General features: G+C 46.3%; 8 protein-coding genes, 3 long non-coding RNA genes and 1 other non-coding gene across 64 annotated transcripts in view; 5 read left to right on the top strand and 7 right to left on the bottom strand.

The window, feature by feature from the left end:
* Positions 1 to 8,337, bottom strand: part of PSMB5 (proteasome 20S subunit beta 5) — a 9,460-nt gene extending 1,123 nt beyond the window's left edge. The window contains exons 1-2 of the mRNA XM_045396167.2: positions 8,136 to 8,337; positions 6,917 to 7,223 (exon numbers count right to left, since the gene is read on the bottom strand). Of these exons, the coding sequence (XP_045252102.1) occupies positions 6,917 to 7,223; positions 8,136 to 8,333 (505 nt within the window). The 5' untranslated portion in view covers positions 8,334 to 8,337. The remainder of the gene's footprint in view (positions 1 to 6,916; positions 7,224 to 8,135) is intronic.
* Positions 8,338 to 15,772: 7,435 nt separating this feature from the next.
* Positions 15,773 to 16,891, top strand: PSMB11 (proteasome subunit beta 11). The gene has a single exon (XM_045396168.3). The coding sequence runs from the start codon at positions 15,787 to 15,789 to the stop codon at positions 16,687 to 16,689; it is 903 nt and encodes a 300-aa protein (XP_045252103.1). The 5' UTR covers positions 15,773 to 15,786; the 3' UTR covers positions 16,690 to 16,891.
* A 3,791-nt stretch (positions 16,892 to 20,682) lies between these two features.
* Positions 20,683 to 31,024, bottom strand: CDH24 (cadherin 24). 5 transcript variants are annotated; one of them, XM_045396180.2, is made up of 14 exons: positions 30,888 to 31,024; positions 29,019 to 29,342; positions 28,545 to 28,839; positions 28,235 to 28,354; positions 27,993 to 28,160; positions 27,631 to 27,818; positions 26,991 to 27,244; positions 25,968 to 26,104; positions 25,483 to 25,596; positions 23,317 to 23,438; positions 23,122 to 23,233; positions 22,622 to 22,870; positions 21,077 to 22,091; positions 20,683 to 20,990 (listed from the first exon to the last, which is right to left on the bottom strand). In XM_045396180.2, the coding sequence occupies exons 2-13, from the start codon at positions 29,217 to 29,219 to the stop codon at positions 21,592 to 21,594; spliced, it is 2,460 nt and encodes an 819-aa protein (XP_045252115.2). In that variant the 5' UTR covers positions 29,220 to 29,342; positions 30,888 to 31,024; the 3' UTR covers positions 20,683 to 20,990; positions 21,077 to 21,591. The 5 variants fall into 5 exon arrangements, with proteins under 5 accessions (XP_045252115.2, XP_045252111.2, XP_045252112.2 ...); XM_045396176.2 differs by lacking the exon at positions 25,483 to 25,596; XM_045396177.2 differs by lacking the exon at positions 25,483 to 25,596 and having other exon boundaries at positions 20,683 to 22,091.
* Positions 31,025 to 31,068: 44 nt separating this feature from the next.
* LOC107130377 (uncharacterized) lies at positions 31,069 to 32,163 on the top strand. 2 transcript variants are annotated; one of them, XR_012415584.1, is made up of 2 exons: positions 31,069 to 31,517; positions 32,074 to 32,163. It is a non-coding gene; the product is annotated as an uncharacterized lncRNA (long non-coding RNA). The 2 variants fall into 2 exon arrangements; XR_010588364.1 differs by having other exon boundaries at positions 31,069 to 31,369.
* Positions 32,037 to 69,112, bottom strand: ACIN1 (apoptotic chromatin condensation inducer 1). 43 transcript variants are annotated; one of them, XR_012415561.1, is made up of 20 exons: positions 68,633 to 69,112; positions 67,155 to 67,220; positions 64,221 to 64,332; positions 63,682 to 63,801; positions 54,818 to 54,906; positions 52,621 to 53,880; positions 51,892 to 52,110; positions 51,226 to 51,341; positions 42,250 to 42,391; positions 40,089 to 41,242; positions 38,729 to 38,771; positions 37,074 to 37,204; positions 36,824 to 36,940; positions 36,166 to 36,307; positions 35,756 to 35,901; positions 35,239 to 35,346; positions 34,991 to 35,098; positions 34,442 to 34,766; positions 34,228 to 34,328; positions 32,037 to 32,944 (listed from the first exon to the last, which is right to left on the bottom strand). XR_012415561.1 is itself a non-coding variant. In XM_005560840.3 (19 exons), the coding sequence occupies exons 1-19, from the start codon at positions 68,942 to 68,944 to the stop codon at positions 32,618 to 32,620; spliced, it is 3,984 nt and encodes a 1,327-aa protein (XP_005560897.3). In that variant the 5' UTR covers positions 68,945 to 69,112; the 3' UTR covers positions 32,037 to 32,617. The 43 variants fall into 43 exon arrangements, 17 of the variants coding, with proteins under 17 accessions (XP_005560897.3, XP_065404709.1, XP_065404710.1 ...); XR_012415559.1 differs by having other exon boundaries at positions 36,824 to 36,976; XR_012415560.1 differs by having other exon boundaries at positions 37,074 to 37,207.
* On the top strand, positions 51,647 to 55,284 carry LOC141407261 (uncharacterized). Its single transcript, XR_012415585.1, has 2 exons — positions 51,647 to 51,769; positions 52,534 to 55,284. It is a non-coding gene; the product is annotated as an uncharacterized lncRNA (long non-coding RNA).
* Positions 69,113 to 69,154: 42 nt separating the features above from the next.
* On the top strand, positions 69,155 to 73,083 carry C7H14orf119 (chromosome 7 C14orf119 homolog). 2 transcript variants are annotated; one of them, XM_005560835.5, is made up of 2 exons: positions 69,155 to 69,277; positions 71,628 to 73,083. In XM_005560835.5, the coding sequence occupies exon 2, from the start codon at positions 71,629 to 71,631 to the stop codon at positions 72,049 to 72,051; it is 423 nt and encodes a 140-aa protein (XP_005560892.2). In that variant the 5' UTR covers positions 69,155 to 69,277; position 71,628; the 3' UTR covers positions 72,052 to 73,083. The 2 variants fall into 2 exon arrangements, with proteins under 2 accessions (XP_005560892.2, XP_005560893.2); XM_005560836.5 differs by lacking the exon at positions 69,155 to 69,277 and adding an exon at positions 69,449 to 69,617.
* A 30-nt stretch (positions 73,084 to 73,113) lies between these two features.
* Positions 73,114 to 79,092, bottom strand: CIROP (ciliated left-right organizer metallopeptidase). 2 transcript variants are annotated; one of them, XM_045396182.2, is made up of 16 exons: positions 78,683 to 79,092; positions 78,468 to 78,552; positions 78,326 to 78,377; positions 77,753 to 77,901; positions 77,550 to 77,625; positions 77,368 to 77,463; positions 77,007 to 77,132; positions 76,711 to 76,795; positions 76,422 to 76,567; positions 76,170 to 76,344; positions 75,915 to 75,984; positions 75,742 to 75,838; positions 75,364 to 75,636; positions 74,942 to 75,171; positions 74,492 to 74,671; positions 73,114 to 73,448 (listed from the first exon to the last, which is right to left on the bottom strand). In XM_045396182.2, exons 1-16 carry the CDS (start codon positions 78,993 to 78,995, stop codon positions 73,241 to 73,243), a joined length of 2,361 nt encoding a protein of 786 aa, XP_045252117.1. In that variant the 5' UTR covers positions 78,996 to 79,092; the 3' UTR covers positions 73,114 to 73,240. The 2 variants fall into 2 exon arrangements, with proteins under 2 accessions (XP_045252117.1, XP_065404713.1); XM_065548641.1 differs by lacking the exons at positions 77,368 to 77,463; positions 77,550 to 77,625 and having other exon boundaries at positions 77,758 to 77,901; positions 78,468 to 78,561.
* Positions 79,093 to 91,411: 12,319 nt separating this feature from the next.
* Positions 91,412 to 93,390, bottom strand: CEBPE (CCAAT enhancer binding protein epsilon). The gene is made up of 2 exons (XM_005560849.4): positions 92,699 to 93,390; positions 91,412 to 91,929 (listed from the first exon to the last, which is right to left on the bottom strand). The coding sequence occupies exons 1-2, from the start codon at positions 93,206 to 93,208 to the stop codon at positions 91,594 to 91,596; spliced, it is 846 nt and encodes a 281-aa protein (XP_005560906.3). The 5' UTR covers positions 93,209 to 93,390; the 3' UTR covers positions 91,412 to 91,593.
* Positions 93,391 to 99,353: 5,963 nt separating this feature from the next.
* On the bottom strand, positions 99,354 to 159,486 carry SLC7A8 (solute carrier family 7 member 8). 4 transcript variants are annotated; one of them, XR_012415586.1, is made up of 12 exons: positions 158,576 to 159,486; positions 141,070 to 141,274; positions 140,018 to 140,169; positions 117,087 to 117,212; positions 114,444 to 114,597; positions 113,401 to 113,524; positions 111,923 to 112,026; positions 110,092 to 110,847; positions 105,477 to 105,573; positions 103,681 to 103,830; positions 102,049 to 102,226; positions 99,354 to 101,375 (listed from the first exon to the last, which is right to left on the bottom strand). XR_012415586.1 is itself a non-coding variant. In XM_005560844.4 (11 exons), the coding sequence occupies exons 1-11, from the start codon at positions 158,724 to 158,726 to the stop codon at positions 101,209 to 101,211; spliced, it is 1,608 nt and encodes a 535-aa protein (XP_005560901.3). In that variant the 5' UTR covers positions 158,727 to 159,486; the 3' UTR covers positions 99,354 to 101,208. The 4 variants fall into 4 exon arrangements, 2 of the variants coding, with proteins under 2 accessions (XP_005560901.3, XP_005560904.3); XR_012415587.1 differs by having other exon boundaries at positions 110,006 to 110,847; XM_005560844.4 differs by lacking the exon at positions 110,092 to 110,847.
* On the top strand, positions 127,476 to 128,931 carry LOC141407262 (uncharacterized). The gene is made up of 2 exons (XR_012415588.1): positions 127,476 to 127,605; positions 127,730 to 128,931. It is a non-coding gene; the product is annotated as an uncharacterized lncRNA (long non-coding RNA).
* On the bottom strand, positions 130,873 to 130,978 carry LOC123574769 (U6 spliceosomal RNA). The gene has a single exon (XR_006699969.2). It is a non-coding gene; the product is annotated as a U6 spliceosomal RNA (small nuclear RNA).
* Positions 159,487 to 222,821: the final 63,335 nt, after the last annotated feature.

A 222,821-nucleotide genomic window follows, 5' to 3' on the forward strand; every position in this document is an offset into this window, starting at 1 on the left:
ACTCGGGAGGCTGAGGCAGGAGAATGGCGTAAACCCGGGAGGCGGAGCTTGCAGTGAGCTGAGATCTGGCCACTGCACTCCAGCCTGGGCGACCGAGCAAGACTCCGTCTCAACAAAAAATAAAAGTAAAAAAATAAAAAAGTATGTCAGGCAAGGTGGCTCACACCTGTAATCCCAGCACTTTGGGAGGCCGAGGTGGGCAGATCACCTGAGGTCAAGAGTTCGAGACCAGCCTGACCAACATGAAGAAACCCCGTCTCTACTAAAAATACAAAATTTGCCGGGCATGGTGGCACATGCCTATAATCCCAGCTACTCGGGAGGCAGGATAATCACTTGAACCTGGGAGGCAGAGGTTGCGGTGAGCCAAGATCACACCATTGCACTCCAGCCTGGGCAACAAGAGTGAAATTCTGTCTCAAAATAAAATAATAATAAATAATATATATTAAAAAAGAGAAACCCAGGGAAGCCAACATAAATACAAGATAGGACTTCTATGAAATTATTATTATTCTTTTAAAAGCTAGCTGGGTGTGGTAGTACATGTCTGTGGGAGGTTGAAACAGGAGGACTGTTTGAGCTCAGGAGGTGCAGGCTGCAGTGAGCTATAGTCACACCACCACACTCCAGCTTGGGCAACAGACTGAGATGCTGTCTTCAGAAAAAAAAAAAAAAAAAAAAAACCTGAAGGAATAAAATTTAATATTAAGACTCCAGGATTCTACAACATACCATCCCATCTCACCTTACATTATGGTAACTACCTTGCCATGTTGCCGATCCTCTCAGCACACCCACAAAGCAAGTATATTCCAAATGACTTAGGTTTCAAGCACAGAACTTCAGACACTGTTAAAGATAACATTTAAAACATAATCCCCAGCCAGGCGCAGTGGCTCAAGCCTGTAATCCCAGCACTCTGGGAGGCCGAGGCAAGTCGGTCACCTGAGACTGGGAGTTCAAGACAAGCCTGACCAACATGGAGAAACCCTGTCTCTACTAAAAATACAAAATTAGCCGGGCGTGGTGGCGCATGCCTGTAATCCCAGCTACTCAGGAGGCTGAGGCAGGAGAATCACTTGAACTTGGGAGGTGGAGGTTCCAGTGAGCCAAGATCGCACCATTGCACTCCAGCCTGGGCAACAAGAGTGAAACTCCGTCTCAAGAAACAAACAAACAAAACATAATCCCCACTCGCCCACCAAAAGACCCCATAATCCCAGTCACTTGAGCCCAGGAGGTTGAGATCACAGTGAGCTGTGATTATGCCACTGCACTCCAGCCTGTGTGACAGAAAAACAAATTCCATAATCCCAGAACTCAAAGAGTTTAAAATATCTGGAGAACAAGACACAGGAGGATAATAAAGCCTAGAGTTCGTAATCATATTGTAAAGACCTGCACTGTCCATATGGTAGCCACTAGCCACATGGGACTAGTTGAGCATTTGAAATGAACTAGTACTACCTGCTGACATAATATTTTGGATTTATTAGGTTAAACAAAATATGTTGAAATTAATTTTTTTCTTTTTAATTTAAAAAATGTAGCTAGTATAAAATGTAAAATTACGTAGATGGCTCACATTGTATTTCTATTGCTGGTATAGAACAAGGTTTGGCCAGGCCAACTGCCTTTATTTTTGTAATTAAAATATTATTGGAACACAGCCACTGTTTCCATACTGTCTATGATTGTTTTGTGCAACACCAGCAGAGTTAAGTATTTGAGACAAAGATTTAGGCCTGCAGGCCTAAAATATTTACTATTTGGCTCTTTATGAAAAAACTAGCTACCTTTTGGTACAGATGAAAATTTAGACAAAGTGTTCAATCCCAACTGCCTACTGGATCCCTCCAGCTGAATGCCTTTGTCATCAAGTTCAGATTCAAACTTCCTAAACTTAGATGCCAGTGGTTCTTCATTACCTACCAAACTCATCTCTCTTGTGCGCCACTAACCCACGCTTCCTCCTGTCTTCTGAAATTCTGCCAATGGCATCACTACTCTTTTTCCTATTTTAGTGGTTCTCACATCTCACCGTGCACTAGAGTCATCTAACAAAGATTTTTTTCAAAAATGCATAGGACTTACCCTAGGTGTTTTTTATAATTGGGGTGGGGTGGGAAACAGGTATGGAACTTGTTTTTTAAGTCCTCCAGGTGATTCTAACGCAAGCCAGCTTGAGCACCACTGCCCTTATTGGTTTTCAGGTTCAGGTGATTCTCATGTCTACTTTACTGCTTTCTCTGGCCCATTCTCAGCCCCACTGCCATGCTTTTGCCTAGGGGGGTCACCATCTGGTTCCAACGTACCCTTCTGGCTTTTTGGCTCACTATTCCCCTTCACCCACTTAGTTCCAATTAAACTGGACTTTCAGTTACTCCTCAAAAGCTTCATGCTTCTTTCCTCCCTTTCTTTGTTATGTTCCCTTTCCTTTTTTCACATCCAGGACAACTACCACCAATCCATGAAGTCTTCCCTAATTCCTCCCATCATAAGTAATCTCTTCCTCCTCAAAACTCCTTCGGCATTTGACTGGTTCTTTTTATTGACTGACTGACTGATTTTTCAGACAAAGTTTTGCTTGTTTCCTTCCCAAGCTGGAGTGCAATGGCACGATCTCAGCTTACTGCAACCTCTGCCTCCCAGGTTCAAGTGGTTGTCCTGCCTCAGCCTCCTGAGGAGCTGGGATTATAGGCATGCCCCTCCAGGGTCCAAGAGATTCTCCTGCCTCATCTCCCTGAGTAGCTGGGTTTACAGGCAGGTGCCACCACAATTTTGTATTTTTAGTAGAGACAGGGTTCCACCATGTTGGTCAGGCTGGTCTTGAACTCCTGACGTCAGGTGATCCACCTGTCTCAGCCTCCCAAAGTGCTGAGATTACAGGCGTGAACCACTGCGCCCAGCCAACTGGTTCTTTTAAAAATGGTATTTATCAGGCCGGGCGCGGTGGCTCACGCTTGTAATCCCAGTACTTTGGGAGTCTGAGGCAGGTGGATCACCTGAGGTCAGGAGATTGACACCATCCTGGCTAACACGGTGAAACCCCGTCTCTACTAAAAATACAAAAAATTAGCCAGGCACGGTGGCGGGTGCCTGTAGTCCCAGCTACACAGGAGGCTGAGGCAGAAGAATGGCGTGAACCCGGAAGGCCGAGCTTGCAGTGAGCAGAGATCATGCCACTGCACTCCAGCCTGGGTGACAGAGTGAGACTCCGTCTCAAAAAAAATATATTTATCTTATTCAGCCTTGGGTTAAGTACAGTCGTCCTTTTGTATATGAAGGGGATTTGTCCCAAGACCCCTGCATATACCAAAATCTATGCACACTCAAGTCCCAAAGTTGGCCCTGCAAAACCTGCATATATGAAAAGTTGGCCGGGTGTGGTGGCTCACGCCTGTAATCCCAGCACTTTGGGAGGCTGAGGCAGGTGGATCACCTGAGGTCAGGAGTTTAAGACCAGCCTGGCCAACATGGTGAAACCCTGTCTCTACTAAAAACATAAAAGTTAGCTGGCAGGGTGGTAGATACCTGTAATCCCAGCTACTCGGGAGGCTGAGGCAGAAGAATCACTTGAACCCAGGAGGCGGAGGTTACACTGAGCCGAGATGGCACCATTGTACTCCAGCCTGGGTGACAAGAGCAAAACTCCACCCCCTAAATAAATAAATAAATAAATAAATTGGCCCTGTGTATATTCAGGTTTCCAATTCTGGGAATGTGTATTTTCCATCAGAATTAGGTTGAAAAATATCTGCATATAAGTGAACCTGAGTGATTCAAATCCATGTTGCTCAAGGGCCAACTGTAATATGAGGCAAGGGGCTGACTCGCAATGAATGGGACAGGGTAGTCAGGAAGGCCTCTTGAAGGTACTATTTAAATGATGCTCAGTCTCCCTGGATTTTCCTTGCTACCCAGTCCCTGTACTCTCTTACACTGTTTCCATCACCTAGAACAAATCCACCAGTTAAGGGTTCAAAGCAGCAATTCCAAAATGCTTCCCTGGATCATGTAAAATGTATGGAACTGTCTTTTCCCACCTTTCAGAGAATAGCGTCTCAATTTCCAAAGTAACAAACTGAGCTCCTCTCTCACATCCAGTTTTTAATTTCCTTTCATCCTCCATTGGGTAGTAAGCAGATACTCCCTACATCCCTTTCTATTCTCATTTGAAAGCAAGTGAAAAAGTGGTAGGTATCCTATAATTGTTCTACAAGGTAACTAGGTATTTAGTAAACAGGTAAATTAATGAAGCAAAAACAAAAGGAGGAAATAATAATTATTTTTAAGCATATGGAAGGGAAAAGTAGAAAGTGACTAGCTACACTCCAACTTTACTAAAGGGACATTTCAAAACTGGCTGATGAGGAAATGACATCAAATACAGAGTCGAACTTTCTGGCAAGTTTCTTAAATGCTGGAAAGGAAAAATAGGCTAAGGAACTTATTTTCAGAGATGATAGAACAGGACCTAGCACGATTGTTAAGGGTGATTATAACCAGCAAAGAAATAAAAGAAATGAGCCCAGGACTGGGCGCAATGGCTCACCCCTGTAATCTCAACACTTTGGCAGGCTGAGGTGGGCAGATCACCTGAGGTCAGGAGTTCAAGGCCAGCATGGTGAAACCCTGTCTCTACTAAAAATACAAAATTTAGATGGGCATGGTGGCGCATGCCTGTAGTCTCAGCTACATGGGAGGTTGAGGCAGGAGAATCACTTGAACCTGGGAGGCGGAGAGTGCAGTGAGCTGAGATTGCACCACTGCACTCCAGCAGGGGCGACAAGAGTGAGACTCTATACCCACGCCCCCCAAAAAAGAGAGGAGCCCAAAAGGCTCCTTCTAGGCCAAAGACTCTCTAAAGAAAAAAGGAGAAGAGGCCAGGTGCAGTGGCTCACGCCTTTAATCCTAGCACTTTGGGAAGCTGAGGCAGGCGAATCACCTGAGGTCAGGATTTTGAGACCAGCCTGGCCAACATGGTGAAACCCCATCTCTACTAAAAATACAAAATTAGCTGGGCATGGTGGCAGGCGCTTGTAATCCCAGGTACTTGGGAGGCTGCAGCAGGAGAATTGTTTGAACCCAGGAGGCAGAGGTTGCAGTGAGCCGAGACAATGCCATTGCACTCCAGACTAGGCGACAAGAGCAAAACTTCGTCTCAAAAAAAAAAAAAAAAAAAGAAAAGAAAAAAACAGAAGAGAAATGACTAACTTTTGAGGGACAACCATATATTAGAGTCTAATACAGTAGCCACAAGCCACACATGGCCAATGAACACTTCAAATAGCACTACTGCTACATGTAAGATTCAACAAATTCTTTTTTTTTTTTTTTTTTTTTTTTTTTTTTTTGAGACAGAGTCTCGCTCTGTCGCCCAGGCTGGAGTGCTGTGGCCGGATCTCAGCTCACTGCAAGCTCCGCCTCCCGGGTTCCCGCCATTCTCCTGCCTCAGCCTCCCGAGTAGCTGGGACTACAGGCGCCCGCCACCTCGCCCGGCTAGTTTTTTGTATTTTTTAGTAGAGACGGGGTTTCACCGTGTTAGCCAGGATGGTCTCGATCTCCTGACCTCCTGATCCGCCCGTCTCGGCCTCCCAAAGTGCTGGGATTACAGGCTTGAGCCACCGCGCCCGGCCTCAACAAATTCTTAAATTCTTTTTTTTTTTGGAGACAGAGTCTCACTCTATTGCCCAGGCTGGAGTGCAGTGGCGCGATCTCTGCTCACTGCAACATCCACCTCCTGGGTTCAAGTGATTCTCGTGCCTCAGCCTCCTGAGTAGCTGGGATTACAGGCACCTGACACCACGCCAGGCTAATTTTTGTATTTTTAGTAGAGATGGGGTTTCGCCATGTTGGCCAGGCTGGTCTTGAATTCCTGACCTCACGTGATCCACCTGCCTCGGCCTCCTAAAGTGCTGGGATTACAAGTATGACCCACCACGCCTGGCCTCTGGGTCTTATTTTATAGGAGAGAGAACAGATGGAAAATTATTAGCCAGACACTATACTAGTAGGTTTACATTTGTTACCTCACTTAACCAATATAACAGATGATAAAACAGAGGCTGAGAAAATATGCATGCCCACTGTCAAACAGGTAGTCAATGACACAGCTGATTTAACTCTATCCCTTTTCCTATACTACAGTGCCTTCCTTGAAAAAGAGAAGGAACAGGCTGGGTGCGGTGGCTTATACCTGTAATCCCAGCACTTTGGGAGGCCAAGGCCAAGGTCAGTGGATCATGTGCGTTGGATACCAGCTTGGCAAACATGGTGAAATCCCGTCTCTACTAAAAACACAAAAATAAGGCCGGGCACAGTGACTCACGACTGTAATCCCAGTCCTTTGGGAGGCCGAGGAGGGTGGATCACCTGAGGTAAGGAGTTCGAGACCAGCCTGACCAAGATGGCAAACCCCCATCTCTACTAAAAATACAAAAATTAGCCAGGTGTGGTGGTGCATGCCTATAATCCCAGCTACTTCGGGGGCAGAGGCAGGAGAATCGCCTGAATCCCGGAGGTGGAGGTTGAAATAAGCCAAGATTGCACCATTGCACTCCAGCCTAGGTGACAAGAGCGAAACTCCGTCTCAAAAAAAACCAAAAACAAAAACTAACCAGGTATGGTGGCGGGCGCCTGTAATCCCAGCTACACGGGAAGCTGAGGCATGAGAATCGCTTAAACCTGGGGGCGGAGGCTGCAGTGAGCTAAGATCATGCCACTGCACTGCAGCCTGAGTGACAGAATGAGACACAGTCTCAAAAAAAAAAAAAAAGGAGAGAGAAAGAAGGGCTAAGGACCTAATTACACTTCCTCAGCATTGACACCAAACCCTTTAATTCATCTGTCCATACAACTCCTCCTCTCCGTAGTGTCAGCCCAAGGATAATGTGGTTGCAGCTTAACTCACCAGGGCCTCTCTTATCCCAGCCACAGATCATGGTGCCCATGGACAGCCCCATGCCTTTGTACTGATACACCATGTTGGCAAGCAGTTTGGAGGCAGCTGCTACAGAGATGCGTTCCTTATTTCGAAGCTCATAGATTCGACATTGCCGCGCCAACAGCCGTTCCCAGAAGCTGCAATCCGCTGCGCCCCCAGCCATGGTGCCTAGCAGGTATGGGTTGATCTCTATCACCTTCTTCACCGTCTGGGAGGCAATGTAAGCACCCGCTGTAGCCCTGGAGTCAGCTGCAACTATGACTCCATGGCGGAACTGTTAAGATCAGAGGAAAACACAAAACAGGCCACATAAGACCACAAAAACACTCCTACCATACTTCTTTTTGCATCAGTCCAAACCCAGCACATCTCTTTCTCCATCCTTTTATACTTCACAGTATACTTCTCTACTTCCCCATATATTAATGTCACCTGAGCTTCACATCTCAATCCCTTTACATGGATATAACTCATATTAAATTCATTTTATAGGATGGGCGTGGTGGCTCACTCCTGTAATCTTGGCATTTTGGGAGGCCAAGGCGGGAGGATCGCTTGAGGCCAGGTGCTGGAGACCAGCCTGGGCAACACAGGGAGATCCACCTCTACAAAAAATAAAAAACTTAGCCTGTCGTGGTGGTGTGTGCCTATAGTCTCAGCTACTCTGGAGGCTGAGGCGCTGGCGCCATTGCACTCCAGCCTGAGCGACAGGGCGAAGCCCTGTCTCAAAAACAACAAAAAAAATCATTTTATAGATGAGGAACCCAGCTTCCCCTTTATGCCAGTTTCGGTTACCCTTGCCTTGAGGGGCCGCCCAGTTTCCAAAATTTTGGTAAACGGTTACAATAGCCTTCCCTCGGCCAAGGTTCATTGTTGTTGCGGCCTTTCCCCTTTCCCAGCTAGAAGATCCTGAACAGCAGCAACCTGGGGTCGCCTAGGAATCAACCCAAGAGGCCTCAGCTTCCTTCCCCGACTTACCCCCGGCCCCACCGCCACCCTCTCCAACCAGAGCAAAGACAGGGGTCTCCTGGGTCAATGAGACAGCAAAACTGCTGCGGTCCGAACGAGAGGACCGCGCCTCCGCCTGGGTTGGTGGCCAAGGCCACCGCAAACTCCGGTCAGGCTGGGAGGCCAGGCAAGTCGCGGGCGTTCAATAATCAGCCAGGCAAGGGGGCTGGCTCCGCACCTTGAAGGCCAGGGTGGTTGTTCCATGAAGCATTTCGATCCCTGGCTCTTCTGGGACACCCCAGCCGGGCGCGGCCAGACTCAGCCCATCACTGGGACTCCCTGGACCTATATCTAGCAGATCTGCACGACCCCCGAGTCCGAAAAACCCGCGCTGGTTCACTGGTAGCGGTCTCTCCAACACGCTGGCAAGCGCCATGTCTAGTGTGGGCAGAAAGAACTAACTCTGAGAACGCCTAGCAAAGATAGGTCGGGCAACGCCTCGCCGTCACAGCTTCACTTCCTATTAAATCTATTCCCGAAAGGAGCCATTTTGACTGCTGGCAACCACGCCTCCAAAAAGAAGCGCCAGATGGGAAAGACCATTTTCACGAAGGGCGTTGGGGAAATAGATGGCTTCACTAATCTTAAACGTACCTGCCATCTTGGCTTTGGTCATGCAAGTAGTCCTAGATCAGGGTAACCTCAAATTCACAGGAAGTGTCTGAAAACGTCCATGTTGCGTGAGGGAAGTGAGGTCGGCCATCTTTGAGAAGGGCGTGACTGGTTGAAAATTGGTTCTGAACCCTTAGCAGTGGGTCCGCCCACTCCAGCCCGGTGTCCAAGCAACAGGTTACATCGCTGCTGCTTCAGCACCTTGTTAACGCCCCTGAGGTTGCCATCTTGTTTAAGGGCACCCTCTAAAACTGGATAAAATAATGATCCATTCTGAGGCCATTTCCCTATATTAGTTAAACCACAGTAATTAGTGGTAAAAAACGCAACAAAATAAAGTGCTATACCTCTTGTTGTCAGTCGCCATACAGCAACCCTTCTTTAACAGTAACCGGTTTTTAATATCCAATATTCCTTCTCTTGACTCCTACCGTCTGGTGGAAATTCGAATAAGTAATGAATTGCCTAAAAGGCAGATGGAAGAAGAAAAAGCAAAGGGTCCAGTTAATCCACAAACTAGATTCTCAAGTCAGACCTGAATAAGTGCCAGTAGTAATTTACCATCTCAGAGCCTGGAGGACGGTTGAGACTGCATAAATATGTACCAAGAGATTCTCTAACTTCAACTTGCTAAGATGATGCCCTTTATTCAGGAACGTACTATATTTCATTGCCTCTTCCTCCCTCCACCCACCTTCATTTTTCAAATCTTTTCGGAACTATAACAAACCAGGAAGTGTGCATATGTATGAAATGTTGCCTCCTGCTTTGTGGCTCTATGAAGTCAGTGTCTGGCCTTCCTTGTTGGATTCTAGCAGCAACATCTATCAACATCGAAATTCCACTTTCTTCTGATGCCCAATTCAGCCCCATCTTTCCCCTAGCAGACTCTGCATTTTTCTTTTTCTTTTTCTTTTTCTTTTTTTTTCTTTTTTTCTTTCGAGATGGAGGCTTGCTCTGTCACCTAGGCTGGAGCACAGTGGCACGATCTCTGCTCACTGCAACCTCTGCTTCCCAGGTTCAAGTGATTCTCCTGCCTCAGCCTCCCGAGTAGCTGGGATTACAGGTGCCCGCCACCATGTCCAGCTAATTTTGTGTGTGTGTGTGTGTGTGTGTGTGTGTGTGTGTGTGTGTGTGTGTGCGCGCGCAGACGAGGTTTCACCACGTTGGCCAGGCTGGTCTCGAACTCCTGACCCCAGGAAGTCCACCCACCTCAGCCTCCCAAAGTGCTGGCATTACAGGCGTGAGCCACTGCGCCCAGCCATATGCTGTATTTTGTTTGTTTGTTTTTGAGACAAAGTCTCGCTCTTGTCCCCCAGGCTGGAGTGCAAGGGCGTGATCTCGGCTCACTGCAACTTCCACCTCCCGGGTTCAAGCGATTCTCTTGCCTCAGCGTCCTGAGTAGCTGGGATTACAGATGCCTGCCACGACTCCTGGCTAATTTTTTTTTTTTCTTTTATTTTTTCTGAGACAGGTTTTGCTCTGTCGCCCAGGCTGGAGTGCAGTGGCGCCATCTCAGCTCACTGCAAGCTCCGCCTCCCCGGTTCCCACCATTCTCCTGCCTCAGCCTCCCGAGTAGCTGGGACTACAGGCGCCCGCCACCAGGCCCAGCTAATTTTCTTTTTCTTTTTTTTTTTGTATTTTTAGTAGAAATGAGTTTCACCTTGTTAGCCAGGATGCTCTCCATCTCCTGACCTCGTGATCCGCCCACCTCGGCCTCCCAAAGTGCTGGGATTACAGGCGTGAGCCACCACCCCGACCTCACTCCTGGCTAATTTTTGTGTTTTTAGTAGAGATGGGGTTTCACCATGACCTCAGGTGATCCGCTTGCCTCAGCCTCCCAAAGTGCTGGGATTACAGGTGTGAGCCACTGCACTCGGCCTATGCTGTATTTTTAATGCTGAAATTGGCAACCATTTCCAAGCCCAATCATCAGAATGCAATTAAGCAGATCTTTGTGTTTCACACTTGGATAGTGTGGAAAATGCAGTGTGTCTGTTTACTGGGCATATATTATTTTGCAGTCACTCCTGCAGTGCAACTAGTCCTTCTGGCTTCTTCCAGTGGTTTTTCACTCTGCCACTGATAGCATGTGTACCTCTCTTAAGGCCCTTTCACATTTTACCTGGTTAGAAATTACATTTATCTCCTACTGAATTGTGAGCTTTTAAATACAAGTATTTACTATTCATTTCTGTACCCGCTGTATGCTTAATACATATTTGCCAAATGAACACAGGAAGGAATGACAGCAATGATCTTCTAGTCACAAATGCTTGAAGCCCTTGCTCATCTTTGACAATTTTTTTCTTTCCTTCACATCCAGTTAGTTGCCTGCTCCTGTTGATTATTTCCACTTCAGTGTTTCTCACATTCTTTTTCATTATAACTGATACCACCTTTGGCTTCTTATGTCCTCATTCCGGAATTGCTGAAATATTCTCCTAACTGATTTTTTTTTTCTTTCTTTCTTTCTTTCTTTCTTTCTTTTTTTTTTTTTTGAGATGGAGTCTCGCTCTGTCGCCCAGGCTGGAGTGCAGTGGCACAATCTTGGCTCACTGCAACCTCTATCTCCCGGATTCAAGTGATTCTCCTGCCTTAGCCTCCCAAGTAGCTGGAACTACAGGAGTGTGCCACCATGGCTGGATAATTTTTTTTTTTTTTTTTTTTTTTGTATTTTAAGTAGAGATGGGGTTTTGCCATGTTGGCCAGGCTGGTCTTGAACTCCTGACCTCAGATGATCTGCCCACCTCAGTCTTCCACAGTGCTGGGATTACAGGTGTGAGCCACCATGCCTGGCCTTCTCCTAACTGATTTGTGGATCTAAATTGTCACTCTCTGATTCATTCTGCACAGCATCAGATTTGTTTTCCTAAAACACCGTTTTGTTTTGTTTTTTTTAAGTAGAGTTTTGCTTTTGTCAACCAGGCTGGAGTGCAGTGGCGTTATCTTAGCTCACTGCAACCTCTGCTTCCCAGGTTCAAGCGATTCTCCTACCTCAGCCTCCTAAGTAGCTGGGATTACAGGCGCTTGCCACCATGCCCAGTTATTTTTTTTTTTTCTTTTTGTATTTTTAGTAGATATGGGATTTTGCCATGTTGGGCAGGCTGGCCTTGAACTCCTGACCTCAGGTGATCTGCCTGCCATGGCCTCCCAAAGTGCTGGGATTACAGGCGTGAGCCACCGAGCCAGGCCTAAAACACCATCTTGATCTTAACACTCACCTGCTTAAAAATGTTCTGTGGGCCAGGCGTGGTGGGTTGTGCCTGTAATCCCAGCACTATGGGAGGCCAAGGTGGGCGGATCACGAGGTCAGGAGATCGAGATCATCCTGGCTAACATTTTGTCTCTACTAAAAGTATTTTGTATTTTGTCTCTACTAAAAATACAAAAAATTAGTCGGGCGCAGTGGCACACGCTTATAGTCCCAGCTACTCTGGAGGCTGAGGCAGGAGAATCGCTTGAACCCGGGAGGTGGAGGTTGCAGTGAGCAGAGATCTCACCACTGCACTCCAGCCTGGGCGACAGAGCGAGACTCCATCTCAAAAAAAAAAAAAAAAAAGTTCTGTGAATTCAAGCTCCTCAGCATAGCAATCAAGGCCTTCCATAATCCATTCCCAACCTACCTCACATGCGTTCTCTGCTCCAGGGTCCCTATTCCTGGGGACCTCATTAAGGAGAAGTACAAATGATAAGTGCTGTGGTTCAGAGGTGGGTGAGGGAGTCAATATAGATTGGAAAGAGGCTGTGGATCCAGGATGGCTTTGTCAAGGTCTGGATTCACTTTTCTAAATCTGACTTGGTCCGCTCACAGCCTCTCCTTTCTCAGCCCATACCTGGGAAGGAATTTCACAACAGGTGACACTTAAGCCAGATTGTGGAATACGATTCAAATCGGTGAAAGAGAGGTGGGAGATATGTTAGGAATAGAGAGAAAAGAGCCTGTGATAGATAGATTTAGATTGGACCATAGTGGGTCTTACATGCCAGCTTGGGATAGAAGAGAAAATCAAATCAGCAAGATTTGATTTTATCTTATAACTCTCCAAGTTTTCCTAACAAAGAAAACACAGGATTTGAGTAATACTTTAGGAAAACATGTCCATGTAGAGGGTAAGATTACAATGGGAGACTGGTGAATGCTCAATTAGGAGGTCATTCTACTGTTCAGACCTGACTTGATAATGGCTTGACCTAGGGAGGTGGCAATCCATCTACAAAGAGTCTAAGACTTAGCCTTTAGAAAGAAGATATATTTCTAGGCTGGGCTCAGTGGCTCACACCTGTAATCCCAATACTTTGGGAGGCCGAGGTGGGTGGATCACCTCAGGTCAGGAGTTCGAGACCAGCCTGGCCAAGATGGCGAAATCCTGTCTCTACTAAAAGTACAAAAATTACCTGGGTGTGGTGGTGGGTGCCTGTAATCCCAGCTACTTGGGAAGCTGAGGCAAGAGAATCGCTTGAGCCTGGGAGGCAGAGGTTGGGTGAGCCAAGATCACAACATTGCACTCGAGTCTGGGTGACAAGAGTGAAACTCCGTCTCAAAAAGAAAGAATTAAAGAAGATATATTCTTACCTTTCAGCAAGATTTCCTGGTGGTCCTACGCCAATGAGAAGGAGTGGTTGGACCTTAGCATGCCCTTTGGGTTTCTCCAACTTTCCCATGGCCATGTTTACACCTTTCCTTAGTACTGAGGCCCCAGACAGCTATGATGCCACAGCCCCACCATCATTATGTCTGGAGGGTCCAGACTCTTTCCTTTGTGTGTGGGTCTGTTTCTTCAAATAAATCCATTTCCACAGCACCACCTTGAGCTGCAACGTTTAGTAAAACATAAGTATGGCATATGTTGCTGCAGTAGTTGCAGCTTGTCACTCTGCCCCAATTAACTGGCTTTTTTTTTTTTTTTTTTTTGAGACAGGGTCTTACTTTGTTGCCCAGTCTAGAGTGCATGGAGTGCAGTGGCACGATCTCAGCTCACTGCAGCCTCACTCAGTGAGTGCTCAAGTGATCCTCCCACCTCAGCCCTCCACGTAGCTGGGACTACAGACACACACAACCACACCCGGCTAATTTTTTGTATTTTTTGTAGAGGTGAGGTTTCACCATGTTGCCCAGGCTGATCTCGAACTCCTGGGCTCAAGTGATTCACCCGCCTTGGCCTCCCAACGTGCTGAGATTACAGGCGTAAGCCAACACACCTGGCCTTGACTTCAACCTTCTGAAGGGTCAGCTGTCAGGGTCCACCAACCCCACTCCTGTAAGTCTTACACCCTGGAATCACAAGCCTCTCTGTTGCCATTGTGAACTATTAGGCAGAAGAGGGAGCAGGAGCTAGAAGGCCACTAGATCCTTTGGACTTCAATACAAGTCAAAGACGTACTGCCAAAGAACTGTCAGGAATGCCATCTCTGTATACAGATAAAAGGACATATTTATCTCCAAAGCAGGGAAGAAAGAGACCTTCAGGTTCTAGTTTCCTTCATTCCTCAGCAATCTGCCTTTGTGGAAAACATTTCAGCCTCTTTCTCCTCCCCGCTGTTAAAAAGTTCTCTTGCTCTTTTTTCTCTTGTCTTTGCTTTAGTCCACTTTTAATTAATTAATTACTTTATTTATTTCTTTATTTTTGAGATGGAATTTCGCTCTTATTGCCCAGGCTGGAGTGCAATGGCGGCTCACTGCAACCTCCACCTCCCGGGTTCAAGCGATTCTCCTGCCTCAGCCTCCCAAGTAGCTGGGATTACAGGCATCCACCACCACACCTGGCTATTTTTTTTTGTATTTTCAGTAGAGATGGGGGTTTCACCATGGTGGCCAGGCTGGTCTCGAACTCCTGAACTCAGGTGATCTGCCCTCCTCTGCCTCCTAAAGTGCTGGGATTACAGGCATGAGCCAGGCATGCCCGGCCTTTTTAATTTAATTTTATTTATTTTCCTTTCTTTATTTTTTGTTGAGACAGGGTGTCACTGTGTTGCCCAGGCAGGAGTGCAGTGGCACAATCATGGCTCACTGCAGCCTTGACCTCTTGGGCTCAGGTGATCCTCTCACCTCAGCTTCCTGAGTAGCTGGGATTACAGGTATGTGCCACCATGCTTGGCTAATTTTTTTTTTTTTTTTTTTTTTTTTAGACAGAGTCTTGCTCTGTTACCCAGGCTGGAGTGCAGTAGTTTGATCTCGGCTCACTGCAACCTCCACCTTCTGGGTTCAAGTGATTCTTCTGCCTCAGCTCACGAGCAACTGGGACTACAAGCGCACGAACCACGCCCAGCTAATTTTTTCTTTTTGGTTTGTTTGTATTTTTAGTAGAGATGGGGTTTCACCATATTGGCCAGGCTGGTCTCGAACTCCTGACCTCGTGATCCACCCGCCTCAGCCTCCCAAAGTGCTGGGAAGCGTGAGCCTCCGCTCCCATCCCCGGCTAATTTTTATTTATTTTGTAGAGATGGGGGTCTTGATATGTTGTCCAGGGTGGTCTGGAACTCAGGTTCAAGTCATCCACCTGCCTTGGTCTCCCAAAGTGCTAAAATTACCACTGTGATCCACCACACCCAGCCTCAGTCCATTTTTCTTTCCCCATCTATCCCTTGAGTTCAAAGTGTGAGCTGAGTTCCTTGCTCCCATATCTCTGAAGAGAGTCCCCAGCACCAAGGTCTCCTGCCTCAGTGGGGTTGCAGCACTCTATTCTGACCACATCATTCCACTGAATTGTCTTTACCTCGTCCTAGGCTGGGAGCCCTCTCAGGCCAGGGACAGGGCCTTATTTGTCTCTATATGCCCAGTGCCCCACATGGGAGAAATGAGGAGCCCAGCCCTGCTGCTTCCATTTGTGCCCACTTTTCTCTGCATTACCCCAGCCCCCCACCTAACTCCAGATAATTGGAGCATGACAGACAGGAGACTCTTTGGGTGACTCTCAGATGCGTCATGGGCAGCAGAAGGTGAAGGTCTGACTGCAAAGGCAGCGTCTTCCTAGTGCTGGAGACTCTACAGGCCTCATCCTGCCTTCTTTCAGCTGTCCTCTGAGATGAAGGCGGCTGCTCCATCAGCCAATCCCAAAGCCTGAATTGGGGATTGAGGAGAAATGAAGCGTCAGCTCACATGCCTTTCTGGCCAGTTCTGGCTGTGGCCCAGCTTCTCTGTAGCGTCCCTCCTACCCCACCAGACCCCAGTCACAAATTCCTGACTTGCTTCTTCCAAACTTCACTCAGTCCCAGGGATGGCTCTGCAGGATGTGTGCAAGTGGCAGTCCCCTGACACCCAGGGACCATCACCTCACCTGCCTCAGGCTGGTGGCTGGGCTGTGCCCCGGGGCTGTGACCCTCAAACCTTCCTACAGATCCATGGCCCCAGACTGGCCCATGGCACTACCACCCTGGCCTTCCGCTTCCGTCATGGAGTCATTGCTGCAGCCGACACGCGTTCCTCCTGTGGCAGCTACGTGGCGTGTCCAGCCTCATGCAAGGTCATCCCTGTGCACCAGCACCTCCTGGGTACCACCTCTGGCACCTCCGCCGACTGTGCTACCTGGTATCGGGTGTTACAGCGGGAGCTGCGGCTTCGGGAACTGAGGGAGGGTCAGCTGCCCAGTGTGGCCAGTGCTGCCAAGCTCTTGTCAGCCATGATGTCTCGATACCGGGGACTGGATCTCTGTGTGGCCACTGCCCTGTGCGGCTGGGACCGCTCTGGCCCTATGCTTTTCTACGTCTATAGCGATGGCACCCGCCTGCAGGGGAATATCTTCTCTGTGGGCTCTGGATCTCCCTATGCCTACGGCGTGCTAGACCGTGGCTATCGCTACGACATGAGCACCCAGGAAGCCTACGCCCTGGCTCGCTGCGCCGTGGCCCATGCCACCCACCGTGATGCCTATTCAGGGGGCTCTGTAGACCTTTTCCACGTACGGGAGAGTGGATGGGAGCATGTGTCACGCAGTGATGCCTGTGTGCTGTACATGGAGTTACAGAAGCTCTTGGAGCCAGAGCCAGAGGAGGATGCCAGCCATGCCCATCCTGAGCCTGCCACTGCCCACAGAGCTGCAGAAGAGAGAGAGCTATCTGTGGGGCCGGGGGAGATGACACCAGGAGACTACAGGATGCCAGCAGGGACTGAGACAGTGTGAGAAGCAGGACTTGGTTGGGGGTGGTGTAGGCCTGGGGAGCAGGTGGGAGGATGAGCAGCGGGGGAGGGTCCCGCTGGCAGCAGCCTCACGGCATCTGACTCTAGCCTGTATGGGTTACTGGCTTCATTTATTGCAAGTCTCTGTCCTTTCATGACTCCCAGAGCTATTATGGCTCTGCCCAACAAGTTCCTGTTGACTCCCAGTGGATTGGTCCAGCCTTCTTCTTGGCACCAAGTCCATCTTTCAGTCAATACTTGCAGTGCGCCTACTGCATGCCAGACACATGCTAGGTGCTAGACCCTCTTTTCTTGCCATCTTCTCTGCTTTTTTCCATCATCTCATCCCCAGTTTCTCTTAGTTTCAGTCTTCTATATGTCTCAGCTTCAGCGTCTTTGTCTCTTTCTCCTGATCACTTTGTCAGCTTGGTAAGATGGGGCACCCGGGAGGGAAGCAGCCCCTCTGAGAATGAGGTGTAGTGATAGACACCCTTTGGATGTTGATGGGTTTGTCTTATCTGCTCTCTTCCTCTGCCTTGACCATAATGACTAGAATGATTATTCCTTTACTGAATGCAGTTCTCATGACAACGCTTTGAGGTAAAATAAGTCTCACTTTACAGAAGAGGAATCAGGTTCAAAGGGTTATGTGACTTGCCTGGGGTCACACAGTAAATGGCAGAGATGAGACTTAGATCCAGGCCTTCTCCTCCAGGGTCCATGCTCTTTCAGCACAGCTCTCCCTCCCTGCCTGGCCCTCTGCCCTGCCTTTCCTCTCTTCCCTGCAGGCTTCCGGAGAGGGATGCAGAGGGAGAAAGTAGCTGGGCCAAGCCCCTGCCTGGTGGCCAGGGTTGAATGAACCCTGAGGGCCTGGAGGTTGTGAGCTCACAGCAGCTGCTGCCTGCACAGGCTCCTGTGGCTTTATCTTCCAGGCCTGGAGCCATCCCCCACAGTCCGCTCTTGCTCTCCAGATTTCTGGGCCTGGCGGTGCTGCTGCCAGATTTCCCCTCCTCCTTTCTTCCCTTTGCCTTCTTTCCAGCCCCTCCTTCCTGATGCTCCCTCTGGAGAATGAAGACAAGAGGGAGGTAGTTGTTCCAGTGGGAACTGTCTAGCTAGCACATCCTCTCCTGCCCCTACTGTCCCCATTCCCACTCCCCCAGAAGCCCAGACTTGAAGATCCAGACTAACACCTCCAGGAGGGCCACTGCCCTGCTGTCCCCTGGCCAAATGAGAGAGAAAGCACTGTTAACCTGTGAGATAGAGCCTGAAGGAAGGGGGCCTGAAGGAAGGGTGCTGAAGTTGCTTTCCTCACATCCAATCCTAAAGCTTCCAGTCCCAAGAATAACAGCCTCCTGCCTTCCCTCCTGGACACCCCTCATCCCCGGCTCTAGCATAGGCCTGAGCCTTAATCTTGCACCCCAGATTAAACATTCCTCCAGCCTGGAGCTGGACAGACAGACCTCCAGACTCTGGTGCAGAGCGGGTGACTGGGGATGGGGGAGGTCCCCTGACTGGGGAAGGGTCAGGGGGCTCCAGAAGGGAAAACCCCAGAAAGGACACAGTAGGGAGAAATTGTGGTGGACCCCACAGAAAGGTGTCCACTATGGGGGGACTGGCCTTCGAGGAATCTGGCCAGTGGCCTCTGCAGTCACCCTTCTTTACCCCTTGCTCACTCCCCAGCCTCAGGGGAGGAGATGTGGGACTCCAGGACTGCTAACTGGGAGGCAGGGATCCCTGGAGGAAGCTGTGAGGAGGGGCAGCTTTTGCATGGGGTTCAAGTGTTTGACTTGGCATAAGAGGGTGCATATTCATGTCCACAGGTGTATGCAGTTCTGTGTCCAGGTGTAGGTGAGTGATACAGGATGGGTTTGTGCACATGAGTATGGCAGGCGATGCATGTGCAGTTCCTGTGTGCAGAGACAAGAAACAGACTGAAAGAGAAAGAGCAACACCTGAATAAGGAAATCAGCCTCTCAGCAGGAAGACTGCCAGGCCTTGTCACTTCTTTTGGGGAGTGCTCCAAAGTAAAGAGGAGGTGGGGGACAGGCTCACACCACCAATTCTCTACTTCCTCATCCTCCCAGCCCTATCCTGAGCCTCTCAGGAAGTGAGAAAAGACAGGCAGGGAGGGGTGGCCTGGGGCCTGGGATTGCCACCTGAGCGCAGCCAAAGGTGGGCTGTGAACTGCATGCAGCTGTCTCCCCCTGAGACGCTTGGCGCCTCACCCCCATTGCCAAACTGGAGGGGGAGGATGAACTCAGACCAAGAGGGCAGAACCAGACCAAGAGGGCAGAACCAGGGGTGGGCGGACCCTCCTCTCTTTTCCTTCCATAGTCCCACCCATCTTCACTCCCTTTGACAGGTCCTGTCCTTCCAGAGGATGAGGTAGTTGAGACCAGAGATGAGCCCATGGGTCTTGCTGACAAGCCGGTTCCCTCTGCCCTATTATTTTCCTCTCTGTTTTGAATGAGTTGGTGGGGAGGACCTTAGGAGAGTCTTAGGGAGGGCTGGGCAGACAAAGGCCAACACCCCATTCCAATGCACCCCTCACTGTCTAAGAGTAGCCCATGAGTCATTTCCCCCATTTCTCTACTAATTCCTGAAGGCTTGATACAGATATGGGGTTGAGACCAAAGGGACAGAGATCTTGCCCTTCCTGCCCCGAACCAGAAGACCTTGTCCCTCTGATTCTCTGCTTGGGGTGCCTACCTCCTCACAGTCTCTGGAGAGCTCGGGGGTATAGCCTGCTCTTACACAAGCCCTTGGACTGTCAGAGGTCCAGGGTTCCATCCTTCAGCAGAGTAAATGACTTGAACTCCAGCACTGGAGGGAGGGGACTTGTTCTCCCACCTCCTGCTTGTCCTTATCAAGCAGGTGGGGAAGGTGTGAGGGAAGGTATGTTCACATTGAAGCAGCTTTCCCCAGCTGCCAGTACCCCACACGAAGGGGGAGTCACAAGGACCTATCCTGCCTCGCCTACTTGTGCGTGCCTCTGGAGCCCTGGAGTTGAGAGGCCTGGGCTCTCATGCTGGCTCCTGAGTGGACTCCTTCTCTGTACATTGGGAGATGCTTGCAGTTCTGGCTCAGCTCCCACCCAGTTGACTGCTTCTGTCTCTCAACAGCCTGCCTCCCTGGTCCTCTCCCTCCTCCTTTGTGTTCTGCAAAGACTAAGACCATGGCCTGCGGGAGAATTAAAGGTGGGAGCAGCGGGCCCAGATTCAATGTGACTGTCTCACCCTGGTCCACCCTTTCCCCACTTGGCACTACGAGCCCCAGGAAAGGCTGGTTTGCCCCCACTGCAGCCTGCCACCCCCATTGTTTTTCTAGTCCAGAAACCCCTTCCCCTTAGTCTTTTATCCCTCCTGCCCTCTTCTCAGCAGCTCTCACACTTCACCCTCTACTTCTCCTGCCCACCTTGCCCTCTGAACAATCCCCATATCTTTTTTTTGAGACGGAGTCTCGCTCTGTCACCCAGGCTGGAGTCCAGTGGGACGATCTTGGCTCACTGCAACCTCCACCTCCCAGATTCAAGTGATTCTCCTGCCTCAGCCTCCTGAGTAGCTGGGACTACAGACATGTGCAACCATGCCCTGCTAATTTTTTGTATTATTAGTAGAGATGGGGTTTCTACTGTTGGCCAGGCTGGTCTTGAACTCCTGACCTCAAGTGATCCACCTGTCTCAGCCTCCCAAACTGCTGGATTTATAGATGTGAGCCACTGAGCCTGGCTGAATCCTTATATCTTAATTTCCTTGGACAGCTTGAGACTAAGAGAACCCAGGAAGTTGGTGGTGAGAGTGAGGCGGAGTCATCATCTTCTTACTCATGGAATTAACCCAAGTCCTCCCCTATCTAGAAGGACATGAAGTGGCTTTTCCCCCCAAGGAGAAAGGAGAATGAACTGGGAGGCAAATAGGCTAGGCCTCTCCTCCCATCATTTGGGACAATGAAGCTTTGTAAAGAAACCTGAGTGCAAAAACAGAAGCGGGGCTCCAGCTTTACAAAATAAAGTGTTTGTTTATTATGAAATTAGAGATGGAGGCCCCTCCCCTTCCTCCCTCTTTCCCCTTCCCCAGCCGCCTCCCCCTTTCCTTTCCCTACTCCCTCAGGAAGCACACAAGACAATGCCCAGGGCTGGGATGCCCAGGGTAAGGTGACAGCTGGGCAGAGCTCCAGGGAGGCGGCCACACGGGAGGCTGGAGCTCTTGCCCTGGGAGGCGGGCTGGTTCCCTCTCTCAGCTGGAGGCCAGTGAAGCCAGGATGAGGCTGAGGCCATGAGTGATGGATGGAACCATGCAGGCAGGTCTGTAATGACAGGGGAGCCAGTTTAGAGGCAGTAGGGAGTGGGAGCCTTCATCCACTGCCTTGCCCCACAGTCTAGAGGCACTGACCTGGGGCACAGCATCCCCTGCAGGAGGGTGGGCAGCAGTGGCTGGAAGTTTCTCTTGATTTTGGGATGGACAACAGAAAAAAAACAAAAAGCCAGTCACAGGGACCCAGAGAGAAGGAAAGGAGATGTGGGCAGAAGGCAGACACAGAGCATGTGTATGGGCAAGGGAGACACAGGGAGACTATGTGTGAACTTCAGAACTGCAGAGACAAAACAGCCACGGAGGAAGGAGAGGAATCACAGTGAGAGAACGCAGGGCCAGGGCCAGGAAACCCAGGCCCGGACAGAGGAGTGTGTCACACAGATAGAGACAAAGATTCCTGGAGAGAGACACACAGACCGACTCAGGAGGAGGGAGGTGAGAGCGAGGGTGCCCCGGGGAAGCAAGGAGGGACACAGGGACAGGGAGGAGGCCTGAGGCCCCTGGGCTGCTGCCGCCCGCCTGGACCCCGTGGGGCTCACTCAGAGGGCCTGTGCCTGCTGCCCCCGCGCGGTGGGCCGGGCCAGCGCGGGCGCTCAGGGGGCCGGGGGCTCTTTGGCCCCATACAGCTCCGCCAGGGTGCGGAAGAGCGGACCCCAGTCGTCCAGCGGCTCCGCGGGGCCGGGGACGCCGCCGGCTTCGCTGCCGGATCCCAGGGAGCTGAGGGAGCCGCAGGAGGAGCCCCGGCCCTCGTAGCCGTACACCTGTACCGAGTCGTACGGGGGTACGCTGGGGTCCTCGTCCGCCTCGCGGAGCCGCAGCACCAGGAGCTGCGCCACGTCGGCGGGGCCGGGGGGTCTGGGCTGGCGCGACACCCGAGCCCGGGGCAGCACGTCTCGGCGCGCGGGAGGGCCGGGCGCCTGGGGGGCCGCCCCGTCCGGGTTCTGCAGGGCCGTGATGTCGAAGGCCTCGGTGTCCTCCTCGCCGCCGCCCTCGTCGTCGTAGGTGATGATGTTCTCTCGGACGTCCTCCTCCTCCAGTACCATCAATGCTTCCTGCTTCTGCCGCCGCAGGGCCACGAAGAGCACTACCAGGGCTGCGCGAGAGACGGGCACACAGGCCCTGAGCCAGCAGGGCCGGGAGCTGGCGGCCTGTCTCCATGTGAACGGCTGACCCATCAGGTGACAGAAGCCGTGTGGCTAGGGGCTGACATCTAGCAAACCTTGCATTGAATCCTGACTTCAGCCCTTACTCGCTGTGTGACCATGGGAAGTTGCTTGACTTCTCTGAAGCCTCAATTTGCCCCTCAGATTACTTGCGTGGAAAATAGGGAAAATATATTTACTTCTAAGGGTTGCTGACACAATAAAATGAAATATCACAAGTGATGTGCCCAGCACCATAATTGGCACAGAGTAGGGGGCTCAATTATGATTGGCATTATGATTGGCAGGTCACGGATAGAGGCCAGAGCTTTTCTCTTGGATGCATCAGGTGGTGGGAAAATCCAGGCATGATGGTCGTTCAAGCCCTAAGGTGGATTTCCCTATGTCCAGAAACCTGGTTCTTCTCCACACCCTTGCAGGCCCAGATCCCACAGCTCTGTCCCACTGCCGCCTGACTCACCAAGCAGGGCACCCACACAGGTGATGATGGCAAGCAGGGCGCCGGTGCTGAGCCCAGCAGCTGAGAGGTGAGCCTCAGGCCAGCAGGATGCCACAGAGCCGTCAGGCTGGCAGCGGCACACACTAACAGTCACTGTGGCAGTGCTGCTCAGTGCCGGCTGCCCCCAGTCCCACAGTTCTATGGGAACCAAGTAGGGGGCCTGGCGGGGTGGAGCAGGGCGGGAGGGCAGCAGCAGGCTGGCGGAGCCATCTGTGGGAGAGGGAAGGTGTTGAGGTATCTTCTGGGACACCTTCCAGGTAGGATTGGTCCAGCCCATAGAGCCAGCTTCCCATGGGGAAGGTTTACAAAGAGCCAACAAATGAGTGTAAGTCCACACCCATCTTCTGTTGGGCAGAAGGCCCAGGCATGTGGGGCAGGGGTCAGGCAGGCTGGGCTAAGGGTGGAGGAGGAGGAGAGGAGGACAGAGGCAGGTATGGACACAGTTGTAAGAGGCTACCCACCTCGGTTGTCCCGGACAGTAAAGTTGGCATCGGGGCCCAGAGGACCTTGAAAGGAGACATGGCTACTGTTGCCAACTTCATCTCTGTCCAGGGCCTGGATGACCTGAATCAGCTGGGAGGAGGAAGAGAGAGGCCTTGTATGGAGTGGGCTGCTGGAGGCCTTGATGTCCCAACCCCTCTGCCTCAGTTGCTCACCTGGCCAGGAGCTGCAGAGTCACACACAAAGGTATCGTAGGGCTCAGCCAACTGGGGAGCATTGTCATTCTCATCCAGGGTCTGGATGGTCACTTGCACGCGCGAGGCCTGTGCAGAGCTGTCTGAAGCCAGAACACCAAAACACACACCACACACACATCACACAGTTTACACATAACATATGTGGTGCATGGGCATGGATGCCACATGCAGCATATAGCATGCACAGGAAACACATGAAATATGCATGTAATGTACAAGTAGAAAGCAATGTTGTAGAATGAATGGAACAATACCAAGTGCATACAATATTCATGTAATACTCAAGATATATGCAATACACAATAAACATTCAACAGGAATGCCGCAGCCATGATACACATATACAATAACCCACGTGCAGCGCACATGCAGCATAAATGAAAGATAGAAGGTGCATACAAGTTGCATGCAGACAACAGCCACGAATATACAAAACACATTCATACCATATATCCAATGTACACTCAACATTTAAAACAAATGCAATGTACATGAAGCAGATGTTTGATACGCATAGTGAATGCAGTGCCACATCCCCCGACAACACCCAGAGCCCATAGAATGCATTTTCACGCATAGAGGCCATGCACAGCACCAGTGGGGTGGACAGACACATATACACCACACACACACACACACACACACACACACACACACACACCATCAGAGGTCTGGGAGGCTGTAGTACAGCAATGAGCATCACTTAGAGTTGACCTTGGGTAGGAAGGAGCTGCATGATCTACAGGGTGCAGAGCCCAGGGCAGCTTGGGCACCACAGCCAGACACAGGCCCTACCTTTACCCATCCCTTCATGAGGTGACTACCTACCATTACCCTACCTTGCTTCTCACTGCCAGTGCCTTCCAAGAGAGAATGCAAAGTGTGTCTCCCTGTCACCTCTCTTAGGCCGGGTCTCCCAATTCCTTTAGTCTTTCCCCTAGGCAGAGGGATAGCTGGCTGGGCCTGGTGAAAGGGGCTGAGGTTGCAGCATGGGCAGGGGAGGCTGAGTGGATCACCTGGCTAAAAGGATTGAGATACCCCAGAGAGAGGATGGCGAGGGGGTCTACTTCTTCACTGCAGTAAGGGCCCAGTGCTGCTAGTTGGTATCTGGGTGAGGCGAGGAGCAGGATTTGGCAGGAGAATGAGAAGACAGTGACAGGAAACACACACACACAAACACACACACACAAAGTTATGTATCTACAAGCAGCCAAAAACATACTGTGTGTACACGGACATACACACATGGCCATCCATGCACTAACAGATAACATGTGCACCGCCAGGTAGTATCTGTGCATATCACTATGCACACAGTAGCATGTACAGAAACATAACCCTAGACATTACATAGAAACATAAACATAGCATTAAACACATTTGAGAGGCAGTATGGTGGGGATAACAGCTCAGACTCTGCACACTGACTGGGTCTCATGGCTCCACCACTTAATCTCTATGTGACCTTGGGAAGTTACTTAACTTCTCTTTGCCTGAGTTTCCTTGTTTTAAATGGGGAAATAATCATACTTCCCTCATAAACTTGTGGTGATGATTAAATGAATGAATCCATTTTGAAGATGGATAGTGCCTGATACACAGTAAGTAGTAAATTATCTGTCCACAAATGCCCACATACACAAAACACATACAAACAGCTGCATGTGCATACCACTATACATATCCAATCACACATATGCACAATTAATATAAATATAATTATGTACCCTCAACTGTAAACACATATATATCCATTACAGATATACACCCACAAATATATATGTGTGTATATCTACATACTTTCCCCACATTTGGAATTATATGCATGGCTGAGAACATACCCACATGTACACATTCATAGAGCTCTTCACTGACACATTCAGATATCCATATATGCAAGGGCAATTTTCATATGCAGTATGAAGACAAAAGGGTAGAGGAGCCCCTGGGGCATACGCAGGGGTGATAAGGGGCTATTCACAGAAGAGTGGGAGGGAGGTCTCCCTGTCTCTATGGGCTAGGGCTGCCCAGAGGCAGCTGAACCCGCTGCTGGCCGGACTGATGGGGGAGACCGCATATGGAGCTGGCACTCCTCCCTTTCCCTATGGGTGTCCACTCCCCTACCTTGGGGGATTCCCACAGGGCTTCCAACAGGGCTTATCTGGGGTGGGGCTGTTGGTGTGCTCCACTTAGCAACCAGAGGAGGTACCCAGCCCCTTTCTGGCCCCCAGCTCCAGCCTGAAGCAGAGAGTGAGCAGGATGGGGTCTGTCAGTACACAGATTGGGGGCTATGTAAGGTCTAGTTTATTTCTGGGTTGGAGCAAGTCAAGTAAGGGAATGAATTGAGGGTCAGGAGAATGCTCAGGCACACCCACTGTGCCAGCCCAGCCCAGCCTAGGGGGCCAGGAGACCAGGAGGCCTGCCCTACCCGGTAGCAAGGATCCAGGCTAGGACCCAGATCCAGGCTAGGACTCGGATCCAGGCTAGGACACAGTGGCCACACGCTGGTGAGGGTGTGATGGCAGTGAGCACCCTTCCCCACCCCCACACCCAGGGACAGCCCCTCGGCCAGGAGGCTGCTGCCGCCTTGTGGGGCCTGGACTCCTCACCGAGCTCTGTAGCCAGCACAGTGAGGTTGTGCCAGACACGAGCCTCGCGGTCCAGGGGTGCTGCTGTGTGGATGGTCCCTTCTTCGGGCTGGATAGAGAAGCAACGCTCCGGATCCGAGTGGGGGAGGATGGAGTATCTGGGGAAGGGAGAGAGATGCTGGGGCTGATCTGGGGCGGTACCACAGCTTGTTCCACCCCTTCCCTTCTTTCTTCCCTCTGTTCACCTTGCCAGACCTCATGACTCCTCTGGGCAGAGCCATAATTCAGGTTGGAGTCCCCTTAAAAGGCATATATCCCTGGGGGATCACCACCATTAAACACCTGTTAAGACTCAGGGCCACCGGGCTTCATAGGGGGAGGGGGAGAAGATACAGAAGGGAGTAGAAGAGGGATAAACAGACCTTGACTTTCAGACTTCTGGGCCCTGTTCTGAGAACCCAGGGACCTGTGTTTCAGCCCAGCTCTGCCTTGGACTAGCTATGTGACTTAGGGCAAATCGTTCAACCTCTGTTTACTCAATTGAAAAATGGGAATGACACCAGTACCTCCCTCACAGAGCTGTGACAGGGATGCTGGCCGGGGAGGGGGAAAGAGTGGCTGTTCTGCCACTTACCAACTGTGTGACCACTCATGGCTGGCTTCTAAAACAACTGGTGATGAGAACACCCACTTCACGGGGCTGTTGTGAGAATTCAGTATCAGCAAGGGGGTAAACTGTGAAGCACTTTGGGAGTGATCAATAGAGATCCACTTATCAAATGAGATTACATCTGCTTGCACTGCCACTGGGAGGTGCCACCATTATCTACCCAGAGGGATGGATAGAGGGTTGAAGAATGGTCAGCCAGGCCCTCCGGCTCTCCCCTGGCACCCAGACCTGTAGACTAGCAAGCCCAGCTGCAGGGAGGGAGGCTTTTGCTGGGATATGAGTGATTTGCTATAAGGTAGGGGGCACATTTACTCATTCTCTGGGTGGGAATAGCCTGCCATCTGGCTCCCCAGCCCACACCCCAGCTCACCTACCTGATTGGGCTGGCAGGGGAGTCCAGGTCAGCCGCTGAGATCTGGCCTACCAGGGTCCCTGGGGCCTTGTTCTCGGGCACAGTCAGGTGGTAGGCAGCCTGGGTGAAGGCAGGTGGCTCTGGGGCATCTTGCACCACCACACGCACAGAGGCCACATCCTTGAAGGGCCCTCGCCGCAGATAGGCTGGGTCGATGAGCGTGTTGGTGGCCTCGACACGGAAGGTGTAGGAGCGCCGGCTCTCGAAGTCTAGGGGCTACAGTGAGGGGAGAGAGAGAAAAAGCGAGGTGTGTGGAAACCAGGGCAGGTCCCAGGCTCTTGGACGGTGACAAGTCCCCTCCACATGCATGCAGTGCTCAGTCCTCATGTGAGGAGAGGTGGCACTAGAGGGACAGTGGCCTTGGTGGTCAGGATGCACGGCAGATTACTTAGTAACTCTAGGTCTGCCCCTAGCTCCATCATAGACTTGTCACTTCTTCTTTCTAAGCCCCAGGGCCTCATCTGAAAGATGAGGAGGTGACCATGATCTCTAAGCTCCAACAGAGAGATCCTGAGTCTGTTCTAGAAGAACAGTTAAATATGTGCCCTATGGGTCAGCAGGAGGCAGGTCTAAGAGAAAGCATTAACAGGCAGGAGACTAACCTTGCGGACAGTGAGGAGCCCGTCTCGACCCTGGGAGTCTGTGCTGATGCTGAAGGCCTCGGACCCCTCCCCATCCAGGATGCTGTATGCCATCAGGGCGTTGTCCCCCAGGTCTGGGTCCTGGGCCCGGAGCCGGCCCACCAGCGTGCCAGGTCCAGCTGTCTCCACCACGGAGAACTGGTATAGGCCTTGGGGTGACAGAGGGGAGACACCTTAGAGAGGTCCCCAGCCCTCCTCCCTCCCCATAGCACTTTCTTCTCCCAGGGTCTGGCTGGGGAGGAGGCGAGGAGGGAAGGTTTCTCCAGACACTGTACGGGTGGGGTGGTCAAAGGATGGCTCAGGTGGCAGCAATGGCCCCTTACTCTGTGGGAACTTGGGGGGATTGTCGTTGACATCGCTGAGTGTGACGGTCACCGTAGTGCTGCCTGACAGCCCCCCCATGTGGCCGCCCATGTCCTTAGCCTGGATCACCACCAAGAACTCCTCCTGTGTCTCCCGGTCCATGTTGGGGATGGCTGTACGCACCACTCCTAGGGAGACACGCTGGGTCAGAGGGTGTCTGTCCCCTTGGCTGCCCCACCGGGCTCCCAAGCTCCATCCTCACCAGTCTGGGGGTCCACAGAGAAGAAAGGCAGTCCATCCAGAACAGTGTACACCAGCTTGGCGCTGTTCCCATAGCTGGGATCATCAGCATCGTGAGCAGTCACCTGGATCACTGATGTCCCTGTGGGGGATGCCAGCACCCCATTCAGCAGCAGCAGGGCAGGATGGGGAAGAATAGCAGACGGGGGGATGCAGACATGAGGGAGGCTGAACTGAAGGGGGCAGGTTCTGGGGCAGACAACAAGAAGGGAAGGAGAGGTGAGAGAGCTCCAGAAGACGGAAACTGGGGCACTGAGAGCTGGGGTGCTCACCGACATTGGACATCTCGGGCACGGTGGCATGGTAGGGTCCAAGGGGAAAAATGGGTGGATTGTCGTTGATGTCTTGCACTTTGATGATGAACTCTGATGGGGGCTCCAGGGGCCGGTTGGAGGCTCGGTCCACGGCTTGGGCCAGTAGCACATATTGTGCCTTTTCCTCCCGGTCAAGGCTCTTGGTAACGTGAATATTGCCTGTGGCCTCATCAATCACAAATACGGTGCCTGCCCCCTCCCCGGTCAACAGGTACTTGGTGCGGCCCTCTCCCCGGTCAACATCCGAGTGCAGCTGCAGGGGTCAGGAAAAGATGGCAGAGGGCTCCAAGTACAGAGACAGGGTTAAAGAGTCTAGGTTTGGGTAGAGCGTTGGGAGTCCTGAGGGACCAAGGTCATTGCAGAAGTGATGAAGTTGCAGGGCAGGGCCTAAGGGCCTCGTGTCAGAGTAGACATGGGAGGGGTCATCCTTACCTTGCCAATGAGGACAGGCTCTGGACCAGCATATTCCTCAATGACAAAGAACTGGTTCCAGACCCAGCTCCTTCGAGTCCGCAGCAGAGCAGGCCCTGGGTGTCCCCGGGACCCTGCCCAGGCCCGGGCTGGGGCTGCCAGACGCCCCATGCATCCCCAGCCACCCAGCCAGGCCAGCAGGAGCCTCACCAGGCCCCACATGTTTGGACTCCAGCCAGGGCTCTGTTCACTGGCCCTGGGTGCCGAGGCCGGGCCAGGCTACGTGGCCCATGAGCAGCTGGGGCGGAGGGGAAGATGCGTTGAGGCTACCCCATGGATCCACACCTGCAGGACAAGCAGCTGCTCAGGCTCAAGGAAACCCCTAGCCCTCCTCCCCCCAGAATTAGATGCTGAAGACCAGACCTCCAAGGAACGAGACACTCCACTGCCCAGAACTCAGACTAACACACAGAGCAGAGAGGCTGATCTTTCCTCTACCCAGGCTCTGCATGTATTCACCTCCAGCTCTCCAAGCTGACAAATCTCTGGTCAGTCAACTCCGAGTAGAGAACTGGGGAGGAACACAGCAGAGGGGATGCTGGGAGGGCTTGGAATCCCAAATCTGGTCTCTGTCCTCCCAGGTTGGGCATGTAGCCAGGTATTGGAGGAGGCGGGGCTACCAGAGAAAGGGCTTAAAATTACAGAGTTGGGATTCATGGAGGTGTGGCCTTAAGGTGTCTAGGGTCAGGATGAGATGACAAGGAGAGCAGCCTCAGGCGGGGTTGAGAGTGGGAGAAAGTCCCTCCCACAAGGGGGAGCCCCACTTCTCTAGGCCCTGTCTCCAGCCCACACTGCCAGTGCAGTCCTTGAAGGGGGACTGGGCTCATGAGACAGGAGTTGGGAGCCAGAGCTGAAGGAAGAGGATACAGGGTGGGGGACAGGGGGAGGTGACCGGGGAGGGAGGCCGACCCAGAGGCTAGAGATACAGCATGACTGACAGCTAGACTGACTCAGGGACTGTCCAGCAGAGACAGAAATGACTGGATGAGAGACAGAAACAGAACAGTGGCAAGAGACAGAATGAGAGAGACCAGGGCAGCAGCCTGGGTGTCTGAAGGTAGAGAGGAGTCCTAGGGGCCAGGCTTGGAAACGGGTCACCCGGGGCAGTTCCGGGCAGGCAGTGGCAGCCCTCAGCTTCGGGGGTGTCAAGTCAGGCCTCAGGAACTTAATTCTGGGAGAAGGAGCAGACAGGAGGGGTGGAGGCAGGGAAGGGCCGCGGGAAGGGAGCTAGAGAGGAGACCCTTCCCACTGCTGTCCTTTCTCCCAGGGGTGGGTGGGGGGACCCCTCAGGTAGCTGTGGCTTCTGCCCCTCCTCCCTCAGAGCAGACATACACCTGACAGTCCCTTTGCTCCCGAGGGAAGGGGGAAGCCGGAGGAAAGCTGGGGACCAGAGAGAAGGCGGGATGAGGAGGCGAGAAGGAAGGAGATAGAGGAGTGGGAAACAGGATAGCAGGAAGGGGAGAGGAGAGGGAGGGAAAGGAGAGCAAGAAAGAGAAAAGAGAAAGACAGCAAAGGGGAGAAAGGTAGAGAAAGAAAAAGGCAAAGAGGGAGAGGAGATGGAAAAAGGACAAGAGGGTGAGGGAAGGGTTGGGAGATAGAGGGAAGGGATAAGGAAGGCAAACAGGCAGAGAAGGAAGGGTGAAGAGAAATCGAGAGAAGAAAGAGGGAGAGAGGTGCGAGGGGAGAAGGGAAAGAGGCAGAGCGCGGGAGAAGGGAGTAGGCAGCGGGTTCCCAGCCACGGAGCGCACCCCTCCGAAGACCCCCTGGCTGCGGGCCCCCTGCTGCCACTCCGCGGATTCCCGACCCCTGCTCCGGGGCAGGCGCCCTTACCTGGCACTGCCGAGGGGCCCAGGCCGACGGGAAGCACCCCCGCCCGCCCCCGTCGCCCGGTCCCGGGGGCGCAGCACCGAGCCGATTGGAGCGGGCGCCGCGGCTCCGCTGCAGGTCTGAGCGGCCCCGGCGAGAACAAGGGAGCGAGACGGAGGGGGCGGGGGAAGGAGGCTCCGCCTGCGGAGAAACGAGGCGGCTCCGCGCCGCGCGGGAGAGAAGAGCCCAGCCTCCGACCCTCCCCGGCCAGCCGGGCCCGCGCGGCGGGGGCGGAGGCGGCGCCGCGCGTCCGCCCCCTCGGCGCTCCTGGGCTGCGGGGCGCATACAGATGTGGCGCCCCTCCCGGACTGGGCCCGCAGCGCCCGGCAGAGCACTCGGGCGGGAGGACGTCCAGGCCACGGCGCCCGGCCATTTCCGAAGAGCTGGCGGGGCGGGTGCACCCGGGAACGCGAAGCTGCCAGCCTGCCGCCCGCAGCGGACAACGGGTGAGCGCACTGTGAGGTGGGGAATTCCGAGCCCACTGCGGAGAGACCCGGCTCCGGGCTCCCGGTTCCTGTCTGGCTTTTGGGACTGATGGGGATTCCATCTGCAAGGCGGTGGCGTTTTGAGAGCCCGTGGAGAGCACGGTAGCAGGTCAGCTGGGGGACACTTAAGGACGGCATAAGGGTCCAGAGAGTCCGAGGCCCGGGCCCAGGGAGCGGTTCGGGGACAGAAGCACGACATCGGCGGGAGGGCGGAGGCGGGCAGTAGAGCCCTTTTTGGGAAGCTCGGTTACCGGGGCCAACAGAGCGAGGAGCTGCTGCCCCCTGGCGGCAGTTGTGGGAAACACCAAGGTGGCAGGCAGGTGATCAAATCCCTGATTTAACCGTGCACAGGACCATGAACCAGAGAACCCACCCTCCTAGCCCTGCTGGGGTGCCGCCACGGACACAGGTTGCCCCATTTCCCAGTGGGGCCTTCCCAAATGAGGAAGGTCCACAGCTTTGGGCTGGTCAGGGCCAAGGCAGGGGATGGAAGACAGTGGGAAGTTCCTGTTTCAGTAAGCAGGAGGCAGTCAGCCTAAAGGAACACATGGTATGGGAGCAACTCCTACTCCAGGCTACAGATATCCACAGTGTGGCTTAACCTGGCCAACGAAAGCCACTCACACAGTTTAAAACTAAGTCAGATTTTTATTTTTTTTCCATAGACCACATCATTTAATAATAAAAAAAATAAAAATAAAAATTGAACAAAAGGAAAAGGTGGATATAAAGTGGAACCTGTGGGAAAGAGACAAGGGCTGCAGGACAGAAGAGACTGGGAACTGCAGGGGCCCTGGGACTCAGGAGGAGATGCTGATTCAGCTCATAGGTGACCCAGTCCTGGCCCCGGCTGTTCCCAAGAGAAGGCTGTAAGTACCCAGGGAGGTGGTAAGCAGGATGGAGGAAAAATCAGAGGACTAGGGCACCTGGCTGTTCCCCATCTCTGGCCAACCGCCTCCTTGCCTAACCTAGCTCTTGCCTCTCAGACTTAATGGGAAATGAGAGGGAGGGGAGGGCTGTCCCAAGAGATAGGTTAAGGGGGTGTGTTTGGGGGGAAAGGATAGCCACCGTTCCATTTGGTATGTATGTAGGGGCAGGTGGTGTGAAAGACCCTTGGCTCCAGGGTGGTGGAGACTGTGCCTATCCCTCTGTGGCCGTAACCCCCTGGGGCCGAGTGGCTGGTACCTGCAGCTCTAGTAGTTTTCCCCGCTAGCGGCGCCCACCCCGGTCCCGCACAGGTGTGCTCCGACTCCGGCTTCTGCTGTGCCGCTTGGTGTCCCTGCGATCCCTTTCCCTGCCTCGTTCTCGGTCCCTTTCCCTATCCCGATCTCGGTCCCCCCTGTCCCGCTCTCTTTCTCTCTCTCTCTCCCTGTCCCTCTCCCGACTGTGCTCCCGACGTTTCTCTCGCTCCAGCTGTCGGTTCCGTTCACGCTCGGCTTCCTTCTCCCGCTCCTTTTGCTCTTCTTCTTCTTGCTCCTTTCGCCGCTTCTCCCGCTCCTTGGCCCGTTCGGCCCGCTCTGCCTCCTTCTGAACGATCTGCAGCCAGGTAGGAAAGGCACAGAGTAGGCAGCTCAGTCCTGGTCACAGCCTCCATTTGTGCCTGGACCCCGCCTCCTAGCTCAGGATCAGCTTTTCAGTTAAGCAGGAAGGGTTTGGGGGTTCAGCAATTGCATCCTGTCTTTCTTAGAGCACCTTTCTCCAAGTTTCAGCCTTTTTTTTTTTTCCTTCTTGAGACAGTCTTACTCTGTTGCCCAGGCTGGAGTGCAGTGGTGCTATCTTGGCTCACTGCAGCCTCTGACTCCCAAGTTTAAACGATTCTCCCACCTCAGCCTCCCTAGTAGCTGGGATTACAGGTGTCTGCCACCATGCCCCACTAAGTTTCGTTATTTTTAGTAGAGATGGGGTTTCACCATGTTGGCCAGGCTGGTATCAAACTCCTGACCTCAGGTGATCCACCCACCTCAGCTTCCCAAAGTGCTGGGATTACAGGCGTGAGCCACCACGCCTGGCCACCATGTTTCAACTTTTACACACATTGACAGGTACTGGCACCACCCATGCCTGGCCCTTGGTGTTTCCCCAACTCCCTACCATCAGCATAGATGTGAACAAATCTTTTTTGAGTAGCATAAGCCGAAAATTCCTAAAAGGCCTGTTACTAAGAAACTAAATTAAAAATGCAAAAACTTAAAAAGCAGGGAAATGAATTTATAAAACACAATTTCTCAGCTAAATAGAGTCAAGTTCTTTTATTATTGTCCAAGACAGAGTTTTGTTCTTGTTGCCCAGGCTGGAGTGCAATGGCACAATCTTTGCTCACTGCAAGCTCCGCCTCCTGCGTTCAAGCAATTCTCCTCCTCAGCCTCCCAAGAAGCTGGGATTACAGGCACCTGCAACCGCGCCTGGCTAATTTTTGTATTTTTAGTAGAGACAGGGTTTCCATGTTGGCCAGCCTGGTCTGGAACTCCTGACCTGAGGTGATTCACCCAACTTGGCCTCCCAAAGTGCTCGCATTACAGGCGTGAGCCACCACACACTGCCTAAAATCAAGTTCTAAGAAGCTTGGTTGGCACAGCCAGCTTCCCAGACATCACAAACCTCAGCTGCTGTGTGTCCATCATTACCCTCCTTGGTCTGGTTTCTCTATGGTATACCAATTAACTGAAAACTGCCTTTTTGTGATGCTTAGTTTTTTCCCCTTTAGCCTAAAGCTAGTAAGTACTTGGGCCAACTCACTCCCACAGTCACATGAATCTCCCCTCACCCTGACCTCAAGCCTCGGTGCCACTAGGGAGCAGGGCACCAAGGAGAGCACTCACCTGGCTGTCAGTTAGTGGGAGCCAATAGATGCAGGGAGCTGCCTTGGTCTTTCGGAAAAGGTCATCCAGCAGCTTGGCAGGTGGTTCCTCCTGGGCTTTCTCTGAGGTAGAAAAAAGTGAACCAGATTTGATGCATCTGACCCTCTGTCCCATCCCATCTGGGTCCCTTTCCCACCTACTAGTGGGTATGCGTACCCCATAGCTAAGTACCTACCTTTCTTCTCACTCTTCTTTTCTTTAGACTTTGCGCGTTCCTTGCGGCGGCGGTCACGGGACCTTGATCGGGAACGGGGCCCTTCCCGAACTTTGTCCCGATCCCATTCACGCTCTGATCGAGTCCGCTCCCGCCGCTCCATTTCCCGTTCCCGCTCTGCCCACTGTTCCCGCACTGCCCGTTCCTGCTCCCGCTGCTCTGCCCGGGGGTGCTGTGGTGGCTGGACCGGGGGTGGGGGTGGGGGGTGCAGGGGCCGTGGTATCCCCTGCTCCTCTGTCTTAGTTTCAGAGGGACGGTCCACCAAGAGGCCTCGGTGATAATCCAGCTGTGGGGAGAGAAGGGACAAGAACAGTCAGGATAGAGGTGGTATCACTCCCACTCAAGGAGCCCAGGTACCACTTTGAAGCCCCATGGTACAATTAAAGGAACCAAAGCCAGGGAAGAACAGGAAAGAACAGAATCTCAAGGTCTGGCAGGGATCTCTGCTGAAATCTAGCAGCTAATGGCTTCCCCTGCCCCTCCCCTCCTTCCTCTCCCTAGGTTTCTTACCTCATCTTGCTCGGCATAGTCAGCACAAAGGAATTTGGGATTGGACTGGGGCCATTTGACCCCATGCAGAGCTGTGCGGGTGGCAACAGCTTCCTCTACTGTTGAGTACTGGTGGAGGAAGGGAGAAGATGGAGGGTCACAGTGTGTCTGCAACCCTTCCCACTTGCTGCAACACCCTTAAACCTGCCCACACTGGTCACAAAAGGAAATATATGCCATGACCTATAGAATCAGCTTCTTCCCCTCACCGTTACAAAGCAATGAGATTTGATCTTGTCAATCCAGAAGGCCTCTTCCACCAAGGTTCCTGTGCGCCCCAACAACTCCTTTAGCTGGCCTAAAGTGAAAGGACGGACCTGCCAATGAAAATAAGACTTTCAGGGTCTTGAAGAAGGCAAGACCACCACCCATACAGCCAATCTTTAGATTTCCCAAGCTGCTGTCACAGGACTATAGTTTCAAGGTTTGGGTGAGGGCAGAGAGTTTAGGAACCTTGCAGTAAGCATGTGAGAAGAGTGGTGGTGCTTCCCAGCACTGAGACATTGTATATGAGGCCCTCTGCAAGTCCTCAAAACAACCCTGCAGGGCGACAGCTTTTCCCCTTCATTTTTAGATGGGTAAATAGGTTAAGTAACTCACTCAAGATCAGTGAGTAACTTAATCTATTGGTAGACCAGTTCAACTATGAGTGGAACCTAAGAAGCGTAAGCCTAAAGCTCAAACTTAACCACTAAGCCAGCTGGGATGTGAGAAACAATGACTTACCAAATTGGAGATATGGACAATGTTGCTAATCTTGCCCCGGGGTGGGGAGGGCACCTGGGCAGTTCGGACTGGGTCATCAATTGTAATGGAAACTCCGGACTTTTGCTGGCTAATGGAACGTCGAGTTAAGGTATCTCCTAAAATCACTATGAAGAAGACCACAAGAACAGCTTTTGGTAGGAAGCAATACTGGCTTGTTTCACTTTCAACATAACTATCACGGTTCCCCTTCTTTTATACCAAGCAGCCACTCCTTCATCTAAACGTGTAGAGCACCTATAATCTGCAAAGTACTGTGCTAGGCTAACCTCATCATGGAGATTCAAAGATTAAACAGAGTCAAATCTGGCCCTCAAGTAGCTTACTTCATATGTAGGAGAAAGATATGATACACGAAAAGCGTCACTCACCTTTCTTTACTTCATGCTCTGCAGGTGGGGGCAAGGCCACCTCTACTGACACCTGGGGAGGTACAGGAGGTTCTGCTTCAGGTTCCTTCTCTTCTTCCTCTTCTTCTCTTTGCCCATTCTCCTGGCCCTCTGCAGGTACTACCTATCAAGAGAACACAGCAGGTCTGTTAAACACCAAACTGGCATATTCTTTTCAGCCTCTGGTTCCCTGGTGAGAGCAACAGTCAACTTAGCATGTTCCTTCCGCTAGGGGTATTTCATTATCCAGCTCACCTCTACTAGATCCTGGGATTGTTAGTACCTCAACTTTGCCTTGAGGAAAACTAAGGCAGGAGTTGGTAAATTTTTTCTGTAGAGCAAAGCAGTACTTCAGGTTTTGCAGGCCACATAGTCTGTTGCAACTACTCAACTCCGGTGATGTTGCAGTGAACAAACAGCCACAGACAAAAGTGAATGGTGTGGTTGTGTTCCAATAAAACTTTATTTATAACAGGTAGCCAGCTGGATTTGGTAGTCTGACCCCTGAAAGTGTCAATCAACCCAACCCTCTGCACAGACAGGAAAGTTCCCTCCAAAGACTTTATCTCAGCTCCTCAGCTGGCTGCTCTGCATCTACTGCTCCCACCTTCCTCCCGACACTGGGGTGCAGAAGCCTTACCTGAGTGACTGTCCGGCATATTTTCAGCCCCTTGTCATGGGTCCCATCATCGCCATTACGCTCTGTCTCATCCTCAGAGATGCGAGAGTCATCAGCATGAAGATCCACAACAGCCTCCTGCCCCGCCAGGGGTTTGATGTCGGGGATGAGGCTCTGGGACACAGATACCCCCCACCCCGTTACACTGGGCCCATGTCTACTCCCACCTTAACAGGTCTCATCCTCCCTTCCCTGGCTCCTCCCACCTCACCTTGAGTGATTCAGTGGTGATACTGATGGAAGGTTTCTTCTGTGTGGTGGCTGTGCTGGCTCCCCAACGTCGTTTCCGACCAGGCTGGCCCCCCTCTGTGTCACTGTTTCCAGCTGGCACCCCCTTGGTAGCTGCTGTCCCCAAGAAATAGACCCAACAGTTAGATGGTCTCAGGACCTCTGCTAGTTCAAACCATAATACCTACAGGTTACCCCTGGCTGGAGTTTTGGAGGTTAAAGAAATCAGTGTGTGGGTGTGGTGACTCACGCATGTAATCCCAACACTTTGGGAGGCTGAGGCGGGTGGATCATGAGGTCAGGAGACCAGCCTGACCAACATGGTGAAACCCCATCTCTACTAAAAATACAAAAATTAGCCGGGCGTTGTGGTGCACGCCTGTAATCTCAGCTACTCAGGGCGCTGAGGCAGGAGAATTGCTTGAACCTGGGAGGTGGAGGTTGCAGTGAGCCGAGATTGTGCCACTGACTGCACTCCAGCCTGGCAACAGAGCAAGCCTCCGTCTTAAAGAAAATTAAAAAAAAAAAGAAAAGAAAAGAAAAGAAATCATATCTGGGAACTGGGAAACCATGGCTTCAGACTGAACACTAAAAGGGCTGAGGTCCCTTCCTGATAGAAACTACTGATCTAAAAGCAGTAAGGGAGGGGTAGCTAGTATGATGAGCTGTTTAAACTTTTAATAGTAGACAGTAGTATCTTAAGTAGTGTGGAAGAAAAACTGAGAAGGACATGTGAATGCAGAAGAAACAAGAACACTACGTGATACTAACATCTAAGCAAGAACTAAGATCATGATGGGATCTGGTCTTCCTTTAATTTTCACACCACAGATTGATATTTAAGTTATAAACATCTATTATACTTTTGTAATCTAGAGTTCCTCATTGGGGAAAATGTTAAAATTGTTACTGTTTGAGGTGTGGGGCACTTTCATTTCCTCGGGTGCGCTCTTAGAATAACCCATAAACAAGGTCAAGCGCGATGGCTCATGCCTGTAATCCCAACACTTTGGGAGACGAGGCAGGCAGATCACGAGGTCAGGAGTTCAAGACCAGCCTGGCCAACATGATGAAATCCCATCTCTATTAAAAATACAAAAATTAGTTGGGCATGGTGGCACGTGCCTCTAATCCCAGCTACTGAGGAGGCTGAGGAGAACTGCTTGAACTGGGACCTGGGAGGCGGAGGTTGCAGTGAGCCAAGATTGTACCACTGCACTCCAGCCTGGACTACTACAGAGGAAGACTCCGTCTCAAAAACAACAACAACAACAAAACCCAGAATAATTCATAAACTGCTAAGCATTACATAGGAGTCCTTGAAACTCATTCGTTGTTGAGTATTCACGTATCTGAAAGAATAAATGCCTCTAAGGCTAAATGGGACATGGTCTCAGACACCTCATAGTGTATCTCATTAAAATGTGACTAGAGAAATATGATGGAGATTGTCTCAAGCTTTGAATTTCAAAATGAAACCCTACATAGGAAAGGATTCAGATTTGCTAGGCACAAGGGGTGGGGCAGGAGGGAGCGACCCAAGAATGCCATTGAGAATGAAAATCTGGTTCTCAATGAATGCTGATTTTTATGGTATGGTATTCTTGACTTTTATCAGGGACTTGGGGCTAGACTTACAGACAACGGAGATCTTCCTCTTGAATGATTTGGGCAGCGAGCTCTGTATAAAGAAGAAAAAGGGAAAAAAAGAGAAAGAGAGACACCCCACAGAGAGGGGGGAAGGAGGTTAGATGGGGCAGTCTTAGAATAGCCTCCAAAGACACAGAGAGAGTGAGAGAGAGAGACAGAGAGAGACACAGAGACAGACAGAGACCAAAACAGAAGCGGCAAACGGCAAAAACGAAGCAGAATCAATGCAAGTTAGAGAAAAAAAAAAACAAAAAACTAAACATCAGAGCAGGGAAAAGTCATCTACTCCGTATCACACCTGTGTATTAGCTTAACCAGAAATAAGCTGGAAGAGGAATTCAGTAGCCTCTCAGCCCCTTAAAGATGTTGGTCATGCCCTCTTTCACTGTCTGAGTCGAGAGGACACCAAGCCAAACAAACTGTGCCCCAAACTGGGTCATCTAGTCCTCCCAGATCCTTCTCTTGCTAACTGGAGGAAACAAGGAAAACCAACTTTGGATGGCAACTTCAACAAGGTAACCCTCCTTTCTTCAATGGCCAGACTGATGCCCAATGACAATGGCTTTGAGATGCCTGGACAGCAGACCGTCATGTCAAGGCTGCCCAGACCCCCGCCACACTGTGGAAAAGGGCAGCACTAGACCCACTGGAGATGAGGCTCTTGAGCCAAGTGCTAGCAAAAAGAACTTAAAGGTGTCTTTGGCAAAGGAAGGTTTTTATGAAGGGCAGACTGTCCCCAAGGAGATTCTTAAGACTTTCCAGCCACCTCAGGGAGCTTCAGCAGAGTCTTACTGTTTCCTCTGCAACCAGGGCTCAAGCCTTAGAGGCCCTGCCAAGGACCAGAAGACATCTTTGGGACAAGTTTCTACCCCACACACTCAGTGGGTGAATGACGAAAGACTATGGAGAGGGGGAAAAAAAAAGCAAGAGAAAAAGGGAATAGAGTATTTTTAAATGTAGGTGCTTATTTCTGGAAAAACTAAGACCTCTCTACCACTCTTCTAAAGGGTAGGGCAGAAACCTCGTGATGAAATCCCTTTCCCATCCACCCCCGCCCCCAGCCCCGTTTGTGTCGTCTAACCAAGTCTCCTTGGTCTCTGTTAAGGACCAGCCTGACCCCTAGCTGGGCCGCTCTCGATGGGTAAGTTAGTGAGGAGGAAAAAAAAAAAAAAAAAAAAAAAAAAAGTCTTAATTAAAACAGGAAAAACATGAACCAAATAAATAAATAAAAGAAATCAGAAAAAATAAAGATATAGAAAAAATAAAATAAAATATTAAAAAAAGAAGAAGAAAATAAAGAAGAAAATAAACTAGGAATATGACAAATGTTCCAGGTACCATCTCACACCTGGGATCTTCAGTTCAGCCAATCGCACCTCACTGTGTACTGTATCTAGTCAACCGCCGGTCCAATCAGAATGAGCCCTCCCTGCTAGGCGCTGTGCAATTGGTGGGGGGTTGGGTTGGCAAAAAAGGTGGGCGCACGGCGTGGTAGTCAGCACGGCACTGCCAGAGTCCTCCCAGGGGCGCAGGGGGGGCGGGAGGGAAACGTGTGGGGGGACGCTGCCCAGTTTCCATGATGTCAAGACAGTTCACTGGCGGTGGCCAGGCTCAGCGAGGGATAGAGGGGGAAAAGGGGCAGAAACATCAGTCCTGGCCCTGTAGGGACATCATCTTGCAGTCCCTGATGAGATGGCCTGTGAGTAGCAGGAATGATCCTTGCCTTTTATCGTGAGAGGCAGGCAGGACCCATGTCCACCAGTGGCAAGCTGCAGCAATACCACCACCCAATACTTGGAATCCAGGTGATGACTCCAGAGTCCCTTTCTCCTCTGCCTGTAACTGGGGAGGGGGTCCTCTCACCGAGTGGGATCATGGAGCCTCTGATGAAGGTAGCCTGGGGGTAGTAGGTGAATATCCCCCGGACCTGGCACACATTCAGCAGCAAGGTCAGAATACTTCTCTTCGGAGAGTTGTGGCTGGCATCTCCTCAGGGACTCCAGCTGAGACAGTGGTTCCAGTCAGGTGGATGAAATGAGTCCCTGCCTCCAGGGATGGAGGAGAAGTTGGAGCAACCAACATGCTGCCCTTCACCATGGACAACAGGGACCAAAGGAAAGTCCATCTGATGAGCAAGTGGTGATACATGGGCTGGGCTGTCATCAGCATTAAATCCCCAGGGGCTCAGACCCTAGACTCCTCTGCACGGTTCCTAGTCGTCACAGCTTAAGTAGAGGGTCCCACTCAGTGTTTTACAGCATGGCACTGCGATCACAAACTTTAGGAGGTCTTGGTGCCCTAGACGGGGATCCCAACAGTCTGTAGCAAACAAGGCAACCCACAGTCCTCAAAAGGGCAAGGGCATGTGGGCAGGCGCCCCAGCACTGGCACAAGCTCTTCTTGGGGTGTCCCAAGTAGGGAGATGATGCAAGTCCACCCCTTTCCAAATGTTTTTTGCTTGCTCAATACAAGTCTCTCCAGAACAGTGTTCTTCTTGGCCCCCTGATGTAAGCGAGACAGGGAGGCAAAAGGGGGCCCATCACAGGAGCCCATATACATGCCCCCCTCTGGCCAAGACACCTGGATAGCAGACTTGGCTCTGATTGGGCAGCTCAGTAGCAGCGGGTGGGTCCAGAGGAAGAGGCGGCATCAGCGATTGGCCAGTTGGGCAGGGTTATATTTTACGGGCGGATTACCGTACATGAGGTACTTGGACAAAGTTTTACGGGGAAGAAGGACCTTGTAATAAATAATATTCTGCACATCAAATCACTTTCACCGGCCCCCACCCCCGCAACACACACCAGAAAAAGGCTACACACACAACAGTCCCTCCCACCCTGTTACCCGCTCCTAAACCCAGCTCATTCTTTCTCAATTACTTTAAGAGCCAAGAAGACTTCGCTGGCTCTGATGGGGGAAGCCCCCTGAATTGGGTGCAGGACACAAGATAACATATGCCAAAAAAGGAGGTAGAGGGGTCACAGATAACTGAGAAGGGGCCTTCTGGATCACAAGTGCTGGCTTCTAAGTAGCTACATCTCTGCAATGAGACCACTGGGGGGCAGAGGAGGAACAAAAATTTCTCAGCATGGCTGGTCTTGTGAGAACCATCAATGTCCACTAGATGGCGTTGGGCTCCATCAGGCTTTTAAAAAGGAGGGAAAGCTAAAGGAGTTACCACCAGAAGCTTGGGAAGACAGCAGGAAAAGCTGAACATAAATCTTAGATAAAGGGCCATTATCAGACTTTCCAGTTCGTTACAAACATCTAGAATCTGGGCACTACTTCCCCAACAAGGAAAGGAAAATGAATGAGCCCTGTCCCCATCACAAGAGGTCTCCCTTGCTAAACCAGCGAATTCTCCCTTGGCCCTATTCTGATCCAAGTCCCTGCCTCATCTTTCCTTTAAGTTAACCCACTGTGTAAGAGGGATCACTAGAGTGGTCTACTCTTTCCCTTAGGTCCATTCCTGCCCACCCACCCCAACAGGTGGCTTGGATGTTTACCTCTTTCTTCTCCTCATCTTCAACACTGCCCTCCGGGCGGTCATCATTGCTGACTTGGTCTGCAATAGGCATGGGAGGTTCTGGAACATCATTTTCAGGTCTGTTTTCACTTGTGTCCATGGTCACTTCCTCCTTCTCCTCACTGACAGGAGGGGGGGAGTGGTGGTGGTGGGGGGGGGGCGCAGAAAAGAACCAAGGGGGAAGAGAGAGCAAGATGTTAGTTACTGGGTCAGGAAACCCCCATGCCTCCTCACTTGGGTGGGATTAGGAGGGCTGCTTTTCTGATCAAGGTTAGAGACCTTGTCCCAGTGGGAAAAGTGGGAAACAGATTTTCCTTGGGGAAAGAGCGTGGATCACAGCAACCACATCCACCCATTGCCCAGATGAGTTAAAAGTTGTCATTTGCGGGGTTAGGACTGCAACTATTCTCAGGTAGTAACTCACCAGAGTACTCTTATATGAAGGGAGAAAAACCCTCCTCTGAAAATAGTCCCACAAAAGTGACTGTGATTTACCCACAACCCTGTTGCCTCAGTCTCCCTGGCCACAGGCACCTTTATATAGCAAAATTGCATAAAAAACGAAGGGAAGGCTGATTCCCTTAAAAAGACAAGAAAGAATGGCCACGGCTTTGGCAAAAAAGCCTGACCTGTGTTTAATCAACTGCTTAATAAGTAAAGGCCTGCTGACCCTCAGGATCTGGAGACACCAGCATGGAGAAAATGGTGGGGGTGGGGGCTGCAGGGAAGCAGGCCTGGTGAAGGTTCAAGCTTCAAGGACCCTCTCTCATTCAAAAGGAAAAATTAAAACTGCTGAATTGAGTATGAGAGCTCAGAGAAGATTAGGGCCACTTTTACCTGCTCAGAGGTGTAGAAACCGTTCCTACATTCGGCTTTCACCCAGTTTCTCCCACTCCCTCATTCCAACTTCCAAGAGATAAAGAGAGCAGGCCTCCTAGTCAGGACACACCCTCCCCCACACAGGCAGCTTCCCCCACGAACACCAAACCCACTCTCCCACTCTTAATCTCTCAAGTTAGCTCCCATTTCAGGCAAAGAATCCCAGAGATTCACTTCAGATAAACTATCTTTCCACCTTTGATTTCTGTCTTCACCTCCAACTTCTATGTCAAATCTCACCCCCTCTACCACCCAAACACCAAGCAAAAAAAATCAAATAAAGATGATCAGAGGCCTAGGGCTCAGGAGAGGGGAAACCAAGCCTTCCAGGCCGATAATCACCACCAGAAAAGTCAGCATTCCCAACAGGCTGACTGACACTCAGAGGTCAGAAGAACCTCCCTAGAGCAGTCAAAGAGGGATGCACTAGGGGGTTAGGGGGAGGGGAAAATCGGAACTGGGCCCCCAGCTAACAGGCCCCCACAGAAACACGAGATTGAACTGCTTACATCTAGAGAAAAGACTTATAAAAAAATATATCTATTTCCCATATAGAAAGGGCAAATGGGGCCAATTAGAAACTGGGCAGGAAGGACAAAGGGGGAAAACAGAATGACTGAAAACAAACCAAAACGAAAGACGGAATGAAAGCCATGAGGAAGAGAAGGAAGATGAGGCGAGCTAGAGCGGTGGGGAAAAGGCATACATGGAAATGTGAAGCTCTCACCCTTCTTTGCTTTCTGATAACATGATTTTTTTTCTCCCCCTGGAAGTGCTGTTTATCCCTTTCTGGAATGGAAGAAATAACAAAAACCAAACAAAAAAAATCCTAAAAAAAATAAAGAAAAAAAAAGCACACCTTCCTTGTCCCAAGATCCCACCACCTCCTCCCCAGCCACCCGATCCAGAGAGAGAAAATTGAGATGTAGCAACCGGGGATCCAAAAAATGGTAAATGGAAGGGGAGGTGGTGGTGGTGCGGGGAGGCTAAAACAGATCTGGCTTTTAAGAGATAAGCGTTAAGTCCTCACGGCAAACCCCGAGTTCGGCTGGATTGGTCTCTCTGGAGAAGGAGGAAGAGGGCCAGGCTGCTGGTAGTGGCTGGCTCTATTGTATTGGCGGAGCGGCAGCGATCAGCCGGAGACATGCAGGGGAGCCATCTTGCCACTTACCCAGCAGCCCGTGTGTGCGGATGGGGGAGGGCCTTGCTGCAGCAGGGGAGGAGAAAGAAAAGAGGGAGGGAGCTGAGTGAGCAAGGTTCTTATCCTTTGGCAGGCCACAGGGAGCTGACTGCCGGCTCCAGAGGCCTGGCCTTCTTTTCTCAGGTTACAGCAGCTACAGAGGCTTAACCCCCGAGGGCCGGGGTGCTCCCTCCTGGTCTTCCCAGGAGGCAGGGGAGGGGGCTGGGTGTAGGACATGTAAAGTTACAGCTGCTTGATTGGAAGATTCCAGAGAATAGAAGGCAGGCAAACAGTAGAGGTGGGAGTGAAAAAAGATTAAATAAAAGAACGATAAAACCCAAGTTGAAAAGTGATTAAAGAAGGATGGTAATGAAAGCTGGATACAGGGTAGGGCATGAGCAATGTTTTATGTGCCTACCACCCTCTATCCAGTAATCTAGGCATGGAACACTGAAACCAGATCAACCAGTCAGATGCTGCAGGTAGGGAGGTGGGATGGGAATTGTCACTATCCAATCACTACAGTAACTGGCTGCTCACCCCGGCAATGACCACGTGTTACTACTCCCAACACGTCCTTTTCCCAGGGATGGCGGAGGGAAGTGGATAAGCAAGGAGAGTTCTTTTTTCAATTACCAGTAGAAGCGGGGCAGGGGGTGGTGTCTCTGAAGAGATGACAGACAACTTTGTTTTATAGAGTCTTTAATAAGGTCACCCTGCCCCAGGGTCCACTGGGGCCAGAAAAAGAAAGGATAAACAGGGCAAGGGGACCTTGGGTAGCTGAAGCTTGAAGGCCACTTCTTGAAGCAAGGGCTCCAAGGTGAGGCTCTAAAGCAGATAAGACAGTGAAGTGAGAGTGCTGCTATAAGGGGCAGGGGAAATCAGCTGGGCAGAAAGCGATTGGGAACTAAGCAGAAAATATTCACCATGGGAATCTTCACTAGACCAAAGTGGGAAACATGCTAATAATTCAAAAAGTGCTCAGTAGATACTCAAAATGCTTATTTGTTGACTGCAGAGATGTTCCTTTTGTATCGTAGTGGCAGAAGTTTACACTAAGACAAACTTCTGAGAACCAAAGCTCAGTGTCTTGCGTAACATTTGAGTTTTTAGCTAGGAATGAAAATTTCTCCTGGCTGCTTAAAATCTTACACTTACAATGCCAGCTGCATGCTAAAGTGGCCATATTTATACATTACTTTAAATGTTTCCTTTCACATAGTGGTCCCTGTCTGCTCAGGGTAAGAGTGAAGCCTTTGGAGTCAGACTGGCCAGCCCCACTCTGTTGAAAGTTGTGTGATAGTAGGCAAGTTCCTGGTTCTGTGTATCTGTTTTGTAATCTGCAAAGTGGGCATAATAACAATACCTACTTCATGGAACAGTGTAACAAGTGTTAGCTTCTAAGAGTCTGGCTTGGAGGGCACCCCAAGTGAAGGTACAGATACATGTAAAATACATGCACACTTAATAGGCCATTATCTCATTTGATGTCACCTCTGGGGCTTTGAGTTTCCTCAAAAGAGCAGACTGCTTGTTCTCCGAGGCAAAGCCATTTGGTGATTGGCATGACAGGCTTTCAGCAATGCCCTTATCACTCTGTATAATAACTGCTACTTTACCTGGCCCCCATCTCTACCTTGCATAATTCCTCAAGGGTAGGGATTGTATCTCTTGGCCCCCTAGACCAGGGCTTAACACAAAGTAATGTTCCCTAACTATTTCTGAATTAGGGTGTCACTGTGGGTACCAAGTGGACACTTACTAAATGTTTGCTAACCTGGAAGTTTTCTTTTTGAAATAAAAATTTTTTGGCCGGGCGTGGTGGCTCACGCCTGTAATCCCAGCACTTTGGGATTTGGGAGGCTGAGGTGGGTGGATTACCAGCCTGACCAACATGGAGAAACCCCGTCTCTACTAAAAATACAAAATTAGTGAGGCGTGGCAGCGCATGCCTGTAATCCCAGCTACTCGGGAGGCTGAAGCAGGAGAATCGCTTGAACCCAGGATGCAGAGGTTGTGGTGAGCCGAGATCGTGCCATTACACTCCAGCCTGGGCAACAAGAGCAAAACTCCGTCTCAAAAAAAAGAAAAAAAATTTTAATAGAATCCCCCAAAGAATGTTACACCACAGAAAATGCTACCTTCGGCCATCCTCAAATAAAATGCTCCATTTATCCACTGTCCTAAAATACTCTCAGCTGCTAATATGCCTCTCCAGAAGTGGTTGATTTTGAGAGATTTTGTTATTGAAAATTCCTTTTTTTTTTTTTTTTTTGAGACAGAGTCTCACTCTGTCACCCAGGCTAGAGTGCAGTGGAACGATCTCGGCTCACTGCAAGCTCCGCCTCCCGGCTTCACGCCATTCTCCTCTCTCAGCCTCCTGAGTAGCTGGGACTACAGGTGCCCGCCACCACGCCAGGCTAATTTTTTGTATTTTTAGTAGAGACGGGGTTTTACTATGTCAGCCAGGATGGTCTTGATCTCCTGACCTCGTGATCCGCCCGCCTTGGCCTCCCAAAGTGCTGGGATTACAGGCATGAGCCACCCCGCCCAGCCAAAAATTCCTTTTTTTAAGAATAAGAATCTTACCACGCTCTCCTTTACCCTCTGAAGACACAGGAGGTGTGTGTTTTCTATTTCCCCATGATCTATTCTGTGGGACCCAAGAATTCCAAACATTTTATTTTCAGACAATAATCAGGGCCGGGCGTGGTGGCTCACACCTGTAATAACAACACTTTGGGAGGCTGAGGCAGGAGGACTGCCTGAGGCCAGGAGTTTGAGACCAGCCTGGCCAACATGGTGAAACTCAATCTCTATTAAAAATACAAAAATTAGCTGGGTGTGACAGCCTGCATCTGTAGTCCCAGCTACTCAGGAGGCTGAGGCATGATAATTGCTTGAACCCAGGGAGGTGGAGGTTGCAGTGAGCAGAGATTGGGCCACTGCACTCCAGCCTGGGTGACAGAGTGACTCGGTCTCCAAAAAAAAAAAAAAAAAAAAAGAAAAAGAAAAAAGATAGAGGAATCCTTGAAACTGTCCCCCGCAAATGAATGGACTCTATCTACTTGCAGGACTAGTACCAAAGCCTTGATAACTATGTGTCAGAGTCCAACACAGCTTAACAGTCTGTGAAATTGCACAGAATCAGCAGTGGGGATATCTACCCATAATTAAACAGTACACAAAGCAGCCCAGAAGAAAACAATATGACTATTTGGAGGCTAATAATACCATATAACAATTCATATGTGAATGAGATTCAGAGAAGCTAATGGAAAGGGAAATTCCTATAGCCATATATGTTGAAATTTTAGTTATTATAGAAAATTCATGAAGAGCTGAAAAACTGATGTGAACATTTAGTAAGAAACAGTGGGACTAGATACCCTCAGGAGCATACTGGTCCCAAGATAACCAAGAACAGTATGATTTTGGGGTATATTCCTTAGATAATTTCTCAGTGGAGCAAACTCTATTGATGACAACAAATTCTGCTTTTTCATGCATCATTTGGGATATTGGCATTGTATATCCCCTAAGGAGTATCAATTACACCATCATATTGGCTTAAAGAACCCTTACCTTCTTCCTACACAGGCAGAAGGACAAATATGCATTGTACCAAGAACCTAAAGCTGCTACTTCCTGCTAGGTCTGTGAATATACAGGAAGGTTGTATCGAGAGAAATCCAGGTCTGAATTAACTACAGCTGAATGATACAGCTGCCCACACAAACAAATCCCCTCTTTCCTTTCTTCCTCTGTTTTTTTTTTTTAAGTAAAAAGAGAATACCACTATTTTCTGCTATATAGGGACATTTTTGTTATACCCACAGGAGGCAGAAGACCAGAGTTTTGAACAGGGCTCAAGTGAAACAGGACTGAGGACCCACAATTTCCTGCTCCAAGCAATGAAAAAGACACCTTACCTCATAAATTTAGAATTCCTCAGGCACAATCAGAATCAGAATGGATTTAACCAAACATAGCAAAAAAGTTAGTCAATCTCTTCCAAGTGGTGACAGGTCCTTGAAGTCTAATTTTTTTTTTTTAAACACTTTACTGCTCTGTTTTTTTAAAGTCATATGACTTCTTTTTTTTTTTTTTTTTTTTTTTGAGACGGAGTCTCGCTCTGTCGCCCAGGCTGGAGTGCAGTGGCCGGATCTCAGCTCACTGCAAGCTCCGCCTCCCGGGTTTACGCCATTCTCCTGCCTCAGCCTCCCGAGTAGCTGGGATTACAGGCGCCCGCCAACTCACCCAGCTAGTTTTTTGTATTTTTAGTAGAGACGGGGTTTCACCGTATTAGCCAGGATGGTCTCGATCTCCTGACCTCGTGATCCACCCGTCTCAGCCTCCCAAAGTGCTGGGATTACAGGCTTGAGCCACCGCGCCCGGCCTAAAGTCATATGACTTCTTGTTGAGACAGACAGAAAAACCAAGGTTAAGCCATAAATGGTCTTTTCCTTTTTTTTTTTTTTTTTTTGAGATGGAGTTTCACCCTTGTTGCCTAGGCTGGAGTGCAATGACATGATCTCAGCTCACTACAACTTCCACCTCCTGGGTTCAGGTGATTCTCCTGTCTCAGCCTCCCGAGTAGCTGGGATTACAGGCATGTGCACCATGCCCGGCTAATTTTGTATTTTTAGTACAGAGGGGGGTTTCACCATATTGGTCAGGCTGGTCTCGAATTCCTGACCTCAGGTGATCCACCTGCCTTGGCCTCCCAAAGTGCTGGGATTACAGGCAAGAGTCACCACACCTGGCCACACCATCAATGGTCTTTTCCATTTAGCACTGTTGATTCTGCTTTCAAAATTGGCCAGGGCTCTAGAGGGCTGCCAGGCTGCACACTTAACACTCTGGAAGGGTGAGAGACCACGAAGGGTGTTGTTAATCAGTTGTGATAGGGCCTCCAGAAATGTACGCAACCTTCTCAAACGTTTACCAGATCCAATGCCTATGGGTTTAGGCCTTTGGGCATCCCATTTTGTTAGGATGTTGAACAAACCATCTGGTAAGCAGGTAGAAGGAAAGCAGGTATGAGTGATGTGTGTGAACTGCTCCTCAGTGAAAACTGCATTTCCCTTCTATACACTACTCCACTGAAGCTAGCCTAGGCAACAACGGACAATCTAAATATTTGCCCAAGATGCCACCTGCCCATCATCTTATTAGAATCAATGTGACTAAATTATCTCAGTCATAAAATGAAGATCAAAACCACCTTTACCTGGAGTGAGGGGACAGGAAACTCTATGACTCCAAGCTTCATGAGCCCTGGACTTGCATGGGAATGTCCAGAAAAAAAGCTGCTTCAAAACAAAATAAAATGCCTTTCTGTTGCTAGGATCTCATAAACCCACAGAATTTTAAGGCTAGCAAAGAGCTTTTCAGAAAATCACTTTCTTCCCAAGGTGCACAGGAAGCAGTTCCTCAGGCCCGATTAGTAGCAGGCTGTCAATACCCACTTCAAAACTGCCATTTCACAAAGGACATGCTTTTGTAAAATGGAATGTAAAATGTACCTCCATGGAATTGGGAGGAGGTGGGCAGGTATTATGTCTGGTTGAGGGATATGGAAGAGAAAATGTCACCCCATTTCCTCATCGATGATGTAGCTGGGGAATCCTGAACACCTTCCAGAATCCGCTGAGTTTTCACTTTATGGTCCTAGAAGAAAAACCCTTTTCCAAAAGGATAATGTACCCATTCCAGAAGGGGAAAAACAAAAAAATTTCAAAGGAAGTAGAGTGAACTTTTGGCTGCCAAACAAAAAATGTTAACAGCCACAAGATGGCAGCAGAGGTAAGACTATCAGAATGGACAAGGATATACCCCCCAGCAAGAGTACACCCCCAGGCAAAAGCTATATAGTAAGGTCTATAAAACTATCATTAAAGTCACAAGCAAATGAGATAAATCATGTCACCTGCCCACTACTCTCCAAAAGTCAAGAGTTAAAGTACAGTTTGAAGCTCTCAGAAGAGTATAAATTAGACAATTACATATAGGGGAAAATCATACTGGTAGCATTAGTGTTAATATGGCATAAAAACAAGTATAGAATAACTTCAGGCTAACAATCTACACAGGACATTCTACAAAGCAGTTCAGGGTTCCTGATGTCTAAAAGCTAAGCAATCTTATTCCCATAAGCCTTCATTTTTTCATTTCCCATGAGACTTTGAAGCCAGGAATTCTGGCTCATTGGTTTCTTAATTTATAATACCTATCTCAGAAGAATGAATGACATACCTATTTAATTACAAATTTAACTTGATATGAGTATTTCTCTAGGACTTAATATAAGGATTTTAAAAACTCACATTAATTGTATAAATCTTAAGTTCAATCAAATGGTCTTAAGGGCCCAGGAATAAACTTCTGACTTGAAAGGAACTTCGTAATTTGCTGTACTGCATGCTGTTCAGAACTAGGATAGCTTAATGACAGGTAGTAACTAGGGAAAAAGCACAAACTAAAAAATAGCACCCAGCTGTGCTGTTCTTTATTAAGACCCTCAAAATCCTTTATTAAACTGGGTTCCTAGTTAAATGTGAGTTAAAGGTTAAGATGCCCTGAGTCAATTCCTTTACATGGTTTTGAGTGTGGAAGCAGAAGCTTCTATTGCCTGAACCTTAAAGGAGTTGACTATTTTGGCTGGATGATCCCAGGTGAGTTTTCCTTGTGCCCTGATGACCACTTTTCAGGTTACCTTAAAGGTGGTGACTCCCAACATAGTAACTGAAGTCTATCTAGCCTTTGTCGAGATAAAGCTCTGCCTTTATGTTTTAAAAGGAAACTAGGACTGCTTAGTCAAAGAACCCTAGGGAGCAAAGAACTATCGCACACTCATAGTTCCTTGTTATACCCCGGTCGAGATATATCACTTACACAGTGTGATGAATTCTTTCTGATTCTGGCAGATGAGAGGTCTGAGTCTCTGAGGTTTGGGGCTGTGTGGCAGCTGGTGGCTCTGCCTCTTCAGCTTCACACTTCTTTGGGCTCCCCTGTCAGGAGATAGCAAAAACAAACAGCAAAATATTTAAATCTGCTTGGCTCCTTTTCTTCTACCAGGAGCCTGAAAAAGGCAGGGCAGGACATACACAGTACCAGCTCTACACACAGCCCTCTGTATATTTCATTTCATTTTAGAATAAGGAATGGAACATGGCTTAAAAATAGGTACTTCAAGAATATTTATGCCAGCAATCATTTTATCAGAATTTCTAATTTTTTTCCTTTTCCTCAGTGATCCTTGTTCTGACAGATTTCTTTTTTGAGAGAACTAAGAAAAGGCTGCTTCCTTTTGGCAGATAAAAGGAGGAGCTATGAGGAAGAATTGACCATGGGGGCCCTGGAGATAACCCTGATGCTCAGCCTCATGTAGAACTTCCACGAACTAGGGAGCTGGAAATGAGTTAAGAAGGATTAACAGGTATCCACTACATTGCTACTGAACCTTGTCCAGACTTAACTTTTTAGTTTTATAGCAAAGACAAGAGGGAATATCTTGTTTAATCCTCCATCTCTGTGTAGGGAGGGGTCACAATAGCCTACCCGCTCAGGCTGTAACCTCTGGGTCACATGCTTTTCAGCTGGTTCAGGCTGACTCAGACGCCTTGCTTGGACAGAGGATGAGGAGGTGGAAGTCCTCTCCTTTGGCTCACGGACCTGTAGTTGTGGCACTGGTGGAGTTGCAACCTCCTGACCAGAAGAGGGATCTTTGGTTTCAGTATAGCTGGTGCTGCTATCCCTGGAGACTCCAGGGCTCAGAGACTAAAATAAAATGAAACACGTAAAAAGGAAAATTATTGTATACGGTATATATTCAGTAGATTGCTGAGTTTTCCAGTTTCCATGAACCAAACTTTATACTCTGGACCTTTCTGTCTGCGTTTACTCCCATTTTGTCTGTGTTTATTCCCATTTAGTGATCTCCTTGACCACTTATTTAACAAATTACTAAGTTTTAACTAGATGCTAGATCCTGGAACACACATGTAAAAGGGCATGCCCATACCCTCAAGTAGTTTACATCTAGTGAAGGAGATGAGTATGTAAATTGAACATTCTATCAAAGGGACTCAAAATGAAAAAGAACCCCATTTTAGGAATCAATTAATTGAAAATTCGATTCTGAAATGAAGAGAAAAGTAATCAGTGAAGGAGACTAGAGGAGGCTTTTCCTATTTCTTTCAGAAATCATGACCGGTCCTCCAAGGGCTGAAATGAAAACTACTGGAATATGACAGAACATTAGTACACCTAGGATTCTCTCATACTCACTTTTCTGCTGTTGCTTGATGCTGAACGAGAACGTGAACGTGACCTTGATCTGGACTCTGATGTTGATCTGGAGCCCATCTTGGGTCTACCACGAGGGTTGGCATGAGTACGTGCCTGGGCTACATCTCTCTGCGTGGATCTGAGCGGCGAATGAGACCGAGAACCTGAACTGTCAGGAGAGCGAGATCTTGATCTAGAACTGGAGGAGGAAGATGACGAGGACCGGCTAGAGGATGAATCAGCTGACTGTTTCAATCTGTGGCTTGGGAGAAGGGTATGAGAAGCTCTTCTGCCTTCCTTCTGTTCCAAAGATGGCCGTTTCAGACATTCTTCAGTGATTCCTTTGGCCAGTGCTAACTCCTCAATTTTTAGAGGGAGTGGCTGAGCAGATTTGTCTGACTCAGGTTCAAGATCCTTCTGGGCTGAGTAGTCAGCCAGTGTGCTTTTTTGAACCAGAGGCAGGACACTCTCCTCTGGCACTTTCTCTGCTGGAGATTCTGCTTTGGTGTCTGCAGGACTTGACAAAGGAGACAGGCCTCCTACCAACTGGACAGTATGCTGAGATACTAATAGCTCCCTGGTCTCAGCATCTGTATTAGGAGGAGATAACTGAATGAGGACAGGGGGGGCTGGGCCTTCCATGGGCTCTATTTCTTCTTCGCTACGGAGTTGTATATGAGGTGGTGGTGAAGATGCTTCCTTGGTAAGTAAAGGTGGAGGAGTCTCCTCCTCGCTGGCAGTTTGCTCTGGTTGCACTACAAGTGGGGCCTTCTTTAGATCTTCAGTCAGTCGAGGAGGGGAAGGAGACTTCGATTTTTCCTTTAAGCCTTGTGCAGATTTTATTTCTCTTTCTTCCTCCTCAAGGGGAGATGTTTTCATTTCCTTCTCCTGCTGCTGTCTGGCCAGATGACTTTTTCTAGCCTCTTCCTGGGATCTTGTAACTCTCCCTCCTCTCTCTAACACCTCCTGTTCCTGGGATCTTGTTTTGGGTCTCTCATCCATCATCTCCTCTGGTTTTACTCTAGGCATCTCTTCCCCTTCTTCCTTAAACTCTTTCAGGATTGGTGCCTCCCTAGATTTTTGTCCCTCATCATCATCTTCCTCTTCTTCATCTTCTTCTTCCTCCTCCTCCTCCTCCTCCTCTTCCTCCTCTGTTTTCAAATTTCGTTCCGCTCTGACCCTTAGGTTTCTGGAAGGTGTTTCTTGATCCTCTTCCTCCTCACCAGGCTGGCTGCCCTCAGAGAGTTTAGCTGCTCTTGCCTGAAAGAACAGATATACAATGGCTCCAAATGTATTTGCTCACAATCAACAGAGGAGAGAAAGTATCTAATGAGACATCCCTAGGAAGGAGAAATTCAATGATACATACTTTCAGCAACAGAAACAGGAGTGACAGGAGATAATCATGACTAACTGTGGCACTTAGGGGAATCAAAATAGAGTGACCAAAAGAAGTACAATAATGAAGCTACTTCTATGTAGTTTAAATTTTAGCTTCAAGTACCCTTTTTTTTTTTCCAGTAAAATATTAGCAGAGCATCTAGAAAGTAGAAGGGTGGATAGGGGGCTGAGGAGAACTAACCTACTATCAATTAATATGATTATCTTTTTATCATTTTGGTATATTTCTTTTTATTCTTTCCTCTAATCATTTCCTTTGTACAGTCATAATTACACTACACATAACACTTTTGTATTCTGCCCACTTAGTATTGTATCATATAACTTTAAGGCTTTAATTGAATGGTTAATTATGTCATATCTTGTCTAATAATGTGCTTTAAGAATACAGAGCAGCCTGCTAACTTACAAATTTAAACTCTGTAAAAATATTCACTTAGAAATCTGAAAGGCAGAGCAGATCTAAATAAAAAACAAAACGAACAACAAAAAGATGACAAAGAGAAGGAAGATGACTACAAAGAAATCTAGAGGCCAGGCAGTGGCTCACGCTTGTAATCCCAACCCTGTGGGAGGCTGAGGTGGAAGGATTGCTTAAGCCTAGGAGGTCGAAGCTGTAGTGAGCTGTGATTACACCACTGCACTCAGGCCTAGGCGACAGAGCCCGACTGTCCCAAAAAAGAAAAACAAAACCCCTAAATGTAGAGACATACGAACTCGAAAAAAGTTTGAGGAGGAAAAGAAGATATCCAAAGCATTACAAAAGAGGTGATGCTTTAGGAGGTATCTGAGTTACCTGTCTGACCCTAGATGATCGTCTTTCTCCTTTCCTCGGTTTCTCATCATCAGAGTCACCTTTCTCTTCAGAAATTGAGGAGCTTTTTCCTATTGAATGAAAAAGAATCAAGTCAGATTCATGAAGTGAAGACTCATTCATGGCTTTTTAAAAATCAGACTTTCTAATATCCAACCAATTATAGCATATGAACCTACCAAGACTTATCTGTATCAATTTCTTTGACTTCATGCTAAAGAAAAGACTACATAAAGCCCCAAGATCAGGGTCTTATTGGTAATTCTTGGTGTGCATGTCTAGTATATTTTCAACACCTCAAAGCCAATTCACAGATTATAAATAACTCAAATAAATGTAAAATAATTTCCAGGGGCTTCAAATTGTCTAGCAGGGATGTACAAATACAAAGTGTACTTATATAAGTATTCTACAAAGTGTTCTTACTCTGAATAAAGTTTAAGACTTCATTATGTTCTGTATCCATTTTTTTGGATTGCCTATTACTACTACTTCCTAATTTCAACCAAAATATTATGATTAAATATACAAATTTGCACAATAACAAACTCAAGAAATAAATACTTAGAGGAATGTTTTTCAGCACCCTGAAGTTCCCAGAAATTACTTCAAGCCAACTGGATGGGGTTTCAGAATTGGGTCCTCTCTATTAGGTTTTATGTATTAGAGCTCAAGATAAGATTTTTTTTTTTTTTTTTGAGATGGAGTCTCACTCTGTTGCCCAGGCTGGATGCAGTGGTGCAATCTTGCCTCACTGCAACCTCTGCCTCCTGGCTTCAAATCATTCTCACGTCTCAGCCTCCCAAGCAGCTGGGATTATAGGCGCCCACCACCATGCCTGGCTACTTTTTGTATTTTTAGTAGAGATGGAGTTTCTTTTTTTTTTTTTTGAGATGGAGTCTTGCTCTGTTGCCCAGGCTGGAGTGCAGTGGCCGATCTCAGCTGACTGCAAGCTCTGCCTCCCGGGTTCACACCATTCTCCTGCCTCAGCCTCCCAAGTAGCTGGGACTACAGGTGCCTGCCACTACAACTGGCTAATTTTTTGTATTTTTAGGAAAGACGGGGTTTCACCATGTTAGCCAGGATGGTCTCGATCTCCTGACCTCGTGACCTGCCTGCCTCGGCCTCCTAAAGTGCTGCGATTACAGGAGTAAGCCACCGTGCCCAGCCAAGATGGGGTTTCACCCTGTTGGACAGGCTGGTCTCAAACTCCTAACCTCAAGTGATCCGCCCGCCTTGGCCTCCCAAAGCGCTGGAATTACAGGCATGAGCTCACATGTTTTTCTTTTTTCTTTTTTTGAGACAGAGTTTTGCTCTCGTTGCCCAGGATGGAGTGCAAAGGCATGATCTCGGCTTACTGCAACCTCTGCCTCCCGGGTTCAAGCGATTCTCCTGCTTCAGCCTACTGGGCAACTGGGACTGCAAGCACATGCCACAACACCTGGCTGATTTTGGTATTTTTTGCAAAGACGGAGTTTCATCATGTTGCCTAGGCTAGTCACGAACTCCTGGGCTCAGCAATTCACCCGCCTTGGCCTCCCAAAGTTCTGGAATTACAGGTGTGAGCCACCACACCCAGACTAGGTGAGGGTTTTTTTTTTGTTTTTTTTTGTTTGTTTGTTTTTTGTTTTTAAGGGAAAAAAGTTCTATTAAAAGAAAGCTTGGAAACCACCAATCTAGGTTATCCTGAACAATTAATCTATGTAACACTGAAAGAAAGTTTCGCTCAGATTCCATGAAGGAAGGTAACTGGGTAAATTACTTAAGTAATTTGAGTCTCAATATCTTTCTTTTTAGACAGCGTTTTGCTTTGTCACCCAGGTTGGAGTGCAGTGGCATGATCATGGCTCACTGCAGCCTCAGCCTCCAGGGCTCAAGTAATCCTCCCACCCTGGTCTTCCCAAAGTGCTGAGATTAAGGTATAAACCACTGTGCCCGAGTCTCAAATGTCGTGATTGAGAAAAAGGAGGGGCTGCACTAGATGATTTCTAAATTTCCTACCAGAATTAAGATCAACTAGGCAGCTGGGGACAGTGGCTCACGCCGGTAATACCAGCACTTGGGGAGGCTGAGGCGGGCGGATCACGAAGTCAGGAGATTGAGACCATCTTAACACGGTGAAACTCCATCTCTACTAAAAATACAAAAAATTAGCCGGGTGTGGTGGCAGACGCCTGTATCTCAGCCACTCGGGAGGCTGAGGCAGGAGAATGGTGTGAACCCGGGAGGCAGAGCTTGCAGTGAGCCGAGATTGCGTCACTGCACTCCAGCCTGGGCGACAGAGCAAGACTCCATCTCAAAGAAGAAAAAAAAAAAAAGATCAACTATGTAGAGTAGCAATACTAATAACAATGAGAACCAGTTTAGAAAATAGCAGGAAGATAATTATATTCCAGATATTTAATCAGCTAGATTGGACTCAATTTTAATACAGTACAAAAGGTTTAAATGATCCACAAAATCATGTTCTATAGTAATAGCGCAAATAAAGCAGGTTGTATGCAGCTCTAATTCCAGATCTTCTTTTTTTTTTTTTTTTTTTTTTTTTAAGACGGAGTCTTGCTTGTCGCCCAGGCTGGAGTGCAATGGCACAAGCAATGGCACAATTTCGGTTCACTGCAACCTCTGCCTCCTGGGTTCAAGCGATTCTCCTGCCTCAGCTTCCTGAGTAACTGGGATTACAGGCGCCCACCACCATGCCCAGCTAATTTTTGTATTTTTAGTAGAGACGGGGTTTTGCCACATTGGCCAGGCTGGTTTCGAACTCCCGACCTTGTGATCTGCCCACCTCGGCCTCCCAAAGTGCTGGGATTACAGATGTAAGCCACCATGCCCGGCTTTCTCTCTTATTTCTATATCCTTTCAATCTAAAATGAACTAGGCGAATGCTTCTGTAATAATAAGTAAAAAATCAAAATGAGGCTGGTCGTGGTGGCTCACGCCTGCAATCCCAGCATTTTGAGAGGCCGAGGTGGGTGGATCACGAGGTCAGGAGTACGACTAGCCTGGCCAATATGGTAAAACCCCGTCTGTACTAAAAATACAAAAAAAAATTAGCTGGGTGTGGTGGCGCACGCCTGTAGTCCCAGCTACTCAGGGGGCTGAGGCAGAAGAATTGCTCGAACCTGGGAGGCAAGGTTGCAGTGAGCTGAGATGGTGCTACTGCACTCCAGCCTGGGCGACAGAGCGAGACTCCATCTCAAAAAAATAAAACAAAAACAAAATGTAACTAATGAAATCAATTAGAAGACTACACATATTTTGTAAAACTTTACTTCATGATCATTTGATTAAAAGGACCTCTGAGTATATACCATTTCATATCTGGGTAAGTGAAGAAAGATTTGTGTTATGGTTGTTCATACAAGATATATGATTAAGATACATAGTAACAGGTCAGACTCTTTAGCAAACATTTGAAGTTATTTGTAAGACAGTAGTGCAGTGAAATGAAATAATCATTTCATAATTCAGTGATCTGAAATAGGCTAAATTATGAGTAAAACCAAAATAAAAAGTTTTCATAAATGTTAGGCAAAGTTCCTTCGCAAGTATCAATGAAAGAAGCTAATTTATCACACACACACCAAAAAAAAAAAAAAAAAAAAAGGCATGTACAAAGTTAGTCAGAGATAAATGTGTTAAAGTCAAGGCTGGGTGCAGTAGCTCACGCCTGTAATCCCAGCATTTTGGGAGGCTGAGGCGGGCGGATCACGAGGTCAGGAGATCGAGACCATGGTAAAATCCCGTCTCTACTAAAAATACAAAAAATTAGCTGGGCATGGTGCCGGGCGCCTGTAGTCCCAGCTACCCGGGAGGCTGAGGCAGGGGAATCACGTGAACCCGGAAGGCGGAGCTTGCAGTGATCTGAGATCGTGCTAGTGCACTCCAGCCTGGGTGACAGAGCCAGACTCTCTCTCAAAAATAAAGCAAGTCAAATAACTGAGTTGCAATTTTAAAATTAGTATGTACAAGCAAAATAGCCTCTTTACCTACCTACTATGAACTATATGCTATTTATTGGATTGTCATTTTTGATACTGTAAAACTGCAGTGATAGGATTTCTGGATGATTACTCCTCTGGAAGAACTCTTAGTAAGTCATCAAAGATATCTGAAGAAATGAGCAGGGCTGTTCAGAAAGTTTTGGTCACCACTGTTTTGCAATAAAAGTGAAAAATGGAGGGGTCTTAGAAATGAAACAAGAAATTAGTTAGCAATGCAAAATACAAAGAGATGAGGAATCTCTAATTCCTTGGAAAGAGCTGATGTGATGCAGACAAACTTCTGAGAAAGGTTATACCTTCTATTACAAGAACATGGTCACAATGAATGTCTTAGGCCAGATGTTAGTAACCCATGTAGACAGTGAGCGCTTTAGCTAAGGGTGGAACCAATACTGATAACAGGCTAATAAATATATTTCAGGATTCGAAAAACAAGTCAGGGTAAATATTAGATTTCCAAGAGTCCAAAGCCAGAAGTCTTCACAGAAAGGAAAAGGCAGTTGCTAGACAATGCAGGATATATTAAAGTGCAGAATGTTTAAGGGTTATAGATGAAATAGTTCTTCATCCTAGAAAACAAAATACTGGGCAGGATTTGTGGGACCAAAGTAAGGTAGCCAGACATCGAAGAAAAGCCTGTGGCTAAAAGGTAACCTTAGGTGTGAATAAGAAGCAGGAATAAAGAGAATACAGACCTGGAAACAATACCAAACCTAAATCTGACTCATGTTAGACCTGTAAGTAAGTTACATAGTGTTTCTCTACAATTTCAGCATCCAGGTTTTAACATGGAGAAAAAGGAATGAGGGGCATACTCTATAAGCCAAAGGCTAGCTAAAGTCACCTTTGTTAAAGAATCAATATTCTGAATATCCATTTTAAAATGTATTTTCTTAGTGTGAGCTGTTTTTGAAAAAATTAAGGACAGTAAGAATTTTTGTACACACAGTCATGATATGGAAGAAAATTCAGATAATTTCTGACTATGGTCGGTGGATAATGAGTCCCAACACCTTAGAAAAATCTGAAGAAAGTGATGGAGACATAAGAGGGAAAGTCAGACAGGATTTTATAAACCAATTATTTCTTTGAGACAGGGTTTCACTCTGTTGCCTGCCACCTTGATCTCTAGGGCCCAAGCAATCTTCCCACCTCATCCTCCCGAGTAGCTGGGACCACAGGCATGTGCCATCACAGGCAGCTAATGTTTTCTATTTTTTTGTACAGATAGGACTCGCTATGTTGCTTAGGCCAGAATCCTGGGAGATCCTCCCACCTCAGCATCCCAAAGTGCTAGGATCACAGATGTTAGACACCATACCTGGGCAAACCAATTCTTCCTTCCTAGTTGGGATTTTGCCAATGGCACATAAATAGGAGGATGCTGGAATACAAACCAAAGATCTTGATAAATTGCAACACTGAAAAACTCTTCCTTCAGTTAGTCATTCATAAAATGAATTGGTCAACAGATCCACTCAGGGAGTTTTTAAAAAATGTAGTCCCAGGACTCCCATTTCTTGAGATTCTTTGGGTAGAGGCCAGGAATCCATATTCTTAAATATAATAATATTAAAACAAACAAACAAAAAATCCCCCTCAGGTTCCGAAAGTGTTTAGAAAAATGTTAGTAGGAAACTTAACCAAAATTTATTAGTCAAGAAAGAACCCCAAAACATCCAAAGCTAACAAATAAGCTGCCACTGCAATGGCATACTGGCATATGGCAGACTGAGATACTACACCTGGAAGAATCTGATGTCTGGGCAAACACTAGGGTTAATGCTGATCCAACGAAGCACTGATAGAACTCCAAACGGCCACTCCATTCAGGACCTTAACTAAATGTTGTACAACATCTATAATGGGATTCTTATCTAAGCCAAGATCAGAGGTAGGAAAGTTTATGGCATAAAGGACACTGAAGAGCATGTAAGGAAATGATGAGCGGTACTCTACAATTTACTACATTTATGCTTTTCAATTTATTTTTTACTTTTTTTTTTTTTTTTTTTTTAACCTCTGGGTTATTTTTTTTTTTTCCTCCATCAATTATTAGCCATGGGCAGGGTCTGACGACATAAAGCACTGAAAAGACTGGCTACCCTTACTCTAAATCTTTGCTTTTGAAATCTATTTCAGAAATCATTTCTAATTTTCATTTCAAATTATATTAAGAACTGAGAGCCTCTTTTTTTTTTTTTTGAGAGAGCTCCTTATCAAATCACGGTCCTATTAAGAAATTTCAATGGTTCCCCCATTACCTATAGAACTAAAAAAAAAAAAAACCCTCGGCCGGGCGCGGTGGCTCAAGCCTGTAATCCCAGCACTTTGGGAGGCCGAGACGGGCGGATCACGAGGTCAGGAGATCGAGACCATCCTGGCTAACACGGTGAAACCCCGTCTCTACTAAAAAAATACAAAAAAACTAGCCGGGCGCGGTGGCGGGCGCCTGTAGTCCCAGCTACTCGGGAGGCTGAGGCAGGAGAATGGCGTGAACCCGGGAGGCGGAGCTTGCAGTGAGCTGAGATCCGGCCACTGCACTCCAGCCTGGGCGGCAGAGCGAGACTCCGTCTCAAAAAAAAAAAAAAAAAAACCTCATAGCCTTATCGGCCTGGCATTTAAAGCCCTCTGTATATCACCCTAATCTACCTTTTAATAGTCTACCTTGACAATAGTCTGCTATTCTCAAATGTGAAATACTCTACTCAGGCTAGTCTACTACCTCTCCTTTAAAAATACCATATACATTCCTATGTCTCTGCCTTTGTTCCTTCCTAAAAATATCTTTTTGTATCTTCTCTGCCAAACCATTTCTAAGACTCAGCTCAAATCCTATACCTCTTTATGAGGCTTTCTCTAATCACTGTAGTCCTCAGAGCTCTTCCACTCTTTTGGGTCCCTATGTCTCTATCACTGTCACATACTATCTTCTATTGTTCTATTTATGTGCAATTGTTCTCTCTTCCTAACAGACTTTACGCTGTGCTAACTCCCAACATACTCTCACATGGAGATATGTACGCAGTAGGAATTCAATAAATTTTTGTTTTTAGTTTTATGTGAGAAGAAATACTGACAATTTTGTAAGAGCTTTCTATTTCCTCCTGGCTTTAAAACCGGGGGGGGAAAGGGCGCAGAGAGTAAAGTGGATCAGCTGAGGGTCTATTACTCTCATATTTAAGGAGAAAAGAGGTCCCTAAGGAACTTAATAATTCCAAAGTATTTTCTTACTTAAAGATTTCTAAAAATGTCTTTCTGGGTCTAAGACTAGGATCAAGAAAAACAGGGACTGAGTAAAACATGACCTTAAAACTAGGCTCAAAGGCCCTCTATTTTCTCTAACCTTTTGGATAATTTCTTTCCCACCATTAAATATCTTCTAAAAAATATATTTCCATGAAGATTCTATCGCTGCTCAGCCTTTTGACTAAAATCAAGTGTAGTCCACGAAGGAATTCTATATTACTCAGAAGAGCTGGAAACTTCCATACATCCTAAAAATACTGATTATGGTGGATTCCGCACCCCCTCAACATTACGAATTATTCAAAATACTTGTTAAGTTACGCATTGGTTTAATAAATCTACTAACAATCCACATGTCTTATATACATATTAAGTATCCCTTTCCCAAAATGTTTGGGATAACAAGTGTTTTAGATTTTGAATTTTTGAATATCTGCATTATACTTTCTGATTCAGCATCCCTAATCTGAAAACCCAAAATCTGAAATGCTCTAATGAGCATTTCCTTTGAGTGTCCTGTGAATGCTCAAAAAGTTTTGGGTCTTTGGATTAGGCATGCTCAACCTGTACATGTTCTTCTGAAAGTATACTGACTTAGACAGGGAGTACCCAAAAGACAAAGTCTATATTATAGACTTCTGCTTGAGATATCATGCAAAATTGGGTGCTTATTATTATATATATTTTTTGAGACAGAGTCTTGCTCTATTGTCCAGGCTGGAGTGCAATGGTGCAATCTCGGTTCACTGCAACCTCCGCCTCCCGGGTTCAAGCTATTCTCCTGTCTTAGCCTCCAGAGTCACTGGGATTACAGGTGCCTGCCACCACACCCGGCTAATTTTTGTATTTAAGAGACGTGGTTTCGCTATGTTGACCAGGCTGGTCTGGAACTACTGACCTCAGGTGATCCGCCTGCCTCGGCCTCCCAAAGTGCTGGGATTACAGGCGTGAGCCACCGCGTCCAGCCTGGGTGCTTAATATTTTTTATAATGTGAAGAAATTAATTAATCTTGCCTGAACCAATCCCATATACTAGGTTAGAGCTCTCTATTATAATATGCTCACATAACACTCTGGGTTGCCTTGCACAGCAGCCAATACAACTGTAACTAATGTCCATCTCCTCACTAGACTAAGTTTCTTGGGGCTGAGACTTCTTTCTTTACTATATTCCTAGTGTCTAGCATGTGCCTGGTATACAAGTACACAACAAAAATCTGTTGATTAGACCACAGCAGATGCCCAATTCGGGGAGATGACTGAATGTGTTAACATGTAATATACACAGTTGGTGAGGAGATGAAAAAGAGTTGACTGTTGCCAAATTCAGAGGTAGAAGAGTTGAAGAGGTACAGATGAGAAGAAAAATCACACTGCTTTGTAAAACACTGAGAAGGTAACACAATATATAGGTGAAAGCAGACTTCAAAAAGGGTGTATACTTTCCATGAGAAACAGATGTCAAATATCAATGTCACAGAATTTCCCTGGGACTTTCATGGAGGCTTGGCATGAAAGGAGGTGTAACTACCTCCCCCCACCAACTACGCAGGATTGACAAAACAGCGCAGTGGGGAGGGAGATACGTACTGGGCGAATGTCTGCTGAGCTCCAGCTCTGGTCTCTCCAGGCTGCTCTGAAAGTCAGGAGGCAGCAGGGAAGCCACTCCCTCAGGATGGATCATCTCGTCCTCCGACTCAGCTGAAGCTTCTGCAAAGTACAGATCGGGTCGGGGCAGGGAGGGAGTGAAGGACTCAGCATGTAGGAATATGTAGAGGAGTGAAGGAGGTCAGCAAAGTCACAGATACAGAGATACATACCAAAAAGAGCACCATATACAAAGAAAAAACTCCCTGGGATTCAGCACTACTTCATCTAAATGGTAGCTTAATTTACTTATAACTCTTCCTGTTGGCAGGAATCCTCTTCTAACAAGACAGTCAAATTAAGTGTCCTCTTCCCTGACAAAAGTAAATAGTAAATCACTTGGCTTCATGGGCTATGAAAGCAAGTAAGTAGCAGTCTCAGCCTCACTTATTTTTGAAATTGCCTAGTTAGACAGGCCTATCTACTCGGTGACAGGGCTAAGAATGACGAACTCCTTGTTAAAAGTGACAATCTGGGCTTACCTTCAAGTTCTGCAGCTTCTCGAGCTTCACGTTCCAGACGCTGCCTAAGTAGCTCCTGCTGCTTTTCCAGATACTGTTTTATGAAACTGTTCTGGCTCATTTCCTCACCAATCTGTGTAGAGGAAATGAAAAAAGAGGGTCTAGGAAAACAAACCAGGAAAATGCAAAGAAGAAAATTCCATGGAGCAAAGTTGGACCCAAGAAAGATAACTAAAATGTTGGGAAGCTCTTTTCTAAGTTGGTTCTATATTGCAGAAAAGAATAGCCTTGAGTCACAAAAAAAAGGGCAAAAAGAAAGCTGCATGTAATTTTTTGTTTTAAATACTCAGTTTCCAAAGAGTGATATTGGTACACAAATTACTTTTTTTAATTTTTATTTTCTAAGACAGAGTTTCACTCTGTTGCCCAGGCTGGAGTGTAGTGGCGTGATCTCAGCACACTGCAACCTCTGCCTCCTGACTTCAAATGATTCTCCTGCCTCAGCCTCCTGAGTAGCTGGGATTACAGGTGTGTGCCACCACACTTGGCTAATTTTTGTATTTTTAGTAGAGACGGAGTTTCACTATGTTGGTCAGACTGGTCTCAAACTCCTGACCTCAAGTGATCCACCTGCCTCAGCCTTCCAAAGTGCTGGGATTACAGGTGTGAGCCACCATGCCCAGCCACAAATAACCTTAAATTAAAATTCCTGTAATTATACCTTTTAGGCTAAATTCCTAGATTACGTGGAACATTATCTAAAGGGTAATCTAAAATTTCCTTTTGGTAGTATCAAGACTGAAGCATGGTAGCTCACATCTGCAATTCCAGTACTTTGGGAGGCTGAAGTGGGAAGACTGCTTGAGCTCAGGAGTTCGAGACCAGCTTCAGCAACATGGTGAAACCCATCTCTACCAAAAATACAAAAAGCTGGGCATATTGTGGTGTGAGTTTGTCATCCTGGCTACTCAGAAGGTGGTAGGTGCAGTGAGCCGAGATCGTGCCACTGCACTCCAGCCTGGGTTTAAACAAGACTCCATCTCAAGAAAAAAAAAAAAAAAAAAGCCAGTTCCTCCAAAAGATCAATCGTTACCTAGTCAGGAAACATTTCTTTTTTTCTTCGAGGTGGAGTATCACTCTGTCACCCAGGCTGGAGAACAATGGCGTGATCTCGGCTTGCTGCAACCTCTGCTTCCCGGGTTCAAGTCATTCTCCTGCCTCAGCCTCCCAAGTAGCTGGGATTACAGACATGTGCCACCATACCCAGCTCATTTTTGCATTTTTAGTAAAGACGGGGTTTTGCCATGTTGGTCAGGCTAGTCTCAAACTCCTGACCTCAGATGATCCACCCGCCTTGGCCTCCCAAAGTGCTAGCATTACAGGTGTGAGCCACAATGCCTGGCCTCATATCCAGGAAACATTTTATCAAAGGTCTCCAAAATCCAAGTATAGTATTTAAAAGCATGAAATTAAGAGACTAAGAAAAGGGATATCCATTGAGCATTTAGACAAAGTTATAACTCCATTTTGTATAGGTGAAAGGAAATCCTTGGTAACAGGAGCTTATGCCTTTTCCTATTTTTTTTCTGTAATAGATTCCCAAGTTGCTCTTCTGACCTCCAGCTTTCTCTTCACAAGTTCTCCTCCCTAGAACCTTCTTGCTTAGCAAGTCCTATTTAGAACTCCCCAAAAAGCAAAAAAAAAACCTGAATACTTTCTAGTCATTAAGTCATGTTTCCTAAACATAGTAAATGTTTATTTTCAACTAAAGTAGAAATGAGCCTCTTGGCACTCAATGGACATTGCCTAAGGGTGGGTTGCATGTATTACAGAATAGGCATGTTTGCTGCAAAACCCCTGTGTTAATAAAAGCAAAGCTTCAAAGACTAAATACAATTAAGCTGATTAACTTATGCAGTTTCTTATGCTTGTTAAAGTACTTAATTGAACCTCTGAAAGCTGGCTAGATTATGATACTTACAGCTTAATGAGGTGATAACAAGGGAGTAGGAGGGCTCTCTTGTTTTCCACAGTATCCTGGGACTTCATCTAGTACTGAGGCTGCACACCACTGCTTTAACAAAGACTTGGATTTTTCCTTTAAGTATATGACACATTATAAAGAGGGGATTTTCAAAAACTGAAAGAAACTTTAAGAGACTGTGCAGCCTTATAATTTTTGGATTTTAACTGTGGAATAATTTAAAAGACATCTTATGCAGAAACTCAATAGTCAAAGCGGATAAAAGTAGATCTAATCTAGTTTAAGAGAGAAGTATGAGCCTTGCTTACTTGAGAAAAAGGTATTTATTTCCCCTAAGAAGCTCCCCAAAGCAGCTCCACAAAACCCCGAGAGCAGTTATAAACCCATGGGTTTAGTTTGACTTTTTCTCATATTACAGATAAGGAAATGGAGGAAACCAAGGCCTCCAAAGGTTAAGTTTCTTATCCTAAGTAAAGGAACTATTAGTAATGCTTATGAATAAGTGCATTGAGTTAGTAGTTAACACTAGTAATGGTGGGTGACTTACACAGGATTGAATCCTTGGTAAATCTACATCAACAAGAGTTCTTAATTAGCAACTATTTTCCTACACTGTCACATTGGTGGTCTACTTCATATCTATACTCAAAGACATCAACTACCTTTCCTAAATTCATGGCAGATAAATGACTTCAGATCTCTGTACTACACGTAATTAATGGAAGCCACACCTTTCTGCACATACCATTTCAATTATTATAAACTAATAGCGCCTTTGATTCTGTTCTTTACTCCAGGCCCTTGTATACAACTGGGTGATTCGAATTCAACTGTCCTGGTTTGAGAACATTTCTGACCAAGGGAACTTAGGAAAATAGTCGTGAGGAATTAAGCATGAAATATACAACACCACGTCCTGCCATGTGTCTGTATATCCAAAGAGCCCACTCCATTGAATAAACCTTTCTCACCTGGGAATTTGGCTGGAATGCAGCATGGGGTGTTGAGTGTTTCTGTAAATTTTCTAGCATTAGAGCCTGGTATAGAGAAGGGTAAAAGTCAGAAATGATGAGGAAAAAAAAAGAAAAACTCCCACCTCTACCACAACCTCTTAATTAAATGCAATGACTTAAATACACACAATTAAACTGTATTCCCCTTCCAGGGACCTGAAAATCCTTTACTGACACTGTTCTCATTCATCACCAGAAGACCCTTAAAGGTAGCCACGGTTACTGTTACTAAACGTACAGATATAAAATGCAGGCACACAGAATCAGTGACCTGGCTATGTCACAATATCAGTAATAGAACCAGTACTAAAATCCCTGTTGTCTTCTGCACTTGTGCCAAGTGCCCCTTCTAAATCTGATCATGCAGGTAAAACTACTTAAAAATACTCAAACCAGCAGCCATGGGGCTCCTGGTTTTTGCCTGATGGAATTACTTGGTCAAAGGGTTACCCAGGACTAGAGTCAATTTGTATAATTTCCAGTACTGTGGCACCTAGATTTACCAAATTTACAAAATTTTCAAAGAGGAGGCTACAGAAGAAAATGACCAGAGACCCTGTGAACTGTGGTCTAACCTAGTCCGTCCATCCACACACACACACACACACAATCAGCTTCTGTATAAGCAACGGTCTGCCAACTCAACCCTGGAGCCAACCCAGACCTAATCTGCACTACCTGCCACGTATCCTATTGAACTCTAATTAAAACCAAGACATCCTCATCTTCCCTTCTTTAAACCAAACCTATACACTCGAATCGATCTACACCTACCTCATGACATTCCCACCTTAATCTACTTAAACTGATTCAAAATCCCCAATATGTATCAACCTGCCTCGCCTCTCTCACCAATATTCACCAAACTCTTAACTACCCAAATTGCCACTAGATGCCCTATAAATTAGACACCTCTCTCATCAAGTCCCTTCACATAAAGGTCTCTCTTCATCTCACCTCATCTAATCGAGCAGACATTTTACCCTACCCCAATCCTATTCCTGCAGATACCGATACCAACCCCATCCACCCCTCCGCGCAACTATACCCCTAACTCCGACCCAGCCCAACTCGCCCCCCTCAGGCCAGCGACGCCGTAGGTTGTAGTGGGATTTAACTCCTTCTGCAGCGCATGCGCCGAAACCACAGATACAAACAAGGAGGGGGTGGGGGAAGGAGGAAGGAGCTTAAGACACTCCTGGAGAGTAGTGCACACCCTCCCATTTGGGCTCGCGCTGCTGCCGTTAAGGCGGGAACCGGCGCGATCGCCATTCCAGCGCGAACCTCACCAACCACCGTGCGCGCGGATCCAGAGGCTCGCGCTGGCGGCCTGAGCGAGCTCGCGCCGAGCCCGGATACTGCGCCTGCGCCGCGGCAGAGGCTCGTCTCTACCGGGTCCGCTCTCCTCCGACACCCCAGCAACGCCGACTCCTCACCCCTTTGAGCCGCTTGACCAGGGCACTCTTCTGCCCGCTCTTGGCTAGGCCTCGCTGCTCCAGTGCGGCCTTCAGGTCGGTCACCCGCAGCGCCTGAAGAGGCTTCCCGTCCAGAGTCACCTCCTCCAGCTCCGCCATCTTGCGTGAGGTACTCGGGTCCGTCCCGACGGCTTCGGGCATCTTCGGTAATTTCCGCCAACGCCCTTCGAACGTACCGAGATGACCCCGCCCACTGCCATACTCTACCCCTCGATTACCACTCAGAACTCCCCGGCTTCCTCCGGATGTCCTCGGATATTTCCGTCTCCACATCGGCACCAATCAATTCTTTCCATCCGCCCTGCAGCTCCCCTATTCTCGCCCTGCTTTCAGGCTCGGTTTTCTTCGTCTTGCCGAAGCTTTGAATCGAATATATTCGGAAGCCCTCGACTCTGGTATAACCATAATCGGAGATGTTCGTTTATCTCCGGACCTAGAGATGAGGCGCTGGGGCTCTTGGGTGTTTGGGGCGGGTCCGAGGCCGGAAGTGCGTGGGCTGCCGGGCTGGCCCAGCTTAGGGTTTTCAGGAAATTTGGAAGCTGCAGCGGTAGTTGGAGTCTAAGGACTCCTGACAATCTTCGGGTGCTCTCCGAGAGAAAAGGGGAGGTAAGCGGGGTGGAAGTACCTCTATGGGCCGGGTCAGACTCGGTGTTTGCGGACTATCCTAATAGGGCAAGCCACCTACTTCTTAACGCAAACAGCTTCTGCCCTCTGTCCTCTGAATCCCAGCCACTCCCATCTTAGGCTTTTTTTTTGGTGGGGCCTGTGGAGGGGGGCGGAATCGGAATAACAAGCTCCGTGGCCTCCAAAGTGGGGAAGAGGCAGGCAGCGCCGTGTCTTCAGACCCAGACTATGAACTGATTTATGACGCTCAACTTGAGTTTGAGTTTGCGTTTGCCTGGGAAGCCGTGTGGCAAGAAAATTCTCCATTTCTCCGAAGAAGAGAGTAAGTTCCCTTGGAGGAACTGCTTCCTGTAGGGCAAGAACTGAAAAATGCAAGCGCCCTGAACTTTTTTGGTACTTGAACTCATATTGTTTAGGGGCTTCTTTCTTTGTCACTAGCAATCCTCCAACTTGATGCAGAAGAAACACAAACAGTAAAATAGGTCACAGACAAATGGTTTAGAGATTTAAGAGATATGTTAGAGATTTAAGAGACTGAAAACTATTGAAGTCAAATAGGCTGATCTTTCCGTTGCATTCATGATGCAAAATTAATGTCAAGGCGCCGGGCGCGGTGGCTCATGCCTATAAGCACTTTGGGAGGCCGAGGCAGGCGGATCACTTGAGGTCAGGAATTGGAGACCAATCTGGCCAATATGGTGAAACCCCGTCTCTAGTAAAAATACAAACAAATTAGCCGGGCGTACGCCTATATTCCCAGCTGCTCGGGAGGCTGAGGCAGGAGAATTGCTTGAACCCGGGAAGCGGAGGTTGAAGTGAGCTGAGATCACGCCATTGCACTCCAGCCTGGGCGACAGAGCAAGACTCCGTCTCAAAAATAAATAAATAAATAAATAAATAAATAAATAAATAAATAGCAAGGCACCAATAGATGCCATACTAAAAAAAAAAAATTTTTTTTTGTCACTCCACTCTGGGTCATTCCACTCTGAACCAGGCTAGAGTGCAGTGGTGTGATCAGGGCTCACTACAGCCTCAACCTCCCGGGCTCAGGTGATCCTCCTACCTCAGCCTCCTAAGTAGCTAGGACTACAGTTAGGCACCTCTACGCCCAACGAGTTTTTAAATTTTTTGTAGAGATGAGGTTTTGCCATGTTGCCCAGGCTGGTCTTGAACAACTGGATTCAAGCTATCCTCTTGCCTCGGCCTCCCAAAGTGCTGAGATTACTTTGGAAGTGCAAGAGCCACTGTGTCTGGCCCATACTAAATATTAAGGGCAATTGTTTAAAAACATGGATTGTCATGAAGTAGTGTAACAGTTGTTAGATCTCTAAGCCAACAAACCAACTGGACTCTCTTTAAAGTCTCAAACACCCGGGCTTCTGGTTCTTTTACTGCGTTACCTTATTTTGAGCAAGGCTCTTACTCTGCTCTTTAACTTTTTCTGGTGCTTTACAGGAAATGTAAGGAGGTAACAAATGTTATGAAGTTCTTGGCATATTTCAGAGGCTTATATGCACATTGAAACCTCTTTCATCATAAATAATTTTTTTTCTTCCCCCACTGTTGATAGCTACAAAACAACTAGCATCAGCCTTGACCAGCTGCACGTACTAGATTTTAAAATGTATGCTTTTTCGTTTTGGAGAAGATGTGATGGACCAACGTTAATCATTGTTTTTTTCTTTACCCAGCCTGGCACATAGAAGTAAGAGGGAGAGAGTGAACAAGAAATATATTGGTAGGCCGGGCGCGGTGGCTCAAGCCTGTAATCCCAGCACTTTGGGAGGCCGAGACGGGCGGATCACGAGGTCAGGAGATCGAGACCATCCTGGCTAACACCGTGAAACCCCGTCTCTACTAAAAATACAAAAAACTAGCCGGGCGAGGTGGCGGGCGCCTGTAGTCCCAGCTACTCCGGAGGCTGAGGCAGGAGAATGGCCTAAACCCGGGAGGCGGAGCTTGCCGTGAGCTGAGATCGGGCCACTGCACTCCAGCCCGGGCTACAGAGCAAGACTCCGTCTCAAAAAAAAAAAAAAGAAATATATTGGTTATTTTTAGGTTCTTTATAAGAAAGATGGAGGGTGACAGTGGGTAGGGAAGAATGGGTTTGAAAAAGGCAGGCAAATAGGAAACGAAGTTATTTTTGGTGACTTCTCTAAGGTAGTTGGATAATCTAAATAAAAGACTTTATTAATTTTGGGTCTTTGAATTCATAAAAAGTAATTTTCTCTGTAGATGCTAATTGAGTGTGGTAAGATGTCTTGTTGCTTGAAAGTTGTATTTTCGTTGCTCTACCTGGAGAGCGTATAACAGTGCTTTTATGTTTCAGGATGCCACTGGAGTCATCCTCTTCAATGCCGCTATCCTTCCCATCTCTCTTACCCTCAGTACCACACAATACTAACCCTTCCCCTCCTCCGATGTCTTACATCACCTCCCAGGAGATGAAGTGTATTCTTCACTGGTTTGCCAGTTGGTCAGGTCCCCAGCGTGAACGTTTCCTAGAGGACCTGGTAGCTAAGGCAGTGCCAGAAAAATTACAGCCATTGCTGGATAGTCTGGAGCAGCTTAGTGTGTCTGGGGCAGACCGACCACCTTCTATCTTTGAGTGTCAGCTACATCTTTGGGATCAGTGGTTTCGAGGCTGGGCTGAGCAGGAGCGCAATGAATTTGTCAGACAGCTGGAGTTCAGTGAGCCAGACTTCGTGGCAAAGTTTTACCAAGCAGTGGCTGCTACAGCTGGTAAGGACTGATAGGCATTCAGACCAAAGAAGATAACCATAGCTGATGGAGCCAAGGCCATGACTCTCTACAATGATAATTCAAATGTGTCATCTAAAGCTCTGGAACTGGTATTCAGACCAGCTGACTGAACTCACTGACCAGCATAGGCATGGTTATTTCAACAGTAATAGCATGTCAACTGGACTCCTATTTGTAAATATTATCAATCTAAGCAATCCCGCTTATCAGTCTACTAGTTTGCTTCTTTCCAAGAGATGTCAAATCCTCAAGAATTTGATGGCTTCTTCTGCAGCTATAACCAAAAAGAACCTACACATTATAACTCAGGCCCACTGCTGGCTCATGAAGTGTGTAAAGTAGAGCCCTCCTTCCCCAGAAATAAGACAGGACAATAAAAGGTGGCATTTTTATAATTTACCTGGATTCCATTGGCTGGTTTTACCACTCCTATCAGATTCTAGTGTAATTGTGTGATACCCAAACCATTAGTTTTCCCAGTGATGATTTAATAAAATTATGAAAAATCAGGAGAGGGAGATAATTAGTTGCTGCTTTCTCCACACTGAATCCAAATCACAATGACTTTTTTTTTTTTTTTTTAAGAGATGAGTTGTCGCTCAAGTTTGGAGTGCAGTGGCATGATCATCAGTGAGTGTGAGATCACTGTAACCTCAAATTCTAGGCTCAAGTAATCTTTCTGCCTCAGTCTCCTGAGTATTCAGGACTACAGCCACGCACCACAATATTTTTAAATTATTTTGTAGATATGGGGGTCTTGCTACGTTTTCTAGTCTGGTCTTGAATTGCTGGCCTCAAGCAATCCATTCTCCCCTTGGCCTCCCAAAATGCTGGGATTACAGGCATGAACCATCATACCTGGCCTTTTTCTAAGGCATATGCATGTGATACTCTTGGAACTGGTAGCAGGTGTTCCTATTCTGTAAGTTTGCTTCATAACAATATTAAAACAGGTGACAATTTACAGGTTGAACAGTTTATTTTTGTACCAAAATAAAGAATGGATCTTTAAAACTGTAAAACTTCACCCCTTCTTTCTTTGCCAGGCTATATAAAATTGATATCCAGGGAAAGGCATTCCAAAGAAAGTAGAACTTAAGTATACACAATAGATTTTCCATCCAGTTGTCTCCCAAGAAATGATTCTCTTTCTTACACCCTGTCATGTTCTGGGCAACATCACACCTCCCTTATTCCTCTAACTGGGACCCTTGTGCCGTGGAGCTCTGGTGAATGGTAAGAGGGAGATGGTCTCACAGGAAGAGTGGCTCTTTTCTGGTAGGCTGTGGTTCCCAGTACACCCACAAAGATTAGCAGCATTAGGCAGAGTCCCACGGACAGCCTTAGATGGGTCATGGAGGGATTATGGTCCGAAGTAAGCAACAACCTAGGAACATAGAAGGTAATATTTGGCTTGGAATAATGCCTAGGCTTAGTAGATAAAGGGGCATTACCTTTTGTGTGTGTGTGTTTTTTTTTTTTTTTTTTTTTTTGGAGACAATTTCTTGTTCTGTTGCCCAGGCTGGAGTGCAGTGGTGTGATCTTGGCTCACCGTAACCTCCCAGGCTCAAGCGATTCTCCTACCTCAACCTTCCAAGTAGCTGGGACTACAGGCGCATGCCGGGCCACCACATCTGGCTAAGGGGCTTTGCCCTTAAAGATAGAGCTCATGAAACCTCACCTCATCCAAGCATTAGGCTAAACAGGAAATCATTAAGAGGGACTACAGAACATGAAAGTCGAAATAAGGTCAAGATCTAAGTCTTCTAGCATCTTAAATTGGAAGAAGAGCTAACTTGGCGGCGAGGGAAGTGGCTTAGGGGAAGAGTCAGTCTATGGTCTTTAGGTAGCTAGGCACAATCCCTAACAGTGCTTAAGAAAGGAAGGGGGCCAGGAGTGGTGGCAGTGGCTCCCAGCACTTTGGGAGGCAGAGGCGGATGGGTTGCTTTAGCTCAGGAGTTCGAGACAAGCCTGGGCAACATGGTGAAACTGTTTCTACCAAAAATACAAAAATTAGCTGGCATGGTGGTGTGCACCTGTAGTCCCAGCTACTTGGGAGGCTGAGGTGGGGGAATCACTTGAGCCTAGGGAGGTTGAGGCCACAGTGAGCTGAGATGGGATCACCCCACTGCATTCCAACCTGGGTGACAGAGTGAGACCCTGTCTCAAAAAAAAAAAAAAAAAAAAAAGGCAGGGGGGTGGAACTAAGATCTGATCCCTGTGTCCTAGAGATGGGGGAATGTGTTATTGTATGGGAGAAGGGAGCCAGGTAGTGACATGACTGGATGATCGTGTTAGTTAGGGATCTTTGTTCTCTGAAATGCAACCCTGTCTAGGACAATATACACATGAGTGAGTGCTTAATAAATTTAATTTCAAACATCTGGACTCCATGGATTTGAAAGAAAAGTACTTGGAATATTATCTTACTTGCTGGGTTGTGTGGTAAAGTTGGCTCCTCCATGATACACTTCTAGGGGTTTTTTCTGGAGAGTCAGAGTCAGGGCCCTGTGCAGCATAGCCACTGAAGGCCCTTGGCAGCCAGGAGACTTCCACATATGCACAGTAAACACCAAGCTAGTGGTAATTGATGGGCTGTGGAAATAGCACCTAAATGGACATTTGAATATTTTAATAGAGGTATAGTTCCTGGCAGAGTATATGTCATGAAACAGGTGCAGGCTTAAGAGTGGGATGAACAAAAGGTCTTCAGAGGAGAGTCATCAAGTAAAGGACTTAGGGATTCTCCTTGACCCATTATATAAATACTCAAGTTTTTACCTTGACCCATTGTATAAATACTCAAGTTTTTACCTTGACCCATTGTATAAATACTCAAGTTTTTACCTTGACCCATTGTATAAATACTCAAGTTTTTACCTGCCAGTGCCACCTCTGCTCGCCAAAGCCTGCAGTACTGCTTCAGCCAGCCCTTCTTGCTGTTCTTTCCCCAGAGAGTGGCCTGGAGGCCCAGCTAATCCTAAAGAGAGCTGGAATAGTGGATCTGGGGTTGAAAGACTCACAGGTGGGGAAGTAACAGCATTGATAGCTTCATTAGTCTGACACAGCCGACCCCGGGGACAGAAGAGAAGACCATAGTACCCAGGTATCTGCAAGGAAATATGTAGCAGGATATGGTTTTGCTTTGATTATCTGTTCAAGTCTTCTAAGGAAAATGTATTCTAGGTCAGAGTCTGGACTCAGTGGGTACTTAGCAAAACAGGTTGGGCAGTACCACCAAACAAGTATTTCCCAACTTTTTTTTGCCAGTATGCTGCAACTATTCCTCTTATGGTACCCACCTGTATAACTTTTCCTGGAAGGCATGGGACCCAAGGTGAGCCCTCCACCTGCACCTTATAAGCTCCCCTCGCTGTGCATTGATGTAAGTAGCAGCGACCCACGAGTTCTGCTTCCTTGAGGTGTGGGGTAAGAGAAGGATGCCTGGTCTTATCCCCAGGGAGCAGCTGTGAAGTGAGGTTGGCAAAGAAGCAACGGCTCTGGGAATGGTAGATTTCCCCATGGGGATTCTCCACCCCAGCAGGGAATCCATTTTCCTTCTTCCAGCATTCACTCTGAAGGGCAGGTCAGAAGGTAGAATAGTGTTTGTTCTGATGCCTTTGAAGTTGACTCCCTTCCAGAACCACTCAGTTTCATTGTCTGCTCTCTTGTCTACTCACCCCATTGGCTAAGGGCTTGTACATGCGGCAGCCTTCCAGCATGGGGTCTGAGGAGCAGCTTCCCTTGTCCAGATGCAGGTAGTGGCAGCCCAGCCCACTGTGTGGAATGGATGATAGAGTGACACTAGGATCACTGACCGCCGTACAGTCCCCTAACCACTCAGCGCACACACCTGCCAGTACAGAAGAAGTCTGAGGAGCCAGTCCCACATGTGGTCACCAAGCCAAATTCCGGGCCAGATCCTGCTTGAGAGATGAGAAGAGAAGGAAAGAGAGCCCTCAACAAATGAAGCCCAAACATCCTTCTGCACTAGCTATCCTCATAGCTTCAATTATACATCAGCAACAGAAACCCCTCCAGCCTCCCACTTCCCCCAGAGTTGACTTGGGTCGTGAGTGCCTCTCTGCAGGTCTGCCTTATTTCTCACCCTGGCCCCACAACAGCTCCTCTGCAGCGCTGTGGTTGACCTGGTACCAGCCTGAGTCTTCGAAGGCAGCGAGGGTGATTGGGTCGAGTCGAGTGCGCTGGGCTCCATCAAAGGTAGCAGTCATTAAAGAACCCTGGAGTAGTCTGGCCTCCCAGTGTGAGGACAAAAGGCCCTCCTGGAGGAGGTGGCAGATGGCTGGTTGTTACCTGGCTACTCCTTTCTTCCATTACCCCAAGGTGTTCTCATTCTCACCTCTTCTTCCAAGGGAACACCCAGTGAAGCCCCTGGCACTCCCAAGTGTTTGGCCAGGCTGAGGCTAACAGCTGGGGTGGTGAGAAGCAGTTGTCCCCACTCATCTTGCCTTGTCACTTGTTGCCTTGTAGAACAGTTCTCTCTAACTGAGTGCACAAAGGGAAGACGGCAATACGAGGAGAGGAAAACTTAGGAAGGGTGACGTGAAATTAGAAGGAAGGAGGTTATGAGATAGTGAATTCCCTCTGGTTGATCGTGGGAAGTCCTTAACCTCATTCCTCTCATTTACCGCTGAATCCTGAGGGGCAGTCTTGCCATTTCTTGAAGAGCTGTTCAGAGAAACCTAAGGCATGTAGCAATTCATGTAGTGTGGCCTAAGGACAAATGACAGCCCAGTAAGGGGGCCAAATTTGCAGCAGGATTGACCAAACACTCTATACCCCTCTGCCCAATCAGCTCTTCCTAGAGCTTGAGGCACCTTCTATTCCATCCTCTGTGGGTTCTTTGACTTTATGGGAAACTGAGTAACCTGGCCCCCTACCCTGCAACCTGTTTGCTTCTCCCTGTTCATCATGCAGCAGTCACCATGACGATGTCACTGTGGCTGAGGCTGGGGCTGGTGAGATGTTGGGCACAGTAGACAATGGTGCCGGCGAGGGGCCTGTCTTCTGAGTCCAGCTGGCAGCAGGCAGCATAGGCTATGACAGAGGGCTGTGGATGGGCCAGGACAGGGTAGGGCCAGAAAGAAGAAAAGTAGGGTATCACAAATAAAAGAAATCCTCTGAAAATGGAGGACCAGGGGAGTCTGCAAAACTCTGCAGGAGTGGTATTGAGGGATGGCTATGGGTGGGAGTAGCCTTTACCCAAACGTTACTAACATTCCCTAAGTTATCCCAAATAAGCACAACTTAATAAAAACTGCTTTTGGCTGGGCGTGGTGGCTCACGCCTGTAATCTTGACACTTTGGGAAGCCAAAGCGGGCAGATTGCTTGAGCCCAACAGTTTGAGACACAGCCTGGGCAACGTGACAAAACCCCGTCTCTACAAAAAAATACAAAAAATTAGCCGGACATGGTGGTGCACACCTGTAATCCTAGCTACTCAGGAGGCTGAGATGGGAGGATCACCTGAGCCCAGGAGGTCAAGGCTGCAGTGAGCTGTGATTGGGCCACTGTACTCCAGCCTCGGCAACAGAGTGAGACTCTGTCTCAAAACAAAAGCAAAGCAAAACAAAACAAAACAAAACAAAAAACTGCTTTTATGCTCCCTAACCCCCCTCATGAGATTTAAGATTGAGAGAGACAGCGGGGAAAGGAGATTTGATTTGAACCTCACCTCTTGGTGGCACTTGGAAGTGTGAGCAACCCGCACATACAGAAGAAAATCAGTGTTTTGGACCCCAGGCCCATCTGGCTGGACCAGTTGTGGGGGACCCTGCTCTGGCCACAAGGTGTAACCACGAAGATGGGCGTCAGGAATCTGGCCGGGAGTGAAATGTTGCATTAGCAGATGGGCTGGGACAGTAGGAAATTGGGTATGAGGAGTAGGGGAGAATGAGTCTGTTTGGTCTGTCTTAGTGTAATCTAGGCAGCTGGCTAGAATACAGAGTTCTGCCCCTTCACCCCCAGTCTCTGATTTACTAAATTTTAGCAGAGAGAGGAGCTCAGGAATCTACATTGTTAAGAAGCACACTAAGTAACTCTGATGCTGGTGGTCTTGGAATGGTCATGGCAGGCTGCAGATCTCCAGATCCTGGAGACTGAGAAGTGAGCCTGCTCAGGATCCTGTCTTCCGTCCCCTTCTTCCTGGTGTACTTATTTCTGGCTTTCCTCTCTTTACTATCTGCGTATCCCCCCCCACCCTTATTTTTTTCAAGATTTCAGTGTTGTTGACTCAATCTCACCTTTGCCCCCAGGCAACTCTCTCCTTTGTACCCTGGGTTCAAGAGGCTGCACCTATAAGAGTGAATATCTGTAGGTGAGCTGAGGACATTTCTAGGTATCCCTGAAGAAGAATTACATACATTGTCAATGACATGAACTCACCTGTGGTAGTTTGGGGTGTCTGGGTCTCCCCAGACAGCATGGCAATACCGTGCAGGGTCTCGACTCAGAAGTAGGGGTCCTTGCACTGGAGGGACTTGACAAGAGGTCAGTTTCCCTCCATATCTTGGAATTCCAGTACTTTTTCTGGGTTGATCTTCCTCCCCTGGACCTCTCTGCTCCTCAACCCTCCCTAACACCTCTGTTCCCTCACTCACCTGCTAGAACAGCCTGGATTCGCTGAGTGGCCTCTCTCACTGCGGCCAGGGCTCGGGATACCCCTCTCGTCCCTTCCCCCTCAGGATCCCAAGCTCCATCTGATATATGATCTCCTAGATAGCAGGTTTGGATTCGTAGGGGTTGAGGATCACCGGAGCTAGGGAGGGTGAGGGAGGAAGAGCGAGATTTTGGGGGGAGTTGGGAGAAAGGGGGCCTGAGAAGGCTCACAGACTTCTGTGTCTCATCATGTAGACATCGGCTTGCAGCAACCCTGAGGACTAGTGGTGGCAGCAGCAGCAGCAGCAACAGCATCTCCCTTCTGTGTCTCTCCGTAGATACAGCCTGGATCCTGTCTTCCGTCCCCTTGTTCCCGGCTCACTGTTTCTGGCTTTCCTCTCTTTACTGTTTTTCACCATGTACCCCCCACCACTCTTGCTTATTTTTTCAAGATTTGAATGTTGTTGACTCAGTCTACAGTTCCCTGCCAGGAGGTCGGATATGAACCACCCTCTTCTAGAGGGGCCAGAGGTGGAGTGCTGGGGGAGGGGAAGTGTTATTCTGAGGCCTCAGCTGACCCTCCAAAGAGGAGCCTGCCTTATCCATGATGAAACTCTTTCCTTGTTTTTTGTTTGTTTGTTTTGTAGAGATAGAGTCTTGCTATGTTGTCCAAGCTGGTCTTAAACTCCTGGCCTCAAGTGATCCTCCTGCTTTGGCCTCCCAAAGTGCTGAGATTACAGGTGTGAGCCACTATGCCTGGCTGGAAACTCTTTCCTAATCCTTTCCATTCCTCGTCCTATTTCTTTTGCCTTTCTGAGTAGAAAACCTTGGAACCTTCACAGAACTAGAAAATTGGTGTCACCGGCCGGGCACGGTGGCTCACGCCTGTAATCCCAGCACTTTGGGAGGCCGAGGCGGGTGGATCATGAGGTCAGGAGATCACGACCACGGTGAAACCCCGTCTCTACTAAAAATACAAAAAATTAGCCGGACATGGTGATGGGTGCCTGTAGTCCCAGCTACCCAGGAGGCTGAGGCAGGAGAATGGCTTGAACCCGGGAGGCGGAGCTTGCAGTGAGCCAAAATTGCACCACTGCACTCCAGCCTGGGCGACAGAGCAAGACTACGTCTCAAAAAAAAAAAAAAAAGAAAAAAAAAAAAAAGAAAAAAGAAAATTGGTGTCACCATAACAGGGGAAGTGGGGGACAGAGATATTCTTTGCTTTGTAGTTGCCTGCTGGTCTCCCTGGACGTGGGCAAACAAGGCTTCTGCACTTCACTAGCCCCAGTTTCAGAACTGGGTGGCCTCTAACTAAACTACAAGACTTCTAGGATCTCCTACATCTATGTAGGGCTCTTAGTGGGTGCTCAACAAATACATGTTAGTTGACTGACACTTCCTCTAAGAGGCTGTTGTGTTAGGTCTGTTAGGCTTCACAGAAGCTGCTTTTAGGTGTGCAGAGGAGGGAAAAGAAAACTCTTTTTTTTTTTTTTGAGACTGAGTTTCGCTCTTCTCGCCCAGGCTGGAGTGCAATGGCGCAATCTTGGGTCACCACAAACTCTGCCTCCTGGGTTCAAGCGATTCTCCTGCCTCAGCCTCTGAAGTAGCTGGGATTACAGGCGCCCGCCACCAAACCCAGCTAAGTTTTTTTGTATTTTTAGTAGAGATGGGGTTTCACCATGTTGGCCAGTCTGGTCTCGAACTCCTGACCTCAGGTGATCCACCTGCCTCGGCCTCCCAAAGTTCTGGGATTATAGGTGTGAGCCACCGCGCCCGACCAAGAAACTCTTAAAATGGACATTAATGTTCAAAGATGTTCTTAAGGAACTCTGTTTTCTTTGTTCATGCTGTGTTTTCACATCCTGTTTCCCTTGCTTGGATACTGCCCCCTCCCCTGCCTGCCTGGCTAATTCCTACCTTTCTGGTAATTACCCCTGGAAGCCTTTCTTAATACCCCCAGCCCAAATTCCACACCTGCCACAGTGGGTGGGGAGCCACCTCACAGGAGGGGTCTCCCCTCCCAGCTCCTAACAGAACACTGTCATCCTCTGTTATAATTGTTGGCTTAGTGGCTCTCCTTCCACATCCTGAAGTCCTTGAAGGTAAGCCTGTTTCCTGTTGGTCTTTGTGTCCACACCACTCAGCACAGCCCTTCGGGCCTGGTCTTCAGTGCGTGGATGAAAACAAAGAACCTAACCCCATTATTTAACTTTTGAAGAAACATTTGTTTTAAGGCAGTATACTTTAATAGCTAATTGGTGACCAACATGGATTAGAGTTTAGAGTAGGGCTGCTGACTTCCCAAGGATTTTATACTTTCACATGCCAGAACTGTGGTTGAAACTACTGATTACAAGGGAGACACCTGTTGGGGCTCAGAAACTGTAGCCCAAAATACAGCATTGACATGCTGAACTGAAGAAGAAGCCTTAAGGTCTTCCTGACCATCCTGCCTTTCCCCCTTAAACACACACCCACACCCCTCATCTCTCCCAAAGCACAGGCCCTATCTGCCTAAGATCCAGACCCAATAAGTAAAGCAGTTTTTTTCTTCTTCCCTAAGATCAAGAATGTAACCACACCTGAGCAGGCCTTTTCACTGTTAGAACTGTTTACAAGTTAATCTCTGTTCCCAGATCCATTCATTCTCCTTAGTAATCATTTATTGCCCCTCAACAGAATTCCTGTTTTTCACCCCTCCTATAACCTGTTTTGCTAGGATCCAAGGCACCATTCTTTCTGTAACCTCAAGACCATATATAAGCTTCTGTATTTCATGAGGGTGGGGTTAGGTCTTCATTCTGAAGGTTCTCATATGTACATGTTAAATAAATGTGTATGCCTTTGGAGAATTGTTTGAACCCAGGAGGCGGAGGTTGCGGTGAGCCAGGATGGCGCCATTCTACTCCAGCCTGGGCAACAAGAGCAAAACTCCGTTTCTAAATAAATAAATAAATATGTGTATGCCTTTTCTCCTATTACTCTCTCTCATGTCTGATTTTTCAGTGACCCTCCAGGGGCCCAGGGCCTTGGCTTTCACACACCCAAACTCTGGAGGCAAACCCACTCTGCCACTTTTTATCTATATAAATGTATATGTAACTTTGACCAAGTGCCCCAGTTTTCCCATGTGTAAAATAGGGGTGACTGTACTTTTGGGGTTGTTATTGAGAAGTAAGTGAATATTTATAAAGCACTGAGAACAGTGTATGGTTTATGGTAAATACTAAGTCAAGTAAAAAAATACGTATTATACACAGTGGCGTGGCTCATGCCTGTAATCCCAGCACTTTGGGAGGCTGAGGTGGGATGATCACTTGAGTCCAGGAGTTTCAGGCCATCCTGGGCAACATAGGGAGACCCTTCATCTCTTAAAAAAGGAAAAGGAAAAGAAAAAAAGGATACGTATTATATACACTGTCAATGCAGAGGAGACCTGTTCTTTTATTATTTACTTAGATTTATTATTATTCTATTTTATTTTTCTTTTTTTTTTTTTTTTTTTGAGACGGAGTCTAGCTCTGTCGCCCAGGCTGGAGTGCAGTGGCGCAATCTCGGCTCACTGCAAGCTCCGCCTCCCGGGTTCACGCCATTCTCCTGCCTCAGCCTCCCGAGTAGCTGGGACTACAGGCGCCCGCCCCTGCGCCCGGCTAATTTTTTCTATTTTTAGTAGAGACGGGGTTTCACCATGGTCTCGATCTCCTGACCTTGTGATCCGCCCACCTCGGCCTCCCAAAGTGCTGGGATTACAGGCGTGAGCCACCACGCCCAGCCTCTATTTTATTTTTCTAAGACATGGTCTTGCTCTGTCCCCAAGCTGGAGTGCAGTGGCTCAATCACAGCTCACTGCAGCCACAACCTCCTGGGCTCAAGCAGTCCTCCCACCCCAGCCTCCCGAGTAGCTGGGACTGGAGGTGTGCACCACAGCGACCAGCTAATTTTTGTGTTTTTTGTAGAGACACAGTTTCGCCATGTTGCCCAGGCTGGTCTTGAACTCCTGAGCGCAAGTGATCTGCCCACCTTAGCCTCCCAAAGTGCTGGGATCACAGGCGTGAGTCACCATGCCTGTCATATTTTAAAAATTTATTTTTATTTTCATTTATTTTTGATATAGAGTCTTGCTCTGTGACCCTGGCTGAAGTTTAGTGGCATGATCATAGCTCACTGCAGTCTTGAACTCCTGGGCTCAAGCCCTCCTCCTACCTCAACCTCCTGTAGGTGTGTGCTGCCATGCCTGGCTAATTTTTAAATTTTCTGTAGATCATAGCTCACTGCAGTCTCAAACTCCTGGGCTCAAGCTGTCCTCCTACCTCAGCCTCCTGCAGGTGTGTGCTGCCATGCCTGGCTAATTTTTAAATTTTTTGTAGAGACAGGATCTTGCTGTGTTTCCCAAGCTGGTCTTGAACTCCTGGCCTGAAGTGATCCCCCAAAGCACTGGGATTACAGATATGAGCCACTATAGTTGGCCTGTTCTTTTATTATCACCATGTGTACAAATCTTTTCTTTTTTTTTTTTCTTTTTTGAGATGGAGTCTCACTCTGTCGTCCAGGCTGGAGTGCAGTGGCACGATCATGTGTACAAATCTTTAGAAGACTCTTGTTTTTTTCCCTAAGGCAAACCTAGTCTTTTTCTCCAAATGTCTGGTCTTTTTTCCCCTAGATTTCTTAGGTTTTTCTGGCCTAAGTCTGCAGCTCCTAATGCTCTGCTGCTCCCCTGTGGCCATACTGAGACAGGGTGTGCTCTGGCCACGATATGGGCTGATCTTAACTTCATACATGGGGGTGGAAGAACTTCATGCATTTTAATAAATCCTTCCTGTCCTTTTAAAATTTAGATTTTTAATTTTTTGAGACAGGGTCTCACTTTGTCACCCGTGCTGCTATGCAGTGGTGCGATCACGGCTCACTGCAGCCTCAACCTGGGCTCAAGCAATTCTCCTGCCTCAGTCTCCCAAGTAACTAGGACCACAGGTACATGCCACCATGCCCAGCTAATTTTTAATCTTTCTTCTCTTTACACTGCAAATTCTTCTTAATCTTTCAAGATCCAACCCTGAGGTTATCTGCCAGTTGAGACTTCTTTGCTCCCCCAGGTAGAGAGAGTTCTCGAATCTTCTGTTCTCCAATAGCATTTCTTTCGCATCTTTGAAGGAGCTCTCTTATTATGTTATCCTGACATTTATTTTTGTATTTTTTTTCCCTGCTAGATGGTGGGCAGGGGCTGAGTCTTATTTGTCTCTGCCTCTTTAAAGAGGTATGAAGTAGTTGCAGGGCAATAATGGAGGTAAGAAGATGAAGATGAGGAAGGAGCAAGGAGGTAAGGAAAGAGTGAGAATAATATTCATTTTATGGGGCACAGCTTTGTGCCAACACGTTGTTCCAAGCACTTTATTTTATTTTATTGATTGATTGATTGATTGAGACGGAGTCTTGCTCTGTCACCCAGGCTGAAGTGCAGTGGCATGATCCCGGCTCACTGCAACCTCTGCCTCATGAGTTCAAGTGATTCTCCAGCCTCAGCCCCCCAAGTAGCTGGGATTACAGGCATATGCCACCACACCTAGCTAACTTTAGTATTTTTAGTAAAGATGGAATTTTGCCATATTGCTCAGGCTCAAACTCCTGAGGTCTCCCCAAAGTGCTGGGATTACAGGTGTGAGCCACTGTGCCTGACTCAAGCACTTTATACTCATATAATTCTTTCAGCCACCTCATGAGGTAGGCATTATTATTATCCCAATTTTACAATCAAGGCACAGCAAAATTAGGCAATGTACATAGGTGGTAAGTGGCAGTATAGGAGTTGAACTGACATAGTTAGGCGCCTGAGCCCAGGCTTGAACCCACTGTGTAATCCTGCTTCTCCAGTGTGAAGTGATGAGAGGAAGAGGGTGAGGAGAAAACGTAATGAGGAGAGAATGGGGATAAGGAGAGAGGATGGAAGGATAAGAGAGGATGGGGTTAGACAAAAGAACAGAACTTAGAGAGAATGGGATGAAGGGGAGAAAAAGGGTTTGGTGGCCGGGCGCGGTGGCTCAAGCCTGTAATCCCAGCACTTTGGGAGGCCGAGACGGGTGGATCACGAGGTCAGGAAATCGAGACCATCCTGGCTAACATGGTGAAACCCCATCTCTACTAAAAAATACAAAAAACTAGCCGGGCGAGGTGGCGGGCGCCTGTAGTCCCAGCTACTCAGGAGGCTGAGGCAGGAGAATGGCGTAAACCCAGGAGGTGGAGCTTGCAGTGAGCTGAGATCCGGCCACTGCACCCCAGCCTGGGCGACAGAGCAAGACTCCGTCTCAAAAAAAAAAAAAAAAAAAAAAAAAAAAAAGAAAAAGGGTTTGGTGGTAGGAAATTAGGGATAAGGAGAGAGGATGTTGATGAGGAACTGGGTGGAGATGAGAGAAATGTTGGCTGTAGAGAGAGGCTGGTAGGAGAAGAGCTGTCGTCCAGGTGGGGTCATCATTCATATGGATGCTCCCTCTGGCAGGCTGGCCTCTTGGCTCCCTCACCCTCTGTCTCTAACCATCTCCTCCATTCCTCCTAGTGAGCCTCTCCCAGGGCCATACCCAGAGCCTTATCACCACCAGAAACTGCAGCACCTATGAAATAACGGAATCAAACATCCCACGCTGATAGAATCTCCTTTCCTTATGGTGGTTTGCTCAAGCTGGCTCCCAGCAGCTGTTCTATGAAGCTCACTGAGGAACCACAGCCCTTCCCATCTTCACATCTCACCTTATCTGCCTTAGGTTCCAGGCTCACCACTGCGATCCCCTTTTGTTAATGCCTTCAACTCCTCTCCCCTGTCTGTCCTTTCCATCTCATCTCCCTGGTTAAGTCCCAACTCTAGATGGACCTAACATTTGTCTTCTCCGCATTTGCTCTCAAGCATCTAAGGACCACTGGATAAAATCATCCCAGAGGACATGTCACTCTAAAGTGGTCATCATCAACTTCAGTTGGATGCTCTCAATGAAGAGCATCTCAGCAATGAGCTCCCTCTTCTACTCTCACCAACTAGGATTTTATACTTTCTTTTTTTTTTTTTGAGATGGAGTCTCACTCTGTTGCCCAGGTTGGAGTGCGGTGGCGTGATCTCAGCTCACTGCAAGCTCTGCCTCCTGGGTTCACGTCATTCTCCTGCCTCAGCCTCCCGAGTAGCTGGGACTACAGGCGCCCGCCACCATTCCTGGCTAATTTTTTGTATTTTTAGTAGAGACGGGGTTTCACCATGTTAACCAGGATGGTCTCGATCCCTGACCTTGTGATCCGCCCACCTTGGCCTTCCAAAGTGCTGGGAGCCACTGCACCCGGCCAGATTTTATAGTTTGAAACCTCCAGCCTCCCCTCCTTTTCAGTGACTTTTGGTTATCTCTTCTTTCATGGTGAAAATAAAAGCCATAAGATAGGAACAGCCCCAGCCTGCTACAAACCTATTTGTATTTTATTCTGTTGCCATCTCCTCTGTTTCTTGCTAAAAGAGAGGAGATGTCTTCTTCCCTTGGAAGGCCAGTTCTCCCTCTGATGCTCTGAATCCCATCTGAGGGAGCTTCTGGCTTCAGCTTCTTCAAGCCTCTCTGCCTCCTCCCAGCATCTTGCCCTGCACCCCCAGCATTCAGTCAGTGAATGAGAAGGACCTGCTTGGGAACCTTTGCATATACTTTTCTCTCTGTTGGGAACCCCCACTTTTTGCCAGATGAATTCCTACTCACCATTTAGATATCCACCAATATGTTACCCTTTCAAAGAAGCCTTTCCCAACCCTCACATTTAAATCAGGTACTCATGTTAATATTGGCCATCAGTCACCCGTTTACTTTTGCTAGATGACACTGCCCACAATTTGTTTGTGGTCTTATGTTTGTCACTCTCACTAATCTATAAACCGCCAAAGGGCAGGGACTGTTCTCCTTATGTGTCCTGTAGCTTCTATAACAAAATGCTTGGCTTCAAGTAGGTGTTTAGTATGTATTTTTTGAGCAAATGAATGTGGTGAGAAGGCAGGAGGGAGGTGAGGGATGAAAGGGTGAGGATAGAAGATAGAAGGTGAGTAAATGGAGAGTGAGGAGAGGATGATAATGAGGAAAGTATGCAAAAGTGAGGCTGGGGATGGAGAGGAGAAGGGGTGAGGGGAGGACCAAGGAGAAGGGTCTTTGCACTGGACCTGTATAACGCTTCCAGACCCTGAGTAGGCTCCCAGGAGCTCTGTTTCTTGGGACCATGCTGCCTGTGAGGTTAGAAGGCAGGGCTGAAGGGAGGAGCTAGGCTTTATCTTAGGGTGCAGCCCTAACCTCAGATGGTGACAGAGCTGCAGCCAGCAGGGGTTTTGCAAACCGTCCCGATTGCAGCAGGCCAGCAGTCTCGCTGGGGACGAGCGGGTGGGGCCTGAGCTTATCTCCTGAGTACAGTCCTAACCTCAGATGGTGACAAAGCGGGAGCTAGAAGGCGTTTTGCAAACCGTCCCGATTGCAGCAAGGTTGGATAGCCTGGCCAGGGGTGACAGTGCTAGGTGTGGGAGCGGGGCAATAGGGGCTTGGACAGTTTAGGACTCCAGGGTGAAGCTTAGCTCATGGGGCATAGGGGATGGATCCATTCGACGTGTGGCTTGCCTCTACCTACCCCCAGAGCCCTGTTTCTTCTAAAAGGGAAGCAAATCTAAGGGAAAAATCTAGTCTGTCCCTGGACCTAAAATAAATAAATAATAAAAGAGAAGCAAGAGGCTGCAGCTCTGTGGCGGGTCTCTCTCTATCAGGAAGCCTGCCCCTTCCCAGGCCCTGGGACCTTTCCACTGCTTTCTGAAGTCAGAACTGATGGCCATTTTGGTAAAGTTAAGTTGCAGCCATTTTCCTCTGAAAACCCCCAGCCTCTCCCCTTGGGGAGAATTTCTCATGTGCCACTGAGGTTTTCTGAGGCTAGGCCAGGCCTGGTTATGGAAGCAGCTGACAGAGGCCAACCAGGGGTTCTGTCCAGCTTGGACTACTCCCATTTTGGAGCAGCCCATGCTGAGTCTTGGGAGGAGGGGTCTGCCTGCGGGGGGCTGGTGAGGGTGACGGGAAGTGACTGGCCTGTCTGAGAGGAGACGCACAGGCCCTCAGCCAGCCCTGCCTGTTGTTGCCTCGGTGTCTCCTGAACAGCCCCCTTCATCCCATAGTCCCCTCACTGGCTTGGAGCAGGGTAGGGGGTGGAGGTGAAGAGGCCCCTTTCCACCCACAACCCCAACCGGGATCTTGCAACACTGGGATGGGGGCCCTGGGGGCCCAGACATGTGGCAATCTGTGTAGAGGGGTGGGGAGGTGTGCACCGAGCAGGGGGGTGGGGGCAGCTTTCACAAGCCACCACCGCTGCTGACTGACCTTGGCAGACTCACCTTGGGCAGCTTCCTCCCTCTGCAGTGTCTCCCCACTGTCTGCCTTCTCCTCTGCAGCTTCCCTGTGGCCTAAGATCCTGTCTCTCAGCTCAGGATTCTCATTCTGCTCCCCAGTTCTGCTCCAGAAAGAAAAGTGGGCCTGAGCTGTGGGTGCTGAAGCAATAGGACTGCTTGTGTGTGCTGTTTGGACCTTGATTTGCTGGTTTTCACCGGTCCTGGTGCATTTCCCCAGGCAGGGTTTGGCTAACTGCCCTTCCCCGGGCTCCTTTCTATCATCTCCTTCCCCAGTGGTGACAGCCTTACTGTGGTGAAGGTGACAGGAGGACCAAGGGGCAGGGAAGCTGAATCCAGGGGCAGAGAGAACCCTGCTCTCCACCTCCCCCAGCTTCTTAGGTACCATCCTTCTTGACGGAGGGAATGAAAATAGTCATTTGCAACCCCTGGAGCCCCATTCTGGAGGGAAGGTGCATCTTTTTCTTACTTATCCTCTCCTTCCTTCTTTCATTCAGCATCCACTCCTGGCTTCCTTTTTCTTGGTCACCTTAGGGCTTTTGCATTTACCCTTCCCTCTGTTCACCCTTACTCTCAAGACATACCTGCCTCCTTCTCAAATTTTTTCAAGTTTCAGTTGAAATGTCATTTCCTCAGAGAGACCTTTCCTGGCCACCCCAGCTAAAATAGCCTCCCTATCTGTTGGTTTATTTGGTTTCCCCAATGGGCTATTCAAATTGAGTAAGCAGGAGAAGTTAATTAAGGTGCTTTATGAAGATGTGAACCAATAGTATCCGGGGAAAGTTCCTGGAGTGGTGAAGTCCCCTGGGCTAGCCCAGTATGGGGGCCTGAGGGCCTGGAATCCTCTGGGAGGGACTGTGGAGAGCGCCGGTCAGCAGGGGGCTCCCATCACTCTCCTCCTGCCAGTCTCACCCGCACCCCCTGAGAAGCTGGTTGATGTAGGGAGGCATCCACCTGGGGACTGTGTAGGGTGATGAAGGGTGGAGAGGGTTCTGGAGGGACAAAGGAAGACATTCAACACACTTGTTTATTGACTTTTTCTTCCTACTCCTGCTGAGAACTTGTCTCATTTCCAGAAAAGATACTCAACAAATACTTGTTGAGTAAGTTATGTTGGCCAAAACCAATTGAGGTCAGATGGAAAGCCTCCTTCAGGAAGTGTGCCCTCTGGCTCTGACTCATCCCCCTGGAATATGATCTGACGCAAAGGATTGGGATGTGTTCAGCTGCTGCACGTCACGCTGGGATCGCAGTGGGGAGATGGGGATGTGACTCCTCCAGACTGGGTACCAGTCAGGAAGGCTCCACTAGGCACCGGCCCTGAGGACCTGACGGAGTGAGTGGGGGCCTGAGAGGAGATACAATTCAGAGCTGTGGGAACGAAGCCTGGGCTTGATGCTGAAGCAAGCCAGGTCCCATCACCCAGAACCTTGAAAGTACGTCAAGGGACAGTGGTCTTGAGCTGAGAGGAGGAAATCCGGAGGTTGAGTCATTTACCATGTTCTGTACAAACCTGCCTTATGCAACCTATCCCCCTGGGCTGAAAGGAAGGTGTGAGGATTCTCCCAGGTGCCCACAGAGACTGGTACCTCCCCTCCTTCCAAACTCAGGAAGCTCCCATCAGTCCCTACACTGAAGGTTCAGCTCTGTCCCTCCAAACCAGACCTGGGGCACGGGCCTCCAGGACACAGAGGTAGGAGAGATGGTGCCCGAGAGACACAGGGGCAAAAGCAGGAAAAGGACTGAGTCCTGGGCAAGATAGACATGTCACACACAGATGCCCGAGGTGTGGGAGGGCTCTACTGCTGGAGATTTGAAGAAGGGAGAGAGATCTGGGATGATCCAGACACCAGTCTCTTGCCCTCTCAGAAAATTATTCCTTGATGTCTGACTCAGGCTTTCCCAGCACTGGCCTAGGAGAGACTTTAACAAGTCCTTAATCTGTCCCTGGCTCCCTGATACTGTTGAGCACTGTTCTTTACTGAATGTGATTCATGTGACACTCAAACTGAGTATCCGTGAGGAGAGTGTCGCACGGAGTAGAGAGAGAGGTACCATGTACCGAGGCAGCAAAGGGACTCAGTGAGTGTCAGGAGAAGCCTCTTACCCCCTCTGGCCCTCAACTGCTTTATCTATAAAATGTGGCTCACCCTATCTTGCTGGTCTGAGGGCAGAGCCGATGATCTCTTGAGGTCTCTTCCAGCACATCTTGAGATCTGTGATTTTATGGAGCTAATTTTGGTTCTGCCTCTAAACAATTGTGTGACTCCAGGTAAGTCCCTTCCCCTCTTTGCGGCCTGTTTTCTTACCTACAAAATGAGTTTAGATGAGATCTCAGAGGTCTTTTCAGTTCCAGCAAAATGGAGGAATCATCATAAATATGCTTATTACATGCAAAGTTTTCTTTTTCTATGAATATAACACTACAGAGTGGGTACGAATATTGCTACCATTTTGCAGATGAGGAAACCGAGGCACAGAGAGAAGTAATGGCTGAAGGCTCACAGCTAGTAAGTAGCAGAGTATGATTCAAACTGAGGCTCTTAATTACTGTACCATCTGTCTCTTAGGCTGGAGTCCAATGCCAAAGAAAATGCTGCTTTGAGTGAGGGGTGTCCCTGGCACAGGCAGATTGTCATCCTCCTTCTCATTACCAGTGTTCTCATACACAAATCCGCTTTCCAGGTCTCTCCCAACTGATTCCTGTCCCATGCACTCAATTCTCAAGCTTTACGGAACTGGAGCCCCAGGGATGAGGGACAAAGGATGGAAATGAGTAGGTGGGAGCAGCATTGGGAGGGTGTCCATCTGGTAGACTGAGGCATCGGAACTGGAGAGAAGAGATGGCAGGCTGGATCAAGGGACCATAAATATGGCAGAGCCATCAGGAATTTTCCTGTGGTCACCTGGGGCAGGAGCTCCCAGACCTATACTTCGAGGTGAGAGAGGGTGGACCTGGGAGCCGCAGGCCTGGGCATGAAGGACTGTGTGGTGCCAGGATCTCCCTACAAGCTACAGATCTTTGTTAGCAGAGCATACAAAGGTTGCTCCAGGTCCTGCGGGGGGCGGGGATGTGCCTTCAGATCACAGAAGCGGGTGATGGGGATGTCAGGGAGAGAAAAGCAGAGTGGCAGATACATGGTCTGGTTGTGTAGCATGTAGGGGGCTGGCTGTGGACAGCATGTCTGTGTTTCCACATGTCCATTTGGATATGGAAACAAGAGGTGCAGACCTAGCCACATGCATCCTCTGTCCCCAGGGTCCTCCATCACACACACACACACACACACACACACACACACACACACACACACACACACACACACACACAGAGCCAACAGTCCCAACACCCAGTCACAGTGCAACTTTATTCAGCCACATAATCATTATGCTGGGTCCTGCCCTTCCTTGCCACCCCGGTTGCCATTTATCCATGGTCTATGTCTCAGGGTTCTAGGCCCCCAGCAGGATGGGGGTTCGCAGAGTCAGGCCGTGCCACGGAGCCTGGTGCCCAAAGTCCACCAGCCAGACTCAGCTGCAGCCCCCCACGCCCTTGATGAGGTTGGCCGCCTCAGGGATCTGGCGGAAGAGGTTGCGGAGGGTGTCTAGCTCCTGGGTGAGCTGCTCCACGCGGCTGCGGAGGCGCTCGTTCTCTGCCATGTACTCCAGCACCTTCTGCTGCGTCTCCAAAATGCGCCTCTTGGCCTTGTCCCGGCTCTTGCGCACGGCGATGTTGTTGCGCTCCCGCCTCAGCCGGTACTCAAGGCTATCTTTGTTCACTGCCTTCTTGCCCTTGTGTAAGGGGCCAGCGGGGGAGGGCGCCTTCAGGAGGGGACTGCAGGGCGGTGCGGCAGTGGCCAAAGGGGCCTGGAGGGGAAGGCACGGAGAGACGGAGAGGTGAGGGCTGGCCAGGAGGCAGAGCGAAGGCGGGACGAGAATCTCTGCAGCCAGGGCACACTTGCTGCATCGAAGGAATACAGGACTCAGAGCCAGCTCCTGTCTCTCAGGTCAAAACTATCATCACCCTGCTTCTGGGAGATGGTGACCCAGATGCACAGGGTTCTCTGCTTGAGACCAAAACTCCCTTTCACGTCCTCACGCTTTCTTTCTTTCTTCTTTTTTGTAAAGATGGAGCCTTGCTATGTTGCCCAGGCTGGTCTCCAACTCCTGGCCTTAAGCGACCGTCCTGCTTTGGCCTCGCAAAGCGCTGGGATTACAGGCATGAGCCGCTGCACCCAGCCAATGTTCTCACACTTTCTGAGTACACTTTCCCTCAATCTGTCTTGAGTCTCCTGTTCTATGACCAGCAGACATTTCTTACAGAAGCAGGCGGCAGAGAAACAAGAGGAGGGGGCATGGTGAGCAGCAGAGAGGCTGGTGGTGGGGGGCCTGAGATCAAGGTAGGCCAGCTTGCCGCAGGGTCTTTGGGACATGGTGGGGATTCAGGGTGGGAATGAATTCACAGAGAAGGAAAGGGAGGTCATGGTGCGGTGTGAGCACAGAGGACTGTGGGTTGGGTTCATTTCACAGAGCAACACCAAGCACAGACTCAGCAGCGTGAGCAGGGGCACAGGGTCCTGTCCACACCAGCCTCTCCAGCCCGGGGCAGGAGGGAGGAGGGCTGACCTGCTCTTACCTTGAGAACGCGCAGAGGCTGGCCGGGTGCTGCCAGGGTTGGGGGCAGGTGCATGGCTGTCTGCCCACAGTGTGCCACTTGGTACTGCAGGGGATTGTAGCCGCCTCGGCTGGCAGCTCGGCTGCCCTCTGGCCCCCGGGGCTCCTCCTTCACCGCCACAGCCCTGGGGTCGTAGCTCCCTGGGTTGCTGTAGATGCCAGGCCCCAGCGCCTTCCTGTCTGGGCCGAAGGTATGTGGAGGGTAGGCAAAGGGCCGAGGGTCAGGCGGCAAGTAGTGGGGGAAGGCAGGGGTTCCGGGGCCCTTGAGGCCTCTGGCCTCAGGCGCTGGCTTCACCGCAAAGAGATCGGAGAGAAGCTGCTCTTCCCCAGACTCGATGTAGGCAGAGAGGTCAATGGAGGCCTCATGCTCACACATGTCCCCCAGATCCCCGGGCCCAGCTCGGCCCCCTGAGAACTCAAGTGGCTGCTGGCCGCCCCGGGGCTCACACTCGTAGTAGGTCCCGTGGGACATGGCCGGCCCGCCCCCTCGGCTCCCCGCCCCCACCTGCTCTTGAGGCACCCCTTGGGGTGCTCGGGTTGCCCTCTCTCTACCTCCTCCTGACCTGGGCCTGCCCTCTCTCGATCTCCTGCCCTAGACCTGCCCTCTGCAGTCTCCTCTGTCACCCACTCCTGTGTGGCCTCTCTCCCCCCTCTGCTCTGCTTCCTTTTCCTTCCTCTGTAGTCAATGCCTCTCTTCTCTTCCCTTTTTTCCCCTCTCTCCCCTTGGGGTGACTCAGGGAGGGGCAGGACACACCCCAGAGGGAGAGATGTAAGCCTTAGAGAAAGGCGACTCCTGGCCTATTCAGCAGTTGGGGACACTCCTTGGTCAGGGTCCAAGCCAGGGTTCTGGAGATGCCAGAAGCTGATGCTTCTGGGAATGCCTGTCCACTCCCTCCTGAGCCCAGGGGACTCCAAATCCTCACCAAGGGCAACACCCTACTCTGAGCGTCCTCCTCCCTCCAACTGTGAAAAAGTTCTATGCAGAATGAGGTTCCAGGTTAGAGTGAAGAAAGCCCTCTTCCAGTGCCGACCCTCAGTTGGGTCTCAGCTCCTCCCTTGACATGCCTTCCTCTGGCTCTCCCCTGATGCTGGGCTCCACCTACTCCCAGGAGACAGTTTCTTTTGTGGCCTCACCTCCCAGAGCATTCTCTGAGTGTAGGCCAGGGTTTTGTTTTGTTTTGGTTTGTTTTTGAGGGGTCTGGGGAGTAGTGATAGGTCCTAGGAATAAGCTATACATGGGAGCCTGCATGGTGCTGGAGAGAGTACGCTCATTTGCTAGGTTTTTGCACAGGGGCTGTGCAATAGCCCAAATATGAGTATGTTTCCAGCCCCAGCTACCTGTAGCAGCCTGGCACAGTTCCTAACTCCCTGGGCTTGGTTGAAGCACCTGGTCAGGACTTGGGCCTTGCACTGCAGGCCCAGGCAGGCTGCTGCCCTTGGAATAGACAGTCATAATCCTCCGGTGGCTCCAGCACTTCTCTCTTCCAGCTGTTCTCTGCTGCAAGAGGCTCAGGCTGGCGCTTTGCCCCTCACCCTGGGCCTGAGGCTCTGCCTCTGGTTTCCTGTGCCCTGGGCTGCAGGGCTCAGGAGCTTGCTGCAGCTCGTTTGCTGTCTTTCCTTTTGCATGGCTGCTCTCTGATCTCCAATGTGTGTCTCTTGGGTCTACTTCCTCTTGTGAGGTTTGAGAAGCCTCTTATGTCATCACCTCTTCCTGGGGCTCTGTTTTAGGGTCTCCAGGAGAAGCCCATGGCTCTCTATCTGCAATTCTTGGTTCTGTGCTGGCTCTCCTCTTCCCTTTTCTCTTTCCTTTGGGAACTCCCAACTGCCTCCTTTCAGAGACACCTGCTCAGGTCCTGCTTTTACCTGTTGAATTTCATCTCCAAAAGGTCCAGCGGAGGGGGGGGGGGTGGGGGTGGGGGGGAGGAAAGGGCACATAGAAATGTTACTGTCTCTTTTATGACCAGCAAGTACTCTGGGTGCCCCAGGGGGGCCAGAAGTTTTTGTAAGTTGGGCCAAACAAGGGCTGGGTCACTGTGAGTGGGCCCCAGTGGGACAAGTGCAGAGAGGATGTGTGTGGCATTGAACATTAAAATTTTAAAAATGTGTATTCTGGTTAGCATATTCCTTCCATCCTCCCTACCCCAACACCTACCCTAGATGCTGTCTGTGCATGACTTGAGACACAGCCAGATATGCTTTCTCTGAAAGCACAGTGACCTGGTATGAGGAGATCTGTGTGCATCCCAGAGACAGATGTCAGGAATTAGGGAGATTTCTCCATTTCAAAGCTGAGCTCTCAGTTTGGTGGCAGTGCTTCTGTTGACCACCAGGTGGCAATATTGGCCCCAATATTTCGGACTTGGAGGGCTGCTGTGGTCCGGACTCAGGTGGACAGCAGAGGGCAGCCTCTCACAGCTCTGGCTCTCAGCAAGCTCCTGCGGGGGGTCTGGAAGGAGGAAGAGGAGACCTGGCTGGGATGGGGTCTTGCAGTGCAGTTCTAGGGAGAATAAGCAGCTTGCAAGTCCTGCGTCCAGGGCCTTGTCTCCATGAGGAGAAATTCTGTCCCCTCCGCTACTTTGAAATAATGATAATGAATAGGCCTTGTGCTTTCTGATACATTAATGCTTTTTCAATCCTTGAAACATACACTTTTTCATGCTCTTTGCCTATGGGTTATGCAGGAAGGTAGGCAAGGCAGACAGTATTTTTATTCCTACTTTATAAACAAGGATAACAAGGCTGAGAGGCTGAGCTGCCCAAGGTCATCCAAGGAGGATGCCTGGTTCATCTCTGGCTGAAGGGATGGGAAGGGGTTGCTATGTGACTTGGAGAACCTTCCTGGCCCTCATTTGGCCACCATGGGGAGAGGGAAGTCTGCATCAGTAGCTGCGCAGGAGGAAGTGGGAGGTATGTAAATAGAGCCGCAGGAAATGAGAAAGTCAGCAGCTTTAGCCATGGTGAGATAAATCTCTGCCCCGGCCTCCCCGGCTAGTGCTGACGTTGCTGGTACGCTGACCTCAGTGTTTCCCAGTAACAGGGGTTTGGCTGGGGCAGGCAGGGCTCTGGATGTCAGGGTAGGGTAGGGGGAGCTCTGGACAGGAAGGGGAGGTGGGGAGGGCAGTGCCAGTCAGTGGCTGGGGGATGCTTGCTCAGGAGAGGAAAGAAGCTCTCCCGGGTCAGCAGGATCATTTTTCCTTTGCCACTGCAGTTACTACCTGTTTGGATGAACTGAAATGATGCATGTTTGTTATCTTAGTGACTTTGTAACAGGCCTCCTTCCAGTGCCACTTTTTTGGTGAATTAAGACTTTCCCAGTAGGAAGGTAGCTGAGCATGGCTGTGAAGTGTTAAGAGAGAACTGGGCTCAAATCTGGCCTCTGTCACTAACCAACTCCATGACTCTGGGCAAGTTACTTAATCTTCCTTGCAAAGTGGCAGTAGTAATACCTCCTTCATAGGGTTGTTTAATTTAAACTGTGAATAACATAGTGTATGTCATGCAACTGGTCTTAGTAAATGTAAAGTCTCCTTCTTCTCTTCCTCTGACCTCTCATTGCAGTTTTATCTGTGTCTCCTTGACACTCACTACCTGCTGCCTGGTGTGGTGCGTCAGTTTGACGAACATTTTTGAGCACATAGGTACCAGGCACTGCACGGGGTCTGGGGATGTGTTGGCTTTAGCCCTTGCCAATAGGGATCACAGCCCAGCAGGAAGGCCCACAGGCAGTGGTTCCAGCATGGCATGGGTGGTCTGTGGAGCCAGGATGCGCACACATATGTGTGCCATGCATATCCTTGGTTTTGTTCCCCTAGCAAACTATTTGCTTTTTGAGGGTAGAGTCAGTTACATCTTTTGGACCTCTTCAACTATGGTGATCACATTTCCTGAATTAAAATGAAGGACAGGGCCGGGTGCGGTGGCTCGCACTTGTAATCCCAGCACTTTGGGAGGCTGAGGCGTTTGGATCACGAGGTCAGGAGATCAAGACCACCCTGGCTAACATAGTGAAACCCCGTCTGTACTTAAAAAAAAAAAAAATTAGCTGGGCGTGGCGGCACGTGCCTGTAATCCTGGCTACTCTGGAGGCTGAGGCAGAAGAATCTCTTGAACCTGGGAGGCGGAGGTTGTAGTGAGCCAAGATCACGTCACTGCACTCCAACCTGGCAATAAAGCTAGACTCCGTCTCAAAAAAAAAAAAAGAAGGACAGGCAGGTTGACACATCTGAATATCCTTATGAAGACAATGGAAGAAAATATTTGAAGTCTGTGCTGACTTAGAAAAATCAGGAAAAAAATTTACTATTTCTACAGCATATAGCAAAGTCTTTGACAGAATGGTCACAAAAAGATTTGTTGTGTGACCACATTAAATAAATGAATGCATAAGCAGCTACGATTTCAGTGACTTTCAAAATGTTCCCAAATTCCCTAAACTCAGAGCATGTGAAATTCCTAGCATTAAAGCGACTGACAGGGTTAAGACGGGAAATGGCCAGGTTAAAAGTAAATGTTTGTTGCCTGGGAGGAGACCCACATTTGCCCATTTGACCAGGTTGAAAAGATCAGCAGGTGTCACAGAAAGAGAGGGTGCTCCTGAAGGACAAGTGCCTCCATGAAGTGAGAAGGGATGAGGGACAGGACTTGCTCAAATGGGGCAATAGGAAGGAGCCTGGGGCAGTCCAGGGAAAGAAAAGGTGTGTGTGCTGGGGAAGGGGGGCCCAAAGGGCAGATGTGAGGCTTGGAAAAGACTGGCCTCTGCCTTTTGGGACAACTTAAAATTGGAAGATTGAGGGACTGTTTACGATTAGGTCCAGCTCTCTCTCTTAAAATGCTAAGCAGGTAAGGTGACTTGCCCAAGGACACACAGCTGTTTAGTGGCCGGCCTCCCAGCTTGGCGTCCCTGTTGAATGGCGAGCTTCCAGCCTGTCTGGAAGAATGACAGTCACAAAGCAGGAGTGTTGGCATCAGGCCAGGACTGGGAGTGGCGGCATCTTGCCTGCCTTGTCCTCACAGTGTTCCAGATGGTGAAGGGTGATGTCTTAACACCACTGCCCCTCCACCACCCCCTTTTCCCCGCCCTTGCCCTACATCTGCTAGCAGTGCTGGCTCTGGACACGCAGCCAGGAAGGCAGCCCATAAAGACAGGGACACAAAGCAAGGACTGGGGCTAATCCCATCAACTTCCTCTGGCAGTTAACCCAAAACGCCAGGAAGTACTTGTACATACCTTAACGACTTCTTCCTTTTTCCCTGTCCTAGTCCAATGGTCCTCCTACTCTTCCTCCTAGAGCTAACTCTTCTTCTCAGATGGCTCTGTCTAGCTGAGTGAACCTAGCCTTACCTCCCAGGCCCTCCCATCAAGCTCCTCGGATCCTGACTCGCCCCATAGACTTGGCTCAGGCTGTGCTGATGAGAGAAGCCTTTGCTGATCAAGCTTTGGGAGGACGTCTGCCTTTGCCTCCCTCAGCTTGGCTGGGTGCTGTCTCTCCCTTGCCCACGTTCTCACCCTGGGCAGTGTTGAGTTCTTCCCAGTTAGTCTGCAGGCTTTCACTATGGTGCACAGAGCAGGAACTTAGTAATACTTCGTGACTCCAAGAAGGAATGAGTGAGTGTTGGTAAATAAAAAAGTACAGAAGGTCATGGTTTTGGACTAAGCTCCTGCTCTAGGCCCCACAGACCAGACTAAAATCAAAATGGAATCCCCCATGCTAAAGTTCCACATCACCAAATCTAAACTAAGTTGTTATCTGACCTGCCTAGAAATCAGGAGAGAGATATAACAGCCAATTAAAACAGGTCAATTTCAATATTCAATGGGCATGATAATGAAGTTCCCTCTGCTTTAATCTTTACACAAAACACGGTAGCCTGAAGGATCCTGATATTAACTAATCAGTTATTTTTCTATTGTTCTGTCTCCCTGTCCCCACCTTACAAGAAAAGTAACTTTGTTTCTGAGACAGGGGCTTGCTCTTCCGCCCAGGTTGGAGGTGCAGTAGCGCAATCACAGCTCACTGTGGCCTCAACCTCCCAGGCTCAACCTGTCCTCCTTTCGGCCTCAGCCTCCCAAGTAGCTGGGACTACAAGCACATACCACCATGCCCAGCTAATTTTATCTTTTGTAGAGATGAGGTCTTGCTATGTTGCCCAGGCTGGTCTCAAACTCCTGGGCTCAAGAGATCCTCCCTCCTCGGCCTCCCAAAGGGCTGGGATTACAGGAGTGAGCCACTGTGCCCAGCCAAGAAAAGCAACTTTGAAAAGTGACTAACCAGCTTTCTTCAGCCCTTTCCTGTCTGTAAAGCCAACCTCTTCTGCTCAACTCTTTGGAACATGTATTCTATTTAATGGAATGAAGTGTTGCCTGATTCCAGAATTACAGTAAACAGTTGAGATCTGTAAATTTGTTGTACTTTTGTCTTTTGATGATGTTTTTGGTTCAGAATGAGAGTCAGTGGTTTGAATGCACTAGTACTGAGTCCCTACGATAGCTAGAAGTTACAGAGAGCAAGAGCTTTTAGGAATGGCATTCTGGAAGGAACCTGGCACGATCTCCTAAGAGGAAATGCCTGGTGACTCTGTCTCAAAAGGTTACTTAATTATCAACACCACCAACTTCATTTCCGTTTTAAATTTTATTACATCAAAAGAAAAAACCTCTCCACAAAACAAATCTTAAAACCTACACCAAGCGAAAGAAATTATCATCAAGGTTCTAACTCCACCCCCCAAAACAACCTTACATTTAAAAAAATCCAAAAGAAATAGAAATACCAGCTTCAAAAATATTTATCCAAAAAGTAAGGCATCAACTTTACAAAAAAATAATTGAAGGAGGGGAGGAAGTTGGAGGAATGAGAAAAGAGGGAACAAGAAGATGGTCCCCTGACCCTCCAGGGGCCAACCCCAGCCTGCCGGGCATCTACGCTGAAGGGGTCACAACTCAGACCAAACTCGGCATCTCACCAACTATGGGGCAGGCAGGCTGGGCGGGGAAGCTGGGAGACACCACCCAGGTCAGGAAGGGCTCCTGTGTATTCCAGTTTAAGCAGACAGAACTGGGGTGAGGGAGAGAATCCCGATTTGTGATAAAAGGATCCTAAGTCCTTAGTGCAGCAGGAGTGACTGGGGAGGTTGCAGGGCCCATGACAAACTCCATGGCCTTCCATTGGAGCCCAGGGAAAGGTCAGAGGCCGCCAGCCACAGAGGAGGGCCTTTTTTGAGGACCTCCAGAGCGGGCGCCCTGCTGCCGCTGCCCTCTCACCCTGCCCCAAGATGGCATGGCACTGAGACCTGAGAGGAGTGGGGGGCTACTGGAGTTGAGGACGGACGGGAAAGGAACTGGGCTTCAGTCAATGCTCTCCCCAGTCTCCCAGGGTGTGGAATGGGCACCTCTGGGGAGGGGGAAAGCGCCCTTCCTCCCGGGGAAGGCATTTAATATCAGATCCGTCCTGAGGGTTAGAAATAGGGGAGTATTTTTAGGCCAAGTTCTTGGATGGGAGGTGACTTAAGGCTGATTTGGCTCTGATCTCAGGCCTGAAGGACTTGGGGATCCTTCACACCCGGTCCCAAGCCAAGGCCCAGAGAGGAGAAGGGCATGGTGGGGGCGGTGGTGCTGGCTGTGTGCGGGCGTGCTGGGAGTGGCTGTAGGGATAGCAGGGGACTGCTCCTTCCTGTGATGGGGAGGTGGAGTTGCTGAGAGAGATGCCCACTAAATTAAAAATCAGAAGCTTTTTTGGCTTCTGGAAGCTTTGGCACCATGTTGGGGGCAGGATGCAGGAGGCAGGGGCAGGGCTGGGTTTCTGCAATCTGAGCCTTTCTCAGTATGTTCCTCAACCGCCTGGCTTGGGGGTGGAGAGGCTGTTCTTCTCCTTGGTCCTTAGCTCTGGGAGTTGGCGTCCTGAGGAGAACCGAATTCTGGACAGGGAGCCCTGGCTGGGGTGGGTGCAGGTATGATGGGGAGGGGCAGGAAAGAGGGCAGAGGGAAGCATCCCCTTGGATTTTGGGTCCCTGGTGAAGAGATAGGGTCTTGGGTCTCTCCAGCTGACCCCTTGATGGGGACAGAATTGCTTGAGCCTGTGCCCCCGCAACACAGCCCCTGTGGCCACCTCTCCTCTCCGAAGGGGCCTCCCTGGGAGGGAAGGCAGTAATGAGCTCTGGTTCCTGAAGCAGCAGCTGAGGGTGTGGCCCGGCATCTTGGCACCTTGGCATCTCCCCTCTCCTCCAGCAGCTGGGAGTGTGGGCAGCACTGGAGTGGGGCCTGGGACATGGGCCCTGGGGCGAGAGACTGGTTCTTTGGGTATGAATGTGAGTTTTGTTTACAATTTCTCACTACCCACGCCGAAGTCCTACCACTGCCTGACAAAAGCAGAGAGAGGGGTGTGTGTGTACTTGCATGTGTTGGGGGGACCAGGGCAGGGAGGTAGGATAAAAGGGGAGGGAGGAGGGAGTAGCCAGCTGAGGGAATGGTGGTCCTTAGGGCTGGGCCTGCCCCGCCACGTCCTTGTCCTTGGTGGGAGTGGGTTGGTACATGGGCTGCTGCTGCTCCTCCATGTCCTCATTAGCCTTCTCTGTCCCTGAGCCCTGCTCTGCCTCGGGGTACACGACCACACACATCTTCTGGCTCACCAGGGTTAGCAGCTCTGTAGGAAGAGATCAAACAGAAACCAGGCCGGTGCTGAGCATCCCACCAACCTGGCCAAGCGGCCCCGGCCCTTCCCAGCTCTCCTGCTCCAAGTTCTGCCTCTTCAGAGCAGTCAGTGCTTGAGGAGAATCCTTTCCACCTGGTCTGCCTCCTGCATCTCCCGCCGGCTGCTCCTTGCTCATGAAGGCCCAGGCCTTCCACCTTCCCTGTGCCCACTGACCCCCAAGTCCAGGGTCTCCGCTGGTCTCCACCCAGCTTGGGGCAGCTCTCACAGGATGGCTGATAGGTTGCCTATTTAATTTTTAAATTTTTAATAATAGAGATGGGGTCTTGCTATATTGGCCAGGCTGGTCTCAAACTCCTGGGCTCAAGTGATCTTCTGTCTCAGCCTCCCAAAGTGCTGGGATTACAGGTGTGAGCCACTGTGCCCAGCCCAGGTTGCCTATTCTTGCAGGTCTAAGGTCTGTATGGAAATGCCAGCTGTTCTCCTCCCTCAGAGGTCTCTGGGAAAAGGCATCTGCTTTCCCTGCTCTGGACTCCTCCAGAGCTCTGTGGACTAAGGAGAAGGCGAGCCTAGGTCTCCTGGCCCTGGTGGCTCCCCCACCCCATCACTGACCACTGCATTCCAGCCTAGGAGGCCCTCAAGCCAGCCAGAGCCTCCAACAACTCACCAATGAAGTCACTGAAACACTTGGGCTTGTGTTGCCAGTAAACACCCAGGAAATAGACAGGCACTCCTGTCAGCATGATGGCCAGGCCAATGCCACACACCACCGGCTCTGACCACAGGCTGAAGACCAGCAGGAAGGCCCAGAACAGCAAATAGATGATGGGGAACAGCAGGTTGATCTGTGGAGCAGAAGCATGAGGCATGTGAACTGTGTAGGCCCCGCGGCCCCCAGGACTAGGGACTGAGGCATTCTCTCTCTTCTTCACCCACAGAGACACATCCTCAAGGGTAAAGGCTGGGCTTCCCTCAACTCTGTGGTCCCACACTCACCCCTGATAGGGCAGGGGCTATATGAACAAATGTTGATGAACATGGATGGTCAGACAGGAAGAGGATGGGGAGGAGCTAGGGAGGAAAGGACCCTCCTTGCCCATGTCCTCGATCCTGGGTGTGATTAGACAAGGCCTCATCATGCATGCCATGTGCCTGTGGCAGCCAGAGAAGCCCATAGGGATGGAGAAGCTTGCTGGCACATGGGTGCGTCTGCTGAGGTCCTAGGGTGGAGGGGAGGTGTGGCAATGCACAAAGTGCAGGCAGGAGACGATTCTAATCACTCAGGCTCCCTGGTCCTCGCCCACTTCTATGCAGGGCCCTTATGTGGGCACAATATGGCAAATGTCAGCTCCTTATGGGCCACATGTGGGGAGTTCCCTAGAGTATCCTCTTCAGGGCTCCAGGGGCAGTCCTGATTCGGCTGCCTTTCTCTTCCTTGTCTTCCTTGCTCAGAAGGGATGTGTGTGGTGGGGACCTGGGATTATTCTGCCTCCTCTTCCCTCTAGCAGGTTTTCTAAGAGTGAGAGTAGAAAATCGTGGTGGAAATGCCAGTGAGGAACTGAGAGATTTGGAGAGCCTTTGATTTTTCAGCTGGAAGGATCTTCTAGAAGCATCTAGTCACTGTTTCTAGAATAGGATTGTACAAATAGCTCTGGAGTACATGCTATTCTTCTAATTTGTTGGAGAACTCATAATGCTCTAGCATGTCTTGTTCTGAGCAATCCCATTAATTTCTATCACAGAGTTATATCTTGTAGCAATATTAGGTTCACTGAGCACCCTATATGTGTAGGGCTATGGGAGTTTAAAAAGAGAGGATCATGGAAGGTTGCAGTAGACTAGAAAACTTCAAGGAAGAGGAGGTACTTGAGGCGCATTTGGAAAATGGTTAAAATGTAGATGGGCAGATAGGAGGAGGAAAGGTATTCTGGGATGGAGACACAGCACCTAGTGAACCCAGCTATCTGGAGGGACAAGGAGGAAGTGTTGGGGAGATAAGAGAACCTTGAAAAGTCAGCTGGAGTTTAAGGCTTAGACTGGTAGGAAACAAAGGAATGTCAAGATGAAAGTGACATTTGATCTGACTTATTCCCCAGCTACAGTCTGCTCCGATCTCATCCCCAGTGGAGAACACAAATGATGGTCCCATTCACAAATGGCCCTTGCTTTCCAAAGGGTCTGCTACCATCAGAGATGATGATGTGTGGTCAGCAGCTAAGAAGAGAGGTGATTTAAACATCTGAACTGCAGCTAGAACCACAGAGGAAGGGGCGGGGACCCCAAAGGGAGGTTCTCTCACCTTGATGGGGCGGGGGATATCAGGCTTCTTCCAGCGAAGGACTATCTGTCCAGCAACCGTGACCCCATAGAACAGGTAGTTGATGAAGCCCACGTAGTTGATGAGTGTGTACATGTCACTGGTGACCAGCATCAGCAGGGTGGAGATGCACTGGGGAAGTGGGAGGAGCTCATCAGTGATCCAAAAGATATTCGGAGACTGGTATTATAGATTAGGGGCTGTCCCCCAGCCTCCAGGCAGACGATGCCATTGTATAATGGATGTCTCGAAATGGAGACTTTAGAACCTCCCCTAGTAACCTAGGACGTTACAACATCTTTATCGCTAGGAAGTCCTTTCTTATTACAGGGGTGATGATAAAAATATTTAACCACTGGTATGGCACAGGCACTAACCACTTAGAATGGATACTGGGCATAAGCAGCTAGACTGGCTACCCTGGTATTACCTGGCTCTGTGTCAGCCCCGGTTTCATTTGTATGTCTCTGTGGGTTATAGCTCAAGCTAACTTCATTTTTTTAAATCCCTTAGGGAAGATTGTTAATAACAGATTAAGGCTTTATTCCTGCCCTCATCCTTTTCTCCTGGCTGAGTCATCTATTTTTCTTCCTTTTCTTTATTAATTTCAAAACTGGTTACATAGAACTTACTGTGTGCCAGGTCCCTATTTTTAGCATTTGACAAAGATTAACTCACTTAACCCTCATAACATCCAAATGAGGTTTTCTTGACAGAGTCTACTTTCCAACTTCAAAATCATCTCTGTGGCTCTCTTGGAACCATGCTCCTCCCTTCTGATAACTTGTGAAGGTCAACAAAAGTTCCGTCCTCCTGTGAGAGCCGATGGTTAAAATAATTGAGATGCTTTTAATGGTTCTTGCTGCATCTGCCTTTTAGTCACACTACTGCACCAATAGCTCTAACTGGGAAAAGAAAAAAAAAAAAAAAAAGGGTATGGCCCACTGGGAGTACTGTCTTCTCCAGCCACCTTCCACAACCAACCAGTCAAGGTGACCTTCATCCTACATCTGAACATTCTGATGTTGTACAGCAATGCTGTACAATGCTCTTGACTCCCATGAGCTCTGTTATTCTGATTTCTAACTGCTTCGCCAGTGGACCAAAGTCATTTTTAGTGTTTTATTCAGGATCCAGAAGGAAAATAAAAATAACTCAAAAGACTCAATGGGGACAAGTCTTTGTTCCTTCCTTTAGCTCTCTCTAAATGATGCTACTCTGGGGATATTTTATTCCCATCTCTTTCCTGTCCCAAGTTTCCTTTTCACAGTTTTCAGTTTATCAGTCTTCCTCTATGATTTTTCTTATTTGGTGTACTCTTAACACTAAATTCATTTCAGTGATGTTTCCAAGAGACTGGCAGGCTGCCCTGAAGCTTGATGTGGGGAGTGGGTGTTTGCAGGGACCAACCAGCCAGGAGTAGAGACCAGTGCCACAACCCCGCGGTAACAGGTGTGAGGAGAGCCAAGGGAGACACATTTTTTTGAGGCTGTAGAATCCTGAGGCAGTCAGTTCAGTCTGACCCAAAAGGATGGGAGAATGGAAATAAGTCAGCCCGAGAACCTTAGGTATTTCAGGACTCAGGATCTTTCCTTGCTATATCTCTTGATATTAACAAAGCTGATGAGTATCATTTGCCAGATCATCTAAGATCCAGTGAGACCTAGCAGCAGACTGGAAAGGTAACCGGGGTGTGTGTGAAAAGCATGAACTCCCAGCTTAGACTAGGCACAAAAAGAGGGAGGTGTGTGGGGAGTTACAGCAGGAAGGGCCCTTACTGTGAAGAGCAGGGCTGGGATTGGAGTGCAGCGCTTCACGTGGATCATGGCCAACACACTGGGAAGGTGGCCCTCTCGGGCTCCAGAGAAGAACAGCCTGGCAGGGAGAAAAGCAGGTCAGTCTGGGATAACCCATGGACCACCAAGCCCGAGTTCCTTCATCCATGCCTACCTTCTGCCCACACAGGGGCATCCTCCCTCCAACCGGGTACCTGCCTTCACATGCACACTTTCCGCCCCACCAGCCACAGAACCTGTGTTCACAAATGCAGGTGCAAGAAACCAGAGGCAGCCAGTGGAAAAGTGGATGAACCCTGGGTATGTTAGACCCTGAATGTGGTATGGGTGGCTCAGGGTTACTGATAATTGTACTGTCACTCAGTGGGGTGCTCCCAATGCCTGGAAGGCTACAGGAGCAACCTCTGTCTGTTGCCTTAAGTATTCATCTCTTTAAAAGCATTCCTCACATCCTCAAAGGATGCAGATTCCCTGATACACTGGGACCGAACTGCATATGGAAAGCTTTAAAAACACTTTTTTTTTTTTTGAGATGGAATCTCGCTCTGTTGCCCAGGCTGGAGTGCAGTGCCACAATCTTGGCTCATTGCAACCTCCACCTCCCAGGTTTAAGCAATTCTCTGCCTCAGCCTCCCGAGAAGCTGGGATTACAGGTGTGTGCCACCATGCCCAACTAATTTTTGTATTTTTGGTAGAGACGGGGTTTCACCATCTTGGCCAGGCTAGTCTTGAACTGCTGACCTCATGATCCACTCACCTCGACTTCCCAAAGTGCTGGGACTACAGGCGTAAGCCGTCATGCCCGGTCTAAAAACACTCTTATCCTAGTCAGAGAGTAGTTGTTTTTGTGGGAGTGGAGAACTGGTGGTGGAAATGTTCTGTATCTTGTTTTGGGTAGTGGCTGAATTTTGACAACTGTCAAAATTCATCAAATGGAAGCCAGGCACAGTAGCACACACCTGTATTTCTAGCTACTTGGGAGGCTGAAGTAGGAAGACTGCTTGAGCCCAGAAGTTCAAAGCCAGCCTGGGCAACATAGTGAGATTCTGCCTCTAAAAAACAACAATGAAAAACAAAAACGAACAAACACAAACAAAACTACCCCCACAAAACTCATCAAAATGAACATTTATGATCTGCTTTTTTTTTGAGACAGAGTTTCACTCTTGTTGCCCAGGCTGGAGTGCAATAGCGTGATCTTGGCTCACCGCAACCTCCGCCTCCCAGGTTCAAGCGATTCTTCTGCCTCAGCCTCCCGAGTAGCTGGGACTACAGACATGTGCCACCATGCCCGGCTAATTTTTGTATTTTTGGTAGAGATGGGGTTTCTCCACGTTGGTCAGGCTGGTCTCGAACTCCTGACCTCAGGTGATCTGCCTGCCTCGGCCTCCCAAAGTGCTGGGATTACAGGCATGAGCCACCATGCCCAGCCTATGATCTGCTTTTTTTAAAAAATATGGAGGCAGGGTCTTGCCATGTTGCCCAGGCTGGTCTTGAACTTCTGGGCTCTAATGATCCTCCCGCCTCGGGCTCCCAAAGCGTTGGGATGACAGATATGAGCCACCGCGTCCAGCCTGCATATTTTATTGTATGTAAATTGTACTTAAAAATTTATATCCTGTCTTGTGGGATTGAGTTAAAAAAAAATTATATCCTGTCTGGGCTTGGTGGCTAACACCTGCAGTCCCAGCACTTTGACAGGCTGAGGTGGGAGAATCATTTGAGCCCGGAAGTTTGAGACCAGCCTGGGAAAAATAGTGGACCCTTGTCTCTACAAAAAATAAAAATAAAAAAATTAGCCAGGCATGGTGGCGTGTGCCTGTTGTTCTAGATACTCCGGAGGCTGAGGTGACAGGATCACATGAGCCTGGGAGGCTGAGGCTGCAGTGAGCTGTGATTGTGCCACTGCACTCCACTCTAGGCGACAGAGCAAGAAACTGTCTCAAAAAGAAAGAAAAGAAAAGGAAGAAAGAAAGAAAAAATTGGAAATATCCTAAGTGCCTAAAAGTAGGAGGTTGATAAAATAGATTTGCATAAGATGAAATGTTATGGGCTAGGCACAGTGGCTCATGCCTGTAATCCCAGTGCTTTGGGAGGCCGAGGTGGGTGGATCATCTGAGGTCAGGAGTTTGAGACCAGCCTGGCCAACATGGTGAGACCCCGTCTCTACTAAAAATACGAAAATTAGCCAAATGTGGTGGCACGTGCCTGTAATCCCAGCTACTCGGAAGGTTGAGGCAGAATTGCCTGAACCCAGAGGTGGAGGTTGCAGTGAGCAGAGATCACGCCATTGCACTCCAACCTGGATGACAGAGTTAAACTTGTCTCAAAAAAAAAAAAAGGAACATTATATAGTCATAATGTTTTTGAAAAAAATTGATTACATGAGAATATGCTCAAAATATAACATTAAATGAAAAAACAGTACTGAAAACTATAATGCAAATAATTTTTTTTTTTTTTTGAGACACGGTCTTGCTCTGTTGCCTAGGCTGGAGTACAGTGGCACAATGACGGCTCCCTGCAGCCTTGACCTCCCAAACTCAAATGATCCTTCTGTCTCAGTCTCCCAAGTAGCCGGGACTACAGGTGTGCACCACTATGCCCAAATGCCAATTAATTTTAAGATTATTTATGGGCCCATTTATTAAAATGCTAACTGATTATCTCTGGGTGGTGAAATTATGGTTAACTTTAATTTTCTTCCTTATACATTACAGAAAAAATTTTAAAAATTGTAAAATGCAGCCTGGGCAACATGGTGAAAACCTGTCTCTACAAAAAATACAAAAATTAGCCAGGCATGGTAGAGTGTGCCTGTAGTTCCAACTACTGAGGGGGCTGAAGTGGGAGGATCACTTGAGCCTGGGAGGTTTGAGGCTGCAGCAAGCTGTATTTGCACCAGTGCACTCCAGCCTGGGTGACAAAGTGAGACGCTGTCTCAAAAAAAAAAAAAAAAAAGATAAGGAAAAAATGAATAAAATTCTAAAATAGATGGAATAGTTATAATCAGAATAAAGATTTTTTTTAACTTAAAAAAATTAAACTTTTTATGTTTCCAATTTTTAGAGATGGGGTCTTGCTCTGTCCCGCAGGCTGGAGTAGAGTGGCATGATTATAGCTCACTGCAGCCTCCAATTCCTGGACTCCAGTGATCCTCTAGTCTCAGCCTCCTGAGTAGCTGGGACTACATGTACATACCACCATGCTCAGTTAACTTAAAAAATGATAATTTTTTTGAGATAATTGTAAATTCACATTCAGTGAATCTTACAACAAAGTACAGTTGTAAGAAATAATAAAAAGAGATCCTATGTATCTTTTGCCCAGTTTCCTCCATTGGTAACATGCTACACAATTATATTATAGTATCACAAGTAGGATATTGATGTTTAAATCAATTTTATTTTTTACTTATTTTTCTTTCTTATTTTTTTGTAGTGACAGAGTCTTGCCATGTTGCCCAGGCTGGTCTTGAATTACTGGGCTCAAGCAATCCTTCCACCTTGCCCTCCCAAAGTACTGGAATTACAGGCGTGAGCCATCATGCCCAGCCCCAAAAGTTTTTTTTTTTTTAATTTTTTTTTTGAGATGAAGTCTTGCTCTGTCACCCAGGCTGGAGTGTAGTGGCACGATCTTGGCTCACTGCAACCTCTGCCTCCTGGGTTCAAGTGATTCTCCTGCCTCAGCCTCCTGGGTAGCTGGGAGTACAGGCACCTGCCACCACGCCTAGTTAATTTTTGTATTTTTTTTAGTAGAGGTGGGGTTTCATCATATTGGCCAGGCTGGTCTCTTGACCTTGTGATCTGCCTGCCTCAGCCTCCCAAAGTGCTGGGATTATAGGTGTGAGCCACCACACCTGGCCATAAAAGTTATTTTTAAAAAGAAAAGTTTTAGGCCAGGCGTGGTGGCTCACACCTGTAATCCCAGCACTTTGGGAGGCTGAGGTGGGTGGATCACAAGGTCAGGAGATCGAGACCATCCTGACTAACACAGTGAAACCCCGTCTCTACTAAAAATACAAAAAATTAGCCGGGCATGGTGGCAGGCACCTGTAGTCCCAGCTACTCGGGAGGCTGAGGCAGGAGAATGGTGTGAACCCGGGAGGCGGAGCTTGCAGTGAGCCAAGATTGTGCCACTGCACTCCAGCCTAGGCAACAGAGCGAGACTCTGTCTCAAAAAAAAAAAAAAAAAAAAAGAAATTTTAAGAGAATAATTTGAATGTTCCTAACATAAAGAAAAGACAATATTGAAGGAGATGGGATATCTCAATTACTCTGATTTGATTTTTACATATTATATCAATGTATTGAAACATCATCTGTACCTTGAAAATCTTGAAAATATGTACCTCTATTATATACATATGAATATGAAACTTGAACATAAAAATCAGCCCTCCTTCCCTTTTACTCTCCTAAGAGAAAAGTGAATATTAGGGGCTATCAACAGTAATTTACATGTCAGTGCAAATTGGACCACTTTTTTCTTTTTTCTGGGGAAAGGCTCACCTAAGGGATGACAGGCAGGGTACAGCTTGATAGGAACAAAAAGGCACAGATTCAGTGCACTGGGAGTTCAGAGAATTGTCACTTACTTTGTAATTTGTGTATGGAGTAGACTGAAGCTAACAGCAGCAGCTCATCGGAAGTGTGGGAGTTGACTGTATCCCCAAATACCCATAAGCAGTAACCATAATGAACTCCCTAGGCCAGTGTCACTAGTTTCATGCAGCCATAATACATCCCTGTCCCCTCTCCCATGCTGCCGCCCCTCTACAAGGCAGTCTCATGCACCAGGTGCTCTGTGGGACTTGTCGTGCACATAGCCAGGGTCCTGCATTCACGTCCCTCCCCCACATGCAGACAGGACCAAGTGTAATTGTCCAGATCCAACAGCATTTGCAAGTGTCAAGTTCACAACAGACAGTCCTTGCCCAGCTAGCCGACAACAGAGGAGACGATGACATTAAGCATAACACACATCCACACACTCTGACTCTTTAGCAAGGATCATCCACTCCCTACCCGAGAACACAAAGGAGTGACAGGAGATAAAGAAGGAGGGAAGGAGAAGGAAGGAAGAAGGAACTGGAAAGATGAGCAGAGGAGGCCTGGGTGTGTGAGGTCTCACCTCTGAATCGGAGGTGGAGCACACCATGCGCCACCCTTTCCTGCATGCACACACAACTAGACCACATGCACGCAGACCGCTGCTTGGCCTGCCTGAGGGACAAACCCCACTCTAAAGTGACTGTAGCCAGTCACTCTCCTCCAATAGATCTCAGGGAGCCTCATGGGTCACTGTTCTTCCACTGCTCGGCCTCGGCGGGGCCTCCATGTGGCCACTGCTCCTGTGTAACATGCACACGAGGTTGCTGTGGGTGAGTGTCATAGGGTCCCAGGGTACAGGGGACACCCACACCACCTCTTTCCAGCCCTGGGTCCTAAAAACATGGCACTACCTTGTTATTTCACAGAAACTCTTCCCTGATGTGATGGCTTTGGAAGCAGCTGAACTCAGGGACTCATCTTTGGAGCAGGACTGTACCCTGAGGGCAGGGGGTGCTTTCTGAGAACCTGGGAGGACCCCTTGAACCACACAAGTGGAAGTCATTCAACATCTGCTAGCCTCAACAGCCCCTTCTGAAGACAGCAAAAGAAAGGGCCGGGTCCCCGGATGCGTGGAGGCAGGACCTGGGACTCGTGGACCTGCTTGCACTTCTGGCTTCTGAGAGAGCTCTGGGGCGGGGGTCATGGATAAAAGGCTCTTTCTTTGGACAAATGTTTGCTTTCTACTTTCCCCCACCCTCTCACTTCACATTCTCCACCTGAGTCTCATGGGTGGCCTCGAAAAGGCCTCTCCAGCCGCCTCGGTTGAGCAGGGAGGAGCTCTGCATTCTTGGGGCAATTAGGGTGAACCCATCCCACCTGCAGGCTAGTTCCAGAACATTCATGGGAGGCCAGACCCAGAGGCCCCAGGCACAAGTCTCCCTCTTGGTCCCTTTCCAAATGGGGTTCTTTTCCAGCCAGCAGCAGCCTGTTTCCAGGCAAGTGGAAATGGGGGCTCTAGGACTGCAGCCAAGATACTGTCTTGCTGCCAACTACAGCCCCCTGACTGGGGGCTGCATCAGGCAGGCTGGTGGCCTCCTCTGTCTTCTGCTCCTTTTGAAATGAGACAGGCTACTACATGTGAAGCACCTAGGATCCATATGCCACACACATCGCAGGTGACCACGTGAGCAGCACACACTCCTCAGCATCCACACTGACACACACGCCCTCGTGTGAGCAATCACGCCTCTTCAAGCCCACCATCCAGATGCCCACACAGACCCCTGCTGACAGAGACAAGCCCACCATATACAAACAGAGCAAAGTGCACAGCGGAGTGGCCCCTGGCCGGAGAAGGGCCCAGGCAGCACTCACCGAGAGGAGGTGAAGAGAGACCCATTCACTCCTCCAAATGTGGACAGGGCAACAGAAATGGGCATGATCCAGGCCATGACTCCTAGGAGCTTCTCTCCAAAGGTCTGGGAGAGGAAACAAGGAGATAAGCAAAGAAGGAGAGGTTACCACTCCCCAACCCCTTAGCTCCCACTTCACTCTGGGAAACCATTTCTCCCATCTCCACCCTTGTAATTCTCTCTGGCCAAGTTGCTTAAGAGCCCCCACCCTCTCAAGGGTGGACCCCCTACACAGGGGGGTTAATGCATGTTTTAGGCTAATTAACTGAAGAAGGTAGTACACAGTGGTAATAGTAATAATGAACTAACGCTATTCTTGTTTTATGGATGAGGAAGTGAGTCACACAGTGATTAAGTAGCTTGCCTAAGATCACACACCCAGCAAGCGGAGGGACCAGCATTGGAAGCCAGGTGGTGTGATCCAGGCCTCACATACATTATACGATTTCTCCAGCACAGGGAAGGGCATGGGCTTGTCAGGCAGATCCTTGCCCTCCAGCTAGGAGCTGTGAGACCTTGAGCAAAGTTTATGATTTTTGAGCCTCTGTTTCCCAACTGCAAAATAGGGATTAATCCAGAATCACAGGGTGAGAATTTCTCAGTTCATCAAAACAGATGAGTTGGGGGTAAAATGATAAGAATGAGCCCCTCCTTAGTCTGAGAAAGAAAAGGCTGTGAAGCTATAGACGAATCTTCATGTATTCAAGGACTATACAACGCAGGGGACCAGCCTTGTCTATATTCCCTGAGCCAGGTTTACAGCACATTACTGAGGAGAGATTGTTCAGAATAGAAGGCTGTTGGTCATAAGAACAGGCTGCCCCAGGAAATGGGAGGACCTCTTTTCTTTACGGTCTTTTGAGATAAGGCCAGTGAAGAGACTGGCAGGGTGGTGGTGGCCCAGCCTGATGCCAGGTGAGGGAGCAAGGTGCCTCCCAGGTCCTTCTTAGATGTCAAAGATCCCAACCCCTTGCACCAGTATGGTCTCTTGCCCCAAAGAGCACACCTGACGTCTGCTTCTGGATAGGAAGGCAGAGAGAAATGGCATGTCTTGTGCAAGATGATGTCTTTCTGAGGAGGGGCCTGTCTGCTTCATGCCACTCTCACATTTAGAGCTTGAAGTGCCCAAGATTAGGAGTCGGCAAACTTTCTCTGGAAAGGGCCAGGTAGTAAATGTCTTACAGCTTCTTAGGCCATGCGGTCTCTGTGGCACTGACTCGGTTCTGCCACTGTAGCTGTTCTAGGTACAATCCAGCCACCAGTTTGCTCCTGGGCATTTAAAGATACCCCAGCCAATGACATATGTGGTTTCTGTCCTGAGAACTTGGGGGTGATTTCCACTTCCCCAAGGCCATGGATCAGGGAAAAGTGAGTGGGGCTACAGCAGGCAAGTCTATGTCCACATTCCTCCTATGAGAGACTGGGACTTTCATTTCTTACCACAGCGACGGCGTTGGATGCCAGCAGCTCCTGAGGGGACATTGCAGTGACATAAGCGACATTGGCAAAGACATACACAAATGTGACCAGTGGGATGGAGATGAAGATGGCTCTGGGAAGGTTCCTGTAGAGGGAGAGGAGGTGAGGGGAAGGGCTGGCACCCGGGACACCAGACTTGCCATGCAGTCCAGGGGGTATCTTCTGTCTTTCTGCAGGCGCTTAGCCTTGCAGACTTCTGTGAGGCTTCCTTTCCCTGGGAGGTGGCCTTTGCCTCAATATGGGCAGGATAATTTAAAGGAAAGGAGGCTGAGCGTGGTGGTTCACACCTGTTATCCCAGCCCTTTGTGAGGCCAAGGAGGGAGGATCGTTTGAGCCCAGGAGTTCGAGGCCATCCCTGGCAACATAGCAAGACCTCTTTTTTACAAATTAAAAAATTAACTGGGCATGGTGGCATGTGCCTGTAGTCCCAGCTACTCAGGAGGCTGAGGTGGGAGGCTTGCTTGAGCCCAGGAGATTGAGGCTGCAGTGAGCTATGATTGTACCACTGGACTCCAGCCTGGATGACAGAGTGAGACCCTGTCTCTAAAAACAAAACAAAAGAAAAAATAAGTTAAAAAAATGAAGGCAATAAAACAACTCAGGTTGGAAGTATGCTCCACACCTGTTGATCTTGACCTGGATCTCCACAATGCACCTTTTCCCCCTGCCTCAAGACACCAAGACTGGCCTGTCCTAAAACAAGCAAGATTCCCAGAAGCCTCTCAGGGCACAGTTCGTTGTCTAAGGCAGTGGTGTTAATGCAGTACAGTTCTCAGCTTCTAATCGGGTCTGGGAAAGTCACTGGATCCTTTTCTCCTCCTGGTGGGGTGAACGGCAAATGGTTTAATGCCTGGAAAATGAACTACAACTTCAGGATAGATCAAATCACAGTCCGAATGGGGCTGAGGAAGGCGAGGTGGGCAATGTACACCTGCTCCCTCTTTCCAGCAGCAGGTGCTGTGGCCTTTCAAGGGAGAGGGAATAGCCGGGCTCTTTCAACTCACTTGTAGGGATCAACAAGTTCCTCAGTCACATAATTCAGAAAGTTCCAGCCTCCATAGGCAAAGGAGCCCTGAAGGAAAGCCAGTGCGACGAGGCCGATGTCAGGTTCCTGGAAATTCTCAAATGCATTCTTTGGCTCCAGCCAGAAGTATTCTCCTGTGGACACATGCAACAGGAGGCTGCTCAGTGAGACAAGCCAGGAGCCCAGCAACCCCTGGCCTGCCCTGGCCCACCTCTCACCCCTCCGTGTGGCAATGACACCAACTCTGTCTTGTCTCCAGTGAACCCAACATATTGGATACGTGGGGATAAAGGGAGCAGGAAAATTCAGGTCCAGGGCTTCCGAGGCCCTGGAAACTAGGAGTCCAAATGAGGGTTTAGGTTCAAAGCACAGTTCTGAATGCTCATTCTGTAAAAGGTAAAGTTATTTAAAAGGAAAGGACATGGTAAATTGGGCTTTGGAAATACAGGATTGGAGACATTGGTAATCTCCTGACCACTTTCTCTGATATCTAAGTTTCTACATTTTCATGAAGAAAGCATCCAGGATTGGGCACAGTGGCTCAGGCCTGTAATCCAAACAATTTGGGAGGTCAAGGCAGAAGGAATGCTTGAGGCCAGAAGTTTGAGACCAGCCTGGGCAACATAGCGAGACTCCCATCTCCACCACTAATTAAAAAAAATTAGCTGGGTGTGGTGGTGTATGCCTATAGTCTCACCTATTTGAGAGGCTAAGGTGGGAGGATCACTTGAGCCCAGGAGTTTCAGGCTGCAGTGAGCAGGAGAATCACTTGAACCTGGGAGGTGGAGGTTGCAGTGAGCTGAGATCGTGCCACTGCACTCCAGCCTGGGTGACAGAGCAAGACCCTGTCTCCAAAAAAGAAAAAAACAAAAACAAGCAAGCATCCAGAACAACAAACACTCAAACATGAGTTTCCATAATGTTATATTAGTTCAAGCTTGTTTTGCTGCTTGCTTTGTTGATATCCTCCTATCTGTTTCTGAGGTGTGTGTTTGGTCTCTCTTTTCTTTTTTTGAGATGGAGTCTCGCTCTGTCACCCAGGCTGGAGCGCAGTGGCGCGATCTCAGCTCTCTGCAACCTCCACCTCCCAGGTTCTAAGTGATTCTCCTGCTTCGGCCTCCCGAGTAGCTGGAGTTACAGGCATGTGCCAACATGCCTGGCTAATTTTTTTGTATTTTTAGTAGAGACAGGGTTTCATCACGTTGGCCAGGCTGGTCTCGAACTCCTGACCTCAAGTGATGTGCCTGCATTGGCCTCCCAAAGTGCTGGGATTACAGGCGTGAGCCACGATGCCTGGCCGTCTCTCTTTTCAAGATTCCCTAAGGACAGGAATTTTTTTTAGCAAAGAGCTGTTTAAACTGCCTTCCCAGCCCCTAGCACAGTGTGCTGCAGACTGTGGGTCCTTGGAATCGTCTGCTGACTGGCTAAAATTTCAATGAGATAGAGAGTAACTGATCATATGTTACTTATTCATCTGCAGTTTAGCATTGGGACAGGAAATAAGGAGATTAGGGTGACCAGGAGAAAGAATTGAGGCCAGCTTAGGAGGGACTCACTATTTTTGACAAGATAGCGCAGTGATTTCCTTAAGTCTAAATGCCTGAAAGCAATATATAACCTGTTAAAGAACTTAATCCAACTGTTTAAAACAATCAGGCATATTATATAGCAGAAACTTAATTATGTTTCCTGGAGTAGAAGTCCAGGCTGCCCACACTGCCTTCAGGGCTTGCGGGAAGTTTCCCTGTTTGTCACCTGACTTTCTCCATGAGGCAGTGACACTGGGCAGAGCCTCGCGGTGCCATGGGTCCCATGGAAACCAAATACAGCCTCAGGCTTGGACAGGGCCAAATCCAGTGGGGAATGTTGGCAGGGGCCCCGGGAATGCAGACCTCTCTCTCTCAGAGATTATAAGTAATTTTGAAACATAAAATACCTTTCTCTGTCCTCCACTTTAAGATGTGGACAAGATTCAACAGAAGAGGCAGGGAGCTTCCCTGGGGTTGGGGGAAAAAGACAATAGGAATCTAGAGATCTGGGGTTTTTGTTTGTTTATTTGTTTTTGAGACAAGGTCTTTCTCAGTCGCCCAGGCTGGAGTGCAGTGGCACAATCATAGCTTACTACAGCCTTAAATTCCCAGGCTCAAGTGATCCTCCCACCTTAGCCTCCAGAGTAAGCGAGACCACAGCCATGCATCACCATGCCCCGCTAATTTTTAACATTTTTAGTAAAGATGGGATCTCACTATGCTGCTCAGACTAGTCTCAAACTCCTGGGCTCAAGTGATCCTCCTGCCTCATCCTTCCTAAGTGCTGGGATTACAGGCGTGATCGACCACACTTGGCGGATATGTGGGGTCTTTACCTAGCTGTGCTAGAGCCTTGAGGTAAGTATGGGAGAGGTGACCTTTGCAGCCTAAGGGGAGTATTCCCTACCCCCAACCACCTCGGGGAAAATGGTTTCTCCTTCCCTTTTGTCAAGCAAGGGAAGAAGAAGAGAAGTCACTCAAGGCTAGAATTGGGGAAATCTCAGGGTGTACATACCTTCAAAGCTGGGCTGAGAGGGTGTGTATATGCAAGGGGAGGAAAGCTGGGCAGCACCTGTTGTTCCTGTGATACTCACCTTTGCAAATCTGTACAATCCCCATGATGATAATCAGGGCCAAGGCCAGGAGCTTCCCAGCTGTGAAGACGTCTTGAACCCGGGTGGCCCACCGCACACTGGAACAGTTGACCCATGTGAGGAGCACTGAAATGAAAGACCCCCAAAGAGATCTTCAGGGGCTGTATCTGGCTGCATGATGCCCAAGGCACACAAGCAGAAGTGTTCCCTCGTCCTGATGATGAGATTGTAATAGGTGAGCCAGATACCCAGCAAGCTCAACCTCAGGGACCAGAGACTATGGCTCGGTTAATGGGTTACAAATGAAGATTACATGTCCCAACTTAGAACTTGGGAACAGCATGCCCTGGTGAGGGCTGGAAGCCAGAAGTAGGCATGGAAGTGTAGGCACTGGCTTTGGGGGTAAAATCATATCTGATCAGGGCACAAGTATGGGCTTTGTCTTCAAGTTGTTATTTGTGCAAGGGGAGCTGTGAGCAGCTGGTGGGATTCAGGAAGTCACCTTCCTGAGCCTGATTTTGGGGTAACAGAGGCTTAGGGGAATCTTCTGTTACTTAGGCTTATTGAGATATAATCTACATCTTACTAAAACTCACCTTTTTTAAGTGTACAGTTTGATGAGATTTGACAAATGCATTGAATGGCTTAATCACTTCAACACTTCATATGTAGAACATTCCCAACACTCTAAAAAGTTTCCTTATGCATCATGCTCCTTTGTAGTCAGTGAGGCAAATCTTCTTATCCTACCTCTATAAGCATTACTTTGACTTCTGTCCCTATAGCTTTGTCTTTTTCAAAATGTCATGTAAATGGAATCATACAATATGTGGTCTTTTGTGTTTGACTTCTTTCACTTAACATAATGCTTTCGAGATCTACTCATGTTGTTGCATATATTACAATTTGTTCCTTTTTATTGCCAGATAGCATTCTACGATATACAGGTATCTGTTTGTTTTTCCATAGACATTTGGGTTGCTCACAGTGTGGGACTATTATGAAGAGTTGTGATAAATACTTGCGTAGATGTCTTTTTTCTTTTTGTGGATTGTAGAGATCTTTGAGTGGGGTTTTCATTGCTCTTGAGTAAGTCCCCAGGAATGAGATTCTGGGCCATAGAGTAAATGTGTTTAACTTTATAAGAAACTGCCAAACTGTCTTCCACAGTGGCTGTCTCATTTCGCATTCCCACTGTCATGTCAGAGTTCCTGTTGCTCTTCATCTTTCCCAGCATTTGGTATTGTCAGTTTTTGCTAATGGGCATGTAGTTGTATTTCATTATGGTTTTCATTTGCATTTCCCTAATGACTAATGATGTTGAGCAACTTTTCATGTGCTTATTTGCCATCCATTTACAAATCTTCTGTGGTGGCATGGGGAGTTGCAATTCTCTACAAAAAATTTTAAAAATAAGCTGGATGGTGTGGCAGCTCTGACTTCACTTGAATGGCTGATCAAATTTTATCAATATCTTATTCTTAAATGGTACTTCTACTTTCCAAGTATTTCCCAACCTTACTTGATGCTGAGAAGGTTAGGGTAGGATGGTCCTGACATTACCCGTCTGTAACCTTCCTTCGTGCACCGTCTCCACCTGGCAAATCCCTTCTCCTCTTTCAAGATCCAGCTTAAATGTCACCTGTTCTATGAATCTTTATAATTCAGCATGTTATTTATTCCTAACAACATGCCTGCAAGGGAAGATATATCAGCTGTGTTTTGTACACGAGGAACAAAGTTTGGGATTGCTTCTTTCCAGAACAATCCCATACCACTTTGTTTATATCTAACATTGGGACGTATTTCTTTTTTCTTTTCTTTTCTTTTTTTTTTTTTTGAGACAGAGTCTCACTCTTTCGCCCAGGCTGGAGTGCAGTGGCGCAATCTCGGCTCACTGCAAGTTCCACCTCCCGGGTTCACGCCATTCTGCTGCCTCAGCTGGGATGCCACCACATCCAGCTAATTTTTTGTATTTTTACTGGAGACGGGATTTCACCGTGTTAGCCAGAATGGTCTCAATCTGCTGACCTCCTGATCCTCGGCCTCCCAAAGTGCTGGGATTACAGGCATGAGCCACCGTGCCTGGCCAGGATGTATTTCTTTGTATCAAAATGACCTGCTTCTGGCTGGGCGCGGTGGCTCACGCTTGTAATCCTAGCACTTTGGGAGGTCAAGGTGGGTGGATCATGAGGTCAGGAGTTCGAGACCAGCCTGGCCAACACAGTGAAATCCCGTCTCTACTAAAAGTAAAAAAATTAGCTGGGCATGGTGGCGAGTGCCTGTAATTCCAGCTACTCGGAAGGCTGAGGCAGGAGAATCACCTGTACCTGGGAGGCGGAGGTTGCAGTGGGCCAAGATTGTGCCACTGCACTCCAGTGTGGGCGACAGAGCTAAACTACATTTTTTTTTTTTTTTAAGACACCAAGGGCAAGTATATGTTTTCACGTTTTTAAATCTCAGGACATATCATTGGTGCCTGCAAATAGTAGGTGCTCAGCAAGTATTTAATAAAATAATTTAAAAATATCACAGTTCATTAGCCTTCCAATATCATCTCGGTCTACACGTTCCACAATGCACATCAACCGCTTCTGCTCCCCAAGAACCTGATCAAAAGGAGATACAATCCCTAGTTGGCTTCATGTTGCCAAAGGGCAACAGGAAACTTGACTTCAAGAGTAGAAGCTCCTGACTCCTCATGGAAGAGCTATTATCCAAGATGATGTCATATAAGGAGAAGCAAAACATGTTGTCAGAGGAAGGATTTTAAGTGCCCAAGCAGGGAGAACACTTTGTAAATACCCGAATGTTCCAGATGGACTGACATCCTGATAAATACACATTTGGTTTGTCTTACTCAATTCAATAAGGATTTCAGGATCATGTGCCTGGTGACAAGCCAACCTAGGTCACTCTAAATAACTGGGTCTGTGATCTCAGCTTCTTCCCTGGGCCCCAAGGCATGCAAGGTACAAGGCTGGGCCCCTTCACCCAGGAATTCAGGCAGACACAGCAGTAACTCAAGGATAAAGGAGATTGATAAAAGGAAGGAAGGAAGATTAGGAAACAAACCCCAGGAGCCTCAGGGACAGGTAAGGATTACACAATAAGGAACCAGATCTTGATCTCAGGGAAGAAAATCCTTCTCCAAGGGGAGGAGAGGGCAGGAGGGGGAAGTGACAGAAAGTACTTGAGGAAAACAAGGGCAGAGCGGGACAACTCAAAGAAATCCCTCCTCCCCCAAGCAGACCACCTCCCTGTTGTGCTGGAAAAGAAAACATGAAATCATCTTTACAAGATGGACCTTACTGAGTCACACAGAAAGACACCTTTAAACTATCAGCTCTGTGGTCTTCCTGGGGTGACAGAGATAGGGATGCTTTGTCAAATAACCTATCTGTGGCTATCTTCTATCTTGCCTAATCTTATCTCCATCACTTCCCAAGAACCCAGCCCTTGACTAATATTTAACCTTTCACCTTCACAATAATCTTTCAGAAACAAAAAGAAATTCGGAGAATGAGGTGGGGATAGGCAGGTTGCCTGTGACACCTAATCTCTTTGGAACAATGGCTTCAGGCCCCAGATCTGGCCCTTCACCCTGCAGTTGGGTGATCACACCATGTGACTGAGGGGAAAGAGGGTATCAGTCTCCTGGTACCACAAGACAACTTCCCTCACAGCAGGCTGAAACCCGAGCCTCCATCCAGAGAGGAAAGGTCAGTGGGTGCTTGCCAAGTTCCTGCCCTGCTTAGGAGCCCTGCTGCTGGCTAGCTACTGCCTGGCACTTGTCTGTTGCTGATGATGATATTCTAGAACCCTCTCTTCTCGGCTAGACCCTGAATTCCACATGCCTGAGATACAGTGACCTCAGGGAAGCTACATGTAGATGAGGATCATTGGCCACAGCAGCTTTGAAATGTGAGGGGCTTTTCATCCAACCATCCATCCATTCATCCATCCATCTATCCATCCATCCATCCATCATAGATCCATTCACCCATCCACCCATCTAGCCATCCATCATCCATGCATTCATCCACCCACCCGTCTATCCATCCATCATCCATCCACCTACCCACCCATCCAACCATCCATCATCTATCCATCCATCCACTCATCCACTCATCCATCATTCATGCAGGGCCTACATGTACTAGGCATTCTAGTTGGTGGGGAGGTTATTGATAAGACACAAGTCCCTGCCTTTAGGAAGTTGGCAGTGTAACAGGGATGACAGGTGAAGAGATGGCCACAAAACAATGAGGTGATGGCAAAGTTATTCGCAGAAGCTAGTGGGCATCTATGAGGAACCCCTAACTCAGCCCAGGGGAATCAGAGATGCCTCCTATAGGAGGAAGAGACCCTGGCAACATGGAGAAATTTATAATCCTGGTCCAGCTGGACAAAATAAAAAGTCATAAGACTCTGGTTCTTGTCCATTGTAATCTAGTTGTGGGAGTGGCTGCTGCTTCTTTAGAGGCCCTCATGGAATTCCAGGCTTGTATATATATTTTTGGGCATTTCCTCCCCTCTTTCTTTCTTGCTTCCTGGGCAAAAAATAAGATGAAAGACTATTAAGAAGACAAGAGTTCAAGAAGATGCTTAAGTCAGGGGCGGGTTACTTCATCCATCCAGTTTGAAATACTCAACATCAAGGTGACAGAAGAGATACAAAGAATGAGTCAGGCAGGAGGAGGAAAATTCAGATTCTAGCAATCTGGAACACTGCCCAGAGTCCAGGGCCTCCCAGCTGCCAAGTAGGAGAGATGGGCTCAATGCTTTCTGCAGGACTGGCAGAGGGATTCAGAGTCCTTGCTGCCGACCTGTAACTGGCTTGTCCACTGTGGAGCGCTGGGCTCCCTGCAGAGAAGGTGCCCTCAGCCCCAGCCCAGCTCTGACCCCAGATTTTGATCTCCAGGAATTACAGAAGTCTCTCCTTCACTTCCTCCCCTTGGCAATGACAGCAGATCTCTTTGTATTGGGGGCAGTTGAAGGTAGAATTATGACCATCCAAGATATCAACATTCTAATCCCTGAGATTTGTGACTATGTTATTTTAAATGACAAAAGGAACTTTGCAAACGTGATTAAGTATTTTTTTTTTTGTTTTGGAGATGGAGTTTCCCTCTTGTTGCCCAGGCTGGAGTGCAATGGCGTGGTCTCGGCTCACTGCAACCTCCGCCTCCCATGTTAAAACGATTTTCCTGCCTCAGCCTCCCAAGTAGCTGGGATTACAGGTGTCTGCCACCACACCTGGCTAATTTTTGTATTTTTGGTAGAGACAGGTTTCACCATGTTGGCCAGGCTGGTCTCAAACTCCTGAGCTCAGGTGATCCACCCACTTTGGCCTCCCAAAGTGCTGGAATTACAGGCCTGAGCCACCACGCCCAGCCACGTTAAGGATCTTAAGATGGGGAGATTATCCTGGATTATCCAGAGGGCCCAGTGTTGTCACAGGAGTCCTTATAAGAGGGAGGTAAGAGGGTCAGAGTTACAAAAAGACATGTGATCATGCAACCATCAGACAGACAGAAAGAGAGACTTGAAGATGCTATGCTGCTGGCTTTGAAGATGAAAGATGGGGCCATGAGCCAAAGAATGCAGGAGGTCCCCAGAAGCTAGAAAAGGCAAGGAATTCTCCCCAGAGCCTCTAGAAGAAATTCAGGCCTGCTGACCCCAGAGTTTAGGACTTCTGACTTCCAGGACTAAGATAGTACGTTTGGCCGGGCACGGTGGCTCACGCCTGTAATCCCAGCACTTTGGGAGGCCGAGGCGGGTGGATCACGAAGTCAGGAGATCAAAACCATCCTGGCTAACACGGTGAAACTCCGTCTCTACTAAAAATACAAAAAATTAGCCGGGCATGGTGGTGGGCGCCTGCAGTCCCAGCTACTCGGGAGGCTGAGGTAGGAGAATGGCGTGAACCCAGAGGCGGAGCTTGCAGTGAGCAGAGATCACGCCACTGCACTCCAGCCTGGGTGACAGAGCGAGATTCTGTCTCAAAAAAAAAAAAAAAAAAAAAAAAAAAAAGCTAGTACATTTGCATAGTTTTAAACCACTAAGTTTGTGGTTACTTGTAATAGTACCAATAGGAAATAGATACCAGACAGACATTATGCAGAAAGACTAGACAGCAGGGACATACCCTTAAAGAGAAAAGCTTTTAAACAGCAGCCAGGCAACACATACCAGGAGCCCAAAGGAGTGTCTGGCCACAGGCCTTGCGGGACACCAGATGGAGGGAAGGGATGGTGCTCTCTAGAAGTGGGTAGTGAAGGTGAGATCACCAGTGTGCTCACCTGGTTAGCAAAGTTCCACACCACATAGCTGCTTCCCACTTCTTCCAGCTTCCCAACCCTAGCTGGGATCCCACAGCTAAAGTGTTCCTATTTCCTCTTCCTCCATTTGGTAATTCAATACAGTAGCAAACAGCCTTGTCTTGTAACTCTAGCAGTGTTGTTTTTCCTCTTTCCTTTTAGAGAAATCCAGGGCAAAAGACAAAATATCCCTCCTTCATCTAATTCAGGTTCTCCTTCAGTCTCCCCTGTATTCCTTACAACTTCAGGCCCACCCACACAACCCAGATACACACACAAACACTGGCCCAAGAATCACAAACTTCTTGGAAGGCGAGTGGAGTGCCAGGATGTTCACAGACATGAATCCTTTATTTTCTGCCCCCATGATTTTGTTGGTCTCCTTATTTTACTGGACAGAAGCCACAATCAAAGGCCACAAAAGAGGTCAAGATAGAAAGCCAAGAGATTATTATCCCAAGAGTCCCGAGTCTGAGTACACTGTTCACGTTGGAGGGGACAGAGTGGCCACACCGTGTACTGTCCTGTGGTAGACAACACCAAAACACACCTTGGCAGAGCTTGCTCTGTATCCTTCCAGGCTGAGTCAACCCATTTTTAACCCTAAATTAATACACAGTCACGTGCTACATAATGACATTCTGGGCAACAACAGACTACTTATACCTCCGTGGTCCTGTAAGATTCGAAGACCATATTTTTACTGTATCTTTTCTCTGTTTAGATATGTTTAATGAACAAATACAACTGCCTACAGTGCTCAGTACAGTAACATGCTGTACAGGTTTGTAGACTAGGAGAAACAAGCTACACCATGTAGCCTAGGTGTGTAGTAGGCTATGCCATCTAGTTTCATGTCAGTACAGTCTATGATGTTTGCATAATGACTAAATTATCTAAGGATACATTTCTCAGACTGTATCCTTATCATTAAGCAATGCATGAGAGTATTATAGACTATAGGTAAAAGAAACAATTTAAAATTAATTTCTTCAGTGCATTTTGAAGTAGAACATCAACGAATCATTAGCATAAACAAATACATCTGCATTTAGAAGGTTTTAAGGATGGATTGGGGAGTTGTGGAGCTGGTTTTAAGTCCCTGCAATCATTCCAGAGGTGAGGCTGTGACTTTATCACTCTTCCCCTCAACTCTAGCTAGCAGCACCTGGGAAGTGAAGGATGATGTGGGTTTCTGAATCTTTTTTGGGTGTGGAACAAGGGAGCAGAGCTCAGAGGAGCTTGTGTAAGGTGTGAAGTGGTAAGAATGGGGAGGAGGATCACCAGCAGCATGAAAGATAGGAGCCAGAGACGGCTCTCTCAGAGGGACCCGGCAGGTCTGAATCTGAGAATCACAGAACTTTTGAACTTGAAGAACTCAGTGGCCATGGTGCCTTTGCCAGCTTAGTCACGTACTCTCAGTTAACCTCTTTGAACCTCCCTTTTCTCCAGGTAAAATCTAAGGTCCATTTGAACAGTGTGACGATACTCTGTATCCTGTGTATTGTTGCATACATTTTTTTTTTTTTTGAGATGGAGTCTCGCTCTATTGCCCAGACTGGAGTGCAGTGGCACGATCTTGGCTCACTGCAAGCTCTGCCTCCCAGGCTCACGCCATTCTCCTGCCTCAGCCTCCCGAGTAGCTGGGACTACAGGCGCCCGCCACCACGCCTGGCTAATTTTTTGTATTTTTAGTAGAGATGGAGTTTCACCATGTTAGCCAGGATGGTCTCGATCTCCTGACTTCGTGATCCGCCCACCTCGGCCTCCCAAAATGCTGGGATTACAGGCGTGAGCCACCACGTCTGGCCTGTTGCATAAAATGTTAAATGGTTATTTTTATTGTTTATCTTAAGAAACTATAGACTAAGAAAGTCAAAAAGAGCATGTGATTTGCTCAGGATCATGCTGACACTCAGAGGCAAAGCAGAGTGGCGGGGAATGGGAATGGTTTGGAAGATTTTAGAAAGCATATCATGCATCAGACCACATTGTACATCGTGCCCCTGACCCTTCTCAATTTCTAATCTGTTCCATCTTTTTCTCAGGAGGATGCTCCTTCACAAATGACCTGCCCTGGGGTCCTTCAACCCAGCTGTCTGGAAGTTGGAAGTGGGTCACAGGTACAGGCTGGGGGCTGGGGAGCACCGGCCAAGGCACTGGACCAGGAGCCCAGATGGTCAAACATGTTCCTGTGCCTCAGTTTCCACAAGTGATGAAAATACCACCAGATCTTATAAGTCACGTGCCTCTGTCTGCTAGGGAGGAACACCCTGCAGAAAGCTGAAGAGATGCGTGGTTGCTGCCCGTGCTGCCCCACTCCTCAGGCCCCACAGACACTGTCTGCTGCCAGCGGTGCGCACACAGCCACAAATAATCCCCTGGTGGCCAGAGTGGCCTTGAGGTCCTGTCTGGCACACAGTAGGTGCTAAGCTTACTGAATGGAAATGACAGACAGATACATCTACACAGAAAATTCAGGGAGAGTGCACATAGAAGCCATTGTGCTGCTCTAGGGAGTAAATATCAGGTTTAATATGTCATGGGATGGCCCATGAAGCAAGGCAAGTGCCCCGGATGCCAGACAGAATTGTGGGGAGAGGGTACATATTGTGGCTGTCTCTCCTTCCTCTAAGAAAGCTCACAAAGTACAACCAGGCACAGTTACTCACACCTGTAATCCCAGTGACAGTAGAGGCTGAGGTGGGAGGATCAATTGAGGCCAGAAGTTTGAAGTTTGAGGCCAGCCTGGGCAACACAGCAAGATCCTGTCTCTTAAAAATTAACAGAAAATTAGCCAGATATGGTGACATGTACCTGTAGTCCCAGCTACAATGGAGGCTGGGGTGGGAGGATCACTTGAGCCCAGGAATTCAAGGCTGCAGTAAGCTGTGATTGTGCCATTGCACTGGCCTGGTAACCCTGTCTCTTTAAAAAAAGAAAAAGAAAAAAGCTTGCTGGGCACGGTGTCTCACACCTGTAATCCCAGCACTTTGGGAGGCTGAGGTGGGTAAATCACTTGAGGTCAGGAGTTCAAGACCAGCCTGGCCAATATAGCAAAACCCTGTCTCTATTAAAAACACAAAAATTAGCTGGGTGTGGCAGTGCATGCCTGTAATGCCAGCTACTCGGGAGGCTGAGAATTGCTTGAACCTGGGAGGCAGAGGTTGCAGTGAGCCAAGATTGCGCCACTGCACTCCAGCCTCAGTGACAAAGACTCTACCTCAAACAAAACAAAACAAAACAAAAACAAAGAAAAAAAAAAGCTCACTAAGAGTACACGTTATTCCCAGAGAGAGACTACTTGATAACTTTTCTTTTCTTGAGATGGGGTCTCATTCTGTCACCCAGGCTGGAGTGCAGTGGTCTGATGTTGGCAAACTACAATCTCTGCCTCCCAGGCTCAAGCAATCCTCCCACCTCAGCCTCCCGAGTAGCTGGGACCACAGGTATGTGCCATCACATCCAGCTAATTTTTTGTATTTTTGGTCGAGACAGGGTTTCCCCATGTTGCCCAGGCTAGTCTTGAACTCTTGAGCTCTAGCAATCTGCCCACTTTGGCATCTCAAAGTGCTGAGATTACAGGCATGAGCCACCATTGTTTTTTTTTTTTTGAGACAGGGTCTTACTCTGTCACCCAGGCTGCAGTGCAGTGGCATGATGATGGCTCACTGTAGTCTCAACCTCCCCAGACTCAGATGATCCTCCCACCTCAGCCTCCTGAGTAGCTGAGACTACAGGTATGTGCCACCAGGCCCAGCTAATTTTTGTATTTTTTGTAGAGATGGGGTTTTGCCAGGTTGCCCAGGCTGGTCTAGAACACCTGGGCTCAAGTGAGTCACCTGCCTTGGCCTCCCAAAGTGCTGGGATTACAGGTGTGAGCCACCACACCCGGCGATGACTGTTTTCAGGTGCTCCCTTGCTTTGGATACAGGACTCTGGCTTCTCATTGAGCTGGGTCAGCAGGGGTTCATTTTGTGCCTTCCTCAAGGAGCCAATGAACATTCCCACATGGATCCCTGAACTAATCTCATTTCTTCTACTAAGCCAGCTGCCACTCGATGAACCACACTATTCTGGTCTGACAGGGTAAAGGTTGCCATCTGGATACGGGGCTGGATTGGTTGTTATAAGGACAGTGCTAAGAAGAATGAACCAGTTGGGACTCTCCTTGCAGCCAACTCTTGGCCCTAGAGGTAAATATTTGAAGCCTGCACCCTACCACCCAAGGCTTGTTTCCATCCTCATAGGTGATCAGAGGCAGGAATGACCATAGAAACCCAGAACCTCATTTTATTTTATTTTATTTTTCTTTTACAGATGGGGTCTCATTCTGTTGCCCAGGCTGAAGTGCAATGGCGTGATCATAGCTCATTGCAGCTTCCAAGTCCTGGGCTCAAGCGATCTGCCTGACTCAGCTTCCCAAAGTGTTAGAATTACAGGTGTGAGCCTCCATGCCGGCCGCAGAACCTCATTTTATATGTGAGTGAATTTAGACCTCAGCTAATTCACAGTAAAGACCAGACTGGGACAGCCCGATTCCCAGTTGCTTGTTCTGCCTCTGCCCAGCCTTCCTTCATCATACACACATCACTCTGCTTTCCCTTGGACACTCCCACATCATCTCTCCTCCTGCTTGGGTCAGTGGTACCCATGGTCACTACTGCCAGTGCCACTTGGGACTCTGGATCTGTCACCAAGACGCTGGTTAGCCCCAGCCTGGACTGCTTTCTGGGCAGCAGGAAGGAAGATGCCAATATGGCAAAAGGGGAAGACTTTGACAGTTATGCCTCAGAAACCAAGAAAGGTGCATCCATTGCTCCCAGGGCTTTAGAAAGTCATTTCCCACAGGGATCTCCACCTTGGGTTCCCTCCCACCAGCCCCCTTATCAATGTCACCGTCACATGTTCCCTCCAAACTCCTGAACTCCATGTGGATTTCTCGGTTTTGCTGGCTTGCACCTTTCTCAGGAGTGGGCTGGACTGGCTTGGAAAGGCTTGGTTTTCCTTTAACATTTCCAGAACCAGGCCTCTCCTTCTCGTCTGTTCAGATAAGTGAAAACAGGCAGTAGAAAGGGGGAAAAATGTCCAGACTTGCCAAAGTCCATAAAGACAGATGGTGAAGAAGAGAGGGAAAGAGCACAAGAAACCACAGAGAGGGAGCAAGCGGAGGACAATGCAGATGAGTGGGAGAGAAAGAGGGCTTGAGAGGAGCACAACAGAGAGAGGCCAGGACTGAAAACAGCAAGATGGAATGTACTAAGCAGACGGCTGGTGACAAAGGAAGCAGTGACGCCACTTTGTAGAAATCAGAACACCCTGTTCCTCTCCAAACCTGCAAAACAAGCACCTTTCCGGATGGAGCTCCCCAGGCCTCTGAAACGCCATAAATTTCACCTGGGTCATGGCCTGCCAGAGGGTTGGCTTCTCAGCCTCACCTTTTGCTGGGGCGTGCACTTCTCTGCCTTCTGCCACGCTGTGGCCAGCTCCCACAGACTCCCTCCCCTCCAGCTGGAGCAAAAGGGGTGAGGCATGTCCCTCCCAGCAGCCCTCTGGGTCTGGGTGCCCAGGCTGGAGGTTGGAGCCCCAGGGAAGCCGGGCCTGCGGGGGCGTGGGTGTGGCTACGCTCGGCTCTGTGATTGGCTGCACCAGGCTCCTTGGCCACCTCCCCTGCTTGGGAAGGAACTGAGCACGTGTTTCTAATTGTGGAAAAGCTGCTTCGTTTCCAGATCTAGGATCTAGGAGGTAAGCAGTGCTGGCTGCCAAAAGGCACTGATAGGCAAAGAAAACACGGAGGCCTGTTTGACCTCTAACGCACACAACCCAAGGCTCTGATAAGGTTCCAGTTCTGCCCACGCAGGTCACACGGAACAGTCTTTCCTCGTCAAAGACCCGGAGAGGCCTGGAGGTGTGGGGGAGTGGCGAGACTCGGATCCAGCTTCACAGAACCCTCCTAGAATCCTTCTCTATTCCCCGCTAACCCCCACCTGAGGGCCAAGACATTTTTCATAGCAGGTGAGGAGCCACATTATAAAGTCTTTCGGTACCTTGATTATTGTACATGTAATATAACTTGTCTGATGAAGTTATACATATAACTTGACTGGTGAAAGACAAAAACGTTAAAAAAAAACCCAAAAAAACACAAAAAGCCACACAACAGCAACCAAAAAAAAATCAAAGCAGCCCTTCCTCATAAACTGCGCTTTGATCCCAGCTTCTATAAAGTGCACAGTGGGGAGTGTGGTTTTGAAACAGATCTTGCCTATCGCACTATAGTAACATTTCCCCTTCTCCAGCCCTTTTCATCTCGAAGCGCTTAAAATGTTTTAGAAATCTCGGAACCCCCTCCAAAGGAGAGGAGGTGCTCTGAGCCTTCCGGAAGGGCCTCTCTCTTCCAAGGACACACCAGCAGAGGAGGAGGGTGCCGAGAAGCTGTGAGGGCTGTGAGTGCTCCTGGAGGCACACAGCTTTTACCAAACACTTCCAGCTAAGCTCCTGCCCATACTGCCCCATCCCCTCCCCTCCTCCCTTCGTGGCTCTGTCTTCCCCTTCCTTCTTACCCTATTAGCTCCTGTGCCAGCTGCTGGAGCTGGTGTTTCTGCTGAATCACCACCCAGTACTTAGCTCAGCCAAGAGGCAGGAATACCCAGCTCAGCATTTTCCAAGAGCTGAGTAGTTCTCTCTTCAGCATGAGCTAAACATGGCTCCTCAGCTGGCCTGAGCCGGGGAGAACCGAAAAACTGAAGATACCAGGAAATCCAGGGGTGGCCTGCCATGCCACCGTGGGGAACCCTATTTTAATCCTACTCATTACTTTTTCAGCCTGGACCTGAAAAATTGCTCTCACACCCCAATTCTCAAGACTGATGTCCCCCAGATGCGGAGCAAGGTAGATGAGAATGGGTTCTGTTGAGTCTGCACTGAGCCCAGGAAGGCTAGCCTGACCCTCCATCATATTTCACTCTTGGAAGACAGGGTATGGATCCTGTGAGGTGTAGTTGGTTCTTGGACCAGAAGGCTTGTAGGCTCTGTTGGTGTTCACTAAATTCTATAAACCTGGACCCAGGCTGCAAAATTCCCCCAAAATGGTTCAGTTATAACCCAATTCCAATGGTAGCTCATACTTAAACTTGCTAAACTCTTTTTTCTTTTTTTTTTTTTTTTTTTGAGATGGAGTTTCGCTCTTGTTGCCCAGGCTGGAGTGCAATGGCGCAATCTCGGCTCACCGCAACCTCTGCCTCCCGGGTTGAAGCGATTCTCCTGCCTCAGCCTCCCGAGTAGCTGGGATTACAGGCATGTGCCACCACGTCCAGCTAATTTTGTATTTTTAGTAGAGACGGGGTTTCTCCATGTTGGACAGGCTGGTCTTGAATTCCCGACCTCACGTGATCCACCAGCCTCAGCCTCCCAAAGTACTGGGATTACAGGGGCAAGCCACTGCGCCTGGACTTTTTTCTTTTTTTAATATGGAATGCTTCGCGAATTTGCATGTCATCTGTACATGGGGCCATGCTCATCTTCTCTATACTGCTCCAATTTTAGTATATGTGCTGCTAAAGTGAGCACAACTTGCTGAACTCTTATAACAGAGATGCCCTTTCTTCTTTCCCCCAAAGCTCCAAGTACCACTGGGCCTCACTCCCATAAGCCTTCTGATTTTATGTTCTTAGGTATGTAATATAAATTTGGCATGTCACATTAATTCTTAAAAGTTTACCAGACTGCTCATGCCTGTAATCCCAGCACTTTGGGAGGCCGAGGCGGGCGGATCACCTGAGGTCCGGAGTTCAAGACCAGCCTGAACAACATGGAGAAACCCTGACTCTATTAAAAATACAAAAAAATTAGCCGGGCTTGGTGGCGCATGCCTGTAATCTCAGCTCTCAGGAGGCTGAGGCAGGAGAATTGCTTGAACCCGGGAGGCAGAGGTTACGGTGAGCCAAGATGGTGTCATTGCACTCCAGCCTGGGCAACAAGAGCAAAACTCGATCTCAAAAAAAAAAGTTTACCAGACACAATTAGTGGGTGACTCCATTTAAATCATGGGCCCTGGCTCCTCTGAGAAAAACAAAGTGATCCTTGACAGTCAGCAACAAAAGGCCAGAGGAGAATTTAAGTTTCTAGGCTGGTACAAGAAAGTAGGCAAATCTTTACCACACCTGGTAGAAGCTGAACTCCAAAAGAGTTTCCTGTTTCAGGAAACCTCAGTCCCATTCACTATTCTCCCAATCAGAAGTAGACATATTTCCAGAAACAAGCCCCTCATTCCCCACTTTCCAGGGTGTGGGCTGTGTAGGCACACACACTCTCTGAACAGCAGAACTTCGGTCTGAGAGTAAAAGCTGAAGAGCAGAAGAGACACTATGGGAATCAGGAAAGAGGAGGTGATCCGGGAGAGCAGTTGAAGCACATTGAAATGAAGAAGACTGACTTCTCAGGTAGCTTACTTACTCTGCCATTATAGATATAGAGTCTAAAAGCACAGGGGATGCTTCCTCAAGTCCCAGCAACAGATCTTAAGTGTTGAAGAGTGAGTAAAAAGGGTGACAAAGACAGAGGGATCAACTTGACTAGTTTGAACCACACCAATTCAGACAATATGACAATATGTACAGACAATACGAACCAGTGTAGTCCCTGATTTACTTCACTTGTATCCCCAACAAGACCATGCAGTCCTTGACTCCTTCAACCTTAATCACCAAGGGCTACCAATTCTACCTTCTAATGCTAACCAAAAGCATCTACTTTTCTCTACTCCCACTGCCCCAAGATGCACATGACGGTCATCTCTAACCTGAATCCCTACAACTGCATTGTAATCGTCTTTTCTTGCCTCTGATTTATTCCCCTCACCAATCCATCCTTTAGCCTTGCAGCATGACTCTCCTAAGATACAAATACGATCATGTCGGTCTTCTGTTTGAAACCCTTCAAACCTCATTCCTCCTAGGGGAGAGCCCAATCTCTTTATGGCCCATGAGGCCTTTCGTGATGGGGTCCTTGCTTCTATTATACATTTCTTGCCTCCTAGTCATGGTGTGGCTATACTGAACAACCTTTAGTTCCCACAAACAGCTGTGATTTTTCCTGTCCTCAGACCTTGACATATGTTAATTCGTTCTGCTAGAACATTCTCCCCACCCCATTCTACTCCACCCTCCCTCCATGCTGAACATTTCCTGACTATTTCCAACTGGTCTTTCAGCCTCAATTTACATGTCACTTTCTCTAAGAGTTTCTTCAACCCCAGTCCCATCTTCACTTTTCTTGTAGGAGCTACCTGGATGCTGTCCTCTTGGGGAACTGGAGTTCCCTGTATACTTGTCGGGAACATCCACTGGACTGTGAGTTCCTTGGTACAAGAGCTAAGTATCCCCATGCCTGCCACAGTGCCTGGAGCAGAACAGACACTCAAATATTTAATAATGTATGACTGATTCTGTATTACCTGCGGCATCATAGAGGACACACAGGTGGGTGCAGTATAATCCGTGTTAAGAAAGAAGACTAAATCTGCTGCTGCTGCTTCATGTGAGAATGAGAGTCTTTTGGTTCATTGTTGTCTCCTCTGTGCCAAGAACAGTAACTAGCCCATCATGGGCACTTGATAAATGTTTGCTGAATGAATGAAGTGTGGCATTTATATAATATTTCCCAAGAGTCCTAATCCCTTTCTAAGTTATACTGCTCTAGAGCAGGCAGAATTTTGAGCAGGATCCTGGAAGTACTACCCTGGGGAAGATTCTAACCAGAGACCTGCTCAGCACCCCTCGGGGCTCTAGGGAGGACATGGAAGGCAAACATAGACACATTTTTTTTTTTTTTTGAGACAGTCTAGCTCTGTTGCCCAGGCTGGAGTGCAGCGGCACAATCTCGGCTCACTGCAACCTCCGTCTCCTGGGTTCAAGCGATTCTTCTACCTCAGTCTCCCGAGTAGCTGGGACTACAGGTGCGCACCACTGTAAATCATACCTTATCTCTTCTTAGTGTAGGAGTTCAGTATGGTGATTAGCTGATGGAATTTTTTTCTTCGTTTTCTTTTTTTTTGTTTTTGAGACGAAGTCTTGCTCTGTCCCCCAGGCTGGAGTGCAGTGGTGCGATCTCGGCTCACTGCAGCCTCCGCTCCCAGGTTCATGCCATTCTCCTGCCTCAGCCTCCCGAGTAGCTGGGACTACTAGCCACCACGCCTGGCTAAATTTTTTTGCATTTTTAGTAGAGACGGTGTTTCACTGTGTTAGCCAGGATGGGCTCAATCTCCTGACCTCGTGATCCGCCCGCCTCGGCCTCCCAAAGTGCTGGGATTACAGGCGTGAGCTACCGCGCCCGGTCCTGCTGATGGATTTTTTTAGTTTCTTTCTCTTTTCCAAAAACAAAAAAAAAAAAACCAAAAAAAAAAAAAAACCCCACAAATCTACTTACAGAATAATTTTCATCTTAATGCATCATAAAAATGAAAAATGAGATGTTAGTCAAACTGGCCATTGAGTAAAAATCAAGAGATTTTCAATACATTTAGATTTTAAATGCTGGCTAGTTAGAAGGTGTACAGAGAACAATGGAGTCTTGGATGTATAGGAATCAAATGTAGGCCAGTCTGTATTTGTCTGAATTCATATAAACAAGGCTGATCGGATACCCGAAGAACTCTCTGGGGACTAGGGAAGGGCAAGAAGGCAGTGCTGCCCAGGTATCTGAAGGAATATGTTTAGTGTCTGGGGATGAGAAGTTTGAGGGTAGAGAATATGAAGGCTCAAGGGAAAATAAACTGAGGTTAAGGGATTTAGATGATAGGAAAGACTGTTGAATGCTCTGATGTGAAGGGATTGATTAAATTTGTAAGAGACTTGCAAAACAACCCACGAGTTTCTCTGTGACAGCATTCTGCACCAGGCAGTTGGAGGCTTTCTGCAGAGGAATTGCAAAGCAACTCAGGAGTTTGAAGCAACACGTGAAGTCCTTTCCTTTCCAAATAGCTCAAGGAAGAAGAGAAATCTGAAGCCCTGGAAAAAGCTAGTCTCTTAGGAATCTCAGTAGCAAGATAGAAAACAAGATTAGACGCATTTTTTCCTTGAGAAATGCATACAGGATATTTCTTTCTCCTGAGGGTGAGGAAGGAGAAGGAGCTTCTTTAGGTCAAGACATTCAGGGAGAAGTGAGGAAGTTGAATAAAAAGAATTGCTTGCACTCAGGTGCTGGACATGACTCCAACCCCAAATGAGAGGAAGGAGGCCAGGAGCTGACTGAATGAAAGGTGACCCAGTCTCCAAGAGAATGGGGGACAAATATATCCCAAAGGAAAACTCAGAGTTGCACAGATGCACATATGGAAGCCTGGGAAAGGGTGTCCCCTGGACCCAGTGCTTCCTCTGGATCACTGTGGACACTTTGTTTACAACTAGAGACCCAGGTAACAGCCAAAAGATGTGGCTACAGGATAAAAGGGCAAGCTGTAGGCTGGGTGCAGTGGCTCACACCTGTAATCCCAGCACTTTGGGAGGCCAAGGTGGGCGGATCACGAGGTCAGGAGATCGAGACCATCCTGGTGAACACGGTGAAACCCCATCTCTACTGAAAATACAAAAAATTAGCCAGGCATGGTGGCGGGTGCCTGTAGTCCCAGCTATTTGGGAGGCTGAGGCAGGAGAATGGCGTGAACCCGGGAGGCGGAGCTTGCAGTGAGCTGACATCGCACCACTGCACTTCAGCCTGGGCGACAGAGGGAGACTCTGTCTCAAAAAAAAAAAGGGCAAGCTGTAGGAATAACCTGTCAATACATATGTCTATGCAGCCAGATCTGTACAGTAACAGATGCACTTTATTTAGAACTATCCACTATGACGGCAGCTACTGGCCAGGGGCTGATAATAAGGGCAGCTATCGCTGCTGACTCTTTTTATATCTTACTTGGATCTTTTATATGGGGAATATAGTCATTTACTTATGAAATAATACAAAAGGAGAAAAACACACAAGCAAATCACAAAAGGTATCAAAACCAAGTTCTAACACTTCCCAGTCCCCTCCTAACTCCCTCCCCTCCCACTAATAGACTTGTTCTGGAGAAGGGAGAAAGGCTTTTTATTTAATTAAAATGTAAAATGCTTTCTCTCTCTCTCCCTCTTTTTTTTTTTTTTTCTTTTCTTTTTTATTGCCGGGTGGCTAGGGATATTCTGCTGACTCAGCAGTGAGTAATCAGCTTTGACCTAAATAATAGAATAACTCGAAGTGGCAGCTGCAGTTGCATAAGTGTGATCCAAGTCTGCAGTTCCTTCCCTCTCCCTCTCCTCTCCCCCACCAGCTCCAGGACCCGGCAGGCGAGCCAGTTTCAGCAGGTTCTTTCCACCTCTCCACCCCCACCACCTGGCTCGTCCCAACTTCATTTCTCATCAGTTCTTTTCCAAAACAGCCCCACCATGGAAGCAGACTTGACCTCATCTCCTCCCTCCCGCAGCAAACCCTCACCATGGGCTTTACCACACGGGCTCTCCCTGCTGGGCCCTGCGCCCTGTCCTCCAGTGCCCTCCATTATACACTCAATGACCTCTCCACAGAGGGTGGCCTTTCCTCAAAACCTCTTGCTTCACAGTCATCAGCATGTCACCACAGGACAGCAGGAAGCAGAGTTCCCCATGTGCGTATGTTCACGCCACACCCGAACTCTCTACTGCGTCTCTCAAAACAGATACAAGCTGGGCTTATTTTATGCAGCTGGCTTGCCTGGCACCTGCTAAGAGGATGAGGAGGGCTGGATGATGGTGGGGGTAGGTGGATGGGTGGGAGGGGTGCTAGAATAAAAAGTGCCAGCATTTAATGAAAGATAGCATCTACCAGCCGGGCTCAGTGGCCTCACTTTGGGAGGCCGAGGTGGGTAGATCACTTGAGGTCAGGAGTTCGAGACCAGCCTGACCAACTGGGGGAAACCCCATCTCTACTAAAAATACAAAATTAGCTGGGCATGGTGGCGCATGCCTGTAATCCCAGCTAATTGGGAGGCTGAGGCAGGAGAATCACTTGAACAGGGGAGGCAGAGCTTGTAGTGAGCCAAGATGGCACCACTACACTCCAGCCTGGGTGAGAGTGAGACTCCGTCTCAAAAACCAAAAACCAAAAAAAACAAAAAACATCTACCAAGCCTTCCTGACAGCTTGGTTCTTGTTTTATTGAATACCTTGTAAGAGGATTGGATGCTTATCTGGTATGGCCTGCCATAAAATAAAATTGAAAAAAAAAGAGGACTAGAGGGTCCTATAGAAGTGGATTTAAAAAAAAAAAAGTATTCAACAAACCAGAAAACAGAACGTCTGTACACAGACTCAAAGCAACTGGGAGTGTCAGGCATAAGGAAAGGGAGAAAGGAAGTTTGTGTATAGCTAATGCATGTACGTGTGCACCCTGCTGGGCAGAGGGATGGCAGCTCCACAAGGCCTTCACAGCTAGGAGGAAAGGGATGCTGCAGCATCCCTTTGTGGAGCTGGTGTGGAGTTGGTTTCCATTTCCCCTAAAGGAAATAAGGAGGAATACGCTTGGGAATAAGAAGGATTTAAGAAGATTTTTCTGCTTATGAAGGTAGACAAATATTTGAACACGTATTTCAAGGACACTGAAAATTCCTATCTTTGGAGGACAAGATTGGCTACTGTTAAGTTGGAGATAATTTCCTTGCAGTTCTGCTGAGAAGGCAGAGGACGAACTTAGATAAGCTTTACTGAATCTTTGACTACAGGAATAGAGGAGGGGGGGTCTTGTCATTTTTGTCATCAACCAGTTTCTAAATTTCTCCTTGGCTTGGTGCTCTCAGAGTGTAGGTGAGGGGTAGGCTGTGGAGAGGACTGTGTAACCTGTCATTCTGGAGCAGGGCTACGGGCAGGTGCCATTCTTATCTCCTAGGAGGGATTGGATCTTTCTGGTCTGAGGGGACGCCTAAAGGGCTACACTACTTTGGAGGGTCTTTGTGCAAGAGGTCAAACCCTTGGCAGATTTGGGGAATGCAAAGGAAGCCATGGGGTCTGGCTGCCCGGAAACTTCATCAACCTGTGGCCTGGCTCCTCTCCTAGGGTACAAACTGAACAGCCTCGGGGTTCTTGATTTCTAGTAGGAGGGTAAGGGTGGCCTCTTGTCTGAGACACTTTAGCAGCGTCAGCGAAAAAAGGAAACTGTCTGTGTGCAAAGAAACACCAAAACAGCAGTGGCCAGCACTTCTGTGGCCCTGCTTCCCACCCTCCCATTAGCCAATCTGATGACAGAAACGGCACTCTTCCTGCAGTCCCACACCCTCCCTCCTCCCCCTCCCCCTCTCAGCTCTGGATCCAGCTAGGACGCAAGGATAAAGTGGCCCCAGCATCTTGCCCACCCTCAGTGACTGAGATGACTGGGGTACTGAGTGTCTAACACTGCGCTGAGGGTGTCCCCTTCCTTCTCTCTTGCAGTCCTTGTGACCACGACCTCTTGAGGCAGCTAGGATTCACTCCCCAGCTCACAGTAGGGTGGGCGGGTGATTCTGCGCAGCACTCACGACCGCAGTTAAAAAGTGGTGGACTGGAGATGCAGGTGCAGGCAGCCTGATTTTGGAGCCTGCATTCCTCTGCCTCCAGATCTGTGAGCAGGCCCGACCAAACACAAGGAATGCACCCCCCAAAAAATGTCTTGGCCCCGTATCACAAATGGCCTGGGTGGTGGAGGTCTGTTCCAGGGTTGACCACCACTTCCAAAGAGGGCTCACTTGCCAAGGAGACCGCCTCTTGGGTCCCAGCTGCCCGCCCTGTAAGAGGCTACTGAGGTAGGTGAGTGATCTCTTCCTCCCCCATCCCATAGCAGGACAGAAGGAAAAGTGTCAGGACCTGGGAAGGCGTATGGCCAGGAGAATCACTACCCTCAGCTAAGTGTGTGTGTGTTAGAAGGTATGGGAAGTCAGGGACCGAGTGAACTCTAGAGGTGGAGCCCCTGAAACATATCTAAGTATTTACTTTAGAAATTAGTTTTTGATTAAAGATGTAAGATACCCCAATCCATTGAGATGACTAATATCAGAGATAAAGTTTTGAGACTTCCTAGAAATACGGCTCTGCAGAACTTCTAGAAAGCCTCGCTAACCTATTCCAGCCCACAGAGATCTTTTCCCCTTCTCTGAATTTTACTGTTCCTGTTGTTTTTAATTTTTTTTCTTTTCTTTTTTTTTCTTTCTTTCTTTTTTTTTTTTTTTAGAGACAGGATCTCACTATGTTGCCCAGGCTGGAGTGCAGTGGCTATTATTCATAGGTGTGATCAAGCTCACTATAACCCAGAACTCCCAGGGTCAAGCAACCCTCCTACCTCAGCCTCCCAGGTAGCTGGAACTATGGTGTGCACCGCCATGCCTAGCTCCCTTCTCTGAATTTTTACTGCAATTGAATCCTAACCACAGTATCCATCTATATGGCTTTTCTCCTAGTTAGAAAACTCATGAAGGGCAGGGACCATGGACAAACTCTTCTCCAAGAGATTTAAAAAAGTGTGACTTGACAAGTTGAGGTAGAAGTAGATGTAGAACTACTGCCATGAAGCCAGAGTAATCTTCCTAGGAGCAGCTGGGAGTAGCCAGCACAGTGCAGTGTACTGGACAGACAAGAAATCAGGAGCCCTTGCACTCCATGCGGCCTGCCTCCCTGGGCAAGTCACTTGCCTGGCTCTCTGTTTCCTTATCTGTTCTGGGAAAATGTTAATACTGGCCCAGCTTACCTCATGGACTTGTCATTAGGCCCAAATCAGATAATATAGGTGAAAGTGCTTTGACCCGGCCAGTGAAAATTACAGTGCCTCCAAGGAGCTACTTAAGTTTCTTTCTTTCTTTCTTTCTTTCTTTCTTTCTTTCTTTCTTTCTTTCTTTCTTTCTTTCTTTCTTTCTTTCTTTCTTTCTTTCATTCTTTCTTCTTTCTCTCTCTCTCTTTCTTTCTGTCTGTCTGTCTTTTTTTTTTTTTCACCAGACAATTGTATGCAGAATCCATTCATACAAAACACACTTGTAGGAAACTGAAAGAAAAGTAATGGGGAAAAGAAAAGGAGGCAGGGTGAGGTGGCTCAGGCCTGTAATCCCAGCACTTTGGGAGGCCAAGGTGGGCGGATCACTTGAGGCCAGGAGTTCAAAACCAGCCTGGCCAACATGGTGAAATCCCATCTCTACAAAAAATACAAAAATTAGCCGGGCATGGTGGCTCACGCCTGTAATCCCAGCAACTTGGGAGTCTGAGGTGGGAGAATTGCTTGAACCTGGGAGACGGAGGTTGCAGTGAATGGAGATCACGCCACTGCACTCCAGCCTGGGAGACAGAGTGAGACCCTGCCTCCAAAAAAAAAGGAGAGAAGGAAGGAGAGTCAGAGACATATAGACCACCAGGGAGGCTAAAAGAGGCATCCCTCAGACCGTGCACAGTGGCTCACACCTGTAACCACAACACTTTGGGAGGCCGAGGCAGGAGGATCACTTGAGCCCAGGAATTCAAGGCTGCAGTGAGCTGTGATCGTGTGATTGCACTCCAGGCTGAGTGACAGAGGACTCTGTTCTAAAAATAATAATAATAAATATAATAAAAGAGGCTGTCTTGCTACGAAGACCCAGATGACACTTACATAAGCAGATGGCAGCCAGGAGCCGAAGGCCAGACTCTGGGGGGAAGCAGGTGGGGAAGAGCGGCTGCAGCACGTAGTTGGAGAAGGTGAGGGCAATGACAGCCTGGTTGGTGGGGTAGATCACCAGCACAGCAATCCACAGCCTCAGGAACCTGAAGGAGGAATGGGACATCCCCGCCAACAGGCATGGCAGGGATGCAGAGCCATCAGGGGAGAGCCCGGGCAAGTCATGCATCTCTTTTTTATTTTCAGAGATGCTGAAGAGCCCAGCCTCTGCCCCCACCCACAAATGAGACACCCAGCCCTCTGCAATGACAATAAAATGGTTTAATGATGAAGAGCTAAATTTCCACAAGCACTAACACAAGTCTTGGCATTCTTTCCTTCTCTCCTTTCATCATCTCTTCTCCATCACTGTGGCCACCAGCATCCAATGGTGGAAAAACAAAATTTGCAACCGCTGAATGTTGATAGACAGGACATACTAAGTGTGTGGTTACAGAAGCAACAAACAGGAGAGGTATCAAGTGGAGGTTTGCAGGGGAAGTGCCTTCCACACCCTTTGGCCCATTGGTGAGGGTTTACCAATGGCAGGGGTGCAGAAATTGAGGAAATTTAAGATTAGGGCCCAACTCTAGAGGGAGGCCATTATCCTTGGTAGTGTGAGAAGAGGTTACACTCTACCTTAGGTGGCCGCTCTCACTTGTCAAGATAGAAGAGCTTTGTTTTTGTGATGTGCTTTCTCTGGGAATCTATGGTCAGTGTTGTTACACAGTTCTGTTTGCTCTCACTCATAGCATCCTTCCCACCAAGATCAACATAGAGGTCAAAACTACAAAACTGGTCCCTCCATCATTCTCAGAAGCCTCGAGGGGACACAAGGCTACACTAGCAACCATGGCAGGAAAGCAAAAGAGACATTCCATTCTCTAGCACCCCCTGGCACACTGGAGACTGGAAACTCCTAGCGTTGGCTTTTCCCGATCTGACCTCCTTCTGAATGTCTTCCTCCTTTTCCCCTAGACCATTAGGGTCTCCACAGATCCTCTTACCCAGCCAGTCCTCCGAAGATGTCCTTGACATAGGAGTAGTCACCTCCAGATTTGGGGATGGTGACCCCGAGTTCAGCATAGCAGAGGGCTCCCACAACTGTGATGAAGCCTGTCACGATCCAGACGATGAGCGCAAGGCCCACAGAACCGGCATTCTCCAGCACGCCCTTTGGCGAGACAAAGATTCCAGAGCCGATGATGTTCCCTGCATGGGACACCAAGGGTAAGAAGGGGAGACAGTAGAGACAGGATGGTTGGCAGGATTGGCGTTTGGAGGGTGGTCTCATCTCCGATCTGATTCTGAAATGCCCTGGAGATACGTAAATTATCTGCAGGCAGGTGTGTCTAGCAATAATTCTCCCTGAAGTAGGGTAAAGAGGAGCAGAGAACTGACACATATTGACTAGGAACTTGGTCAGGTACTTTCCACATCTCATTTAATCCTCAGGACGACACTATGGAATCAGATATCATTTCTCATATTTTACAGAGGAGGAAACTGAGTCTCAGAGATACCAAGTGAGTTGCCTAGGTCCACATTGCAGTAAGTGATGGTGAAGTATCGAATCTCAGGACCCTCCAGCTGAGAGACATGTGGTCCACCCAAAGTGACAAGGGCCTCAAGGCTCTGAAAATGGCAGGGCTGGAAAAGTGGACTGTTTTCAGAGAACACCTGCCCACTGGAAGGCTTCAAAAATGAGCCAAAAGACAATCTTTTTTGAACAGATTGTGGTCACACCCCAAGATTGGGGGTTTTCAAGACTTATGAGTGTGGAAAACATTCCTGGAGGCTGGCTTCTACCCTAGACATGACGGCCCCACCCTTGGTGAAGAACATAAAATAACTATAAAAACAGTGCTAGTAGTTTAGAAGTGGTGTGTAGGAATGCAATACATACAAAGCCTCAGTACTATATTCTTTCAAAAGTCGTTACCCACCAATGTTTCATGTGACCCTCAAAACAACCTTATGGAATTCAGGGAGAGGAGAGAGGCAGGTACTTCCCTCTCTGTTTTACAAACGAAGAGATTAAGACATAGAGGGGTTAAGTGGCTTTCTCCAAATTCCACAGCTACTGATGGGTAAAATTGGATCTAGAAGTCAGTCTCCTGATACTTAATCCAGCGCTCTTTCCACTAATCCACTTCTGCTTGTGTGCAGGGGCTGGCTTTCTCCTGAGAGGTGAGGCCCACAGCCAGTATTGAATGGCTGGCTGCTGGGTTGTGTGTGTTATGCAGAGGAGGAACAGGAGTGTGGAGGCTGTTCCTGACATGCTTCTTCCCAACTGTTCCCATGTCCACTTCTTGTGATAAAATAGATCATCAAGGTCCATTGGGTGGGTGCTTTGAAAGTGCTGCTTCATGCTCTGCCCAGCTGCACCACTAAATGCCTAAGGAAAGGAGCAGAGACCAAATGGATCCAGGTGGAAAGGCAGAGCTAGAGTACCCTGAGGTCAGCTGGATTTGACTGTGTTCTAAGGACATCTCAAGCCTCCACGATCTCTCTGTAGTGGTCTGGAACCAGTGAGATGGAGATTGTAAATCCTATGCTCAGCTTTCAAAAACTGACGCTCAGATCTCAACCATAACACAACCTCAATCTAGCCCTGAGACTGAAATATAGAATCAGGGGGCACAGGCTGAAGTTAGATACAGATGAAAAGGAAGCACATATTTGTCTCAAATATGTCTTCCTAATTTTGGTGCTAACAGTCTTTCGCAACAGAAAGGGGCTGCTTATAGAAATGAAACTAAGAAAAATAATTCCTCATCATCAAATTAGTGATATAACTATCAGGCAAAGAGAAGATAGAAAAAGGAGATTCTGAGTGCCACCAATCCTTACAGACTTCTCCTCTTCTTGTAGGTTTATGTAAAGTTCTACAATAGGACAACAGGACATCTTTCAGCCTCCTCTCTCAGACAGTCCCCATATGGTCTGTTCAGAAGTACTAGGTTAGTAGAGACTAAAAGACCTGCTTGTAGTATTCCAGGATTTAGGACACGTTCCCCCTGTCAAATGATTCTTTGCCTGCCAAACTGCTGTTCCCTGAAAGACATCAAGTGCTGGGAAATGACAGATCTAGAGACAGGTTTGCTAATAGTGGTGAAAGACGATAGTAAATTCCTTGCCTAGCAGGAAATTATCAAAAGAGCGATCTATAGGGCATTTCAAAGCCAGCCAAGATGAAAGCAATAGAACTAGGGTTATAAAACCAGGTCAAGGGGTTAGAAAAACAATCAATAGCAGCAGAAAAACAAGGTTTGACTTTGGTCTTTAAGGTACTGAAAAGGGAGGAGTGTATAGCTAGGTGCTTCTTAGAGCCATGAATGGCTGTTGCAAGAGGGAAAATGACGATGGGTGTTATTTAATAGATCTGATCTTCTCAGGAATGAAGAGGGTCAATGTTCCACTAAGGGTTTGTAGAAAACAAACACTGCAGCAGGGATCAGTAAGTGCTTCTCTTCTGTTTTCACTCTGACATTTCGAGTGTGTGTGCTCTTTCCCTTGTTCTAGGCCACAGGAGCCACTGGAAGGTGGGATGTGCAACACTAACTGCCCACTTCTTGCCTTCACTTCTTCTTGGAGGCCCCAACCTTTAAGAACGCTAGCAGAGAGCTGCCAGAGCGATTGCGAGGGTTACAGTAGATTGGCATTGGAATAAGAGTCCTCACTTCAAAAAATTGGGTTTCTCTCCCCAAAACCTTCATTTTGACCAAATTAAAATTACAAAGATAGGCCAGGCATTGGTGGCTCATGCCTGTAATCCCAGCACTTTGGGAGGCTGAGGCAGGAGGATCACTTGATCCCAGGAGTTCAAGACCAGCCTGGGTGATATAGGGAGATCCTATCTCTAAAAAAAAAAATTTTTTTTTTAAATTAGCCAGACTGGTGGCATGCACCTATAGTCCCAGCTACTAGGGAGGCTGAGGTGGGAGGGCGAGGCTGCAGTGAGCTGTGAGTATACCACTGCACTCTAGTGACAGAGCAAGACCCTGTCTCAAATAAATAAATAAATAAATAAATAAAATTACAAAGATAAAAGCTAAAAAATATTGAGCTACACTAGTGTAAATTAAGTGCTAGGGAATAGGAAAAAAATTAGTGTCTCTGATTCTAAGAAATCACCCCCTAGCAAACCAGAAGTCGAGAACACTTCCTTCACTTAGCAGCCTCTGGGACGTCTGCAGGGGAAAGAATGTCACTCACAGCAGAAATATGTTCTAGAGTGGAAAGAAAATTGATGTTACGTTTACTCAACAGTAGGGTCTACTACTTCTATCCAATCTTTAGTGTGATTATCTATCTGATATTCATCTCCTCCAATAGACTGTAAGCACCATGAAAGCAAGAACTATGCTGCTTTCCCTTATCTGTGAAGTGTCCCCTAGTAGACACTCCATAATGTTTAATTAATAAATGATATCTGACACCGTTTGTGCCTCTCTACAGAGCAATTTAGTATTCCTATTTCTTTGGAACATCCAAATCCTGTGAGAATGTTAAGCATATACTGCAGGCAAATGAGTAAAGCAACCCACTTATTTCATTGCTAAGGAAAGTAGACTATTATTACCATCTCCTATTTATTTACTTATTTACTTTGAGATGGAGTCTCGCTCTGTCACCTAGGCTGGAGTTCAGTGGCACTTTCTCAGCTCACTGCAACCTCTGCCTCCCGGGTTCAAGTGATTCTCATGCCTCAACCTCCCGAGTAGCTGGGATTACAGGCGTGTGCCACCACACCTGACTAATTTTTTTATTTTTAGTAGAGATGGGGTTTCACCACGTTGGCCAGGCTGGTCTCGAACTCCTGACCTCAAGTGATCCACTCTCCTTGACTTCCCAAAGTGCTGGGATTACAGGCATGAGTCACTGCGCCTAGCCTACCATCTCCAATTTATAGGGGAAGAAAGTAGGACAACTATTATTCCTGTTTTTCAAGTGGGGAAAATGAGGGCGGTATTATTATCCCTATTTTATGGATGAAGAAACTGAGACCTAGAAAGGCAGTTATTTGCCTAAATCATAGGGTAAGTTCGTTGTAGCTGGACTGGAACCTAAATCTTCTGTCACAGCCTCCAGCTTTTCCCTGAAAATAAAAGGTCTTCCTAATACACTAGGGTCAGTCTTCCATGCTGTACTTTATAGGCAATGGGCATGGTTCACAGGAGCAACTTATTAAAGAGTTGGAACACAGATCTGATTCATTCCTTCTATTGCAGTACCACCTTCAATGGGGACTTATAAAACATTGATATCCACTACCTTACTTGGTCTCCTAACTACTTGCTTAGGTGCACAGGGCAGGTTGTATCATTCCTATTTTACCATCGCAAAAACTGAGGCTCAGAGAGGTGAAGGGACTTTATCAAAGTCATGCACTGTATAAGTGGCAAGACCTGGATGAGAAGCTAAGTCCTTGGACTCGTGGTCCAGGCTTTCCTCCATGATTCCATGTTGCCTACCCTCTGGAAACTGCACAACAGACACTTTAACAGTTGGGCTTTTCAACTTGGACACTGTCTAAGTGAGACTTTTCCGGAGTGGCTTTGAAAAAGACGAACTGGGAAAAGGCTTTTCTACTTTGACTATGAACCTTTCTTTCCTTCTCTTTTCTTTCCTTTTTCCTTCCTTCCTTCCTTCCTTCCTTCCTTCCTTCCTTCCTTCCTTCCTTCCTTCCTTCCTTCCTTCCTTCTCTTTCTCTCTCTGTCTCTCTCTCTTTCATTCTTTTTTTTGAGACAGAGTCTCACTCTGTCACCCAGGCTGAAGTGCAGTGGCACGATCTCAGCTCACTGCAACCTCCGCCTCATGGGTTCAAGTGATTCTCCTGCCTCAGCCTCCTGAGTAGCTGGAATTACAGGTGTGCGCCACTATGCCAGGCTAATTTTTGTATTATTAGTAGAAATGGGGTTTCACCATGTTGGACAAGCTGGTCTCAAACTCCTGACCTCAGGTGATCCACCTGCCTTGGCCTCCCAAAGTGCTGGGATTACGTGCTTGGCCGTGGGTCTCACCACTCTTTCACCCAAGCTGGAGTGCAGTGGTGTGATCATACTCACTGCAGCCTCAAACCCCTGGGATCAAGTGATCCTCCTGTTTCAACCTCCCGAGTAGCTAGGACTATAGGTGTGTGCCACTACACCCAGCTAATTTTTTTTTTAGGCGGAGAAGGGGGGGGGGTCTCACTATGTTGCCCAGGCTGGTCTCGAACTCCCGGCCTCAAGTGATCCTCCTGCCTTGGCTTCCTAAAGTGCTGAGATTATAGGCATAAGCCATCCCGCCCGGCCAACAAACGTTTCTTGATGAGATACAGCAAGAAAGTTGATCACTGTGGGTTTTTTCCTCCAATGTTTTAGCTTAGACTCTTCGTCTGTAAAGCCACTTAGAATGAGATGCACATCTATCCGGTATTGCTGAGGTACTCAAGGTTAGAGTTTTAGTCCTGCTTCTATCCCCCCCAACTAATAAAGTAGTCATCTTATCACACAGATCTTCTTTAGTGAAGAATGAATTCTAGGATGCCTGGACAATGAAACCCAGTTTGGCTTGTTCTGTCAAAGAAAAACCAAGCAAACCATTTCATTAAAAAGGAGCCACGTTGTCTCAATGGGCAAGTCTTCACTAGAAAAATTGCCGGAATTGAGAAAACCCACATTTGCCGTGAATAATCACTAACTCCCCCATCTGTAGACCAATATCCATGTGACTCCCATTAAAGCATTACTCACATCTAGGCTTGTCCACACTAGAATGTTACAGCCATCAGAGAATTTCCTAAGGCATAGAATTACAGACTTCTGACGCTCAACAGACCCTCAGATCCAAAAGGCTTTGGCCTTCCTTACTCATGCTAGCCTTGAAATCTAGCTACAGCCTTCTCCCGGGGCTTGGAGGTTTTGGCCATTTCCATGATGTCCAGAGAAAGCTAGGTGATCCTGCTTTGTGTTTCTTCCACAAAGTGGCTGAGAGGATCTCAGAGCTTTTCAGGACTAAGGGAACAGCGTGAAAGCAGGTCTGGCATGTGGGGCCCAGGCTTTGATCTTCACGCCAGGCCTGGAAGCTCACCATGCCTCTCACCCTGTTTACACTTTCCCATCAGGACTGTACAAACAGCTCCTCAGGGGTGGTAGCAGGTCAAGACTCTGACACATGCCCTGAGGAGTCAACATCTTCTGCAGACTGAGATGTGGAAGGCGCTGCAGAACTCTGCTGTTCTGGATTCCTTATTGAAAACATGGAAAGGGCACTAGACTCAGAGCTGGAGGAGAAACTTTGTTCTTGCTTTGCTATGTGACCTGAATTTTTGTGAAAATCACTCCCTTCATCTGCAGAATAGGAGTAATTGTTCCTGCCCTGCCTACCTCAACAGGGTTGTTGTGGGGAATCAAGGGAGAGCCTATATGTGAGGCACTTTACAATTTGTGAAATGCTAACAAATGTAAGGAATGGCTAGGATTTGTAGCAGTAGGGACAGAGACCAGTCCTAGAAGAATTCAATGGACTTGCTTTGGAGGCTTGGCTCCAAAACAGTACTGTACAGCCAGGACTGTGAAACATTCTCTGAGTCATTTGTCTGCTGGTCTAGGTGTAATTTTTAGATGCCGCAGGTGGGCGGACAGCAGGTAATCACATCTCAAAAGGTATTTATTGAGCGCCCACTCTGTACATGCTTGTTTTGGAAGGTAATGGGGAAGCACTTGTTCACACACGGACTTCTAATGAAACGAATGGAGCCAACTACCAGTTACTGAAAGACAGGCATCGTAGCCTGGGGGTGGTGGGGAGCTGAGTGTTGAGCCCTCAAATAAGCCCATGAAGGACCCACATCTTGCCTCCAGCATTCCCGGCCCAACTGGGGAGGCAGGCATCTACAGTGAGAGGCTTTGTCTTCCTCGGTGGTTTTCAACTGAGAACAACTTTGTCTACCACCTCAAGAAGGCAATTGGCCGTATCTGGAGACACTTTTGGTTGTCACAATGAGGGTGGGAGAGCTACCAGCACCTGGTGTGTAGAGGCGGGTAATGCTGCTAAACATCCTACAATAGACAGGACAGCCTCCCACAACAAAGTATCTGGGCTTCATTGAAGTTTGAAGGTAGAACAAGGCTTCTCAACCTCAGCACTGTTACCTTTTGGTTGAGCTCTAATCCCTTTCAAATTTGAGCCTGGATGATTTTTTTTTTTTTTAAGCTAAGCACAAAAATGTATTATTCATGGGAATAACTCATTTTTAAACAGAACAAAATTTTCATTGTGGTAAAAACACATAAAATTTACCATCTTAACCATTTTTAAGTCTATAGTTTAGCAGTGTTAAGTATATGCACATTGTTGTGAGGCAATCTTGAATGATGATTTGTTTTTGACTGACTGCTATTATTCAATACGCACCATGTACTAGGTTATAGGATGTGAAAGTGAGACACGGCGCCTGGTTTCAAGGAACTGTGTGGAAAGGGAAGACACGTGTGCACAGACACAGAGCTGATACCACCACGCAGAGCAGAAGCTGTGTGAGGGCTATTGCAATACATGACAAGATTTTAATGTGTGGAAAAAAAAAATCACTGGCATGGGCTGTTCAGAAAAGTCTTCCTGGAAAAGGGAAGTGTCAGACTGATGCTGATGAGTGAGTAGACTCAGCTCAGCAAAGAAAAAAGGAAAAGCAACCAGCTGGTTGCTAAGCAGATCAGACTTGGACTGAAATGGTCAGTCTTCTCACTGGATCAGTCCAATTCAAATTTCAGAACCAAAATTATTGAGGATGTGAGTTGAAGGTGGGAACCACTAATCATCAATGGTTCCCCCCATTGTACAGCATACTGATGCACTATGGCATTTTCCAATAAATATTAATTTATTTCTCTCCTTGAGTTAAAGGAGTGCAAGGGCTTTGTTTTATTTTTTAAATTTTTCCTTTTTTTTTTTTTTTTTTCTGAGACAAGTTCTCACTCTGTCACCCAGGCTGGAGTGCAGTGGCATGATCACAGCTCACTGCGACCTCTGCCTCTGGAGCTCAAGCAATCCTCCCACCTCAGCCTCCTTAGTGCTGGGACCACAGGCGTGTGCCACCCTACCCGGCTAATTTTTAAATATTTTGTAGAGGCAGGATCCCACTGTGTTGCCCAGGCTGGTCTTGAACTCCTGGATCTGAGTGATCCTCCCATCTCAGCCTCCCAAAGTGCTGGAATTACAGGTATGTGCCACCCGACTCAGCCAGCTTTGTTTAAGTACTCCACAACAAATTTCCATTGCACAGCTAAGTAAACTGATAATTAGCTTGCTCAAGGTTACGAAGATTGTAAATAGGGAAGCGGTTTGCAAACTTAAGACTATCTCTAAAGCCCATCTTTTTCTAATCAGTGGTTCTTCCCATTCTATGGCATGCTGATGCAAATCATGGAAAAATTCACATTAAACTTTCTGCTTTCAGTATCAGGGTCCAAATATCACCTTAGGTCAACCTGACCTGTCTTTATCAGCTGCTTACTAAACACTCTCTGCAGAACTGTACTCTTAAAAAGCAGCTGAAGTATTTGTGCATTTCCTAAATGTACAAACAAGCACCTTTAAAACAGACAGACAGATGAGAAAAGTAATAATTCTGCAGCAGTGGTACTCTGTCTGAGTAATCTGCTTTTGCAATGTGCAGTTGAGTGTGAGGTTGCCTGGTCCATCTTCAGACACTGTGAAACCTTCTCCTCAGAAGTAACGTCACTGCTAATGCTGAGGATATTTAAAGCAGGGAGCAAACCAATGAGAAGACATGTGACTGTGACAAAGATGAGGGATGAGATGTGATCAATAAAGGTTTTCAGCTCAAACTTCACTCATTCTATAAATAAAACAGCTTAAAATAGACTTGAGGGATTATTTTGCCGTCTAGAAATAAAATTCACCAGTGCTCAGGACAAGGCCTAAAATATAGTGTGCTCAGTGAGTGTTTGTTAAAATATGGAATAATTCTGAATCCTATGTCCAGTTGCTCCCACTCCCACCGCAGAGAGTAGCCTGCAGTTTGCCATTTCCAGATATCCAGGGAGAAGGGATCTGGCAGCCTGCTCTGTAGACATGCTCTGGGAGGGGAAAGAAGGCATGGTCCTCCATGCTCTGTGTGCTCAGCAGGGAGTTCAACATTGGAAAGGAACAGTTTCTAGCCCCCTGGGTTCCTGAATGGCTCTCGTTTTCTGTAGTTTGGGATATACTCCTGGGATCATTTGCACTTGCCTGCTTTTCTAGATCCATCTCCCTCTCCTACAATATCAATAAAACGACAACAGAAATTCCTGAGGCATTTCTTTGAAGGCAGCTGTGCTGCTGGATTACTCATCAGAAAGACAGAAAACCTCGGTCGCCTGGCAACTTGAGAAGCCCCAGCCAAGATACCCCACACCTCTACCCCACTTAACTCAGAAAAGTGTATATATGGTGCTGGCCTCTCTGAGAAGGTTATTTGATTTGGGTACAGTGGTGTTTTTTGTTTGTTTGTTTGTTGTTTTGAGGCAGAGTCCTGGAGTGAGCAGTAGTGCAACTTGACTCACTGCAACCTCCACCTCCTGATTTAAGCGATTCTCGTGCCTCAGCCTTCCAAGGAGCTGGGACTACAGGCACTTGCCACCACAGTTGGCTAATTTTTGTACTTTTAGTAGAGAGGGGGTTTCACCATGTTGGCCAGGCTGGTCCCGAGCTCCTGACCTCATGTGATCCAGCCACCTCGGCCTCCCAAAGTGCTGGGATTACAGGTATGAACCACCGCACCTGGCAGATACGGGGTGTTTTTAACTGTGGTTGTTTAAAATGGCTGTCTAGTGTGTCTCTTGGACATAGTTTTTTACCTGCCACATTCCTACTTTCTTTCCCTGACTCTAAGCATCTCCTGCTAGTAAGTCATTCTGTGTAACTCTGCTCTTTGAGGGAATGTATTATCGCCCTGACAACAGCAGATTCAATCAAATTACTCCTTGAGCTCTCTGGTTCCTGGAGGCAGGAAGCATCCAACAGGATCCCTGGTCCCAGACACCTTGCACTCCAGACTGAGGAGCATTTTAGTTAAGCCCAGGTGCTTCAGAGTTTAGTGACCTGGGTGGGAATCTAGGTTCTACCATCACCCAGTTACTTACCTATTTGAACCTTTCACTTCTATAACAGTAGTTATTGTGTGGGATTAGATGAGAACACTTCTAAAGTACTAATCGGGCACTATAAATCTGGTGCATAGTAAGTGCTCAGTGAATGGTAGCTACTTATTATTACATTGCTGGGTGTATAGCCTTTCCCTACTCACCAAGATGTGTTTGTTTTGAAATACCTCCTAGTGGCTCCTGTCCCAGAATTTTATTTGAGAACAATGAGAGTTTTAATCACATTTTCATCCTGAATGAACCATATCCTAATCCCTCCATGTTTTGTGTGTGTATATTTGTTTTTCTTTTTTTTGTTGTTGAAATACAAACTCAAGAAGCAGTTTTCACACTCCCTCCCTCTGGTTAATATCCAGTAGACATTTTTGGGATTAGAAGCTCATACATCATATTCGAGACTAAAATGCAAAATCTTCTAAAATGGTATAGACCACATGGGTGTGAGATCTTTCATACTTGAAAATTTTCCAAGTCAGCCCAGAGCCATTTCAGTACAGGTTATACCCATAGCCACATTTCTCTGTTGACAGAAACCCTTAAAGTTTTTTTGCCCCAATTTTTTCAGTATCAGACATTCATGGTCTTTCTGGACTCCAGTCTCAGGGTTGTCTTCCTCCATGGCCAACTGCCCCACCATGCAATACACATCAGCCTCCTCCTGTCTTGGTTACCAATTAGAAATGGGAAATAGTTAAGTGTTTTGGCTATGGAGTCATCGCAGTTATCAGTGGTGTGACCCTAGGAAAATTAGCTACCAGCTCTGTGACTCAATTTCCCCATTTTTAACATACAGGTAATTATAATAAGTACTTTCTTAGGATTGTTGTGAAGATTGAATAAAATAATATATGTAAAGAGCTTATAACTCAGAAATTGGCATTTAGGCAGGGCGCGGTGGCTCACCCCTATAATCCCAGCACTTTGGGAGACCAAGGCGGGCGGATCACTTGAGGTCAGGAGTTTGAGACTAGCCTGGCTAACATGGTGAAATCCTGTCTTCACTAAAAATACAAAAATTAGCTGAGCATGGTAGCTCACGCCTGTAATTCCAGCTACTTGGGAGGCTGAGGCAGAAGAATCACTTGAACCTGGGAGCGGGAGGTTACAGTGAGCTGAGATTGCACCACTGCACTCCGGCCTGGGTGACAGAGCGAGACTCTGTTTAAAAAAAAAAAAAAAAAAAAAAGAATTGGCATTTAGTAAGAGCTCAATAAATACTATTTTAAAAAGTCATGTTAGTTGGGAGATAGTGGTCTAGTAGCTAGATCTGCATCCAGTATTGTTCCGTAGCAAATATACCAAGATCCCCTATAAACATAAATTGTGCTGAAAACAAAATGGTCTGATATTGTATACTTTTTTGATTTATTATTACAGCTCTCCAACCAGCTTTTTCACCTTTGTTAAGTTTAGCTTAAAGCTGCCTCCATACATATTTTAAATTCCACTTAAAGTTTTCTCCATAGGTAGTGAAACGTAACCTAACTGGATGTGTAAATAGACTGTAACCTACTTTTGTACCATTAACTGAGTTTCAGCCAATCAAAGGCAGCCAACTGTCCAACCCATGTTCAAATAAGGCAAACGTAGAGCTGTAACCAATCCAGCTGTTTCTGTACCTTACTTCCATTTCCTGTATGTCACTTGCCTTTTTCTGCCCATAAATCTTCGACCATGAGACTGCCCCAGAAACTCTGAACCAGTTCTAGTTCAAGAGGCTGCCTGATTCACAAATTGTTCTTTGCTCAATTAAACACTGTTAAATTTAATTTGTTTAAGGTTTTCCTTTTAATGCCTTCAAGACATAGATGCTGGTTACATACCTAGATATGTGACTGGTATAAGGTACCTAAACGGCCGAGAACTCTGTGGGCACCTCTAACATGGCTGGGAAGGACACTGGTCCATAAAGGAAAGTTGTGCACGTGCAGGAATGAATGTAAGCATGGTCTGTGCTGGCCAGATGCCCCTCAGGCTCACCCAAATCTTCCTGCAATTGCACCGGGAATATTACTTTCTTCCATACCCAGCTCTCCCATATAATGGGAACTTCCTCACTGGGAACACAAAATTAATTGCTATACAATAAACATTCATTTATAAAACTGAATAAGGATCTCTGTCCGGATTCTAAAAGAAAATGCTCCTTTAGGAGATAAAAAGAGAAATAGTGAAGAATAATGTTTACGAGCTTGATTCAGAATTCAGACAAGCTCTGGGTTTGAATCCTAGCTCTAATATTTTTTAGTTGTGTGATCTTCAGCAAAGTTGCTTACCCCTTTGAGTCTCTATTTCCTGTCTGGAGGAAGAGATAATAAAGTGTCTACCAAATGAGTTATTGTGAATGACAAATAAGTTCAGGTATGTTAGATAATTGGATGAGTACCTGGCATATACTAAGTGTTTAATAAACACAGCATTAACAGTACCTTTGGTATCATTAATAAATGAACTTTGCTGTCTTCCACACCCTCTTTCGGCTTTGCGGGGAACTCCACATGCATGGTGAAATCTAAATTAATATGCTGCCAACAGGTTTCCTTAGCCAAGCACATGGAGAGCAAAAGCCTGGTTAGGTTAGGGCAAGGGTGATGTTAAAAAATTAAAATAGGCCGGGCGCGGTGGCTCACGCCTGTAATCCCAGCACCTTGGGAGGCCGAGGTGGGCGGATCAAGAGGTCAGGAGATCGAGATCATCCTGGCTAACACAGGGAAACCCCAAAACCCCGTCTCTACTAAAAAAAAAAAAAAAAATTAGCCGGGCATGGTGGTGCATGCCTGCAGTCCCAGCTACTCGGGAGGCTGAGGCGGGAAATCGCTTGAACCTGGGAGGTGGAGGTTGAAGCTACCGTACTCCAGCCTAGGTGACAGAGACTCCGTCTCAAAAAAAAGATTAAAATGGGCCAACCTAATTGTCCAGGTTGATCAAACTACTCCTAGCTTAAAGATTTTCAAGCCAGGTTCCCAGCAGCCCTGCAGATAAATGTTTCCTGTTCATATTTTTGTCCTAGAGTCCGTTAAATTCAACAATCCTTTGAGTAAGTATTCCTTAGCAGGCACTCTGTTAAACACTAAAGATTCAGAAATATATAAGACACTTGTTTTTTTTTTTTAAGAGGCAAGGTTTTGTTGGGCACGGTGGCTCACACCTATAACCCCAACAGTTTGGGAGGCCAAGGCAGGGGGATTGCTTGAGCCCAGGAGTTTGAGATAGCCTGGGCAACACAGGGAGACCCTGTCTCAAAAAAAAATTAAAAATAATTTTAAAAATTATTAAACTACTTCGGAGGCTGATGTGGGAGAATTGCTTTCAAGACTGCAGTGAGCTATGATTGCACCACTGTACTCCAGCCTGGTTAACAGAGTAAGATCTTGTCTCCAAAAAAAAAAGGGAAATGAGGTCTTGCTCTGTTGCCCAGGCTGGCCTGAAACTCCAGGGCTAAAATGATCAAGTAGATGGGACTACAGGTATCCACCACCACATCTGGCTCAATTTTTCTCATAGTTCAATTTTTTTTTAAGGACACAATCTTTGATCTAGGAAATAATAGTTTAGTCATTGTGCTTTTACCTACGAAAACTCCCAGAATCCCCTACTTCATCTTCTCAAATCCTTCAAGATGCTTCTTAATCTAGTTCTTAGTAAGAACTTCTCTCTCCTTGCTTCCCACCATTCACCTAACTTTGCCCTCCTTCAGCTCTTACACAACTAAACCATGTCATTAATTTTCAGTGTTCTCTGTTTAGTACATATGCATCTCATCTTCCCAATCAGGTTATAAGGAACTCTCTGGCATGAGTCTTCTATTAATTCATAGTATATTTCCATAACACCTACCATTCTGTTATCCCTGCTTTCAATCATCCATGATGATTGTGAATGAAATTTTACAAAACATGTACTTTAGGCTGGGTGTGGTGGTTCACTTCTGTAACCCCAGCACTTTGGGAGGCTGAGGCGGGTGGATCACCTGAGGTCATGAGTTCAAGACCAGCCCCGCCAACACGGTGAAACCCATCTCTACTAAAAATGAAAAAAAACTAGCTGGGCGTGGTGGTGCGCGCCTGTAGTCCCAGCTACTTGGGAAACTCAGGCAGGAGAATCGCTTGAACCCGGGAGGCGGAAGTTGCAGAGAGCTGAGATCACGCCACTGCACTCCAAGCCTGGGAGGTTGCAGTGAGCTGAGGTCGCACCACCGCACTCTGCCTGGGCAACAGAGTGAGACTCTGTCTCAAAAAAAAAAAAAAAAAAAAAAAAAGGTAGTTTAAATTATCCCTCTAAGTCAATTAGGTATGAGAGAGAGAGATTTAGGGCAAACGTACCTTTGACACAGTCCCTGAAAAAAATAAAAATAAAAAAGATTTGGGGCCGAGCATGGTGGCTCATGCCTGTAATCCCAGCACTGATAGGCTGAGGTGGGAGGATTTCTTGAGCCCAGGAGTCGGAGAGCAGCCTGGGCAATATAGTGAGACCCTGTTTCTACAAGAAAAAATGTAAAATTAGCTAGGTGTGGTGATGCATGCCTGTGTCGCAGCTACTGAGAAAGCTGAGGTGGAAGGATCGCTTGACCCCAGGAGTTTGAGGCTGCAGCAATGCAGTCAGCCCACCACAGCACTCCAGCCTAGGCAACACAGTGAGACCCTGTCTCAAAAAAAGAAAGAAAGATTTGGGACAAATGCTACTTTTCCATACCACGTCACCTGATTCACTTAGAAAATTTCCTTTCTCTTTTCGACCTTTTTTGTTTTTTGAGATGGAGTCATGCTCTGTCAGCCAGACTGGAGTGCAGTGGTGCAACCGTGGCTCACTGCAACCTCTGCCTCCTGGGTTCAAGCGATTCTCCTGCCTCAGCCTCCTGAGTAGCTGGGACTATAGGCATGCGCCACGATGCCCAACTAATTTTTTGTATTTTTAGTAGAGAAGGGGTTTCAACGTGTTAGCCAGGATGGTCTCGATCTCCTGACCTCGTGATCTGCCTGCCTCGGCCTTCCAAAGTGCTGGGATTGCAGGCATGAGGCACAATGCCCGGCCCTCTTTTTACCTTTTAGTTCTCTTTCTTCCTGCAGTGTTGACATTGAACACCAGATCCCTGAAATCTACACAGAAAATGCCATTTCTATTTTTGCATTTGGTCTTGAAAACACTTGAATCACGATCATCCACTGAGAAACTTCTCCAGAAGAGGAAAGGGCAGTTCCTCAGCACATCTGCGACTCAACAGCCATGCAGGAGGGGAAGCAGAATGAATTTTTTCCCCTGTATCATCTTAAAGGGGAAATTTGTGTCTAGCTTGAGTTGGGGTAGAATAGTGCCTATTAACTCTACAAGGATTCTCATGCTTTGCAAAAATATCCCGATTTCTGTAAAATCACATATTTGGAATCTCTTTTCATCACAGAACACCAGAGTTGCCATTCTTGTTACTGCAATGTCACCATGGGGAGCTTTGAGATTATTCTCCCATTGAAGTACCATCCATAAGGTTGTGGACAAATCAGCAGTAACATATACCCATAGAAATTGTACTTATTTTATCTGAACACTCCCATTTCTTCATAGTCTTGAAAAAGATGTTAAAGGAAGAGACAAAAACATCAGTATAGAGGAAAATACCTTCTACCCTTGAATACCTGAACCTATGTTGGGAAGGGTGAGCCAGGCTGAGGCAGGAAGAAGGATGTTTAATTGTGCTTGTGTGCCTGTGGGCGTGCACATCTGTGTATAAGTCAGAACCTTCACAGAGGGAAGAAAATGCTTAATTCTGTCAGTCAAATTGGTGAAAGAGGTATCAGGCTCTGGGCTATTTATAGACCTTAAATTGGCATGTGCTATACATACTGAATACTTGGCTGTTCTTTTTTTTTTTTTTTTTTTTTTTTGAGATAAAGTGAAGGAGAGGCAAAAAAAAAAAAAAAGGTCATGAGAAAAAGTAAAGAGAGATTCAGATCATGACTATAATTTTTCTTATAACATTATCTTTCTTATAACTGTAGATGGCCTGGAAAACTTCCCAGAATCAGAGAATCACATAAAGTAGGATTCCAGGGGGTGGGAGGAGGTGGGGGGATGGGATTTCATTTTAGAAAGAGACTGAAGAGAGCTTGGTCACTGAAGTTCCGGGTGTAGAGGTGAAGAGGATTATCTGAATACTGTACTGATTTTATTTGACTTCAAGAGTGTTCTCCAGTGTCACTATTGCTCAGATGCCAAAATATCTCTGAGCTATTGCATAGAACATGGCGTCAGCCAGAGAAACTGGTTCAGGGGCACCCGGACACAGTGAGCTTTCATAAAGGAACTCTGGAGAGATGACAAAGAAGCATATCTATGCCTGACTGTCCTGCACTCCTTTTTCTGGGAAGAAAGTGAAGCCCTCTACCAAAGATAGCAGAACGATCTCTCCCTCTGAAGTGAGGGCAGGAATAGTGAGCTTATTGCCTGCCATCCATCTCCAAGGCTTCTCTGGAAAGAGGATGTGCTGTCTAGAGATGAAGCTGTATTTGGGACCCTTGCCCTGCAAAGTACAGCCAGGGGGTCTGAGTGGCCTGCACTGGCACTGTTGGGGCCACCCAGGTTCCCCACCTTCAGCACCTCCCAGCTAGGACGCATATTTTACCCATCAGTTCCTCCTCAACTCCACATTCTACACATTCTAGTTACTCCTGATTCCCTCTAAGAGCCTCACCAGGTCCTCCGTGGCTGTTAAGAGACAGGTGGACTCCACCAGGCAACTAGAGAAACTGCAAATTCTCCATTTAACCGAGAGGCACAATCTGTTCCCTTTTCTTCCATAACTTCCCCATCTGTGAAATGGGAATAACAGCCCTGTCACAGCTACTTCACACAGTAGAAGTGCTGCATAAGGCAGAAAACGCTAAAATAAAAAGGCAGGGCATTAATGTTGCTATTTTTAGTACCTATCCCATAGTTTCATTTAACATGAAACTGCAAAATATGCCTTAAGAGCCCATCCTCAGCCTGGGGAGAATAGCTGCATAAAAACTTGTTCAGATTCCTCAGTCCCACCTTAAACCTATTGAACCAGAACCTCCAAGTGTAGGGACCAGGAGCTGTATTTTTCAGGAGTTCCCAGGCAATGCTAATCATCAGCCGGGTTTCTGACCACGATTTGCTCCCTTCCATGAACACTGGGCAGAATCTTTGCCTGGTTTGGAGGAAGAGATGTATGATGTATTTCCTATGCCTCTCAAACTTGACCAATGGAGATGGGTTACAGCTCAGGTGACTGACAATCCTTTTTAAGGAATAGGAAGAACAATAATGCTCTCGAAGGGTTAAGATCTCACAGGAGGACCACCAGAGGGGAGAGGAGGGGTCGGCGGGAAGGAATGGAACTCACCTACGATGATACCACAGGCACTGACCAATCCGATCTCTTTCTTCAGGGCTACTCCGCCCCCTCCGGAACCAGCCTCGGAGCTGGCGTCCGACTCGCCCCCACCTGGGTGTTTCTTTTCGGTGTTGTTTCGGTGCCTGGCTCCTTCTTCCATCCTTCTCAGTAGGATTGCAACCTCCAAAAGCTGCCTTCCTTTCTAAATGCGTATTCGTGTAAATATATTGGGAGAGAGCTTTGAATTAGAACGTCCTTTTCCGAAATAGGAACCACTCCTACCCTCTAAAAAAGGCAAGCAGATAAAAGAGAAAACGAAAAATATTCCTACTCCGTATTCACACTTTCTGGTCACTCGTGTTTACAAACAAGAAAAGTGTTGCTTTAAAAAAAAAAAAAAAAAAGGCCAGGGGAGACATACATTTAAATATAAAAATAGAACTGTGCCAGCGACTCCGGCTGGAATTCTGCTGAAAACGATGTGTCTTCAGAAACCAGGATGGTTCAAACTGCTGTGTGCACCAGGCAGTGGTTTATTCCAGAGCTTCAGAAAGAGAGCCTGGATTTCCCTTCACCTCTCCCCCTAATAAAACAGGAGATTGCCTTTACCTCCCCTTAGTTTTTTCTTTTATGATAAAGACAAAAGTAGTTTTCATTAACGGTAGGAAAAAAGGGCAGTCCTCAGGTACTTTCTTCTCTTCCAGAAAAACAAACTGTGACCCTGACCGTGTTGCTCTAGATCTGGTTTCCACCTGCTATGGATTTCTTTTCCCTTCCCCGTCTTCTGCTTCCGCCTTTCCCAGATGTCCTCTTCTTTCTCGCTGTTCTTCGTGCGCTTGTTTTCCTCTTTTCGATCCCCGTTCTACTGCACAGCCGGCCCCATCCCTCTGGGTTTCGGGAGAGTGGCTTCTCCACACACTAACGTGCTTCTCTTTAGCGAGGGGTTTTATTCGCCCGCCGAGGCTCCGCCCCTACCTCCTCTGCTCCCCTCCATCCTCAGTCCCGTCTCCTCCCTCCTCTGCAATTGAAGTATTAGCACAGAGCCCCCAAACAGCACTGAGAAAATGGACTAAGTTATTTCCTTTTGCAATCGTCTCTCGCTTTCTCCATCTTTCTCCTTGCAATCAAGTGGAAGTAAACTCCTTCCACGTCAACTGTTCCGGGAGAGCTCATTAGCTAGTATAATGTTACAGGTCATACAGCATCTGTGAGCTTTATAAATAAGGGAACAGTTGTGCAGATACTTTTAATGCCATCAGAAATAAACTAGCCAAATGTGTTAAAATATTTAGGACTAGATCATTTGAGAATACAGGAGAGAACGTTGAAGAGACATCTTCGAGTTTCCTAAAAACAGGCGGAATCGACGGGTGGGGGAGGGAAATGGAAGGAATTAACAATGGGAAAAAGGTTCTTTTAGTGTAATTGTTAGCTACTAAGAGTACAGAATAAACAAAATCGCCAGGAGCGGTGGCTCACGCCTGTAATCCCAGCGCTTTGGGAGGCTGAGGGGGGAAGGATCATGTGAGCCCAGGAGTTTGAGACCCTGTGCAACAGAGCCATACCCCATCTACTAAAAATTTTAAAATTAGCCGGGTGCAGTGGTGCAGGCCTTGTGGTCTTAGCTACTCAGGAGGCTGAGGCTGGAGAATTGCTTGAGCTCAGGAGGTCAAGGCTGCAGTGAGCTGTGATGACGCTACTGCACTCCAGCCTGGGAGGTAGAGCAAGACCCTGTCTCAAAAACAAAACAAAACAAAACAAAAAGCCAGAAAAACCACATGCACATACAAAAAGATAAAAAACAAAATCACCGGCCGGGCGCGGTGGCTCAAGCCTGTAATCCCAGCACTTTGGGAGGCCGAGATGGGCGGATCATGAGGTCAGGAGATCGAGACCATCCTGGCTGACACGGTGAAACCCCGTCTCTACTAAAAAATACAAAAAAAAAAACTAGCCGGGCGAGGTGGTGGGCGCCTGTAGTCCCAGATACTCGGGAGGCTGAGGCAGGAGAATGGCGTGAACCCGGGATGTGGAGCTTGCAGTGAGCCGAGATCTGGCCACTGCACTCCAGCCTGGGCGGCAGAGCGAGACTCCGTCTCAAAAAAAAAAAAAAAAAAAAAAAAAAAAAAAAACAAAAACAAAATCACCAGGTAGCCTTGTTCACAGCTCTTATTTAGGGCTGGCTGAAACATTAAAAAAAAATGACTCAAACTGCGGTTCTGCAACTTCTAATATTTTTGTGCTATAAACTATTTGAAAAGCACACATGGGGAATTATGAGTACATCGCTGATCATGAAACAGACTTATTGATGTTAGAATAACTATCTTATTACCATATTGAAATTATGCCTCTACTTCCCTGAAGAATTTCACTCAGAAACTGCTGCCTTAAGGTGAGAGCAACAATGTCTATTCATAATTGTAAAGTATTTCAAAAAAACAGTATAAAGCAATATAGTGGACAACACTATAAGTCTAAAATAAAGTTAATTTTAGCCTTATTAAATATATTATGCAAAATTATTTAATTTTAAAGTGGGCCTAAAAAATAAAGTTCCCCCAAACTGACCTCTAACTACAGAAATTTGGCCTCACTTTCTGGAAAATGTTCCAAAAGATTTTGGGTTTTAAGGAAAATAAATACTTAATTCCTTAAAATGAGGTTGGTTGAGCTATCGTAGCAAAACCTTTTTCAAATGGGGTAAAGTTCAATCAGCAGTCATCTGCCCCCTTGATAACTCAGCAAGTATTAAGAGGTTTCAAAGGTTGGGAGGAACTTCCTCTCCTCCTTTTGCTAGTTCAAGATACAGCAAATTGAAAGGCTCAGCAAAAAAAAAAACAACCAAAAAACACCAAACAAAAAATCCCAGACAAGGCAGGGAATATATAGCACAAAACTCCATGGGAGGGAATGAGTCATGGGAAATGAAAAAATGTTGAATTTGCCTCTAGCCTTTCCTGACAACCTTAGAAAGCACTGAGGGAAAATCTGGTGGATTCATTTGTAAGCATTCAGCTTTGAAGACTTCTGCTCAGATTTCAACATCATCGTATAAAACAAATAATGCTTCTCAAACGTGAGGTCCTTCAGTAATGTTTGGTAGTTGTAATTTATATGATGCAGACTTAATGTGGGATAAAACATGAATGTGATGAATTTGAGGTCTCTTGCTAAAACCAGTGTAAACTGATAACAATAAGGTAAGCTTTAGCCTTCTCAAATTATGAACTAAGAAGTTAAGGGGGTTATGGGATCAAATACATTCTTGGAATACAGTGGTACTAGGTGTACACGTTGAAAAGGAAGAGTTGCTGAAGATTAGTATTTCTATTTCTTTAGCATTTGGAATTTATAAGTGGCTTATTACCATCTATTACTGGTGCAATGTAATATATAGGAAAGGGGCTGGGCATGGTGGCTCATGCCTGTAATTCCAGCACTTTGGGAGGCCAAGGCAGGTGCAGTGCTTGAGCTCAGGAGTTCAAGACCAGCCTGGGCAATATGGTGAAACCACATCTCTACAAAAAATACAAAAATTAGCTGGGTGTGATGGCTCACGCCTGTAGTCCCAGCTACTCAGGAGGCTGAGGTGGGAGGATCGTGTGAGCCCGGGAGGTTGAGGCTGCAATAAGCCGAGATCGAACCACTGCACTCCAGCCTGGGTGGCAAAGTGAGACCCTGTCTTTAGAAAAACCAAACCAGGCCGGGCTCGGTGGCTCAGGCCTGTAATCCCAGCACTTTGGGAGGCCAAGGCGGGCGGATCACGAGGTCAGGAGATCGAGACCATCCTGGCTAACACGGTGAAACCCCGTCTCTACTAAAAATACAAAAAAATTAGCCGGGTGTGGTGGCGGGCGCCTGTAGTCCCAGCTACTTTGGAGGCTGATGCAGGAGAATGGCGTGAACCCGGGAGGCGGGGCTTGCAGTGAGTCGAGAACGCGCCACTGCACTCTAGCCTGGCCTACAGAGTGAGACTCCATCTCAAAAAAAACCAAAACCAAAACAAACAAACAAAGCTAGGAAAGGAATCTCCCCACTTTCCAAGGGATCATTATTTATGTTAAGTACCACTCTTGAGGTTGGAATCTTTTTGTGACATAAACTCTTAAGTGTATCAAAATTCCATGTGACTAACATTGAACACAAGGCAGAAAGAAAAGCCTTGGTGTAATATGTTGACAAAAATCTGTAAAAAATTACAAACTAATGTTTATTCGATTTTGAACACTGTTTTTTGTTTTTGAAACGGAGTCTCACTCTGTCACCCAGGCTGGAGTGCAGTGGTGTGATCTCGGCTCTCGGCTCACTGCGACCTCTGGCTCCTGGGTTCAAGTGATTCGCCTGCCTCAGCCTCCTGAGTAGCTGGGATTACAGGCGCCTACCACCACTCCTGGCTAATTTTTGTGTTTTTAGTAGAGACTGGGTTTCACTACGTTGGTTAGGTTCATCTCGGACTCCTAACCTCGTAATCCACCCGCCTCGGCCTCCCAAAGTGCTGGGATTACTCTATTCTGCATTTGACTTTATATTTTTATTCTATTCTCTACATTTAAATAGTGTTTTATAGCCTAAAAATGGTTTTCTGAACAATATCTCAATTTTTTCCTCCTCATGTAGTATCTTGGGCAGACAAGGCAGTTATTTTAAAGATTTTAAAAATTAGAAACCTGAGGCTCAGAGAAAGATTTTACCTGAGGTCAAAGACAAGAGAGTCTATTCAAGGGCAAATGGGAGATCGATAGTTTACACGGAGCGCTTTTTCAGGATGCCATAGCTACTGGTCGAAGCCTCAACTTCTTTCACCTGAGGGAAACTCTGTGTTTTTGCTTTGGTGTCTTAACTGTGCCTTTTAGAGACTCACCTTGATGCTAACACTTACCTGCTCAGTGAGACCCACAGGACTTCACCTGGGCCCTCCCAACATTTGTCATCCCCTTCGCACAGTCCTCAGTGTGGCCCTATCCCAAGTACTTAGTACAATTCTGTTTCCAATATCGGAGCCACTGTTTCGGTTGTTTTACATGCTTCAGATAGGAAGAAATTGATCCCTTTAACTAGGGAAAATTATGGATGAAAGGGCCGTTTTCTTACAAATACGGATTTAGAAAGAGAAAGGCTGTGCGTGGCTGACACCTACTGGACAGAAGAGGTCATGGCTTGGAGACATGCTGCTTGTAATAGTTAACACACACACACACACACACACACACACAAACCCAACACAGTCAAGTTCTAATATTCCCCTACTCCCTCTTTTTTTAGAGACAGGGTCTCACTCTGTCATCCAGGCTGGAGTGTAGTGGTGCAATCACAGCTCACAGCAGCCTCAAACTCCTGGGCTCAAGTGATCCTCCAGCCTCAGCCTCCTGAGTAGCTGGGACTACAGATGTGCGCCACCACACCCGGCTTAATATTCCCCTTCTGAAACAAGTTAGACGTGTTTGTTAATGCAAAGGAATGGAGCACAAAGCTCATCCACTGCATTCCTGATTTTTTTTCTAGATCCAATAGACAGCACTTTATTCTTGCTTTTTGTAACCGAGCTGGGAAGTTTGAGGTTACCAACAAAGGACCCAGATCTCTCCCTGGAGTCAATTCACAGTCCATGCTCTCACTCCACCCTTCTTCTCATATCTATGTGCCCCATATCTATGTGTTTTGGTTTAAAGCAGAAGGAAACCCTGCTTAAACTAAAGCCAACTTTCCTTCCAGAGTCCCAGGGATCACTGCCTATGGTCGATTAGATGGGGGCTTCCTGAGCCAGTAGTTTTAGAAGACTTTACTTCATTAGAAAATGAAAAGCAGATGAAAATTAATAGGCCGGGCACGGTGGCTCAAGCCTGTAATCCCAGCACTTTGGGAGGCCGAGACAGGTGGATCACGAGGTCAGGAGATCGAGACCATCCTGGCTAACATGGTGAAACCCCGTCTCTACTAAAAAATACAAAAAACTAGCCGGGCGAGGTGGCGGGCGCCTGTAGTCCCAGTTACTCGGGAGGCTGAGGCGGGAGAATGGCGTGAACCCGGGAGGCGGAGCTTGCAGTGAGCTGAGATCCGGCCACTGCACTCCAGCCTGGGCGACAGAGCGAGACTCCGTCTCAAAAAAAAAAAAAAAAAGAAAATTAATGAGAAAAGAAGAAAAAAAAGAAAAGGCCAAAATAGGTCAGAAAGAAAGGAAGATGAAATGAGGAGACTCCGTCAGTGATTAAGCCCTTTTTAGTGTATGCTCTGTTTGCCTTTTGGGCATATTCATAAGTTCAAAGGAAGTTGTGTCTTCTAGGGTTTATGCAGTCCTGAGAATTTGGATGCAGCAGACCCTGCTTTGTTATGATGGTTAATTAATTCAGCTCTTCTGGAGATAATGATGAATCCTTGCTCTGACACCAGAGACAAAAATTCCAGCAGATTACTCCTCTGTCTGCTGCACTTGGTGGGATTCCACCAAGCCAGCCCAGCACTAGTGGGAAAGAAATAAAGAGGCACTCCCTGTGGCAGGCCAGATCTCCGCATTGTCTTGATTCCTTTGCTGGGCCCAATGTGTCATGGGGCCTTAAACATGGGGCCTTAGATCTTCTTTCTAAGGATTTAAGTGACTCCAGTTTTGAGTACTTAAATATGGAAACTTCCCCTTCCTAATCTAATTGGTTTTCATTATGTTTAATAAAGATGAGGTTTTATTTTTACTTTTTGGAGATAGGGTCTCATTCTCACTCTGTCACCCAGGTTGGAGTGCAGTGGTGTGATCACAGCTCACTGCAACCTCGAACTTCTGGGTTCAAGTGATCCTCCTGCCTCATCCTCCCAAGTAGTTGGGACTACAGGTGCACACCACCACGCCTGGCTAATTTTCAAAAACTTTTTAGTAAAAATGAGGTCTTACTATGTTGCCCAGGCTGGTCTCAAAGTCCTAGTCTGAAGCAGTCCTCCAGCCTCAGCCTCCCAAAGTGCTGGGAGCCACTGTGTGAGCCACTGTGCTGGGCCTCAGGTTTTTAAAGATGTAGATGACAAGTTCCCTGAGGCAAAGACCTGCTTTGTTCACTGCTATAACCCCAGTACTTAAAATGGTGCCTGGCACTCAATAAATATGATTGTGAATGAATGAATGAACGAATGAATGTATGAATAAGTGTTGATGTACATTAATGCATAATAAATAAAATAATTACCAAATGACTCCTTGATATACCAACTAATTGTAGCAAGACGTAGCCCTTGGTGCCTGTACAGGGGCTGGACCACAGAAAGAGAAGAAAAAGACAATCAAGGTTTTGACTTTGAAGATTATTTTATACAGAGCACAGATCTCAAGCAGGCCTTTAACACTGCCAGCAATCCTACCACAGTCTTGTTAACTGACCTTTCCACTTACCTGCTCCTCTCTTCAAACCAATACCACACCCCAAATCTTCACTTCTAGTTGACATCTTTGACTACTGTTTCATGCAGAAAATGGGAATAGGCAGAAGAGAACTTCCCCATGCTCCATTTACTAAATCTGTCAGTCTACCTGTAGCTTTCCCCACATCCTCTGCCTTCCCTCTCATTGAAATGAATGTGCTCTCTGTGTTCCTATATATCTCCGCTATTTGTGTACTAGCTTCCCTGTCCTATCTCCCTGCTCAGGGACTTTGCTCTTGAAATTATTCCCTTCTCTCCTGCATCATCAGTTTTTCACTGTCTCCTGGATTATTCCTATCAGCATACAGATGTGCTGTAATACTTCCCATTGAAAAACAAACAGGCCGGACTGGGTGGCTCATGTCTGTAATCCCAGCACTTTGGGAGGCCGAGGCAGGAGGATCACTTGAGTTCAGGAATTTGAGACCAGCCTCGGCAACATAGCAAAACCTTGTTTCTACTAAAAATTAAAAAAAAAAAAAAAAATTAGCCGGATGTGGTGGTACATGCCTGTAGTACCAGCAACTCAGGAGGCTGATGTGGGAGGATTGCTTGAGCCACGGGGTTGGGGCTGCAGTGAGCCATGTTCGTGCCACTGAACTCCAGCCTGTACAACAGAGTGAGATCTTATCTGAAAATATGTGACAAAATGAACAGAACTTCCCTTGAGGCTACATTCCTTTCAGCTACCACCCAACTTCTCTGCTCCCGTCTCCACTTCCTCATCTCCACTGATGCTTGGAATTACTACATCAAAGCTTTTGTCCCCATCACCTCATGGAATCCATTCTTGTCAAGGTCACCAACAGCTACTCTATCAGTTGGACCACTGAAGGCCCAATCTAGCAATCATTTCTCAGTCCTTATCTTATTGATCTTACAGCAGCATGTGGCCAGCTAATGGCTCTGGAGCACCCACTCTCCTGGCTTCCCCCAACCTCATTTGTCTCTTTTTAGGCTCCTGGCTGGATCCTTTCCTTTCCCCAGTCTCTTCTCTTCTCTATCCTCCCTCTCTAGCTGTGTGATCTCATCCAGTCCTGTGGCTTTCAGTAGCAACTCTACATTGATATTTTCCAAATTTATAGATCCAGTCCTAATCTCTTGCATAAACTCTAGAACCAGCTATCTAACCACCTAACTGATGTCTCTGTTTTGGGTGTTTCATAGGCACCTCTAGCCTCATATGCCCAAAAGTGAGTGCGTGCTTTCCCCTCCAAACCTGACTTTTGCCCAGTATTCCCTACGTTAGTAAATGGCACTAATTGGTCAGCCCAAAACATCTTGGAGTCAACCTTGACTTACCTTTTTCTCATATATCCTACATTTGGTTTGTCAGCCAATCCCTGTTAGCTGTAGCTTCAAGTCAAATCTTGCAAATATCGAGACAGTAGTCACTTCTTGCCATCTCCACTGCTACCACCCATTAAGTGATTCATCACCACTTCACCATCAACTCTCACCCATGCTGTTTCAATAGCCTTCTAATTGGTCTCCCTACTTCCACATGTTTCTCCTACAAATGTTCTACACTTTATTCTCTACACGGCAGCCAGAATGATCCTTCGTAATCACAGATCAGATCAGGTCCCTCCCTGTTCAAAACCCTCCAACGCTGCCGATCACAGCTAACTAGAATCAAACCTGCAGGTCCTGGTGGCTGCTTGGACTTCATATCCTTCTCTTCCTTTCACATGGTCCTCCAGTCTCATAGGCCTCCTTCCTAGTCCTTGAACACTAAGCTCTGCCTCAGGGCCTGGTGCTAGTTGACGCCTCTGTCAGGGTCAGTCTGCCGGCAGACCCGTCTTGGGGGCATCCTCGCGTTCTCACATCATGCACATCCCTCTGCAAATGTCACCTCCTCACGGGGGACTTCTCTGACCACCCAATAGAAAGTCCATCTCAGGCCGCGCGTAGTGGCTCACTCCTGTAATCCCAGCACTTTGGGAGGCTGAGGTGGGTGGATCGCCTGAGGTCAGGAGTTCAAGACCAGCCTGGCCAACATGGCAAAATTCCGTCTCTACTAAAAATACAAAAAATAACCAGGTGTGGTGGCGGCGCGTGCCTGTAGTCCCAGCTACTTGGGAGGCTGAGGCAGGAGACGCGCTTGAACCCGGGAGGTGGAGGTTGTAGTGAGCCAAGATCGCACTGCAGCCTAGGCGACCAAGTGAGACCCTGTCTCAAAAAACAAAAAAAAGAAAGAAAGAAAGAAAGCCCATCTCCATCCCATCCCATCACCTGTACCTTGCCTTTTATAATATCTGTCTCTACTTAACATAATTTTTTGGGTTTTTTGTTCCTTGTTTGTCTTTCCTATTAAAATGTAAGCTCTGAATTATTGATGTTGTTAGTTGGTTTTTCTTGGGAGTAATGATATTACAGCTATCGTTAAAAAGTTTTATCTTTTAGAGATATATGTCAATATATTTATGGATGAAATAATCTGATATCTTGGATTTATTTCAAATAATATAGGAGGAAGGATAGAGGGAAGGATAGGTTACCAGTGAAAAAAGGCTGAGTTTACATTGTTTAAGTGGGATGATAGGTAAGAGTCCATTAGACTGTCTTCTTTTGTATATGTTTAAATTTTTCTGTAATAAAAAACAAACAAATAAAACCTTTGCTTGTTTCTTCACCATTATTTCCCTAAGGCCTAGAGCAGTTCTTGGCATATAGAAGGCACTCAACAAATGAATATTCGATATTCACTGTATATCGAATCTTTGGGAGAGTAAACGTGTATTTTCAAGACAAATTTTGTTCAATTACTGCAAATTATTGGAAATCTAAATCCTTGTTTCCGAAGGAGGATTTTACAGAGTCTGCCCTTTCAGGCCATGCATTCAAGAATATTCTAATTATGGGAATGCCAGAAACTATAGTCACTAATTTGGTGATAGCTATGCCTTTATGCCTTTAATTATCTTCATAAGACCAATTTGTTAAAAATATAGCTCTATTTGTCTTACCTCTTTTTCACCAAATCATAATAATCAACTGTACTCACCTGTACCAGAAATGTGTGGCAAATTTGGGGAGAAAACCCAAAAGTTTAGTAAGGAGAAAATGTATAGACCCAGTCACTTGAAACTCTGGCCAGACTATAGTTTGGAGATCACTGATATAGAATATAAAACCCATGGTAACAGAATGTGGCCTTTTTGATTTCTAGTACTATACAATTTATCAGACTAACAGAGAAAGCTATTCTAATAGAAAGTGAATTACAAACACCTGGATGTATTCAGTTAACTTCATTAACATACTCAGTCAATAGTAATCAACTGTTTACTATGCTAGACACTGGGGATATTATGGTGAACAAAGACCTTCTGCCTTCAAGGACCTCCTAGACCTTAAGTACAAACACTTCTGATCTTTCTCTTTCCTTTTGAAGTCCAGCTATAGCTTAGTTACCTAGAGTCCCCAGCAAAGGAGCAGTGCACATTTGAGGTAAGCTCTGGCATGAAAGCCACAGACGATAACAAACATAGGTGATGCTGGGGTGGAAAAGACCTCCCCTCAAACTGTAGTTTTTATACTTAGAGGGGTAAGAGAAAGTGTTGTTTCCATAAAACAAAACAGGAACACTCATAAAACAATAGAAAGCTCTTAGAAATTAAAATACGATGAAAGAAGTTAATATTCTATAGAAGCATTAGAAAATAAAGTTGAGAAATCTCTAAAAGATAGGTTAAAAGATGAAAAGACAAAATATAAAATTAGAGGACTAATTCAGGATTTTCCAACTTCTGACTAATGGGAGCAAAACAACAGAAAACAGAGAGGAGAAAACAAAGAAATAATGCAAATAATGCAAAAACTATTCTGGAAGTGAAAAACACGAGTGTCCACTTTGAAACGGCACACTGAGCACCTAGAACAATAAAAGATAAAAAAAGAAAGTCCCACGTCAAGGCACATCATGAGGAATGTTCATACTACTGAGAACCAAAGAGAAGATCCTGAAAATCTCCAGCTAAGAGAAATGGGTTATACATAAAGAACGTTACCAGAGGCCAGGCGTGGTGGCTCATACCTGTAATCCCAGCACTTTGGGAGGCAGAGACAGGTGGATCACCTGAGGTCGGGAGTTCGAGACCAACATGGAGAAATCCTGTCTCCCCTAAAAATACAAAATTAGTGGGCATGGTGGTGCATGCCTGTAGTCCCAGCTACTCAGGAGGCTGAGGCAGGAGAATCGCTTGAACCCGGGAGGCAGAGGTTGCGCTGAGCCGAGATCGTGCCATTGCACTGCAGCCTGAGCAACAAGAAGAGTGGAACTCCGTCTCAAAAAAAAAAAAAGAATGCTACCAGAATGGCACTGCCTTTCTCAGCAGCAATACTATTATAGAAGTTTACACGGAACAATGTCTTCAAAATTGAGAAGGAATATGATTTTCAACTCAGAAAATTATACATAGCCAAAGTATCAATCAAAAGTGGATATAAAATAAAATCCCTATCAAAATATAAGATCTCACATTTACCTCCCTTGTGTTGTTTTTCAGAAAGCTATTGGAGAATGTGCACCACCAAAATAAGGGAATAAATAAAGGAGGAAGAAGACCCTGGGTTCAGGAATAAGGTACCATAACTAGAGACAGTCAAAGAGAATTCCTAGGATAAGTGGGTGTATCAGGATCAGACAGCCACCCCTCCAGAGGGACAGCAGAATGGAGGACTCAAGAGGATGTCTCCCAGAAAATAAAAATGCAGCTGAGGATTACTTGATGTTTGACAGCCTGGAACATAGTATCCAGGGGGTGGATTTATGTTTTTATCAAATGAGTCTAAGAAGAACTAGTGATAGTGACATAGAAAAGCAAGCAAATGAAAACATGAGGCAAGTATTAACTTCAAGGAATTGTTTGATTTGGCTCAGCAATAAAGAATACGTAGATAGTCATAATAATACATACTAATAGAAGATTTAACCAAAAAAAAAAAACGAAGGATGGAAAGAGAAGAAGAGTGGGGGTAGTTATTACAAGTTTTATAGTACAATATGACTTTTAAAACCATATACTATCTTTTTTTTTTCCTGAGACGAAGTATCACTCTTGTTGCCCAAGCTGGAGTGCAGTGGCGTGATCTCGGCTCACTGCAACCTCTGCCTCCTGGGTTCAAGCGATTCTCCTGCCTCAGCCTCCCAAGTAGATGGGATTACAGGAGCCTGCCACTATGCCTGGTTAATTCTTGTATTTTTAGTAGAGACAGGGTTTCACCGTGTTGGCCAGGCTGGTCTGGAATTCCTGACCTCAGATGATCCATCCGCCTTGGCCTCCCAAAGTGCTGGATTTACAGGTGTGAGCCACCATGCCTGGCCTCATATACTATCATTTAAAAATTAAAAACAAAAGAGGAAAATAGGTAGCAGACAAGCACTAAATAAAAATGGCAGCAATGGTATTATCAGTCACATTAGAATTTAAGGCAAAAAGCATCAATATATATAAAGGAGGCCAATATAAAATAATTAAAAGAACACTCAAGAAGATATGACAGTCTTGAACTTCTGTGTACCTAAAAATAAGGCTTGAAATATATGAAGAGGCCGGGCGCGATGGCTCAAGCCTGTAATCCCAGCACTTTGGGAGGCCGAGACAGGCGGATCACGAGGTCAGGAGATCGAGACCATCCTGGCTAACACAGTGAAACCCCGTCTCTACTAAAAAAACAAAAAAACTAGCCGGGCGAGGTGGTGGGCGCCTGTAGTCCCAGCTACTCGGGAGGCTGAGGCAGGAGAATGGCGTAAACCCGGGAGGCGGAGCTTGCAGTGAGCTGAGATCCGGCCACTGCACTCCAGCCTGGGCGACAGAGTGAGACTCCGTCTCCAAAAAAAAAAAAAAAAAAAAAAAGAACTATATGAAGAAAAAATTGATAGAATTGAAAAACGAATTTGAAAAATTTGCAATCATTGGGAGAAATTTTAATGTATCTCTGTTAGAAGCTGATGAATCAGCCAGGAGCAGTGACACACACCTATAATACCAGCACTTTGGAAGGCCAAGGAGGGCAGATCATTTGAGCTCAGGAGTTTAAGGCCGCCCTGGGAAACATGGTGAAACTCCATCTCTACGAAAATAAAAAAAATCATCTGGGTGTGGTAGTGCCCACCTGTAGTCCCAGCTATGTGGGAGGCTGAGGCATGAGAATTGCATGAGCCTGGGAGGTGGAGGTTGCAGTGAGCCAAGATCATGCCACTGCACTCCAGCTTGGGCTACAGAGTGACACTCTGTCTCAAAAAACAAACAAAACAACGCTGATATGTCAAACAGGCCAGAAAAATTAGTAAACAGATAAAATATTTGAACAAATTAGCAAGCTTGATCTAACAGATTTCTAAAGAACCATGCATTAAAAAATGGAGACTATACATTATTTCCAAGTAGGCATAGTATATTTAAAAACATTTTAGGCCGGGCGCGGTGGCTCAAGCCTGTAATCCCAGCACTTTGGGAGGCCGAGACGGGCGGATCACAAGGTCAGGAGATCGAGACCATCCTGGATAACATGGTGAAACCCCGTCTCTACTAAAAACACAAAAAACTAGCCGGGCGAGGTGGCGGGCGCCTGTAGTCCCAGCTACTCCGGAGGCTGAGGCAGGAGAATGGCGTGAACCCGGGAGGCGGAGCTTGCAGTGAGCTGAGATCCGGCCACGGCACTCCAGCCTGGGCGACAGAGCGAGAGTCCGTCTCAAAAACAAACAAACAAACAAACAAACAAACAAAACATTTTGATTTACTGGGTCACAGAGGAACTCTAGAAATTTCAAAGATGTGAAATCATACAGCATCACACAGATTCTTGGGTCACAACAAAATTAAATTAGCAATCAACAATTAAAATAGAAAATAAAGTAAAGACTTCTGGGAAACTTGAAAATGAACTAAATAACTCGGTTAAATAACAATAATGGAAATTATGAAATAACTAGAAGTTAACTGACAATGAAAGTACTGCATATAGGAGCCAGGCGTTGTGGTACATGTCTACAGTCCCAACTGTTCAGGAGGCTGAGGTGGAAGGATTGCTTGATCCAAGGAGTTCAAGACCAGCTTGGGCAACATAATGACACTCTGTCTCTAAAGAAAAAAAAAAAGAATTGCATTAAAAAACCCATGAGATGCAGCTAAAGTAGTATTCTGAGGTAAATGTAAAGTCTTACAGATTTAGAAAACAAGAAAGATTTATAATAAATGAATTAAGCTATCAGAGGAACCAAATGGAATTATAAATACTTGACTCATAGCCCATCTTCACCATGTCTCTTGTCTACCTCTAAGGCTTTGTTCTTCTTTGTTCCCATGATTCACCCTTACTGCTCCAGAACCAATTGTTTTGTAATGCTCTTCCTTCATTATAGTCTCATTTCTATGCAGTAATTCAATTTAGTGCTAATTCTCCCCTACTTCATGCACTCATTTCATGTGCTCAGTATCTTCTTCCAACACTCCTTGGACCTCCACACCTCAAATGAAACCTGTGCTCTCCTGACAGCACATCCACCCTCCTAATACTCCTCAGTAGAGATGGGTCCTTGCCATGTTCTGATGGCGCCTGGATGGTGGAAGGGATTAGCATGTATTGAGCAACCACTATGTGCCAGACACTTCATGGAGCAAGGAATTTCATCATGTTTAATCTCATTTAACCTTCCAAACAACTTTTCAAGGTAAATGTTGTTTTGCATTTCACAAAGGAGGAAACGGGTTCAAGATTACTTGACTTGCCAAGGACACACACAATGGCAGAGCTGTAATTGGACTCTAAATCTTGATTGACCTCACTGCATTTGCTCTTTTCACTGTGCCACGGGAGAAAAAAGGTACAACATTCTTTTCTACCTCGGTTGCTTTCAATCATTACATTGTTATTTCTCAATTCTTCTCTGGATGATTTGTAACACTTGGTCACATCCTCAATTGCTGCTGTCTACTGACCTCTGAAAACTTCCTTATGAACTGGAGCACCTGGCTTAGCATTTACTCTCCAAACCAGAGCCTAGACACTTAGCCACCATGGAAAAGTGCCTTTTACCAGGTGCTGAAAAATTTCTTTCTGATTGTAACTACCAATCCTTTGAGCGCCCACTGTCTCTCTGTCATTATTCTTTCTGCTGTTTCTCCAGCCTGCCTCTGTCCATTCTTCACTCTGAGGCCTGAGTAATCATGCCAAAATGCATGGCCCAACCTCTGGCTGGCTTCCAAGCCCACTCTGCGTCACCACTGCTCTCTGTGCCACAGCCACATAAACTTCCTTTCAGTCCTCAGATGCACCTACCAAAGGGCTTAAAAAAAAGAAAAGAAAATAAAAGAAAAGAAACAGGGGCTTGCTCTCTCAGATGGGCTGGAGGGCACTGGAGTGATCATAGCTCACTGCAGTCTTGAGTTCCTGGGCTCAAGCAATCCTCCTGCCTCAGCCTCCTGAGTAGCTAGGACTACAGGGCTGCACCACCATGCCCAGCTAATTTTTAAAATATTTTCATATGGATGGGGTCTTGCTATGTTGCCCAGGCTGATCTTGAACTCCTGGTCTCAAGCAATCCTCCTGCCTAGGCCTCCTAAACTGCTGGGATTACAGGCATGAGCCACTGTTCTAGGGCCCAAAGAGCTTTTTTTGTGTCCATGCCCTTTCTTCTGCCTAGAGGCTTCTCTTCCCCCTTAGCCTATTTCACTGCTATTTATCTTTCTGATTTAGCACAAGTGTTACTTCCTCAGAGAGCCCCCACCCACCCTATTCCTGGCCCTAGAGTGTGTTCTTTGTTTCAGAGTCCTCACTTGTGATTATACATTAATCACGCTGTATCTGTATTAACTAGAGTGATTTTATGATTGTCTACTTCCCCAACTAGACTGCAAACTCCATGAGTGCAGGGACAATGGCGCTTTTTTTGCTCACTAATGTCTCCAGGGCCCAGTGCAGTGCCTAGGACTAAGTAGGTACCCAATTTAAAATTGCTGAATGAATGTATACAGGACATGTATGTGGTAACACTTGGTAGATAGTTGGATATATGGTATCCCTAGCCCAGAAGAAAGATTTGGGCTAAAAAATCAGATTTAAGAATTATTAGTACATAAGTGGTCACTGATATTATCATCCAAAAAGGATGGGAAAAATATAACGAGAGGCCAGGCACCGTGGCTCATGCCTGTAAGCCCAGCACTTTGGGAGGCCGAGGTGGGTGGATTTCATGAGGCCAGGGGTTTGAGACCAGCCTGGCCAACATGGTGAAACCCTGTCTCTACTAAAAATACAAAAATTAGCCATGTGCGGTGGCACATGCCTGTAGTCCCAGCTACTTGGGAGGCTGAGGCGTGAGAATTGCTTGAACCAAGGAGGCAGAAGTTGCAGTGAGCCAAGTTGCGCCATTGCACTCCAGCTTGGGTGACAGAGTGAGACCCTGTCTCAAAATAAATAAATAAATAAATATTAATAAAATGAAATAATAAAAAATATAGTGAGAATACAGTGAGAAGAATACAGGATCCAGCTCAGAGCCCTGGATCTGTACCAGTCATTGGGTTCAAAGTCAAGCTCTTCTCAGTTCCCTGGCCAAAGCTATTTTTCCTCCTGTGCTCCCCATTTCTAGCCATGGCCACAGCATCATGCTTTCAATCACCCAGGCTGAAGACCTCCAACTTTTTCCTTCCCTCTTCCCTTTTTAGCCCCATATCCAATTGGTTACCAAGTCCTATCAGTCCTACCTCTGAAATTTGTTTCACAGCTGTTTTCTTCCCATCCCATAGCTGCTGCCCTATTCCAGAATAATTCATTTCTCTTTAGTCCCATTACAATTGCCTACCAACTAATTTCCCTGTCTGTGACCTTCCATCCCTTTATTCTATCCCCAGAGTTATGTTTTGTAAAACATGAGTTGATCATGTTTCCAACCTGCTCAAAAGCCTTTGATGGCTCCCCATTGCATAAAGTGGTGGTCCTTAAGACTAGCTGAATACACATCACAATCAGCTGAGGAACTTCAAAAAATATACTTGGGGTGGGTGTGGTAGTGCTTTCCTGTAGTCCCAGCTACTTGGGAGGCTTAGTCGGAAGGATTGCCTGAGCACAGGAGTTTGAGGCTGTAGTGAGCTATGATCACGCCACAGCACTCCAGCGTGTGCAACTGAGCAAGACCCTGTCTCAAATAAACAAACAAAGCAAAAGCCAGCCAAACAACCCCCTGACCTGAATCTATACCTATGTGTGTGTGTGTGTATAAATATATATGTATGGTTGGCACAGGCAAAGTGTGTAATAATTTCTCAGGTCGGCCTTCTCCAATGGTACCCTCTAGTGGCAACTTCATGCTGTGGTCCATCTTCATTTCGCCCACAAAATTCTCTGAAATTCTAATTCAGTGGATCTGCCTATTGCTTAGATTTATTTATTGAATTTATAAATCCAATAAGTTTATACTCTATTTTCTAAGCTAGTGGTGAGAAAATAACCACTAGGATGGAGGCTTGGATGGAGGTTTCAATCCCTCTCTCCAGTTTTTGTCCCATAACATCTTCTTTTCTCCACCATCCCTCTTGATGTCCCTCAGCCATGCTGGATCACCCTATACCTTTCCATATGAACCTTTACTTACCCATTTTCTCTGCCTGGAATGCCCCTCCCATCCATCACTGCAGAATGAAACTTTCACAAACACCTGGGCCTCTAGGCAATGAGCCTGATCTCTCTTTTCTCTGTGCTCTCAAAGTGTTCCCCACTTCCTCCAGGAAGCCTTCCCAAATGATATGCTCTCATGGTTCCAGGTGTTTGGTCTTTTATGACAATACTTAACATATTTAATGGTTATATATTTATCTGTGAGATTTTACAGAAGTATTTATCTTGAACGCAAGAGCCCTATCTGTTACCATGTACTGTTGATTCATAATATGGTATTATTTGTTGACTGGATGAATTAATATTTCTGAAATTTTTACATACTCTCACTTTGTAGTGTGTGAAATTGTATAGATATTTGGATTCCCAAATAGGGAATAGGCTTTTTGTAGGAGTTTCATGTCTTTACATCCCACCCCTACCCCTACCTAGCTTTGTGCCTCAGATACTGTGGGAGCTTAGATAAAATTGTCCCACTAGAACCCTAGACGAATGTAAACTCCAGGAGAGCCAGGACTTTGTCTTCTTCCTTACACTATTATCAGCGGTTTAAACGGTGGTTGGTCCATGACATTTGCTGGGGAAATATTTGTTGAATGAATGATTTGATTGTTAGATGAATCTTTTTCCTAGGGTACCCAGTGCCGGCAACTTCACGTAACTACCAATCTTCTTCATTTTGTCCCTAAGTTTCTTTCATCCTTGATATGTATTCCTGTGGGAGTGTGCTAAAGTGCATCTGAAAGTGGGGTAACTTTCTCCCTGATAATTTTTTTCTATTCCATCATTCATCAAATATTTACTAAGCACCTTTCTCTCTGTGTCTCTCTTTCTTTCTTTTCTTTGTTTCCCCTCCTTCTTTTTTGAGACACTGTCTCCCTCTGTCACACAGGCTGGAGTGCAGTGGTGCAATTTCGGCTCACCACAGCCTCAATCTCCCAGACTCAAGCGATCCTCCCACCTCAGCCTCCTGAGTACCTGGAACCACAGGTACCCTCCGCCACTCCCGGCTAATTTTGTTTATTTTTTATAGAGGCGAGTTCTCACTATGTTGCTCAGGCTGGTCTTGAACTCCTGGACTCAAGTGATCCTCCCACCTTGGCCTCCCAAAGTGCTGGGATTACAGGCATGAGCTAACTGCACCTAGTTGTAAGCACCTTTTACATGGCCAACACCTTAGAATGGTTGGTAATCCCCAGATGAAGATACAGTCCCAGTCTGGTTAGAGAGAGATTAGCGAGCAATTATAACATGGTGAGGCAAAAGCTACAGTATGCAAAGGATACTAGGGGAGCAACCCTCAGATGGGCAGGTTAGAGTAGGCATCTGGAGAAAGTGGTTTCTGAGCTGAATCTGGAAGGACGAATAGAAGTTATTACAAGAAGCTCACGGTGGCTCATGCCTGTAATCCCAGAACTTTGGAAGGTCTAGGTAGGCAGATCCACTTGAGGTCAGGAGTTTCAGACCAGCCTGGCCAACATGGTGAAATTCCATCTCTACTAAAAATACAAAAATTAGGCCAGGTGAGGTGGCTCACTCCTGTAATCCTAGCACTTTGGGAGGCCGAGGCAGGTGGATTGACTCAGCTCAAGAGTTCAAGACCAGCCTGGGAAACATGGTGAAACCCCGTCTCTACTAAAATACAAAAAAAAAAAATTAGCCAGGCGTGGTGGCATGCGCCTGTAGTCCCAGCTACTCAGGAAGCCAAGGCAGGAGAATTGCTTGAACCCGGGAGGCGGAGGTTGCAGTGAGCAGAGATCATGCCACTGCACTCCAGCCTGGGACAGAGCGAGTCTCCATCTCAAAAACAAACAAACAAACAAACAAACAAAATACAAAAATTAAGCTGGGAGTGGCAGTGCATGCCTGTAATCCCAGCTACTCGGGAGGCTGAGGCAAGAGAACCGCTTGAACCTGGGAGGCAGAGGTTGCAGGGAGCCGAGATGGCACCACTGCATTCCAGCTTGGGCCACAGAGTGAGACTCTGTCTCAAAAAAACAAAACAAAAAAGGTTAATAAGGAGAATATGCCAAGCAAAGGGAAATCATGTGCACAGAGACACACGGGTGAGACAGCATGATTTAAATTTAATACGACTGAAGTTTGGTAAAGCCTTTTTTTTTTTTTTGAGACAGAGTCTCGCTCTGTTGCCCAGGCTGGAGTGCAGTGGCCGGATCTCAGCTCACTGCAAGCTCCACCTCCCGGGTTCACGCCATTCTCCTGCCTCAGCCTCCTGAGTAGCTGGGACTACAGGCGCCCGCCACCTCGCCCGGCTAGTTGTACTTTTTTTTTTTTAGTAGAGACGGGGTTTCACCGTGTTATCCAGGATGGTCTCGATCTCCTGACCTTGTGATCCGCCCGTCTCGGCCTCCCAAAGTGCTGGGATTACAAGCTTGAGCCACCGCGCCTGGCCGGTAAAGCCTTTTACCAAATATTGAGAGGTGCAAAAAGAAATGTAGATTATGAAGAGTTTAGTGCCATGCTCATTAAGTTGTCTTTAAAATGTTGGGTAATTTTAAGCAGAACAGTGATTGGATCTGGCAGCAGTGGTAGGATGGAATGGAGCTGGGCAAATCTAGGGTCAGGGAGCAGTGAAGAGGCGATTAATCAAAGCAAGGAATAAAGAAGGACTGAAGTAAAGCAAGAGTGGCAAAAATGGAAAGAAATGGATTCAAGATATAATTACAAACTGTGTATAATCAACTAATAATTGTACTTCTAGAAAATTACTTTTACATATAATTGCATGAGTGTTCAAAGATAAATGGATAAAGATGTTTATTACAGCATTTATTACAATAATTAAAAATTGGAAACACTCTATAAGTACATCAATATGGGATAGATTAATTAAATTAAGGTGTAATTAATCAGATAACTTTTGACAAGAACTATGTATAAAGATAAAAATGAACTATCTACTAAATAAATTACAGATATTATGTATAATACCACATTTTAGTTTAAGTGTATATAATATATATGTATGTTGTGTGTTGGTATATGCATTGAAAGAAATTCTGGAAGGATTTATATGAAGGCTGTCAACCATGTTTGTCTTTGGGGAATAAGATCAGAGGTGATGGGCTTTCAATTTCTAATTTATAAACTTGTGGCTGGGCGTGGTGGCTCACACCTGTAATTCCAGCACTTTGGGAGGCCAAGGCGGGCGGATTACCTGTTTTGATACTATCAAAAGGAAATTTTAGATTACCTTTAGATAATGTTCCACGTTATCTAGGAATTTAGTCTAAAAGGTATAATTACAGGAATTTTAATTTCTTTTAAGGTTATTTGTGCCAGGCGCAGTGGCTCATGCCTATAATCCAAACACTTTGGGAGGCCGAGGAGGGTTGATCACTTGAGGTCAGGAGTTCGAGACTAGCCTGGCCAACATGGTGAAACCCCGTCTCTACTAAAAATACAAAAATTAGCTGGGTGTGGTGGTGGGTGCCTGTACCATAGCTACTTGGGAGGTTGAGGCAGGAAAATTGCTTGAACCTGGGAGGCGGAGGTTGCAGTGAATCGAGAATGCGCCACTGCACTCTAGTCTGGGCGACAGAGCAAGACTCTGTTTCAAAATAAATAAATAAATAAATAACAATACTTTATAAACTTGTGTTTTAATCTTTTTTAATAACTAAATGCAACATGATTCTGGATAGAGAAAACACTTTTTTCCTCTCTCTCTTTTTCTTTTTCTTTTTTTTTTTTTTGTTGAGACGGAGTCTTGTTCTGTCGCCCAGGCTGGATTGCAGTGGCATGATCTCGGCTCACTGCCAGCTCCGCCTCCCGGGTTCATGCCATTCTTCTGCCTCAGCTTCCTGAGCAGCTGGGACAACAGGCACCCACCACCATGCCCAGCTAATTTTTTTGTATTTTTAGTACAGACGAGGTTTCACCGTGTGTTAGCCAGGATTGTCTCAATCTCCTGACCTTGTGATCCGCCCGCCTTGGCCTCCCAAAGTGCTGGGATTACAGGTGTGAGTCACTGCACCTGGTCTCTCTCTTTTTCTATAAAGGATATTTGTGGGAAAATTGGCAAAATTTGCATAAAATTTCTAGATTAGACAATGCAATATCAATGTTAATTTCTTGATTTTGATAACTGAACTCTGCTTATGTAAGAGAATGTCCTTATTTCTAGGAAGTACACACTAAAGTATTTAGGGGTAACAGGGCATTATGTCTGCAACTTATTCTCAAATAACACAGAAGAAAACAATAATGGAGAGAGAATAACAAAGCAAAGATGGTAAAATAACATTTGGAGAATCTGGATTACGGTAAACAGGAATTCTTTTTCTTTTTCTTTTCTTTCTTTTTTTTTTTTTTTGCTAGTCAAGTGAAACAATAGGAATGGAGAAAGAACAAGGAAATCTGTAAGAGGGGTCAGGGTGCCGTGGCTCACACCTGTAATCCTAGCACTTTGCGAAGCTGAGGGGGAAGGACTGCTTGAGTCCAGGAGTTCAAGACCAGCTTGGACAACCTACAGAGATCCCCACCATCTCTACAAAGAAAAAAAACTTTTTTTAAAAAATTAGCCTGGGTCAGACGCAGTGGCTCATGTCTGTAATCCCAGCACTTTGGGAGGCCCAGGTGGGTGGATCACCTGAGGCCAGGAGTTTCAGACCTGCCTGACCAACATGGCGAAACCCTGTCTCTACTTAAAATACAAAAATTAGCTGGGAGTGGTGGCGGGCACCTGTAATCCCAGCTGCTCGGGAAGCTGAGACAGGAGAATTGCTTGAACCCAGGAGGTGGAGACTGCAGTGAGCTGAAATCACGCCATTGCACTCCAGCCTGGGTGACAAGAGCAAGATTCTGTCTTAAAAATAAACAAACAAACAAAAAATTAGCCTGGCATGGTGATGTGCACCTGTAGTCCCAGCATCTTGGGAGGCTGGAGTGGGAGGATTGCATGAGCCCAGGAGGCAGAGACTGCAGTGAGCCGTTATCATGCCACTTTGCTTTGGCCTGGGTGACAGTCAGATCCTGTCTCAAAAAAAAAAAAAAGAAAAAAAAGAAATCTATAAATGGTTGTGCTCAATTAGTTGTAAACACCACTGTGCTTGGACAGCCCAAAATTCTTTGTTCTACATTTGTACTTTTCTGTATGTCTGAAATTATAAATGGAAAGTTTTAAAAGAGGTCTAGAACAAGATATAAAGTCGGTTACCATTTGTGTGTGTAAAAATGGAATATATGTAGATATTTGCAATATGCAAATGATCTGTGGAAAGATACACAAGACCTAGTACTATTAATGGCCTTTGGAAGTGAAAATTTGGTGACTGAGAACAGAGGAAAAACGAAGACTAATTATTTATTGCAAGCCTTTTGATAGCTTTTGAATTTTCACTAATTTGCCTATTTTAAAAGTAAATATAATTAAATAAGTAAATTAAAAATTATTTTTAAAAAGTAAACATAATTTAAAAATAATACAAAATATTGTATAATAAAGAATTTCAAACATTCCCCAAAGGAGAGAGAATACAATGAACTCTCACATATCAGAATCATCACTCAGATTCTACAATTATCAAGATTTTGCTATGTTGTTTTATCTACCTATTTCCCCCTTCTATGTCTTGTCTTCTTTACTGAAATGTTTAAAAAATAACTACAGACATCATGCTATTTCATCCCCACATATCTCAATAAGCACCTCCAAAAAAAATTATGGAATTGTCTTACATAACTCAAGGCCATTATCACACCTAATGAAATTAACAATTCCATTGGTATCAACTAATATCCAGTTTATAATCAAATATCTTCAAATATCAAAAGAGGTCCACATACTGGAGTCAAGCGTGATGGCTCATGCCTGAAATCCCATCACTCTGGGAGGCTGAAGTGGGTGGATCACCTGAGGTCAGGAGACCAGCCTGGCCAGCATAGTGAAACCCCCATCTCTACTAAAAATAAAAAATACTAGCTGGGTGTGATGGCAGGTACCTGTAATCCCAGCTACTAGGGAGGCTGAAGCAGGAGAATCGCTTGAACCTGGGAAGCAGAGGTTGCAGTGAGCCGAGATCGCACCATGGCACTACAGTCTCAGAACAAGAGCGAAACTCCGTCTCAAAAAAAAAAAAAAAAAGGTCCACACTGCATGTAAACACTATACTCTACCTGGTAAGTTTGTTTCTCATGGTATATGGATTAATAGTTGTCAAAAGGCTTTACATGTATACTGGGGCTGAACAAATAAGTAAATGTATAGTGGATTTTGGGAGGCAGGGTTTTCACTATGAGAAAGAGAAGTAACATAAGCAAGGAGGGAAAAATAGAATGAGCCCTTGGGTACTGGATTAGAGTTGGCTAGCTAGCTTGGTATATATATAGACAGAAATATGTGTATATACATCAGTCGGTATACACACAAATATTACCTAATGCTATACCTCACGCTGTCCACTGAGAGGGCCTAGAGGCAAACACACCCCCATAGCAATGGGCACATCTTGTGTCCAGATTTTGGTTTCAAAATAATGTGAACTCCGAAAATTTGAGACAGGTCTCAGTTAATTGTTTATTTTGCCAAGGTTGGGGACATGTGTCCATGACAGTCTCAGGAAGTCCTGAAGACTTGTGCCCAAAGTGGTTGGGGTATAAAACTAATACATTTTAGGGAGGCATGAGACATCAATCAGTATGGAAGAAGTACATTGGTTCAGTCTGGAAAGGCAGGAAGACTTGAAGTGGGGAGGGGGCTACCAGGTCACAGATAGGTGGTATACAAATGGTTACATTCTTTGAATTTCTGTTAACCTTTCCAAAGGAGGCAATCAGATATGCATCTATCTCAGTGAGCAGAGGGGTGACTTTGAATAGAATGGGAGGCAGGTTTGCCCTAAGCTGTCCCCAGCTTGACTATTCCCTTTAGCTTAGTGATTTGGGGGCCCCAAACTTTATTTTCCTTTCATATTTACCCCCTTTTAAAAAATATTTTGGAGAAGGCATTTTACAAGAAAATTAATCGCTGGTCTCAGGTTTCATTTGCTCTCTCATGGCAAGGATGGTTTATTACTAGACAGGTAGGTCCCGAAAGCTGATTTTTAGCAGGTTGTGAAGTCTCATGTCCTATGAAGGGAAAATAGTGGGGAGGAAGGGAGAAAAAACAACAACAAAAGAACACTCCTGGAAAATCTATATAGGCCACATTTCTCTGAAGTCTACAGTCAGCAGGCAGGTATGAAAGTGGCTTATGTAGCTGGGCGCGGTGGCTCACGCCTGTAATCCCAGCACTTTGGGAAGCCGAGGAGGGCGGATCACAAGATCAGGAGATCGAGACCACGGTGAAACCCCGTCCCTACTAAAAATACAAAAATTAGCCGGGCGAGGTGCCAGGCGCCTGTAGTCCCAGCTACTAGGGAGGCTGAGGCAGGAGAATGGCGTGAACCCGGGAGGCGGAGCTTGCAGTGAGCCGAGATAGCGCCACTGCACTCCAGCCTGGGGGAGAGAGCGACACTCCGTCTCAAACAAACAAACAAACAAACAAAAAAGAAAGAAAATGGCTTATGTATGTAAATAGGTTGCTGTTATTTTCTTCTGAAGTTTAAGTTGTTTAGTTTCAGTTCGCAGGGCTTTAAGAAAGCACAACTAAGCCGGGCGCGGTGGCTCAAGCCTGTAATCCCAGCACTTTGGGAGGCTGAGACGGGTGGATCACGAGGTCAGGAAATCGAGACCATCCTGGCTAACACGGTGAAACCCCGTCTCTAATAAAAAATACAAAAAACTAGCCGGGCGAGGTGGCGGGCGCCTGTAGTCCCAGCTACTCGGGAGGCTGAGGCAGGAGAATGGCGTGAACGCGGGAGGCGGAGCTTGCAGTGAGCTGAGATCCGGCCACTGCACTCTAGCCTGGGCGACAGAGCGAGACTCCGTCTCAAAAAAAAAAAAAAAAAAAAAAGAAAGCACAGCTTAGTAGTTTTCGGTGACTCCTAATTAGGAAAAATGGGGAAAAAAAGAAGGAAAAAAAAAATTGAAAACATTATTTTGAAGACTTGTAACCAAGAAACAATTAGAATTCAGCCCAAACTGTAGAACACAAACAAACAAACAAACAAACAAAAAACTTAGGCAAGGCTAGACTCTAACAACAAGTGTACTATTCTCTTAAAACATATATTTTTTTTCTCTGTTCTCTGTCTAGTTTTCCATTTTACTAGAGACAAATCATGGTAGGACTGGTTTGCTTATTATGCTTGGCCTAATTATTTGTATACAGTGCAGCAAGAATAATTATTTTTTATATAGGCTTTTAAATGGGCTTTGATGAAACTTTGTTCCATAGGAGGAATCTCAGATAAGATTTTAAAGCTGAGTCCAGCCGTGAATTTGTGCCATCAAATATCTACGAGTTGGGTGAATTTCCTCTCTCCCAACTTTTTTTTTTTTGAGAGAGATTCTTGCTCTGTCACCCAGGGTAGAGTGCAATGGCATGATCTTGGCTCACTGCAACCTCCCCTTCCCGGGTTCAAGCGATTCTCATGCCTCAGCCTCCCAAGTAGATGGGATTACAGGTGTGTGCCACCATGTCTGGCTAATTTTTGTAATTTCAGTAGAGATGGGTTTTCACCATGTTGGTCAGGCTGGTGTTGAACTCCTGACCTCATGTGATCTGCCTGCCTCAGCCTCCCAAAGTGCTGAGATTACAAGCATGAGCCACTGTGGCTGGCCTTACTTTTAGTTCTTTAAGGAATCTCCACACGGTTTTCCCTAGCAGTTGTACTAGTTTATATTACCACCAGCAGTGTAGAAGTGTTCCCTGATCACCGTATCCATGCCAACATCTACTGTTTTTTGATTTTTTGATTATAGCCATTCTTGCAGGAGTAAGGTGGTATTGCCTTGTGGTTTTTATGTGCATTTCCCAGATCATTAGTGATGTTGAGCAGATGTTTGTTGGCCATTTATATATCTTCTTTTGAGAATTGTCCATTCATGTCCTTAGCCCACTTTTTGATGGGATTGTTTGTTTTTTTTTTTTTTTTACTGATTTGTTTGAGTTCATTGTAGATTCTGGATATTAGTCCTTTGTCAGATGGATAGATTGTGAAGATTTTCTCCCATTCTGTGGGTTGTCTGTTTACTCTGCTGACTGTTCCTTTTGTCGTGCAAAAAAGCTCTTTAGTTTAATTAAGTCCCAACTATTTATCTTTGTTTTTATTACATTTGTTTTTGTGTTCTTGGTCTTGAAATCCTTGCCTAAGCCAATGTTTAGAAGCATTTTTCCAATATTATCTTCTAGAGTTTGTATAGTTTCAGGTCTTAGGTTTAAGTCCTTAATCCATCTGGAGTTGATTTTTGTATAAGGTGAGAGATGAGGATCTAGTTTCATTCTCCTACCTGTGGCTAGCCAATTATCCCAGCACCATTTATTAAAAAGTGTCCTTTTCCCACTTTATGTTTTTGTTTGCTTTGTCAAAGATCAGTTGGCTGTAAGTATTTGGGTTTATTTCTGGATTCTCTATTCTGCTCCATTGGTGTATGTGCCTATTTTTATACCAGTACCATGCTGTTTTGTTGACTATGACCTTATAGTATAGTTTGAAATCAGTTAGTGTGGTACCTCCAGATTTGTCCTTTTTGTTTAGTCTTGCTTTGGCTATGCAGGCACTTTTTTCATTCCATATGAAGTTTAGAATTGTTTTTTCTAATTCTGTGAAGAATGATGGTAGTATTTTGATGGGGATTGTGTTGAATTTGTAGATTGCTTTTGGCAGTATGGCCATTTTCACAATATTGATTCTACCCATCCATGAGCATGGGGTATATTTCCATTTGTTTCTGTCATCTATGATTTCTCTCAGCAGTGTTTTGTACTTTTCCTTGTAGAAGTCAACAAAGACTTTAAAAGCACATATACATGGATGTAATACCTTAGTTTAAAAAAATGTTTTATCTTGGTTTTTTTCCTAAGCAAACCAAAACTTAATAATAATATTTGGACTTTCTGGTTTGTCCTGAACATCCCTCCTTCTTAAACAACCAGTCATTTTATTTTAGGACTAAAAGTTTACTATGTAAGATTCTTTCTCATATATAATTATTTCTCTTTAAGTTTTCTTACCACACACACACAAAAAATCTCTTTATTTTTATTTTACATCTGTTTTTATTTCCTGGTTCCTTTTACCTTGTTTTATACATAACCTTTAAATAAGCTTTGAATTAGACAAAAATTTTTCACCTTTTTTTTTAGAAAAGGACATCTTTTCTTTTTTAAAGCAAGAATGTTTTCCTACAATATATATTTATTGGAAAATACCCAAATAACAAAATACCTATTATTTAATTTAACTTTATTTCTAAATTATGACCAGTTTGTCTACAAGTATTTATCCCATTACATTTACCTAATTATTTTAATTTTTTACCTAGATTATTTATGAAAACTGTGATAGTCATGATTTAAAACTATGAAACTGCCATTGCAAAATTATAACTGAGACAGTGAAAAAAGATTTGACTTAACTGACTCCATATTGCTCTTAACCTCCAAGCTGTCCTTGTTCATTCCTGGACATAGGCTGAACTAATTTTGGGAAGGAACTGAGTTTATAGTTTTGCTTTGAAACAAAGACAATAACCATCCTTTCCCAAAACAAACCTCCTTACTGTCTGTGGACCAGACTGCCTAAAGCCACAGGTTTAGAAGTTATGGCAATCTTATTAGATTCAAAATGCAGCTATTTTTATTAAACCCATATCAATGTCTTATTTATTAAAAATTACACAAGCATAGATCATTCTGCTTTGGCCTGGGTTTATAGTTTTGTAATCTCTATGCCAAATTTTGACACCTCACAGTATTTGGCAGGGATAAGTATGAAATTTGGTTGATTAATAAATGCAAACAAAGTGTATGCTGGCAATTCTTTAGACATTTCTAATAGTACTTTACCAGTAATTTTAAAGCTAGTTTACTTATTTTTTGTTGTTGTTGTTGTTGTTGAGACAGAGACTCGCTCTGTCGCCCAGGTTGGAGTGCTGTGGCCGGATCTCAGCTCACTGCAAGCTCCGCCTCCCGGGTTTACGCTGCCTCAGCCTCCGGAGTAGCTGGGACTACAGGCGCCCGCCTATTTTTTTGTTTTTTTTTTTAGTAGAGACGGGGTTTCACCGTGTTAGCCAGGATGGTCTACGATCTCCTGACCTCGTGATCCGCCCGTCTGGGCCTCCCAAAGTGCTGGGATTACAGGCTTGAGCCACCGCGCCCGGCCCAAAGCTAGTTTACTTATTAAAGATTTTACTTATTACATAAACTTGAAAGAGCATTTGACTAGTCTTTTTTTTTTTTTTTTTTTTTGAGTCGGAGTCTTGCTCTTGTCAGTCAGGCTGCAGTGCAGTGGCACGATCTCAGCTCACTTCAGCCTCTGCCTCCTGAGTTCAAGCCATTCTCCTGCCTCAGCCTCCCCAGTGGCTGGCATTATGGGTGTGCACCACCATGCCCACCTAATTTTTGTATTTTTAGTAGAGACAGGGTTTCACCATGTTGACCAAGTGTTATGCCCAGACCGTTTATTCCCCGAAGAAGACCACCAGAGTCCAGAGTCAAAGCTAAGCAGCAAGGATCTTTATTACAGGTTCGAACCTGGAGCTCTCACTTGCTCGTGAAACGAGACGGGCAGGAGAGCTCCCCTACTGAGCTCCGAACAATGTTATATAGTCTAAGGAAAGTAGGCATAGAATCATTATACAAATTAGAGGTATGATTGGCTGGAGTTTGAACAAAGCGATTTGGCAAACTATGATTGGTTCCCGCCATTTCTGATATTTCAGTACAACCCTTGAGGCAGAAGAGCAGTTTTACACAAAGGCAGTTAATTATATTGCATCAGGTTGCACGACCAGTTTATGGCTATCTTGCTTAAACACACCTTGTGACCTGGCTATCTTACTTAAACATTCCTTGTGACCTGGCCTCAGAAAGAGAAACATGTACTTACAGAACTTACAAAACCTCTGGTACGTGCAAAGATTAGAGAGCAGAACAAGGGTGTAGCGGGTGGGGGGCGGGTACACATCTATCTTTGTGTCCTTTCATTTCTCCCTTCTCATAAGTAACTGGATGTCCAATCTTGGATTTCCAGAGTCTTATAATATAGCCTCACTTTCTGGGTGCAGGAGAGGCTGGTGATGGCTACGGAGGACCATTAGTTGGATGGTATCAAACCTTTCTCTGACAAATTGTAAAATTTTATTTACCACACAGGGGCCTATAGTGAATAGAAGTAGTAAAGACATTAGGGGGCCTAAAAGGGGTGCCAGAAGGGAAAACATTGAAGAGCTCCACCAATTGTTAGCGGCTGTAGTGAATTGTTGCTTTTTCATTTCTAAGCTTAGTTCGTGTAGGCGTTGGACTCTTTCCTCAACTAACCCTGACTCATTTATATAGAAACAGCATTCTTCTTTGAGGAACATACAGGTACCTCCTTTCTCAGCCGTGAGTAAGTCTAAGGCTCTGCGGTTTTGAAGGGTGACCTGTGCTAGGGAGGTGAGCTGCCGCTGAAGGGAGGCTAGGGAATAGGCGGAGTCTTCCATAGCAACAGAGAATTGTTGTAACAGCTTGTCGTTTTCTATCATGGAGTGTTGTAGGGCCCCTCCTGCTAACCCCGCTGCGACGACAGAGGTGGTTAAGGATATTCCGGCAATTAGTGGTAGAAAAACTGCTCGTCTATGTCGCGCAGTTTTAGTTGGGGCGGTCCCTGCCCAGCCTATGAACTCTGCCGGGGTTAGCAGTGTCAGTCGGGGAACTAGGGTAACAGGGATACACAACTGTCCGTCAGAGATGCTTTTGGACAGAGTTTTTAACAGAGTCATATTACACCAGAAGAACACACCAGGGGGAGCATATATGGGACTATTAGGGTATGTAGCCGATTGGTTGCAGAGGCTGTTGCTAAATGCCGAATAACAATAGGGGTATTTCTCTTGGTATGGGTCACGGTACAGGGCTACATCGGGTATCGTGACTATCGATGAGTTAAAACCTGTATAGTTTGTGGGAGGGGAGGATAGAGGAACAGCCGTTAATGGTGGTCTTCCTAGGGTTGCACACATAAAGCAAGAGGACAGGTCGCCTAAACCAGTGAGGTTGGCGAATGCTAGCCCTTCCCGTAATAGAGTTAGCCAGGAGAAGGGCTGCAAGTCTTGTGATAACTTGGTTTCTTGCCTGTGGATTTGTGTGTGGATTAAGGGTTGAATCTGGACTAGACTTCTCCACAGATATAAATGGCTACTGGGCCAGGTACTAGTTGATGAGTAATATACTCCCCCATGTTGTGGGGTTGTCCACCGAGAGTCCCATGGGTCTCTAATTATCCAAGTGTAAGTGACGGGAGACTCAGTTTTGTAAAAATACCACCCTTGTCGTTCTCTCCAGTATCGGACAGAGTGCGTCTTACAGTAGCTATATGGGCAACCTGCACTCTGGTGCCACCAATAATTTTTACAATTATATTCAGTTTGATCATATTCAAAACAGATCATGGGTGTTGCTGGTTGGGCAATCTGGAACCTAGTGAAATTGAGGTAAACTATAGTATTACACCCTGAGGGGGGGCAGTCTGCGCTAGCTAGCAGTTTACCCGCTTGGGGGGTTTCCCCGGGGTGAGTTTTGTTTTCATAGAGCCAGAACCTCCAGACATAGGGATTAGACGGCGCAGCAGTGAGGAGAGTCAGATGCATAAGGCATAAAAGCATAGGTAAGCTAGACATGGTTACGGCTATGGGGATGACGGCGCAGGGTTAGCTTTAAGGGATTGTTCTTAGCTTTGTCTACAGTCCATGTAACCGGTGCTCCAGACGGCTCGAGAAGGTCGGATGTTGGGTCCACTGGTTTGACGTGTGTGTAGTGGATCCACGAAGCGATGCCTTCTACTTTGAGAGCGGTGGGAGTAGTCAGGAGTACTTGCAGTGGTCCTTTCCACCTGGGTTGAAGAGTTTCTTGCCGGTGGCGCTTGACTAGGACCCAGTCTCCCGGCTGGAACGGATGAGGCGTCGGCGGAGGTCCTGCCTCGTACAGTTCTCGTAGTCTGGGCCAAATTTCCTGGTGAATTTTCTGTAAGGCTTGTAAGGAGAACAGGAGCTCAGAGACATTTTCAGTTTCAGGTTTGAGTAAGTCATCTTTTAGACTGGGGACCAGGGGTGGGGGTCTGCCATACATGATTTCATATGGTGTGAGGCCTAGTCTGTAAGGGGTATTTCGGGCCCGGAACAGAGCGTAGGGGAGAAGTACTACCCAATTAGCGCCAGTCTCCATGGTCAATTTAGTTAAGGTCTCCTTCAGAGTCCGATTCATCCTTTCTACCTGTCCTGAGCTTTGGGGCCTATAAGCACAATGTAATTTCCAATTTGCCCCCAGAATGGAAGCCAAATCCTGACTTACCTTAGCAACGAAGGCTGGTCCATTGTCTGACCCTATTTGGACGGGAAAGCCATACCTGGGGAGGATTTCTTCCAAAATTTTCTTTGCTACAACCTGAGCAGTTTCTCTCTTAGTTGGGAACGCTTCTGTCCATCCTGAAAAAGTATCTACAAAGACAAGTAAGTACTGATACCCATATTTTCCAGGCTTTATCTCAGTAAAGTCTATTTCCCAATAGATACCAGGCCTAGTTCCTCTACACCTAATTCCTGTGGCGGTCTGGGTTTGGGGGCAAGCGTTGTTTAGTTGGCAGGCTTTGCAATTTGTTGTGACATCGCTGGCCAGTTCAGCTATGCGCCTGATTCTAAACTTGGCGTGCCTGATTAAGTCCATCATTCGCCGGGCACCCAGGTGGGTTGTCCGGTGGATGTGTTCCAACACCTGCCATCCTAATTTTTCTGGTAGGATGGTTTGGTCATTTATATCAGTCCACCACCCATTTTTAACCTGTTTTAGGGGAAGCGTGTTCATCCATTCGCGATCCTGTTCGGTATAGTCGGGAAAACATGGCAAATTTCGCGGGCCAGGATCGGGGAGCTGGAGCGCGAGGAGCTGACTGGGAGCTTTTGCTATGCTCCTTGCGGTTTGGTCGGCTAAGAAGTTGCCTCGAGCAATTGGCGTAGTTGGTTTCTGATGCCCAGGGCAATGTACAATAGCCAATTTCTTTGGTTTCCACAAAGCAGTTAATAGAGCTAGGATCTCTTGCTTGTTTTTTATTTCTTTGCCTTCGGCTGTTAATAGTCCCCTTTCTCTGTAGATGGCCCCATGTATGTGCGCAGTAGCGAAAGCATAGCGGCTATCCGTGTATACTGTTAGTTTTTTCTCTGCCCCTAGGGTGAGGGCCTGTGTAAGGGCTATCAGTTCGGCTCTTTGGGCCGATGTCCCTGGAGGCAAGGGTTCCGCCCAGATTACCTCAGTCTCTGACGTTACAGCCGCTCCTGCATACCGCTGGCCTTGGTGGACATAGCTGCTGCCATCAGTGAACCAGGTGAGTTCTGTGTCGGGGAGCGGACGATCTTGCAGGTCCTCCCGCACCCCATGCACCTGAGCCAGTATCTCAGTGCACTCATGGGACGGGGTGTCCAAGTCTGGATTTGGCAGCAGTGAAGCAGGGTTTAAAGAGGTTGGGGGCAGAAAAGTTATTCTGAGGGGGTTTAACAGCAGTCCTTGATAGTGGGTGAGCCGGGCGTTACTCATCCATCGGTCCGGCGGCTGCCGGAGGACGCCTTCAATGGCATGCGGGGTTATAACGCGCAACTCTTGCCCCATGATAAGTTTATCAGCGTCTCGGACCATTAGGGCGGTCACCGCGATTATCCGGAGGCAGGGTGGCCAGCCAGCAGCCACTGAATCTAATTTTTTTGACAAATAGGCAACTGGCCTCTGCCAGGGGCCTAGGTACTGTGTTAACACGGCTTTTGCAACACCCTTACTTTCATCCACGTATAAGTGGAAGGGTTTGGAGACATCAGGGAGCCCCAGCGCGGGGGCTGATAACAAGGCAGTTTTGATTTGCTGAAAGGCCAGCTCAGCCTCTTCCGTCCAATTGAAGGGCTGCCGTTCCTTTGTTGCCTGGTATAGGGGCTTGGCTAACTCAGCAAATCCGGGTATCCATAACCTACAGAACCCTGCCGACCCCAGGAATTCTCTCACTTGCCGTGTTGACTGGGGTCTAGGGATGCGTAGGACTGTTTCCTTTCGGGCTTTGGTTAGCCAGCGTTGCCCCCCTTTTAATAGGTACCCCAGATAAGTTACCTCCGACTTGCAGATCTGAGCCTTTGTTGCTGAGGCTCGGTAGCCTAGCTCCCCCAGAGTCTTCAGGAGGTCCTCAGTCCCTCGAACACAAGTTTCCGGGGACCTGGCCGCTATTAAGAGATCATCAACATATTGCAAAAGAGTTATTTCAGGGTGTTGCCGCCGGTACTCACCCAGATCTTCATGAAGGGCTTCATCGAACAGAGTTGGCGAGTTCTTGAACCCTTGTGGCAGTCTGGTCCATGTTAGCTGACCGTTGATGCCCCTCTCAGGATCCGTCCATTGAAATGCAAAGAGTTCTTGACTTTTGGGAGCCAGAGGAAGGCTGAAGAAAGCGTCTTTTAGATCAAGAACGGTATACCACTGTTTTTTGGGATGTAAGGCACTCAGAAGGGTGTATGGATTGGGCACAGTGGGATGTATGTCCATGACCCTTTTATTAACTTCTCTTAAATCCTGTACTGGCCTGTAGTCCGTACTGTTGGGTTTACGAACAGGTAACAGTGGAGTATTCCAGGATGAGTGGCAAGCCCGTAGGACTCCCTGGTCTAGGAGTCGGCGGATATGGGGCGTAATTCCTTCTCTTGCCTCCAGGGGCATAGGATATTGCCGAACCCGAACGGGGTCCGTCCCTGGCTTAACTTCCACAAATATGGCAGGTCGATGTTTAGCTAGCCCCAAGCCCCCAGTTTCTGCCCACGCTTCAGGGAAACGCTGGAGCCAAGAGTCAATTCCCTGATCGGGGGGCTTTTGCTCTTGATGGAGTCGGTACTCATCTTCTAAGGTGACAGTCAGGATAGATATTGGCCTGTTTTGGGAATCAGTTATCTTGGGCCCTTCTGGCTCAAAGTGGATTTGGGCCCCCATCTTTGTCAGCAAGTCCCTCCCTAGTAGAGGGCAGGGGCTCTCTGGGATGACTAGGAAGGAATGGGAGACTTTTCCCGTTCCTAAGTCTACAGTCCTCTGGGTTGTCCAGGGGTATTTTTTGATGCCTGTGGCCCCGTGCACCCAGGATGTTTTCTTAGACATTTTTCCAATTGGTTTGGTTAGGACTGAGCGTTCCGCCCCAGTATCGACCAAGAAGCGAACTGGGGACCCCTCCACTTGCAAAGTTACCCTGGGTTCGGGGAGGGGGTCCGAACCCCGTCCTCCCTAGTCAGAGTCCTGGGTAACGAGTACGGAGGTAGGGTTAGCTGGTCTCCGTTTCTTTGGGCAGTCTTTAATCCAGTGGCCACGTTCCTTGCAATAAGCACACTGATCTTTTTCTAATCCTTGCCTAGGGCCTTGCTTTTTCTGCTTTCTGTTTTGGCCATTTCCTGCCTGGGGGAAAGCTGCTACTAAGACTTTGGTCATTTCTTTGGTTGCCTTGAACTGTTTTTCTTCTGGAGTATCCCTATTATTATAAACTCGCTGGGCCATCTGAAGGAGGTCCTGAATCTGCTTTCCCTCTAAACCTTCTAATTTCTGGAGTTTTCTTTTAATATCTGGTGTTGCCTGGTTTACAAAGGACATTACTACCGCTGCCTGATTTTCCGGTGCTTCCGGGTCCATAGGGGTAAACTGTCTGAAGGCTTCCATTAATCTCTCTAAATACACAGCGGGGCTTTCTGTCTTACCTTGTAACACAGAATATACTTTAGCCAAATTGGTGGGCTTGCGAGCTGCAGCCCGGAGACCCGCCATTAGAGTCTGGCGATAAATGAGCAGTCGTCCCCTACCTTCTGCCGTGTTGTAGTCCCATCTGGGCCGGGTCAAAGGGAAAGCCGCATTAATGAGGTCAGGATTTGCAGTTGGCTGGCCGTCATCTCCTGGAACCAGTTTTCTGGCCTCAACTTGGATTCTTTCCCGCTCCTCCGTTGTGAACAGGATTCGGAGGAGCTGTTGACAGTCATCCCAGGTCGGCTGGTGAGTAAACATGACACTGTCTAACAACGAGGTTAGATCTTTGGGATTATCTGAGAACCGAGCATTTTGGGACTTCCAATTGTATAAATCACTGGTGGAAAAAGGCCAATACATGAGACGGGAGAGCCCGGTATCATCGAGCGATCCTATTTCTCTGAGAGGCAGGGCTACAGTGGAGTCAGGGAGTCGGGAAGCTTGGTCCCGCTGTACGCGGCCTCGTGTTCGGCCGGCCGGCCCCCCCAGGTTACTTTCACTCTCGGCTGCTTCCGCTTCTCGGTTTCCCTCTACGGAAGCACCACCCTGGGGGACTGGGTCCTGCGGGATAAGGTGCTGATATGGTGGGGGAAATGTGGGTTCTAACGTTAGGGGGTCCTGGCTGTCCGGCAGCACAGGGGCCGAGGGAGCAGAGGGAGTCTTTTGTCTTGTAGGTCGCGTTACTAGGACTTTGCAGGGCTCAAGGATGAATGGAGTTATCCAGGGTGGTGGGTTTTCCACAAGATCCTGCCACACTAGAATATAAGGAATTTGATCAGGATGTCCTGACTGCCCTGGCAGGAAAATCTTAGTTTTTACCTTAGTAATAATAGAGAGACAGAAAGTTCCTTCAGAGGGCCACCCTACGCCGAAAGAGGGCCACTCCGAACGGCAGAAAGTAACTAGCTTTCCCTTCTTTAGTTCTACGCTTAAGTTACGCCCCCGAGCCTTCACATCCTTAAAATTGGTAACAAGGAGTGAGAGCGGCGTGCTCTGGTTGTTGCCCATCTTTGGACTGCTTCTACAAAGAGAAGGGGGGACGAAAATGAGTGTGAAGCAGAGGGGAGTATCCGACAGGTCCGGTCCTGGAGGGGGAAGAAAAGGTTTTATGTTTCGTTTTGGGCTTACACTTAACACTTAACAATAACGGACAGACAGTAATAACGATGAGCATTCGCGAGCGCGTGTCGGACTTCCGACCTGAGTCAGACGGGGCAACCAAGGATGGAGGCCCCCAGATGGGCACTGGGGAACGTCTCCCACCAGTCCCGAGTGGCTGTCTTCTAGCGCGTCCGCCAAGACCGTGCCACTTACAGAACAGACCAATACAGATTACAGATTACGGATTTCGCGAAATTTCAGGGAGACAGACAGAGACAAAGACAGAGACAGTGACAAAGCCGGCTTACCTACAGATTAAGATCCGTTGACTTGGGGGTCTGGTGGGCTTGGGGGAAATCCCGGACGAGCCCCCATTTGTTATGCCCAGACCGTTTATTCCCCGAAGAAGACCACCAGAGTCCAGAGTCAAAGCTAAGCAGCAAGGATCTTTATTACAGGTTCGAACCTGGAGCTCTCACTTGCTCGTGAAACGAGACGGGCAGGAGAGCTCCCCTACTGAGCTCCGAACAATGTTATATAGTCTAAGGAAAGTAGGCATAGAATCATTATACAAATTAGAGGTATGATTGGCTGGAGTTTGAACAAAGCGATTTGGCAAACTATGATTGGTTCCCGCCATTTCTGATATTTCAGTACAACCCTTGAGGCAGAAGAGCAGTTTTACACAAAGGCAGTTAATTATATTGCATCAGGTTGCACGACCAGTTTATGGCTATCTTGCTTAAACACACCTTGTGACCTGGCTATCTTACTTAAACATTCCTTGTGACCTGGCCTCAGAAAGAGAAACATGTACTTACAGAACTTACAAAACCTCTGGTACGTGCAAAGATTAGAGAGCAGAACAAGGGTGTAGCGGGTGGGGGGCGGGTACACATCTATCTTTGTGTCCTTTCACAAGCTGGTCTCAAACTCCTGACCTCTTGATCCACCTGCTTCGGCCTCCCAAAGTGCTGGGATTACAGGCGTGAGCCACTGCGCCCAGCCTAGTCTTTTTTTTTTAGTATCTGATTTACATGCTTGTATTTTTCTTTAAGCCAATTAATTAGAGCTCTTTCATATATTTTTAGTAGTGAAACATTTTGTACACAACACATAAATACTTATAAAGACATATTAGGCATGCTGACAGAAGTACATTTTACAGATTTATAAAGACCCCCCCCTTTTTTCCTATCTTAGACTTTCAGATTCTTGATAACCTGTTTCACAAGCCTAGGCAGCTGTCAGCTAAATAGCCTTAAATTTGCCCATTTAAGGAAACAACTCAGGTGAAAATCAAATAGCAAAATTTACATCATAAGGTACAGAGAGAAAAAAATCTGGTGGTGCTAGAGGGAGACACTTTTATTTTTCTTTGAGTCAAATTAAACATAAAATTAAACTACATTCTGTCTTAAAAACCCAAGAGTAGCTTCTGTTGCAATAAGTATTTTAGTTAAAAAAAAAAAAAAATCAGGTGAAAACAGGATTCAGATAACTGAGAAGAAAAAGAAAAACTTTTGTTAAAAAAAAAGACAAGGTCTTAGGAGAGAAAAACAAACAAACAACAACAAAAAAACAAAAACATGAAGGCCTTTCAAATACAAACATGCACACATACACACATGCATCTTGAGTGTGTTATCCTTTTAATTAAGCTGACTTTTAACCATTGAGCTCCTTAAAAAAAAAAGTTTCTTTAACTCTTATTACTATATTTCAGCAAGGATAAAATGCTGCTATTTCAGAAGTACAGTCAACAACAAGAGTTAAGCAAAACTAACAATGATCACACAAATTATACAATTTCTGAGTGTTCTAAGTGTAAGTAGAAATTAACACCAGCTGGCTGGTAAATGCTAACTTTAGTCACTTAAAAGGAATTTGCAAGACAGAATCCCAAACCAGTTTCTTACCTAGTGATTGGTCTTGGGCTGTAGACTGCTCTCTACCAGCCTAGAGGCAGGAAAAAAACCCTCATCTTCCCTGTTGGAAGCCAGCTCAAACTCCATAAAGGAGTTACCTGCCTTTCATCGTCACAGAAGCAGGAAAACTTGCCTTCCTGTTGGAAGCAAGTAAAACTCCAAAAAACAAAAAGAGGAGTTGTACAGCAAAATAAACTTTAGATCTCCACCAAATTTGGGGAGATCAGGCATTTTCTGTAGAGGGTATTTTCAGACCTCAACAAATTGTCCTATTGGTTTGAGGCATAGAGTTAGCTCATGCTGGTACCATGCACCGATAGGAGATTTGTCAAAGGTGGGGGGCACCTCCACTCAGAATCCCCCCGTGGTTACCAAAATGTGAATCCTGAAAATTTGAGACAGGTCTCAGTTAATTTAGAAAGTTTATTTTGCCGAGGTTGAGAACACGCGCCCGTGACAAAGCCTCAGGAAGTCCTGACAACATGTGCCCAAGGTGGTCGGGGTCCAGCTTAGTTTTATACATTTTAGGAAAACATGAGACATCAATCAATATATGTAAGAAGAACATTGGTTCAGTCTGGAAAGGTGGGACAACTTGAAGCAAAGGTAGGCAGACTCTAAGCGGAGAGGGGGCTTCCAGGTCACAGACAGATGACAGACATTGCCTTCTTTTGAGTTTCTGTTAGCCTTTCCAAAGGAGGCAATCAGATATGCATACAGGGGTGACTTTGAATAGAATGGGAGGCAGGTTGGCCCTAAGCAGTTCCCAGCTTGACTTTTCCCTTTAACTTAGTGATTTGGGGGCCCCAAGATTTATTTTCCTTTCACAATAAGGGCAACCTGGGCTCCTTGGAGAAATGGCTGATTTTAGAGCTGGGGCAAGGAAAGCACAGGATAAATCTGGCACATTTCAAAAGACTTAGGAGTCAGCCGGATGTAGTGACTCATACCTGTAATTCCAGCACACTGGATGAGAAGACCGCTGGAGGCTGGGAGTTTGAGACCCTGTCTCTCCAAAAATAAATAAATACATAAATTAGTCCGGAGTGATGGTGTGTGCCTGTAGACCTACCTACCTGGAAGATTGAGGCTGGAGAATCACTTGAGCCCAGGAGTTCAAGACTGCAATGAGCTATGATCACACTGCACTCTAGACTGGGTGATAGAGTGAGATCCTACCTCTAAAAATATATATTATATACATATTTATATATGCATATATATGTAGATATATATGTATATATACACACGCACACATATATATGACATAGGAGTCAACCTGAAAGTGCTTTTCCATCGCCAAAGCTGGAATAATTTGAGCAACAAAATAAGTAGCATAGTATTGTTACAGGAAAGGGGTCCAGACCCAGACCCCAAGAAACCAAGGGTTCTTGGGTCTCACGCAAGAACGAACTCAGGGTGAGTCTGCAATGCAAAGTGAAAGCAAGTTTATTAAGAAAGTAAAAGAATAAAAGAATGGCTACTCCATCGACAGAGCAGCCCAGAGGGCTGCTGGTTGCCTTTTTTTTTTTTTTTTTTTTTTTTGAGACAGAGTCTAGCTCTGTCGCCCAGGCTGGAGTGCAGTGGCGGGATCTTGACTCACTGCAAGCTCCACCTCCCGGGTTCACGCCATTCTCCTGCCTCAGCCTCCTGAGTAGCTGGGACTACAGGCGCCCGCCTCCAAGCCTGGCTAATTTTTTGTATTTTTAGTAGAGAGGGGGTTTCACCATGTTAGCCAGGATGGTCTCAATCTCCTGACCTTGTGATCTACCCGCCTCGGCCTCCCAACGTGCTGGGATTACAGGCGTCAGCCACCGAGCCCTGCCTGGTTGCCGTTTTTTTGTTTTTGTTTTTTTTTTTTTTGAGATTGCACCACTGCACTCCAGCCTGGGCAACAGAGTGAGACTGTCTCAAAACACAAACAAACAAAAAATACCCCTATGACTAAGTTGAATCATGATACAAGCATCAGACAAGCCCAAACTGAGGGACATTCTACAAAACACCTGACCCATTTTCCTTAAAACTGTCAAGGTCATGAAACACAACGAAAGATTGAGAAACCGTCACTGACCAGAGAATGCTGATGCGACATGACAATGAAATGCAATGTGATATATAGGATTGGATTATAGAACAGAGAAAGGATATTAGTGGGAAAATATGAGATTTGAACAAAGTCTGGAGTTTAGTTAATCATAATGTGCCAATGTTGGCTTCTCAGTTTTGACAAATATCACATAGAAATGTAGGATGGGGTGGGCGTGGTTGCTCACACCTATAATCCCAGAACTTTGGGAGGCCGAGGTAGGTGGATCATGAGGTCAGTTTGAGACCAGTCTTGCCAACATAGTGAAACCCCGTCTCTACTAAAAATAAAAAAATTAGCTGGGTGTGGTGGCGTGTGCCTGTAATCCCAGCTACTCGGGAGGCTGAGGCAGGAGAATTGCTTGAACCTGGGAAGCGAAAGTTGCTGTGAGCCAAGATCGCGCCACTGCCCTCCAGCCTGGGCAACAAAGCAAGACTCTGTCTCAAAAAAGAAAAAAACAAGCAACGAATTGAACAACTTAGATAAAAATGAACAAGCTCCTTGAAAGACATAAACTTGAAAGACATAAACACAGGCAAAATGAATAGACAACCTAAATGTCTCTGCATCTATTAAAATAATTGAATTTGTAGCTAAAAATCTTCCCACAAGGAAAACTCCAGGCTTAGATGGTTTCACTGGTAAGTTTTACCAAACATTTAAGAAAGAAATAATGCCAGTTCTACACAAATACTCCCCAAAAATTAAAGAGAGAGGAATAGTTCCCCAATGTTTCTTAGAGGTCAGCATTATTCAGATACCAAAATCATACAAAGATCATACCAGAAAACTAAAGACCAGTTCCTCTCATGAACATAAATGCAGCAAATAAAATCAAACAATGCATAAGAAAGATAATACGCCATGAACAAATTTATCCCAGGAACACATAATTGGTTTAACATTCAAAAACAATGTAATTCACCATAGAGACACACTTAAAAAACAAAAATAATAATAATAGTAATAATAATAATAATAATTATTATTATTGAGACAGAGTCTCCCACTGTCACCCAGGCTGGAGTGCAGTGATGCAATCTTGGATCACTGAAACCTCTGCCTCCAGAGTTCAAGCATTTCTCCTGCCTCAGCCTCCCAAGTAGCTACAGGCACACGCCACCATGCCTGGCTAATTTTTTTGTATTTTTTTTAGTAGAGACAGGGTTTTGCCATGTTGGCCAGGCTGGTCTTGAAGTCCTGACCTCAAGTTATCTGCCCGCTTCAGCCTCCCAAAGTGCTGGGATTACAGGCATGAGCCACTGTGCCCGACCAAAAAAGAAAAATTATGTTAACAGATACAGCAAAAGCATTTAACACAATCCAATATCCAATCCTGACTTTTAAACAATCTCAACAAATTAGAAATAGAAGGGAACATCTTTGAAAGGGCACTTAGAAGAAAACTGTAGCCAGCCTTATACATAATGGTGAAATACTGAATGCTTTTTCCCTATGATCAAGACTAAGACAAGGATGTCTGCCTTCACCACTTCTCTTCAACATTATGCTGATGGCTATGGCCACTGTAGTTAGGTGACAAAAAATAAAGGTATACAAACTGGGAAGGAAGAAATAAAACTGTTTTTTCTTTTTTTAAGCTCTACTGCTTAAGAAGTAAAACTTAAAAGTGTTTTTACTCACAGATGGCATGATTATCTATCTGGAAAATCAAATGAAATCTGTGAAAGAGCTCTATAATAATGGGGTTTGACAAGTTTGTAGAATACAAGATCAATACCAGAAAAATCAATTGTATTTCTATACAATAAGCAATCAGAAATTTAAATTTTATTTTTTATTTTTAAATTTTATTTTTTAATTTAATAGAGTTGGAGTCTTGCTGTGTTGCCCAGGGTGGTCTCCTCCAACCTCAGCCTCCCAAAGTGCTGGGATTACAGGTGTGAGCCACCATGCTCACCCAGAAATTTAAATTCTAAAAGACAATACCACTTTTTAGGTTTTTTTTATTTTTCTAAAATTATTTAATTTCTTTTTACAATTTTTTGAAATAATTTCTTTTTTGCCAGCCTAACATTAGATTTCAGACATTATCATTTATGATAGTATCAGCAAATATAAAATTCTTAGGGATAAATCCGATAAAACATGTGAAAGACCTGGACACTAAAAATTATAAACCAGGCTGGGCGCGGTGGCTCATGCCTGTAATCCCAGCATTTTGGGAGGCCGAGGTCGGTGGATCACGAGGTCAGGAGATTGAGACCATCCTGGCTAACATGGTGAAACCCCGTCTCTACTAAAAAATACAAAAAATTAGCCTGGCGTGGTGGCAGGCGCCTGTAGTCCCAGCTACTCGAGAGGCCGAGGCAGGAGAATGGCGTGAACCCGGGAAGCAGAGCTTGCAGTGAGCCGAGATTGCGCCACTGCACTCCAGCCTGGGCGACAGAGCGAGACTCCATCTCAAAAAAAAAAAAAAATTATAAAACATTACAGAGAGAAATTAAAGAAGACCTAAAAAAAAAAAAGAAGAGATATACTTTGTTCATGAGATGGAAGACTCAATATTGTTAAGAAGTCAATTTTTCCCAATTTGATCTATATATTCAATGCATTTCCAATAAAAATTTCACCAGGAGTCATGAGGTGGAAAGAAGTATTGAGACAATTAATCCACATTCTCCTGCCCCTCTGGGTATCAGCGTATCACTGCAGAGAGCTAAACTTCCACCCCGACTTGGCAGCAAGAAGGTGGTGGGAGTCAGTGCTCAGCTTTCCCTGGAAGGGTGTCAGTGGGATCCAGTGGGGAGCTGAACATTTACCACTTTAGGAACTGTGTGCTATACCTAAACAGGGTGACTGCATGCTGAATGAAGAAAGAAAGAGAGAGAAGGAGTGAGGAAGAGAGGTAGAGAGAGAAAAAATGATTCAGTCTCACAAAATAATACTCAAAATGTCCAGTATATAATCAAAAAGCACTCATCATACAAGAACCAGGAAAATCTCAATTTAAATGGAAAAAACCCCAATAGTCAATAGGCACTAACATTTCAGTGTCACATAGATGTTAGCATTATCTAACAAGGATTTTAAAGGAGCCACCATAAAAAGTGCTTCAATGAATTGGGTGTACCTGTAGTCCTAGCTACTTGAGAGGCTAGCACAGGAGGATCACTTGAGCCCAGGAGTTCAAGGTTGTAGTGTGCTATAATGTAATCCATAGGCAACATAGTAAGACTCTGTATCTTTTTTTAAAAAAACTTCAATAAACAATTACAAAAACACTTATAAAAACTTTTTAAAGTAGAAAGTCTCAGCAAAGAAATAGAAGATACAAAGAAAAACTAAGGCTGAGCACAGTGGCTCAAGCCTGTAATCCCAGCATTTTGGGAGACCAAGGCAGGTGGATCATTTGAGGTCAGGAGTCTGAGACCAGCCTGGCCTACATGGTGAAACCCCATCTCTACTAAAAATACAAAAGTTAGCCAGGCATGGTGGTGCATGCCTGTAATCTCAGTTACTTGGGAGGCTGAGGCAGAAGAATCATTTGAACCCAGGAGGTGGAGGTTGCGGTGAGCCAAAATTGCGCCAATGTACTCCAGCCTGGGCAACAGAGTGTGACTCAGTTCTTTTTTTTTTTTTTTTTTTTTTTTTTTTTTCGAGACGGAGTCTCTCTCTGTCACCCAGGCTGGAGCGCAGTGGCGCGATCTCGGCTCACTGCAAGCTCCGCCTCCCGGGTTCACGCCATTCTCCTGCCTCAGCCTCCCGAGTAGCTGGGACTACAGGCGCCCACAACCGCGCCCGGCTAATTTTTTGTATTTTTAGTAGAGACGGGGTTTCACCGTGGTCTCGATCTCCTGACCTTGTGATCCGCCCGCCTCGGCCTCCCAAAGTGCTGGGATTACAGGCGTGAGCCACCGCGCCCGGCCAACTCAGTTCTTTTAAAAAAAGGAGAACCAAATAGAAACCTCAGACCTGAATAATATAACAACAACAAAAAAAATGTTTAAACTTCATTGGATAGAATCAATAACAGAATGAATAAAGCACAGGAAAAAGTCAGTGACCTTGAAGATAAAATAATAATCTCATCATCGAAATAGAGAGAAAATGGGCCTAACAAATGTTAGGACTTCAGAAATCAGATCTAACATTTGTGTCATTGTAGTCCCAGAAAAAGAGGAGAAAGAGTGTAGGGCTGAAAACATATTAGAAGAAATAATGGCTGAAACCTTTCCAAAACTGGTGAAAGAAATAAGCCCATAAATTCAAAAAGCTGAGTGAGCTTCAAGAAGAATAAACCCAAATAAATCCATGCCAAGACATATCATAATTAACACTAATAATTTTCAGAAAAAAATAAAGACAAAGTCTTGATAGCTAGAGAGGAGTGATATATTACTGATATGGTTTGGCTCTGTGTCCCCACGCAAATCTCATCTTGAATTGTAATTCCAATGTGTTGAGGGAGGAACCTGGTGGGAGGTGATTGGATGGTGGGGGCAGTTTCCCCCATACTGTTCTCATGATAGTGAGTGAGTTCTCATGAGACATGATGGTTTAAAAGTGTTTGGCAATTCCCCCGATCCCTCTCCCTCTCCTGTTGCCATGTAAGGTGTGCCTTGCTTCTCCTTCATTTTCTGCCACGATTGTAAGTTTCCTGAGGCCTCCCTAGCTGTGCAGAACTGTGAGTCAATTAAACCTCTTTTCTTTATAAATTTCCCAGTTCTTTATAGCAGCATCAAAACAGACTAATACAGTTACTTATAGAGAAACAAAGATTCAAATGACAGTGTATTTCTCCTTAGAAACCATCAATGCTTAAACCAAGGAATTTGAGCTTACAATGAACCATGATTGTGTCATAGCCTTCTAACCTGGGTGACAGAGCAAGACTCTGTCTCTTTAAACACACACACACACACACACACACACAAATAAACAAACAGAAATAATCAATGCCCAAAGAAAATTGCACAACATTATTCAAGTGCTGAAAGAAAAGAACTGTTAATCCAGAATTCTATACTCAGCAAAAATATTCTTTAGGAATAAGGGGAACTCAAGACATTCCCAGATGAAGGAAAACTAAGAAAATGTGTCATGAGCAGATGTATCCTAAAAGAATGGCTAACGGAAGTTCTTCAAACAGAAAGGAAATGATAAACGAAAGACACATGGAACACAATTAGTGAAAAAAGAACAACAGAAAGAGTAAAAACATGGGTAAATATTGACTATCCTTCTCCTAGTCCTTATCCATTCTTAGTGAGTTATCTAATTATGTTTCATATTGAATTATATTGACACCACTAGACTAAGTTATTTTATGCATGTATAATGTAATCTCTACAGCAACCATTAAAACATTTACTGGGTGTGGTGGCTCACGCCTGTAATCCCAGCACTTTGGGAGGCCACGGTGGGCAGACTGCTTGAGCTCAGGAGTTCAAGACAAGCTTGGGCAACATGGTGAAACTCCATCTCTACCAAAAATCCAAAACTTAGCTGGATGTGGTGACATGCATCTGTGGTCTCAGCTACTTGGGAAGGTAAGGTGGAAGGATTGCTCAAGCCTGGGGAACAGAGGTTGTAATGAGCTGAGATTGCACTACTGCATCCCGGTCTGGGTGACTGAATGTGACCCTGCCTCAAAAAAAAAAAAAAAAAAAAAAAACCAATCTAAAAGGTTACATATTGTGTGATTCCACTTATACAGCATTCTTGAAATGATAAAATTATAGAACTGGAGAACAGATTAGTGACTGACAGATATTAAGAATGGGGTCAGGTACAGAAGGGTGATGCAACAAGCAGGTTCCTGGGGTCCCTGAATCCAGGCCTAGGCTCTTGGACAGCATTTCTGAACCTGCCATGGGCCAGAGTGGAGCCCCCTGCCCTGAAGGATGAGTTTTAGGCCTGGCAGAATTCACCACAAGCTGACGGAGAAGCCTCTGGGTTTTAAGTGAACATCAGCAGTGGCCTGGCAGAACCACCGTGGACCAGTGATGGCAGTGGTGGCCACATGGAGGGGCTCCTCTGCCTGTGGAAATGGGAGGGAAGAGTGGGAAGAACTTTATATTGTGGTGTGAGTGCCAGCTTAGCTGCAATAGAACATCAGGTAAACTGCTAAGATTTTTAACTTCAATTCCTGGCTCCCAGACAGCATTTCTGGACACCTCCAGGTCCCGGGGAACTCGCTGCCCTGAAGAGAAGGGCCTTGGCCAAGAACTAGTGCTGTGCTGGCTTCATGCCTGACCCAGCACAGTCCCAGTGGTGGTTACCCCATGGGTGCCTGCATCACCACACCCACAGCTCCATGTGGCTGAGCACAGAGAGAGAGAGATTCCATTTTGGGGTGGGGGAGAAAGTAAGGGAAAAGAATAAGAGTCTCTGCTTGGTGATCCATAGAATTCTTCCAGATCATATCCAAGACCACCAACGTGGTACTTCTATGAGTCTGCAAAAATCACATTATTATAGGGCTTGGGGCCCAGGTCTGTTTGAATACCTAGAAAGCGTTCCCAAGAAGGACAGGCACAAACAAGCCCAGAACGTGAAGACTACAATAAATAACTAACTCGCCAGTTCCCAGACACTGATGAACATCTACAAGCATCGACACCATCCAGGGAAACATGACCTCATCAAATGAACTAAATAAGGCACCAGGGATCAATACCGGAGAAACAGGGGTATATGACTTTTGAGGCAGAGAATTCAAAATAGCTGTTTTAAGGAACTCAAAAAAACTCAAGATAATACGGAGAGGAAATTCAGAATTCTATCAGATACATTTAACAAAGAGATTGAAATAATTAAAAAGAATCAAGCAGAAATTCTAGAGTTGAAAATTGCAGGCGGGATGCTTGGCTCACATCTGTAATGCCAGCACTTTGGGAGGCTGAGGTGGGCGGATCACGAGGTCAGGAGATCGAGACCATCCTGGCTAACACAGTGAAACCTCATCTCTACTAAAAATACAAAAAAGTAGCCAGGCATGGTGGCACGCACCTGTAGTCCTAGCTACTCAGGAGGCTGAGACAGGAGGATTGCTTGAACCTGGGAGGCGGAGGTTGCAGTAAGCCAAGATTGCACCACTGCACTACAGCCTGGGTTACAGAGCGAGACTCTGTCTCAAGAAAAAATAAATAAATAAAAAGAAAATGCAATTAACATGCTGAAGAAAGTCTCTTAAAAGTAGTCTCTTAAAAGTAGAATTGATCAAGCAGAAGAAAGAATCAGTGAGTTTGAAGACAGGCTATTTGAAAATACAGAGTTACAGAAGAAGGAATTATGTGAGTCTGGGAAGTTGAGGCTGCAGTGAGCCATGATCACACCGCTGCACCCTAGCCTGGGTGACAGGAGTGAGATGCTGTCTCAAAAGAAAATACAGAACCAGAGGAGACAAAAGAAAAAAGAATAAAAAACAATAAAACACACCTACAAGGTCTAGAAAATAGTCTCAAAAGGGCAAATCTGAGTTATTGGCCTTAAAAAGGAGGTAGAGAAAGAGCTAGGGGTGGAAAGTTTATTCAAAGGGATTATATCAGAGAAGTTCCTAAACCTAGAGAAAGATATCAACATTCAAATACAAGAAAGTTATAGAACACGAAACAGATTTAACCCAAAGAAGAGTACCTCAGGGCATTTAATAATCAAACTCCTAAAGGTCAAGGATTTAAAAAAAAAAAAAGGATTCTAAAAGTACTAGGAGAAAAGAAACAAATAACATACAATAGAGCACCAATATGTCTGGCAGCAGACTTTTCAGTGGAGACTTACAAGCCTTGAGAGAGTGGGATGGCATATTTAAAATGCTGAAAAAAAAAAAACTTTTACCTTAGAATAATATATTCAGTGAAATATCCTTCAAACATGAAGGAGAAATAAAGGCCTTCCCAGACAAACAAAAGCTGAGGGATTTCATTAACACCAGACCTGTCCTACAAGAAATGCTAAAGGGAGTTCTTCGATCTGAAAGAAAAGGATGCTAATGAGCAAGAAGAAATCATCAGAAGGTACAAAACTCACCGGTAATAGTAAGTACCCAAAAAACCACAGAATAGTGTAACACTGTAATGGTGGTAATTTCTACTCTTGTCTTAAGTAGAAAGACTAAATGACGAACTAATAAAAAACAACAACAACTTTTCAAGACATAGACAGTACAATAAAACATAAAGAGAAATAACAAAACGTTTAAAAGCAGAGGAATGAAGTTAAAGTGTAGAGCTCTCCTTCTCCTTCTTCTTCTTTTTTCTTTTTTTTTTTTTGAGACAGAGTCTCACTCTGTCACCCAGACTGGAGTGCAGTGGCATGATCTTGGCTCACTGCAACCTCTGCCACCTGGGTTCAAGTGATTCTCGTGCCTTAGCCTCCCAAGTAGCTGGGATGACAGGCGTGCACCACCACGCCCAGTTAGTTTTTGTATTTTTAGTAGAGATGTTGGTCAGGCTGGTCTCAAACTCCCAACCTCAGGTGATCTGCCTGCCTCAGTCTCCCAAAGTGCTGGGATTACAGACATGAGCCAGCCTTTATTAGATTTCTTTTAGTTTGTTTGTTTGTATATGCAATTAGTGTTGTCATCAGTTTAAAATAATGGGTTCTAAGATAGTATGTGCAAGCCTCGCGATAACCTCAAATCAAAAAAACACACAACAAGGGGCTGGGCACAGTGGCTCACACCTGTAATCCCAGCATTTTGGGAGGCCAAGGCAGGCAGATCACTTGAGGTCAGGAGTTTGAGACTAGCCTAGCCAACATAGTGAAACTCCATCGCTACCAAAAATACAAAAATTAGCCAGACATGGTGGCACATGCCTGTAATCCCAGCTACTCCAGAGGCTGAGGCAGGAGTATCCCTTGAACCTGGGAGGCAGAGGTTGCAGTGAGCCCAGAAGGCACCATTGTACTCCAGCCTGGGCAACAAGAGCAAAACTCCGTCTCGGGAAAAACAAAAACAAAAACCATACAACAAGGCCAGGCACGGTGGCTTATGCCTGTAATCTCAGCACTTTGGGAGGTCGAGGTGGGTGGATTTCTTGAGGCCAAGAGTTCAAGACCAGCCTGGCTAGCATGGCAAAATCCCATCTTTACTAAAAATACAAAAGTTAGCTGGGTCTGGTAGTGCACACCTATAGTTCCAGCTACTTGGGAGGCTGAGACACAAGAATTATTGGAACCCAGGGGATGGAGGTTGCTGTGAGCCGAGATCACACCACTGCATTCCAGCCCAGGCAACATAGTGAGACTGCCTCAAAAAACAAAACAAAACAAATACACAACAAATAAAAGCAAGAAATTAAAGCATACCACCAGAGAAAATCACTTCACTAAAAGGAAGAGAGGAAGAAAGGAATAAAGGAAGAGAAGATTGCAAAACAACCAGAAAACAAATACAATAGCAGGAGTAAGTTGCTATTTATCAATAATAACATTGAGTGTAAATGGACTAAACTCTCCAATCAAAAGTGGCTGAATGGATGAAAAAACAAGACGCATTGATCTGTCACCTACAAGAAATACGCTTCAGGACAGGCGCAGTGGCTCACGCCTGTAATCCCAGCACTTTGGGAGGCTGAGGTGGGCGGATCACTTGAGGTTAGGAGTTTGAGACCAGCCTGGCCAGCATGGTGAAACCCCGTCTCTACTAAAAATAGGAAAAAAAAAAAAGAAACATGCTTCACTTAGAAAGATACCCATAGATTGAAAGTAAAGAGATGTAAAAAGATATGCCATGACAATGGAAACCAAAAAAGAGCAAGATAGCTATACTTATAGATTTCAAGACAAAAACTGTAAGAAGAGACAAAGAAGCTCATTCTGTAATGATAAAGAGGTCAATTCAGCATGAGAGTATAACAATTGTAAGTAGAAATGTAACCAATTCTGGAGTACCCAGATATATAAAGCAAATGTTATTAGAGCTAAAGAGAGAGATGGACTCCAATACGGTAATAGCTGGAGATTTCAACACTCCATTTTTAGCATTGGACAGATCTCCCAGGCAGAAAATCAACAAACATCGGACTTAATCTGCAATACTGAGCAAGTGAACCTAATAAACATTTACAAAACATTTTATCCAACAGCTGTAGAATACACATTCTTCTTTTTAACACATGGATGATTCTTAAGGATAGACGATATGTTATGTCACCAAACAAATCTGAAAACATTCAAAAAACATTCAGGCATCTTCTCTGACCACAATGGAATAAAACTACAAATCACTAACAAGAGGAATTTTGGAAAGTATACAAACACATGGAAATTAAACAGTATGCTTCTGAATGAACAGTGGGCCAATGAAGATATTAGGAAGGACACTGAAAAATGTCTTGAAACAAGTGATAATGGAAACACAACATACCAAACTCTATGAGATATAGTGAAAGCAGTATTAAGAGGGAAATGTATAAGTGCCTACATCAGAAAGGAAGAAAAACTTCAAACAAATAACCTAATCATGCATCTTAAAGAATTAGAAAAGCAAGAGCAAATCAAACCCAAAATTAGGAGAAGAAAGCAAAAATATGGATCAGAGCAGAAATAAATGAATTTGACAGGAAGAAAACAACACAAAAGGTCAATGAAACAAAAAAAAAGTTCTTTTGAAAAGATTAACAAAATTGATAAACATTTAGCCAGACTGAAGTAAGAAAAAAAAAAGAGAAGACCCAAATAAATAAAATCAGAGAAGAAAAAGGAGACATAACTGATATCACAGGAATTCAAAGGATTATTAGTGGCTACTATGAACAACTATATGTCAATAAATTGGAAAATCTAGAAGAAATGGATAAATTTTTAGGCATATACAACCTACCAAGATTGAACCATGAAGAAAAACCAAAACCTAAACAGAAAAATAACAGGTAACACGGTAGAAGTCACAATAAAAAGTCTCTCAATAAAGAAAAGCCCAAGACCCGATGGCTTCATTGCTGAATTCTACCAAACATTTAAAGAACTACTACCAATCCTATTCAAACTGTTCTGAAAAGTAGAGGAGGAGGGAATACTTCCAAACTCATTCTATGAGGCCAGTATTACCCCTGTACCAAAACTAGACAAAGAAACATCAAAAAAAGGAAACTACAGGCCAATATCTCTGAGGAATATTGATGCAAAAATCCTCAAGAAAATGCTAGTAAACCAAATTCAACAATACATTAAAAAGATTGTTCATCAGCTGGGTGTGGTGGCTCACACCTGTAATCCCAGCATTTTGGGAGGCCGAGGTGGGCGGATCACCTGAGATCAGGAGTTCGAGACCAGCCTGGCTAACATGGTGAACCCCCGTTTCTACTAAAAATACAAAAAATTAGCCAGGCGTGGTGGCACGTGCCTGTAATCCTAGCTACTCGGGAGGTTGAGGCAGGAGAATGGCTTGAACCTGGGAGGCAAAGGTTGCAGTGAGCCGAAATCACACCATTGCACTCTAGCTTGGGCAACAAGCTTGAAACTCTGTCTCAAAAAAAAAAGGAAAAGAAAAGAAAAGATTGTTCATCATGATCAAGTGAGATTTATCTCAGGGATGCAAGGACGGTTCAGATATGCAAATCAATATATGTTATACATCATATTAACAGAACGAAGGACAAAACATATGATCATTTCAATTGATGCTGAAATACCATTTGATAAAGTTCAATGTCCCTTCATGACAAAAAAAAAATCCTTAAAAAACTGGGTATAGAAGAATGTACATCAATATAATAAAAGCCACATATGACAGACACACAGCTAATATTATACTGAATGGAGAAAAACTGACAGCCTTTCCTTTTCGATCTGGAACGTGATAAGAATGCCCATTTTCACAACTGTTATTAAACATACTACTGGAAGTCTTAGCTAGAGTAATCAGACAAGAGAAAGAAATAAAGGGAATCCAAATTGGAAAGGAAAAGGTCAAATTATCCTTGTTTGCAGATGTTATAATTTTATATTTGGAAAAACCTAAAGACTCCACCAAAAACTATTAGAATTGATTTAAAAAAATCCAGTAAACTTGCAGGATACAAAATCAACATACAAAAACCAGTAACATTTTTATATGCCAACAGTGAATAATCTGAAAGAGAAATAAAAAATTAATCTTATTTACAACAGCCACAAATAAAATTAATTACCGAGGAATTAACCAAAGAAGTAAAAGATCTCTACAATGAAAACTATAAAATATTGATGAAAGAAATCGAAGAGAACACACACACACACCAAGGAAAGATATTTCATGTTCACAGATTGGAAGAATCAATATTGTTAAAATGTCCATGCTACCCAAAATAATCTACAGATTCAATGCAATTCTTATCAAAATACCAATGACATTCTTCACAAATGTGGAATGTCAAAAGAGAAAAAAAAACTATCCTAAAATTTATATGAAACAACAAAAGACCCAGAATAGCCAAAGCTATCCTGAGCAAAAAGAACAAAAAGGGAGGAATCATATTATTTGACTTCAAATTATGCTACAGAGCTATAGTAACCAAAACAGCATGCTACTAGCATAAAACCAGACACACAGACCAATGGAACAAACTAGAGAACCCAGAAACAAATCCACACACCAACAGTGAACTCATTTTGGGCAAGGATGCGAACAACGTACACTGGGGAAAAGACAGTCTCTTCAGCAAATAGTGCTGGGAAAACTTGATGTCCGTATGCAAAAGAATGAAACCAAACCACTATCTCTTGCTCATATGCAAAAGTCAAATCAAAATGAATTAAGGAATTAAATCTAAGACCTCAAATTATGAAACCACTACAAGAAAACATTGGGGAAACTTTCCAGGACACTGGTCTGGGCAAAAATTTCTTGAGTAATACCCCACAAGCTCAGGCAACCAAAACAAAAATGGACAAATGGGATCACATCAAGTTAAAAAGCTTCTGCACAGCAAAGGAAACAATCAAGAAAGTGAAGAGACAATCCACAGAATGAGAGAAAAATATTTGCAAACTTTCCATCTGACAAGGGATTAATAACCAGACTATATAAGGAGCTCAAACAACTATATAGGAAAAAATCTAATAATCTGATTTTTTAATGGGCAAAAGATTTGAATAGATATTTCTCCAAAGAAGACATACAAATGGCAAACAGACATATAAAAAGGTGCTCAACATCATTGATCACATAAATGCAAATCAAAACTACAGTGATCAGATTAAGATACCCTGATGTCCCCCCCCAAAAAAACCTACAATAAGATATCATCTCACCCCAGTTAAAATGGCTTTTATTCAAAAGTCAGGCAATAACAAGTGCTGGTGAGGATGTGGAGAAAAGAACACTTGTACACTGTTGGTGGGAATGTAAATTAGTACAACCACTATGGAGAACAGTTTGGGGATTCCTCAAAAAACTAAAAATAGAGCTACCACATGATCCAGCAATCCCACTACTGGGTATATACCCAAAAGAAAGGAAATCAGTATATCAAAGAGATATCTGCACTCCCTTGTGTGTTGCAGCACTGTTCACAATAGCCAAGACTTGGAAGCAACTTAAGTGTCCATCAACAGATGAATGGATAAAGAATGGGAAAAGATGCCTTGTGCCATCTTTTTGGTGCTGGACCAGTTTCCCCTCCCTTCCCCTCCCCTCCCCTCCCCTCCCTTCCCCTCTCCTCTCCTTACCTTTCCTTTTTTTTTTCCTTTCCTTTCCTTCCTTTCTTCTTCTTCTCCTTCTCCTTCTCCTTCTTCTTCTTCTTCTTTTTAATAGAGAGGAGGTCTCCTGTGTTGCTCAGGCTGGTTTAAACTCCTGAGCTCAAGTAATCCTCTGGCTTTGGCCTCTCAAATTGCTAGAATTACAGACATGAACCATCACACCCTGCCCTTCAACCTGTTTCTTGATTGTAGTGGTGGCTTCACAAATCTTCACATGTGATAAAATTGTGAACACACACACAAATGAGTGTATGTAAGACTAATGAAATCTGAGTAATGTCATGATGTCTGTGGATGGTACCAATGTCAATTTATTGGTTTTGATATTGTTTTATAGTTATATAAGAAGTTATCACTGGGGAAATAAATGAGTCAAGGGTAGATGGAACTTTTCTACACTACTTTTGGCAATTTCCTATGAATCTACAGCTATTTTATTTTATTCTTTTCTTTTTCTTTTTGTAAACCAGAGTAGAAACTTTATTTGTTGATCAGGGAATGGAGAAGGGGAGTTTGTGCTCAAAGCACCTTCTCTCTGTAAGTATTTTAAAACAAAATTTACAATTTATAGTATTAGAAAGCAGGACAATGGTTGCCTTTAGGGTAGATGGTGTATGGAAGCAGGCACAGGGGTTTTCTGGGTGTTGGGAATGTTATGATTTCTGATCAGGGTGGCTGATTACATGGGTGTGTTGAGTTTGTGGAAATTCAGTAAGCTATGTTTGTAAGAAATAGGCATACTTCTGTATGTATATTATACATCAATATACATTGAATATACATTAAATATCAATATACATTGAATATACGTTCAATCAAACAAAAAGTGTTTTTTTGTTTGTTTTGAGACTAGGTCTCGCCCTGTCACCCAGGCTGGAGGCAGTGGTGCAATCACCGCTCACTGCAGCCTCAACCTGCAGGTTCAAAAGATTCTCCTACCTCAACCTCCCTAGTAGCTGGGACTACAGGCACGCATCAGCATGCCTGGCTAATTTTGTATTTTTTGTAGAGACAGGATTTTACTACGTTGGCCAGGCTGGTCTCAAACTCCTGGACTCAAGTGATTCACTCGCCTCAGCCCCTCAAAGTGCTGGGATTACAGGCTTGAGCCACCACACCTGGTCAATAAAAAGTTCTAAAAATATAAAAGTTTTTTAAAACTCTCATCAGGAAATTCCAGGCATGGTGGCTCAAGCCTGTAATCCCAGCACTTTGGGAGGCCGAGGCAGGCGGATCACCTGAGGTCGGGAATTCCAGACCAGCCTGCCCAACATGGAGAAACCCCGACTCTACTAAAAATACAAAATTAGCCTGGCGTGGTAGCGCGTGCCTGTAATCCCAGCTACTCAGGAAGTTGAGGCAGGAGAATCGCTTGAACCCAGGGGGTGGAGATTGAGGTGAGCTGAGATCGTGCCATTGCACTCCAGCCTGGGCGACAAAAACGAAACTCTGTCTAAACAAACAAACAAACAAACAAAAAAACACAACAACAACTCATCAGACTCCTTTTAGAAATCGTTTATTTGATAATAAAATTCACTTGGAAATGCAAATGAGTTAGAACAGTCAAAGCAACTCTGAAAAAGAACAGGCTGGCCAGGTGCAGTGGATCACAGCTGTAATCCCAGAGCCTTGGGAAGCCAAGGCAGGAAAATAACTTGAGGCCACGAGTTTGAGGCCAGCCTGGGCCACATAGTAAAACCCTGTCTCTACCAAAAAAAAACAAAAACAAAAAAACCTCACAGGTGTGGTGGCATGTATCTGTAGTCCTAACTACTTGGGAGGATGAGCAGGGAGGATCATTTGAGCCCAGGACTTCCAGGTTGAAGTGAGTTGTGATCACATTAATGCACTCCAGCCTGGGTGACAGAGCAAGACTCTCTCAAAAAAAAAAAAAAAAAAAAAAAACCCCAAAAAAAATCACAAGAAGAAGAAGAAAGAAAGAACAAAGTTAGAGGATCAGGACTACCTCATTTCAAGACTTATCATAAGGCTACAGTAAGTGACAGTATGGTGCTGGCATCAAGACAGACAAATCGATCAGTGGAACAGAATAGAGCATGCAGAAATGGGCTTGAATATGTAATAGACAACTGGTTTTCCTTTTTATTTTGGTAAAATATATATAACATAAAATTTGCCATTTTAACCATTGTTAGTGTGCAATTCAGTAGCAATAGGTACATTCGCAATGTTGTACAATCATCACCTCTACTTCCATAATTTTTCATAACCACTAACAGAAACTCTGCACCCATTAAGCAATTACTTCCTATCTCTCATTCCCCCAGTTCCTGCTAACCTCTAATCTACTTTCTATCTGTATAAATCTGACTGTTCTAGATATTTCAGTGAGATTATACAATATTTCTCTTTTTGTGTCTGGTTTATTTCACTTAGCATAATTTTTTCAAGGTTCATCCATGTTGTAGCATGTATCAAAACTTTATTTCCCTTATGACTGAATAATATTCCATCATACATATATATGTTGTGTGTGTATATATGTGGTATATACATGTATATATAACACATTGTTTATCCATTCATCTACTAATGGACATTTGGGTTGTTTCTATCTTTTGGTTATTGTGAGTAATGCTGCTATAAATATTGGTGTATACATATCTGTTTGAGCCCCTGTCTTAAATTATTCTGTATACACCTAGGAATGGAATTGCTGGGTCACATGGCAGGATAGTTCTATTTTTCACTTTTTGAGGAACCACCAAATTGTTTTCCAAAGCAGGGGCATCATTGTACATTCCCATCAGCAATGTACAAGGGTTCTGATTTCTCCATATCCTCCTAACACATATTTTCATTTAGAAAATTATAGCCATCCCACCACGTGTGAAATGATATTTCACTGTGGTTTTAATTTGCATTTCCCCTATGACTAATGATATTGAGCATCTTTTCATGTGTCTGCTGGACACTTATATATCTTCTTTGTAGAAATACCTATTCAAATATGTTGCCTGTTTTTAATTGAATTGTTTGACATTTTTGCTGTTGAGTTATTCTTTTTTTTTAAAACAAAAGGTCTTACATATTTATTACTGAACCCAGTCTACTAGCCCACAGCAAATAAACAAACAGAAAAAATATATTCCCAATAAAACATGCCCAATTGTCCAGACAGTGGTGACATTTTTAGCTTGATATAGTAAGATGGTTATGACCTTGATACTGCATAAATATGTGTGCCATCTCATGTGCAATTCCTTATGGATCCAGCTTGAATCTTCTCCAATGTCTCCTTTTAAAGTTGTACCTGATTTTATAATCAGTTTTCATCCAAATCCACTGGGGAATGGGATGATTTTGCTTTTGTTTCTTGGTAAGGAATTGCTTAATACTGAAAGTCTTGTGAGAAGACATGGCGAAGAAGTGAAGTCGAATACACACCACAATGGTGGAAAAAGGAAGAGAGAGAGAGTTGTAGTTCTTTTTATATTTTGAATATTAAACCCTTATCAGATATATGATTTACTAATATTTTCTCCCATTCTGTGGGTTGCCTTTCACTTTCTTGATAGTGTCCTTTGTTGCACAAAAGCTTTTAATTTTAACTAAGTCCCTTTTATTTATTTTTCTTTTGTTGCCTGTGCTATTTTTGTATTTAAAAAAACATTGCCAAATACAAGGTCATGAAGATTTTCCCCTATATTTTCTTCTAAGAGTTTTATGGTTTTCACCTACACATTTAGGTCTTTGATCCATTTTGAGTTAATTTTTGTATATGGTGTAAGTTAAGGATTCAACTTTATTCTTTTGCATATGGACATAGATTTCCCAGCACTGTTTGTTGCAGAGACTGCTCTTTCCCCTATTCAATGGTCTTGACACCCTTGTCAAAAATCATCTGACCATAGATGTGAGGGTTTATTTCTGGATTCTCAGTTCTATTCCATTGGTCTATATATGTCTATCCTTATGCTAGAAACACACTGTTTGGATTACAGTCACTTTGTAGTAAGTTTTGAAATTGGGAAATATGAGTCTTCCACATTTGTTCCTTTTTAAGATTGTTTTGACTATTCTAAGTTCTTTGAAATTTTATATGAATTTTAGGATGGATTTTTCAATTTCTGAAAAAAACAGTTGGAATTTTGATAGGGATGACATTGAATCCGTATATAGCTTGGGATGCTATTGTAAACAATATTAAGTAGTGTTCTATGTACAAACAAGTCTTGTGCCTCTCCTTGATTAAATTTATTCCTAAATATTTTATTATTCTTGATGCTCTCACAAATGGAATTATTTTCTCTGGGCAATCAATTTTTGACAAAGGTAATTTAGTTGAGAGAAGTTAATCTTTAAAAAAAATGATGATGAAACAATTGGATATCCACATGAAAAACACACGCACATACACACATGCAAATTTTAATCCATACCTCACACCACATAGAAAATTAACTCAAATGAATCATATACCTAAATGTAAAATCAAAATAACAAATCTACATTTCTATAATTTTTGAAGAAAATTTCCAGAGGTACCCCATTTTCCTTTCAGAGTAGAAGATAATAATATTTAAAGAAAAGAAAATTTTGTCTGGGTTTGGTGGCTCATGCCTGTAATCCCAGCACTTTAGGAGGCTGAGGTGGGAGGATCAGTTGAGCCCAGGAGTTTGAGACCAGCCTGGACAACATGGTGAAACCCTATCTCTATCTCTATCAAAAAAAAAAAAAAAAAAAAAAAGAAAAAGAAAAATTAGCCGGATGTGGTGGTGTGTGCTTGTAGTCCCAGCTACTCGGGAGGCTGAGGTTGGGGGAATCATTTGAGCCTGGGAGGTTGAGGCTGCAGTGAGCCATAATCATGACACTACACTTCAGCCTGGGCAACAGAGTGAGACCCTGTCTCAAAAAAAAAAAAAAAAAAAGAATTCTCAAAACTCAACAATAATAAAATAAAAAACCCAATTAAAAATGAGTAGGCTGGGCATGGTGGCTCATGCCTGTAATCCCAGCACTTTGGGAAGCCAAGGTGGGCAGATCACCTGAGGTCAGGAGTTCGAGACCAGCCTGGTGAACACAGTGAAACCCTGTCTCTACCAAAATACAAAAATTAGCCAGGCCTGGTGGTGCATGCCTATAGTCCCAGCTACTCAGGAGGCGAAGGCAGGAGAATTGCTTGAACCTGGGAGACAGAGGCTGCAGTGAGCCGAGATAGTACCACTGTACTTGCACTCCAGCCATGTATACCATGTTTAAGAAAGCACACCCAAAAAGCCCAGAACACTCAAAACCAAGATATTTTCTAGGAAAACTGTTGGTCTCTTTTTTTTTCTTCAACTGTTCAAATTTCTATTAAGTTGTTGGTTTTCTTTTTTAAAAAGCTCTTTGTATATTAAAGCTACTAGCCTGGCCAGGTGCAGTGGCTCACGCCTGTAATCCCAGCACTTTGGGAGGCCGAGGTGGGGAGATCATGAGGTCAGGAGATCGAGACCATCCTGGCTAACATGGTGAAACCCTGTCTCTACTAAAAATACAAAAAATTAGCTGGGCATGGTAGCGGGTGCCTGTAGTCTCAGCTGCTTGGGAGGCTGAGGCAGGAGAATGGCATGAACCCAGAGGGCAGAGCTTGTAGTGAGCCAAGATCATGCCACTGCACTCCAGCCTGGGTGACAGAGCAAGACTCCGTCTCGGAAAAAAAAAAAAAAGCTATTAGCCCTTTATGATTTAAGTTGATTTTTTTGTAATTTGTCACTTTGTGCTTTACTTTTCCTGTATGTGTGTGTATGTGTACATGCAAAAAGTTTTTTTTAATTACTTAGTCAAATTTGTCAATCCTTTCTTTTCTTTCTTCTAGATTTTTGGATCCTAGGAAGATTTCCTGCACACCTAGGTTATAAGAGTATTTACTCATATTTTCGTCTGGTACTTGTCTGTTTAGATTTCTGATCCATTTGAAATTTATCCTGGTAAACAGTATGAGAAACAGACTCAATTTTATATTTTTTCAAATGGCTATTCAGTTGTCACAATTCTATGTATATAAAAATTCAATTCCCCATGCACACTCACCAATTAAAATGTATTAATGTACTTGGTTCTATTTCTAGACTTGATTCTGTTTCATTGGTCTACATGTTTATGCACCAATACCACACTTTAAATTACAGATGTTTTATAATATATTTTAATATTGGATGGGGCTAACACCCCACTCCACATGGCATTAAAATATTTTCAAATGAAAACTTTTATTTAAGTAGAATTAAGATTACTCAAGCATGATGCCATATACTTGTAATCCCAGCTACTGGGAAGGCTGAGGCAGGAAGATCATTTGAGGTCAGGAATTTGAGACCGGTCAGGAATTTGAGACCAGCCTGGGCAACATAGTGAGACCTTGTCTCTTAAAAAAATATAAAAAATTAGGGCTGGGTGCGGTGGCTCATGCCTGCAATCCCAGCACTTTGGGAGGCCGAGGCAGGTGGATCACGAGGTCAAGAGTTCAAGACCAGCCTGGCCAACATGGTGAAACCCCATCTCTACTAAGAATACAAAAATTAGCCAGGCATAGTGGCGAATGCCTGTAATCCCAGCTACTTGGGAGGCTGACGCAGGAGAATTGCTTGAACCCAGGGGGCGGAGATTGCAGTGAGCCAAGATGGCGCCATTGCCCTCCAGCCTGGGTGACAGAGCAATACGCCATCTGGGAAAAAAAAAAAAAAAATAACCAGGCAAGGTAGAGGAGGCTGAGGCAGAAGGATCCCTTGAGTTCAGGAATTCTAGACTGTAGCAGGTTATGATTGTGCCACTAAACTCTAGCCTGGGCAGCAGAGGGAGACACCCATCTCTTAAAAACAATTATATTTAAGAAAAGTATTTATGGAATAGTTTGATTTGTAACCTGAGCTCATCACTTTGTTCATGGAATACTGTTTTTACTTGAAAGAACATCTAACATACAAACTATTCACACTTGGGTATTTGGTAGGCATTTTCTCAAAAAAAACAAAATGGCCTTGTCACTTCAAGGAAAACCAGTGATAGTATTTGTTGCCAATGATAACATTCAAGGTTTCAGATAAAAATTAGAATTTTGGAAAACTTGTACCTGCAATTGTGAGCTTGACAGCTTCCCAAGACTCAAATACTCACCTGATGAGATAGGTAGTGATATTAACAAAAGTGATTTTTTATATTGTATAATGAATGGTGTCAATATTTAATCTTCTATAACAAAATGCACCAATGTGTATAACTCAGTGAACCAAAATTTTTCAAATGACCAGTTTGGTCTAAATGTATGATGTTACAAAATCGTGCATGGGCAAAAGATCCATTTAAAGTGCAAAACAGGCCGGGCGTGGTGGCTCAAGCCTGTAATCCCAGCACTTTGGGAGGCCGAGACGGGCGGATCACGAGGTCAGGAGATCGAGACCATCCTGGCTAACACAGTGAAACCCCGTCTCTACTAAAAAATAATAAAAAAAAAAAACTAGCCGGGCGAGGTGGCGGGCGCCTGTAGTCCCAGCTACTCGGGAGGCTGAGGCAGGAGAATGGCGTAAACCCGGGAGGCGGAGCTTGCAGTGAGCCGAGATCCGGCCACTGCGCTCCAGCCTGGGCGACAGAGCAAGACTCTGTCTCAAAAAATTAAAAAAAAAAATAAAATAAATAAAATAAATAAATAAATAAAGTGCAAACAGACCAACTCATTTTAATGTAACAGGCTATAAAAAGTTCATTGATACGGTTTCAGATCCCACTTTGCAATCAACTTTTAACTCAGACTTCCTGAATTTTGATGTGATATCAAAGAGAAATGTTCACAATTATCTGAAAAGGCCATTTAAATACCATTCTCTTTCCCTACACATTTGAGTGAATCCAAATGTTCTTCACACACTCCAACCAAAACAGCGTACTGCAAAAGTTAAAGCAGAAGCAAATATAGGACTCCACCAGCTTTCTATTTAGCTACATAGTAAGAGATTACAAAAATGTAAAAACAATGCCACTCTTTTCACTAAATTTTTCTTGTTTTGGAAAATACATTTTCCATAGATTATTTATATTAACATCGTGGCCGGGCGCGGTGGCTCACACCTGCAAACTTTGGGAGGCCGAGGCGGGTGTATCACGATGTCAGGAATTCCAGAGCAGCCTGGCCAACACGGTGAAACCCCGTCTCTACTAAAAATACAGAAAATTAGCTGGGCGTAATGGCAGGCGCCTGTAATCGCAGTTAATCTGGAGGCTGAGACGGGAGAATCGCTTGAACACAGCAGGCGGAGGTTGCAGTGAGCCGAGATGGGCGCTACTGCACTCCAGCCCTGGCCACAGAGTGAGACTCCGTCTCAAAAAACAACAACAACAAACAAACAAACAAACATACATTTAATGGGTTTATTATTGTTTTCAGATGAATTAATAAATATTTTTAAAATTCTCTTTTAATTGCTAATCTGGTAAATATTGGTAGATGCAATTTACATTAACAAAAGCTCTTTGGAGGGTCTTCAACAATTTTGTAAAGGAAGCCTGCAACCAAAAAGTTTGAGAACTATTACTCTAAGTGGATTCCTCAGGAAAAGCTCATTTGCATGCTTTTTGCCAGTGGCCTTTACACCTGAACACAATATAAGGGAATATAAATTTATTGGATCATAATTTCCGTAAAAATCTGGAAAACGTTTCATTGCTCTCTAGAATGCTTCTGTGGAGACATCTGATGCCAATCTTATTCTCTCTCTCTCTTTTTTTTTGTTTTTTGTTTGTTTGTTTGTTAGTTTGAGGCAGTGTCTTGCTCTCTCAACCAGGCTGGAGTGCAGTGGCATGAACACAGCTCACTGCGGCCTCGACCCCCTGGTATTAAGTGATACACCTGCCTCAGCCTCCCTAAGTAGCTGGGACTACAGGCACCCGCCACCACACCTGGCTAATTTTTTTTTTTTTTTTTTTTTTTTTTTAAACGGAGCCTCTCTCTGTCTCCCAGGCTGGAGTGCAGTGGCGCGATCTCGGCTCACTGCAACCTCCACCTTCCGGGTTCAAACGATTCTCCTGCCTCAGCCTCCTCAGTAGCTGGGATTACAGGTGCGTGCCACCATACTCGGCTAATTTTTGTATTTTTAGTAGAAGTGGGGTTTCGCCATGTTGGCCAGGCTGGTTTGTAACTCCTGACCTCAAGTGATCCGCCTGCCTCGGCCTCCCAAGGTGCTGGGATTACAGGTGTGAGCCACCCACTGCTCCTGGCCAAAAATTTCTGAATAAAGTTTGACTTTTTTTTTTTTTTTTTTGAGATGGAGTCTCACTCTGTCGCCCAGGCTGGAGTGCAGTGGCGCGATCTCGGCTCACTGCAAACTCCACTCCCCGGGTTCACGCCATTCTCCTGCCTCAGCCTCCAGTGTAGCCGGGACTACAGGCGCCCACCACCTCGCCCGGCTCATTTTTTTTGTATTTTTAGTAGAGACGGGGTTTCACCGTGTTAGCCAAGATGGTCTCGATCTCCTGACCTCATGATCCGCCCGCCTCGGCCTCCCAAAGTGCTGGGGTTACAGGCGTGAGCCACCGCGCCCGGCCAAGTTTGACATTTTTTTAACTGAAATTTGTTAGTTCTCAATTAATATCACATTGTTCTTTGTCCACATCATT

Source organism: Macaca fascicularis, chromosome 7, assembly GCF_037993035.2.
Source record: "Macaca fascicularis isolate 582-1 chromosome 7, T2T-MFA8v1.1".
NCBI lineage: Eukaryota > Metazoa > Chordata > Mammalia > Primates > Cercopithecidae > Macaca > Macaca fascicularis.

Excerpts from the sequence above, each read along its gene's own strand:
- PSMB11 (XM_045396168.3), top strand. The coding sequence starts at position 15,787 with ATGGCTCTGCAGGATGTGTGCAAGTGGCAGTCCCCTGACACCCAGGGA.
- CDH24 (XM_045396180.2), bottom strand. The coding sequence starts at position 29,219 with ATGTGGGGCCTGGTGAGGCTCCTGCTGGCCTGGCTGGGTGGCTGGGGA. Across the intron at positions 28,161-28,234 it reads CTCTGTGGACCCCCAGACTG|GAGTGGTGCGTACAGCCATC; the intron begins GTGAGGATGGAG and ends GTGTCTCCCTAG. Across the intron at positions 22,092-22,621 it reads CTGTGTGGGTGCCCTGCTTG|CCCTGGTAGTGCTCTTCGTG; the intron begins GTGAGTCAGGCG and ends TCTCTCGCGCAG.
- ACIN1 (XM_005560838.3), bottom strand. The coding sequence starts at position 68,944 with ATGTGGAGACGGAAATATCCGAGGACATCCGGAGGAAGCCGGGGAGTT. Across the intron at positions 51,342-51,891 it reads AGAGGTTACAGCCTGAGCGG|GGGAGCCCAAAGAAGTGTGA; the intron begins GTAGGCTATTGT and ends ATCTCCTGACAG. Across the intron at positions 35,902-36,165 it reads AGAGCATGAAGTAAAGAAAG|TGATTTTAGGAGATACCTTA; the intron begins GTGAGTGACGCT and ends TCTTCTTCATAG.
- C7H14orf119 (XM_005560835.5), top strand. The coding sequence starts at position 71,629 with ATGCCACTGGAGTCATCCTCTTCAATGCCGCTATCCTTCCCATCTCTC.
- CIROP (XM_045396182.2), bottom strand. The coding sequence starts at position 78,995 with ATGCTGTTGCTGCTGCTGCTGCTGCCACCACTAGTCCTCAGGGTTGCT. Across the intron at positions 78,378-78,467 it reads GACACCCCAAACTACCACAG|GTGCAGCCTCTTGAACCCAG; the intron begins GTGAGTTCATGT and ends TCACTCTTATAG. Across the intron at positions 75,985-76,169 it reads GGAGCTGTTGTGGGGCCAGG|GATCTGGCCCGGAATTTGGC; the intron begins GTGAGAAATAAG and ends TCTCTCAAGCAG.
- CEBPE (XM_005560849.4), bottom strand. The coding sequence starts at position 93,208 with ATGTCCCACGGGACCTACTACGAGTGTGAGCCCCGGGGCGGCCAGCAG. Across the intron at positions 91,930-92,698 it reads AGCCTCTGCGCGTTCTCAAG|GCCCCTTTGGCCACTGCCGC; the intron begins GTAAGAGCAGGT and ends CTTCCCCTCCAG.
- SLC7A8 (XM_005560844.4), bottom strand. The coding sequence starts at position 158,726 with ATGGAAGAAGGAGCCAGGCACCGAAACAACACCGAAAAGAAACACCCA. Across the intron at positions 141,275-158,575 it reads TGCCTGTGGTATCATCGTAG|GGAACATCATCGGCTCTGGA; the intron begins GTGAGTTCCATT and ends TGTCCCATGCAG. Across the intron at positions 140,170-141,069 it reads ATCTTCGGAGGACTGGCTGG|GTTCCTGAGGCTGTGGATTG; the intron begins GTAAGAGGATCT and ends TTCCTCCTTCAG.